Source organism: Lepus europaeus, chromosome 11, assembly GCF_033115175.1.
Source record: "Lepus europaeus isolate LE1 chromosome 11, mLepTim1.pri, whole genome shotgun sequence".
NCBI classification, from domain to species: domain Eukaryota; kingdom Metazoa; phylum Chordata; class Mammalia; order Lagomorpha; family Leporidae; genus Lepus; species Lepus europaeus.
Window position 1 is genome coordinate 5,686,215 of NC_084837.1, and position 288,358 is coordinate 5,974,572.

Consider the following 288,358-nt stretch of genomic DNA (forward strand, 5'->3'; position numbering starts at 1 on the left):
ACCAGAGTTGCCTCCCTGGGGAACCTGAGTTGTGGCCTGAATCATTCTTATTAGATATCATTACTAACTGGTCAAGCTGAACCTGATAGGATCCAAGTGTAAATTGACTTTGTTCTCTCTAACCACTTGCTCTGGAGATGAGATGTCACCCATTCCTAGCTGAAGGACAACAGGCATTGGGTATTTTAGTCCTGTTTGGTCATAAAATTTTACCTTTAGTAAAAATAAAAGTTCATTTCTCTGGGTCCTCTTTAATCCAGAAGGCCTTCTTGGGTGGTGTCCCTTTGAGAAAGCCCAGGTACTCATGCTCCCCGGGAGCCCCATTTGGCACTGCCAGGCCTTCAGAAAGGTCTGCAGAGGTCACAGAGATTCTTGGTCTCTGCCACGAGACTTCATAGAATGGCAAACGCCCAAAACAGCACTCCTGTCTCAGAATCAACCCTTGGGACATTCAGATCTGGCTAAAAGGTCCATGAGAGTCTCACAGGCATGGAAAGCCATGACACGGTGGCAAAAAACAATCTAAATGAAAGACCCTGGTGAACAAGACCCCAGCAGAAGGAACAGGCCATCAAGGAGAGAGGCGCCTTTCTCCGAAGGGAGGAAGGAACCTCCACTGTGACACGGCCTTGACTAAACAAGTTCAGAGTCGGTGAACTCAAGGGACTTCCATAGCAAGAGTCTTGGGTGATTGCTGACGTCATAAATAAGAGTGCCAATTGTTAAATCAACAACTGGAGTCACTGGGTACATGCTCCCCACGTAGGATCTCTGTCCTTAATGTGTTTTACTATGAAACTTAAAAACACTACTAGTCGAACAATACCCTATACCTTGTGCGGTTGTGTGAGTGCAGCCTGTTGAAATCCTTGCTTAGTATATACTAAGTTGATCTTGAGTATATGAAGGTAATTGAAAATGAAACTCGATAAAGGGCGGGATGGGAGAGGGCGAGGGGAGGGCCACAGGAGGGAGGGAGGTTGTGGGGGGGGGAGAGCCACAACAATACAAAGTTGCACTTTGTAAATTCACATTTATGAAATAAAAAAAAAAAAAGACACCATCGAATTCTAAGAAACAAGAGCTTGAGGGCTTCTCTCTCTGATTGCAAGATCATAAAAGTGCCTCTCACCACGCCCTGCAGACATGCGCATGCTTTTCCTTGGCAGGCTCTGGGATCAGGATGTGGGTTATCAGCGGTGCTGGCAGGACACGCTTTGGCACCTCTTGCACGGCCAGCCAGCTCTTCCTGTTAGGCTGCCAGGATGCATGGAACATTATATTCCTTTCAGCGATAGGAGCTCAAGCCAAAAAGGAGACAGAAAAATTCCTCCTTGACATCCTGTTATTATTATTATTATTGGCAATTATAGGTAGACAAATGTCTACTCTTGTCCATACAAATGATACTTTTGCTATTTACTTGAAAATTGTTAAGAAATAATGCTGGCCGGCGCCGTGGCTCAACAGGCTAATCCTCCGCCTTGCGGCGCCGGCACACCGGGTTCTAGTCCCGGTCGGGGCACCGATCCTGTCCCGGTTGCCCCTCTTCCAGGCCAGCTCTCTGCTGTGGCCAGGGAGTGCAGTGGAGGATGGCCCAAGTGTTTGGGCTCTGCACCCCATGGGAGACCAGGATAAGCACCTGGCTCCTGCCATCGGAACAGCGCGGTGCGCCGGACCCAGCGCGCTGCCACGGCGGCCATTAGAGGGTGAACCAACGGCAAAGGAAGACCTTTCTCTCTGTCTCTCTCTCTCACTGTCCACTCTGCCTGTCAAAAAAAAAAAGAAATAATGCTGACATACATGCCATATGTTTTTGTACTAATGTATATTGAAAGTGAATTATTTCTCATAACATAAGGAGTAGATAAAAATTGATTTTCAAGGGCCAATGTTGGGGCCGGCGCCGTGGCTCAACAGGCTAATCCTCCACCTTGCGGCGCTGGCACACCGGGTTTTAGTCCCGGTCAGGGCGCTGGATTCTATCCCGGTTGCCCCTCTTCCAGGCCAGCTCTCTGCTATGGCCCGGGAAGGCAGTGGAGGATGGCCCAAGTGCTTGGGCCCTGCACCCCATGGGAGACCAGGAGAAGCACCTGGCTCCTGGCTTCGGATCAGCGAGATGCGCCGGCAGCGCAGCAGCTATTGGAGGGTGAACCAACAGCAAAAAGGAAGACCTTTCTGTCTCTCTCTCTCTCTCACTATCCACTCTGCCTGTCAAAAAAAAAAAAAAAAAAAAAAAAAGGCCAATGTTGTGGCATAGCTGGTAAGCCTCCACCTGCAATGCCCGCATCTGATGTGGGCACCAGTTTGTGTCCCAGCTGCTCCACATCCCTGCTACTAGCTTGGGTAAAACAGTGGAAAATGGTCCACATTCTTAGGCCCCTGCCACTCATGTGGGAAACCCGGAAAGAGCTCCTTTCTTCTGGTTTCCTTCTGACCCAGAATTAGCTATTGCAGTCATCTGGGGAGTGAACCAGCAGACAGAAAATCTTTCTCTCTATCTCTCCCTCTGTTTCCATAATCCTAATTTTGAAATAAATAAATAAATTTGAAATTGGATTTCATAGACTGATTAGCAGTTTGGAGATTTACAAGCCATCTCTATCTCTCTCCATCTCCCTCTTTTCCTCACGCACACATTCACACACACATACCTGCACAGAAACACAGTACTGTCCATTTGTTTTTAGAAACATTTTAATTTGTTTCCAAGGTTTAAGCTGTGGTAGGCTACTGACAGCTGCTTTCCACAATTAAGATATTATGGAGGTGGAGAGATTATTTCATGACCAAAAAATTAAATGATAAATTAAAACATAAAAAAATGGAATATTTTTGCTGCATCTTTCTTTTCTAACCTTAAGTTTGGAATCATTGGATATATCTTGCTATGGTTTATGTAAACTCTGATGGGATGATACTACTTCACCTATCTATCGAAATTTAGAATGCACCTATATTTCCATATAATTTATTAACCTACGTATTTATATCACTGTTTAGACTTCTTTTCCTTAATTGGTAGTTAACAGACATCAGGTAAACAGACTAAGAATAAAGACAATTTTCTTACATGCTCTAACTACTCATGTAATTCAGGGTATCAATCTAAGTCACTCATAGGCTGAGTGATCTCAGACACACCAACTCCAGAATGCTCAAGTTTCAAGCCACTCTTTGAGACTCAATTCCCTTTCTAAAGAGGGAAAATTTTGATAGTTTCATTCTTGATTTATGGTAGGAAATAGAACAGACCTCATTCCTACCTTTAAAGAGAGGAGTATTTGGAGGACTTAATGGACCACTAGAATAGGCTGATGAAAATGGGATGAAGCCATTGAAGAGATTTCCACGGGGGTACGGTGTGCTCAGCTTTTTCACAATGTAATGAATAGATGAGAGACAAGATGAGGAAAGAGTGAAGAGATCATTGCAATAATCTGAAGAAGAGGTAATAATTACCTAAATCCACATAGGAACAATTATGATCGGAAAAACAGAAGGATTCCAAACAAAATATGGAGGGGAACACCTGCCTTCTGCTAAATGTTTGCTTGTGGAAGTTTCCTGGCAAGAAGTGGACAAGGTGACAGGATAGTCTGGTTTGGGCCACAGATTGGGTGGTAGTGTCACCACTGGGGCAAGGAAGACAGCATGAGAAATAAGTTTGGGGTGAAACATGGTTTTAGTTTAGGGCAGTTTCTGTTTGGGGTATTTGTGGAAAAGTCAAGGAACCATGTCACTGAAGAATATTTCATGCAAAATTCTGGAGAATTTTGACTGGGAAGAATTGGAGCCAGACCCTGTGAAGCATCACCATGGAAAGTCCCATCCTCAATGCTGCTTGCCATTATCCTGACATAGCTCTCACATTTTTTATCAATTTGCACATTTGAAAGTTAAATTCTATCAACATGAAGTATATATGTCAGCATTCATTGATTTTGCAGTATGTGAACATAATAGAATTAAAACAAACTTTAAAAGCTCCATTTCTTCTACCATACTGAATATCATGAAATAAGATCCATGAAATTCATCTCTTTTAAAATAATATCTGAAAATAGACTCTTTACCGCTTTTCAACATTTTCAGTTATTATTCAAAACTGATTCAGTTAATAAAATAATCAAAAACGGGAGTTTGGAGAAAATTCTGTGGTCAAGACCAAATCATAGAGCTCAGTGATATCATAGTTTTGCAGTATCCTTGAGGACAGGATTGTGATACTGCTCAATAAAAAATTCTATATTAATTTTCTGTATTTTAGACCATTGCATCATTTCTGCACTTGAGTAGTGGATAATTTAAAACTAAAAACTACTAAACTAAAACTAAAAACTAAAAAGTGCTATTTTTCTCACACTAATGAGCCAATGAAAAATCCACTGAAAGAGATTATAACAGGGTGCAGAACATGACAGCGAGATCAGAACAGAGGAAATAGCATGCTAATGACATTCAATATTCTCCTGTGTCAAGTCATCAGCATTTTTATTGCCACTATTCCTCAACATACACTATTAGAATTTATTGAGTCAATCTGTCTCCATCACCTGTGATATAATGTATTTCATTCAATAAGATATGGAATAATATTTATCTTTCAACTCCAATGACTGCCTTCCAGGACAATAACTGCTTATCAACCAAGCATCGCAAGAAAAGGAGAGGTTGTACATTTTAATATTTGACCTGAGAGTTGTCATTTTAGCATCTTTACATTTGCTACTAATAAAAGTGCAAACTTCAATCCAAGAAATCACACAGATTCCATAGTTATTGCAAACTATGGTATCATATTAAGGCATTTGACATTTATTTCTTTGAGAGGTGGAGAGACAAAGAATGAGAGAGAGAATGCTCCCATCTGCTAGTTCACTCCCTAGATGTCTGCAATGGTTGAAGCTGGGTCAGGACTGAAACTAGGAGGCAGGAACTCAAAGCTGGTTCCAAACATGAGTGACAGACCCAACTGCCTGAGCCAGAACCTGCTGCCTCCCAGGACTTGAGTTATCAAGAAGCTAGAATCAGGAACTGGAGCTGGTGATTAAATCCAGTTACTCAAATGTGGGACACAATCATCCTTACACTCATGACTTGACTGTCAGGCCAACTGCCCACCCCAGATTGTTTTAAAATCCTAGCATGACAAAATATTTTATAAGGAATTGGCAAAGGATAGTCCTGGACGCTGATGGTAACTGTATGAGATAGTTGCACCTGTTTCTATAAACCATACCAGAAATGAGAGGTTTAGAACTAAGCTCACTGACTGATCTCAAGAAATACGGGAAGGGAAAATGAGTGTTTTAAATGCCTCAAATAGCTTTCATTTAAAAATCGAGGCAGAAGTAAATCCATGCGTTATGGTCTACAGTTGTCTGCCTGAATCTGCAGCCAGTCAGAGTTGTATATGTGTCTTTGATCTTTTATGTCATCATTGTACTTCATATTCTCTGTCAGTCACTTGGAAGGAGAACTGCGTGGCTGATGGCTGCATGGTTCCACAGAGGGAGCCATGCAGGCTTTAGCAATCTGTGTATAGAGTTAACCAAGTTCTCAACTCCTGCACAGCTCAGAAGCTTATTGATCACTTCAGGTAATATTGACAAAGAACTCATTTATTCTCTCATGTGCTTTAATAAACATTTGTTTCTTGTCTGCTTCTTTCTGGCTTTCTCCTTAGAAACAGTATGTCTCTGTGTGCCAGAGCTGTCACGGTACTGACATGACTGAGTTGTTGTTTAGTGGCTTCATGTAAGAATTGGAGGGGGGTCCGGAACTCCTACTGGTAAAAAGCACTAATTCTGCTCTTGGGTTCACCCACCAGGAAGCCCCTCTGCCAGCCAGAGAATGCGCAAGTGCACAGAAACTACCTTCTGTTGGGCAGTTTATTGCTTGGTTGTGTCAACTGGTGCTGACCTGCAACAATGGGACAAGCAACAGTGAAAACACAGGGGCATCCGTCTTCTCACCAGTACCTGTCATCCCAGCACGTATCAGGCTTGCACCACGAATGTCCACGCAGCCATCATTACAGTACCCTGAACTTTTCTTTCATTAACCTTAGCTTGAACTCCTCTGCAATTTTAAAAATTTACAAAGTCAACTTTCTCTGCCCCAAAGCACACATGTGCATGTACTTTTTGCATGTTTTGACATATTGAAAGAAAGTGGAAAAAGTTAGATACTGGAATCATAATATTTCAACACAAATCTCAGTTACACGACTTGCTAGCTATTTGACCATAAACTCATTTCTCTATGAGCTTCACGCTATTGATATCTGGCATTGGAAGCGCTGATAAAGATAAATTAATACATATACAGAGACTGCCCCTGAGTCTGACTCAAGTAGGTACAATTGCTTCCCTCAGGAAAGAAATGAAATAGCTAAATCTTTAGATAAAATTATCCTACCAAAAAATAGTGTTGCTTGTTGGTTCACTTATTTACTGATTTCTGCACAAGAAGGAGGAGCGCGGGAAGGAGGAAGTGTGGTTAGAAGAGATCATGCATTAACCCCGGTGGGAATTGCTCTAAGTGCGTGTTTTGTGTATCCTACTTATTTCTTCTTAGAGTCCCTATTTTAAAAGCACGTCCTTTCTTTACTTTGGCACCACAAAAGACAGTAACAATAGGATTAAAAGGAGTGTATCTGGTTTAAGGTTTGTCTTGAAGCTTTACCGAAGCCAAAAGGAGGTGTTATATTCCCGGCTTAGCAGGAGAGTTCTTGGCACAGGACAGCAAAGCCTCAAATCCTTGGCCATCTTCCACAGAGAAGAGGTTGCTTTGTTATGTGTGTACCATTGGGTATTGATGTTGGGGGGATGACGCACTGAAAATGCAGTATGACTTTGGGGAAAGTGAGTGTAGGGGACCATCTGACTAAGAGATGTGTGGGTTTGGATAAGATCCAGTTGTTGTGCTTGGCCTTCATAGCTGGATAACCTTGTTGACAAATGTTTGCTTTACAATCTGAGTGGATCTCACATTGTGAAAGTTCTTAAACCACAAGGCACTTGATTTATCTGTGGCAAAAGGAGAACATAACTCTTGTGGGAGCTAAATGAGGAAATATAGAGAACCATGATTGTTCATTATTTAGTATATTTATTTCCTTATTTGGAATTGTGGCTTCTTACCTTACTTCCTTAGAGAAGTGCACGTGACAGAATCATACTGTGCCACGCATTACTCTTAAAAAGTGTTGAGCAAGGTGTATCATTTTAGATCTTAGACTTCCCCACAGAGAACCCATTTCATTTTTTTAAAGATTTATTAATTTTAAAGGCAGCATTAAGAGACAAAGAAAGAGAGAGTCAGAGAGAGAGAGAATATCTTCCATCCACTGGTTCACTCACCAGTTGGCCACAACACCTGGAACTGGGCCAATCAGAAGCCAGGAGCCAGGAGCTTCTTCCGGGTCTCTTACATGGGAGCAGGGGCCCAAGTACTTCAACCATCCTCCAAAACCATTTCAAATCTTCTCTCCTATTGAATAGAGCTGCACTTCCTTGGAGCATATGTCCTGATTGGAAATCACATTATTTGGTTCTGTGAACCCTACAAGACACTCTTCCTTGTGTACAAGAGATTTTCCAAAGGTCATGAGGGGCCAGCATTGCAGGACGACTTGGTATACCATTAGTTGTGATATCATCATCTCTTATCAGAGTGCCAGTTAAAGTCCACACTAATGCACCTGGGAATCAGTGGACGGTGGTTCAAGTTTTTGGCACTCATGTGGGAAACTCAGATGGAATTATGTGTTCTTAGCTTCAGATTGGCTCAGAACTGGCTATCGTAGCCATTGAGGAGTGAACCAGAAACTGGAAATCTCTCTTTCTTTCTCTTCTCTCTGTTGCTGTACATTTTAAATACATAAATAAATAATTCTATTTTAAAGTTCAAGGAAAACAAATTAAAAGATAAGTTTATTTCGTTGCAAAAATGTTGAAATTAATACACATTTTTTTCACAATAAACATTTCCATTAACTTTTTAAAGATTACTTGTGTGCATGAATTTCAAAAATTTTTGCAAAAAAATCAACTTTTCTTTTATTCAATTTTCTGTGAACTTCTAGAAGTTCCCTCACACATGTAAATGGACAATCAAGATCAAAGTCAGCCTTTAATTATCCATGTGGTGCTAATGGAATACTAGCTTAGTGAAAATCTATTTAATGACTTATTGAGAGCTCACCAAATGCCAGACCTGCTCTATGTGCTAGTGATACAGATGGAATTAAGATGTACAAAGTTCCTAAAATTCAGAGCTCATATGACTGTAATTGGAGCAAAAAAGCTGTCAAATGCATATATAGAGTGGTGTTTGGTTTGATAAAAGTCTTGGAAGAAAAAAAAAACATAGGTAATGTAAAAGACAATAGAAGAGGGAAGAGACTGTCATAGACAAGAGAGGTCAAAGAAGTCATATCTGCAGAGTGATGTGTCAAATAGAGATCTTGATACAGTCCAATAAGATCCAGGGAATTGTTTGGAAGAAGAATATTTCAGGAGGAGAGGTTTCACCAAAATGACATTGAAATCAGGGCAAAGAGAACTGTGGCTAGGTTTGAGAGAGCCAGAGTAGGGGAACAGAGGTCAGACAAGTAGGATGTAGGTTATAGAGGTGTTCTGGAACCAAGGAATGCGAAGAGTTTGGATTTTTAACATGCACATGATAAACTTCTGGTGATGGATTTTGAAGCAAAAAATATTGTTATCTACTTTACATTTCACCAATTGTACTCTGGCTACGCCATGTAAAATTGACTGTGAGTGGGCATTGCCGGTCAAATGTTTAATCCACACAGTGTGATTTAGCAGTAAGCATGGCAGTGACACAGATTAGACTGTATGGCTCACTTCTAGGCACCAAACTCTAAGCCACAGTGTTCTCATACATAAATTAGAAAGAACACTCTCTACTTGCATGGCTAATGTGAAAATGTAGTAAAGAAGATATATGTGAAATATCTGCTAATATGCCTGGAAAATGGTAAGTGCTCAAAAATGTAATTCAGCCTTGTTCCCCATTTCCAGATTCTTCATCTAACTATTCAGTTTCATGAAGATAATCTTTCAAAGGCAGGAGCTTTTGACATTTCAGTGGGGTCCGTCTTCCATCCTAGAAAGACACATTGTTCAGCAGGATGGGGAGAGTCACGCTGAAATGTATCCAGACAGTCCCCTATAAGTGAACCATAGTCACTACTGTCAAATTATACATGGGGTGAGTTCCACAGGTATGAGACCGAGGTGAGAAGAAGGCATAGAGGGCCTTCATATGACATCATGTGAGGGACTCTGTCCCTGGCAATATGTTTATCTGAACAAACACATCTCTGAGTTTGACATCCTTTCGTTCCACATGTGGGAGTCTTGCACAGTAGGCTGTATGGACAAAGAAGGGTATGAGCAGGGAAGATGAAGAAGGATGCAAAGGAAGGCAGCAGAGGATGTTGCCTGACCAGGAGCTTGGTATTTATCTACTATGATGAAGAATGTGCAGCCATAGAATGCTATGATGAATTTTAGCAGTATAAATGGTTATCACTTATGATATTAAAAGTGGTGAGAAAATGGCCAAAAGGTTCTTTGGTTTCTTAGGGCACATTACTTCTTGCTAGGTCAAAAACATTGTACTTGCTCTAAACACAAATTCCAAAAGACTGCATACTTCAGGACTGACATCCACCTACTAATAGGTGTCTGGAAAAAAATCTATTTTCTACTCTGTTTGTTAATAAATCTTAGTAAAGCATGGATTATAAAGAAATGCAATGTCTTAGCTAAAAGAAATCAATAATGCTTTTAAACACAAGCTCATTAGTATTAAAGATTATTCTCATTTTTCATTATATTAAGAAAGAAAGAAAATGATAGTCATATCAATGCATGTCATCCATTGAGCTCACACGATATTAAATGCATTGCCTAAAAAATTAAAATATCCTATACAAATCAGATATTATTTATTTATTTCCTACCTTTCTTCTTAGAAAATTTCCCCCACATACAATTTTTCCAAAGAATTTCCAAGACAGCTTATAAAGTAGGTATACGATACACTAAGACAAAAATGGGCAAATAAAGGAATCAAGGAGATATATATTACTATTAAAAACAGTGTGTCATATAAATGATAAAAAGAGCAATTAATACAACATGTTGTCTAATAGTGGCTATTTTTCATCTCATAATCTAAAAGTATTCTACAGATGTGATTTTCTTCACAGTCCTATTCTATTTTCTCAGGTAATTCATTTTAGGGAAGATTAACATTCAACCAACTCTCAAGCAACTTGAGGTTATTGTAAAATGAGAAGTATTCTAGAAAACAGTTTTCCATATTTAAGGCCATGCATTCCCATTTACCAGTGTATGTGGGAATTATAGTAGCCATCCTTTACTGCATAAAAACTGTTCTAGAATGTCATCTGGGTGTGCCACCCAGACAGATGCAGTTGTAGTCACACATAATCACATACATTTCACACAGACACGTATGCTTGTGTTTCAGGACATAGAGATATATGTTTACATGTATGTGAAGAAAGACACGGGTTTTCCCCAAAGAAATGATGAGAATGACAATCGATCACGTTGTTACATTCGTGTGCTGTGCAACCAGCACCACCCCAAGACAGTTAGAAGAACGACTTTGGACCAAGTGGGATTTGTGCACTGTGTGCCAACTACTGGTCCTCACCTGTAACCACACCAGGAGTTCCTTAAAACATGCGAAGGTGCAGTCACTTGGGGAGGGGAGCTGGGAGCAAGGAGATAGTGCTAACTCTCTCACAAAAGGTACAAATCCACCATGGCCCCATTGCAGAGACTCAGATCGGCCTCTCAAAGAACACAACCAGCAGAAGTCCCTCAAGAAAGTGAAACACAAGTTTTAAAGCAGCTAAGATTTGAGTAGTTTTTGCATTCTATATGAAATTCACTTCAGTTATTTACTACGGAGTATTGCAATTTCCCCACTTTTTCTGAGGAGACTTTAGGAGTAAATTTCATTAACACACCGTGCATATAAAAGATGAAATCAAGTTTGCCTACTGTGGAGGAGAAGTCAAACATCACTAAAAAGGATTAGTTTCTTTCACTGTCTAGAAATTTTTTATGGAAGACCTTGGCTGGCCTTTTGATATTAAAACTTCCTAACAAGTATTACACAGGAGTTTTAAATTAGAACTTGCTGTCACCAAGACAGTTATAAACTATTAAATATGTCTTTTCTATGCTAAGCTCCTGTAAAGTATGCACATGGCCATGGCCTGGACCCTCTTCCTGACAAGTAGTGGAGTGAGATCACAGAGAGGTTCCAGCTACACTGCTGTGTGTGTGTGTGTGTGTTCAAAACAAGCCACATTTCTCCTTTGCTTCTCAAATCACATAATCCCCCCCTATAGGAAAGTTTCAACAGAAATTCATGTTCTACTTTTTGTTGATGTCTGCAAACCAAGGAATGACTTTCAAAGCAGTTTCTCATGTGCCAGAATAATTTAACGTTGCTCTTTCTCAGATAGCAAAAACTTAAGAAGTCACTCAATTTTATCAAAACTATACTGACTGTGAAAAATATGAGTCATTGTTTACAAATTATCTTCCTTTTACCAATATTCTTCACAAAACAGAAAAGTAGTTTGTGAGGTCAGTGCCATAGTCATAGAATTGTGGGGAGGGGTTTACTGGGAGAAGAGAAAGAAAACACAACCTGCGGATTTTTTCATTACATGACTCATTTTACTTACTTTATATTACTTTCCATCAACAAAAACTGCCTCGAAGGACTCGTTTTGGAGGTTGCACAATGGACTCTGCTTTCTCCTGTCTGACCAGTAGAGCCCATAATTAGTACTTAATTATAGCTCATATGGCCACTTTGGCCAGGAAGAAAAGAGCAGCTTTGTTACAGTCAATGAAGTAGTTAAAGCTATGCCCAGGATGGGGATGGGTTTATTAAACACTTGGGTAAGCAATAATAAACCTACATTGATTGGGCAACTCGATAGATCTCTTTTATGTTCTGCTTACAAAAAAAAAAAATCCAGGTGGAATTGAAAATAGCTAGAGACCCTGTCTGAATATACTAACAGTACCCAATTTTCTGCGAGGCCAGTGGAGGAAGGGAAACATAATCCCTCCCTTCAATAGAAGCCAACTCTTCCAAAACAATGAGATAGCCCTACACTGCTGTAACTTTGATTAAAAGGATGGACACAGCTTGTATTATGCAATACACGATAGGTAATATGGACTCAGCACTTTGCTTTCTAGTAAAGGTTAAATAAGTTATCCCAGGTCAGGAGAAATAATTCAAATCAATGGGCTTTTGTTTCACAACAGAAGCATTTCAATTCTAAGTTGATAAATTACTCTCTTCAGAATAAGGAGAACGCTGCTTGTGTGGTCATTAGCCTTTTATTATTTTAACATTTTAAAATTTATTCTTAGCTAACCTTTCTTGTAAAATTAAGTCTTCTTTAGAGACAGCATCCCCATTTCTCTAAACGTAAAGGGACTGGCTAGTAATTTTCCAAGCTAGCTTCCCTGGTAACAAAAGGCACAGGCAGGTGCCCTGGCAGCCAATAGCAACTTAAATTGGGAACTACTGACATTAACCGGGAAAGCAGAGGATCGTTCTCGTTGGTGGCAGCAGGTGTGTGGCAGCAACATCTAGTGTTCTGGGCTAGAGGGGGCTGTGGTGCCAGCAGTGCTGTGGTGGGGACTGGAAGCAATGCCAGGTCAGGGAGCCACGTGCTGCAGCACCTGTGTCATCAGAGTAAGAGCACTGTCTTTACACGCTGGTCCTGGCTGCTGCTCGGCTGGTTTTAGCTTCAGTTTTCTGTGCCTGCTTCTGCGTTCTTCCCATTTCTCTGGTAGCTAAAATATGTAAATGTGTGTTTCCTGCTTAAACCCCCCAAGTTGGTTTGTTGTTTGCTACCCAGCACTCTCGTCCACTCTTAAGAATAAGGTGATGTCGGGACTGGCGCTGTGGCACAGCGGGTTAAAGCCCTGGCCTGAAACGCTGGCATCCCATATGGGTGCTGGTTCTAGTCCCGGCTGCTCCTCTCCCAATCCAGCTCTCTGTTATCGCCTGGGAAAGCAGTAGAAGATGGCCTAAGTCCTTGGGCCCCTGCACCCGCATGGGAGACTGGGAAGAAGCTCCTGGCTTCGGATCAGTGCAACTCCAGCCATTGTGGTTAACTGGGGAGTGAACCAGCGGATGGAAGATTTCTTTCTGTCTCTATCACTCTCTGTAACTGTCTTTCAAATAAATAAATAAATCTCTTTTTTTGACAGGCAGAGTGGACAGTGAGAGAGAGAGAGAGACAGAGAGAAAGGTCTTCCTTTTGCCATTGGTTCACCCTCCAATGGCCGCCGCAGCTTGCGCGCTGCGGCCAGCGCACCGTGCTGATCCGATGGCAGGAGCCAGGTGCTTCTCTTGGTCTCCCATGGGGTGCAGGGCCCAAGCACTTGGGCCATCCTCCACTGCACTCCCTGGCCACAGCAGAGAGCTGGCCTGGAAGAGGGGCAACTGGGACAAAATCGGTGCCCCGACCAGGACTAGAACCCGGTGTGCTGGCGCTGCAAGGCGGAGGATTAGCCTAGTGAGCCAGGGCACCGGCCAATAAATAAATCTTAAAAAAAAGAAGAAAGTGATGTTTTCAGTTCTTTAAGAATTAAACAAAATCATTGAGTTTGGTCTCTTTTTCACAAGAAGGTGAGTTTTAGTATTTTGAAATTGAAGCGTGACATTTAAAGCTTTGTTGCTTCTGGACTGCATAACACCACGTTATCCAGGATCCTCCCATCAGCTCAAAAACTCTATCTTGATCCCATCTGCAGAGTTGGTTTTCGTGTAAGCTGACACACTCACAGATTTCAGAGACTAGGTACAGATGGGAGCATTCTGGGCAGAGGGAACCAGCCTGTGCAGAGGCAAGGAGGCAGGCAGTGCTGTGGTTCCCTCAAGCAATGATAGAATGACAGGTGGAGACAACTGGCAAGAACCTGAAGCACCCACCACATGGGGAGAGCCTCACCGCTCTTGTTAAGGGATTTGCTGTTGACACTGGAAAGTAAAGAGCCATGACCCATGTTGTATCGAACACTCAGACTCCATATTAAAAACATGGTAGCTGATTGCCTTTCAGCTTAAGAGGCAGATAGACACTTGGGGATTCGACATACTATACACCAAGAAAAAACAGAAAGCCTGACTTCAGGCGACTTTAGGGAGCCAAAACACGAGATGGACTTGAAGTCTCTGAAAAGAAGCATCCTCTTCATACTGCTTCCTACGTGAAGCCTGTTTTCTCCCTAACCACCCAGCTATGGTGCCTCATTTCTGAACAGAACAGCAGAAGTTTGCATGGCTAGCCAGATAGGTACACACAGAAGGGTGCATCAGAAAGTTCAAAGAGAGTCAGCTGTGAACATTTCTCCTGACTCCAGGCTTGGGCACCTTGTAATACACTTTCTTTGCAGAATAAATAAGTAAGTAAAGATTCGTGGAAAATCTAAATTCAAAGATAAATTATTTTAGTGCAGAACATTTTGTCAATCTTGCATAGTTTTTTCATAATATGAATTCTCCATCAACTTTTTAAAGACTTCTCTATAACCCAGGAGATTAACATAAGGCACTTAAAAGAGCATCAATGGCATATATTTCAAAACATAGTCAATTCTTTTTAAAAATTGTATTTGTTTATGTGAGTGGTGCACACACACAGAGAGAGAGAGAGAAAGAGAGAGAGAGAGAGAGAGAGAGAGAGAGAGTTTCCAAATATTTCCAAATAGTTCACTCTCTAAATGTCTGGAACAGACTGGTCTGTGCCAGGGCCAAAGTCAGGAGTCTTGAACTCAATCCAGGTCTCCCATGTGATGGCAAGAACTCAATTACTTGAGTCATTACCTCTGCAGGAAGCTGTAGTCAAGAGCTAGAGCCGAGGATTGAATCCAGGCACTCTGAAGTGAGACATGAGTATCTCAATGACTAGGCTAAACACCTGCTGCTAAAAGTTAATTCTTGATGAGGCCGGCACTGTAGCCTAGTGGTTGAAGCTGCCACCTGCAGTACCGGCATCCCATATGTGCACTGGTTCAAGTCCCAGCTGCTCTACTTCAGATGCAGCTCTCTTTTATGGCCTGGGATAGCAGTGGAGGATGGCCCAGTTCCTTGGGCCCCTGTCCCTGTGTGGGAGATCCAGAAGAAGCTCCTGGGTCCTGGCTTCGGATCAACGCCACTCGGGCTGTTGTGGTCATTTTGAACCAGCAGATGGAAGACCTCTGTCTCTCTCTGCCTCAACCTTTCTATAACTGCCTTTCAAATAAATAAATAAATCTTTTGAAAATTTAATTATTGAATTAAAACACTCCAGCATAAACAAAAGTCATCAGTTTAAGCTTTTAAAAAGCTAAAAGAAACAGTTTCCTTTGATTTGCTATCTTTCATCATATTCACTCTGTCACTGATTTTCCCGAGTTTTAACTACGCAGAATCACTTTTTCCAGAGCATCTAAGCTTACTCTTACACCACATGAAAGTTACAGTCTTTTACATTTGTCTTCTCTTTGATTTTATTTACATATGTCTCTTCAACAAAACAAAAGAAAATGCTTTTCTGTCTAAATGCTAGCACAAGAACAAGACTGTAAACCCCGTTTGCACTCTCAGGAGAAAGCACACTGTCTTCCACAGGATGCCTCTGACTTCCTGGGAGATGACGTTTTCCTGGTCACTTTGGTTTTGACTCTTTATTATATGAATTAAGATGGATTAAGGATTATCTCACGCCACACCATTCCCTTTGCTTGAGCATGTAGAAAGCTGTACTGAAGTACGGTCTATTCATTTTTAATAAGTAAAGAGGTCATGGGGCTATAGAAGGTGTTTGGAGAAGAAAATAAAATGGTAATTGAAATTTTGTATTTCAATCACTGCATTCTGAGAGGCTTCCCAAAAGTCTCAGGAAACTGATTGTTCTCCAGATGGTCTCAAGGATTTACTCCAGGGAGTCAGTCTAAACAGGAAGAGACTTGCAAGAAGCATAGTGAGTTCTCCCAAAAAACCTACTCCTCCCTGCTGTGCTGTGCTGTTGTCACCAGAGTCCAGAGTCACCAGCTTTGCCTCTGGAGAGGGTGACTCTGGGCGTGGCATGCATCTTGCTCGGTGCCTGGTAGCACATCTGTGATCTTCCTCCTGCACTCTCTTTCACTAGTTTCCTTCCCTGGCAAAACCATGTTCTTATGGTTTGCTCTTGGTCCCATCATCCTCTTTAATCCAGATGTTATGTGTTGAGAGTTCTCAAGAATCAGTTTCAAGGACTTTGTCTCTGTATATTTTCTATGGGCATCTATGGATGTCTACAGGCGTTCTGTCTAAACTGATTCAGAAGTTATACTGCAGCTTAAACTCCCCTTTGAGATTTAAATGCCCAAATCCTTCATCCTTGGAGTGTTAACCATGTCCTTCGTGTTCTTAGGTTCTTTATAAGCTCTTTTTCCCAAATATTCTTCTCTTTGTGGTCTTATTCCATTTGCAGGGGTGGGTAAACGTTGATCTGCTGAAGGCAATTTGAGTATTTATACCATCATTCACAGATGGAACGAAATTATCAACAAAAACCAGCCTGCAGGGCCAGAGCTGTGGCATAGTGGGTAAAGCCACCACCTGCAGTGCTGGCAACCTATATGGGTCCCAGTTTGAATCCTGGCTGCTCCACTTCCAATCCAGCTCTCTGTTATGGCCTGGGAAAGCAGTGGAAGATGGCCCAAGTCCTTGGGCTCCTGCACCTGTGTGGGAGACTTGGAAGAAGCTCCTGGCTCCTGGCTTTGGATCAGCGTAGCTCTGGCCATTGCAGTTAATTGGGGAGTGAACTAGCAGATGGAAGATCTCTGTCTCTCTCTGTCTCTCTTCTCTCTGTGTGTAACTCTGACTTTCAAATAAATAAATAAATCTTTAAAAAAAGCAGCCTGCTATGAGTTTATTGAATTTCAAGTCCCTCTTGCAGTTGTCTTGGCTGGGCCAGATCAAATGAGTTTGCAGACCTTATACAGCCCACAGGCCAAGACGTTCCCCACCCTGACTGGACAAATCAAAAATATGAATGTTCTTTTAAATTCTATTTTCTCAGTTAATGTTTGTCTCTTATCCATTACCGAGTGTGATGGATTTTATCTTTAAAATGTTTCTTAAAATAGTTCATTGTTCCTCACTGTCACTGCTATCAGAATCCAATCCTCTCACTGTGAATATTGGATTCATTCAGTTTCCCTATATGCCCTATATGCAGCCCTATATGACCTTTGCCTGTGCTGCTTCATCACTAAGTGTGGGTTTCAGTTCTAGCATCATATTCTTAAGAACACAGAGTTGACTTCCAATCTAAATCTTCCTTAACTATATGTGATTATGAGCCCTATTCTCTACCTCACATTACTTAAAGTGAAGCTTTATATCTATTTGAGGGATAATTTATTTAGTGTCTGGGGCTGGCATTGTGGCATAATGGGTTAAGCTGCTTCCAGCATCTGATATGGGTGTCAGCTTGAGTCCCAGCTGCTCCACTTCCATTCCAACTTCCTGCTAATGCACCTGGGAAAGCAGGAGAAGATGGTGCAGAGACTTGGAACCCTGCACCCATGTGAGATACCTGGATGAATGAAGCTCGCTGGCTCGCTCTCTCTCTCTCTCCCCCCCTCCTTCTTCCTTCCTTACCTCCCTACCCTCCCATTTTCTCTTCATCTCTTTCTCTCTCTCTTTTTTTTTTTTTTTTGACTCAGTTAGGAAGTAATTCCACACAGCTGAGTGGAATTGAGGGTAGTTGAAATCTGGCCTCTGTGGGTATTTGTTTGATCTACCCCTGGGACCACACAAAGAGTTTATGCAGCCCTCAATGTGTTCTCAAATTTCTCCACGTCCCAAGGTTACCGAGTTTGTGTACTCGGTGAGTTCGCTTGCCCCCCCCCCCCCCCCCGGATTTTCACAGTCTCAGATCGTTAGCTCCACCTACTTTCACTAGATTCTAACCTCCTGTTATTTCTCCTGACCAGAGTCAAGTACATATGTAAAATGGCGAGTGGAGAGAGAGGCTAGTGTCCGTGCTGTGCCAGTTCCCCTTTGTTTTTTTTTTTTTTTTCTCTCTCTTCCAGTCAACCTGGTGAACTTTCCCCTGTGGGGCCTCAGGCCTCATTCTGCCTTTCCCCGCCAATGTCTCGAGTTTCTGAGGTTTTTGTCTTACCTCCCGTTCCTGCGCTGGTGAGATTCTGCGGCTCGGCTCCCGCAGCTGGGCTTTCACGCAGTGGGGTCCCCGTAGGTCCTCTGTGTCACATCCACTAGATCCGGCAGCATTTCCTCTGCAGTTTTTTTCTTGAGTCTTTTCCTGAGGCTACAGTAACTCCACTTTTATTAAACTATCTTTTCTCAGACTATCGGTGCGTGCTCTCACTATCCGCCATCTTGGCTCCCAAACCTCCATCTCTTTCTCTCTGTAACTTTGCCTTTCAAATAAATAAATACTTTCTTTAAAAAAATGTATTTAGTGTCTATATTCTCTGCTTGGTTATAATTTGCAAGAAGGCCAGGCTGTATCTATTTTACTCATTAATAAACTCTACACCTTTCACAGAATTAAGCATATAATGATAGGTATATTTATTTAATGAATATGTTTTTAGCCTGGCTCAGCCTAGTAATTTTTTGCCTAAGTGAGGAATCAAGACACTTTTTTCATTAAGAGCAGTAGTGAATATTTCAGGCTTTGTGGCTCTTGCATTCTCTTTTGCAACAATTCACTGTGCCATAGAAATGTGTAAACAGCCAAAGATGAGCTCTCAGCAACTGAGCTTGACCACACCACCATAAAATGTATTAACAAAGACAGAACCCAAACTCGATTTGTCTAGGGGCTTAGTTTTCTGACCACTCATCTAGGGTTATTGAGATTTTAATTTATTCCAGGTAAGTGATATTGCATTGATTTCTGGAATCATTTTCTCAATTTTAATAAGAGTAAATGATTTCTCCAATTCACTTTACTAAACCGAACATTTGGCATCTCCATCTTTATAACAACTGCATTCAAATTATGCTAATTCTCAGGGTTTTCTCCTTGAAAAAAATACTGTATATTTGCCTTTATTCTCTTCACTAAATAGTCACACCTGGAATTTTCCTAATGCAAAGGAAGTCAATATTGAGGACACTGAGGGTTTTACTTTCAGGAAACAAAACTAACAGCACCCCCAACTGATAGCTACCCAATGACACTGAACTGACTTAAAATTCTTCAGCTATATTACTGTCAATGGATAACTGCTCCCACTCATCTAATGGGTAAAATGTTTTGCCTTGGCCAACAAAATATCCTTCCAAGTGTTGGGTATCAATTCCAAGCATAAACTTCAAGAGTTTAAAGGTTGTGCTTTTCTTTTCTTGACTTAAGTGACCATCAATGTTCTACAAAGAGACTAATCTGTCATCCCAGGATCTAGAGAGAGGAAAATGCCGAGCGAGGTGCAGTCTTCCAAAGATGTCCTGGTAGTGAGAAAAGCACTTTGAGATTATGGAATAAATTGTTATTGTGTCTTATCATAGCCTATTCTGACTAATAAACTAGGAACCTTCACTCAAATATAAAACATCACTGTTGGAAATGTCAGTATCAAAGAGGATAACCATGTTCTGTATTAATTACAGAAGGCTCCTAATTATAGTCAACAATAAAATGATGATTAAGTTGAATTTTTGGGTAGACTGTGCAACAGTGAACACAACACGTTTTTCTGAAGACACATTTAAAGATCAAACTAATATGACATTAATTTACAGTATCTCATAAAATACGGACTTGCCAGGTTTCCTAAAATCTCAGACTTTGGGGCATGATTGACTAGTGTTCTTACACAGCAGTGATGGTCTGAAGTTGAATTCTGATTGCTCCATTTAAGCATGACACTCACTCTCCAGTTTTCCACAGTCTGTTCCACTCACACAATGAAAACTTCCCAGAACCTGCCCTTTGCATCTAAGGCTTCACGCCTGCCTGACACCTGGTTTGTACTCTCGGTGTGATTCTTGAGACCAGTGGCGGTGCTTTAGAACATGTGCCCAACGTGTGTCTGCAAAAGAACTTCTGTAACTAAAAGCTGCCATGGAGTTCAAAACATAGCAATCAACCAGGCTTCAGGTTCATTCGCAAGTGTTGAGCACATCAACCCATCTAAATGTTGATTAAATCAAAACGGGCACTAAAAAGAATTTATATGTAAGATGGGGTAAATAGAACAGAAGGCTTCAAGAAGTCAAAGGAATATGTGCACAATATTGGCCAGTTCTGTATCTACAAAGTGTCATCCAAAACTCAGTTGAACTTTAGCGGATTTCACAAAGCAGAAAATGTCAGAACATGTCCATTCCTGGTACTGGTATTAGTGTGAGACTCTTGCTCCAAGCCAGGTACAGTAAGGCCCATTTCATCTCAGGAAGAGAGAATAAAATGTGATGTCTGTGAGCTGAGAACTTTAATATTAATCACAAAGGCTATTTCCTTTTCCCAAACCCGCTGTATTTCACTTCCCCATCCTTCCCTCGCCCACCCTCCTCCTTGGTCCATTGCACTTTATTCTGTTCTTGGGGTGGGTGGCAGAAGGAGAGGGAATTCATGCTGCATCTTCAGATCAAAGCAGAATGTGCCTCCTTTCCAGGTGACAGCACTAAGTCAAACTTTTCATTTAAAGGGCGAGATAGGACCAACAGTCTGCAAAGGGATTATTTGTACAGATCAGCAGAACTGTGATGAAAAAGAACCAAGCACACAGAAGTCACTTGGATCTAGTATTTGTTTGCTTTCTAATGAATTTAAGAATAGGCCTGAAGGCATCCACATGATTCTGGACTTGAAGTAGGAGATGTGGTGACTTTTCATTTCTTTCCAAATGAATAGATAGATAGATAGATAGATAGATATATAAAAGCAGTCATTCAGATTACATTTTATTTTCACAAGACGCTATGTTGAATCAATTTAATGTTATTGCCAGTCAGAGCACTTTATGAAGAACTGTTCTTAAGTAAAATTCTGCATTCTTCTTGACTCTCCCCATTAGTTTTATCATTTATGTGTATTATGCATGGATTTGCAGCAGAGGAATCAAAATATCTTGTATAAAATAATAAATTCAGTGGGAGGAACTCATCAGGGTGGCTATACTTTATTGATGGTTGAACGCCTATTGTCCATTACCATTTACATCTACTATGGACCATTCTACACTGCTTGCTTCTAATCCCCATGCTTGTTAAGAGACCTAAGAGAAGAATCAGTTGATTTCAAGGCCTTTTGGAGTTCAAGGGCAAAGTGATTATTTCCTTAAAGGAAAAAAGATCACGGACTCATCACAATTTCCAAAGTTCAGCTCTTTTTTGCTTCACTAATTAGAAGCCAGAACCAAATGCATATCTGGAGGCTTTTATCCAAGTGATCAGCCCTTTGCCCTGGGACCAATTACAGAATAGTGTCTTCTGCACATTACTCTTTGAATATCCCCATTCATACAAGCTGCCACATTTACAAGTCCATATAATCCACATAGTTGAAGAGCTAATGATATGTTTTCTCCTTAGCTTAATTTACAAGCAGTATTCACTCAAGTGTCTGTGGTTTATCTGTAGCCTAAACATGAAGGCATGTAAATGTGCATGTATGTAGACATGTGAAAAAGAACACTCATTAGTAATGTCTCACTGTTTCATCTGAAAACATTTTGTTTATATGTCTAATTTCATCCACAGAAATATTTCTCCTGAAAAATGAAACCTACAGTTGAGAATACATAGATTGATTTAGATTTCAGCCTAAAATGTTTCCCTTTCTCTTTGTGTTTTATAAAACTGTTGACACACTGATTAAGGTGTCTTCGTCTGTCCCATGATATTTGTCTAGATTCTTCATAGATTTCTTCCAGGAAATTGGCTCATATGATCACAGAAGAAGTTTGGGGTTGAGAGTTGGCATGCTGGACACCCAGGCAAGATTGTTGTGTAAGTTGCAGTCCAGACCTGAGGCTGAGACTGAAGGCCAGAAGTTCCAGCTCCAAGGCTATCAGGTGACTGGGAGTGGGTGTCAGAAGAAAAGATAGATAGATGATAGATAGATAGATAGATAGATAGATAGATAGATAGATAGATAGAATTCCTTCTTAGCCTTCTGTTACATTCAGGCCTTCAGTGGATTAGATCAGACATACCCACAGTGGGGAGAGCTATATTCCTTAATCAGTATATGGATTTAAAGCATATATCTCACAGCTATATCCCAAACTGATGGTTAACCAAATATTTGTGCACCCTGTGTCTAAGTCCAGAAACAAAATTAACCATCGTATTAACCAACACGATTGCTGATCAGTCTTTATATTTATGTTTCTACTAGCCCAATGATATCCAATATAAGTCCTAATCTTAAAGGGAATTGCTCCATCAAGCTTTAGAAATATGAGACAAATCAAGAGGAAAAGGAAAATCCCTAGAATAAGCCACTGGTGTCATGTTTTCACAGTGTAGATTCTACATAAACAGCACAGGTGTTTTGTGAAAAAGATACTACAGCAACTCATAAAAGAGTCCTATCAGATGCTGCATGTGGTTATCACTAATTTCATATTTTACAAAGGCCCACCTAATTGTGACATTACAGGCAACAGTTCTCACTGTTGTTCATGATTGCATGGGGAGGAATCCCACTCTCAAAACAATTCTTTGGGTCCTCCATTGCAGAGACTATTTAAATTACAATTGATAATGAAAGTTCCCCTTCTGCTAAGTGCCATTGATAAAAATCAATGTTTATTTTGTTGAATATTTTACTGAAGTCCACCAAGTATTTTGGTGCTACCTTTGATGTGGGGGAAATGGATTGTTACAAAGAGGTAACAAAATGTAACAAAAATGTTACCATTTTAAGGAAAGACTCATATTATCGAAATAATAGAGCAAATTTGGAATTTGAATCTTTCGAAAATAGTATTGGTAAATGACTTTTGCTATATGAATGTCACTTGTGAGATAGCCCAACTTGTACTGTGTTCGAGTTGGATGTCCTTTGCACAGAAAGAAGAAAAATTCTTTAATAGATGGCACCCAAGCAAATGCCATCCCTTCCTAAAAGTGCCAAACAAGCACTCCTGATCTGTCTATCCCTATTGCTAATCGTAGTCTGTGTCTGCCCACGCAACTTTTAGGCAACCTGCCCTAGAATAATTTGGTTGGAGTTCTTGTGATTTTTATTCCTCCCATGTCCACTTTTACACAAATTAAATAGTCCTTTTAAGAATCACATTCTGGTTTCAATGCTATATAGGCAGATCCAAATGTGAGCTCTGCTATTACTTGAGCAATATAATTTTTAATTAAGGGAATACTAGTTTGTGATACTAACTGCTAAGGAATGCCAGATGAAATGAAAGGTCATTCTTTCCTTGGATACATGAGTAAAACTCTCTCCAGTGCTCTAAGAAATGGTACTTGAGGGAAACCCTGGGCCTTCTGCAGATTCTTGCTCTCTATCTCTTTCTCTCTTTCTCCTCTCTCCCCTCTTGTCCTCTCCTCTCCTCCAGTCTTCTCCTTTCCTGTTTTCATCTCTCATGTCTTCCCCTCTCCTTTCATCTTGTTCTTTTCTTCTCCTTCTCTTTCCCCTCCCCTTCCTCCTCCTCTTCCTCTTCTCTCTCTCTCTCTCTTCACCACATGTCCTCAAATGCTTTATTCATTGAGCATTTTATCATCTATTTTGTGTCTCTGACCTTCCAAACTATGCTCTAGGCTTCAGGTCACCTAGGTATATTGCTCTAGACCCTGAGTGGGGCCAAGCAGCACACAGGCACATACATTTCCTGTGGGACATCCAGATATAAGCAAACACAGTGTAAGAATACAACAGAGCTGCTTTAGAGATATATGCGATGTGTGTTAGAAACACAAGTAGAAGATAATTCATTCTATGTAGTAGAGACTAGATAACTTTCTTAGAGATTGTTGGATTAGATCTGGGCCTCAAAGAATGAAAACATTTCTTTGATTGCATTAGAATACACATAACACTGATAGGAACTATACCATTTTAACCACACTAAATATACAGATCTGACTTTAACAGGACAGCTGCAAACTACAACAGGGGCCTTGGAAGTATGTGAATGTTTTTCATGAGCAGCTGGAGTGTGCGAGTTTGGAGAATATTAAGCGGTGGGATAGGTTGTTATCATTTCCATATGAGAAATTTTGGCAGCTATTTTTCAGACTATGAGAAATGACATTTTTGGAGTTTAATACATGGAAAATAGTTTTTTTCCAAATGAGAGAAAGTTAGGCAGAAATGGACATAAATGAATCATGAGTAGAGAAGAGAATATTACAAGTGGCCAGATAACAAAAGAGGCAATAGCTGTAAATCCAATGGCAATACACATGGTGCATAAAATTTAGGAACTTATTAACAAAGGATGGTTTTTAATATTGGAAAATTTAGGATATTAGGAGCTAAATCAAGAGAGCCACTAAGGGGGCTCTTGCTGTGGCATAGCTGGTAGGGCCGCCACCTACAGTGCCGGCATCTCATATAGGTGATGGTTCAAGTCCTTGCTGCTCCACTTCTAATCCAGCTCTCTGCTGTGGTCTGGGAAAGCAGTATAGGATGGCCCAAGTCTTTGGGCGCCTGCATCAGCATGAGAAGACCCAGAAGAGGCTCCTGGCTCATGGCTTCGGATCGGCGGCAGCTCCGGCCATTGCAGCCAGTTGGGGAGTGGACTGGTGGATGGAAGACCTCTCTCTCTCTCTGCTCTCCTTCTCTCTGTGTGTAACTTTGACTTTCCAAAAAAAAAAAGTGCAACTATGCTCTATACCTCTGAAATACATGGCAAAACAGTCAATACTATGCACTGTGAGGAAACTCCAATATTTATTTAAGTGTTAACTCTTTGCAATGCCATGTTTGCAAAGTTCCCAGCAAGGAACAATCCTGCTAGAACAGGATTGACCAGCAAGGAACACATTGACCTTGTCCTTTTCTTCCACCTCTGGACCTCAGAGGAGCACAGTGATGTCTTCACAGAATGACCAGAAACCAAGATCAAAGACAAGATCAAGAACAGAAGGATTGGCTGGCGCTGTGGCTCAATAGGCTAATCCTCTGCCTGCAGCGCCGGCACCCCAGGTTCTAGTCCCCGGTTGGGGCGCAGGATTCTGTTGTGGTCGCTCCTCTTCCTGTCCAGCTCTCTGCTGTGGCCCATGAGTGCAGTGGAGGATGGCCCAAGTCCTTTGGCCCTGCACTCGCAGGGGAGACCAGGAGAAACACCTGGCTCCTGGTTTCAGATCAGCGTGGTGCGCCAGCCACAGCAGCCATTGCAGGGTGAACCAACAGAAAAGGAAGACCTTACTCTCTGTCTCTCTCTCTCTCTCTCTCTCACTGTCCACTCTGCCTGTCCAAAAAAAAAAAAAAAAAAGAACAGAAGGATGTAAAGAGAAAGACAGCAGTCAACAATGTCAGATTCTTAAAAGATTTCTCATGGGCTGAGAGGCCTCTCATGGTTACATTTAAAAGTAATAGTAATAATCTGAGTGTTGTGATGTTCAAGTTGTCCAGAAGTTTCCAAAATCCAAGTGGGCAAACATTGAAAATGGGAGGATGATACTGTTTGAAAGTCCAGATACAACAGATTTAAGACAAGTCAGAATGAAATTAATGATTGTAGTCAGCTCAGAGATTACAAGAATGGCCAGTTTATAAAAACTTTATTTCATTCTGTAACTTCTTTCATGGGACCCAAAAATTCAACATTCAAAGAAACTAAACATCAGATATCAAAACTGGTAGGAAATATCAAAATTTGCAGATTTGAAAATCACCATTCAAAGCATGACAGACAGCCTCTGCATTACAGATGACGCCACCACAAGGCAACTCGGAAATCTATTGCAGAAGCCATCAATAAATATTTTTAAAGGTTAGGGCAGAGAGTGAAAGTGCCAAAAAACAAAAAGAGTGTAAACCAACAGCAAATACTGTATAAAATTAATGTTACCTAGTATAGTAAGCTATAATGAAAATTAGAAAATCTAGAAGATTCCAACAGAGTTCCTGATTTAATATGTGCATATTATAATGGAATATAACATTTTTTATATTTCTTAAATTCTTCATTTTCTGCCTAAATGCAAATTAATTTATGAGTTTATCTGTAAGCCAAAGTAAAGGCTCATATTGCTTTAACACATTCAAGACATATGCTCTGAATATCCCTATGTATACATGTCAGTGCCTAAAGTTACGAATACTCACTTGAGAACACCTGTTCATAACTAAGCAATGGATCTCACTTTAGACCATAACTTTCCTCTGTGAAATATGTGGAAGGATAGTCATTGTTGGGCACTGTGAGGTAAGTACCAGGGTTTAATGAAAGGGTTAACTCTTCACATGTCAGTTGTTTGGAATTCCCAGTAGGGGATATTCCCAGGAGAATTTTGTGCAAAAGCTTTGTAATTTTTTAAAGATTTATTTATTTATTTGAAAGTCAGGGTTACACAGAGAGAGGAGAGGCAGAGAGAAAGAGAGGTCTTCCATCTGCTGGTTCACTCCCCAATTGGCCGCAACAGCCAGAGCTGAGCCGATCTGAAGCCAGGAGCCAGAAACTTCCTCCAGGTCTCCCACGTGGGTGCAGGGGCCCAAGGACTTGGGTCATCTTCTACTGCTTTCCCAAGTCATAGCAGAGAGTTGGACTGGAAGTGGAGCAGCTGGGTCTTCGAACCGGCACCCATATGGGATGCCAGCAATGCAGGCCAGGGTGTTTACCCTCTGCGCCACAGCACTGGCCCCAACGAAAGCTTTATCTTAAGATGACAAATTGATTGTGTTCTTTTTTTTCTTTCCTGATGGCCCTCAGGGAGGGAAGCACAGTGATGTTTCCCCTAGATTGATTCTGTTCCCCAATAGTCACCACCATGAAGACCTGAAAATCTCTGCTGTAGCTAATCTATATCCGAGAAAGAACTGTATTGGCTGCTCTCAGTTTACTGTTTAGATTTCCTCAAATTGTCCTTAACCTCGTTGTTGAGGGAAAGTGAAAGGGACAACTTCTTGTTTCCAAAGGAGTCCTCATGATGATCAAGCTGTGTGTAGTCTCCAATCTCTTCATCCTCTGCATGGTATTACCCATCCATTACATGCAAGCATCCATCTTTAGCTAACTTTGGCACATAAAGGAATTACCCAAAGAACAGAGTGAAAAGAAAAATAGTAGAATGTATAGCAACAGAATGGGCCCTGAAGTGAAGACAACTTAATCAGGGTCCACTGTTGAGAAAGGCGATGTTGGTGGCTTGGAGCAGAGGGTCCAGAGAGAGATGAGGCATTTAACGAGAAGAGTGTCAAAGATGGACCAACGATTAGCTCAGAGGAAGACAAATCTTTGAACAAAACGGTTCAAGGTAAAGGGAACAAATTAAGGAGAGTTGATTTTTTTTTACAAATACTATTTTTGTGCTTTTTTAAAATTAATAATTTTGACATATTAATCTATAATGTACAACTCTGTGTCTTGCATCTTGCCCTCAGACATTTCCTCTCCCTGCCAAGACCCAAAGCCATGTGTAATGATCTCTTTATTATGGCCATAGTTCATGGAGATATGGTTGGTCAACTGGCTGAACATATAACAATAAAATTTCTCCTATGGAATATGGGAGTAGCAGACTGAGTTGCTCCTCATAATTGAATAACCAGACATATAGAGGTGCTGATAATATATTTGCTTGTCTAAATTGGGAAGTTATTCTTCAAAAGAAAAAGAGAAAGAGAAAAAAGTCAAGAAGGAAACAATAATGATTTTCACAAGATCTGAAGAAATGGGAAACTTATCTCAATTTCTAACTTCTCAGTCACCAGTTCCAATATGATATGAAAATAAAATCCGTATTTATATCTACCTTTGGATGTTATGAACTTTTCTAATACATTTTCTTTTTCCTTTGTATATGTTAATTTGAATTGCTTTTCTGATAACAGAAGAATTCCCACATATAAATGTAAGGCTACCTTTTAAGTTTCAGTTTTCATTTGCTATACAATATTTCATTACAAAATATATGTCCACTCTACTAAATTTCAAATTTGCTTTAAATAACACTTTTTAAGGTGTGCTCACCACGTGTTATGTCATTACTCTGTAATAGATGAGCAGGAACCAAATTGTGAAGAACCTTGAATGCCACTCCTTAGAGCATCTGAAAACCATTTCTAAGAAAGGAGTGTTTTTAAAAATATTTTCTCTTTTTGGAAAAATATTTTCTGGATGATTAATTGTTAAGTCCATATTTCCAAAATATATCTTAATAGAAGTATTTTCCCAAATGACCCCATTTCTGAAAATAGGAACAATAATGCAATTGCCGTCCAATGCCACTAATTTTCCCAAACACAAACCCATATCCCTGAGGAGATGCAAGGCTCTTTTAACTGACACCCACAAAATTGGAAATAATTCATGTTTGACTGGACATAGAGATGTAAAAATCATTAATACAGTTAATTAAAGGCTGTTAAAATACGAGGGTTAAGTAAGGGTAAGTTCCTAACTGGGATAAAGAAAGTAAGTTCTCCTTTGAAAGGGAAGAATTAAAGACACTAAAGTAACTGCAAGAGTGTTGGCAATTAGTGTGAGATAAACAGTCCTGTTCAGGATTCTGGCCACAGCACACTCTGAATGACAACTAAAAACTCTGGACAAAATATAAAAGCTATCTACTGGTGAAGACAAGAAGTATATAGGAAAAATATATTAAAAAAGTAAAAGCAGATGAAATAAAAGACAGATTTTTCTCTAAAGGAACACAGCAATACACACACACACATATCCAACTTCTCAATAGAAAACAGAGGGCAATGGAATAGATTTTTGAAACATTTCAAAGGAATAGCTGCCAATCATTACATTTGTACTTAGTAAAAATTGTCTTTCAAAATAAAAAAAAATTAGACAAATAGTAAGGAAACTTCAGCATTCCTGTATGAAAGAACATGCAAAACGTTGTTTTCAGACAGAAATAAACCAATGCAACATGAATGATAAGAGATCCAGAAAGAAACAAAAAGCACAGTTGAGCAAAAACAATCATGAACTATAAGAAAAATGAAAACATAATCTTACAGAGTTTGCTTATTTAGGGTTATATAAATGTCAGCAATGGCATACACATGAACAGAGGGGAAATGATTTAAATTCCTGTCTTGCATTGTCTGCGAAAAGGATAGAAACACCAGTTAATACCATTGGTTAGCAGAGAAATGTATGGCGTAGTGAATGAGTAGATGACTTTGCAAGCTGATACAAGGGAGTGAGAAGACAGAACAAGTAATCTTCAAAATTTCACGGAAAATACGCATTCTGAATATATGTGTATGGATTTCAATTTTGTTCTGTACCAACATAAATGTCTTTTAATTCTATTTTCCCACAAACTTTTTGAAATTCCCTTGTATAATAAGAGGAAAATTTAGAACATCATAAAAATTGAAAGTATTTAATAAAATTATAAGTTTAAACCCAAATATAGTAGTAATTATATGTAATGTTAATAATTATATATAATGTTAGTTTCTAATTTCTTCACATGAAAGTTTCTGACAGTACCAAAAACAAATCCTAAAAATATGCTATATACTACAACAAAGAGAAAAATTGAAAATTAGAATGAAAGAAAATAGATGTGTAAACTTTGACCAAAAACAATAAAAAATCATGTATTTATATTAGTAGAATACACAATTGACTCCAAGAAAGGAAAATTTTAAGTGCCATAATAATAATAGATTAAATTTAACAATTCAAATTTAAATGCGCCTATTAGTATTGCTGCAAAATATATAGGAAAAATTGTGGTCAAAATTAAAAAGAGGAAAAGACAAGTTTACAATCTTAATGGGATATTTTAAAATGAAATTTTCAATAACCAAAAATAAAGCAAAAAAATAACAAATGAACTAGAATATTATTGGGGTTGTAAGGATTTTCAACCACAAGTCCCCAAAATTGATCTCAGAGAAATCTGAAGACAACTGATCTAGATAATTGTAGGATACATAATTTGTCAGCATACATGGGACATTTTTTAAAAGTGACGCCAGAATGAACCATGGGGATTATCATCACAAATTTCAAGGAACTAAAATCAAGCAAAAAACATCCTCTGACTGCAATATAGTAACATCAGAAATCTATTCACAGGTTACTGAAAGACATCCTCAGGCTTGAAAATTTTTAAGACGTTTATGATGACTAACCTGTAAGTCAGAAGAGAAATAATAGAAAAATAAAATACTTCCATTTTGTTAATAACTTAGCAAAATATTTTAAATATTCTGTATTAATCAAGCAATAAAGCATTTTGACTAATAGGATATTTATAACCTTGAATACATTTTGGAAACTAGAGAATCCAGATGTCAAATAGTTAGTCATCCATCTCAAAAATTAAAAAAAAAAATTGGGAAATTAAGCCCAAGGAAAGAAAAAGATTGGGAGAACGTGTAAAAATTATTAACTTATGTTAAATAATATAAAATTGTGAGGAGCAACAAAAGCCAATGTATGTTGTCTTCATATGCTACAAAGAAGAAAGTCCTGTAGCAAGATTGACTAAACCTAGCGTAAAAATGGTCAGTGTCACAGAAGAAAAAATAGACATCATTACAGATGTTTTGTACTCCAAAAAGAACACAATGAATATGAAGAACAGATATTGTAATAATTTCAAAAATTTAAATGAAGTGCTTAAAATCACAAAATGGATATGAGAAAAAAATTAAAATAGAGCAAAAAAAATCGGTAATTAAATGACATCTTACAACAAGGGGAAGAGAAAGATAGGGAATGTCAGGGAAGGAGAAGGTGGGGGAAGATGGAGGAATGGAGAAAAGAAATCAATGTCCAGGCTCAGATGGCTTCACAATTGAACTCCATCAACCCTGGGTGAGAGGCTACATTATGCCAAGTCTACTTATACTTTCACAGGGGAGTGAAAATGGAACTGGCTCTCTGACTTGCTTCTTGAAGATAACATAACCTTGTTGCCAAATTCTTTTTACACAAAGTAAAATTATAGTACCTAAATGCAAACATTTTACAAAATTTAATGCAGCAAAACAGAAACACAGTAATCCATGGTGACTAATTTGAGTTAATTTAGATATTTGAGGTAGCTTCAATATTTAAAATTATCATGTTATTCAAAACATTAATCAAGTAAAAGAGAAGAATTGCATGAACATCTCATCAGATGCATTAAAGGCATCTGGAAACCACTTAAGTACGTATCATGGTAAAATGAAAAAATATGCTGTGGAATATGAACAAGCAGAGTACAATTCACCAGAAAAAATGAAGAAAACAGATCAACATCCATGAGGAATAGGTCACACAAAGATAACGTTGAAAAGAAATCAGATGGGGCGAGCATTGTGCCCAACAGATTAAGCCGCTACTCAGGGTACCACGTTCCATATTGAAGTGCCAGTTTATGTCCAACCATCTCCACTTACAATCCAGTTTCTACCATGCCTAGGAGACAGCAGATAATGATGGCCTAAATACTTGGATCCTTTCTGCACACCTAGGAGACTTGGATGGATTTCCAGGCTCCTGGCTTCAGTGTGACCCAACTGTGGCTGTTGTAAGCTTTCAAGGAGTGAACCAGTAGATGAAAGATCGCCATCTCTCCTTTTCTTTCTTTCTCTCTCATTTCCTCTGTCACTCTGTCTTTCAAACAAAGGAAAATAAATAAAAAGGGATCCATATTTAACATAATAAATGTTATTTATTTCACTTTTATGTAAGTATTTATGTAACCACCATGTTTAAGAAGTTCGTTTAGATGGCAAAACAACAATAGCCAACAGAAAGGTGTTTATGGATGCATCTTAGTGATTACTTAGGGAGTGAGTTATAGGAGGAGGTGGTATTGAGATAGGCTGCTCCAGGGATGCTAAGCCTGCTCCACTTTTGACAAGGGGTTACTTTTAGGTATTCATTATGATACTCTTGGAGCTGCATATCTTTTCCATATTTGCACAATTTTCATCTGTAGTTCATAAAAAGTATTTCTAATTGCATTCCCTTAATGAAAAGAGAAGTGTTGATTGTAGTATCATATGTCCAGGGCACAAATGTGAAAAATGGCTATTCAAAGCATTGGTATTGCGCGGCCAGAAAGGGGGCCGCCCTCTAGCCCGTCACGCACCGCACGTTCGTGGGGAACCTGGCGCTAAACCATTCGTAGACGACCTGCTTCTGGGTTGGGGTTTCGTACGTAGCAGAGCAGCTCCCTTGCTGCGATCTATTGAAAGTCAGCCCTCGACACAAGGGTTTGCAAAAAAAAAAAAAAAAAAAAAATGAAAAAAGAGTAAAAAAAGGAGAAAAAAGAAAATGAAAAATAAAAGAAAAAATAAAAAAAAAACAAAGCATTGGTATTCTAGTTATTCATATTAACAAACACAAAAACAGCAGTTTTTGACCAGCTTTCATAATTAATTTATACCTGAATTCAGGAATCACTCATTTTACAGATATATAAAAAGAAAAACCTTTATTAGATATGAAGGCAAATTCTTTTCTAAGAACATATTCGATCTCTGGGCATTTCATTTTAGAGAACAATGGCTCAGCCACTGAAAATGTAGCAAAAAATATTTTGCTCATCTTATAACTTTCAGAATCTGACTTGAAATATGGAAGAGATAAAGCCAAATCAGGTAATCTATAGTCAAATTATTTTAATAGTTGAGTTTATTAACTTGATATTTAAAACAGCAGAAAGAAAATTGCACAGAATGCTTTTTTAGTCTATGTTGAGATGCAAAATTTCATCAAGGTCTCTGTTCCTTAATGAGATTTTAATTTCATTTATCATGTTGATGGTTCTTATTTATTTGAAAGGTCAAGTGACAGTGAAAGAGGGAGAGACAGAGAAAGGGAAGCTTCCATCTGCTTGTTCAGTCCATAAATGGCTACAACGACTGAAACTGGGAGCCCAGAACTCTATCTGGGTCTACCACAGGGACCCAATCATTTGGGCCGTCTTCCTCTGCCATCCCAAGCACATTAGTAGGGAGCTGGACTGGAAGCACAGCACACAGATCGAAAACCAAGGCTCCAGTATGGAATATTGGCACTGCAAGTAGCAGCTTAACCCCATTGCACCTCTGTGCTGGTCTCCGGTGTTCACTTTGGACCTATCGAAACTGATCCCTTCTCAACAGCAAGAATTGCATTATATTTTTTATTAACCTCTTGAAACACCATCAGTGGATACTAGTTAACCAGATATACACTTGATTTTGAACAAACTTAAGCAATGCTGAGAGAAGTTGGAAAAGCCACAGTTGAAAAGAGTAACATAGAAGGCCAGGCAAGACTATCCTGGAAAAACTGATTAAGAGAAATCACAGTGGAGTCAGTGAGGATTTCCACTAGATTACAAACACTGCAGAAACTCTAAAGCAATGGTAGACTTTGCAAAGCTAACTTTAAAAAGGAGATGGAGAGTGAGTGAAGAAAAGGAAGTAAATTGGACAGGAAAGAACATGAAAGGAGAGAACAAAGGGGACACTAAGGAGAGAGTTTTACTGAGGATGCCTTGGGGGCAGATCTGCTGAGAAATAGAACTGAAATGTAAAACTATGTTTTACTAAAACTGAACAGAAATCAACTCACCCTACATACATCTAATGACATTAATGTTCTATCTTTCTAAAAGTTGCCTTCATTGGTGTCAAAATGTCTGGGGGAGATGGGTGTACATGGGAGTTATAGGATCAGATCGACTAATTGGATGGAGTGAGTGTTGTCGCCAGTGAGTTAAGCCACCACTTACAATCCTCACACGCCATATTGGATTGCCAGTTCCAGCTCTCAGTCCTCTGCTTCCCAGCCAGCTTCACGCTAATGCATCCTGAGAGGCAGTGGATGATGGCTGAGTGAGTGGGCATCTGCCACACATGTGGGAGACCCAGATGGACCTCTGGGCTCCTGGCTTTGGGATGGCCCAGCTGTGACTACTGTAGACATATGGAGAGTGAAACAACACATTTAAAATCAATTTCTCTTTCACCTCTCCCCCTCTCTGCTTTTCAAGTACTTGAAAATGAAAATAAATTTTATTAATCAGCTAACTATACCCTCTTTTCTTTCTTTTTTTTTTTCCCCACTTCTGATGCAGTTCAGATCAACTTTTATCACGTAACAGGGCTTTTTCTGGCAGTTAATAGAGAGGTGGTTCTGAAAGGCTCCTGGGCAGGAGAGATGGGGAGACAGGCAGAGATGCCTTGGCAGGCCCTCAAGCCATCTGTTCCTTCAGCAGAGAGATTAGGGACAGGCTTGGCCAAGGGGCAGCAGAGGGCACTCCAGGCCAGAACAGGTTAAGTTGTGGTCACTTTATCTCTTGTTGTTGACGCAAAGTCCTGAGGCCATGGCCCAGGGTTTTCCTGCAGAAATGTGTTTACAAGCAGGTCAAGGGCTTGTAGACAGATAACCATTAGCAAAACAACTTTTCTATTGACTACAGAGCAAAGAAAGGTGTATTTGCAGATGAATTATCACTTGCTTCTTAAAGGAAAGAAAAAGCTCAATCAAATCACTAAATCCTAGCTTTCTTACCCCCAAGACTACAATTTCTGAAGAGGATAGAGCAGGCAGCTTCTTGCTTTGCTCACAATTACATTCACGTCTTATCCACTGCAGAGAAATCTGTAATGACGCTTTTTAGCCTGGGCTAATATCGACAAATGATCCATTTGGGCCTTAATAAGACGAAGAAACGATTTTATTCTGGAGTCAGAAAAGAAGGACAAATGTTGAAATAGTAGGAAACTATTAGCTCTCTCGGGCAAATTGTGGGAGTGCCTTATTGCCAGGGAAGTGAATTCTCAGAAACCTGCTGAAGTTTCCTGGTTTGAACCTCTGTGTCATGACCTTCAGGCTGAAGATATTTTCCTAAGGACTCGATTTTGTAAGGACTGAGGACAGGAGAAAATTGTCCACGTCCACAGAGGCAAGAGAGGGGAAAGCAGAATAAAACAAATCATCAAACTACTACATGACTTGAACCAGTAAGGTTGTCAGAACAACAGGAATGAAAAGCTGAACTAATGAACACACTCGAAGCTTGGAAAAAGGCAGGCAGCGTCAGCATGGACTGTGATGTAAGTCCTGCACAGAAGTGAGCTGAAGCTTCCCATGGCACGCCCAGTCTTATGCTAAAGCAGGGCACCCAGATTCTCAGTAAAGAAGAAAAATCAGGACTTGGGAATCTGTACCCGGGTGAGTACAAGCTGTCTCATTAGAAAGGTACTTCTCAATTAGTTTCCTTTTCATCCCTCTTTCTTTGGGCTCGCAGCCTCTGACGCACACCCACACAGCCCCAGAATCCTGCACTTGCCAAGGGTCAGAAAGGGTCCTGAGGATTTCTCCCCATAGAAGCCCTGACAATGTGGCATGTGCAGGCTCGACAATGGCATGCCACTCAAAAGCCCTCCCTTCAGATTGTCCCTCCCTTTAAAGGAGACAGCCAACGTGAATGAAACACTTTTTCCCCCTGGGGACATCTGACTTGCTTTTATTAGCCCAGATACAAAGTGCCACTCAGAGGCTGTGGACAGTAGAATTCTTTATTCTCTTAACTAGCAATTCATTTGACCCTCACGAATGGTGCTAAAGCTCCATAGTTTTCTCTATGTCTTATTTGTTTTATGTTCCCACTGCTCCACGAGGCATGCTTATAAAAATATCGCCATGTACCGTAAGGTCTTCCTATTAAAAGGATGGCTTAAATGGTTTCATCTTAGCATGCTCCTGTCACTCACATTGGAAAACGTTATGCCAGTTCCTTTCCAGGCTGTTAAAGATCAGCTTGATGTAGATATTCCCCAAACTCATTATCTGTCTTCACATGCACCTTAAGGACTCCTTAATAAAGTCAAGGTTACATGAAAGAGTATTTTACTGAAAATCAGTGAAGGAGTATTAATAAATCTGCATAACCGACGACTTATTTTGTCTCTATCTCTCATCTCCAGTAGAGGCTTCTTCTTTTTATTGGTTTTTTAAACAATAGAGCTATTTCTTAAGCTTACATCATCATTGAATCAGTGTTCATACTGTCTGGGAGCAGCTATAAAATATTGCTGCCAGGTGATAATTAAATATAGGCTGTGCTGTGTACATGGCACAAATATCTTTGACCTCTGTGTCACCCCAAAATTAAAATCCTTCACCACACCCCTTGCTACCTAGTCTGTATTAATGCTAGGAGGTCACACACACACACGCACACACACACACCACTTTCCTAAGTGATGAACCTGAGCACCTTCTGTCTGAGCAAACATTGTTATCCTTGCTAAAACAAAATTCCAGTCCCCATAATTAATGTAATAGGTGTTTCTCCAGCTCACACAAGTCTGAAGACACAGCACTGTTGCAAAATTAGCGATTCTATTCTCATCCCCCCCCACTAAGTAAGGGGAGCGGCTGCCCTGATGTTATTTTCTGGTGTTTATTCTGCCTCTACAGCTGCACCTGCAGGACCACACACAGCAGATATCACACATTGCTTATATCAGTGTCAATTCTTTGATTTCAGAATCAGAGTTTCTTGTTCTTCTATTCCTCATTTTTTTTTTCACTAAATTCAAGATCCCCATGCTATTTAGAATGCGGCTTTCTTAGTTTATCATAAGACAACACAAGGATGGCTTGTAATGTAAGATCTGTTCATAGTGTAATTTTTACTAATTTGCTTTGATCACATACAATAGAGCTGCAAGCAAATGTTTTTAATGTTTGCTATCTAAGAGAAATATTTTCATCAATTGCTGCTTTCTGACGAAGCCAAATGTAGATTTTTGCTGCAAAACTGAACTGAAGATCTTCTAAGCTCTGACTTCAGGAGCGATCTACTCTCCTTTCTGATATAAACCAGGTTAAACTACAGTGTAGGTGAATCATCTATACTTCTTGACACTGTTGACTTAGGCCAAAATCACCAACTGCAGATACGGATCCCATGAACAGTGGAATGGGGAAGCAGTGAGGTGATGGGGCATGGAGGCTGTTCCGTCTTGGCCCCAGGGACTGTAGGAGATGCATACTCATGTTGCCCCGCTTGACTTCCACATTCTTCAATAGGAACCAAATGAACACTTGTTCCCTGGACCACCTGTTCTCAACAGAGAAACCCACATGCTGCCTGGTGCCTTCCTGGCTGCCTGGGCCTCATGTCTGCAATTAGAGTTCACAATCATCCTCAGGTTTTCTAGTGGGAGTAGACAAATCTGGCTCCATGCTTTAGGGAAAGGGGCGTAATATTTAGTTCTCAGAGTCGCTTCCATTCCATTCTTCCCAAAACATTGTAGGAGGTTTTGTTTCCATAGTTCCCCTGCATAAGTCCAGTCTTGCTCTCAGCCCACCAATCCATGTGATTCATGACTTATAAAGTGGAGAGGTAGAGCCCGGGGAAGACCAAGGCCAGAATAAGATCAGTAGTCAGTGGTGTCACTCACTCCAGCCACTGCAGTGACACAGCAGGGGTCCTCAGGGTGCATCTCTGCAGCTGTTCTGGACAGTCACCAGCTGACCCAGTTGACGGTGGGATGGTCAGTTCTCTGACAAATCAGTAACTCACAGGAATAAATACATTCAAGGAACATAGTTTGCAAATGAACCTGTAACTGAAAGCCCTTAAAATATTTTTGTGACTGGTAAAAGAGAATCCTAAAAGGTGCACATGAAATAAAGAAAATATCAATGACATTTTATGCTTTTTAAATTAGTAATAATGGGTCCTGTAGCTTTCTACTTGCCACCCTTTACTTCCTACAATTTTTTAGTATCTTCCTTTGGCACCAATGTCACTGAGAGACTGGAAGATTTGTCTCATTTTTTAATATTGAAATTATTTTTTAAATGAACATTATATATATAATATATGTATATATATATACATATACTCAGTGTTATTTGAGTTATAATTATTGGCTTCAAATTTGTGAGTCCTGAGACCATCTCTCAAATAGGAGCAATTCTTCCAGTCACTAAGACAGGCTTTTTGACCCACTATGGATCCATCTATTGACTGGCAGGAAAGTAACAAATTTTAGAATCAGACCTGAATCACAACATCCACTATTGGTTAGCCATTTTTATGCTCTGTAAAAGTGAATAATAAAGCTAGTTAATTTAAAAATGTTATATTATATATTTTACTCGATTTCACCAAGCATCACTCAATCTTCTGATCTATAAAATTCTAAAATCTACTATTCTCAAAAGTCCATTAGAGAATAAAGTTAGAATATTACATAAGAATTACTTGTCCCATACCTTATGCCATAGCCAAAAACTAATGACTCAGCTTGCCCCTTCAGGTAAACACATATATTTATATCCAGTTTACATGTAAACAAGTATGGATATTCATATGATTTTACACCCACGCACCAAGTACAGTTGCATAAATGTAGACATAGATATAGTAATACATCTGCAGTTACATGTGAATGTTATATATGGTTAGTGTTATATATGGTTAGGTTAAAATTCTGAATGTTGTCTAAAAATATACCTAACAAAAGTATCCTTAGTAAGCTGCATCTCATACAGGGCATGTGGGGAGCAGACGGGCTGTGGTGGCTTCAGCCCTCCCCCAAAGTGATCTGGCCTCTGAGAAGCTTGATTTACCTGGCCACAGCTCACGACAAGGGCCCTAGAAAGCTGTCTGATGTCTTCCTCCATGACACAGATCAGCTCATTTTCTACTGCAAACCGCTCTGCAATTGCTGTCTCTATGCAATTATATACCATATTGCTTCATTTGTATTAGCACACACTAGGCGCATAGCATTTAAGAATTTGAGCCTGTGATAATGATTTTGCTTTAAAATCTGTCTCGTCTGAAAATACTAAAGTAAAGCAACTTTCTTTTGGTGCTTGCCTGCTACACACATACCTACACGTGCATGTGTGCACACACATGGATTCACATTGCCTAGCCTGTAGTCCATGGTTCTGTGGTCCTGAGGTTCATAAAAATCATAGAGGTAAATTTTGATACTGTAATTAGCTTTCTTTTAAGTTAACAATTCAGTTCATTTGTATTTATCATAATGACTGGAGCATTTGGGTTTATTTCAAGTACATACTTTATTTTCTATCTGTATTTATCTGACATCCTACTTTCTTGACTGTATTCTTCACTCATATTTCCTAAGTATACATTTTCATTGTAAATTCATTTAATTTTAATTGGGATACATGAGAGCATTTCAGGCATGGAAAGCCAAGACACTGTGGCAAAAAAAATGACCTACATGAAATATCTCTGTGAGTGAGATCCCAGTGGAAAGAAGGGGACATCAAAGAAGGAGGTATCTTTCTCTGAAGGGAGGAGAGAACTTCCAATTTGCTTAAGACCCTGTCTAAATACTGATGGCGTCTGTATACTCCAAAGGCTTCCATAGCCTTGGCAATTCAAGACTTGGGTGATCACTGACATCATAAATAAGAGTGCCAATTGTTAAATTGTTAAATCAACAACAGGAGTCACTGTACACTTGTCCCCCCGTGTAGGACTTCTATCCTTAATGAGTTGTGCTATGAGAAATAATGATAGAACTTGTCTTCAAACACTACTTTATACTTTGTGTGTCTGTGTGGGTGCAAACTGTTGAAATCTTTACTTAGTATGGAGCTGAACTTCTGTATATAAAGATAATTAAAAATGAATCTTAATGAAGAATGGGATGGGAGAGGGAATAGGAGGTGGGACAGGAGTGGGGGTGGGAGGGCGGGTATGGAGGGAAGAACTGCTATATTCCAAAAGCTGTATCTATGAAATTTAAATTCATTAAATAGAAGCTTTCTAAAAAATTAATTGGGATAAAACTGACATTTCATAAAATGCACAGTGCTTAGTTGTTCAGTTCAAGGGATTCTTTCAGTTGCACATTTTTCAGTACGCAACAGCAAAAATAAGATAAAATTCTCATCACCCTAGGAAATTCCCTCATATCAGATTCTTCTCAATTTTCTAACTCCATGGATTACAATTGGTCATATTTCTAGCGTCAGAGTTTAGTATTTCCTATTCCAAAATTTCATTCAAGTGTTCAGCCTAGAAATTAGGAACCCAGCATCCAGTATGGGACTACCTAGCCTCAAAACCCAGTTCTGGTCCTGATTCCAGCTTCAATGCAGACCCAGGAGGCAGCAACGATTGCTCGAGTAATCAATTTCTGTCATCCATGTGGGAGCCCTAGGTTGAGTTCCCAGCTCCCAGCTTTGACCCCAATTTAGTTCCAGTTCCAGCTGTTGTGGGCTTCTGGGAAGTGAATCAGGAGATGGAAGCTCTGTCTATCCATCTTTCTCCTCTCTCTCTCAAATAAATAAATCTAAAATAAACAAGTAAATTAAATTATATATAAAGGGCACTAACTACCACATATTCTTCATATGTCTGGTTTCTTCCACATAATATACTCTTTCTCAGTTTTATCCATGCTGGTGTGTCTACCATTCTTTATATTCCTTAGTGTGAAAAAGCCACAAACTGTGTATCTATCTTGTTTTGATGGACTGTTGCACAAACTCTTTATGGGCATGTTTTACTTCTCTAGCATAAATAACTACATGGTTGAGTTGGAATGTATGGGTTGAAGGATAGATCAATTAACTTCATAAGAAATTGCCCAAAAGTTCTCCACAGTAGCCATACCAGGGAAGAATCTACCAGTAATGAATAAGTAATTCACAATACTGTCTATTATTTTATGCTATTACTTTTCACTTTCAATGTCAACAAATATAAATGATAGCACATTCTGACTTATGTTTGTATTTGCCTGATAACTAAATGTATTCAGCAACACATGCTTGTGTATTCACCCATTGTATATGTTCTTTGATTTCTGTGAATGTCTTTGCCCAATTTCAATTGGGTTCTTTGTCTTTTTAGAGTTGGTTTGTAGAACTTCTACAAAAATTATTGTCAGGTGTGTGGTAGAGGTTTATTTCCAGTTTATAGAGGTGTCCTGTGAAAAGCACAGGAGCAGATTTTTTTTTAATTCAGTATTCATCAGTTTCCATAGATAGTGCTTTCTGTTTGTGTGTCAGAATCCTTTGGGGGCTGGCGCTGTGGTGCAGTGGGTTAAGTTTCTGCCTGCATTGCCAGCATCTCATTTAGGTGCAGGTTCATGCATGGGCTGCTCTGTTTCCCATCCAGCTCTCTGCCAACATGCCTTGGAAACAGCTGGCAGATGGTCCAAGTGTTTGAGCCCCTGCACCCATGTGGGCAGCCAGGATGAAGCTTCTGGCTCCTGGTTTCAGCCTGGCACAGTCTCCACCACTGCGGCCATTTTCAGTGTACACCAATAGATGGAAGACTCTCTCTCCCTCTCTCTCTCTCATCTTTGTCTCTCACTCTCTCTGTCTTCCAATAAATATATATATATTTTTTAAAGAGAGAGATGGTGAAGAGACCCTCTTGAGAAATGTTTTGGTTCTGATTTCACATTAGAGTCTTATCTCAAGTTAACTTTTGTATATGGAGAAAGATAAGGAATAAGTTTAACAATGTTTTAGTGGATTGCAAACTGTTGTGGAAATAGTTGTTAAAATAAATTTCCTTTCAATGAAATTGGTGAAAAATCAATTATTTGTATACAAGTGGATCTATTAATAGGTAGTTTCATTTAGTTTCAATTATCTACATGTATCTCCCTAAGATAAAATCACAATGCCCTGATCACTCTAATCATATAAGTTTTTAAAATAGACAATGCAAGTTCTCCAACACTATGTTTTATAATTTGATATTATTATTTTTAGTGTTGCTATCTAGTTCCTTTGAATACACATATACATTTTGGAAATTAGCCCTCCAATATTTTGTTTAGTTTTCTGTTCAATCTATAGATCAATTTGGGAATAATTAGCATCTTAATAATATTAGATCCTCTAATATATTAAAATATATATTCTTTCACATATTTAAATTCTTTAATTTCTCTCATCAAGGCTTTCCCATTTCAGCATACAGATTTTACATATATTTTGTTAAATTTATCCAGAAATATTTCTTTGCTTTGAATGCTGAAGAAAATCCTTTCAAAAATTTTATTTTCAAAATATATTTTGTTAATAAACAAAAATATAATTGAAATTTGACAGTGCATTCTTATTATGTAATACTGCTGAAATTATTTCCTAAAATTTTTGCATATTTATTGTAGTTTCCTTTATATGCAATAATGTTCTCTATGAATAATGAAAGTTTTACTTCCCCAATCTTTATGCTTTTTGCTTTGTTCTCATGCCTTATTTATTAGGAACTAAAGAAGAATTTCAAATACAAATAGTGAGAAAGAGTGTTTTTGTCTTATTTCTAATGTTTTAAAATGTCACCCAAAGCCTGGTGCTAGCAGAAGGTATTCTGCAGATAGCTTCTATATGATTGTGTCTTTTTTCTAACCAAATTTTCAGATTTCTTTTTTGAACTGGCAATCACTTTTTATATATCATGGATTTCTGCTCTTATTTTAGGGGTTTCTTTTTTTAACTTATTTTGAGCTTATTTTGCTTTCCTGCTTCCATTTCTTAATGAAGGTATTTAAACTATGGATTTTACTTATACTTCAATTTATACTATAAACATTTAAATCTATTCATTTCCTCTAAATTCTACTTTGACCTCATTCGACAAATGTCCATCTACTGTGTTACCAAAATTATTCAATACAAAATATTTTCTAATTTTACTTATGATTCACTTTTGAACCCACTGTTTATGTGGAAGTGTGTTCATAAATTGTTTAATACTTATGGATTTTTAGGTAATTTATCACTATTAACATCTGATTAAATATCATTGTGTTCAAATGGTACAACATGAATTTTTTCATATTTATTAAGATGTATTTCAAAGGCTGTTGTTGTGGCATAGAAGTTAAAGCCACCACCTGCATGTGGGCATCCCATATGGGCACTGGTTCATGTTCTGGCTTCTCCACTCCAGATCTGACTCCCTGCTAAGGTTCTGGGAAAGCAGTGGAAGATGGTCCAAATACCTGGCCCCTTGTCATCCATGTGGGAGAGCAAAATGAAGCTCTTGGCTCCTGGTTTTGGCTTGGACCAGCCTTGATTTTTGCCTCCAGGTGGGGAGTGAACCAACTGACAGAAGACTTTCCTCTCTCTCTCTCTCTCTCTCTGTCTTGCAAATAAACAAAATAAATCTTAATAAAAAGTATTTATATATATATAAATATAATAAAAGTTCTGCAAAAAAAAAAAAAAAAAACAAAACCAAAAACCCTGTTCTTTTACTTTTACTGATAGTCACCCTTTCTGGTGTTCTTTAATCCTTCTTGCAGTGGATCCTGAATTCCATATGCTATAGTTCTCCTTTGGCTAAAAGAACTTGTTTTTTCACGTTACATTATCTTGTTGAATATTATGTGTCTCAATTTCATTTCATCTCAAATTCATTTAGTTAAGAAAACAGTAAACTCCTTTAGAAAAAATCCCATAATTCAGCATGCAGCAGAGTAGTATGGATTGCTACTTCTTCCCCTGCCTTGCTATACAAATACCAAGAAAGCAGTGTTCCTTTTCATAATCATTCAGAACAGTGAATGTTAATGAGTGAGATTCCAATTACCAGTGTACATGCACAGCCTTCAGGCATGTGGGGCTCTCTGGCTTGTGGGATACCGCCTCACCTGCAGGAGTACCTGAACGTCACAGGGGTCCTATCTGGACAGAGTAGATGTTCAGCACATTAGCATGTCTCTGGCAAACTACTGGTCTGTGCACATGGAATCATATTTGCATAGGAAATGAGAGGATTCTGCAGAAATAATTTTCCTGGAAAGAAAAAGAAACTAGGTACAAATATCACTAGCCAACATGCGAGCTGGCTCACTCAGTGTTTCCAGGAGGATCCTAAGTCCTGGAAACTTCTCAACAGCACACAGGGGAAAATCTTTAAAGTATTGCATAGGAAGTTTAGATACAGGTGCAGATAAAAACATTATGTGAGTTGATAGCTGTAGTATGTAATATGAGACATGCTTGGGTTACAACATGATAAAAAAAGAACCGGAAGAAATTATTGCAGTTGGCTAAATATAAAGGTAAACTTCTGTTTTCTAATTAAAACTTTGAAGTTAACTAAAAGGTAAATTATAATCTCAATAAAATACAAACTTTTGATAACAGTATACCTAAAAATGTATTAGAAAGTAGAAGACTGTCTCTATCTAAAATATATGAAAGCATGAACAAAAGTCATTTCCAAATGAAAAGGAAAAGAAAAAATAAACATATAAAAAGTGTTTAAAATGCCTGGTAATTTTGAAAAGCAAATTAAAATAACAAGAAGACATGTAATTCCACTTCTAATATTGGAAATATGCCTTACTGACCATATCCAGTGTTGTGCAATCCATGTACAGGCAATGAGTGGACAGGAGACAGAGCACAATACTCCTGCTAAGCCAAGTATGGGAGGTCAGTGGCCACAACTGTGAACCTTCCACCCATAGACACAGCCCCTGCTTTTAACTCAGATATATTAATTGTAGTTTATTTTAATTACAGGGAAAATGAAGTAAAAGGAAATCTAATGATTCAAAACATGGAAGACTTAAATAAAGGACGGTTTATTCAATTATGGTGCTCTCTACAGCCATTCAAAATTTTCTCAAGGATGCAAACCAACGTAGAATAAAAACTGTTATGTTGTTAAATGAAAAACAAGTTTCAAAATAAAATCATTCCATTGTCATTTTAAAAAATATAAATATGTAAATCCAAAAGACTGGAAGGATATTTGTAAGCAGTCCTTATCAATATGATGTTTAAATTCCTGGGACTCTAATGAATGACAAAGCTGTAGTTATATCAAGAGTTCATGGAAAATAAGAGTTTTACTAGAAAACAGGAAGATGCATTGTACTTAAAACATAGAATGCAATATAAACAAAATGGACGAGATCTATGGTGTTAGAAACACCTGCTTTTGTAGCTAATCATAATAATGTTTGTCCCTCAGAAGTCTTCCAGTAAATGATTATTTTTAGGGTCTGTTATCTGCCATAGACAATGTATTCTACTGATTTCATATTATGTGCATTCTACTCCAGTTGGAATATTTCAAGCTTTTAATGTTTAAAAACTATTTATTTATTTATTATGTTGACCCTGTGTTTCTCTCTCTCTCTCTCTCTCTCTCTCTGTTTTTTATTATTATTATTATTATTAACATGTTTCAGGGATTTAAATACTCCTCCTGCCATCTTTGTAGAAAGGTAAAATCTTGCTTTTCTATGTTCTCATTTTTGTAACAAAGAGGTGGAGTTTAAAGTAATCTCATCATTCTTCACTTGTTTAAGGAGATTGTACTGTATCCTAAATGTGGAATTTAAAATCTTTGCATAAGGATGCAAAATATTGTCATCTCAAAACTTCCGTTGGAAAGGAATTCTTGTATTTCAAAATATAGATCATGACTATCTGGGCAGAATTACAAGTTATTCCTTTTTTCCCTCCTTCTGCAATTTTATGTAATTTTCAAAATTTCTATAAAAATATGTCATAACCAGGAAAAATAATGACTGTTAGATAGAAGTGCATATTTAGAACTGTGGTTTTTGGGAGCTAGGTTTAGGAATCACTTCCAGGGTGCTTCAGCTGGCCTTAATTTTTTTTTTCTGTGCAAACTAGAAAACACAACAGCTTACAACGTCTTTTTAGGACTTTAGAAAGAGATAAATTTGTGTCTCCCAACCCTGAAAATATCATATTTGTCTGGTTTCAAGAAGAAAAGTGTAATGTAATAATTTGAGAAGTCAATAGCAATAGCCCACATAGGTATGCCCCATCTCATGGTACAGTTAAAGCTTAGAGAAATTATTTAACCTGATGTTGGCACAAATGAAGTTTGATATATGAGTATGCCAATTCTCATTGAGCTTGCCATTTTAAGAAATAGAAATAAGAACCTGAAAGGAAAAGAAAACAAGAAAAAAGAAAGCATCTCTTCCTCTGAGGCAAAATTGGATTTTCAGCATTTTGTAGTTTTGAATTTCACATGAAGATGACCTTAAAAACAGTGACCATTAAAGCAGTTGTTAGAAAAGTGTATTATTTACACACCGTGCACTTTTGAAATAGAGGTTACAGGAGGACATAATCATACGGTACAGTGTAACCTACTTTGAAAGGTGTAGGCGGCATAGCAAAAAATGTCCTTACATCATACTTGTCAAGAAACAGAAGTTTTATTACCAAGAATTTCACTTTTGCTGCTTATTCTCCACACTAGCCCCGGCACTGAGAGGATTTGTTGATCCAATATAGATAGCGATGTCTTGGGTTTGTTCGGATTTATATGGACGGCATCGAGGATCAGGAATTACATTTAAAATGTAATAAAATGTTCCTGTGCACTTTAACTTACAAATACTGTACTTAAAAAAGTAAACATCAAATAATCTCAGGTATCTTTCAAGAAAATGTTGACACAGCTCAAGGAGCTCACACAGATATCTTCAGATCACTTCTAAGTAAACTTAATAAACTCATTTTCGTATTCTATTGCTGTGCAATAAATATCATACCTGAGAGAGAAAGAGATACCAATGTATATGTTCTCATTTGCTCTAAAATGCATTTCTAGTTTTTAAAATGATGATTCTTCAAATGCTATCAGAAAAGTGCATTCAAACTAAAAGTAAGCATTCGTAAAGGACAATCTATTACCAGAGACTACCATAAAAATATCAGTAATCACACATAAAAGAGAAAAGCTCTCCATGTTATTCCCATACTATTTTCCTAACGCACTCACACTGCAGTCAGGGTTACCATAAGACTCCACACCACAAAACAGTGAGACTCTTCGGATTTAATATTAACCCTTTGGGCTAAAAAACATCCTTTCAAAATGTTTTTATGCCAAAACTAAGAAATTCATTTTAAAACAATCCAATGAACAAGGGGGGAAAACTGATTTTTCAAATGAGTAGTTTTAATCTGCTTTAATACATGGAAGAGTGTTACCAAGACCTCCCCCTCCCTTTCTGTCCCCTGAACACAATCCATTCAGTTCTGCAGCTTTGGGACAAATGGCCAGGCCATGGAGCAGCAAGGTTGCAACCAGGGCCAGAGAGGAGACTGTAGTTCTCCAAGCAGGCAGAGTTGAAAACAGACTCTTTAATACATGCATTAAATTCAAGTTTTGACAAATCATATATTTTGAGAGACAATTTTTTTTTTAGCCAGAATTTTTAACCCATGAACTCTCCCAGCACAATGAACCAGTACAAATAAAGCTCTTTGTGGAGCCAGTGTGGTGGCCAGTGGGCTAAACAGCTCATCCATATGGGTACTGGTTGGAATTCCAGCTGCTCCACTTCCAAACCAGCTCTGTGCTAATGCGTCTTGGAAAGCACTTGAAGATGGCCAGAGTGCTGGGGGCCCTGCCACCCAGATGGGAGACCTGGATGGAATTCCTGGCTCCTAGCTTTGGCCTGGCCCAGCACAGGCAGTTGCAGCCCTTTGGGGAGTAACCTCGCAGATGGAAAATCTCTCTTTCTCCCTACCTCCCTGTAACTCTATCTTTCAAATAAAATTATAAATCTTTTTAAAAAGGCTCTTCTTGATGTTTAAACTTTGTATCAATTTTTTTTCTTATTAAATCACATTGATAGATGGTCATTTACTCAACCAAAAAACTTGTGATAGTATAGAAAGTTACTGTCTATCACCTATACATGGACCAGAATCCTGATATTTTAGTGAATTCCACCAAAGGAAACATGTACTGTTATATAAAATGGCATATAAAGATGACATAGACTTATATTATGTTTTATACAGTGACACATAATATAAATTGATATTATTATATAAGATTATTGGTTTATGTAGGTTTCATCTTAGACTCTTTGGCATAAAAAGGACTTTGGGAGAGCTTATTTATTCTCACCTTTATTTCTTGCATTTGGAGAACTATTACAATATTGTTGTGTCATTTTATTTCTAGTACTGCAATTTTAACATTGATACCTGTTCTTCCTGAAAATATATTCAGTGTTTAAATCTTTGTGTATAGGTGTGCGTGTGTGTGTGTGTGTGAGAGAGAGAGAGAGAGAGGGAGAGAGAGAGAGCAAGACAAGCAGTACATAAAGTTTTCTTAGATTTTCTTTGATTCAAAACCTTTCTTCTGTATTCTACAGAGTTTTTAAAAATTGTAACGTGGGGGCCGGCGCCGTGGCTCAACAGGCTAATCCTCTGCCTTGCGGCGCCTGCACACCGGGTTCTAGTCCCGGTCAGGGCTCTGGATTCTGTCCCGGTTGCCCCTCTTCCAGGCCAGCTCTCTGCTGTGGCCAGGGAGTGCAGTGGAGGATGGCCCAAGCGCTTGGGCCCTGCACCCCAGGGGAGACCAGGAGAAGCACCTGGCTCCTGGCTTCGGATCAGCGTGGTGCGCCGGCAGCAGTGCACCAGCCGTGGTAGCCATTGGAGGGTGAACCAACTGCAAAGGAAGACCTTTCTCTCTGTCTCTCTCTCTCACTGTCCACTCTGCCTGTCCAAAAAAAAATTGTAACGTGGAATTGGGAAGCTATGTTCTTGGTGCATTACTGGACATTGTGTATAGAACATTTTCAAGTGGGGCCTACCACCCCTGAAGTGAGGATGTTTCTTTTAGTATTTTGGGCAAAAACATGGATAATCTGGCAGAAAAGTTATTTCCCTCCAGAACCCTCTGAAATGAAATAATTAACTCTTAAGAGCGAGCTTCAATTCTCCATCTATTGTGAGGACTCTGATGATTTCAAAGATGCAGTCTTATTATGAACCCCTTTTGAAAACTTAAAGGTATGTCAATAACTTCAATATAATTACATGTTTATTTGGGAAGCATGTCTTCATAAATCTCACTTAACAAGCTGCTGTTCTGGGAGTAAGAAGAAACAACTTTGTCAATGTTACATTGCACTCTGTGCAGATGAAAACAAATGTTCATCATTCATTCCAGGAGTTTTTATCAAGATGCTATTTTGTATCAGACACAGGGCTGGACTCCCTCCCACGGCTCTAACAGCAGAAATCTGCAGAATCTATTTACAGTTTTCATTATTCAGATAACAGTAAAATGTATATTTATGATAATTATTAATGGCTATAGAGATGTAAGAATGTATCCGAGCAAAAATAAATTGTGGGGGAGGGTGTTGTGGGACATGGGTTAAGCCCCCACCCGGGACACCTATGTATAATCTCAGGCTGCTTCTGATCCAGCTTCCTGCTAATGTTCCTGGGAGGCAGTAGATGTACCTGTTTCCCTGTCACCATTGTGAGGATCCAGGATGCAGTTCCGGGCTTCTGTTTCTGACTTGGCCCACCCTACAATTAGAGGAATTTGAGGAATGAAACAACAAATGGAAAATTTCTTTTTCTCTGCTTCCCTTTTGCTTGGCTCTTCAAATAAATAAAGGAATCTTTTTGTTTAAGAGTGAATTCTGTAATTACAAGCAAAAGAAGTTGTGAATTCTTCAAAGAATCTTGGGAATTCCTATGTCCCTTGAAGCAAACCATCAGTGCGAAGAGCATCTCTGGGGCTCGTTCCCATCAACACTGATGAAATGTCAAAGGTCTCAGTCACATTGTCATGTTTAAATTAGGCCACCATTACAAATTGTTGTCACCAACTGCCAGCAATCTGCTCAATGAATTTGCTACTGACTTATGTCAGATTTGTTTAATTTGCCTCATTTTCTTTATGAAAAATTTAGGTACGAATTTAGCATTAAAAGCTAAAGGAAAACATATTTAAAGTTTGTATTATTATATTCTGGATGTAATTTTTATGAACATGTTTTAGAGAAGGTAATTAACATTGTTCAGGTTATAAATAAATTAGTTCAAAGTAATTTAACAAGTCACTATTTATTGTAATAAACTTTCCTTTTTGCCAAGTAAACCTTCAGAAACATTTGGAAGATTCTCCTCATTTGTCTTTAAGTTTTCCATAACCAACTGATCATAAACTAACATGAATTCACAGTCTGCATTGCTTTTCTTTTCCTCTCGTAAGCCAAATTGAGATATTGCAATCATATTGAGTTCTGGTTTAACTCCAGCCATTGAACCTTTGGTAGGTAACAAGCTTATTCCTTAACCTTTCAAACTCTGTTTTCTCATTTGGAAGATGGAGATAATAATTTCCATTCCACAGAGTTTTAGTGAGAATTAAAAGCAATTAGTAGGATTGTCATTTAACCTGCTGTTTGAGGGTTAACACGGCTGCACCCCACATCTGGGTACAGAGGTGTGATCCTCAGCTCTGGCTCCTGACTCCAGCTTCTTGTTAATGCGGACTCCAGGTTGCAGCAGCGGTGACTCAAGTAACAAGATTCCTACCTCCCATGGGAACATCTGAATTGAATCCACAGCTTCGAACTTCAGTCTGGCCTAGTCCCAACCATTGTGGGCATTTGTGGCATGAACCAATAGATGAGAGCACACTCTTTTTGTCTATCACTGTCTCTCAAATAAGTTAATAAGTGAATAAGAAAACAAAACTAAACACTATTAAAAATGCAACTAGCCTGGTTCCTGGTCCACAAGAAATGTTTGGTACGTGGCAGATGGGTAGGTAAACCACAGAAACACTGGGAGAATTACTGGGCTTTAGTTACTTCAACTGTAAAATCTCAATCCTCAACTGAATTTAATAGTTAAACATGACATTAATTTTTCATCATTATGAATGTTTCTGTCTACATGGAGCAATAGTCACTATTATTTACCAATACTCAATTCTTCCTTATTTGTTTTTTAGCAATTTATTATTTACCAATATTCGATTGTTCCACACTAGAGGATCATAGGACGGGGGTCTTCAAACAGTTCATGGAAAAAGCAAATGATGAAAAAACTAGGCATGGATTTAACAATTTGTTTTCACTGACACAAGCTTATTTTTAATTCCATTTTTGGTGAACTTTCAAAGTTCTCTCCATACTTCCATGGTGACTGGAAGCAAGGATCTATGATCACTCCTGGCCAAGGAAATAAAAACAAAAGAACTGTGAACTCCTTAGGACCTGCCTTATTTTGTTTGTGCAGAACACCTGAGACTTGGGAAAGTTCACACAGAACAAAACTTGACTTCACAGTTCTGGAGGGTGGGAAGTCCATGATCAAGGGGCCAGCCTCAGCTGAGGGCTTTCTTACAGGCAGGAGGATCGGAGGAGAACAAAATCCCTCCAGCAAACCCAGTTATAACCAAGCCCATTCTGGAGGGAGGAGCACTCACATCCTACTCACCAGTCCAAGACCTCAGCTCATCATCTTGTCACATTGCCAAGCCTGACCTTTGGAAGGGATGTATTCACACATTAGAAGGAGCCTCGGCCTGGGTTCTGATTCTCAACGGTGCACCCTTTCTTCCGGCTGCAGTGGCTATGGAAGCAAGTGACAGTGCGGAGATGCCACAGCACAGAGCATTCTGGACCACTGAGCCTGCATGCAGAGGTGTGTGTCTTGGACATTTGTCTGGACTCCTGTCATCTTGGAGTGAAAAGTAAACTCTTGTGAGAAGCCACTGGTTGTGTTCTGAGACTCGCTGCAGCGTAACTGTTCTCTGCTCCCAGGTGGGTAGATGAAGATAGTTACAAAGTCTAGAGACTACATTCACACAATGGGAAGTTTCCCTCGATTTATTAGTATTTGTGCTAAAACGTTTGTTCATTTTCCTCTCTCCCATACAGTCTTACAAGTTATTGCTGAAAAGAAACAAAGGGTTGCTCATCGTAATTCAGGTAAGGTCATAAAATGAAACAAGTTTAGGGTTTGTATTTAGAGTTAAGGAGGGAAACTGTCCTACAGAGTGACAAGAAACTAGCCATTAGTGTATTAGGAAAGTTCCAAGACATAATTTTAAGCCATAAACTAAACATTAAATGAAAATACAGTTGTTTAAAAGTTAAAATTGGGGCTGGCATTGTGGCACAGTGATTTAAGCTGCATCCTAAAATGCTGGCATCCCATGTGTGTGTGCCAGGACATATTGTGGATGCTTTGTTTCCAATCCAGCTTCCTACAAATGGCCTGGGAAAAACAGAGGAAGATGGTCCAAGTATTTAGGCCCCTGCCACCCACGTGGGAGACCCAGATGAAGCTCCTAGATCCTGTCTTCAGTCTGGCCCTGCACTAGCCATTGCACCCATCTGGGAAAGTAGACCAGAGAATAGAAGATTGTGTGTGTGTGTGTGTGTATCTCCTTCTCTTTCTGTAACTCTTTCAAAATAAATAAATAAGTCCTTTTTAAAAAAAAATCAAAACTAAGAATGTCCATCTTAATTCACTTGGATTTTGAAGAAGTTTTGTTCAGTTCTAATTTTTAATGGATTTATGATTTTGTTGTTTTTTTTTTCTCTTTTGAGCCAATGCAAGCAGAAGCACCAACCATTCCTTGTGTTGACTACATTTGTAAAAAGTATGAATTGTTAGGAAACTTGATCTCTACAGAGAAATTATGAAATCCTAATAATCTCATTTAATGGGTTGTTTCCTTCTGATCAGGTATGGTATTTAATAGAGTAAGCCATGCAAAAGACTGCAGGGCTCCTGTGACAGAACCTGTGTGGAACCCATGCTTTTCTAGTGATACATCACCACGAAAAAGGCAGGTGCACCCTTGGGACCTTAGTTTGTCATCTGTGAAATCAGAGTGTTACAGTGGATGATGCAGTAGAGCACTGCTCAACCAAAAATTCTATTATTCTGAGCTGATGTATTTTTGGTTTAACTGATTTTTTTCTTAATCTTTTTTCCTAATTGTTCTGAGTTGAAAGATATGCAAGGAATTGTGGAGTACTTTAAGTGGCAGTATTTTTTCACTCTTTGCTCGATAGAAGCATGAAGAGCAAAAATAGATGATCTCCACAGGGCTTACTGAACACAGCATGCGATGGCTCTGTCCATACTCTCAGTTGTTAAGTTATTTCACTGTTAGGTGTCCTGAGCCCTTCTTTCTTTAGATAGTTCTTTTAGAATTGTAAGTTTTAGTTATCGCTCACATAACCCTGCTAAAATCAGGGAAATTAAAATTGGGAAAAAAAGCAGAAGCTATGCTAGTTTAAGAAAAAAGTTTCCCCTGCAAATTTTGTTTCCTATACTTTCTCATTTATATGCAGTGATAATGATTTCATAGAAATATAATTTTGAGGTATACATAAGTTCCTAAATCTTGAAGCAACCTTACATGCAGTAGTTAGGTGTGCCTGCTGCTCCATTTGCCCTCATCACTGTTTTCTATCTATTACCTTATCCAAACACAGAGAGTAATTCTAATAATAGATCAATAGATATTTTCGATCTATTGCAATTTGGAGAATGCTGTGTCTAGTTTACAGACACACATTTTAAAGGGGTTAGGAAAAAGTAAAGTAGGTACAGATGGGAACAATAAAAATGATTAAAGCCTGGGAAAATGAGGCCTCTGAGGAAAGATAAAAGGATGTGAGATGATTTGTTCTTCTTGAAAGAAAACCCGAATCTGAAGGGCAGTTTTAGAATGCTGTTAAAGAATGTGCAGAATTATCATAAGAATGAATTTTTGTTGTTTTTTTTTTTCTCTTTTGTAATAGAACATGGATAAATGGGTTTCAGTTGTGATTAGGGGAGGACTGAAGGTCCTGTGCTGACATCCCTGTGGAATATAGCAGCAAGGAGCACTCATCAAGGGAACTTTTGAAGGATCCGAAGCACTCAGGTGTTTCCCAGTTTACCAAACAGGGATGTGTCTTCCATATGTTGGCTACGAGTAGCTCCATTCAGCCTTTCTTCAGGACACCATGTTTATTTTCAGAAATGTCTCATGTCCATTCTCAGTAACTATCGCATCTGATCAATGTGTCAATATTGCAGACAGTAAATGTCATTATGAAGAATTCTCACAATAGATCTGGGCTCATCCTCCAAAATAGATTTAGCTCTTAAACCCTCCTCCCTTTCTCTGGACAGTTGGGTACCTTCGAATGCCAACATTGCAAAAAGCAAAGGCTTTTCCTTGGTATTCTTCTACTTGTTCTTCAGTCTCTTCTTTATCAAGGTTCGTCAGTGTGCAGCCAGCTGCTTAGATAAAGATTTCACTACTGAAATTCATAGAGATCTTATGGTTGGAAAAGTGTATCAATTAAGTAATTTTCCAGTGTCTACATTTTTTTAATGTACTTTTGTGAAATTATTCTGTTGGAGTAATTTCTTGTTCCACTTATTTTTAATCTCAATTCTGAAGTTCATGACATTACATACAGTTCCCTTGATCACAGGGAAAATAATCATCTTGACAGAAGTTTAAAATTTTTCCTCATTGTGTCCAACAATCATATTATTTGCTCATGAAAAAAATAAATTATTTTAAATTATACATTTATCATTTTTAGTTTAAAATGAACTTTTTTTAAACATTTTGCCACATTCATTTCAAATGTAGATACCATATAATTACACATATACACTATTTTACATTGAAAACAGAAATGATAATATCAGAAAGTGAGGGAAATTTTAAAATATTTCAAAACACTGATAATTCTCTTATGTTGGATTTCACAACTGTGTACCTTGTAGATTCTGGACACAGACTTCACAGGCTCAAATCTTGGCTGGGACCCTATTTAGTTTGGTGGCTTTGGCAAAGCACATATTCTGTCATCAGTTTCTTCCATGGTCAGACTAATTTCATAGTAGAATTCATTTCACATCGTATTGGCTTCATAATGGTCATCATCCCCTTGCTACAGGACTCCAGCATTGTTCTCTATTCTTAAACCCTCCACTCCAACAAAAACCTGCTCTTCCATGTCCGTACAAGAAAACAAATACAAAACCACATCCAGGAGGTTGACAGGCCATAGTGAGTAAGGGTGAGGATTGTGCTGCTACATTGAATAGTTTGTGAGATTTATCTCATTCAACTACCTGCTGCATCAGGAAGCCCAAATCTTTTCCCCATGTGATGCAAACCTATTCCAGCAAGCCTTTTGCAAAAACATTCTTACATGGATTCTTTCCCTGGAAAGAATTTCAGTGCCAGCCCTTAGAATAATCACAGTGTCCCCACCTCACTGCTCTGGATGAGTCTTGGCTAAGCTGCCCTATGGCTTTATGGCCTTGGTCATATTGCCTCTCCTCTTCACAGGAAAGCACCACATAGGTTAATAAATGGACCTGAGGACTTGAAGTATCCATCAGAGTATCCAGCAATGACACTTCATCAAAAGTTTTAGCTGCCCTATCATTGGACACACTGAACTATTCATTTAATTTATTATAATGCATGAGAGAATTGTATCAGCAATACTGTTAAGATCTTAACTGTTTGGAAGTTATCCCCTTTTTCTGCCAGCAACTCTGAGTTTGGGCACACTTATTTCAAGAATTGTGATGAACTTTATGCCAGTCTTGATGCTGCAAGTGATATGCCAAAGAGACTTTGGGGAACTTTCTTTTGCAGTTACTGGTCAGCCATTGGTTAAGTTTGCTTGGTACACTTTGTTGTTGGTTTCTCTCACAAATGAAATTCAAGTTCTGGCTAAAAGAGGTAGAATGTTCAACACTAGAGCCACTTCAGAACATGCCATGTCCTTTATCTTACAAGGTAATTACTCAGTAAATGTTGTAACTAATTTAACTTGGACTTGTGAAGGCGCAGTCATCACTCAGGATCTGCAGGGGGTACTGCTTATAAGACTGCATGAAGATGCCCAAATCCACAGATGCTCAAGCATCAGATGTGACATGGCATCGTATTGGCATAGAACCATGAACATCTCCAGTAGACTTTAAACCATCCCTAAAGTACTTACAATACCTAACAAAATATAGCCGTGTGTTAATATGTGCTATATTGTCTTAATTAGGGAATAATGACAGGAAAAAAAGCCCATAATATTTTCAATCTGAAGTTGGTTGAACCTGTCGTTGCAAAATGCACAGCGAGATCTTACTGCACTGGGTTCCTATCACTTAACGAGTATATTCACTCTCTTGGATGTGATTGCAAGCAAAGTGATTTTAATAGGAAACAAGAACCAATGGAGGAGTTTTATGCCATGCTAAAGTTCCAATACTAGAGATTAAATATTTAGGAAAGGACGAACTCCATCTGCAGGATTTAGATGAGGGGTTTAATGGTGTCAGCTCAGATACACAATGCATATCACTGAACCTCTCTCAGAAACAAGAGCTACAGAGGTTGGTGCAAATTGGATCCCAATCTGTCTGATTTGGCTGTGATTGATAAAAGCAGAAATCATGTACTGGTTAGTGAAAGCACGCTGTGGAAGCTATATTTTAAAAGAAAAAAATCCTCCTTAAAAGCAGATTGTAGCATCAGATTAAATGAACATTAATCGAGTCCCTGTCATGAGCTAAAAGATTTTGTTAATGAATTGTGATTTAAAATTCAAAAGAAACCTGTGAAATAGCTGTTACTGTTTTCAGGTTATAGATGACAAAATAAAACCTATCAAAGAAAACAAACCACAGCTTACACTGGAACTTTGTGCTGTGGTTTCCATCACTCTTAACAAGACTCCCTGCATCCTCCCCAGAAATGCATACTAACCTAAGATTCAAAGGCACTGAGCCTGCCTTTCTAAACCATGAGACTGGGTTTCTTCTAGACACAAGTTAATCTTCCTGACAGTTTAAATGTATACCCTAGCCACCATCTCATCCCCTGGTCCAAGGTGGTCTACTTGTCACAGTAAACTACCTTAGGCCTACAAGGTGATTAACAAGGTTTACAATGTTTGGTCTTCAAATGTCAATTTATCTCTTTTACGTTCATCTTAGGTAATATGGGTAATTAATACACATCAGAGTTTTGACAACATGCAAAAAATAAATCAAAGAAAAACTGTATACTTCTGACTCCAACAAACACTATTTTAATTGTTTTTGTAAATGCCTCTACTAGATTTTAAACGGATGAAGAGATTTAAGAGAGTTTGTGGAAAAATGTAATTACAATATGTGTTTTATTTTGTGCAAAAAATATCGAACTACATGCAGTCTTTCATAAAATATATTTTGATGAATTTTTGAAGATGCTTGGTGTGTATTGTAAATCACAAAAGTAGGCTCAAACTACACATTCTCTTCCGTCTGTGACTATTTTCACATGTTATATCAAAAACATTTATCTGTATCATTAAATAATTTTTCTAGGATGTGATTGCTAATGTCAACAGATAATCCTGTTTTTCTCCTGAAATTTAGTGGTCATGGATATCTTTTTTCCTTAATTACCTTCAAATTTCCAAGCATTGCATTTCATAATTGGGTAGTTTTCACTTTTCAAGCCTACTCTTTATTATCAAAGATTTTCAGATGGAACCGACTTTGTATCAGGTGCCAATGCATGGATACTAAATAAGCACCTGGTGATGAGGGGTGATGTCTGCCACATGCACAGCTGTTGATGCTGAGCGACATCAGCTATGACTCTATGGCAGCTGAACCAAACAGGAAGACCCACCCTGCTCTCGCATTTTATTATTAAGAACCAAGAAATGTACTTTTAAAGCGGGGAAAATGTGTGAAAATAAAACATACATTTATCTTGGTGCAATACACTGTAAACCTATGCACAAAAGAGGTCCTCAAAAAGTTCATGGAAATAATTATGGTATAATTATGCATGAGTTTCAAAATTTTTTGGCTGTAAATGAACTTAATTCTAGGTTTCAAAGAACTTTTTGGAGTACCCTTGTTTATGCTCCAAGCCTGTTGTATATATTCTCAAAGTGTTTTTGTGGCTCTTAAAACATAAGTGCAGCATTTATTTATTCATTTATGCGTTAATTTGAAAGGCAAAGCATCAGAGAGAGTGAGAGAGACACACACATACAAAGAGAGAGAGAGAGAGGGAGAGAGACTTTCCATCTACTGGTTCACTCCCTCAAAAGGCTACAACAGCCAAGTTTGACCTATACTGAAGCCAGGAGCTAAACTCCCACATGGGTAGCAGGGATCCAAGCACCTGGGCCATATTCCACTCTGTTCCTTCACACATTAGCAGAGAGCTGGATTAGAAGTGGAGTGTGTTTATTTTCAAGACAGAGAAGAATGAAGAAAAGAGTGTAGGAGAGGGAAAAAGGAAGAGAGAGAGGGAGAGAGAGAAAATTCTAGTTTCTCACTTCTCCTCTCTCCTGTCTCTCTGCTTCTTATTACTGGCTGCCTCACTGGGCAAGTCCATCAGGCTGAGCCAAGAATACATTTAGTCATGTTTCCCCAATCTTATCTCCCTTTCTTATTAGAGAAATGTTTCCACTCTTTGGCTCCCCTAAGCACTATGTGGGGATCCCTTTGCCTTTCACCTACACAAAGCCTCCTGAGCTCCTGCTGTGGAGCCATCAACTCCTCCTGATGTCTATGTTTCCCACAACTTGGTGGTCATTTTCATGTTGAGCTGCTAAATAGCATGCAGGATGTCCAGGTAAATTTGAGTTTCAGGTAAACATTTTTTAGAATAAGCATACCCTATGGTGTTTCTTTAACTTTTATTTAATAAATATAAATTTCCAAAGTACAGCTTTTGGATTACAATGGCTTCTCCCCCTCCATAACCTCCCTCCCACCCGCAACCCTCCTGTCTCCCGTTCCCTCTCCCATCCCATTCACATCAAGATTCATTTTCAATTCTCTTTATATACAGAAGATCAATTTAGTATATACTAAGTAAAGATTTCAACAGTTTTCACCCACACAGAAACACAGAGTGTAAAGTACTGTTTGAGTACTAGTTATACCGTTAATTCACATAGTACAACACATTAAGGACAGAGATCTTACATGGGGAGTAAGTGCACAGTGACTCCTGTTGTTGATTTAACAATTGACACTTTATGCCCTATGGTGTTTTGGTTTTATTTTCTCTAAATCTGTCAGTCTTGCTTCCAAAGGAAACCTGCACCATCTACCAAGAAGCTTACCAGTTCTCAATCCAATTTATACATACTTGTGCTTTCTCTTTCTTCTTTTTTTACCCAATGTATTTGCTACATTCACTATTTAGTTTGTAGAAAATAACAGAAGTCCTGTGCTAGCCCACACTGTTAATGAGTTTATAACCCTGTGCTTAAGCTAAGATGCAGACTCTAATGCACCCAACAGAGAGAGAACTCTGTCAAATACTAGAGAACAGTGAGCTGGAATTCTTAAGAATGTCCGCAATTGCATCTTGTAGGCCAGCTCTTTCTTTTATTATAGAATGTAGGGAAATGCCTTGCAAGGGTTGACATCATCCAGGAAAGTAGAGTATAATCTAAAGTAGGAACTCAGCTCTCTCAAGCTGGAACATCACACACAGCTCAGCAGAGATCTCTGTGGTTTCCTCAAAGGTTTTACAGAGTCTAAGGGGCCCTAGTGATTTCTCTGTAGTGCTCTAGCAAAACTCCATGGATAATTTAGGGACCACAGCCCAATACATACTCAACATGGCCAGATTTGTTACTTCTGCCAAGCTAGCAGGTGTAAAATGCTTAACATTGTGACATAATTTGCATTTCCCAAATTATGAAAGACTGAACATTTCTTCAAGTGTTCATTTATCAAATCAACTGTTAATGTTATCTGCACATTTTTAAGTGTGTCTTTTTCTTGTTACGGGAATTCTTTATGTATTCTAAAAACTGATCTCTAGACATTAATATATGACTGCATATATTCTCTCAGTTAATTTCTTGTCTTTAACTTAGCAATTTTTTTAAAGATTTACTTATTTATTTGAAAGACAGAGCAACAGAGAGGCAGAGGCAGAGAGAGGTCTTCCATCTTCTGGTTCATACCCCAGAGCTGCACTGATCTGAAGCCAGGAGTCAGGTCTTTCTTCCGGGTCTCCCACATTATGCAAGTGCCCAAGGACTTGGGCCATTGTCTACTGCTTTCCTAGGCCATGGTAGAGAGCCGGATCAGAAGTGGAACAGCGGGGATTTAAACTGGTGCCAATATGGGATGCCAGCATTGCAGGTGGTGGCTTTATCCGCTATGCCACAGTGCAGGCCCTTTAATTTAGTTTTTTAAATGTTTGTTTAAAAACACTATTGAAACAGAACTCCAACTCTAGGATTTAGAACTTGAAAACCTAATATAGTTGTCTGCTTTAACCTTCTCATTTTATGAAGGGGAACCTGCAAGTAATAAAACATTTATAAGTATACAGGTTTACCTACTGATTCGTGGCACATCAAAAATGAGAAATTGGACCATTTATTTGGACTCATACCTACACATTCTTTATGGAGCTCTGATTAAAGCTGTAGTCTTAGAGAAAAACACACACCACACACACACACACACATCACTAATTAATGATGTCTTTGATTATATATACATTGATTTCATTTTTTAGAAAAGGTAACTCTTCAATGGGAAGTGCCTTTTGAGAGTTCTATTTCCTTCCTCTTTCTTCTGTGCTAGGTTTTATTTGATAGCTGTGAACTATGTACAAAGAATAAATATGACTTTTCTGTACCCTAGGACTATCCCCTGCCTTATTTATGTCTGACCTGTAGCAGCACTGCTGACCTTGGAAAGTTTAATTGAGGCTGGAATTATATGACACAGCTTGAGGCCACCTGAATTTAGAGGGTGTGACATACACAAAGACACACACACGCACACACACATACATGTTGACAATGTAGAGTCCTTCTGAACTGAGCAATTGTGCGCAGATCTCTAGCTCTGCTAAATGACAGTGCTGCGACTGCCTGCCGTACTTGTTACTGGACAGAATTCTTATCTAACTGTATAGTACATCTAGATTTCTCTATAATGAAAACATAGAATCCATTCATTAAATAAAAGCAGAATTAATTAAATAGGGAAGTTATTGAGGTTGCATAGTTGCAATGGTTAGGTATAATGTTCATCAAAATGTAAACTATTCTATGAAATATTTTTTAACAATTTTGTAATATTTCAAGTTGTTGATAAATGCTTACCATATGCTATGTAATTAGAATAATTTAGAAATATAAAAGCAAACAAAAAAATTTGCTGATTGTTTTGTTTCAGGTGCCATTAACCTGGTTTTAGGCTACTGTAAATAGCCAATTTCCCCCAAAATAGTCTACTATGTTTAATAGGATAGTGACCAAGACTTCAGGTATGATTTTTACACAAAACCCAAGATGTTGCTGGAGAGAAGAAAAATTAAATGATTTTTAGTTTGTGAACTGAGAAGATTTACAATCGATTAAATTCCTTCTAACATATTCCCCAGTTTATCATTGTACTGTGTGGTAGATGCTGGACATTTTTAGTGCCACTGTGGGTAAATCTGAAAAGCATAGCAGACAATGTTCATTGATGCTACTTTTACCAAAAGAGATAATTACACCAATTTTTTCAGAGATATCATCACTTATCTTCAGCAATTAATTAACAGCATGCTAGAGCCAAAATAAGTTGACAAAAGTAAAACATATTTTTTGCTTCAACTGGCACAGTGAAAACTAGTCCCAAACATACCTTTTAAGCAACCACAAAATAAAGTTAAATGGATCAGTACATAATATTTTCATAAATCTAATGCATATGTGTGGAAAGTCCTCTAGAGCACTTACCCTTCAATAACTAAAAGCTTAAGGAAATGAAAATTTCTCCTTTTCTTTTTTTCGTTTTCTACAAAGAATTGAACAGATATGAGCAGTACTTGGAATTCATGTAACACCAAGGAATGCTCAGGTTTGCCCACAGGGCATTTTGGGTTCACATACAGAGGCTGGACAGGTAACTGATACCCAAGTGCACCCAAGGAAACTAGCACACATGAGGTTGATAGCTGTCTGCGAAACACAAGATGTTTTCACATCACAGCACAGCTTCGTTGATCAATATACTAAATGAAATTATTTCTAAATTAACCCTCATAGTGACAGAATTTTCTTTAGTAAAAATTATTTTTCATATACTATAATGTTATGAATATGTAGTTGTGATTTTAAAAAAAATTGAAATTTAAAGAGGAAAGACTTATGTCCGTATTCTGCTCATAGTTTCATGATCTATAGATTTTGTTTTCCTAGGAAGTCCTGAAAAATTAAATGATGCAATAACTGAGCTCTAATCTAGAAATCTAAATTGACAAATAAGATTAATAGATTAGTCAGTGTGATAATCATCACTTAGAGACCATTATGTGCCAAACACTGTCCTACACACCTTATGCATGGTCATTAAATTGTGATTACTCATTAATCAGATATTTTTCTTTGGAAATAGAGGGATTCCTTGTGACCACTCAGAAATAATGCTGAGAACCTTTCCCTTACAAATAGCAGCAAACCTGCAGAGAAAGGATATCATCCTTTATCCAACCTCACATTCATTTCATATTCTGGTCACAGCACAGAAGCCATGAAGATTTATGGGAATCCTGTTTATAAATGAGTGGAATTGTCCTGTTGATACCAAATCTTAAGTTATTTTCAGTAAGAGAACTAGATAATTCAAAAAGTGGCAATTTTAAAAAAGTGGTCAGAGTTAGATTTTTTAGCTGTAATGATTCTATAAGCATTTTGATTGTTAATTTTGAGAGATTTGATCCTAATCTTCTATGTTCCATATAGCCTGGACTCTTGAATATTTTTTGAACACCAAAATCTTCCAAAGCTCAATAAATCTAAGATTTGATCAATAAAACAGCAGGATATCCAAAACTTAAACTAGAGTAGGTGTTGGATTACGACATTGTAAATGTCACAATTATCCAGACTACCTATTCCTGATGGATCCGGTTTTTTCTGTTGATAGGAATGCTCACTCATGATTTGATCCCAGAGCTGTTATAAAAATTGCACTTATTTGCAGCACCAAATTTACTATGCCTAGAAAAGATCTATTGCAACATTCAGTAGAAATTACTCTTGAAAGTTGATAATATCATTTGCCCCCTCTAAGCAGGAACCTAGAATGAAAAATTACATAATAGGATATCCTTTTCCTGTCTATTGACATACATACAGGTGATGCTCCCTAATTGCCTGAAAGTAAATGCCTCAAAATATAAATTCAACTCAATAAAAAGTCCACATAAGTATATCGTATAAGAACAAAAGACAATAAAATGAAACAGCTTGGTATCTACTATCCAAATGGGGTGATCTTTTCCTTCTGCAAACCATCCCAAGGCAGATATAAACTGGGCTTGAGAGATGCTGAGTGGACAGACATGCCATGTGTAATGTGGAGAGGTGTTTTATGGCTTGGAGCTCTTGGAGATGGATCAGACACCACTGTCCCACTTCACCTGAGGCCACAGGTCACACTCAAGTTGCAGGCCCCAGAGGTGCTATCATCCCAGGGAGCCACCAGCATCCGCTTTTTGTCCAGATCTCAATCTCTCGCCCTTCCCTGAGCTCAAAAGGACCAAAGGCACTGAGATGGTCTATGAAAGTCTATGCAAATTTATGGGGAGGAAATTCACCTATCTGAGTTAGGCCAATTTAAATTCCACAGTGGAACTTGACATATCATTAAGAAGTAATAATCATAGACCACTGGGATCCTTAGGGAATTATATTCACTTGAAAAACTATCTGAATGATAAGATGAAAACACAAGAAATTTTCCATAAATACTGCTATAAACAAAATTTCTGTAATTTTTTTTAAATCAGTGTTTTGATTCCTGGTGATTTTTATTAAGTCACTCCTGCTTTTACTACAAGTTCTCTAAGATAGTTTATGGGACTAATTCTTTACAGTGTATAAATAAAGTCTATTTATTCAAATGCTGAACTTTAATCAGAAACTCACAGGGCATCAGTCTGAAGTTGTTGTATCTTTAATATGACTCCAGCGAAGTGTGTTTTCTGCAACTGTGAGTAGAATCACTTCCTTGGTGTATAGTCTATACATTTACGATTAGCAATATAGGAACAAAAGTGCTGGCCTAGGAAGGATGTTTTTGGGTTTCTTATTTAGTACATTTTTTATAGAAACTCAGAAAAAGGCTTATCTGCTGTCATTCGCTTTAAATCCACAGTACTTTTTTGTATGTGACCAAATTCCCTTATCTCTCTTCCTTGTGTTCTGCTGGGCCAGCACCCTAACAGTTGATATACTTATCTGTGGTTTTGTATAAAGTTCTAGCTTCCACTGTGGGGAAAAGGGGAAAATAGAAAGAAAGGGAAATCTCCTTAGATACTGAATACACCAGCTTCCTGTATCCATTGTACAGCAGTCAAATAGTTGCTTGTTCTGAGTATACTTGGGAGACTTGGGGTTGTCTTGGTATCTATTGTCACTGCCTCTGATTTCTTCATGGAGTAGAAAGTGGATTCTGTGTAAAAATGTGGAAAAACATATTATAAGCACACACACACACAAATGGAAAAACAGAAAAAACAAACAACAACAAAAAAAAGCAAAAAAAAAAAAAAAAAAAAAAAAAAAACCAGGGGCCAGTGCTGTGGTGTAGCAGGTAAAGCTGCCGCCTGCAGTGGTGGCATCCCTTATGGGCGGCAGTTTGAGACCTGGCTGCTCCACTTCCAATCCAGCTCTCTGCTATGGCCTGGGAAAGCAGTAGAAGATGGCCCAAGTCCTTGGGCCCCTGGACCCACGGGAGACCTGGAAGAAGCTCCTGGCTCCTGGCTTCAGATCAGCCCAGCTCCTGCTGTTGCAGACAATTGGGGAGTGAACCAATGGATGGAAGACCTCTCTCTTTCTCTCTCTCTGCCTCTCCTCTCTCTGTGTAACTCTGACTTTCAAATAAATAAAATATTTTCTTTTAAAATAAAGGAAAGAAACAGAAGATAAAGGAAGTTCTATAATGCTAAGGTTGTAACCTTGGGTTTTTTTTTTTTTTTTTTTGACAGAATTAGACAGTGAGAGAGACAGAGAGAGAGTTATAGACAGTGAGAAAGAGACACAGAGAGGAAGGTCTTCCTTCCGTTGGTTCACTCCCCTAATGGCCGCTATGGCTGGCGCTGCGCCGATCCGAAGCCAGGAGCCGGGTGCTTCCTCCTGGTCTCCCATGAGGGTGCAGGGCCCAAGCACTTGGGCCATCCTCCACTGTCCTCCCAGGCCACAGCAGAGAGCTGGACTGGAAGAGGAGCAACCGGGACTAGTACCCAAAGCCCCAACCAGGACTAGAACCCAGAGTGCCAACGCTGCAGGCGGAGGATTAGCCAAGTGAGCCATGGCACTGGCTTCTTGTTTTTCAATTTGGTCAATAGCAAGCCATTATCTCTGCTTCAAAATTGAAGAGAAAACACGGCTAGCTTTGGCCTGCCTTTACAGTTTAATGTTAAATACTTTACTTCTTTTAATCCCAATTGGAAACACAAGAAAAATAAAAAACCAAGTTAACTCCATGTGTGAAAAAGATGGTTGGAAATCCAAACTCTCTAAATCTTGACAAAATATAAATTGTGAAGGTTTCACAGGCTTCATGCAAGGGAATGAAATGTAAACTCATAAACAAATAAAAGAATTTCCTAAATAGTTGTGGATAATGACATTCTTGTTAAGAGAGTGACGGACAGGAAGGCAAGTATTCCCACACTGCTTGTTGATCTATTAAGATCCAATTTCACAAGCATCAAAGTGAATCAAAGCATCTACCATGTGCAGCACCTTCTCCTGGGTAATGGCGAATAAGATCCACAGTTAGAGTCCTGTCCCCATCTGCCATACCTATGACTCACCTGATCTCTGAACCTCACTTACTCTTCACATAGCAGGTCCTACTGCCTATCCTGCTTGGAGGTAGAAAGAATCATGTGATTTTTGGGAATTCTTGTTAAAACGGGTAATTTCATGACTTGAGCTATTTTTCCAGTTCTATGGACTCAAGGAATCTTCTATAGAAAGATGGACTCCAACTACATCACCTCAGGAAACAACCCAGTAATCTAGGGCTCAAACATGGATGCCTATAAATGTTCTGAATGGTGGACAATCAAATCACTAAGTTTGCATGTCTTCTGAATCCTCCTTCCTGTGCCCACTTCGCTGAAATTGATGCCGAGATGCAGCCACAGGATGTGGAAATGCACACTCTGACTGCTCTGTGTCAGGAGCAATTTGGAGCCTCTCCAAAGCTGGGCTCTTGGAAACAGACAAGCTGCCACGTTCATTGGTGGTAAATTCACCAGAACTTCTTGTGAATGTTCATAAGGAAGATGGAAAGTCTCCTTCTCCTTCCTTGTCTTAGCCAGCAGATCTCCTGCCTGCGTGACAGTGAACAATCAACCTGTGAAACAATGAAGACAGAACCCACACAGCAACACAGCACTTTGAAGGGAGTGAGCCGATTGGGTTATTTCTAGGCTGTTCAGTTGTGACAGAATGTGACAACTCCACCTTTTCATTTCCTACCCAGCCTCCAGGAGATGGAAGATTTAGTATCCTTTCGCACATGTTAAGTCTGAGAAACTTCTTATAGCTTCCTCTGAGTACTGGAGGCTGGAAAAGAAATCAAGTGGCTTTAGATTTGCAGCAAGGCTTCGTATTAAGTTGTTTCCATTTGCAGTAGAGATGCTCGTGGCACTTTGCAAATATTGTCACCATTGACCTGCAAAGGTTGTACATCTAAACCTCAGAGCGCTGCTTTCATGTCAGCAAACGAGCTGTTTTCTATCCCTGTTCCACATTTTTCGCGATTTTGCCAGGTTCCAAGCTGAGACTGTCAACATTACTATAACTTGTGATCTTGCACAGCCATCAGTTTAAAACAATTTCCATGCACGTTTATTCAGCCGAGACACAAGCAGGAGGTCCCAAGGTGGCAGGTTCTTGCATTACTCTAATCCAGTTACCACTGAGTTAAAATGCTTTCATTACAGTTTCAAACCCCTGGGAGAAAGTAGGTATGACAAGCTGGGGTCTGCCTATTATGTTTTAAACCACGATTGACTCCAGGAAATAGTAGCAAGACTGAACAAGCATATTTTTACATATTCCCTTTTTCTATCTTTCTTCGTTCATGTCTTTAATTTTTCATAATGCAAACTCCCTTCAAGGTCTTTCACCCTACCTTGCTGAAGATATGGAGAACAACAATGCAAGCAATAATTATAAAATAAATTACTCATTTTTGCAAAATCCTTTGGAAACCTGTGCCGAGCGTGCATGAACTTGCCCCCATTTCCTATTGCACTGAGATATTTGAGACTGCCAAAACATATTCACCTAAGGGTTGCTGAATTATTAAACATAAACTGCTTCCTTAAATACTTCCCTAGTCACTGCAGGTGAACATTCTAAGTCAGATATTTAAGGTACAATTTGATAGAAAGCAACTTATTTATTTGAATTAATATTTATGATCTAGTACTTCCATGCAGATGCTGTGCTAAGCAGGGTGTCTCAAAGGAGGAAATAAAGCCAGAATGCAAGTTTTGTCTCAGTCCATGAGCTTAGTGGGGAAACTGGACAAGAAAGCATCTGAGGTTAATAATTTAAGAACCATAGTTACTAAACCTGAGTCAGGAAGGACTAGGGATGGAAAGTCACAGCATCTCTTGCAGCAGTCCATCTCCTACACCAGACAGGAAGAAGGTACCTGAATGATAGATGCCTCCCAATAAGAGGAAGGTTTGCAGTGGATTTCAAAGGAAAAACAAATGACCTTGTACAGAGTGATCACCCAGGCATAACAGAGAAATCTGAGAAGGAATTTGCAGGAGATTAGAGAAAAGAAGACAGAGTAGTGACTGTTATGTTCCAACACATATGCCTACAGCACCATTTCTTTCTCTTTCTCTATTTTTAAATATATATTTATTTGAAAGTTGGAATTATACAGTGAGACAGAGACACACACACACACACACAGAGAGAGAGAGAGAGAGAGAGAGAGAGATATCTTCCATCTGCTGGTTTACTCCACAAGTGGTCACAGCAGCCAAGGTTGGGTCAGGATAAAACTAGGAGGAAGGAGCTTCATCCAGGTCTCCCACATGGGTAGAAGGAGCCCAAACACTTGGGCCAGTTCTTCCATTGCTTTTCCCAGGTGATTAGCAGGCAGTTGGAGAGGAAGTACATCAGCAGGGACCTGAGTATCGCCTGCGTTGGATGCCAATGTTATAGGCTATGGCTTTTCTTGCTACATCACAATGCGGGCCTGCATCCCCATGTCTACAGTGCTACCCACAATCAGTCAATATCCTGAGTGAAACTTGCACCATCTGAGTGCCCAAATTTTGCTGATTTTAATTTTTAAAAAATTTTTATCTGATAAATAAAAACTGTATATTGCTATGGGGTACCTTGTGATATTTTGATATATAGATTTACATTGTGTAAAGCTCAATCAGGGTAAACATCTGTCTCCATAGACATTAAACATTTCTTTATGGTAAAAACATAAGAAGTTTTAAAAACTATCATAATGAGAAAGAGTTTGGCCTAGCCATTAAGATATCATATTGGGACACCAATACGCTCTGGGATATATCGGTACCTGGGTTCAAGTCCCAGCAACACTCCCAATTCTAATTTCCTGCTAATGCACACCTTAGGGGGCAGCAGAATGGTGGAAGTAGCTGGATCCCTGCCACCCACATGGGAGACCAGCACTGAGTTTGCAACGACTGGCTTAGGCCTGGCCCAGCCCTAGCCATTGCCAGTATTTGGGGATTGAGGCAGCAGGAGGGAGATCACTGTCTCTCTGTCTCTCTGCTTTTCAAATAAATATAAATACACAAATATTAAAGTTCTTTTGTCATACTTCTTAAAAAGAGAGGGAAGGAAGGAGGATGAGACAAAGGGAGGGAGGAAAGGAGTGAGTGAGAGATTGATTTACAGTACATGATCATTATCTATAGTCCCCTTATTGTGCAATAAAACACCAGAAGATTTTACTCCTATCTAATTGTAACTTAGAACCCATTGAGGAAATCTTCCTCACCTCTCCCTGTCCCCCATTCTACCCAGCCTCTGCTAACCACCATTATACTGTGAACTTCTGTGAGATAGACTTTCTTAGATTAGATTAGAGATCATAGAGTTCTTATCTTCCCGTTCCTCGCTTATAGTGTTTACAAGTAATGATCTCTACTTCTATCCATGTTGTTGCAAATAGTAATAATATGTCCTTTTATGGCTAAATAACATTCCAGGGTGTAGCAGATGAACCAAACTTCACCTCTGTCTCAGTCAGAGACTTCTACGTTAAATGCATCACTTCACTCTTTGCTTTCTCACAGGGTTCACTCTGTAGTTTTTTATGGTACTTGATGTTTAATAAGAAAAAATAATGAAAGTGACTGATCTTTCTATCTTGTTTATAAATTCCTTGAAATCCAGGATCTTGTTTTTTGTATTTTATATGTTATCAGCACATTATATGCTGAATATAGTATTTATGGAATATATAATGCTTGAATACACCCATAATGAATAAATGAATTTTTAAAGATTTATTTGAAAGTCAGAGTTACCCAGAGAGAGAAGGAGAGGCAGAGAGAGAGAGAGAGAGAGAGAGAGAGAGAGAGGTCTTCCATCCACTGATGCACTCCCTAGTTGACCACAATGGCCAGAGCTGCACCGATCCAAAGCCAGGAGCCAGCTGCTTCCTCAGGGTCTTCCATGCAGGTGCAGGGATCCAACGACTTGGGCCATCTTCTACTGCTTTCCCAGGCCATAGCAGAAAGCTGGATTGGAAATGGAGCAGCCGGGTCTTGAACCTGCACCCATATGAGATGCCGGCCCTGCAGGTGGCGGCTTCACCCGCTAGCGCTGGCCCCATGAATATATGAATTTAAAAACAACAAACACACACACAAAAAAACCCTGATTCTTATTATTACAGACTATCATAACTTAGAGAAATGTGTATAAGATCTATCTTTTGGCACTTTTTAATATATTTGGCTTGATTATGTCATTAATCATTTTTATAGAATATTCTAAATTGTTCTCCCACTTTTTTTTTTTGCTTTTAAAAATACATACTTTGAAACCCAATACAAAGCTCCAAGTTTTCAGAATTTTAGATGAAATTCGCAAATAACTAACTCAGCAGCTGAATTACTAGAGTACCCAATAAAAATACAGACTTTTTTTTAAACTTATTTCCAATAAAATTTGTACCCCGCCATTGGTAGAAAATAAAGGAAAACTGCAATTGGTTTTCTCCTTATTGTACAGTTTATTTCTGTAATAGTAAAATTGAGCTTGTCTGACACTGAGTATAAATTTCTTGGAGAAACCCATAATTAGAGTCTAAGGCTAACCTGGGGTTTGTCTCAGCTCCAATCCATATCTCAGAAGATTGAAAGCAATTGGTGCAAGAGCAAACTTTATGCATTCTCAAACACAGATACCAGCCAATGATAAAGAAATCAAACATCAGGGTTATCCTTTCCATTCGATTACTTGAAACTGTAATCCATCCCAGATTATTTCAAAATTTCTTCTCCATTTTTTGAAGGAAATAGGTGGGGCTTTATTGCACTTTGGCTGTATTTAAGAGTTTCTGATTTTATCAGATTCTTACTCTGTGCAAAGCCATGATGCAGGTCCCAGAGATGTTGTTGTGAATGGATCAGGTAAAAATCACTCCCCATAGGAGGCTCACATTATACTGGGTGGAGATAAAGACATCAAACACTCATTAAAATCTACTGAATTGGGCCAACATAGTGGCATAGCAGGTAAAGCCACTGCCTGCCATGACAGCATCCCATAGTGGCACCGGTTCAAGACCCAACTGCTCCACTTCCTATACAGGTCCCTGTGAATGTGCTTGTGAAAGCAGAGGAGATGACCTAAGTGTTTGGTTCTCTGGATCCATGTGGGAGATTCAGAAAGAGCTCCTGACTCCTAGCTTTGGCCTGGCACAACCCCGGTCATTGTGGTCATTTAAGGAGTGAACCAAATGATGAGAGATCTCCCTCTCCCTCTCTCTCATTCTTTTTCTGTGTAGCTCTGAATTTCAAGTAAATAAATAAATCTTTAAAAAATATAATGCACATAAGACATTGATAAGTGCTTCAGAGAAAAATAAAAAAAGAATAATAAAATAATTTAAAATGTCCAGTTGAAGGAGCATCTCTTAAAATTGGAGATTTTATCAAAGACCTGGTAGAAGTGAGAAAACAATCCATTCAGTTGCCCTGCGAGAGAATATTCCAGCCACACACAATGGCATGAGCCAATGCCATGGAGTAGGTATGAGGTGGTGTGGCTGAGGTTGCATACACACTGGGCAAAGCAGTAGAGGATGCCGTTAGAGAGATGGCTAGAGATGGGACAGCAAGCTGAGAGAACTATTGGGAAGATCTGCTTTTTCAGTATGAGTGAGCTGGGAAGTCTCTGGAATTCATGGCAGTGATTGACATGATCTGACTGGGTTTTTAAAGAAACCCTCTGTTGTTTAGAGACTTGCGTGTAGGAGCACAAGAAATACAGTGGCACAGGATGAGAGGAGTAGCACTGTAACAACCAGGTGGGAGTTACTGGTGCCTGGTTCCCCGGGGGGATAGCAGGGCAAGTGATGATGGGATGAGATTCTGCATGGGTCTGGAAAGTGCAGGTGATGCGATTTGTTGATGGACTAGATTTGTGACATCAACACAAAGAAAACACTGGGATATTGATTTCAGTAACCAGTCAAAAGAGTTAATTTTTATAAATGATGCATAAGAGGCAGGAATTTGCCACAGTGGTTAAGAACATGTTGGGATGTCTGCAACCCATGCTTAAATGCCTGGGTTCAAGTCCTGGCTCTGCTGCTGATTCCAACTTCCTGCTACTGCATACCCAGGGAGACAGCAGGCTAGGTTCCCACTGACCACCAAGAGCTCCTGACTGGGTTCCAGGCTTTTGGATTATGCTTGGCCCAACCCTGACCATTGTACCCATTTGAAGAGTGGACCAGCAGATGAAATCTCTCTCTCCCTTTCTCTCTCTCTCTCTCTCTCTCTCTCTCTCTCTTGCTCTCCCTCTCTCTCTCTCCCTCCTCCCCCAACACTTCTCAAATAAACAGAATAAATATTTTAAAATTGTTATTTATTTTCACTTTATTTGAAAGGCATAGAAATAGACAGAAAACTTCCATCTACTGACTCACTCCTCAAATGCCTGCCACATCCAGGACTAGACCAAGAATCAGGACTACATCCAAATCTCCCTGGAACCAAGTGCTGGAGCCTTCGAAGACTCACCCTAGAAAGTTGGATCAGAAGTGAGGGAGCTGAAACTCAAACCACCACTAAATATGAGATGTTGGCATCTCAACCAGTATCTTAACCTCTGTGAGAAACATTCTCCCCTTGCATTTTTTTTTAAATCAGTGCAACAGGAAAAGAAAGAAAAAGACAGTGCAAAAGAAATCAAATCAAAATTTTTGCTTTCTCTTCTGGGAAGTGGTGTGAGAAAATCTGCATTTTTCTAGAAATGAAATGAAATGGAACTTCTGATTTCAAGGAGCAGGACCCAGATTTTCATCTGGGCTTTTTTGCCCAAAGCAGTGGTCTGCTTGGCCATGGAGGAGTTTTTGATGAGGTTGAATTTTCATATCTATAATCATAGCAGTGGCTTCATAAATGTGCTGTGAGTACCAAATTGAGAAAAATCTGTGTAAGTGACCATCACTGTGGCGGATATACGAAAGCCACTCAGCATGAATCAGAAAAACAAATTGATTTTATGTGAAACTCTAGAAAACTAACCATTTTAACAGTTTCTAAAATTTCCCACAAGTCATGAAGACATGATCATCATATTAGCATATAAATATCTTTTATATAACAAATTTTGAGTAACATCAGCTGAGCAACTAAGAGGAAGAGATGATACTCGAAGATGAAATCAAACAGCATTTGTGTTTCCAAAGAACTCACAGAGTGATGGAGGAGCTGGATGAATACACACTGTAACGTGAGAGTCCATGAAAACTGAAGGGATGGTGATTTTGACACTGGGAAGGGCATTAGTTTGACTAAAGTTTGTATTTGTGTGTGTGTGCTTATCTGCAGGGGTAAGGGGTTTGAGGTAGGATGTAGTGACTATATTTTATGAACCAATAACCAACACATGTGATCTGAGAAATGCACTTATGAACAACCACGGGGTTAAGAATTTGAGACCTGCATTGTCCCACCAAGTTCAACATTGATCATAATTTTAATACCCATTGCATCAGAATAATTATTACATATGCTGGTATAAAAATGTCTGCCTATCATATTCTCCTGCCGAACCAGAATTCCTGTTACTGAGCCCTGAACTGGGAGTACTTATCTGAACTAAACTCAAAAGCTTCATGTTTGTCTCTCTGCCATTATTAATGGATGTTTAACACCCTGCTAAGCTGATCTACCACTCAGCTGTTTTCTTAAAGTTGCTTGAATAACTGGTATTCTTCTTGCTCACAAAGTCTTTGTTAATGTGCATATTGCAAAATCATCCTAAGTAAACAGTGAATGTCATTTGTATTGAAAGGAAGTAATGTGTGGATTAGTGTATAATAGCATGGGTTAGGGAGAAAAATGAGTCACCAAAGTAGCTGGTTCAAAGAAATAAATAACAAAATCGTTATCTTGATGCCTGACTTAGAAAGCTTTAGCTCTCAAAGGCATGATGTCTAAAATATAAAGACTATTGTGTAAAACTCAAGCCTCATTATGGACTGGAGTTTGATATTGTGGTGGAAGACTATAGGCTGTGCCTACACTCAGCCAGATACAGGATTTAGGAGGAAAAATGGTTAGAAATTACTGGAATAGCTAGCAAATTCCTTGCTACATGAGAGTGATGATCAGAATCTACTGCAAAGAAAGGTATAGGAGGTATGATTAAACAGCTTTGAATCTCAAGTGTAAATATATCTGGAGCATCTTCCCAATTTGCATCCCTTCTACATAACTAATGTAAGGGACACAGACAAATAAGATACATACATAATTAGACATTGAAATCAAGAGTGGAAATGGCAGATCAATTTTATAGAGGTAGCCAATGCCAATTGATTAGAAGAAGCTACCTATGGCATTGTATTGACAGGCGTCTTGACTCGTCAAGAGGAAATACTGGAATCAATTACTCATGTCTGACGGGTATGCTATAACAAAATGGAAAGCATAAATATCCAGTTGTTTGACAACAATGTCAAGTGGGATTGATAGACACCTAAGCAAAAGTGTGCAAAAAATACTAGCATAGAAATTTTCAAGGAAATGTTCTGCATATACAGTTAAGGTGAGTCAGAAAAGGTTTCAAAGGAGAGAAGACATTCGATTCCCCTGAAAGGGTGATAGTGTTTCGTTCACTCCTAGGGACCCCAGTATAACCGTGTAGGGAGAAAGGTGAAAAGGAGCATGCGACATTCGAATACAATTATCCCTAAATATTTCTCAAATCTATTTTATTTCCTAAGGTATACCGCCACTCCAGTCTTAGGGATCACCTTTTACCTAGACTGTGACAATGCCCCCAATGGATATTTTTACATGCACAATTTGCTTTTCTCTCTTTCTATCTTTATCTATCCATCTATCTATCTATCTATCTAACTATCATCTATCTGTCTAACTACCTACCTATCTATGTTTTCATTCATTCATCATTCAACAACATGATAATTTGTTGGGGGATAATTCATACATTATAAAATTCATTTATTTTCACTGTGAAATTCATTTTTTAATAAATTTATAGTTTTGTGTAACTATCAACACAATACAACTCAAGAACATTTTTATTAATCCCAGAAGAATTTCTGTGTCCATTAATAGTCACTTTGCATTTTGACCACATCCATCTCCTGCTAAACACTAATCTATGCTCCATCAACATAGACCTGCTTTCTGGAGATTTCATGTGCAATAACTCATATGAAAAGTGGCATTTTGGGTCTGGCTTCTTTAAGCATAGTGTTTTTCAGATTTATCCACAATAGGGAATATATAAGTACTTTATCATTGCAGATTGTATGAATACATTGCATTTTACTTATCCACATACTAGTTGATTAACATTTGTTTTTGTTTTGTTTTGTTTTGTTTTTAGTTATAAATAATGCTTCTATGGACACTGATGTACAAGTTTTTCTGCAAACCCTTTCCTTTTGCTTAGATACCTAGTAGTGCAATATCTGGATCATAAAATAAATATAAAATATCACCACACCGTTAAGATTGGTTGTACAATTTTTAATTTCCATCAGCAAAGTGCACAATATTTCCCTTCTCAATTTTACTCCATACAAAATTCAAATATATCACATTATTGTCCAGCCCTAAAAGACTTCGGTGGTTTTTGCTGTTCTCAGAGGAAAGCACTAAGTTCTTTGCAGAGCCCACAGAGTCGAGGGAGATGTCTGGTCCTTGTTTACTTCTTATGTCAATTCTTCATTATCATCACATGCCCACCTCTTACTCCAGCTGGTCAGCCTTCTTTCAGTTCTTTAAACACACTTGACCCCACAGCAGAGCCTTTGCAAATGCTGTGCTCAACTCTTCAATGCTTCTTCCCACAATTTCCATTTCTTTTTCTCATTAACAACACCTACACTTCCTACAGATAAGAGATCAGATGCAATTTGCTCATCAAAACCTTCTCAATCTCCTTGGGTCAAACAAATCAGGCACAAAATACTATTTACTTATGAGTCAAATTTCATCTTGATGTACTTTTGCATTTATGTGTTTCTACTGAAGGGAGATTTCTGGACAGCTGGAGGTAGAGCAGATCAGCTAGGGCTCTAGACACCTTTTGAAGGATTTTTCCTGCAAGTGATGAGCAGTTGAAGCACTTTAACATGGATAGGGACACAAATATGGTATCAAATCAACCCATTTTCAATTCATTATGAAGAAAGACTTTAAAGAAGTAAAGATTAGATGCTGAAAGCCTACTTGAGTAATAGGCACTGAAAGAAGGGTTTAGATTTAAAAACTGAGATGGCTGTCAGAGTTCTAGCTCAAGTAGAAAGAAAATGACTATTGTGAATTTGTGAGTCTGGTATTCCAAAGAGAATCTGAACTGAGTATAATCAATCTATACAGATGATCATGCAAACCATGATCACCTATGAGAAAAAAGAGTGTTGGGCAATAGAACCTGGGTAATTCCAATATATGATGATCTCCAAGAGTAAAACAAATCAGAACAAACAGATTAAGTAAGGGGAAAAGACTGATCACCATGACCATGCACAGTGTTGGCTCTCAAAGACTGAAAACTGTGGTTTAACAGGGAGAGAAGAAGGGTCAATAGGATTGTACCTACCAGATTGTTGATGCTAGTGGCAGAGACTGCTCTCTTATTAATTTTCTGTGGTTTATTAGATGCTTTATTTTAGGTTCATGTAAGAGATTGTTTAGGAGACAATTTAGATTTGAAGAATAAACTTGAAATGAAAAGCAAGACTTCTTAATACTTCCCAAGTTTTTGTCTTTCTTTCTTCCTTCCTAATCTGTTTTGACATCAAGACTACCTTGTTTTGTCAACTGTGCTGGAGACAGATAAGGATGGCAGCTATTCAGCTTAGTATTCATTAAGTCCCAGGTTGTCTTGACATCTGCCAATAGTTAAAGTGCTTTATTTTTAAGTCTGCATTATCTGCTCATTCACTTTTCCTGCTATGTAAGTTTAGTGACACAGCCAAAGCACACCACCACCAACAAAGATAAAACTGCATTGCACGAAAGAGAAAACACAAATCTGAATTATGTTCCTTTTAATTTTTATTTGTATATTTTATTGTTTTAGTTACTTTTTCAAAAAAGAACATATTAGTATAATCAATTAAGTTTATATTTAATATTTTTTTCTAATGACCTCTCAAAAATTGAAAGTCTTTTCGCCAAAAAAGTGATAATAATCCAGGGTGATACTCCATAGACATTTCAGCTTGTTTGAGCAAACCTATATGCCAACAATGTCCCTATAATTTGGAGAAATGTCTTTAAAATCTGATAAAAATATGACATTTAAAAAAGAAATGCTATTTTAATAATGTTTCAACTGATAAACTTATAGCTGTACTACAAATTGAATAGCTAGGATCCATTTATTTCTTACTTTAACAGAGTATTTTACTTAATCACTAGGTACAGGATAAACTAGACATTTACTTTTAAAAATCAATTACTTTAAGGTTTAAAAAATTGTTCTTGCTAATATTTCTCACTTTAGGAATTAAACATTTGAAGTAAATAGTTTTAAAGTGTTGTTTTGGGTCAGAATGTAAAACTCCAGGTAACGGTAAGATTGAAAGAGATATATTTCAACTCAGTTGGCTATGAAGTAAAATTCATATGTAGATTTTAAACAAACTCAATAGAAAAATAAATTGCCCATATAACTAGTCAAAGATTTCTTTGATCCAGCCCTGATCTGAAAAGCAATGCGTGTTTAGGTGAACATTTGTCAAAACCAAGTTACTTTGTCGTGGCTTTTACACACTGAAACACACACTCCATTTCAAACATCCAACAGCTATTTAGTAGCAAAGATAAAAGGGCTGAGATTCCAGAGATCAGGAAAGCAGAGAAATTAACCTCTCATTTGACATCACTTTTCCCCTTGAAGCAATTTCTGACTCTAAGAAACACTTGATAAGCCAAGAGGAAAGTGTCAACTGAGGGACTGGGAACCGGGATGCTGACCAAAGCTTTAACAGTTGTGGCGACAACATTGGGAGTTAAAGCCATGAGGGAAGAAACCCTGATAAACAGGCAGGATTCTGAGTTGTTACTCCAGGAATAATACACCTGAGAAATAAAGGGGAATTGAAAATAAACCAATCTTACAAATACCAAAACTCCACTTAAAAGATACCACATTGATGACTGGATTAATTGAGGGCAATATGGTGTGTCTCACACAGCTTGCTAAAGCAAAAGAAAGTTCTCACAGATATAAGATAACACCCTTCAAAGCTTCAAATTATCTGTACTTTTGTTATACATGATGTCAAGCATTCAATGAAAATATATTAGCTGTGCAATAAACGAATTTAGCAGAACCCTAGAAAGCAACACAATATAAACAGGCCATATGAGATCCAAATGTTTGAGTTAGAAGTCATGAATTTTAAAATGACTATACTACTACTGTTGTCTTGATTAATTTGGTCAATATATCAAGTAAAAAGTTAAATGAAACTTAGATAAAGAAAGAAAGAATAGAATTCTATAAGCAAAGGATAGGATAACTAGAATTAAGAATCAAAAGCCCAAGGTTATCAAATAATTAAATACCACTGAAGAGAATATTAGTGAATTGCAGATAGGTAGGGAAAAATTTTCCAGATTGGAGCACAGAAAATAAAACATTAGAAAAGAAAAAAGAAAAAAACCTGAAAAATAAGAATGGATGACACTAGAGCACAAGATTGAAAAGCTAGAAGGAATGGGGCAGATCATAAACAAAAAGATAATGACTTTTCAGATGTGATGAACCCACTCAAATCCCAAACATAATAAATAAAAAGAAACTATTCTAGGGAACATTAAATCACAATTCTTGAAAATCAAGATCAAACAAATAATTATAAAAGAATCCAGATAAAATTTATATATTATATATATGTATATATATAAACAACAATAAATTAGGGAATAGATTTCAAAAGAAAAAATGACATCAAGAAAACATTGGACTCAGATCTTCAAAGTGCTGTAATAATGTTTCCAGTATCAACATATAATTTTATACCCAGCAAACATGTATTTCATGACTGAAAAAAATGGAGACAACCTCAAGCAAAACCAGAAAACTTCTTGCCAGCATGACTGTCGTAAAGGAAATATAATATAAAAGAAGTTTTCTATGCAAAAAATGTATCCATAGAGAAGAATTGAAATACAGAAAGGAAAGACACATAAAAAGATCCCATGGACTGTATGAAAAAATGATAACAATGTCTTCTTGAATTTAGAATATAGTCCTAATGAAGTAACATGTCACATAAAATACAAGTAACATATACATTAAGTTAAAGTACTCTAAGTGTCTTGAGTTGTTCAAAGATTGCAAATAGAACATTTTGTTTCAGAACAGGAAAATTCCTGCATGAATAAATATTTAGTGGCTGAGCTAAAATGAAGCAGTATTTCCATATTTTTATTTTAGTGGCATGTTGGTTAGGATTTGAGGTGACAGGAATTGTCATTCATTGCTGGTGAGGCTGCAAAGCAATAGAAACTGTCTGGAATACAATCTGGCAGCATATAGAATACATTAAATGTAAGATGTTGCCTAAAAATCTCCAGACTACATACTCAACAAAATGTTCTATTGTATTGTCAACTGGAATATTTACATACATAAGCAAACCATTAAAGTTTGGTAGTGGAAAAAAATTTAAATGAATACTTTATACATTTTTGTTGTTGTTCTCTAGTGATTAGGAAGTTGTCTAAAAAGACACCAAAAAGTTAAAAGAAGGTGCACATTATGAAAGGTATCCATGGGTTTCAAACAACTTTGCACCAAAATAAATATCTTCTGATTCCCTTTATCTGAAAACTTTTTGAAGTAGCTGTGTATATCTCACAAAGTCCTCAGTCAACATCCGTTATAAAGCAGCATTTCTGACTCGAAGTATGTTGACTTAGACATCCTGTTTTACTTTCTTCCTACTTTTGTCCTTTTCAATAATTTCAGATTGAAAATTTAGGTTAATAGTGAAACATTTTTACTTTGTTAACCTCTCTTGTCAAAAATGATTTTGACATGTTGATTATATTCCTTATTACAGTTTGCAAAATTCATTGAAAAGAATGTTAAGACCGATGGAGTTTACTTCTTTCCACTCTTTATTTTATATCATATTCTTTCATTTACTGTGTTTATTATTTTGATTCATTTCCCATTTAATTGGAATATACTATCAAGAAATTCTTTTCATGAGTGCTTCAGAATGGTTTCTGACCTGTGTCTCCAGGGACATGGTTGATTCTCATATCTGAGTCATAGTGTCTCTTCATATGGAAATTGGCAATCATAATTTTTCATACTCAAAGTGTAGGCAGATAGGGATCCCTTGCGTGGATATATGAAGTTTAGGCCAAACTTATCCCTACCCCATCTCTGTAATATTGTTTTATTCCATGACAATGTTAATAATACTTTGTTTTTTCTTCAAATTCTGACTTTTCCTCAGAATAAATCTAGATTTATTTCTTTTTCCTTTCTCCAGAAACTTGGTGAATTTTTAATCTAAAGACACTTTTTTTTCTTCATCTCAGGGAAATTTTCCTCCATTAGTCCTCAGTATGATTTTTCCATCCACTCTATTCTTGTTTGTAATTCCTCTCCATTTTCAACTTATGCCATATACTCTCGATATATTTTAAGCCAATTTTACAGGGTTTTTTTGTCTTCTTCAGAAGAAAAATATTGAGGGTATGGGAATTATAAGTGGTGTTTTTAATCAATGGTTGCTCTCTTAGGAATTAGAAAAATTTAATTGCATATGTACAATTTTTTAGATATCTACAAAGAACCTTGTAATAGTAAGAAAAATTATTTTCTAAAGTAAAGACAGAACTTGAAAAGGAGAATACGTTGAAAGCTAAAGAAGAACCTTTCATTTCAATGATTAAGGATAATTCCTGGTCACACCATTAAGGGTACTTACAGTTCACAATGTGCAACAGATGTAAGATCCCATACATGTTTGAGTAGTGCTATTGGTTATGACTAGAGTAACCCAAAGGAAACCTGTAAGGAAAGTTAGAGAAGAGAGATTTTATTTCCCTAAGGGATAACATTAAAGTGACTGTTAGAGGAGATTTCAAACTGAGATTCTTTCCTTCCAGCCTGTGGTATAACCTAGCCACAGAAAATTTAAAGCCCTATGACTTTTCCTCAATAATGGAGGCTAGATTCCAGAAACTTCCTGCAGTGGACTATTTGTCAATTAAGGAATCTGTGAATTGATGTGAAGATTGAAACTGGAATCAATATCTGAAAGCCGTCAAAAGTGTATGAACTTAAAACTTATTAACCTTAAATTTTAATTAAATTAAAATTATATACCACAGTAAATGCATACATAGTTGTTGACACCTAAATCTAACTTAATGATGGGTTTTTACTTTCCATTTATTCCTTCTAACACACTAGAAATATTTTAGAATAGTTATCTAATTCCCAAAATGTTTGTAAATTTATTTGATTTTGTTATACCTATAGACAATGTAAAAAGGTAAATTTTTGGTGTGGGTGTTCTTTTCTATGTGTGAGGGTCTCCCAAATAATGATTTACTTTGAATTCTATGATCTGATATTTTGTGATCAAGCCTCCCAAGCCACAACACATTGAGTCCTACATCCATTATCATTTCTTGGTCTAATTTCACCTTCTTTCTCTTGCAGATGATTTGAGAGTGTATTTCCCAAGACTACCTTGGTTGTTCATTTTTCTTATCTTTCTGTTTGTGATCTTTCAGTTTTTTCCCTTATCAGAACCTGACCAGCTGTGCCAGATAAATGGTGGATATTGCCCACGAATGTATACACATTCTTAACTCGGGACACTTTTCCCACCACACAAAGTGCACAGTCAGGTACACCACTCAAAGCTTTCCCACTGGGAATATCTTATGTGACCACTATCTTTCAAGGCCACCCTTGCCTATCATTATTATGCTTTTAACCATCCATTTGCAGCTTGCACCCATGTTGTGGGATGGCCTATCTTTTAGCCAGCTCTGGGGTATTTCTGCCTCTATCATCTTGTCTTACACACTCCTCAGAATGGCATCAGTGAGATTTAAAGTCAGGGCACCAGGCTGCCATGCAGAGTCCTTGTGCTCTCTGGTTCTTTCTGGGCTCAGACTCAAGTGTTCCATTTGCATGCTGTGTTTGTTCTTGCAGTGTCTGCCCAGGTTTACAATTGGTGACTCTGACAGAGCCTAGCTTGTGATGGAAGCCCTTGATGCATGGTTACTTGTTCTCAAACATTTCTTCTCTTCCAGGGCACAGTAGAATGATGAGTATAGCTCTTCATTGATAACCACATGTCCGTGATGCAGAACCCTAGAGCTCTGCACAGTAGTCACCCCATTGTGAGTTGCCTTGAACTGTATCACTTTCTACCACTGCCAGCAGATTGCCTGGCCTGAACAGGTCTCACTCACCGGGTCCTACATTCTGAACACCTTGACAAAGCATCCTCAAATCCGGTGTACAACCCCTTTGGCATATTGTCCTCCTAGGTTCAGCGTATCCCCAAGTTTAACTAGTTTTATTCTCAGCAGACAGAAGAGGAGGTGAGGACACTTCCTAGGGTGGGCTTTACAAAGCTGCAGGAATGGAACTCTGCAATGTCTCTCCACACAGTAGGAATGCTGGCAATACATCACTTCTTCAGGAATGAGGGATTCTAGTGAGCCTGAGGGTGGGCCAGGTGCAAACCAGAATCCGGGAACTTTATCTGGGACTCACATTTAGATGGCAGGAATACAATTACTTGAACCACCACAGGCTACCTTCCAGGGTGCACATTAGCAGGAAGCTAGAAACAGAAGTGGAGGTGAAATTCAAATCTAGACACTCTGATATGGGATATGTGCCTCCAATCACTGCCTTTTTGGATAGACCAAATGCCCATTGCAAAAGAAAATATTAGAAAGTTCTCTGAATTATACATTATACAAGATGTCAACAAAATTGAATCATATATATCTGTTAATTTAAATAATTAACAAATTGAAATACTGGAAAACACTGAAACTACTTCATCAAAGGAAAGTCAACAAATTAAGACTTTCTCTCCAATAATTTTGGATACCACTGAAGAATGAAGAGTCCATGGTGGTACTTGTGAAATTGATGGTCTAGCCCTATGGCAAAATTTTCCTTGAGTCATATCTCTTCCTTTAGAATTGTCCTAGTGTTTATGGATAAGGAGGTGTCAAGAGTCATGTTAGGAAAAGGGACCGCTCCTTTCCATGATTTTTAATTGCATTTTTAGAACCCACACATTTTCTAGAGGGCAACTTCACATCTGCTGAAGAAAATGAAGAGGAAGTAAGTATCCTCAAATTAATGTTATATAAATACATTTGCTATAGATTTCATTAATTATTCATTGTACACACATGTACAGGTCAAATTACCTTTAAATATTAAATTTCTTTCCCAGGATAGAGATAGTCAGATTTTTTTTGGGGTGTTGGTGTTTATATGGAGCAGAGAAGCAGCCTATGCAGTAATATCTGCAGGCAAATTCAGCTTCTGGTATAACTAGTCCCTAAGGTTACAGGGGATGCCACCTGCCAAACTGGGAAAAAGCTTCTAGTGTCTTGTCTCTGTTATACAAATGCTTAATTGAAATTAAGAATGTACTAAAAGTAAGTAAATTACACAGACTTTAAAGAGGAAAGGGACTGTTCGGTCCTGAGGCATGCTACACAAGTCTCATTCAGTACAACTGAACCACTGAAGTAGGAATCAGTAACCTTCCACAGGAAGCAAGTGGTAAAAGAAAGGTTGGGGGAGATGTCTTAAGTCAATATCACAACCAATGAGAGACGACATAAACTTGGGTCTACCTTACCTGTCACTGGTAATATTGATGGCTCAAAACATGGACAACTTGTTAAGCGTTGGTAGCCTTCCCTTTGTGAGCTGCAGTGGGCCAATGCTCTGAACTCAAGTCTGATGGATTGGGGTTAGGATCCTGTTCTGTCTGACTTGCTGAGATGTGCGCAGAAAACTAGCATTCCTTAGGTCTTTCTTCATCAGGGGTGAAAAAGAAGTAATATTATAGGTACTACTTACCTCATAATAATGTTAATAGGTTGGTTGAAATAATATATGGGGCTATAATATGTAAAATACCAAGTCCAAAATTTGAATAAAGATGGCAAGAGTCTCACCATTCCCATCTCTTGAGTATCTGTTGGAAATCACCCACCAGTCACTTATCACCTCAATTTCCTGTGTCATTTCTATGTGGGCAAAGGTTATATTCCTTTCCCCTATGAATCCAATTGAGATTTTTGAAGTTTCTCTGAGTAGAATTATGGAGCCACGTGGATAGTGTGGAAAGATAGCATTCATCATATACATTAAACTTACTCTACCCCTAGGTTAACTCAACAATTTATGAACTCAAATGGAATATGTTGTGAGTGCTATTAACAATTCTGCAATAACAAGTATAAAGTAGGATTATCCCTGGGTAGGCTGAGACAAATGATCACCCTACATATATACTTTAAAGAACTGTACTAGTTAATCCTTCATATGCAAATATATTTTAGGGACTCTATGGTCATCTTGATTTTAGAAACAAATAGTTTTTATATTCTAAAGATGTTATTTTGATACATATAAAAATATTACACATATGATAAAGTCTATGTCTATTTTCTTTCATTTCTTTCTTTCATTCTGGTCCAGAACTCTCCTAACCTTGTAAAGGCTCTATCCACCCCCCAGACTTGACACTGTCCCAGGTTCTGTTAGTACAGCTTAAACTACTGGGACGATCGCACTTGGATGTCACTTCTGACTCAATATAGATGAAGCTAAACTCCTACAAGTTCAATTTATCTGCCCTGGTCTAGACTAGGGACATTAGGCAACTACCTGTGGTTCCACTGTCTTTGGGTTCAGCACCTAGGATACCAGAGTGTGACTGTGCAAGTACTCAGCTAAAGAGAAGGGAGGCAAAATGCAAATGAGAGTCTGGGCCAGATCCTTGTTTGTGGCACATCCAATGGACTTGGTTGCCTGTGATTTCTCACACTTGGCAGAGCCCAGTGCACAAGTGCAATGTCAAAGAGAACTCCAGGAGCAGGCGGGTAGCCAGGCACCTGAGCCGCTGTTGGCAATGTGAAGAGACTCAAGGAAGTGCCTTCTGGGGAAAGGGAGGTGACAAGGACACATGCTGGTTTCCCATCTGACACTCACCTGCAGCACCATCTGTAACACCCATTCAGAGGTGGGAAGGCTCATGGCCTCTGGGGAACATGGAAGCCCTCAACTGCATCTCCGTGCCCCAAGTTGACGGATGGCTGCTCCAAGACAGCGGTGACGACTCTGGTTCATGAAATCCTACCAGGCTAAAAATGCCCTCTGGGGATCCTCAGGCAGGCTCTGATCTGCAATGCCTGTTAATAGGCCTCCTGTGTAGCCCCTCCCCCCTTCTCAGCTGTTTAAATCTCTACAAATGCACACACACACACACACACACCAGAGAGTCTTCCTACAACTTTAAGCCCGAGTTTCACAGCATTGTGGAACAAAAAACAGCTACAAATAATCATTGAAATTGGGATGATTGCTTTGAGGAAGGTACCCTGTGCACACTGCATCCCTGAAAGGAGAGGCAGGAAGATACTTCCCGGACTGTGGGTGAGCACTTCCCCGGGGATCCATGTAGCAGCAGTGGTCAGAGGCCCCAGGATGCCCCTGCGACCCCTGATCAGGCCTTCTGGTCACTGAGTCATATCCCTTATCAGACTGGTCTACCTGCCCTGCTGGCATTCATGGTGAAGCCAGTTTCCTAACCATGATAGAGGCCTGCTGGGTTCTCATGGACCCCTGAGAGCTGGGCAGCGCTGGCCAGGCTGCTGTATGGAGAAGAAAGGAGCTTCTTTTCATCACAACACTGTGCTCAAGGTCTCCTTGTGTAGCTAATCTAATGTATTGTCATGATTCATCTTTAAAATCTCAATGTAGGCTGACACCACTTGGCTCACTTGGCTAATCCTCCACCTGCGGCGCTGGCACCCTGGGTTCTAGTCCCAGTCGGGGTGCCGGATTCTGTCCCAGTTGCTCCTCTTCCAGTCCAGCTCTCTGCTGTGGCCCAGGAAGGCAGTGGAGGCTGCACCCGCATGGGAGACCTGGAGGAAGCACCTGGCTCCTGGCTTCGGTTCAGCGCAGCTCCAGCCTTGGTGGCCATTTGAGGGGTGAACCAACAGAAGGAAGACCTTTCTCTCTGTCTCTCTCTCTCACTGTCTAACTCTGCCTGTCAAAAAAAAATATCTCATTGTATACATACGAAAATTGCAATGCAAAAAGCTAGGCTACCTTATTTTTGCAATGTTTATTTATTTTCATCTATTTGAAAGGTAGAGTGACAGAGAGAGTCATGCAAAGACAAAGACAGAGATACCCTCCATCTGCTGGTTCACTACCCAAATGCACTCAACACATAGAGGTGGAACAGTTTAAAACCAGCAGTCAGGAACTCCTCCCAGGTCTTCCATGTGAAAGACAGGGGCCCAAGAAGTTACTTTCCTAAATAACATATCAAGTAGAATACTCAAGACTTAAGACACTTTGTCAAGCCTACTTTAGAACAGTTTTCTGTACTCTTAAGAATAAAAGATAAACATTCTCCCATTACTGAACACTACTCTGGTTTCTGAAAAATACAGAGAAAGTTAGTCTCATTCCATGTCCATTGAGTTCTATATTTGCCAAGAAATTAAGAAATTATTTAACAAGCAGAGTATTTATTGTTAGATAAAAGTGAGTAATATTTTACATTTAGAAGGTGTTGTGATATATCGTAAAACAGTAAAAAGTTTACTTATGTTGAACATTTTAAGAAAATTCTGACTACAATTTTGTGTTCCCTTAAATTATTTTCTTCTCATGACCTTTAACCTTCTTTTTTGTCTATAGAACTCCCCTTTCAGTTCTGAGCATGTAATAGTTGCTTGTAATATCTTTAATCACTTTAATTATTCCAAATTCCATCAAGGATTCTAGCCACTGAGAATTATTCCATATTCCATTAATAGTTTTAACCTCTGAGATTAAGAAAACATTTGTATGTTTCACAGTTGACAAATCACTTTGATAAATTATATTTTAGGTAAAATTACTATTATTTTCTACATAAGTAATACAAAATAGACTTAAAACATTTATAAAGGGTTTGTCAAGATGGTGCAACTTTTAAGAGCTGCACAATGATGATCCTAAAGACTGTGTCTTTGCTCCAGGTCCTGTGATCCTGCTCGCATGCCACAATACTTTGCTGAACAAATGGATGTGTCACCCTGCCAGTCACTTGATGAACCCATCAGCAAATGAGCAGTAAAATCATGTTCTAAAGCAACCAAATAATTTATGATCAGTGTAAATGTTATTTCTTATGTGTTTTTAATTATTGTTCTTTTTCAGTCAAGAATGAGGTAGATGAAAAATAAATACAAACATAACAGAAGAAGAGATTCCACTAAAAGCAAGCACCAAGCTAGCCCCTGCAGCCAGAGCCATGCTATTGTTAAGGGACTTGTTGTGTGAGTGTGTCCACCAAAGGAGGCTCAGAAGTGCTTGCTAGATGCAAAGGCCTCAGAAAGAGTGGTTGCTTGTGGGTTATGGCCACTGGCATGAGGCTGCACTCTGCTACAGAAGTGCTGCATACCATCTGGCTCCAAAGAGCAAATTTATTTTTATAACATCAAATTTGCAATAAGGCAAAATTACACACATGTTCAGCATTGGATGAGCTTCCATTTATAACAGGACTGACTTTCACCCGTCTTCATGGGGGCCCCGAACTGGGTGGGCTCCCTTCTTTGGATCCAGGTCTTATCTCTGGTAAGTTGTATGATTAGGATCCCTAAGTCACTGAACAAACAGGGTAGGATTCCCCATAACAGACCTTTTGTTCATGTTCATTTCATTGGCTCTCGTTCCAGAAGTCAGAGAATGGCTATCCTCCTCACACTAATAATATCCTTCAGTAAATGATAAAGTCAAGTCCAAAGTAAACCTAGAAGCTTTATCAGCATGTCAAAACTATCCGCTTACAGCTCTGTACTCACCAACTGTGCATCCTTTTCCTAGACAAAGACTCAACGCACATTAAAAAGCACTTACCAGAGTGGGTGGGTGCTGGTCAGGGGAGAGCAGTTGCCCCCTGACTTCAGTTTCCTGGTTGTCACTCTCAGAGGGAGAGAGGTATCCCTTACAGCTGGACACTATCCTTGATCATGTCTGGAAACAGAGTCAGGGGGAGATTCAGAGCCTCCTGCCAAGTTATTTCTTTTCTTTCTCCTTGCTAATATTAACTGATGGACTTCTCAGAGGGAAAGTGTATTTCTTACTGTGAAGAGCGAGAACTCTGTGGTCGGCCAGTTACTCTTCCACCCTGTTGTCAGAGAAGATGAGTCAAAAGGGATTGACACACCCAGTGAGTTCTAACAGATGGCCCATCCTGTGTATCTAAGGGAAGTTGGAAATCCATTCACATTTCTCTAACCTCAAATCAGGCAAATTAGCATGCTTGATAGTTGGTAAAGTTAACAATAGGGAAAAGTGGAAAAGTTGAAAGATGCAGCAAAATTTAGAAAGACCCCCCTAAAGACAGCACCCCTTTTCATCCGAATGTCGGTTCTTGTTCCTCACACCTTTGACACATGCAGAGCACTCAATCTGTGATTCGTTAGAAACAGGAAGTCATTTTTTCTTTTCCTTCCATTTCTCCTTAGGTGTGCATGTGATCTGCAACCCTGTGCCCAGAAAAGTTTCTGTCTACATGCATATGTGTATGTAATTTGTGCAAGAGGATATTCAAATGCATAGAATCCATATATTATATATGCATCGTATTGTCAAGCAGCATGTGCAGTTGTGTAGCCAATAACAGGAAACACAAGAAACATTGGGAAAAAAACACTGTGCTGCACATTTTCTTGTGTGTGGTTTTTTTGTTGTTGTTGTTGTTTTTTGTTTTGTTTTGTTTTTTGTTTTGTTTTGTTTTGTTTTGTTTTGTTTTTGAAATGTAGACAGTCCCCAGGGAGTGGATGGCTTAGGCAAGGTAAGTTAGGAGATGAATTCTTTTGTCATAAAACCCCCATACAAAACTCCTGTCAAGATTGATAGGACTGAAGAGTGTATAACAGTATTGCTGTGTTGGTTTCATTCCAAGCACAGCATGCTCCTGAGTGATCTGTCATTACCATCAGACCTGAAAGAAAGAAAAGCATCCATGAGAAACTTCTCATTGCCTCCCCTAGGCTGTGAAAGGAAGGCCAGGTGACAGTTGCAAGGCTCTGGAGAGCAGCAGGAAGGAATATACTGGAGGTCCCCAGTTAGCCTTCATAATTACATTGCCTCATTCACTCTTGCAGAATGCACATCAAGTGCCAATGTTGGGCCAGATGTGGTGAAGAAGAAACCTTACCCTCATCTTGGAGAACACATGTTCTGACACCTACCAGCCAACCCCTTGACCGATGCTGAGACAGGGAGGCCCTCCAAGTGCAGGTGGCATTTGAATCCATCCAGGATGCTCTTAGGGCCAATAGGAGTTTGCCAGGTAGAGGGGAGGGATTGCATTCAGGTTAAGGAAAATTAAATAAATAAAAGGGTAGCAATACGGACAATGCACATGTGTTCAAGGAAAACAAGAAATTTTGTGTGACTGGAATTTGCGTACATGCCCAGGGAATGGGTGGCCTGAGAAGGGAAGCTAGACTATGCAAGGCCTTGAGTGTATTCTATGGTCAAGATCTCTTCTTCTGAAGCTAAGACATCACTTGGTGATGAGAATATTGCTCACTCATCCAGGTCTGGCCAGAAAGTGAGAAACACACTGAGAGAAAGATGGCAATGGAACCAAGATAAACAATCATGGTTCAAATTCTGCCACATTGTTTCAAGTCATTGATTTCTATAAATGCAAATGTTATATGCTCATCTGAGATGTTCATTCTGTTAGTACTTGGTTCTCTTAAATGAAGTCAGCATTTGAATAAAAATGAGCATCTTTTTTATGTCACCTTGGCAAGTGGCATATTTTCGAGTATATATCCAAACCAAGGAGTGTTCTTCTGTGGCCATGTGTGAGTCCTGCAGTTCAGCTTCCCTGGTCACAGAGTGGGGCATCGTGTGACCCTTGCCCAAGTTGGGTCAAGTAGGACTCTCTTACATCAGCTTCTCCATTTGAGCAGAAGAACCCCTTGGGATCTGAGTAAAATAATGGTGCATCTCAAGATGGAGGCTCAGAACCAACTGTTCTGTGAAGTCTTATGGCTGGCTTAGTGCTGCTCTTGCTGCAGCCACTGGATTAAACACTTCCATGGCAACTGCAGTGTCATTGCTGAGAAAAGTCTCCTTTGGTGAAGCTAATTCAAGTCGTTTTCTACTGGTTTGAAGTTAAAAAAAAAAAACTACTAATGTAGTTTGTTTCATTTTCACATTTTTTATTCTTAATTAGTTATATACCTCATTGATGATTTTCCATTGACAAATAATGATGGATTTCCAGGGAAACTATCCCATTCATTTTCAGGGCAAATGCATGAAAGAACAGCTGAAATACAGCTGAAAATTCAGTTTTCAGTTTCCCAAGGAAAGTGGCTGTATATCACAAGTTTTTAGCATCACATCTGTGAAATCTCCCGAGTAGGAACCAAACAGCTATTTTCATTATTTAACAACTCACTGAATAAAAGGATCAATTTCTTATGAAGATTACTCATTCAGTAGCACCCGGGTTACATCACTCAGTAACCTACAGGAATGAAGATTCTACTACTAAAATTTTACTTCAAAATTAGAGATATGCATCCATTTCTGCTTGAGTCTATATATAAGGTTCTGGCTTCAAGTTTCATTGGTGTTTTTAAGACTGACCAGTTACATTTCACATATCCCTAATAGCTTAAAGAGAATATTGAGCAGCCACTTCCATTGCTAACAGCTCCATAAATTAGCCTTGTCATTAGAGATTGGGTACATTTGAGAAAAGCATTCAGTAACTCTCATCACAGCTCAGAATTTCAAATGCAAATGTTTACCCATGAGTATGATTCCTTCTATCACCCCCAATCCCCACCCTTCCCTCTTCCTGAGCTGCCATCTGGTAAGAGATGAACTAAGGCATTGCCAAAAAGTACTGCATTCTACAATAGGTGTCATTATGTGACAACTTCCATAGATTAAGCTGTAATTCGAGTTGGTGGCAGGACCAGATAAATGGGCCCTATAGACTTCAGAGTTAGTGGAGATAGAATCCTGGTGGCTGAGCTGAGCTGGGTATGGTTTGTATCTGAGCCAAAATGTCTGTATTTGCCCAGGCTGTGCTATGCGATGCACTTCTGTGACAGGACAGCCAGCAATGAACATCTTTCCAGAGTATAGGCACCTGAAATAAAGAGCTTGGGAAGACTTGTCCTATTAAGAGACTGTAAAATGGTTTGAGTCAAAATGCACACTTCAATTCTTAATCTCACCAAATAATGAAATACTACCAGTCATCATCTATTATAAGGATTAATTCTAACATCTCATTTTAAAAAGGGTTTCAGCTCTGAATCACTTTTCCCCATCAGATTGAGTACAAGATAGGTTCAGATGAGATTGTTAAAGCCCACACTGTAGAGTTGTATCTGGCCATCTGAGTCACTCAGAAAGCCCCAAGCATTCTCCTTTTACATGTATTATAATAAAACAAATTATTCTGGTGTCAAAGACCTTGAATACCTACTAACCTTGATAAGCACTTACATCTAAACAAAAAGAGAATCAATTTGCATTTTCCTTTCTGCTGGCTAACATAATGCTTCATTTTACAGTTGCCATTAAGGGTTATTGCTATCTTTACATACCACATTAGGCAGGTTGTGTCCATTGTTCATGCATAGTTCCATCAGGGTGTTTCAGGTTGAAGGCATTTTCACAATGATGTTGCTTTTGTCCTGCCCTGATGCTATTATCTTGAATATGTTTATCCCAACAGATCTCTTCAAGACTGAAAACTGTCATCTGTGTAGACATGTCAGTCATCAACTTCTCTCACAATCAGAATGAACGATGCTCAAGGTCTCTGGGATTGTAGCATGTGCACACACACACATGCACACACTCATGGCTTGCCTGGGTGGCCAGACAGGTAAAACTGCACAGCTTCTTGAACTGACCTTAATGAATTAAAATTTGCATCCGCAGAAGATATTGCTTAAATAAGCCACAAAATTCTAAACCATCTCACCAGGTTGACAAAAGGTTCAAACCATGCCATGCTTGGCCTTTGAATTAGCATTTTCTTCTCTGATCTATGGCCTCTGAATTTTCTGGGGCAGAAGAAACACACTGCAGGCATTCATTAAGTGAACATCCATGTATGGGAAGAAATGGGAAGAATACTTCTGGAAACCTCAGATACTCAAGTTAGAATAATTGAGAAATGATCATTGACAGATAGAATAACACAATTATTATAGATGTAACCTTCTGGGAGGTAAAAGCAGAAAGTCTTAACCTGGAAAGATTGATGCATTCAGTGAAAAAGAATGATCAGCAAAGACCCATTTCACAATGTAAAAGCACATAAGTAGTGGTTGCAGAACACCATTCCAACATTGACAAATAACCTGGTCAGGGATCAGAAATTAAACTGTAAACTATTGATATTTTAAAATCAAGTTTTCATAATAAAAAAGCATATGAGAGAACCATTTTCTCTCAGTATATTTTGCAACCACAAGTCAATGTATATTCAGCTATTCTTTATTCTGTATTAAACCTGCATACCTTTTATGCCCTAGTCCCCTTTTAAATCAATGAAGAATATGTCTGGAATACTTAATCTGTTCATTACTGTTTAATCACATTGAGACAGTAGGGAGCTTGAGTCTCAGATCCAAATGGACAGATAGAATTTCTTCAAATTTTTTTCAAGGTCTTATGTGAAAGGGTTAATAATGATGGAACAGAGACTGATAAATAAAAATAAAATAAAGAGTAGAAAAACTATTGATCCTTGGGATATATGGGCAACCTCCAAAGAGTTTAAAACAAAACAACACTCTATTCAGAGACAGTCAGTGGGTGCTTCATATGTAATCCAGTGAAAGAAATGAAAACAATTTTAAAATGAGGAACCGTAAACTCTCAGCCACTGTCTGGATTGAGCCTTCGGGAAGAAAAGATGGATTGGGCCTCACATCTGGTCTGTAGATATTTACAGCTCGGGCTGTGGCTGACAAGAAAGCAATCAGAACACATAATATCATAAATTCCCAATTCCCAGTACGAGATTGAAAATCACTTCGATATTACTGTCCCTTTAATCCTGGTGATTTTCCTATGAACTTGGTGTTATGTATAGTCTTAGTCCACACTGGGACTTCTGGGAACCTTGGGAGATTACATGAGCATTAAGCAGGAAGTCTTGGAATGCACGTCCAGTTTCCCCACCTCAAGTGCCTGACATCAGGGAGCCATGATTTTCCGGTCTCCACAGGAGTGTGGAGTCCAGGCGGACAGCTCAGCTCCTCCCCAAAGAGGAGGCTGAGGCAGAGCTGCTTCATTAGCTGAGCTTGCTATTTTACCTTCAAGCTCTGCATCAGGGCTGCTCGAGTATGCGTGGAATCATTCCTTGCATCTGAAGATGGAGCTACCATCACTCAGGAACTCTCCTCCTCCACGGCACATCCTTTCACTGTAATGCCGAACAAAAGCTGTGTAAGGAAATTGGGGAAACATACTCTGGTAAAGGGAGTGATTGTTTTCAGAAACAGAAAGAAATATGATGGCTCCACTTACAGAATTTTAATACATAACTAGTTATTAAAATAATTTAATCCGGCTGGCGCCGTGGCTCACTTGACTAATCCTCCACCTGCGACGCAGGCACCCCAGGTTCTAGTCCCAGTCTGGGCGCCGGATTCTGTCCCGGTTGCCCCTCTTCCAGTCCAGCTCTCTGCTGTGGCCCGGGAAGGCAGTGGAGGATGGCCCAAGTCCTTGGGCTGTGTACCCGCATGGGAGACCAGGGGGGAGCACTTGGATCCTGGCTTCGGATTGGCGCAGCACGCCGACCATAGCGGCCATTTGGGGGATGAACCAGTGGAAGGAAGACCTTTCTCTCTGTCTCTCTCTCTCACTATCTAACTCTGCCTGTCCAAAAAAAAAAAATAAGTTAACTAATAGGATGATAAAATAAATGTAGATTAAAATTGCTTAGGCATGATTATTTGTGCTACCTTAAGACAGTTTATTAAAGAGTTCCCTGCAAAATTCTTCTAAATGGTGACATCCCTGCCGTCTTTAAACAGTGTTTTACAGATTGTTAATTACTCAAGAAAAGGCTGAGACAGAAAATTGCCAAAGCATAAGAATCTCTTATTGATTAACCAAAAATTTAGGAGAAAGATGACTGAGAGACATACTTCAATATACCAGAAATTAATTCTGGAATGCAAAATCATATGCCAATCATCCTTACACATGGGTTCCTTCTGGCAGAGAAATAGAACCAAAGCTTTAAAAATGTTTTTAATGCTGAAATATTTGGATATTATATAAAAATACTAAAATTTGTCAATTTGATATGTAGATGTTTTCCCAGTTTTTCTAATTCGCCAGATAACACTATTATTAAAATCCTAATGCACAAAGTTTTATCTATATTTCTGTTTGATTGTTGATGAGTGATTTGTGAAGGTAGCATTAAGGGACAAAATGCACACAATTATTTAATGTCATCGACACCAACTCTTCAAATGTTCTTCAGATGGTTAGTTCCGATGTACATTCCCCATAACACAAGGTCTTCTTCACCAGAAGGGAATAGGAACATTCTGAAAATCATTCCTAGGGTGCTGGCTTAAAATAATATTTTGTGTTTATTTTAAATGAGTGTGATGATGAATACAGGTGAATGATCTTATTACTATAATAAGTGCTTTGGATTTTTTTCTGTAAACTCTCTTTCCCTGGCCTTCTGTTGGGAGACTTAATACTTTTGCTGTTGGTTTGTATGAATTCTTCACAGAATCAGGATAACAGTTTTCCTTTAATGTCAATTGAATATTTTTTCTACTTTGTGTTTTAATTCTGTTGGTAGAATTTCCAACATACACTTCGATTTTTTTCATCAATTTTTATCCAGAAAATCTTTTCAAAGAAATTATTCAAAAAAACAAAAGTCGTGTATGTCTTCATCTGTTGCTTTCTATGGATTTTTGTAATTGCCGTTACAGCTGGATGAGCTGGGCCTCTCTTAGGTCTTCTGTAAAACTGTTTCTCCTTCACAGTGTGCAAGTCACAACCATCTTACAGAGTTCTCAGCACCGTATTATGTGACATCTGAAAGTTCTTTGTCTTTAGAAGGTGGTAAAATGAAAATTCAATAATATTTATATGATTATAATTGGCAGGTTCTGCTATGCCAAGAACATTCCGACAGATCTTGACCAAGTGAAACTAAGCAAATGCATCTTTAATAACTTTGAACAACCCAGAAGTCCATGTGCTTTGGCCACATGCAAAACAACTAAATTTCAGGGGAGCTTTTTTGAACCAACCCTTATGGTGAGCTTTACCTTTTTCTATTTGCTTTGTTCTTGCTTTCACGTTCCTCAAAATCTTCCTCCAAATAATGTGTACTAAGAGGCTACTGTGTCCCACAGATGAGTGGAATCTTTTGAACCTTTTCCTCATAGCGTCTTGGGGAAAGATTTTCTCCTCCACCCTCGGGGAGCCCTCTCACCTCTCAACGCCCTATTTAACATGGCCTGGTCTGTCTCTCACATCCCCAACTTCTATGAGTCATTTTCAGCACTGAGTTCTGATCATTCCATACAAGGTCACTTTTTAATTAGAACAATATAGTAAAACATATGCTCAGAAGATAAATGAGGTTCAAAGCTAGCTGTGCTACAGTGAACCCTTTTATTGGAAAGCCCTTAAAAATAATCAGTGTCGTGTATAGTCCAGGGGCCTTTGCAACATATTTCAGTGCAGCAAAGTGCCTGCCATAGTGAATGAACACCCTGTTATAGTGAACAATCATTTGGCAGCATAGGTTATTTTAATGGACACATCACTTTCAACGAAGCCCTCACCATCTGTTCTGCCCTCTAATTACAGATGCAGAAAGAACATAATTCACAATTGCATCATAAAAAAGTAAGATATAAGTGATTTAAATGCATGTGCATCTTCTTTATTCAATGCAGTATGCAGCTGTTATGTTGTTTTCATGTTTCAGACACAAATGAGGATAGAAATCGTTCTTCTCTGATGAAGCGAATTCCCTGTGACAGGACATTCTGGGTGTGAATAGATGCAAAACTACGCTTTCACAGCCCCTTCGTATCAAAGCCATTCCATCATGCGCTCTGTGGTCTGACTCCACACCTGATGAAGTGCATGTTTGTATTGAAATCTAATTTTTGGTAGAGGCTTTATTAGGCTTCTGCATTTCAATGGCTTCTCAGGTGAGTGTGTTTTATAATAACCAAAGTATGTTATAGATGTGGTATAACAGAGAAACTCCCTTCAGAGGAAGGGGAGCACATTGATGATCCCAAAACCAGAGGGGCAACTCTGGGTATAATCCATGTAGTTCTTACATCAATCATTATATTTTCCAAGATTAACTCCTTGGAGTTACAAGCAAGAAGATGGAACCCCTTTCTTTTCAGCTAATTTCTCAAAAATACAACAAAGTGTGGGCTTTCAGCCTAGCAAACAAGACCCCGGTTAAGACCCCACATCCCGTATCAGAGTGCCTGTGTTTTGTTCCAGGCTCTGAGTTCGGGTTCCTGCTAGTGAAGCAGGTGATGACTCCAGTGGAGAGTCCCCTCCCTCCCATGTGGGAGAGACCGGGATCGAGTTCTTGGCTCCAAGCTTTGGACCTTCTCTGGGTCTGGCATGTATTTGTGGAATGAAACAGTACATGGGATCTCTTTTGTGGATCCGCTGGCATTTCTCCCCCTCTCTCTCTCTCTCTCTGTGTGTTTGTTAAATAGTTTAAAACTTCATCCTCCCTCACCAATCTAATCTACATTTCCCATTCAGCTAGTTTCTATTCTATTTTCACAAATTAGTCAGAAATAAACAGCAATTAGAATAGTCTAAATATAAAAATGGTGATCATTTTATTCAAATACACAAACTTATAAGTTGCACATCATATACACATGTGTGATATATAATATGCAAATTTATGCATTAATGGACACACAAGTATATGCCAATCAGCAAACCAGACTCATCCATGTTGACTATTTACGCTCAGCAATGCTTTCCCATTGGCCAAAACCTGTGAGGAACAGAGACCTTAGTATTTTGTGCATAACCCCTACACCCCATTTACAAAGACTCACGGCATCATGCTAACCAAGGTCTTTCTTGAGTGGTTATATTACAAGAAAGCAACTTTTATCCAGTCTTCTCAAATGTTAAAATATCTATAGTGAGTACTTACAATGTTTGAATAACCAAAAAATGTGCATTTAAAAACACAAACAGAAATGAATTTGAGCACTAAGTGACTGTTAACCATTTTCAGTTTGTTTTACTAAGAAGCTTTCATACTTGCTATAGAACTGTTACAATTTCCCTTTACTGTACATTGATTACAATTAGAAGCAACCAATGAATTGATTATGTCAGTTCATAAATAGCATGATAATAACTACTATTTACTAAATTATTACTATTTTTAGAGAAAAATGGTACAAAATCAGAAATTTCCTTCAAAATCACATTGACACTGATTTTCAATGACTGTTGTTTCAGACAGGACCAAAGGGATACTTCTGTATTGCTGGGAAGCCCAAGCCTTAGAGAGCAGCAATCTGAGAGAAGTAAAGTGAATTAAAAAACAAAATGTAGTTAATCATGTTAAAGTTTATTCTAAAATTAAAATTATTTTGAATTTATTTCTTCTGCCCCTTTCTGACTGAATTTTCAAATGGGAGAACTCACATTGCCTCCCTTATACTGATTTACAGTTTACTTCTTTGTAACTTCAAAATATTTCTAAGTATGTTTAAACTGAAGTTTGAAAATAGGATGGAGCGAAATCTTTGGAAAATAAAAATGAAAATCCAAGGCGGGGGAGAGCTGACACAGTGGTTAAGCCACTCTCTGGAATGCTCCACCTCATGGCAGTCTGTCTGGGTTCATGTTGTAACTCAGCCCCCGATTCTAGCTTCCTGCAAATGGGCACCCTGGGAAGCAGCCAGTGATGGCTCCAATGGTTGCGTCCCTGTCAACTCATCTGGGAGAGCTAACAGTGCCTGGCTCCTGGCTTTAGCCTGGTCCTGCCCTGGGGTTGAGAACATCTGAGGAGTGAATCAGTGGGTGGGAGATCTCTGTCTCTCTGCCCACTCCCCTCTCTGCCTGGCCAACTTTCTACCTTTCCAATCAATATAATATGCTTTTTTTTTAAAAAAAAAAAATGATGTTAAACATCATTTTTATTCTTTTTTAGGCAGCTGTGGAAGTGTATCTTTTAAATTCATGTTAAAACCATACTGTAGATTTTGTCAAACACAAAAAGGAACAAATCCAGTGTTACTAATCTGCATACACATTTTAGAAAAATTCCTTTTTAAATTCTTTTTATCAAAGGCCAATGCATTTACGAAAAAGAATGAAAATAGTAGGAAAGTTATAGTTGATAACAGTATTTGACCCAAAACTCTATGCTGTTTACTTCAGGAGAATTCTGAGAAAAAAAAGGCAAATTAGCATTTTTGAATTTTCAGTCCTCTGGGCAAGAATTTCCTGATAGTTGTTAGTACGCTGGTCTGGTCTCTATATTTAAATGTGTCATTTGCCTTTGGTAAAAACAAATGCACTACCAGAAAACTGTTTTGCTTTAACTTAGTCACTTTGTCTTTTACTTAGTTTTTTTTTTTTATTCTCATTTTATTTCAAAAGCACACAAATACACACACAAACACACACATACACGCAAAGAGAGACAGAGAGAGACAGAGAGAAGAGAGAGACAGAGACCTTCCTTCCACTGTTCATTCCTCCAAGGCTATAAGAGCCAGAGATGGGCCGTACCAACGCCAGGATCTGGGAACTCAGTCAGGATCATCTGGTAGATGGTAAGGACTCAAATACTTGGGCCATCATCTGTTACCTCTGAGGATGGGTACGAGCAGGAAGCTGCGACTGAACCACAGCACTGATATGGGACACAGATGTCCCAAGTACCATCATAATGCTTTACCAAATGCTTGTCCCTTGTTTTTCATTTAAATCAAAAATAACTTCTCTTCTCCATAGTTTTTAGCACATTTAGTTTGAAGCACAAAATGATTTGTAAAAAAGTATATGATTAAACATAAATTCAGTTTAATTCAGACATTTCAGAGGCATAATTTTTCAGGGACTTTAAACTAAATGCTTAGAAAACCAGTATTGCATTTCATGTAAATGGAACCAACTTTTGGCTCAGGGGTCCTGAGTATTTAAAGGTCAGAAGGAAAGTGAGAGGAGATGTGTGCAGGGAGTCACAGATAACTTTTGCAAGCAGAGCTACTGTACTTACTCTGCCCTCAAGAAGAATTTCCCATAAGATTCCTGAGAAGTGATGATGCCAGCTGTGTGTACTATAAAGGTTAACTACATCTAAACTTGTAAGTACTCTAAAAACATCAACCAAGAGAAGTGCTAATGTTAGTTAGCATTGTGGTTACTAAATATCCAATGACATTTAGAGATGCATTCAGGCAAATGAGGATGATGATGGTGATGGTAGTGAGGATGATGGTGATAAAAATGGTGATACCTAACACATATAACACCACTGGGGACTATTCCAAGATGGTGGACTAGAAACAGGCTGGTCTGCTCTAGGCTAGGAGAAAATAGTTTAAGAAAATGGAGAAGAAGGAAAGAAGTATTAGATCTATGTGGAAGGTGCAAAAGTACAGCAATAAGCATTGACACAACAAACAGCCACAGAAGCTCTGAGTTTGAGAAAGCACCAGCTCTGGAGACCAAGGTGAGATTAAGACTGCAGTGGCCATGCCACTGCTGACAGAGCTGGAGGGAGAGCCTACTGGACTGCATTGTTTTTGAGTCTGGCCCAGAGCCCTGAGGGGGACAGCATGCCTGCTCACCTAGAGAAAAAGAAAAAGGGCATGTCTCTCCCAATCCCCCCAACCATGGCACCTGGCAACCAGCTGAGGGTGGGTGGGTGCCATTTTGGACATAAGTAGGTAGCACTTGCTGCAGGTCTTGTGAATGCCCCAAGCAACTGGTGGGACAGTGGCCATCTTGTCAGCAGAGACAAATGCAGCCGCTTCTGTGCACAAACCTAGAAACAGGCAGGGTGAAGGAGCCATCTGACAGCACCAGCCGCAGACTCTTGTATGTGCCCAGCGCAGCTGTGAAATGAGTATGGCTATCGTTGGTGGGTATTGTGGAGTCTTGTGATGCAGAGATATTACCAGAGGGAAAAATCCACACTCCCCACTGACTTTGAGTCTGGCTGGGAGGATTGACAGGGGGCTGGGTACCCACATACAACTGTGAGATGCCACCACTCTCCCAACATATCACAGGCTCTAGGTTTCAAAGCAACTAGGTGGAAGCTGGATCTGGGTGTGTTTCTGCCTTCCTTTGGATGGGACAGGCTAATGAGGCAGAGCAGACCCTCTGCACCTCATGACTGTGGGAGCCTTGTGTGCTAAGATGGTGGGGACTCTGTGACTGTACGAGTAGTAGCTGGGTTTCTGGGCATTCACTGTGTGTGACACCACTTGCTGAGAGATCCCTGATTGCTTGGGCTGGGTCATTTCAGCAGAATCCATGCTCACACTGACAATAGCATAGATCCTTTGTGCAGTTCAAGGGTTAGCACAAATGAGTGTGGCACCCATTGAGGACTAACACCCAAGCATTGGTTACCTTGGACGAGAGGACATGAGGGTGTGATTATGCTAACAGAGGTGACCATACCACCCATTCTATTAACAAGAGATCTACCACATATAACTTGGGTGCCACCCAGGATACTTGCTTCACCCTGGAGCACTGACCAGATTCCCTAGCCATATCCAGCACACACTTCTAAGTATTCACTGGAAGAGCAGAGAATCCACTAAGCCATAGAGGCACATTTCAAAGATAAAAACCATCAGAGAAAAATGCCTAAACAAATGCTTAAAATAAACACAGAAATTCAAGAAACAAGATCAAGGAAGACAACATGAACCTCCCAAGAAAACACCACAACACTTTAATATTAGAACGTTAAGATAAAGAGAATGATGAAATGCTTAAAACATAATTCATAAGATTAATCATAGGATTACTCAGGAACAATGAGAAGCAAATCCACAAATTAAAGATATCCATATATCATATGACTGAAAAATTTTCCCATAAAAATAGAGATTTTAAGCAACAATCAAAATGAAATAATAGAAATGAAGAACTCAAGTATTCAAATAAAAAATGTGGTGGAAAGCCTTTACAACAGACCTGGTGAGGCAGAAGAAAAAATATCTGAGCTAGAAGACAAATCTTTGGAAAATTTAAAAACACTGTTGGGGATTTATGGAATACTGTCAAATGACTCAACACATGGCTCATAGAAATTCCTGAAGGTGTGGAAAAAGAGAATGGATTAGAAGGCCTATTGAGAGAAGGAAAGGGACTTCCAAGTAGAGGAAGCAAATAAAACTCTGAATAGACATGACCAAAAAAGATCTTCACCATGACACATTGTAGTCAAACTTAAAACAATAACATGTAAAGAAAATATTCTAAAATGTGCATGATAGAAATCCCAGATTACTTTAAGATGATTTCCAGTTAGACCTACAGCTGACTTCTCATGAAAAACCATACAGGCTAGGAGAAAATGAGTGACGTAGTCCAAGTCTTAAGAAATAAACAACAACAAAAAAATCCTGTCAACCCAGATTACTGTACCCTGCAAAGCTCTAATTTATGAATGAAGGTGAAATAAAGACCTGCCATAACAAACAGAAATTGAAAGAATTTGTCACCACTCAACCAGCCTTACGAAAGAAATTTGATGATGTGCTGCACACCGAAACACAAAAAGAAAGTCTTCATTATGAAAGAATGTGAAGGCAGAAAATCTCCCAATAAAAAAACCAAAGGAAATCCAAAGTAAACAATAGGAATATTTATGGCAAAGTGTCAGGGCCAATTTGTTACTTATCAATAATAATCTTAAATGCAGATAGCCTAGGGCCAGCACCGTGCTTACTTGGTTAATCCTCTGCCTGAGGTGCCAGCATCCCATATGGGTGCCGGGGTCTAGTCTCGGTTGCTTCTCTTTCAGTCCAGCTCTCTGCTGTGGCCCGGGAAGGCAGTGGAGGATGGCCCAAGTGCTTGGGCGCCTGCACCTGCATGGGAAACCAGGGAGAAGCACCTGGCTCCTGGCTTCAGATCGGCGCAGCGCTGGCTGTAGCGGACATTTTGGGAGTGAAACAATGGAAGGAAGACATTTATCTCTGTCTCTCTCTCTCTCTCACTGTCTATAACTCTACCTGTCAAATAATAATAAAAAATGTAAATAGCCTAAATTTTCCAGTTAAAAATACATACTGGGGCTAAAGCTGTGGAACAGCAGGTTAAAACCCCAGCACACAGTGCCAGCATCCCAAAGGGCACAGGTTCATGTCCCAGCTGCTCCATTTCTGTTCCAGATCCCTGCTAATGCACCTGGGAAAGCAGCAGAGGATAGTCCAAATCCTTGGGCCATACAAGGAGACACAGAAGAAGCTCCTGGCTCCTGGCTTTCAATCAGCTCAGTTCTGGCCATTGAGGCCATTTGGGGGAGTGAACCAGCAGATGGAAGATCTCTCTCTCTCTCTCTCTCTCTCTCTCTCTCTAACTTTTTAAAATAAATAAAATAAATCATAAAAATACAGACTGCCTGAATTTATTAAAAAATGAGACCCATCTATTTGCTACCCAAAAGTAACTCACCTAACCAACAGATACACCCAGACTGAATGGGAAAGGATGGAAAATGATATTCCATGCTAATGGAAAGCAAAAAACAGCAAGTGTAGCCATACTAATATCAGACAAAATAGACTTTACCACAAATAACTTAAAAGAGATAAAGAAGGGCACTATATACTGATTAAGGGATTGATTTAATAGGAAGATGTGACTATAATAAGTGTATAATGCACTCAATGCAGAGTGACTGACTATTTAAAAGAAATATTAATGGATCTAAACAGAGACATAGACTTCAATATAATAGTTATGGGGGACTTCAATGCCCCACTTTCATCAATGGACAGATCAATTAGATAGAAAATCAAAAAAGAAAGAACAGATATAATTGACACTACAGACCAAATGAACTTAACTGATATATTCAGAATTTTCATCAAACAATTGCAGAATACACATTCTTCTCATCAGTGTAAGAAACTTTCTTTAAGATATACCATATGCTAGGCCATAAAGCAAGCCTCAGCAAAGCCAAAAAATTGAAATCACACCATACATTTTCTCTGACCACAATGGTATGAAGCTGGAAATCAACAACTCAAAAATCTCTGGAACACGTGCAAACATATGGAGACTGAAAAATATGCTCTTGAATGAACAGTGTGTCACAGGAGAAATCAAAAAATTTCTGGAGACAATTGAAGATGACAATACCACATATCAAAATGTATTAGATGCAACAAAATCAGTGCCAACAGGGAAACTTATAGCAATTGTTGCCTACATCAAGATAATGGAAAGGCACTAAATAAATGAGCTATCAATGCAAGGACCTAAAAAATCAACAAACCAAACCCCAAATTAGTATGTGGAAAGAAAGAATTAAAATCAGAGAAAAAATAAACAAAAGTGAAACAAAAAAAAAAAATAAGAACTTAGTGAAATGAAGAGATTTTTTTAAAAAAAATAAATTGATACAGCACTGTCCCAACTACACAGATAAAAAGAGAGGGATAAGATCCAAATCAATTAAATCATAGATAAAAAAGGAAATGTAGCAACAGATACCACACAAATAAAAAGAATCACCAGGAATTACTAGAAAGAGCTGTATGCAAACAAATTGGGAACCTAGAAGAAATGAAGAAATATATAGAATCACACACACATACAATCTCTCAAAAATGAGTCATGAAGATGTAGAAAACCTAAAAGACCAATAAACAAGATGGAGATTGAATCAATAATAAAAATATTCAAAGAAAAGCACAGGACTGGATAGCCCAACTCCTGAATTCCACCAGACACTTAAAGAACTAATTCCAATTCTTCTTGATGTATTAAAAATAGTTGAAAGGGATGGAATCCCAACAAACTCCTTCTGTGAATCTAGCATCACATTAATTCCTAAACCAGAAAAACATACAAGAGAGAAAGAGAACTACAGACCAATATCCCTGACACAGATGCAAAAATCCTCACCAAAATACTGACTAATCAAATAAAGAATACATCAGGCAGGTCACCCACCTGAAAAATGGGGATTTATCCATGGCTTGGAGGATGATTCAATATTTACTAATCAATAAATATGATATATCACATTAACAAACTAAAGAACAAAAACCATATGATAATCTCAATAGATGCAGAGAAAACATTTGATAAAATATAGCATCCTTTCTGCCGGCGCCGCGGCTCACTAGGCTAATCCTCTGCCTATGGCACTGGCACCCTGGGCTCTAGTCCCAGTCGGGGCGCCGGATTCTGTCCCAGTTGTTCCTCTTCCAGTCCAGCTCTCTGCTGTGGCCCGGGAGTGCAGTGGAGGATGGTCCAGGTCCTTGGGCCCTGCACCTGCATGGGAGACCAGGAGAAGCACCTGGCTCTTGGCCTCAGATTGGTGCAGCACGCCAGCTGCAATGCGCTGGCCGTAGTGGCCACTTGGGGGGTGGACCAACAGAAAAAGGAAGACCTTTCTCTCTGTCTCTCTCTCTCACTGTCTAACTCTGCCTGTCAAAAAAATAGCATCATTTCATGATAAAAACCTTAAACAAATTGGATATAGAAGGAACATTCCTCAACATAATCAAGCCAGTGTCTCCCTGAATTGAAAAGTTGGGAGCATTCCCACTATGATCTGGAACCAGACAAGATGCCCAAACACACTAGTGCTATTTAGTATAGTCCTGAAAATTTTAGCAAGAACCACTATGCAAGAAAAAGAAATCAAAGGATACACATTGGAAAACAGGAAGTCAAACTATCCCTATTTGCAGATAACATGATTCTATAAATAGAGTATCCAAAAGACTACACTAATAGACTATTGGAAACATAAAAGAATTTGGTAAAGTGGCAGGATATAAAATTAACACACACACACACACGCACGCACGCACAAATAATAGCCTTTGTATACACAGATAATAACATGGCTGAGAAAGAACTTCCAAGATCAAGCCTATTCATGATACCTACAAAAATTTAAATATCCTGTAATAAAGTTAACCAAGGATGTCAAAGATATCTATGATGAAAATTATAGAACATTAAAGAAAGAAACAGAAGAAGATACTCTGACCATGGGCATTCAATTGAACAATAAGGCTTGGGGTGTAGCTGGGTCTCTGTGCAATCACTGTTTGGCATCAAAGGCTCAGAGCTCCATGACTGCCTCGTATGTCATTACAGAGGGTTCCGTGTTCACACTAAAGATTACACAGATCCTTTGTGGGGTTCACGCACCACCATGGATGACAGCTTTAGCCACTGTGGTCTAACCTGGGACATTGAATGACTTTGGTAGAGATAAAGTTGTGGTTATACCAATAGGAATGATTGTACCCTTCCGCCTGCTGACAACAGAGGAGATATACCACACCCAACTTAGATGTCACACTGGATTCTCACTCTAACCTTGAACACTGACCAGAGCTTCCTGAACTCATCAAGCACATCTCCTTGGTTATTAACTGAGGAGCAGACATTCCATTAAGCCACAGAGGCATAAATCAGAGATAAAACCCATCAGTGGAAAAACCAACAAGTATTCCCACAAAAGCCTAAAAATAAAAGTAAAAAATACAGGAAACAGGAATAAGGAAGGCAACATGGCTACCCCCAAAGGAACTCAACAGCACGTCAATATTAGAATGTGAAGATGAAGAGTTTGATGAGATTCGTGAAAAGGAACAAAAGAATGATCATAGGATTACTCAGAAGCAATGGAAAGCAAATTCCTGAGTTAACAAAATCCATACCTAACATGGAACAAAAATTTTCCTCTGAGAGATTTTGAAGAGAAATCAAGCTAAAATATTAGAAATAAACAATTGAGTATGTCAAATTTAAAAATACACTGGAAAACTTTAACAAGAGACATGGAGAGGCAAAAGAAAGAGTGTCCAATCTAGGAAACAAATTTTTGGAAATATCTAAGAAAGACCAAAATTAAGAAGAAGAAGGAGGAGGAGGAGGAAGAAAAGGAGAAGGAGAAAAAGAAAAACAAGAACAAGAAATTGTAAAAATTAAAAAACTGTGTTCAAGATTGGGACATCCAACTACAAAAAGCAAATAGAACTCCTAATAGACACAACTGGAAAAAATCTTCTCCACAACACATTATAGTCCAACTTTCCAGAGTAAAACATAAAGCAAGATTCTAAAATGTGCACCAGAGTAAAGCCAGATTACTTTCAGAATCTCCAATTAGACTGACAGCTGATTTCTCATCAGAAACCCTATAGCCTAAGATACATATTCTAAGACTTAAAAAATACTGTCAGCTCAGGACACTATACCATGCAAAGCTGTCATTTATGAATGAAGGTGAGATAAAGACCTTCCATAACAAACAAAAATTAAAAGAATTTGTCAGGACCGCAGCTGTGGCGCAGCAGTTTAAAGCCCTGGCCTGAAGCACGGGTATCCATATAGTGCCAGTTCTAGTCCCAGCTGCTCCTCTTCAGATCCAGCTCTCTGCTATGGCCTGAGAAAGCAGTGGAAGATGGCCCAAGTCCTTGGGCCCCTGCAACTATGTGGGAGACCCGGAGGAAGCTCCTGGATCCTGGCTCCTGGCTTCAGATCGGTGCAGTTCTGGCCACTGCGGCCATTTCGGGAGTGAACCAGTGGATGGAAGCCTCTCTCTCTGTCTCTGCTTCTCTCTGTAACTCTGTCTTTCAAATAAATAAAACAAATCTTTAAAAACAAAGAAAGAATTTGTCACCACTTTTCAAGCATTAGAAATGATGCTTATAGATGTTCTAAACACAGAAACACAGGAATATAGTATGACTGTGAAAACAGAAAATCTCCTAGTAGAAGTACAAAGCAAATCCAAAGCAAACAATGGCATATTTATGGAAAAATGACAGGACCAAGGTATTACTTATCAATAGTAATTTTGACTGTAAGTGGCCTAAACTCTCTTGATAAAAGATCCAGACTGGCTGAATTGATTAAAAAACAAGACCCATTTATTTGCTAGCTATAAGAAACATACTTCACCAACAAAAATATACACAGACTGAAAGTGAAAGGATGGAAAAAGATATTCCATGCTAATGGAAAGCAAAAACAAAAAAGCGTAGGTATTCTAACATCAGAAAAAATATACTTTAAAACAAAAATTTCTAAAACATATAAAGAATAGCATTATGTAATGATTAAGGGATTAATTCAATGGGAAGATGTGACTATAATAAATGTATATACACCCCATGCCAGGGTGCCTATTTAAAAGAAATGTTACTGGTTATAAAGGGAGACATAGACTCCAAAACTATACTAATGGGGGACTTCAACAACCCACTTTCCCGAATGGACAGTTCAACTAGATTAAAAAAAAAAATCAACAGTGCTTATCTGCACTATGAACCATATGGACCTAACTGATATCTACAGAATCTTTCGTCCCATAGTTGAAGAATACACATTCCTTTCAACAGTGCATGAAACTTTCTCTAGGATAGACCATATGCTAATCCATAAAGCAAGTCTCAGCAAATTCAAAAAAAATTGAAATCATAGCATGTACCTCAGTGAAATGAAGCTGGAAATTCACACCCTGAGAATCTCTAGAAAATATGCAAACACATTGAGACAGAGAAACCTGCTCCTGAATGAATATTGGGTTATAGAAGAAATAAAAAGAGAAATCAAAACATGCTTGGAGACAAATGAAGATGACAATACGACATATCAAAATGTACAGGACACAGCAAAGTCAGTGTTAAGAGGGAAGTTTGTATCCATTATTGCCTCATCAAGAAACTGGAAAGGCATCAAATAAATAAGTTATCAATGTATCTCAAGGACCTAGAAAAACAGCAATAAACCAAACCTCAAATTAGTATGAGGAAAGAAATAATTAAAACTAGAGAAGAAATAAACAAAATTGAAACTAAAGCAATATAAAAGAGCAGTGAAATGAAGAGCTATTTAAAAAAAAAATAAACAAAGTTAATACACCATTGTCCCAGTTAACCAGAAAAGAGAGCGAGAAGTATCAAATCAATAAAATCAGAAATTAAAAAGGAAATATAACAACAGATGCCACAGAAATAAAATTATCAAAAATTAATACAAAGAGCTATATGCCAACAAATTGGAAAATCCAGAAGAAATTGATAAGATTCCTGGACTCATTCAATAAACCATAATTTAGACACAAAGACATGGGAAACATAAATAGGACAAAAACATAGATTGAGATTGAGTCAGTAATAAAGATCCTCCCAGCAAAGAAGAGCCCAGGACTGGATGGCTTCACTGCTGAATTCTACTAGACATTTAAATAACAACTAATTCCAATTCTTTTCTCAAACTGTTCAAAACAATTGAAAGGGAAACAATCCTCACAATTTCCTTCTATATGGTCAGCATCATGAAAATATGTAACAAAGAATGAGAACTGTGAACCAATATCCCTGATGAACATAGATAGAAAATCTTCAATGAAATATTAGCTTATCAAAAGGAAGAGGGGCAACTGGGACAGAATCCAGCGCCCCAACCGGGACTAGATCCCAGTGTGCCGGCGCCACAAGGTGGAGGATTAGCCTACTGAGCCATGTCACCAGCCCAGATAAAGGTTTAATAACCAGAATATATAAAGAGTGCAAGAAACACAGTAACAGCAAATAATCCAGTCATGAAGTGCATAGGGCTTGAACAGACATTTTTCAAAAGAAGAAAATTAGATGTCCAACAGACACTTGAACAAATGTTCAGTATCACTAGCCATCAGGGAAATGCAAATTAAAACCACAATGAGGTTTCACCTCACCCCTGCTAGTTTGGCTCTCATACAGAAATCAACAAACAAATGCTTTTAAGGATGTGGGGGAGAAGGTATCCTAATCCACTCTTGGAGGGAATGTAAGGCAGCACAGTCGTTGTGGAAGGCAGTATGGAGATACCTCAAAAAGCTGAAAATAGATATATCATACGAACCAGACATCCACTCCTGGGAATTTATGCTAACAAATTTAAATTGGAATATGAAAAAGTTATCTGTACCCCCATGTTTATTGCATCTCAATTCACAGTAGCTATGATATGGAATCAACCCAAATGCTCATCAATCGATGAGTGGATGAAGAAAATGTTGCGTATATACACAATGACATTTTTTACAGAATTAGAAAACACAATCCTAAAATTCATATGGAATGAAAAAATATGCAACAGAGACAAAGTGATTCTGAACAAAAGAAAATCAAGCTGGAGGTGTCACAATACCTGATTTCAAAGCTACTACAAAGTAACAGTAATTAAAACAACATGGCACTGGCATAAAAAACCAACACTCAGATTAATCAAACAGAATAGAGAGCCCAAAATTAATCAACATATATGCATCCAACTGACTTTTTTTTACAAAAATGCACAGATCATACATTGGAGTAAGGATAATTTCCTCAATAAATGGTGCTTGCAAAACTGCATGTATATATGTAGAGGGATGAAATTAAATCCCTCTCACTATGTACAAAAATCAACTCAAGGTGTATCAAAGACCTAAATTTAAGTCCTGAGACTATGAAGTTGTTTGAAGAAAATGTAAGAGAAACAACTGAAGACATTGATATAGGTAATAACTTCTTTGATAAGAACCCTAGAGCACAGGCAACAAAAGCAAAACTAGATAAATAGGATCTTATCAAATTCACAAACATTTTCACAGCAAAGGAATCAAAGAATCAAGAGACATTCAACAGAATGGGGAAAATGTTTGCAAGCTATCTATGTGATAAAGGATTAATATCCAAAATACATCAGCAGCACAAAAACTCAACAGCAATAAAGTAATCCAATTAAGAAATGGGGAAAGGACTTCAATAGACAGTTCTCTATAGAAGAAATACAAAATATCCAGCAAATATATGAAAAATGCTCTATATCACTAGCAATGTGAAAAATGCAAATGAAAACCACAATGAGGTACCACCTCACCCCTGCCAAACAGAGTAACAAATGCTGGTAAACATTTGGAGAAAGAACTCTTATCCAATTAAATAAATAGAAAATAGAAAGTCATTTTCCCCTTTTTGGTAAGTTCTTTCACAACCATTCTCCCAACTAGATAGCAGTCATCTCTCCTATTAGCCTTTTTAATCCTTTGTAGCTCAGTTCAAATAGGTGCCTCGTGGAACTGAACCTCTTTGAACTTTTGTTGTCCATTCTGTGCAATGAGCTATGAGTACCAAATCCAAAGGATTGCTGTAGAACTAAATCAGTCAATGACAGTAAACTTCTCAGAGTATTTTGCTGCTTATGTCACTTGCTCAGAATAACTAGAATAAATATCATTACCATTACTATCTGACTCTGTACCTATACCTAATTTTCTGAGTGGATTTGTGATGTTCATGCCATCTTGTTCATAATTCTAAGAGCTCCAAAATGACTGAATTTGATATTTTATGTGTTTCCTCAAGCAAGACTAATGACATATATGGTAAATGCTAATGATGTGATTAGTAGCTGGAGGTAAAATGTTCACTGGGCTCCTAGAGGGTTCAAAGCAAGCTTGCTGAAGAATGTAAGTTGAAGTGTGTGGAAGAACAAAACCATCTCATTCTGTGTGGAAAATCAAAGTTAGGTGTAAGTTAAAGAGGCTTGATAGAAAACAGGGAGCTTCTGCAAAGAGTTAATACAGGGTAAGTGATGAACAGGGGGTTATTACAGTCATCTAGAACTGGAAATCTGAGAATCTCCACAAAATGAGGCAATGGATAGAAAGAATAGGATCAGCTCATGGAAGGGAAGTTCAGTGGGATTGAATCACTGTAAAATACTGGAAACAACAGAAAAAGAGAAGAAAAATATTCAGAGGTGAGTTTAAGTTATTGGGTTTGTAGAACAAAGGCAATGGTGATAATACAAATGGGAAAATGAAAGCGAAAGTAGAGTCCATTTTTCTAGGTGCTTATAGGAACTTAGTTTGAAATATTAAGTTTTTAGTTTGAAGGTTACCAAATTGAACATGTTTGCTGGGTTATTAAAATATGAGGTTGAGTCACTGAGTGGAAAACAAGGTTTGAGAATCGGAAACAAGAATAAACTCCCCAACTCAACTGATTCTTGTCCTCGTAAAGTTGGCATCACGATGTGTTAGTAATTATAGGTCTCCAACAGAAGATTGCTGGTGCCATCATTTGTGAGGATAGAGTAAAACCAATGCAGTCACTCCATTGCTGGTTGTATACCCACAGCCTTAGTTCTTAGTTTATTTGCATAGGAGTTATTCAGTTTTGGGGTATATATATTATCTGCAGCAATGGTCTAACTCGGATACAAAGTGAATAAGGGACAAAGGACCATGGCGCTTTCTCAGCCCAGCTCCCAGGACAGAGACCAGAGTCACAGCATGCATTCACAGTTGGTATTGGCATAAATACAAACGGATTGAAATTCCTCTTTGACTTAAAATAAAGATTTTTATATCGTGCAAAGGGAAATAGTATTTGGTCAAAAAGTAAGGCCCTTCAAGAGGCAGAACAGAAATGTTTATTTAAAAGAATTTTTAAACTCTGATTCAGACTAGGGTCACCAGGCCTATCACTGAATCCCATGGGGACATCAATGTCAAAGTCTCTGCCTTGAAAGTCAATTTTTTATGGTGTGGTTATGAAACTATGTGTCCTCAAGTAGAACTAAGAAACCCCCAAAGGCACATCAAGTCCAAATCTATGACACAGGGCTAAATATAGAGTGAAGGAAATGCTTGATCATGTGGACACATCAAATTCATTGACTTTTCTAGATTTGATACTGATAATACCTTAAAAGAAATTAAACTCTTCAATGTCCAATTGTTCTCATATATATTGTTTTCCATGATTACTTATAATGCAGTTCACTGCTAGAATTTAGTGAGCTAGAGAGAAAAAGAAAGGAAATCATTCATGAGTTAAATCTACCGTTTTTCATATAAGAAAAAACTGATGGAGGTAAACTGGTTGCTCATGCTCAATAAGATAGTACTGACTAGAGTTGAGGTCTTCCCAGTACCTACCCATGAGTTTTTTCAACTACCTGGTCAACTCTTGGGTAGAAAAAGACTCAGAAGCAAACACTGAGGACATTCTCAATCAGAGGGTTAACAGGAGTACCCATGAGTGAAAATCCTCCCTATATTTTGAGTCAAGGCACAAAGTGAAGAGGATGAGAAGCACAGGGTGTAGGGAAGGAGGGAACAAAGCCCAGCCACTTTCTGTCTGTAAGGAGAACAGCTCAGAACGTGTTCTCTCTCTATTGTAGACACTCGCTGGCAATGAAAACGTGTAGAATCAAGCCCCCTGGGGCGGCATGGGCTAGAAAAGGCCTATGTTGACACAGAAACGCATATCAAATTGTCCTGTGGCTCATGTCTCATCATCACAAGAAAAACCCTTGAAGGTTGCTCCTTTTGTTCCTACCCCTTCCAGCTGGAATTTTCTGTTTGCTTGTTTTTTTCTGCTACAATGAAGTTCAGCATTTCACAGCTGAGAACTTGATGTTTGAGAGCTTCACATATGAGAGTTTTCTAGCTTCTAGAACCCAGAGGCTGGTGGAATGAAGATCCTGGTAGCCTCAAGAGGAGGCAGTTGGCCAAGAAGAGGCCGAAGAGCATAATTAGGTTCACACTACTCTTTCCCCAGAAACCAGATGTGAAAAGTGAAAATGGGAGTGGCATCCTGAGATAACTGCTGGTTTCTAGAGAAATTGAGACTCTACTTAAAGGGCCAACGCTGCGGAGTAGAGGGTAAAGCTGCCACCTGCAGCTCCAGCATCCCATAGGTGTGCCAGTTCTAGTCCTTGCTACTCTACTTCCAATCCAACTCCCTGTTAGCGTACCTTGGAAAACAACAGAAGACGGTCCAAGTCCTTGGGCCCCTGCATGCACATGGGAGACCCAGAAGAAGCTCCTGGCCCCTGACTTCAGCCTGGCCCAGCAGATAGAAAACATCTCTCTCTCTCTCTCTCTCTCTCTCTCTCTCTGTGTGTGTGTGTGTGTGTGTAAAACTCTGACTGTCAAATAAATAAAATAAATATTTTTAAAACAAGATTCTACTTAAATATAAATGAACATAAGTATATCCTAGAAATAATGAACAAGACACAATTACTGAATCCCATCTTCTTCAAAGCTTGATGTATTCACCAGCAAGTCAAAATCACTGTCACATAACTATTCCAAAGCCAGACACAGTCAACTCCAAACAAAGTCCATGAGGAAACGCATCAGCCTTGGTATTCTCCTGAAAGAACATGAAACCAGTGGAATTGGGAAGCTGCTCAGGACATACTCTTTGTTCCAGAAATCGTTTCCCAACATATAACCATTAGCTTTAGGTATAGACATGCTTTCTTAAAATATTTATAGAAAGGATTCAATTGCAAATATTTTCCCATCAAACAAGAAATCTTTAAATCACCCCCAAACCATGTTCTATGGAATTAAATTGAAGTAGGGAGACACAGAATTCAATTTTTTAAGTACCATGGGTCTAAAATTTCTAAAATATACGCTTAAATTATGTAATAAAGTGTCATTAGTAGAAGGGGGTTCTAAACAAGCAATATTTGTAGGGGAATAGGAAGAAAAGTCAAATGTTAAAAACAGCTAAAGTGTAAATGATTTGAGTTATAGTACTGTCTTTGTAGAGGACTTCCTCTGGCAAAGTCACAACTTAGAATTTTCTTCTTGGATACTAGGACCTACAGGTATTTGAGATTCCACAGTCTGCCCTGTTTTTACATCGAATGGTTTTGGAGAACTCTTCAGAGCCTGGATACTGCACTGGAGTCCACTGCGGATAGGAAGAGGCCTACTGGAGACAGAAGCATCCAATGGGAGATGCTCAGACACTGCAGGGAGGAAAAAGACAGATTTAAACCAGGCTTCTCAAACTGAAGTACGTAGGACACCATACTGGGACTTGGCCACAGTACCTTACGTTCAAATGAGTTCTGTCTTCTGCATTTCAGATTCTGACACTACAGGAAGTGATACAAAAAGTTTACTTTATGCTGATGCCCAGTCAACTAAAAACTTAGGCTTACAACAACCAAATGCAACACACCACATAGATGAGGTGTCCTTCCCTTCTGTTTCTTGAATTCCTGTAGTCTCATTACCAAAATGCTCTCAGGAAACTACTTTGCTTTCTGGATTTCCGATAATCAGGAAGATAGCATGGTGGTTTCAGAACTTCGCTAATTCATACTATTGTGCATGTATTCAGCCTTGATTCCTGTGTCCTTTTTTCCCCTTCTTTTTGTGTCCTCGAGGATCATTTGTAGGCATCTCAAGAAAATGAAAGAAACCACTGTGACCAAGCTGGAATGCGTGAAAACCATACCTCTGAGGACAAGGAACAGATCCCACGACTCTGTACATGTCCCTTGTCTATCCCTGTCCCTTAAGCCACCTGTCCCTGTGCACCCTCCAAGCTCTCTGAGCACAATTCCACACTTGCTCTTCCACCAAAGCGAAGAAGATTCTATCTTTCAGGGCCATGAGGTGAGGCCTGGGAGGAAATGTCGTCTTTTGGGAAATAGCAAAATCGTGTGACTGCATGAAAGTCAACACTATTTATCTTCACCTCTTGTCCTACAGGCTGACAAAGGGACACTACTGTTAGGCCCCACCCTGTGCGCAGCTGCAGTGGTAAGGAGGCAGGGGCTGGCAGTTTCAAGTGTCAGTCCCTTTGTGCTGACTACTAGTTTATGAGGCTGATGTCAAGCATTGCAGTCAATGCAGTCTTTGTCCTAGGTGTACAGGGCAGGACAGTGGAAAAACTGCCCGCCCTTATATCCCAGGCCCATCCATCTTCCCCTCACCCTGTTTCTTGACTTTTCTGTCTCTGGAGCCGATGGAGAGAGGATCCCTCCTGGGTTAATGTACTGGAAAATTGCCCTGCATGTTTATCAGGGAGTCCCTTCCAAATGAAAGAAAAAAGGAAAGGGAAAAAAACTGGGAAGAAGAGTCATTTTTCCCACTGAACTCGTTGGCCTTAAGCTTGTGGGTCTGACCCTGATTAAGAAAATCTCAATGTCCTGCTAGGAGGTTTATTGTGAAGTTTGGCAGAATGGACTTCCGATTGGATTTTTTTATTATTATTTATAATCACAAAGTGGTTTTGAACAGCTTGCAGCACCCACCCACCAACTTCCCTGACCCCAAATGCACGTCCAAGCTCATTTGCACTTTCTCTCTCTCTCCTCTGTTTCTCTCACTTGTCACACACACACACACACACATACACACACACCCAGAAGCCCCTACCTTTGAAGTGACCCCATCCAATCATCCACTTTGCCTTGAAACAGTGTACTCTCCTCCAGCTGATTTCCCCAAAGTGAGTCCCTATAAGCAGCAAACATTCTGTTTTCACACAGTTAGGTGAGATGGTGGCCTGTTTGTACAGGGCTGTGGATGTGGCACCCAGAGGGGACTTTTTTACATGATATCACTCACTTGCTTACTCTAACTTTTTTCCATCTAAAAACAACTCTCTCCATCACTAATCCCCTCCCTCCATTCCTGTATTCCATTTCTCAGTGGAAAGCTCTAGGCTAAAACAACACATCCATGTGAGTGGTGAAGGCATCAACCACAGATGCTTGTGAAATAAAGGCCTGCAGTGGCACTGAGAGATTTTTTTTAAAACTGAGCTGTGTCCTTTCAGAAACTTCTAAGCAAAAATTATGGGAAACAGGAGCACAGAAGTGTGGGTAACTGTAACCCATGCAAAATGTGCACGTTAGAAGCCAGCAGATTCACAGTACACGTTCTTTTGTGAAATGGGAAAAGAATTTAGAAGCTTACTACATTTTCTTGCTCCTTCAACCTGTTTTGAAAAAGCTACTTCATGCTGCTGTTGGTTATATAGTTGGTCAGAAAAGCTGGAGGCAGAGGATACTTACAGATAAAAGTTCTACCTTCCTAGTGACTGAATGGGGATGGGAGGCAAGGATTCTTTAAAGGAAATTTTGCTTTAAAAAGGGCAAAAAAGTGACTCCTACAAAAATTGGCTGATAAAAGTGTGAAGTCAATGCTCAGCTCTCAGCTTCCCTGGGAATGTAAGTTTTTGCTTCATTTTGAGGTTAAGACATGAATGTCTGAGACAGAATGTTCGTAAAGTTATAATTCTTTTGACATCTGCATGACCAGATCATCTCTCCTGTTAGTAGCTTTATTATAGGATGTGTCAGAGCACAATTACAGCCGTTTTTCTCTATTTATTATGTCAAAAACTGAGAAATTCCTGTGAGACAATTCAATTCTAGCCCAAGAAGAATTTCCTGCATTTTTTCTGCTCTATTCTTCATTCCCATTGTAGAATTTTCTCTCTGATTTTTCCCAACCAATTTCTAACTTTCTTTTCTGCTATTTCATTGCCATTCTGCTGACAACCATGGGGCTCATTTAAATATTCAGCAAGATTCTAAAAAGAAAAGGGGTGAAGCTGACAAATAATGCCCAGGAGACGGAAGGCGGGGGAGTCGTCAAGTCAAACACAAACGTTCCTGGGGACCCCTAATCTCTTGGCCTGTCCCCTTTTGTGGAAGGAGGTCAGAAGTGCTTGGTCCCCTGCTCACTCCCTGAAGACCCCTAACAAGCAGATGTTACTGTAACGTGCTCAGGGAATCAGGCATAAATAGGACCCTTGACCCCGCTTGTCAGCTGATCCACTGAGTCTCTTAGAAATATACTCTTAACTTTTCTCAACTTCCACTCTTTCCCACCCTGCCCCTCTGCTCCGCCAGGCGCCTCTGCCTGGGTTTCCAAGCCTGTGGCTCCTGCTCCCGCACTTGCATAGCTGCTCTCAGTGTGACCTTTCTCTTCATGGAGGTCAAAGGCCTCAGACCTCAGGCCAGCCTCTTTTCTTGCTAAAGGCCAGCTGATGAATCATTCTCAACTTGAAGAAACAGAGGAAAGGGGAGGGCTCCCAAGGCCTCAACTGACAGAAACAACTGTGGCCTGCACATCAGCATTGTGAAATGCATGCTCTCAGGAACCACAGAAAGAAGGACCAGAGAGCGGGTCAGAGAGTTCTCCCCATCCAAGATGGAATAAGTAGGAATGAGCATGAACTCGATACCAGCCTTGGGGCTGTCCAGGAAACAGAGGTGGGGAGGGAGGAAGGAAGAAAAAGGGAGAGGGAGGGAGAGAAAAAGAGAGACTATTCAGCATGCACACACACATACACACACGCTTCCCCAGATATCAGTTTTCGAGTCACCTTTCGCAAAATGAGAGAAAAAGACAAGATGTGTGTGTTCTCCCTCACTGCAGTGAGTCTGGTTGAAAGGACTCTGATGGCTGATTCAGAAAGTTCTTGCTTATCATTTAGAAAACTAAGGCCGGCACCGTGGCTTAACAGGCTAATCCTCCGCCTTGCGGCGCCGGCACACCGGGTTCTAGTCCCGGTCGGGGTGCTGGATTCTGTCCCGGTTGCCCCTCTTCCAGGCCAGCTCTCTGCTATGGCCCCGGAAGGCAGTGGAGGATGGCCCAAGTCCTTGGGCCCTGCACCCCATGGGAGACCAGGAGAAGCACCTGGCTCCTGGCTTCGGATCAGCGCAATGCGCCGGCCGCAGCAGCCATTGGAGGGTGAACCAACGGCAAAAAGGAAGACCTTTCTCTCTGTCTCTCTCTCTCTCACTATCCACTCTGCCTGTCAAAATAAATAAATAAATAAATAAATATAATTTAAAAAAAAGTCAATCACACACACACCACACAGACACCACACACACACTAAAAAAAAAGAAAAAAAAAGAAAACTAAGTGGTTTACTTTTGAAAAATAAACTGTATATTTGTCTCCTTTAAGATTACTCCCCCCCCCGCCCCCCGATAGCACAAGCAGGAGATATGGGGTCGGGGGCTCAGAGAGAAGGTGGTTACATTTCCCCTGCTCTGTTCTTACAATCGTGCAATCTGTGAGCGGTGTGCACTTGACCGAGCTCATTCAGTGGGTCTTCACAAGCCCTCCGGGACAGCATGGACTTGGGAACTTCACTGAGGAGCAGGCGGTGCTGGAGAGAGGGAGACCCGGCTCATTGTTGAGACCCCAAACCTCTGAGTCCTACAATGGCTCCTGGAGTTCTGAGGGAGCCGCACTGCTTGGACTGGAAACTGATTTTGCAGTTTGGAATCCACCAGCTTCACGGCTTTCCAAGAACTACCTGTTGTGGTTCGCTTTCATTAATTAAAGAAATTCAAGACAAACTAATTAAACACTGTGCTCTCTAACACAATGTGGGCTAGGAGGAGAATTTGATTTATCTTGTCTTTTCCAAGCTGTTAAAAAACGGACCCCTATTGGGTTTTGCTAACTTCCAATGTCTTGTATTAAATTGTTTTAGTAGTTTAATAATTGTCTTATATTGAAATAGGAGGCACATTCCATCTTTCAGAAAATATGTTAATGCACACACATGCTCTCTCTTCTTTTCTTGCTGTCTCATTCCTTCCTGTTTTTGTCCCTTCTTCATAACTGTTTTTCTTTTTTTGAGAGGAAGTAGAGGGCATTGACAAAATTCTAGGTGTAATGTTTTCCAGATATTGATATTTAAGCCGTCAGAGAAAACAATAAGGAACAGAGAATTCTGCCTGAAAAGGGAGCCCCCAGAGAAGGTCTCCATCCTGTTCCCACAGCTGTAACTTTCTACTGTCCTCCAGGTTCTTAATAGATCACTTCCAAACATTGGCTCACCCTCTTGCGCCTCCAGAGGTGTCTGACCCAGGAGAGCTGCCCAACCTAGATATTCTCCGACCTGGCTGATCATCAGAGGCTCCAGAACACTTTCACAAAACACCTACTTCCAAGCTGGATCTCCTTTTTACTTACTAAAAATGTCTGTGGATTTTCTAGGGGGTGTGCATGTTTTCTATATTATCCAAGTGATTCTTTTTCAAAAATAATTTAGTGACAAACACAAATACATATTTATTATTCACAAAAATAATTTGAAATATGTATATTGGGGGGCCAGCACTGCAGCATAGCGGGTTAAAGCCCCAGCCTGCAGCACCAACATCTCATATGGGTGCCGGTTCAAGTCCAGGCTGCTCCACTTTGGATCCAGCTCTCTGCTATGACCTGGGAAAGCAGTAGAAGATGGCCCAAGTCCTTGGAGCCCTGCATCCATATGGGAGACCCAGAACAAGCTCTTGGCTCCTGGCTTCAGATCAGCTCAGCTTTGACTGTTGTGGTCATCTGGAGAGTGAACCAGTGAATGGAAGACTTTCTCTTGCTCTGGCTCTAGCTCTCTGTGTAACTCTGTCTTTCAAATAAACAAAGTAAATCTTTAAAAAAAAAGAAGTATGTAGACTGGGCCATGGATAAATCTAGGTAATTAACATATGCATTATCTCATGTATTTATTTTTTGAGTATTAGAAACACTCAAAATCTACTGTGTTAGTAATTTTTCAAGAATATAATACATTGTTATTAACTATAGACCCCATCATCTACAAAATGCAAAGGCATTTGAAAATGTTGGAAGGAAAATGGAATTAAAAGATAAGTTCATTTTGGTTTGAAAAAGCTTTTGAAAGTCATAAGTTGTTATTTTCAGGACATATTTTTCATGAAATGTTTGAGGATATGTAGAATTTCTTTAAGTTATTTTTCTCCTGTCCAGCTGAACTTGTGTGTCCTTTGGTCAACATCTCTCCATTCTCCCCAGCTCCCTGCCATTCGTTCCTGGCAACCACCACTCTGCTCTCTACTTCTGTGAGTTAAAGTGCGGTCATACAGTATTTGTCTTTCTGTGCCTGGCTTATTTCATATAATCTGATGCTCTCTGGTTTCATCCGTATTATTACAAAGGACACAATTACCTTCTTTTTTTTCTTTTCTTTTTTTTTTTTTTTTTGACAGGCATAGTGGACAGTAGAGAGAGAGACAGAGAGAAAGGTCTTCCTTTTTGCCGTTGGTTCACCCTCCAATGGCTGCCGCTGTAGGCGCGTTGCGGCCGGCGCACTGCGCTGATCCGATGGCAGGAGCCAGGTGCTTCTCCTGGTCTCCCATGGGGTGCAGGGCCCAAGCACTTGGGCCATCCTCCACTGCCTTCCCAGGACACAGCAGAGAGCTGGCCTGGAAGAGGGGCAACCGGGACAGGATCGGTGCCCCGACCGGGACTAGAACCCAGTGTGCCGGCGCCACAAGGCGGAGGATTAGCCCATTGAGCCGCGGCGCCGGCTACAATTATCTTCTTAACTGAATGGTATTCTATTCTGTACATATATTACATTTTCTGTATTCAATATCTTGACTATTGCAAACAGTGCTGCAATGAAGATGGGTATGCTGATTTCTGTTTGACATACTAATTTCATATCCTTTGGGCATGCATCCACAAGTGGGATCACCAGATTACATGGTAATTCTATTTTTTAAATTTTTAAGTAAACTCTATATTGTTTTCCATGATGGCTATACTGATTGCCAATGCTATTAACCCAGTGTGTAAGGATGTACTTTTATTCCCATCCTCACCAATATTTGATATCTCTCATCTTTTTATAATAACTATTCTAATTAGGTGAAGTGATACTCATTATGGATTGATTTGTATTTCTCTAATAATTAGTTACGTTGAACATTCTTTTTCATATTCCTGTTGGCCGTTTGTGTGTCTTATTTTAGAAGTGTCTATTCAGGTCTTTTACGCATATTCTTCTCAGGCTATTTGTAATCAGCTAAAATGTACATCAGCTCCTATAAATAACAGCACATGGTTCGGCTGTGCAGCTATGACTGTAGGATGATGTGTTCTTTTGCAAGGTACAATCTCTCTATTTAAGTCATTGCTTTACACTTGGCTGAACTTTCCAGAGCCACAACATGAGGACTAAATTAGCAATTAAGGCTTTCACAATTGCCTCAGAACCTTATCAGGATCTCAGTTCTTCTAACTCCAAGATGTTGCATTACATAAATACATTAAAATAAAGATCTGACCATGCTTCCTTCTTCCTGATATAAAGAACTGATTTCGGCCAACTTACCATTCTTCTTTATGGCTCTGGCTTCTTTGAAAAAGAAGAAATAAAGTTTCTGCTGTATAAGCCGTGGGTTGTCCCCAAGACAATTTTAACTCAACAGAAGTTAACTCATAGAATCACTGTTTTACATGCATTCTTCAAAACCCCATTCCCTGGTGGATTAGGTCCATCATGATCCCAAATCTACCAATTTAACACAAACTTTTTACACAATGATGCCATTAGCTATATTCTCCATTGCACTTTTCTAAAATAATGTCATTGTTTAATCTTTCATTCTCTTAGGGAAATGACCTCTCATTCAGGTGTCTTGGCCTGCAGTACAGTTCTTCAGCTGCACATACCTGACATAATTTTTCCTAGTTCCATTCTGGCTCTTTTTCTCTTATCCATATATACCTGCCTTTTCTCTAAGATCTCTTAATTGGACACAACTTGGATCTTATTATTACTGAATATATCTGCAAGGTAGAGTATTACCACATTATAAATTCTGTGTTTAATTACTTCATATAGACTTGCATTTATTCTTATTGGATACAAAATAATCATACAATTCCTATTAAATGCTGTAAGGGATCTAAAGATAGCATAAATTGACCTGATAAGAGTTTTCATTCTGCTGCCTTGTATTAGGCACTACTTTAAAAAGTATAAAATAAGATTATGAATACAGAATATCATAATGGTGACAACCAACTACTATTCAATCTTGGGTGTTGATATTATTTATTTATTTGAGAGGTAGAGTTACAGACAGTGAATCAGAGACAGAGACAGAGACAGAGACAGAGAGAAAGAGAAAGGTCTTCCATCTGCTGGTTCACTCCCCACATGGCCCCAGCAGCCAGAGCTGTGCTGATCCGAAGCCAGGAGCCAGGAGCCAGGAGCTTATTCCGGGTCTCCCACAAAGGTGCAGGGGCCCAAGTGCTTGGGTCATCTCCCACCGCATTTGCATGCCATAACAGACAGCTGGATCAGAATAGGAGCAGCCAGGACTAGAACCAGAGCCCATATGGAATGCCAATGCCACAGGCAGAGGATTACCTACGGAGCCACAGAGCCAGTTGATATTATTTTAACTATGACTTAACTATTAATAATTATATCCCAAATACAGGTGTATAACATCCTTGTAGAAGACGGAAAACAAAACCACAAGGGCACAAGTTTGTTCAGGTGAAGCCAGCAGCTTTGGTTTGCCAATTACGTGAAGGAGCAGAGAAGAAAGAGGCAATGGAGAAAAGATTCAAACTTAATGGTCAACTGGAATGGCTTCACCCAGCCCCACCTTGGCTGTTGCAGGCATTTGAGGACTAAGCCAACGTACAGGAATTTTGTCTATCTGTTGGTCTCTATCTTTCTGTCTCTCTGTCCCTCTGCCTCTCAGTTGAAAAAAAATGCAGTTAAGTTGTGGCTTTTATTATGCGTGTTTGGGAAACAAAAGGTTTATTGTGCCTGGGAAAATGAGAATTTCTGAACTGTGTTTTAGGGAACTGTGTGGGGAATTGCTTAGTGAAGGGTGAGGCTTGAGAATTCAGTTTAGAGATTAGTTTAAACAGGAGAGCAATCATGTGGATCTGAATCTGAGTTGTCTTGGTGGGAAGGAAAAGCACATGACCAGTGAAAACAAATACCAAGTGGTATCGATAGGAATCCATTACAAAGTAAATATCTGGACTAAGCGAAATGCAGGAAACAAAGAGGATCTGTGAGACACACAAGCATGAAACTAAAATGGGGGTGAAAACACTACGAAAAAATAATGGAAGCAGGAGGTTGGGATAGAGAGGACACAATGTTCTTTGGTTCTGGAATTGATCAGTTTAAAGAATGACAAAATCTAATCTTCTAAAGACTACTATGCTACAAAACCATTTGATATAATTTGGTTGTATTTGTAATGATGCTGATTTACAGGGAAAATATATCATCCATTACTAGAAGAAAGGCTAACTGAGGCTAAGAATAGTTCTAGGCTCCTGGGGAGAATAGCAAGAAAGGGACTCTATGTACTTAAAAGCTAGATATAGCTTCATGGGAAAAGACATGGAGAAGCAAATCCTTGGGGATACAAAGTAGGATCAATGAAATTCCTTGGTTCTACATTTTTAAAACCCCACAAGGAAAGGGGATAGACAGATGGTTCTTTAAAACATAGACTGCGCTTTTTTTTTTTCATGTAAAAACTAAAAAAACACCTCTCTCTCCCTCTCTCTCTGTAACTCTGATTTTCAAATAAAAAATAAATAAATTGTTTAAAAAAGAAAGAAAAATTGCACTTGTCCTTAATTTACTGCAACAAATCCATAAATCATGCATGATTTTTCCTAAGCATAATTACAAATGAATGTGTCAATACTTTAAATTTCCTTTCCTAAAAGTCATCCTAACACAAAGAATATATCAACTTTTTTATATTGCTTCCTAATTTATCAAATTAAAAAGTAGAGTATGCTTAATAAAGTTTTCTGGATAATAATCAAGAGTGTTCTCTCAATTACTCTGTGAACTTATGTGTATATTTTTCTTAAAGAGGATTATGGAAACATATAAAACCTCTGAAGTCAGTTCACATGATTCATTGAGAAGTCTCCTTGTACATATTGTGGCAACTGATAGAATGAGAACATATGGCATTGTCACCCTTCCAAAAATATTAACTCCAAAGTTAATGTGAAGTTCAAAAGAACCTCTCTGTTCTATTGGACCCACAGAACCTAACTCAATAGCACGCTCATAAATTTGAAAACAAGGACCATATCTTCTTAGAGTAAGCAAAGTTCTATGTGTCACAAATATCTCAAAAGTAAAGGTAGTTCTATTTTTATATTTTGTTACTGTCTACTTTGATGCATTGCTAAATTGACACAGGTATCTGTTCAATGTATGACAATTTATTCCATGCTTGTACATGGATACTAGTATTGCAATAATTTTTTGCAGTCAGCCAACAACCCAATCTCTTTATCTCATAGAATTTATAATATTCAGACATTAGTATATTCAAAATTCATTAATTCAATTAAAAAACTAATTCAACAAATATTCATTGGGCAAATGTTATAGAAATTACAGTAGACAGGTTAATCTCTTAGGTGACTTTCCTGATTGTTTGACAACACTCACCGGAGGAGTTTCTGAAAATGGTTAAACTAATTCTGTGTGTAGAAACAGCAATGAAATCAATACTGGAAAGACCTAGCTGTTTAATGTCAGTGGACATAATGATCTGTGAGTTTTATACAGCCCATGAAACAAGTTTCAGATTATTTGTTGTCCTGAAGGCAACTGTGTCAATGATTTAGCAAATCAGCTATGGAGTGGGAACCTGGAAAGGAGATCATTGTTCTTGAATATGCCATTTGTGATTGGGTGAGTATAGACTGATTCCTCTCTGATTCGAGATGTCCTCAAAAAATTTGCAAAACCTACTTTAGCAGGTGTAAGCTGCCTTCCATACTCAATGCTACCAGCACAGATTTCTGTTGTGTAATAAAGTATGCAAAGTAAAGGACATATACTCTTTAGACAACATTATAATCACTGCCAGATTGATATTGGATCTGTTTCCAAATGACTCTATGACTATTGGTGTTACTTTCTATTGAAATACTTCCTGACATATATTGTATTCCAGGCACTGCACTGGGAGCTGGGGTAGAGGGTGAGAGGAACATGGAGGGAAATCACAGTAAAACAAATATCAACTCAATGCATTTCATGCCCTATTGGAGCATCACAGATGGTATTGTGAGAAAACAAGAATGGGAATAAAAATCAGTACCAGGTAGTACCAGGTTGATGTTTTGTTTTCAGAGATTCCTTCAGAATTAAGACTTGATTAACACAGAGCTAATTGCTAGAGTGGACAGTAGAAGAGAAGAGTGGAATGGAGCACCCTAGATGTATCACAGGATTATTAGTGATAGACCAAAGTCTAGATTGTGCACCTAATACTCAAGTGTCTTGACTTCAATTCCAGTGTTATTTTCACTAATCCACATATATTCAAAACTATCTAGAATGCCTAATGTTTTATCTGATTTACATTTAAACAAATTATTCAGTGTCTTAAAATTCTTTGAAAACAAAAACATTATCTCATTATTATCCTCAATGTTTTGCATAGAATCAGTCATAAGATATATACTGAAAAATGTGTTTAATGAATAAATAAAATTAAGTACTATAGATACAAAGCAAGACTGAGAAAATACATGTACAGAGACAAAATGATAGCTAGACAAAATAGATACAGATATAGAGATCCAAAATAGTTTTTTGATCTTCCAAATTATTTCAGAAATCTATTTCTAAATTTAGTCTTGCTAGGAATACTGTTATATGTATATCATTCAAGATTTAAATCAACTGGTGAATTGCAACCTTTGTTGCCAAGCCTTATTGCTGAGTGAAAAAAGAAAATAGGAACTCCTCCTGTACATCTAGATAATAAATTCTAGACTATCAGGAATAATATAGAAAAGTCTTAGCACCAAAACTCTCTGATAAAAGAAAGCTCACTCAAAGCCAAAAATTTAGAATAAAGAGCCATTTTCTACATTATAATGATGATAATATTGTAATGACAGATGTTGAAACTGACTTAAGTGTTACACTTTTAATCTTGATATTTTTAGGTGATCAAGCAACTGAATCTCAGACTTTTAATGTTATTTCATAGGAGTCAATATCATGTCTTCATTTTCTTTTACGTGCTACATTTGAAGAAATATTTAAACAATGTAATCAAACACAGCAAAGAAAGAAAAACTTCTATAGAAATCTTGTAACTACCTAATTTAATAACATTAGAGACTAGAAATTACTTGAATAAGTAATTGTATTTTTCAGGTTTGGTGTTGTTAGAAATGTACCCCAGTTCAATCAGAATTTTTATTTTTTTCTGTTAAATTTTTACTTTTGTAATGATTTTAAAAATAATTAGTTGCAAAAGGACATTACTTTTATTCATTCTCTGTGGATATATGTTTTCAGTAACATTCTCTTTTTATTTACTTAAATAAACACTTTGATAAGGTGTCTAAAGACTCAAAATATTTTTATTAGCCCTTATTCCTATGAGAAATAACGTTTAAATCTTCCAGATAGAATTTCTTTAGCTCACTTAAGAATTTCACCTTCTCAACACCCTTGCATTTAACTTAATGTTTTTCAGATTTCCAAACTCTATTACTGAAATGCTAAACAAATAACCATAGTTCAAGGGTCAGCGAAAGGGACCTATTAGGTGAAAGGTTGAATAACTTGAAAGAAAAGAGTTACAATTCTAAGAAAGAGGTGTAGCCATTTTGGGACTTCTAGAGGTCTGGCAAGAATCAATTCTCTCTCTGGCTCTTCATCACAGAGGTGTTAACTTTTTAGCTGCTGGGGATTTGAGCTTTATTAGGTTTTCTCCTTCCATTTACTTATTAAGTTAGAGGAAACATCACTTCATAGCCCACGCAGTATCTCAGATTTTATGAATCAGCTTGCCTTAGGGAAAGATTGAGCTAAATTTGTACCCTAAATTTGTTCTCATATTTATAACCAAATTAATTCTGTAAACACGATTCTCAGGAAACACATTGAACCATTCAGGTTAAAACAGATGTTACTCATCCGTATGAAACACTCATCTGTGTTTCTCTGTGTGTCTGTCTCCTCAAGAGGAGAAGAAAAGCAATGGTGCTCACAGACACAAGACCGAGGGCATTTGACCAAAGTTCGACTATTACACTTAAATTTTCTTGGCCTCTTCTTCCTTCCTTCCTTCCATCCTTCTTTCCTTCCTTCCTTCCTTCCTTCCTTCCTTCCTTCCTTCCTTCCTTCCTTCCTTCCTTCCTTCCTTTTTACTTTAGTATTCCAGCACAGATGAGAAGAAAGGTATTGCTGACTTGGTTTTCAATTCCTAGATGCCTTTCCATGATTTTGAATGAAAAATAAGTAGCTAATAAACTGTGAAGGAGTCACAGACTTAACAGAGAAATGGGGAGTTGAGGGATTCTTGCAGAGATAAGGAAGGCAATTTGGCACGAGTAAATTTGTTCACATACCCATTCACTAAAGAACTTTTAAGTAAGACCCTTAAATGTGTAAGACACCATGCTAGATACAATCTATGACTAGCACTCAAGAGCCCTTGGATACTGAACGAATAGGAGGAAAGGACTTTTTTCTGATAGTTGTATGTAAATGAACCCTAATGTTGAAGAAAAACTTGTTTGTAATTGTGTAAATCTGCGTTATTAAAGCACATCTAAGAACCTCATCTAGTTTTAAATGAATGTAGAATGGGACTGCCCAAGTAAAACTGCAGCCTGCATCTGTTCATATGATAGTTTGTACCCAAGACATTCATCAGCTGCACCAGCATCTACTGTGATCACGCTTTTTGTCCCCAATATGTTATTTATTTATTTGTTTATTTATGTATTCTTAATTAACAAATAATGCTGTGTATATCCATGAGGTGTGATGTGACGCTTGATCTATGTACATATTAAAGGAAAACTCCATCTAGCCATTGTCATATTCGTCACCTCAACAAGAACATGTTTTTGTAAGGAGACTATTAAAACTCTATTTTAGCTATTTTGAAATATTAAATACATTATTATCAACTGTGGTCACCACACACTGCAATGAGTCATGAAAACATTACTTCAGCCTAACTGAAACTTCATACCTTTGATTTTCCCACTCCCCATCTTTCCTACTCCCTTGTCTACTCCACTCCCAGCACTGTAATCACATTTCTACCCTCTGTGTCTGGGAGACTGCCATTGTTAGGTTCCATATACAAGTGAGAGCATGCAGTATTTATTTTACTTTTCCTGCATTATTTCACTTATCCTTACTATGAAGTTTTTCCTCAAAACTAAAACTGACATTAACCATCTGATCCAGCCGTTGCGCTCTTGATCTGAAGGAATTGCAATCAGTGCATCAATGAATATTGGCCCTCCCATGTTCACTACAGCAATATTCACAAAACCCAAGTACGGTAGCAACCAAAGAGTCCGCTGGTGGATGAATGCATAAATGAAGTGTGGTTTAAAAGCAAAATTGAAATATCACGGTCTAAGTAGAACAGAAATGTTGTCACTTGCAAAATATGGATGTAACCAGAGAACATGATTTTACATGAAATAAGCCAATGTGAGAAGAGAGAGGAGGTATGAGGGGGAGAGAATGAAATGGATGTTTCCCAAAATGTTCAGACTGATCAGGAATCAGGAAAGGCAGTCAGCTAGATGCTTTGTTTTAAACTGATAGACACACAAAGTAGTATCTATTAAAGAGGCAGGACCACCTTGTTCAGGATTGTGGCACAGCAGGTTAAGCTGCTGTTTAAGACCGGGCATCTCATATTGGAGAGCTGATTTTAATCCTGGTTGCTCCATTTCTGATCTAGCTTCCTGCCAATGCACCTGAGAAGGCAGAACATGGCCCAAGAACTTGGGTGCCAGCCATTCATGTGGGAGACCCTGATGGAGTTCCTGACTCCTGGTTTCCACCTGGCCCAGACCTGGATGTTGTGGCCACTAGGGGAATGAACCAGCAGATGAAACACATTCTCTCTATTCTCTCTCTCTCTCTCTCTCTCTCTTCCTTTCCCTCCTTTCAAATAAATAATTTTTTTTAAAAAAAACAAAGAGGTAAAATCACAAATTCTACATGACTGGAGAGAGGGCGAGCTGGCAAACAATCACAAAAAGATGCAAAGGGAAGTGGAGCAAGATGGTAGCTGAGTGAGTCTCTCTAGTGATGTGTTCACCATGGAAACACCAGTGTGAATAAACCAGTCACCCCCACGTGAGCTACGAAAGCCAAGTGAGAGACCAGAGTGCCTGCTTTTAATACAACTATAGTTAAAGTCACCTTGAAGAAAACAGGAAGGAAAGAGAATGTCTTTGGCTTCCCTTCCCCAGCTTTAAGTAGCACCAGGTAGAAAGTGATGCCTCCTGCTTGGGATAGGGACAGGGAATTAAATCCAGTCCGCAGACTTCAATCCTTGAGCCAATCACACTGCAGTACACTTCCGAATCAGACAGAGCCCCACGGCCCTTGTCTCCAGGCCCACCTCTGTAGACTCACTGATTACAGCTTCCATAGTCAAGTGGCCTCCATTAATGCTCCACCAGCCACCAGCAGAAAGAGGATCAAAACCACTCAGGTGTCTACAGAGTGGGGCAGAGGAGGGAGCTGAGGACCTTGTCTTGCAGTCCAGAACCTATCATGGCGTCACGAGTCCCAGCACAAGTTAAGATCCAGAGGCTCCTGCCTCCAGACAGGTGCTCCCAGAGCCTCTAGACTTCTCTGGCATCAGGTGGAACTTGTGCTACAGTAGGATAGACTCTTTTCAGCAGGTGTCACTATCAGCCTCTAATGGGCCTCATCAGCATAGGGCAGATCCTGAAGATCTGGGAACAGAATCTTTAGACTTTCCCCAGTATCAGGCACAGACTTGCATATACAGACAATGCCTGCACCCGAGAAGGGCACTAGTTAATATCCTATCTGCTCCACTTCCAATCCAGGTCCCTGCTAATGGCCTGGAAAAGCAGAAAAATGCAAAACAAGTATTAAAATGGTAGCAGTAAAGCCTTATCTGTCAATTAGTACCTTAAATGTAAATGGTTTAAATTATCCAATTATAAAGCCAAGAGTCACTGAATGAATAAAACAGCAAGAATTCACTATGTGCCTCTTAGAAGCAACTCATTTCATTTCTAAGGAAATGTGTAGACGAAAGTGAAAGAATGGAGTAAGACATGTCATTCAAATGGAAATCAGCCAAAGCAGGAATAGCCATACTTCTATCAGATAAAATGTCTTTTATATAAAATACAGTAAAAGGAGACAAAAAAGTCATTATAAAATGATAAAGAATTCAATCCAGCAAGAGAAAGTAACAACTATAAATTTATATGCACCCATATCAGATCACACAATTTCATGAAGCAAATATTAATAGACCTAATGGGAGGGATAGACTCCAATACAATAATAGTAGGGAACTTTAACATTCCACTTAAAGAAATGGACAACTCATCAAGACAGAAAATCCTTAAAGGAATAGTAAAGTTATATCCTAGATCAATTCAACCTAACAGACCTCTATAGGACATTCCATCTAATAACTACATAAAGCCCATTTTTCCCAGCAGTAAATGGAACATTCTCAAAGACAGATCATATGGGAGGCTAGCTACAAAGTGAGTGTCAGCAAGTTTCAAGACATGGAAGTCATAACAAGTATATTTTCTGACTACAATGCAAAACTCTAGAAAGCAACAAGAAAATCTTGGAAAATACATAAACACATGTAAGTAAAATGACTTACTTAGGAACAATCTAAGGAACAAAGAAGGAATTAAGTAGAAAATTAAAATTTTGTGAAATGAGTGAAACTGGAAGCAAAACATACCAAAACCTATCAGAAACAGCAAAAGCAATACAAAGAAGAAAGTGTATAATGATACTTGCATCAAAAAAGGCATAAAGAGCTCAAACAACTTACAACTATATCTCAGGCACTAGAAAAGTAAGAACCAATCAAACACAAAATTAGTAAAATGAAAGAAATAATAAAACTCGTAGCACAGTAAATAATGTATTTACTAAAAATACCCCCAAAAATAATAAAATTGAAGTAGTTACTAGAAAACATAAACAAAATCAACAAACCCTTAGCTAAGATAAGAAAAATAGGAAATTTAAATACATTTAATCATAGATGAAAGCAGAGCCATTTTAATAAACTCAGAAATACAAAGGAGTAAGCAATTATATGAATGTATGTACCTTAGCAAGATTAAATCATGAAAAAATAGAATATTTATACACACCAGTAACAACTAATAAGTTAGAATCAATAAAAGAAGTATTCCATTAAAGAAAAACCCAGGACCAGATGGTTTCACTGGTTAACTCTACTGAAGATTTAAAGAAAAGTTAACATGAATGCTTCTTAAATTATTTTAGGACATAGAAGAGTAGGAAATGCTTCTAAAACATTCTTTTAAGTCAATGTTACCTTGATACCAAAACTTGATAAAGACACAGCTATGATGAACATAGATGATGAATACAGATGTAAAAATCCTCAACAAAATATGAGCAAACTGAATCTAACACATTAAAAAGATTATTCACCATGATCAACTATGATTCCTCCTAGATATACAAGGATGATTCAACATACACAAACCAATAAAAGTTATACACTATATTAACAAAATTAAAGACAAAATCATTATCATCTCAATAGGCAAAGAATACTCTGGTTTCTCTTCAGAGCATATAAATCATTATTATATCAATAAGTGAAGAAAAGGAATTTGATAAAATTCAACACCTCTACAAGATAAAAAGTTTCAACAAATTATTTATATAAGGAATTAACAACAACATAATAAAAAGTCATCTATAAGAAGGTAACAGGGACAGGCATTGTGGCACAACAGGTTAAGCTGCCACTTGGGTTGGCCTTATCCCATATCTGAAAGCTGGTTCTTGTTCCACCTGCTCTACTTTTTTTTTTTTTTTTTGACAGGCAGAGTGGACAGTGAGAGAGAGACAGAGAGAAAGGTCTTCCTTTTGCCATTGGTTCACCCTCCAATGGCCTCCGCGGCTGGCGTGCTGCGGCCTGCGCACCATGCTGATCTGAAGGCAGGAGCCAGGTGCTTCTCCTGGTCTCCCATGTGGGTGCAGGGCCCAAGCACTTGGGCCATCCTCCACTGCACTCCCAGGCCACAGCAGAGAGCTGGCCTGGAAGAGGGGCAACCAGGACAGAAGCCAGTGCCCTGACTGGGACTAGAACCCCTTGTGCCAGCACCGCAGGCAGAGGATTAGCCTATTGAGCCATGGCACCGGCCCCTACTGCTGATACAGCTTCCTGCTAAAGCATCTGACAGCAAATGATGGCTCAGGTGCTGGTGGATCTGTCACCCATAGAGGAGACCTGTATGGAGTTCTGGGCTCATGCCTTCAACCCGCACTATATTCGGCTTTTGCAGGTAATTGGGAAGCAAAACAGTTGATAGAAGATTCTCTCTCTCTCTCTCTCTCTCTCTCTCTCTCTCTCTCTCTCTCTTTCAAGTGGATGAAAATAAATAAAGAGGAACATTTAAAAAAAAAAAAAGTTAACATTGTACCAAATGGGGACAAGGTAAAGTCTTTCTAAGCTCTGAAACAAGACAAAAATGCTAATTTCAGATATTTTTATTTGACACAGTACTGGAAGTCTTAGAGAAAGAAATAAAGGACATCAAATTTGGAAATAAAAAGTCAAATTGTCACTGTTTGTAGATGACATAATCTTATACAGAGAAAATCCCAAAAACTTCACCAAAAACAAAACTATTAGGACTAATAAATTGAGAAAAATTGTGACATACAAAGTAAACATGCCAACATCAGTAGCATTATTATACATGCAGCAAATTATCTGAAAAAGAAATCAAGAAACTATACCATTTTAATAGTTACAAAAATAAATGAGTGAAATATCTAGAGATGAATTCAACAAAAGTGGTGAAAGACCTCTACAATGAAAATTGTACATTTCTGATGAAAGAAATTGAAGAGAATGCAAAGGAACATAAAAATCCTGTGCTCATTCATTGATTAAATCAATAGCATTAAAAAGTGTGTGCTACCCAAAGTTATTTCCAGTTTCAGATTCAAAGCCACCCTATCAAATTTCCAATGATATTTTACTCAGAACTATAAAAAAGAACTACTAAAATTGAATCACAAAAAACCCTAATTACAAAATAACCTTCAGCAAGTGTATCAAAGCAGGAAGCATTACTGTATTTGACATAAAATATTTTTAAATCTACAATAATTAAATCACCATGGTTTTTTCATAAAATAGATTCAAGATCAATGGAATTCAATATATACTCTAGAAGTAAATCCAGACATTTACAACCTTCAGAAAAAACACCAACATCTTTTCAATAAACAATGCTAGAAATTCAATATTCACATAAGGAAGAATGAAATTAAACTCCTATTGCTTACCATGTACAAAAATCAATTCAAAATGGATTGAACACACAAGTGTAAGATATGAAATTGTCAAACTACTAGAAGAAAATAGGACAATCACTTCAGGATATTGAGGTTGGCAATGATTTTTTACCCAAAGCAAAAAGTAAAAGAAGCAAAAGCAAAAATTGAGAAATGGAATTTCATCAAACTAAAGAGCTTCTGCACGCAAAGGAAACAATCAATAGAGTGAAGAGATCACCTATTAAATGGAAGAAATTTTGCAAGCAACATATCTGACAAAGATTAATATTCAGAATATAGAAGGAACTAAAAAGAAAAAAAACCAAATAACCCAATTGAAAAATAAGCAGTAGATCTAAGCAGACATTTCTTAAAAAAAAGTATCAGCCAACAGTTACATGAAAAAATGGTTGACTTCATACTCATCAGGGAAATGCCAAAAGAAACTCTCATGAGGTATCACCTCACCCTGTTAGATTCACTAAAATCAAAAAAGCAGAGTAACAAGTGGTGATGAGGATGTGAGTAAAGTGGAACCCTTGCACACTGTTGATGGGAATGTAAATTAGGAAAACCATTATGGAAAACAGTATGGAGGTTCTCAAAAAAATAAATAAAAGTAGGGCTACCATATGGTCCAGTAATCCCACCACTGAGTGCATATCCAAGAGCAATAAAATCATTCTGACAAAGAGACAGATGCACACCCATGTGTATTGTGGGACTATTCACACTAGCCAAAAATTGGACACATCCCAAAGGATCCATCCACTGACAAATTAATAAAGAAACTGTGATACATGTGCCCAATGGAATACTATTAAGCCTTAAAATTTATGAAATCTTATCATTTGTAGCAACATGGTTGAAAGGTGAGATCATTATGTTAAGTGAAACAGGACAAGCACAGGAAGACATTTATTGCCTGATCACACTCACCTGTGAAGTCTAAAAGCACAATGATCTCGTAGAGATTAAAATATAACGGTGGTTACCAGAGGCTAGAGTTAAAAGTGGGAATGCAGAAGGTTGATTAATAGGCACTAAATTAAGGTGAGATGAGAATAAGAAGTTCTGGTTGTGGGGCAGGTGCTATGGCGCAATAGGTTACAGCCCTGGCCTTCACACACCAGCATCCCATATGGGCACCAGTTTGAGACCTGCCTGCTCCACATCAGATTCAGCTTCCTGCTAATGCGCCTAGGAACTCAGGGGAAGATGGCCCAAGTCCTTAGGCTCCTGCACCTACATGGGAAACCTGGAAGAAGCTCCTGGCTCCTGGCTTCACATCAGCTCAGCTCCGGCCATTGCAGGCATTTGGGGAGTGAACCAGCAATGCAATACCTCTTTCTTTCTTGCTGTCTCTGTCCCTCTCTGTAACTCTGTCTTTCAAATAAAGAAAATAAATATTTTTTTAAAAAGACATCTGTTGTCTATACAGCAATAGGGTGATGATGGAAAAGATTAATGTACTTTATATTCCTCTATAACAAGCAAAAAACTAGAAGATATGGTCTGGGGTATGTTGCTATGAAAATATTAAATGTTTGAGCAGATTGATATTTTAAACCCAATCGGACATTACACAATGTATACATTTATCATCAAAACATCACGTGGTATCCCATAAATATGTATAATTTTTGTGTCTGTTAAAAATTTAATTAAAAAGAAAAATTATATGATTTTAGTTTTGATTATTTGGTACACATTGCCTGGGAATTATTCCTTAAATTCTTTTTTTTAGTTTTAAAATTTAATTTATTTCAGTGATAGTAAATCTTTTATTTAAATAAGTTATATTTAAATAAGTTTCATATATTTCAAATATATAGATTTAGGAACAAAGTGGGGATTCCCCACCCTCCTGTCTACTTTACAACCATTCCCCTGCCCCCACATTGGATTCCCATTCTTAAATTTACCATGATATATTATCAGTTTATTTTAGTGATATTGTAGTTAGCCCTACTCTAAGTAGAGGAGTTCAGCAAATAGTATGAAGAGAAAGAAAACAAAACTAAACTGAACAAAAGATTGTTCCTCTGGGTGAGGGACAAGGGCTATAAACAATCATCCACTCTCCAAATGACTATTTTGGTCAAATAGATTACATTTCAGATATTCTATTAGTTTCATTGGATCAGGGAAAACATGTAACACTTGTCTTTCTGGGACCAGCTTATTTCACTAAGTATAATGGCTTCCAGTTGTAACCATCTTGTTGCAAAAGGATTTCAGGGTTTTTTGTTTTTATAGGCGAGTAGTACTCCATAGTGTATATATACTATAATTTCTTTATCCAGTCACTAGTTGATGGACATCTGGATTGATTCTATATCTTTGCTATTGTGAGTTGTGCTACAATGAACACAAGAATATAGATACCTCTTTCATGTACTGTTTTCTTTTAGTTTGGGTAAATTCCTAGTAGCGAGATGACTGGATGATATGGTAGGTCTATATTCAGGTTTCTGAGGTATATCCATACTGTCTTCCAAAGTGATTGTACAAGTTTACATTCCCACCAGCAGTGGATCAAAGTACCTTTATCTCCACATCCTTGCCAGCATCTGTTGTTTGTTGATATTTGTAGCTAGTCATTCTAATTGAAGTGAGGTGAAGCCTCATTGTGGTATTAATTTGCATTTCCCTGATGTAGTGAACCTGAGCATTTTTGCAAGTGTCTGTCAGCCATTTGGATTTCCTCTTTTGAGATATGCCTTTTTAAGTCATTTGCCATTTCTTTATTGGATCGTTTGTTTTGCTGTTGTTGAGTTTCTTGAGCTCTTTATATATTCTGGATGTTAACTCATTATCAGTTGCACAGTTTGCAAATATCTTCTCCCGTTCTGTCAGTTGCCTCTTCATTTTGCTTAGTGTTTCTTTGGCAGTGCAGAAGCTTCTCAGCTTGATGTAATCCCACTTGTTGATTTTGCCTTTGACTGATTGTGCTCCTGTGGTCTTTTCCAAGAAGCCTTTGCCTATGCCAATGTATTATAGAGGTTTCCCAACATTCTCTAATAATTCGATGGTGTCATCCAAAGATTTAGATTCTTAATCCATTTTGAGTAGTTTTTTTCTGTAGGGTGTAAGGAAGGGACCTAATTTCATATTTTTGCAGATGGAGATCCAATCTTTACAGCACCATTTGTTAAAGAGACTATCTCTTCCCCCCACAGGTATATTTTAGCTACTTTATCAAATATAAGTGCATTGTAGATGCATGGATTGACTTCTGGAGTTTCTATTCTATTCCATTGGTCTATAAGTCTGTTTTTGTGCCAGTACCAGGCTGTTTTGATTGTAACTGCCTGTAATATGTATGGTATGGTATGGTGATGCCTCCAGAATTATTTTGTTGGGTAAGACCACTTTAGCTATTTTGGATCTCTTGTTTTTCCATATGAATTTCAGCATTGGGTTTTATAGATCTGAGAAAATGTCATTGGTATTTTGATTGGGATCACAGTGAATCTGTAAATTGCTTTTGATAGTATGGACATTTTGATGGTATTGATTCTTCCAATCCATGAACGTGGAAGATTTTTCCATTTTTTTAATGTATTCTTCTATTTCATTATTTAGCATTTTGTAATTTTCATCACAGAGATCTTTAACATATTTGGTTAAATTTATTCCAAGGTATTTGATTCTTTATGGAACTATAGCGATTGGTACTGATCTTACATGTTCTTTATCAGCTATGCATTGTCTGTGTATATAAAGGCTATTGATTTTTCTGTGTTTAATTTATATACAGCCATTTTACTAAACTCTTTTATGAGTTCCAATATTCTCTCAGTAGAGTTTTTTGATCTTCTATATATAGGATTATGTCATTTGCAAATAAGGATAGTATGAGTTCCTCTTTTCTAATTTGTACCCTTTTGATTTCTTTTTCTTGTTGAATGTATCTAGATAAAACTTCCAGGACTATATTAAATAGCAATGGTGAGAGTGGGCATCCTTGTCTGGTTTCAGATCTTAGGGGGAATTCTGCCAGCTTTTCTCCATTCAACAGTATGTTTTCCTGTAGATTTGGCATAAATTGCCTTTATTGTGTTGAGGAATGTCCCTTCTATACTCATTTTCCTTAAGGTGTTTATCATGAAAGGATGTTGTGTTTTATCAAGTGCTTTCTATGCTTCTATTGAGATAATCACATGATTTTTTTTTCTTCAGTTTGTTAATGTGGTGTATCACACTGGTTGATTTGTGAATGTTAAACCATCCCTGCCTTCTGGGAATAAATCCTACTTGGTCAGGATGGATGATCTTTCTGATGGGTTGTTGGATTCAATCAGCTAATATTTTTTGAGGATTTTTGCATGTATGTTCATCAGGGATATTGGTCTACAGTTCTCTTTATATGTTGCATCTTTTTCAGGTTTGAGTATTAAGGTTAAGCAGGCTTCATAGAAAGAGTTTGGGAGGATTCTCTCCTCTTCAATTGTTTTTAATAGACTTGAGAAGAATTATAATTAATTCTTTAAATGTCTGGTAAAATTCAGCAGAGAAGCTGTCCAGTTCTGGGGTTTTCTCTGTTGGGAAGGTCTTTACTACTGAATCAATTTCTGTATTGTTTATGGGTCTGTTTAGGTTTTCTATGTCTTCATGGCTCAATTTAGGTAGGTTGTATGTGTCCAGGAATCTATTTCTTCTAGGTTTTTCATTTTGTTGTCATACAACTCTTTGTAGTAATTTCTGATGATTATTTTTATTTCTGTGGTATCTAATGTTACATTTCCTTTTTTAATATATGATTCTGTTGATTTTGGTCTTCTCTTTTTTTGTTGTGCCAATGGCATATAAATTTTGTTTTAAAAAAAGCAGCTTTAAATTTCACTGATATTTTATTGTTATTTGGTTTAAATTTTGTTTATTTCTTCTCTAATTTTAATTATTTCTTTCCTCCTACTAGTTTTGGGTTTGGTTTGTTGTTGATATTCCAGGTCCTTGAGATAGCTCCTTTGTTTGGTACCTATACAATTTCTTCATGTAGGCACCAATTGCTCTGAATTTTCCTGTTAACACTGCTTTGCTGTATCTCATAAGTTTTGATATGATGTATTGTCATCTTCATTTGTTTCCAGAAATTTTGAAATTATCTTTGATTTCTTCTATGACTCACTGTTCATTCAGGAACATGTTGTTCAGTCTCCATATGTTTACATCTGTTCTAGAGATTCTTGAATTGTTGATTTCTAGCTTTATTCCTTTGTGGTCCAAAATGAATGAAATAATTTCATTTTTTTTAATTTGCTGAGACTTGCTTTGTGACCTAATATATGGTCTATCCTAGAGAATGTTCCATGCATTTATGAGAAGAATGTGTATTCTATCACTGTGGAGTGAAAGGTTCTCTAGATATCCATTAGATCCATTTGGTCTATAGTTTTGATTAACTGTATTGTTTCCTTGCTGATTTCCTGTCTGGTTGATCTGTCCATTGCTGAAAGCAGGGTATTGAAGTCCCCCATTACTATTGTATTAGAACCTATGTCTCCATTTAGATCTATTAACATTTTTAAGCAGCCAGGTGCCCTGTAATTGGGTGCATATACATTTATCATAGTCAAATTTTCCTGTTGGATTGATCCTTTAATCATTACATAGTGCCCTTATTTGTCTCTTGTAACAGTTGTTATATTAAAATTATTTTGTCTGATATTAGGATGACAACACCAGTTCTTTTTTGGCTTCTGTTAGCATGAACTATATTTTCCTATGCTTTTTCTTTCAGTATGCATGTATTTTTGATGGTGAGATGTGTTTCTTGTAAGCAACAAATAGATGGGTCTTGTTCTTTAATTCATTCAGCCAGTCTGTATTGTTTAACTGGAGAATTGAGGCCATTTACATTCAAGGTGACTATTGATAAATAATAACTTGGTCCTGCCATTTTTCCATACATATTCCTATTGGGTTTGGGGGTTCTTTTTAAGATTCATTTTCTTTATTTGAAAGACAGAGTTACAGAGAGAGCTAGAGACAGAGAGAGAGGTCTTGCATCCGCTGATTGACTCCCCAGATGGCTGTAACAGCTGGAGCTATGCCAATCCGAAGCCAGGAGCCAGGAGCCAAGAGCCAGGAGCTTCTTTCCAGGTCACCCATGTGGGTGCAGGGGCCCAAGAACTTGGGCCATCTTCCACTGCTTTCCCAGTCCATAGCAGAGAGATCAATAGGAAGAGAAACAGCCGGGACTAGAACTGGCACCCATATGGGATGCCAGAGCTTCAGGCCAGGGCTTTAACTTGTTGCCCACAGCACTGGCCCCAAATATTGCTATTGTTTACTTTGGATTTATTTTGTATTTCTACTGGTGGTTTTTCTGCCTTCACATTCTTTCATAATGATGGCTATCTTTCCATGTTTCCATGTGTAGCACATCCTTAAGCATTTTCTGTAAGGCTGGGCAAGTGGTGACAAACTCTTTCAATCTCTGTTTGCTATGAGGTCTTGATTTCACCTTCATTGATGACTGTAAGCTTTGTCTGGTACAGTATTCTACGTTGAGTTTTTTGCTTCTAAGACTTGAACTATATCTTGCCATTCCCTTCTGGCCTGTAGGGTTTCTAATGAGAAGTCAGCTGTGAATCTAATTGGTGATCCTCTGAAAGTAATGTAGCATTTTTCTCATGCCCATTTTAGAATCTTTTCTTTACGTTTTACTGTGGAGTTTGATTAGAATGTATTGTGGTGAAGGTCTTTTCTGGACATGTCTGTTAGGAGTTCTATGTGCTTCCTCTACTTGAACATCCCTTTCTTTCTAATTGGGGAAGTTTTCTGTAATTATTTCACTAAATAGGCTTTCTATTCACTTCTTTTTTCCACTCCTTCAGGAACTCCTAAGACTCCTATGTTGGGTCATTTGATAGTATCCCATAGATTGCCAACACTGTTTTTAAGTTTCTATTTTCTTTTTTTGGTCAGACTGTAAGAATTCCCAAGATTTGTCTTTTAGTTCAGATATTCTTTCTTCTGCATCATCAAGTCTTCTGTTAAAACTTTCCACTGCATTTTTCATTTGGTCTATTGAATTCTTTAATTATAAAATTTCATTTTGACTTCTCTTTATATTCTCAATTTAACTGGAAAAAAATTTTCATTCATGTCATGTATGGTTTCTTTAGTTTGTGGATTTGCTTCTGATTAGGTTTCTAAATTCCATTTCCGGCATTTCCTTGATCCCTTCTTCTTTGCATTCTAATATTCAAACATTGTTGTGTTCCTCTGGGGGAAGGTTTTGGTGACTTCCTTATTCCTGTTTCTTGAATTTCAACTCTTATTTTTCTGCATTTGTGGAGTTGACTTTTAATTTTGTTTATTTCTTCTCTAATTTTACTTATTTGTTTTCTCCTAATTTGGGGTTTGCTTGTTATTGTTTGTGTACATCACTGAGATGCATTGAGGGCTCATTTATTTGGTACCTTTCCAACTAGACATCAACTGCTATAAACTTCCTTCTTAATACTATTTTTGCTGTATCCCATATGTTTTTTTTTAATTTTATTTATTTATTTATTTATTTTATTTTTGACAGGGAGAGTGGACAGTGAGAGAGAGAGAGACAGAGAGAAAGGTCTTCCTTTGCCGTTGGTTCACCCTCCAATGGCCGCCGCTGTAGCACGCTGCGGCCGGCGCACCGCGCTGATCCGATGGCAGGAGCCAGGTGCTTCTCCTGGTCTCCCATGGGGTGCAGGGCCCAAGAACTTGGGCCATCCTCCACTGCACTCCCTGGCCACAGCAGAGAGCTGGCCTGGAAGAGGGGCAACTGGGACAGGATCGGTGCCCCGACCGGGACTAGAACCTGGTGTGCTGGCGCCGCAAGGCGGAGGATTAGCCTAGTGAGCCGCGGCGCCGGCCTGTATCCCATATGTTTTGATATGTTGTATTGTCATCCTTATTCTTTTCCAGGAATTTTTTAATTTCACTTTTGGTTTCCTCTATGACACACTGTTCATTCAGGAGCATGTTGTTCAGTCTCCAAGTGTTTGCATATGTTAGTGAGATTCTTGAGTTAATTTCCAGCTTCATTCTCTTGTAATCAGAAAAGATACATAGTATGATTTTGAATTTTTGGAATCTGTTTTGACTTACTTTATGGCCTAGCATCTGGTCTATATTAGAGAAAGTTCCATGCATGGATGAAAAGAATAGGTATTCTGCAACTGTGGGATGAAAGGTTCTGAATATATCAGGTAGGTGCATTTTGTCTGCAATATAGATCGCTCTGTCTCGTTGACCTGTCCATTGATGAAAGTGGGTGGGTGTTGAAGTCATCCATTATTAAAGTATTGTAGTCTATTTCTCCCTTTACATCTATTAACATTTCTTTTAAATAGCCAGGCACCCTGCATTTGGGTGCATATACATTTATTATAGTAACATCTTCTTGTTGCATTGATCCCTTAATCATTACATAGTGCCCTTCTTTGTCTCTTTTAACAGTTTTTATGTTGAAGTCTATTTTGTCTGAGATTAGGATGGCTACATCTGTTCATTGTTGCTTTCTGTTAGCATGGAATATCTTTTTCCATCTTTTTCCATTGTTTACTTTGAATTTCCTTTGTACTTTTACTGGGAGATTTCCTGACTTCATATTCTTTCATAATGATGACTTCCTCTGCTTTTGTGTGTAGCACATTCTTAAGCATCTTTTGTAGGCTGAATGGGTAGTAACAAATTCTTTTGACTTCTGTTTGTTATGGAAGGTCTTTATTTCTGCTTCACCCATAAATGAGAGCTGTGCAGGGTACAGTATTTTGGGTTGATATTTTTTGTTTTTTTTGTTTTTTCTTAAGATTTGGACTATGTCTTTCCATTCTCTCCTACCCTTTAGGGTTTCTGATGAGAAGTCACCTGTAAATCTAATTGAAGATCTTCTGAAAGTAATCTGGCATTTCTCTCATGTACATTTTAGGCCTTCTATTTAATCCATTCTCTTTTTCTATACTTTAATGAAGACCTTAGACCCATATGTTGGGTCATTTGATTGTAATCCATAAATCTCCAAGCATTGCTTTTGTTTCTAATTTCTTTTTTATTTTGGTATGATTGAAAAATTCCCAAAGATTTGTCTTCTAACACAGATATTCTTTATTCTGCTTCACAAAATCTGTAATTAATGCTTTCTACTCTCTTTTTTATTTGACATACTATATTCTTCATGTCTAATATTTCATTTTTAATTCTCTTCAAAATCTCAATTTTATTTGAGAATTTTTCATTGATGTGTTATATGGATTTCTTTAATTCATGAATTTGCTTCTCGTTGCTTCTGAGTAACCCTATGGTTAATCTTTTGAATTCTGTTTCAGCAATTTCTTTAATATCTTCTTCACATTTTAATATTGAGGTGGTGTTGTGTTCCTTTTGCAGGGGAGGCATCATGTTGTCTTCCTTATTCTTGTTTCTTGAATTTCTGTTAATTTTTAGGCTTTTGTGAAGATACTTTTTTTCCTCTGATGGCTTTTATCTTTGGACTGTGCCTCCATGGCTTAGTGGAATATCTGCTCTTTCAGTGAATACCCAGAGGTGTGTGTTGGATGTGGCCAGGGAGCTCTGGTCATAGCTCCAGGTGGGTGAGTATCCAGGGTGACACCCAAGTTGGGTGTGGTAGATCTGTTAACAAAAGAGGGGTATAGTGACTGTGGGCATATTCACAACCTTACCCCCTCTCTTCCAAGGATATCAGTGCCAGATGTTAGCCCTCAGTGAGTGCAATACTCAACCATACTTCCCCATGAACTGCTCAAAGGATCTGTGTGATCCTCAGTGTGAACACTGATCCTGCTGCAATAAGCTGCCCCAGGCAATCACAGAGCTCTGAGCATATAGAGCTGCACACAGCAATTGCCCAAGACCTAGCTAACCCCTGAGCCCTCTTGTGCAGTCACAGAGTCCCAACTGTCTCAGCACTCAAGACTCCCAAAGTCCCAGGGTACAGAGGGTCTTCTCTGGCCTGCTCACCTGTCACAACCACAGAAAGGCAGAGACATACCCAGAGACAGCTTCCTGTGGATGCTCTGCCTAGCTGGCTTGAGCCATGCAGCCTGTGGTATTTTGAGAGGTTGGGAGCACCTCACATTCCTATGTGGGTACCTAGCATCATGTAATCCCCCCAGCCAGACTCAAAGTCAGTGGTTAGTGCTAATGTTTTGCTCTGCTAGAATCTCCAGATCACACTCATGCACAAAAGATGCTGGCCAGATGCTGCTTTCTCCCCACCAGTTAGTTGCTAGGTGCATGCACCAGAGCTGCTGCTTCCAGTGCTGATCAGAAGATGTCTCAGCCATTGCTAGGCACACCAACAAGGGCTTCCACAGCTTCCACTATGGCCAAAATGGTGCCCATTCTCTCTCAGTTGGTTTCTGGGCATCATTGTGGGCAGGATAGGGTGAGAGAAATGTGCCCCCTCTTTTTTTTTAACTGTATCAGCATGTATCCTTTGCCCCTAGGGCTCCAGGCCAGACTTATGCCACACTCTCCCTCATCACCAGTGGCACAAATTGCTGCAGTCTGATCTCACCTCAGTCTCCAAATCTAGTGTTTTCTTCAGCTCTCAGCCACTGGGGGGGTGTTGTGTCCATGTTCATGCTGCATGTCTGCACCTTCCACACCAATCCATGGCGTTCCTCTTCTGTAGAATTTCCACGGTGGTTTTCTCTCAAACTTTCCCCTGAGAATATACTTTCTACACTTTAATTTTTTTACTACTACCCCAAAGTATTATGGGGTTCCCCATTCTGTCATCTTGGAGTCATCTGTGACCCCTTTTCTAGATCAATTCCTGGAAACCTTTCCCTGCTTTTTCCATTCTGGAGTCCCTCACTCCTCAGGATTTTCCAGTTCCATTGTGAGGCTTTGTGCCACAACTTTCTTCCCAGTGCAAGGTCTACTGGCCACTGTGCTGCTTGGTCAGCTCTTCCAGGCCATTTAAAGAGTCTATAATGAACTGACAAAATGAAGGTTCACAGTTTTCCAGCCAAAAATCTTATTTTCCATTTCCCTAATACAAAATTTCATTACGAGGTTTGTTAATAATTCAAACATTACCTAATAAAGAACTGTCAGATAATGGCTATGGACCAAGAAAAAGGATAGTACAACAAATGTCTTCAAAGCACACTTGTGTCTCTTAAATTATGAAAAATAATGAAAGAGAGGAAAAATCAAGGCCTGATGTATTTGTGCAACATCACCTTCCATGATAACTGCTTCCCGGTTTTTTTTTTTTCGTACAGACTCAGCCAACTACAAAATTTTTGGAAATGTTCACATTGGTGATAATTATCCTCAGGGCATAACAGCCATACTCCATTGCAAACTTCTCCTACATAAATTCAGTTAAGGGGAACAATCCACCACATAGAAAAATAAACAAATTCTGCCAGCTTAGCATTTTATTTTAGGGATAGAACATATACACAAACAACATACCTCAGGGAATCAATATGCATTGTGCTTTCATGAAATTTGCACATAACACGGGTTAGACACAGGTTTGACACATTCTTGTATAAGTTGAGAGGTTCTAATGGTTTCTGTAATTGCACTGATTAGGAAGGTGTAGTTAAACAGAACCACACTCAGTGAGAGTATGAGCCATAAAATCTCAGAAAGCATCATCAGGCGGGGCCTCCTGCTGCTGGGAAGCATGGGGGAACAGCAGCTCCCGTAGAAACTCCTCAGCACCCTGCACAGCTGCAGGGGATTGGAAAAGTGACAGATTTCATAGCAGCAATGTGGCAAGTGCAATCTCTGTTCTCAGAGATAACTAGAGATTACTGAATGGATCACCAAGGTTTCCACAAAATTTGGAAATGCTCAGTGGTTAGTAACAAAGGAAAAAAAAAAACTAGTAAGAGATGCTGAGAGATCATTTTATTTGACTACGATGAGAAAGCTTTGTGTTAAGTTCCCATTTAACTGTGATAAGCAAGAAAGACAGTGAAATATTTTGTTTTCCTCTACTATATTAACTACCTGACTCTATTGCTGACATTTATTAAACACTAAGTGCCAGACCCTACACTATAAGCACTTGGAATCCATCACAGGATTTAATATCAGCCAATCAAACAATATTTACTGAGATCTCACTGTGGGTAAGGTAGATGCTACAAGGAGTACAAGAAACAATTTTCAGCTCTCCCGAAGTTTGTCTACACAGCTGGAGAAGTAGGGGTGTGACTATATATATGGGGGAAAGTACCAATGATCGTGATTGGCAGGTGACTGTAAAGAAACAGGAATGAGCAGGCTAAAGCACATCCAATCTTCCACCTTTGAGAGCTTCCCAAAAACACCAACATGAGGTGGGCACTCAACCAGTGGAACTGTGCTTCCCCCAGAGGCTGAAACAGCTCTGGAAGGCCCTGAGCACAAAGGAAACACCAGTAGATGTCATGATGATGCTCAATTTCACGTGCCCTTATCTGCACAGACTATACCATGACATTCAGCTTTTCATGTTTCCCATTTTGTCCACACACAAGTTCAGCATGTAAAATCTCTCTGCACTAGCATAGTGACCAATTTTGTTGCACACACAATAGCAGGTATTTTTGTTTCCACATTTGGTTATTTATAAAGATAAAATGAATCAGACTGTTGTCTTTTTGCCCCTTATTTTTTTAACTGTTATTTAATGAATATAAATTTCCAAAGTACAGCTTATGGATTACAATGGCTCCCCCCCCCACACACAACTTCCCTCCCACCCGCAACCCTCCCCTTTCCCGCTCCCTCTCCCCTTCCATTCACATCAAGATTCATTTTCAATTATCTTTATATACAGAAGATCAGTTTAGCACATATCAAGCAAAGATTTCAACAGTTTGCCCCTACATAGCAACACAAAGTGAAAAAACACTGTTGGAGTACTAGTTATAGCATTGAATAATAGTGTACAGCACATTAAAGACAGAGATCCCATATGATATATTTTTAAAAAATTAATTAATTTTCTCTGCAATTTCCAGTTTAACACCTTATTTTTTACCAACTTCCCCCACTTACTTCGAAATCATGTATTAAAAATGTGTATCTAGGATCAGTCTCTCCTTTTAATTCTATGAATTATTATTTGCAGACACTTGTCTTATTTATGTAATTCCTTTGACACTTAATCCTATATTTTTGATTGTCATAAATAAGAGTGTCAATTGTTAAGCCAACAACAGGAGTCACTGTACATCTGCTCCCATGAAGGACCTCTGTCCTTAACGTGTTGTACTACCCAAATTAATGATAAAAGTACTACTCAAACGGTACTCTATACTTTGCGTGTCTGTGGGGTGCAGTCTATTGAAATCTCTACTTAGTATATATATACATGTGTATATATATATACTATATATACCTCTGTATATAAAGATAATTGAAAATGAATCTGATAAATGGGATGGAAAAGGGAGTGGGAGATGGGAGGGTTGCAGGTGGGAGGGAGGCTATGGGGGGAAAAGTCACTATAATTCAAAAGCTGTACTTTGGAAATTTATATTTATTATATTTATTATATTATTATATTGAAAAAAATGTATCTATTTTTTGAAACAGATATTTGGGGACCCAATAGAAATCTTTATTTTGTGTGAGTTAGCTCATCATGTCATTTTTTTTTTTTTTGACTGGCAGAGTAGACAGTGAGAGAGAGACAGAAAGGTCTTCCTTTACCGTTGGTTAACCTTCCAATGGCTGTTGCGGCCGGCGCATCGCACTGATCCAAAGCCAGGAGCCAGGTGCTTCCTCCTGGTCTCCCATGCAGGTGCACGGCCCAAGGACCTGGGCCATCCACCACTGCACTCCCGGGCCACAGCAGAGAGCTGGACTGGAAGAGGGGCAACTGGGACAGAATCCAGCGCCCCGACCGGGACTAGAACCCGGGGTGCCAGCGCTGCAAGAGGAGGATTAGCCTATTGAGCCATGGAGCCGGCCATCATGTCATTTTAACATTTCGCTAGAGGGACCGGCACTGTGGGGCTGCGGGTAATGCCCTGGCCTGAAGCGTCTACATCCCATATGGTCCCTTGTTTGTGACCTGGCTGCTCCTCTACCAATCCAGCTCTCTGCTATAGCTTGGGAAAGCAGTAGAAGATGGCCCAAGTCCTTGGAGCCCTGCACCCGCATGGGAGACCCAAAGGAGGCTCCTGACTCCTGGCTTCAGATCGGCACAGCTCCAACCATTGCAGCTAATTGGAGAGTGAACCAGCAGATGGAAGACCCTCTCTTTCTCTGTGTAAATCTGACTTTCAAATAAATAAATCTTTAAAAAATATATAAAAATAAAATTTTGCTGGAATGTACATGTGAGCTGGGGCTGAGCTGGGATTCTTAATATCACTATGGACACAATTAGTGCATAGGTGCATGTTACACTGCTTTCTGACCTGTCATATGAAAGTAAAAACTCTTACCTTGGAGGATCATTATTGCAATCTCCCTGTAATAATCAAATATCACCAAACAACATACCTCAGGGAATCAATATGCAGCGTGCTTTCGTGAAATTTGCACACAACACGGGTTGGATGGTTAATGAAGTCATAAAGCATGCTATGTCCGAGTACTAAACCTCACTTTACTCAGTAGGCCTTGGTGGGTAAGAGAGCTGAGATGTTTATTGCCAGAAGCTATCCTTGGAAAGCCCATTGATAGCCAGCTCTTTGTAAATAAACATATAACCTTTGCAAAGGTAATTTAAAGCAGTGCTTTAAAGAAGATGCTAAGAGTGCAGGGAGAGGGAGAAGGAAGATAAAAAATCTCATGAATAAAGTCGAAGGCTGCAGGCTAAGGTGGTTATTAAGTCCCAAGCTGTTTTTCCTTCACTTTTCCTCACTACGGAAATAAAAACAATTATGGCTGTGATACACTAAAATTAGAACACATTTGTCGTTTTTAAAGGCAGCTACCGCTAAACTGGAGTTGAGCCCTAAAAAAAGGAGCAAGGAAAACAGTTGTGCCCTGGGCCTGCCCTCTCCAGGGTGGTATTAGCCGGGGAGGAGAGCAGCAGCTGACAGGAATCTGGGTTTGTGCAGAAATTTCCTTGGTGGGAGAGGGCTCATAAAAGGGATTGAAGAAATCCCATTGGATGGCTTCCCAGGGCGTGGTGTCATGACAGCACTAACACACGCCCGTGTCGGATTGGCTGCAGCCCCCAGACAGGTGAGCCTTCCTCTTTAAATGGCGCACCTTTCAGGGCTGGGTTGGTGGGATCTGCAGAAGCAGAGAGCTCCCCTGCTCTCCCGGACAGCTGCACAGAGAAGGGCTTTCCTAAGTGATCAGTTACTAATGGCCAAAAACCTCTCTGCTGTGGGGAACAGGAAAAAAACAAAATACGTGATTATGCTTAGATGATGAAAGTGAATTGGCCAAATGTGGCTTTTATTCCAAAAATGTAAGTATTTCTGCCTCCACCCAGCCCACATTTTCCTTAACTTGTTTAGACATCTCAGCCAAAAAAGGTTTGGCCAGTCCCGTTAATTACTTAGATAATTGCCTTCATTCTCTCTTCACTTTGCTAATGTAGTTCTGGCTTGGAATCTCCTGCTTTATCCTTAGATCATTGTAATTGGAAAATAAAAAAAATAAAACCAAAAAATGGTTTATATAACCTAATGAATCCTAACATTTATTAGCAATATTGTGAACAGCCAAGAAAGATATGTGTGCACGTATGTGGGTGTGTTTGTCATGAAATATAAAAGCATGTAATCTATATCATCTATATTTTATACAGAAATTCAATCATTTATTTAAATTAAAGATAGATTTCCATGGCAGAAATATTTTTACATATTTCTAAGCTCAAAGTGTGAGATTGCTTAAATAAGAAAATTAGTTTTCTATGATGTAAATATTTGACTGCACTTACAAATCCTATAGAACTGCACCATTAATGTTTCCTTTTTTTTTTTTTTTTTTTTTCAAAAAGAAAGTGACCATGGACTGTGAGAATTAAATTCTCTGGTTTTATACCTCCCCGTGTTTCACACTTATTCATGAAGAACCCCAAGTCTCCCTTTGCTGTGAACACTCATTCCCCCTCCTGCCTTCACTGTCATGCAGGGAAAGGTAAATTCCAGCCAAGAATGCTGAGACACGGGGGTCAACCTCTGCTCTATCAGCCCACCAGCCTCTCGCCTTTCCAGGATAAAGTAGCAACTGCTGGCTTTTAGTGTGGCCCCTGTGGCAATTCTGGGAAAAGAACTGGCTTTCCTTTTAATGTTATTGTAAAATGTCTAGAGATGCTTAGCTATAAGGCACTATAAAAGTTTAAGATATTACTGTTAAAAGGACACAGGAAGGCTATTCGTGGCCAAGGTTCAGGCAAGTGCAAAAGCACAGCAGCAGAAAACATAGGAGAATCCAAGAGGGCCTCTCTTGTTGCTTTGCTTCTCACTTTCAATTTGTTCCGTCAACAAATTTACAGAATATCACTACTTGAAATGCTACAAACAGGGTTTTCATATTAATTTTTCCTTGCACCAGGAAAGTTGTAGAATTACAGAACGAAAAGGCAAAAAAGGAAGCTTTATCCTCAGAACAATCAGAGGCTGGAAGGTAAATTTGTTAATACATACAAAGAATCTTATTCCCAATTCTGGCCCTTAATTCTTTCTTACTTTGCTTTGGCCCTTATAAATACCATTTTGATGAGTGCACATGCTTCTAGGACCACATCTTTTCAAATATCTATATGATGTGTCTATAATGGAAAAGTAAAACAGATACATCTGCTGGATAATTCAGATTCAAAACCTTCTGCTAATTGAGAACTGTGTTTGAATATTCAGAGTCATTCTCTCAACAAATAGTGAGCTTGTCTATCTACAGACATGCTGCTGGCATAGTGCCTGCCTCCATGGAATTTGCAATCAAGTCAGGGAACTATACATTCATCAAATCATCATATAAAAAACATGAATTTCTAACTGATACAGGTGCTATGGAAAGATAAAAGGAGCTAAGAGTATCTAAAGCAGGGTATATGCCCTAGACAATGCTAGAATTCTTTTTTTTTTTTTTTTTGACAGGCAGAGTGGACAGTGAGAGAGAGACAGAGAGAAAGGTCTTCCTTTTCCGTTGGTTCACCCCTCAATGGCCGCTGCGGCTGGCACACTGTGCTGATCCAAAGCCAGGTGCTTCCCCCTGGTCTCCCATGCGGGTGCAGGGCCCAAGCACCTGGGCCATCCTCCACTGCCTTCCTGGGCCACAGCAGAGAGCTGGACTGGAAAGAGGAGCAATGGGGACAGAATCCGGTACCCCGACCGGGACTAGAACCCGGGGTGCCAGTGCCACAGGCGGAGGATTAGCCTATTGAGCCGTGGCGCCAGCCTAGAATTCTTGAGAGATCCTAAGAGTATTTATTGAAAGCTCACTATAGGTCAAAGTACTATTCCAAGCTCTTACATGTATTTTCCTCTTAGTCACATGAGATAGATCCAATCCATTAGTATCCCCAGTTTAGAGATGAAGAAGCTCAGGCATAAAGAGAGTAAGAGATGCTCAAGAACTGAACTTTGAATTGAATAAGTCAATGTAGGCTAGATTATACCATGCTACCAAGTATCCCCAAGACACAAAAGCACAAGAACAATTTGTGGGAACTCAAGGCAATTCCTGAAGGCAGCTATCCTCTCCTTGGTAGCTGATAATTCCATGAAATTTCCATATGCCTCAAAATCCCTATCTCAACTCGGTTTTTCACATCAGTGATGAGAGAATAGAGAACAGAACACTGGGTCTTCTTACACTTCATTGACCAAACCTAATGGCACAGCCATGGGTGTCTTGAGTGAAATGTTCTCACGTGATCTTGGAGGAGAAAAGCAGTTGATATGTTAGCAGATACTGCAACATCTACTGTTGTAGGCAACACGGAGGAAGAGGGGTCAACAATCATATACAAGTGTCATCATGTGCAAAGTTTGGCTGTGGGGATGGAGCAAGGAAGGAGTTGTGAGGCATGACAGGATATAAGTGGAGTGACAATTAGGAATTACCCCATGTGGGGTCCAGGCAATATTTCCACCCTAGAGAACAAATATTCAATCAATGACTGCCATAGCACTCATTCTACTCATGTCCTCATCAAATTCATTCCACATTTCATTAAGACACAATCAACTGTAAATCAAACCTGTAATAGTTTATAATTCAACAGAAAATAAAGCAGCTTAAACAACTACAAGTAAAACTGTGGCTGTTTCCTACTATTTAGAAATGTCTATTTGATGCTGATTGAAATGACACTTTTAAACCTAACTATAGGCCGGTGCAGTGGCTTAACAGGCTAATCCTCCGCCTTGTGGCGCCGACACACCGGGTTCTAGTCCCTGTTGGGGCGCCGGGTTCTATCCCGGTTGCCCCTCTTCCAGTCCAGCTCTCTGCTATGGCCCGGGAAGGCAGTGGAGGATGGCCCAAGTCCTTGGGCCCTGCACCCGCATGGGAGACCAGGAGAAGCACCTGGCTCCTGGCTTCGGATCAGCACGATAGTGGCCATTGGAGGGTGAACCAACGGCAAAAAGGAAGATCTTTCTCTCTATCTCTCTCCCTCACTATCCACTCTGCCTGTCAAAAAAAAAAAAAAAACTAACTATAACAATTTTTATCATCTATTATTCTTGTATTTGTATATGTAGGCACAAACAGATGTACAAAATAAATGAGTTAAGGAATGCCTAATACTTTTCTTACAGAGCATAACTCCACGGAACTATTTAACTTCAAATCATTGTTTTACATGACTGAGTTTTCATTTTCAATATTGTCCTGTATGCCATGGAAAGTTGATGATGAAATATTTTGTGATCATAACTGAAAGTCATGGGTGCTGGACCCTTAGGCCAGCTCTGCAATTCTGAAGAGCTGTCCTACTCTTGACTGCCACTTCAGGAATTCTGCTAAACCTGCCTGATTTGCCATCCCCCAATCTTCACCTCACACCTATTTGGTTGCTAATGATGAAAAAAGTGTGCACTATAATCTCTGGAATTTTTTCCAAGTCATTAACAGCTATTCTGGTAAGTTTTGTTGCTGGAGTTTTTGATGTATACACACATGCAGGCAGTGGCAATTACAGCACCTCTGCCACCTGGAAAACAGTGATTATAAGACACCTTCTGTTATGAGACACCCTTTGATTTAAAAAAATGTTAAAATATGAGAAAATCTTGGAATTGAGTAAATGTGATTGTCATCTTGATTGAGTCCTTACTGGTGTCAGATAGTGAATTAAGCTCTATTAACTCACTTAATCTTTGGAACAGATGAAATTATATGTTATGTATCTATATCCACTTTACGGAAGAGGGAAAATAATGGCTCAAATCATGAGTTCTAGTGCAAGACCATGCTCTGAACCCTTGTACTAAATCCAGTTCTCAAGCATTGTAAGACATAGCTAAAGGCACAGCTCATTATAAGCAATTTACAGGTAGCAAAGCAAAAGGCAAGGCTACTGAGTGATTGTGCTTACTCTACCCAAGACTGGGGTTATTGACCAGGATTCTTCCACTTGGCCTGTGTAGATCTAATCCATACATAAGTTTGTGCATAAATGCCACTACATTTCAAGTAGGAATTTAAAACATGTTCCAACTTATACAATTTCCAGATTTGTTGCAATGATAATGCCCAAAATAGAGAGTTAGCAGTAGCCATTTCCCTCCCATCAAGAAGACAGCCTTGCTCAGAACCTACAGGTGTGCTCCCCAGTGGTTCTCCAAGTTCAAAGACGTGTGGCTGCAGTGTGCCAGGTGTGGATCCTCTGTCCATCTCCCAGAGTCACCTGTAGTTAACTCACCTCTGCCTTTCCTTCTGGCAAACTATCCCTTTCCTCGACATGTATTCCTTCTTTCTGGGTCAAGTATGAAGATAGTAAGGAGGTTAATCAGATCCAGAACATCCTTGCAAGCATTTTGACAGCTTCTGTTACTGGTGATTGTAGCTCCCCATTCACATTACTATGAAATTAATACTTACTCCATGCAGTTAATCTATGTTTCTTCGTTAGAGCCTGCCAACAAGGAGGGATAACCCATTAAACACAGCCTTGCTGGAGGTGAAGATGCATCACTTCTGCTTCAGACCTCCACGTGACCCTGATGACTTCCATCTCAAACCAAAAAGGAGTTTGGGAAGCTCTAATTCCATTTCCTTTCAGCCCATATTTGACAGCTTTATGAAAATAAAATGATAGTTCAAAGGTGGTTTATTGAAAAAACTTCATTGGGTATTTTGGACACCAAAACTCTTTAAATAGAAAAGTTCAATAAGTTAAATATAAATGAGTCAAGAACATATGGGTCAAATTTTCCTTTATATACTCTTGGATTAAACATGAATAGAAATGCACTAGGAAAAAAAATATATCTTTCCTTGGTTGTACCAAAACAAGAACATTTAGAAAGGAATTGGCAACATTTTACAAGCAAAATATAGCCAACTTCACCTATCTCTTGCTGAGTGAACAACTGAAAATCCTATAGTCACCATTAGGGACAAGGGAGAGGGTGTTGATTGAGGACACTGAAGAAATACATCTTCTTTCTTTTTTTTCTTGAACACATACAGTTATGTTGTTCTGTAAACAAAGACTAGAGCCATACTCTAAAAGTGCTCTGACTGGGCTTCCCATGGTGGATTAAAAGCATACTAGAGAAGAGCTGACTTAAAGTTTGGAGGTTTAACCCCAGGAGGAGAAAATGATTGTTCTTTCCATTTATCCATGAACCCTGCAGCTGGTAAGAGTGTGTTCTGTTAGTAATTACAGTGAACAGATGAGGGGCTTTTTAATTTTTTTTTTTTATTTTGACCTGCAGTTAAACAAAATTTGCTTGTTTTATTTTTGGTTAAAAAATGATGAGGCAGCACCAACCCCAGTTTCACCCCAGAGCTGTTGATTTTCCCCTCCTTCCTAACTTGTTCCAGACCCATGAGTGCACAGAGTTCCATTTTAGTGAGGAACATGCACTGCCAAGACCTTCAGGGGTGTTATCTGCAGTTTATTTTGCTAACTACAAGCTTAAGATTGTTGTGAGATTGTTTTTTTTTTTTTTCTTTCAAACTTCACAACAGGAAAGTTCATCTTTTATTTTAGGAAACAAACTTAAAGCAAAAGAGGGGAATAGGGTGGGTTTGGGGTAGTCCAAACATCAACAAAGGACTAAAACCAATGGTAGTTACAGGGAGAGATCATAAAATAATACAAATGAAATCCCTGCCTTGAACATTTAGCCTGTGGTCCTTGCTCCACTCCCACCCTTCCCCTTGTAATTCAAATTTAACACTAATAAAAGAGAGGAACTAAAGATAATTGGCTAGAATCAAGCATTACATCCCAGGCATTTCACAAGCTGACCCAGCTAGGCAACTGCGCATTCTAACTTAGGAGTTCAGAACAAAAAACAATGGTTCATGAGGTGGAAAGAATGTGGTACAACACCCCATTGCCTTAGCTGGTATTTATAAAGTTTTGGCAAAATTTCATAACAAATTTTAAAATAATGTGAAAGTGGCCTGTTTCCGGTTTCTACCATGCACCATGCCCGTCATGAGGATGTTGTGGTCGGGGCAATTGGCCAAGGACCTGCCTGGCAACAGAAATGGAACAGACTAGCTGCTAACAACCCTCATGCTTCTACAGTGCTTTTTTTATGTTTTAACGATGGGCGATCCAGGCTGGTTTTATTTTACTGATGATGAAACCAATATTAAGAGAGATGAGGGACTTGATCAAGGGCAAACAAGAAGTATTATAGAAAATTAAACCCACTCTTCCGACTCACACCAACAAATTCTCTGTTAATATCCAAATATGGGATAGCTACACAAAATTCCTTTTTCCACCCTATTTCTCTCCCTCCTTTATTGGGTTCCCACTGTGTACACCTACAGTTACACAGGATTCTGTGAGCCTTCCCCAAAGAGGAACAAAGGATCAACCCAGGACCCCACAAGACAGCACAACATACAATTAGCTAAAGCTGTCACACATATCCATGGAAGTTTCAGCTTTCAATTCATTGAACTATGTTTTCTTTATAAACGGAAAAGAAAATCCTCTAATTGAAAGGTCAATGTGAAAAATCAGGACTGATGGAGTCTTTGGCTGGCGAGCCCAATTCAGCCATGTATATATCTTCCTCCTGCCATGGTGTGCATCTTATCAAGTTTAAATCTGTGCTATGCCCTTAGCATGTATTTCAGTTTGAATGGCAGTCATGTGATTGACATTGCATCTGAAGGATTCACAGTGCACTGGGGAGAATCTAGGCTTTATGGCAAGAAAAACTGAGCTAGTGTCTTGTTCATACCACTTAACACTTTTGCATGACATGGTGTTTGTGGCTGACCCTTGTCAAATCTTAGCATCTTCTTCTTTGAATTGGTCATTTAGTCTTGGAGCAATTCTCGTGAGGCTCAAACGAGCACACAATGTGTCCACACAATCTTTGTTCTGTTCTGTCCAAGTCATTTTAACTCAGTCATGCTTAGGAATTTCTCTCCTTAGCCTTAGTTTTCAGATATAGACCTGGCCTATAACTGTGTCTGTGTAACCATCCTGTGATCAAATAAATTGTGGTAAATTTTACATTGAGAAAAAATGGTGCAAAATTGGATAATGATGTGATGGAAGGTTTTCCTGCAGGAGACCTGACCACCTGATAGTGGGTCGACGGGATGGACTGGGCCAGAGATAAGCACATAAAGCAAACACTACAAAAGTCTTTAAATATACTATTTCATTTAATCCTCTCAACAACCTGAGGCGGAAAATTAAGAATTATATAATTACACAGCAAATAGGTCAACTTCCATAGCAAAACTGAGTAATTAAGAATGAAAATTTTATTAACTGAGTTTGTAAATGAATCTTTCAGGTACTTACCTTGACTCTCTGCTGCTCTTTCTTTGTTGAAAATGATCAACTCTATGATATGTATTTGTTTAATGTACTCGGCACTCAGGCCTAACCAGATGACTCAAATCTACGTTATTCACATTACTTTGCAGATTATCCTAGCATCAAAGGGAGATTCCCACTTCTTTTTGGCCTTTATGCACAGGGGCTTCATCTGCAGTAGGACAACCTAGACTGTGTGGTCCACCTGGTTGGGCCCATCTTGAGCTTGGATGTGAGATGAAGCACAGAGTTCTAGCTCTTCAAGTGTTCAGTGGTCTTCTGGCAGTGATCACACAGTATCAGATCCTGAGGACCTTGGGCCAAGCAGCTTTCTTTAGTTGTGAATATGGAATTATTCCAGGATCCTTAAAAATTGAAGTTTTTAATTAAACTTGGTAAATAGCTAGGCTGACCAGTCAGGAAACAGGTGAGGCACAAGTGTGGATGAATGAGCATCTACCAAAAGTGCAAGCAGAAGTTTCTATTTGGGCTTTTCAAGAATAAGGTTTTCTTTAAAGCTAAATATAATAACACATTTCTAGAAGAAAAAAAAGGCAGAATTAAAGTGTTTCCTTTATATTCATAATTTTATTCTCCATCCATCAAATCAATTCATTACCCCTTTAGATATTCTTTTTATTCTTGATATATACTGGATTTGTTATAGAAGTAATACATAGATGGCTGTTTATACTTCTGTAAGCTTTGAAGGCAACTGGGTAAAAGACCAAGATATATTGATAACTACAATGAGAATTTTAAAGAAATTAATAGAACTGTAACCAGAGCTACAAAGTAACACTGTAATTTCATTCAATCTTACAAATAATTACTCAATTTAAGAATGGTAGATATTTAGGATGTTAGATAATGCTTTACCATTTCAAGCTTCTGACTCTGAGTATTTCCAGTTCAAACCTATTTATTAGATTGACATCATCTGGCTTGAGTATCCACCTGGGGGAAAAGACTATTCCTTCTAGAAGCATGCCAAACATAAAAGGCACATGCCCCAAAAGGATAGGAAGTGTGCTTAGGACTTAAAAATAGAATTGTTTAGTTTTCTCCTCCTTCCCTGATAATGTTTTTTGCACACACTGATTCAAGGGATTCTAGGGTCAAGGGAATCTAGACCTATCCAATTAAACTGGTTGTGAATTGTGTTCAGGCAAATTTTCTGTAAGAACGGCTGGTATAAGGGCAAGCATTGTGGCACAGCAGGCTAAGTTGCTGCTTGCAATGCCCATATTCCATATGACAAGTCTGGATCAAGTCCCAATGACGCCACTTCCTGGTCCAGCCCAGGTTGTCATACGTAAGTCTTTTGATGAGCACACCCTGAATGAAAGCAATCTCTCTCTCTCTCCTCCCTCTCCTCTCTCTCTCTCTCTCTCCTCCCTCTCCTCTCTCTCTCTCTCTCCCTCTCCTCCCCTTTCTCTCCCTCTCTCTCTCCCCTTACTCTACCTTTGAAATTATAATTTTAAAAGAATAGCTAGTATCATATTTGATCATAAAATGACTTTTCCTTTGCTTTACTGTTAAAAAAGCAAGCCCTAGGGCCAGCGCCATGGCTCACTTGGCTAATCCTCTGCCTGTGGCGCTGGCATCCCATATGGGTACCAGATTCTAGTTTCAGCTGCTCCTCTTCCAGTCCAGCTCTCTGCTGCGGCCCGAGAAGGCAGTGGAGGGTGGCCCAAGTCCTTGGGCCCTGTACCCGCATGGGAGACCAGGAGGAAACACCTGGCTCCTGGCTCCTGGCTTCGGGCCAGAGCAGTGCTGTCCATAGCGGCCATTTTGGGAGTGGACCAATAGAAGGAAGACCTTTCTCTCTGTCTCTGTCTCTCTCTCTCATTGTCTATAACTCTACCTGTCAAAATTTTAAAAAAAAAAATGAAGCCCAATATGATAGTATTTTTTCACAGACCTGTGGCCTGTTTTAATCTAAGCTTGTTTCAGCTCCTTGAGCTAATGTATCATTGAATACAGCTTCTTTCCTGTCTGCAGATACACAAAGTAAAAACACTTTTTTACAAATGGAAATACTTTTTCTATTTACACAATATATGTGTGTCTAAGGAAAAGGAAAAAGTAGTTTGCCCACATTTGTAAGCGATGCTCCAATTGTTCTGGTAATGGACTCACTACTTGAAATGTTGGCACATTCTTCTTTCACTTCAAAATTAATTATAGTACATGTTCAAATGTGTACATTCTGTCTGTGTGTACACAAGTGGGCATTTGAAGAAATCCCTTGACTATTTCAGTGAGAAAAATACTTTATGTAAAACATACAATTGATTAAGGGAAAGTAGAGAATTTTGTTTGAGTTGTTAAGAGAATCATGGGATGTTAATTTCATTTTTGTGCAAGTAGAGCCATATTTTGAATAATTCATGTTTCCTTATGATCAAGTTTCTATGCTTTGCTCATATGCACTTTAGAGGTGATTATAGAATCTGAACCTGCAATGCATTACTGTGAAAATTTAACACTCATTCAATGAATTTTGTGGTGGTTCCTAATTTTGTCCTTTTCTCTGTGTAAGATGTGTTCTCTTTCAGTCTAGACCTCATTCAGTAACACCACTCTGACAGAATTTAAAGAAATGCAGATTGGAGGTTCACCGTGGTGTGTGTGTGTGTGTGTGCACGTGTTTGCCTCTTGTTTTCTCTTTGAGAGACGGAGACTTTGGCTCCTGCTTCTATTTCAAATCTAATTTCCTTAGAAGGGACTGGAAGCTGTTACCATCTGAAAGTTTCGACTATGATTGAGAAAGTGCAGCCGAATCAAGGTATCCATTTAGTGTGAATCGCTTTACAACTTGTATTAATTGGCAATTGTAGGTGGTCTTAGTAGAGAGACGAATAACTGAGCAGGAAAGAAGTCACAATTCCCAAAGTAGACCTTCTGGTCCCCACACAGTGTCATCCTAACAAGAATGTGCTAGGTTATTCTGCTAATTTCCCCAATGTGCATGCCGCTGAGGTAAAGTGGGGATTTGAGCTTTGCTATCTGGTCTGCCACCAGCCCCAAATTCAGTCACAAGAAACTGAAGGAAACTGTGTCAGACGCATCTTGCAACATCTTTCTGATTCACAGCCAATTCACAATGTTCCATGAAGGGTTTGCAATAAAAAGTAATATGTTGGGGAAATTAAATCATGAATTGGAGCTGTTAATTACACACACATTGGTTTAACGCTGAAGCAAATACTTCTATCTGCCCTTTGTTGCACATTTTGCATGCCTGCCTGTTCCTCTACTGCTGCGGCTCGGTCTGTTTCTCTCTAATCTACCGCCCCTAACACTTCCACTACCCAATTCCAGGAGCTAACACAAATGTAAAATGTAAATTGTGGCCTAGATTGTTGCTGCTGGAGTGTGGAGAGAGATGCCAGATTTTGCAATGGCCTAGATGTGTCAGGGATCAACTTCCATGTCCTTGCATGTGTGTATCCATCACATTGCTCTTGGGTTTCCTACCCAATTTTGTTCTTTGACCAATTGTGTATATTTCCTTTGCTAATTTACATTGGCTTTTCCTTGGCATAGAAGACAACTCCTCTTCAGCTGATACCTCCTAGCCAACTTATTTTGCATTGGAATTCTCTTCTTTTCTACTTCTGTACTATGAATCCTCAGGGACAATTTTGATAACATTTTCTTCCAGCAATAATAATGTAATGTATCTTACTATCTGTGTTCTTCCCAGAGTGTTATGGTATAATTGACAATGAAAATACACTAACTATCCTTGCCCTGTATGACCTTCTGACCATAAATTGCTTTAGTTAACCTGAATTCTAAGACTATGGTCAAATAAGAAAAAAGAGAGAAAGAGAGAGAGTGAGAGAAAGAGAGAAAATTAATAAAAGTACAGTCCCACTGTGCCTGGAGGCTATGGATAAGGAGAAGGTCATTGTGATAAAGATAGTGCAAGACAGTAGTGGCAAGAGAGGAGTCCAAGAAAAAGATGATGCTCCGATTGTTATACCACTTCTGCAATGAGAATACACATTCCATCCAGGAGGCAACAGGAAACAATCAATGGACATTTTGTCTAGATCTTACACAATTCATGTTTTAGAAGAACAAAATCCAAAATCTGGTGATGGTATTGATAGTTAACTGGAGAAGAGAGAAATGGGTGAGAGAAATTCTGTTGCACCCAATGACGTGACCCTGTTTAGGCTGTGTAAGTGTGTGAAAGGAGAGGAGGTACTGCATTTGGTAACAGTTCTGAGGCTAAGCCAAAGATACTCACCATCCCACAGATGTGACAGGTGAGAGAGGAGGAGTCAAAGTGCATAGTGACTTCTTTAACCAAAAGAGGGTAGAAAGAAGGAAGGAGGTTGCTAGGTGATTGCAAAATGACAAATGGTGTTTGTTTTAGTTATGATGGATCTGAGATACCGAAGGACCCTCCAAAACTAGATGTCTGTGGCCCATCAGGTGCATAAGCCTGGTTTTGCATGATGGAGAAAAGATAGAAGAAAAGGTGTTCATAAAAAGCATAAAAGTTATTGGAATCACTTCAAATCTGAGTGAAAAGTTAACAGGATTGAGAGAACTATCCAAAAAACAAACAAACAACAACAAAAAAAAAACCCAGCAATTCATGAATAGACTTTGGGAGGAGCTGGTGACTGAATCAGAATAAATGAATTGAGGACATGAAGAATCCTAGCTGTAATACCGAAAGAGTGCACTTGCCAGCTGAGCCGCCGGGGTGTGGGGAAGTCCCCGATTGAGTGCTGCCTGTAGTTTATGCTTGTGGAATCAAGATCATGGAGGAGAAGACAGATTACAAACAGCATTCAGGCTGCAGGTCACCCAGGGAACCAGTCCAACAATCCCCTCTAAGAATGAACTCTGCTTCTTTTGGATCAATCTCTAACGTTGCACCACAGTAAATGCATAGACTCCACTGCTGAATGGCACAATGAATGTTGTCTCTTCGGTTAATTTTTCCTCTCCAGAAGTTTCTAAATTCAGAACACAGTTTGTGTGCTTCAGTACCTAAGAAGTTACATTTAATTGAGAATATTGATGCCTTTTAAATAGGCAAAGTAAAATGGAGATTTTTCCAAATTCTTAATATTCCTCAGAACATGAAAAAATACTGTAATGACAAATTGAAACAAAAAGTGCTCTTAGCTTAAGTAATGTATAGAAAGTATGTTAGTTTTGTGTTTTATATAGTAAACATCAAAATGACCTTTTTTTAAATTCTTACTGATGTATATTTCTAATTTTATTTGTTTTTATTAGCTTTGGAATTCTAGTGACTATTGATAGTGGATGATGAGCATCAAGTCAGAAAATCATTACCTAGGCTTTTAATGAAAAGAACTGTGTTATATCTATAGTGGCTACTTCTGTTCTCAAACTAATGCTTTATTTATTTAGCTGTTCATTCTAGGAACATGAAAAGCATGTTTTAGAAACCCCAAAATTAGCCCTGGGAACAGATGAATAAATATGAAAACAATTTATCCCTTTAACAGCCTAATAAAATATGTTTTCATTATGCTAACTGACCCTGATAAATGCAATAGCCATCAGTTAAATATATCCATCATCCTTGAGAAGCATAACCAAATGTTGGCTCATTTTCTGGTCCTCAATGAGCCTTCGTTTCATGACGATCATTAATCGTGACATCTATAATACAATACCTTCTTGGCTTTCATTTTTTTAAAAAAAGAAAAAAAAGGTAAGGTATTTTTTTCACTTCAAAAAAAAAAAAAAGAGAGAGAGAGAGAAAGCTTTGAAATCCTATTTCAAGCCACTTTGAAAAAGCCAAATTTCAGTCTCAATCATTTAGGGTCCTCTTCCTCATTCTTTGAGATATTTTCAATAGCTATATTAATCACCTTTTACTGTTACAGAGTTAATGTTATCAATTTTATTTTCTAAGCAAAAAAGCATTAGGTACTGAATTGTCTCCTCTGTGGTAGAGGCTGGAATTGAAATCCTGAATTCTCCTTTTTGGGGGTGACAGTCATGTAGTTTTAAGATCGGTCAATGGATGGCACAGACACAGACTTTAGTCTCTGCTTCCCATTCTGCATCTCAGGAAGGTAAATGAGGGCAAGAAGAACACCTCTAGGGACCTGACACCCCACCTACCTTAGGTTGCTTCTGCCTGGGCACATTGCTCAGCTCCCTGGGAAGAGGCAAATTTAGTGGGGTACTAGCCATGGGACAGCCAGACACAGGCAGCTACTCTGCACCAGCTGTGCCAGCAGGCGTGGCGGACACCAGAAAGGATTGGTGTCCTAGGTGACTCTCCCCAGTTAGCAGGTATTTTTGAATATCAAAACGAGATGTTTATGCAAACAACCCAAGAGAAGTTTCCTAGCCATTTCTCATTCTCTACTTAATAACCTGTCCCTTGGTTTTGCCTTCCCCCTCCCCCATGGGGCATTGCTGCTCCAGTCCCTAAAACCAGGAACACGTGCTCTTGTTTGCACATCTGGCCTGGGCAAGCCTGGCTCCAATTTAAAAACCTACATGTTGGTCCAATTCCATTATTGGACAAGGAAATTCTGTTAACTGGTGGGCTCATTTGCATGTCATTACCCACAATGCCTACCCAGCCCACAGATGTTTCCCAGACACAGGGTGGAGGGGGTGAGGGAAAGATGACGCTTTGGAAACAAATAGAGAGATTTGTGTATATGTTACTCAAAATTCTTTTCCCTCTGTTTTGTATCAGGGAACAACATGTAAAACAAAGTTATGGATTTTTACTGAACTTGGAGAGAAATTTTGCACATATTTGCAGAAAATTTAAACAATTGGAAACCAGAAAAATCAACACCAGGTAAGGCTCTATTAAGTCATGCTGATTAAAGACTTCCACACTGTATTGTAACAGTTGTCATTTTTTTTTCCTTAAATGACATTAAATAAATAAAAGTATGGAGGGTCTTAATAGGACCAATTTTTGATAAAAGCCACAGTCTGCTAAGGTTTCAAATCAAAGGAGTAGCATTCCCACCATTGCATCTTCAACCTGAACTCATCTAGTCACAATGTCAATGTCTCTGGAAGGCTTTTACCATTGTTTTGTGAAAAGTTTCTGAAGGGTTCTGCGGAACAGCTGCCAAACAGCTCTGTGCACAAAAACACATGAGGACTTAGAGTGCCTACAGTGGAAGATTTCAGGGTTGATTTTATTTACTTACATTTTACAAAAGAATGGAATGCTTCATTCACAACAGAGAGACCTAAAAAATAAAATGAAATGAAATACCATAATTGCTTTGGGGACTGAAGTTAAAATGCAGGTGTTTTGAGGGGAACATAAACATTTTTTCCTAAATGAGGCGTTGAGGGCTGGGAGAAGGGCAGTAAAATTAGTGGAATTACTGCCTGATTTTAACCAGATGATTGCTCCAGTTGGACACCAGCGAGTTTTCATTAGGGACTCTAATTTACAAGCCATTCAACACATTCCAGTGGAACACAACAACTCCCCCAGGTCCTAAAGAATGTCAGCTCTCCCACTTTATGGCAGAGATGTTGAACTGCAAGGCTTTTAAAGGCCAGCATGACTATGGATTGGAGCCCAAGCTGCATGAACGAGAGATGATCACCTTGTCTCCTTGAACGACATGATCCCAGGGAACCAACTCCACACACTTCGCTCTCAGTCTATGTACATAATGCTCCCGTGCTGCTATCCTGTCAGAAATGTCAGTCAGGGGGTGTTCTTGTGATATCCAAGGAACGTTATTTGCTTGCACATACCAGTGGTAGGGTCCTTCATAATCTGCACCTGTAAAATAGCGACTATCTTTGTTTCTGTCCCCACTGACGATTGCTGATTGTGCAAGCTACTTTGTGAAATAATTTTCTAATGTTACACAACACTTGCACTGCTGTTGGAGTTGGATTTCTGTGGCCTACACCAATACATTGAAGGTACTTCTGCTGTGATATGTCAGCACACAGGGTAGAAAGACAATGCCAAGTCAGGACTACAAGTGCTGCACTAACCACAGGGTCCATGAGGAGAGAACTTGTGTGAAATCCTCCATAAGGAAGACCCTAATTCACAGCAGTATGTCTTGTTGAGTCATCAAGAGCATAACTAAGTAGCGTGGAGGGCAGACCAGGCAGGGCTAGACCGTTTGGATATATAATACTCCAGAATTTGAGCCTGGCTAGCTTCAAGCATTAGAAGTGGATCCTACATCAAATTAGCACACAACTAACTGGGATGTCAGGCACCTAGATAATCTGAAGTTACAAAATCTCTACAATGATAGAATATGGCCTAAATTGTGCTAGGTTATAATATACCTGTGGCCATATCATCCCAATCCATTGATCAAGTAATAGCTTACAAGTGTAAATTCACCAGCCCTGGATCTCTTACAGAGATAATCCTTGTATGTGACAATCACCTGGACTTGAACCATTCCCTTTCATCATTTGTAATGGCTGGTGGAAAATGGTAAAGAAAATCACCTAGAGAATATCAGTGCTTGGGGGCCGGCGACAGGGCGCACTAGGTTAATCCTCTGCCTGCGACGCCAGCATCCCATATGGGCACCGGGTTCTAGTCCCGATTGCTCCTCTTCCAGCCCAGCTCTCTGCGGTGGCCTGGGATACCAGTGGAGGATGGCCCAAGTCCTTGGGCCCCTGCACCCACATGGGAGACCGGAAAGAGGCACCTGGCTCCTGGCTTCGGATCAGCGTAGCTCCAGCCATTGTGGTCATTTAGGGAGTGGACCAACAGAAGGAAGACCTTTCTCTCTGTCTCTCTCTCACTGTCTGTAACTCTACCTAGCAAATAAATAAATAAATAATAAAAGAAAAAGAATATCAGTGCTTGGATTTGTTTATATTTCAGCTGCATGAAATTCCACACTGCAGTTAAAATTAATTCAAGCTGTTTGAAACACCCACCAAAAAATTATTTGGTAATTGGCCTAAGAGCATATTAAGTAGACAATTCTGAGCCTCTCTGAGGGTGACAAAACTTCAGGACCTCATTTTCAACACTTGTATCTAGATAACCAACTTGTAGGTGAAATTAAAATCTAATTTTTATGTGAAAGAACCATTAGAAGTACAAAGTCACTTTCTGCAATTCATGGCTGAGAGTGACATTTTATTGTTTTATCTTTTTTTTAAAGATTTACATTTTTTGCAAGGCACAGTTACAGGGAGAGAGGGAGACACACACATTCACACACACACACACGCACACACACATGGGGGAGGGGAGATCTGCTGTCTGCTGGTTCACTCCCCAAATGGCCACAATGGCCAGGGCTGGGCCAGGTCAAAGCCAGGAGTCTAGAACTCCACCTCGTTCATCCAGTGCATGGCAGGGGCCCAGGCACTCAGGCTATCTTCCTCTATTTTCACAGGTGCAGTAGCAGAGAGCATGATCAGAAGTGGAGCAGCTGGGACTCGAACCAATACTCCTAGGGGATGCCAGTTTTGCAGGCAGTAGCTTAACCCACTGTGCCACATCAGTCCAGAGAGTGACATTTTAAGTCTGATATTGGGGTAAGAGATAAGGTTGAAAACTTTCCAATTTTTTGGCTCCTCCAATTCTATACCAAAACCAAATAATTATTTTCTAAATATATAAGAGAACTGAACCATTATGTTTCATAAATTCATCTAAATCCAACTTCTAACTCCTAGTCAAAGACTAAGCTATTATCATTTTCACATTTGCCCAAAAAATCATTCATGAACTTTACTGAAAGAAACTCTGGAAAATAAACTTGGGGAATAATACCTACCTGCTATGGATGTGTATAATGAACTTGAGGAAATCATTACAACGGCACTTTTTTGAGATTAACAGAATGGAAGTTCTTTATAGTTACTCAAAAAAATATCATATTACCTTATGGAATAGCTATTAATTATTCACTTTTCTGAAAAAATTTATAAAACATTGCTAAGATTTTATCCTATTGAACAGATCTCTCTTTAGGATATTTCATTAGGTAGAAATTTAAACTCAAGATGGTCACTACAAAAAAACAGAAAGTCCAAGAGTCTTATGATAATTATCATCATTTTCTTTGTCATTTCAAAAACTGTATTTCTGAACTAAGTAACCAAGATGTCAAGAAATGTGTACTTTTACAATTTAACCTAACTATATAACATCTATCCAACATGTGAATTGCTCCACTTCGGTATCTATTTTCCGCATTTTTAAATTATTTGTGACTGAGTCTGTTTCTTTTACTAGTTTGTTAAAAGCACTTTTTCATAAAATTATTTTCTGAACTTCATTTTCTAGTATCTGTAAAATGATTCTATTAGATATACAAATCTCATCCTACTGTGTTGGGCTTTGACTTTGAGTTCCATCACTTTATATATATTTATATATATAATATATATATTTATATATATATAATATATATAAATATATATTTGTATATATATTTATATATATAAATATATATACACAAAGGGTAAATATAAAATGTTTCCTATTTATATAACGCTTAGCACACAAAGGGAAAATAGGAAACATTTTATATTTACCCTTTGTGTATACTTTTGATTATTTCCTCAGGGTAAGTTACAAAATTTTGCTTTTTATGTGAAGTATGTGCACTTGTTTAAGGCTCTTGATTCCTATCAATAAGCTACCCTCCAGAAACATTATGTTGCACCAAATCTCATTCTCCTCATCATGTCTAGGAGAGCATTTTGGCCCACACAGGGCTCTTCTGAAAGTCTCAGTAGAAACAGACTCTGGAGCTGGTGCTGTGGCATAGCAGGTAAAGCTGCCACCTGCAGTGCCAGCATCCCATATAGGAGCCAGTTCGAGTCCTGGCTACTCCACTTCCAATCCATCTCTCTGCAGTGGCCTGGGAAAGTAGTAGAAGATGGCCTAAGTCCTTGGGCTCCTGCATCCATGAGGGAGACCCAGAAGAAGCTCTCAGCCTCTGGCTTCAGATCGGCGCAGCTCGAGCCATTGCAGCTATTTGGGGGGGTGAACCAGTGGATAGAAGATTCTCTCTCTCTCTCTCTCTCTCTCTCTCTCTCTCTACCTCTCTGTAGCCTTGCCTTTCAAATGAATAAATAAATCTTTAAAATAAAAGAAATAGAAAGAGAGCAACAAACCCTTTAAAAGTATGTTCTTAACAAGATGGACTATCAATTCTATTTGGTCAGTAGTCCATTAGGAGACTTCATGTTGTCCATTGAATTGATACAGTGCTCATGTAAGAATCCCAGGGAAATATTTCGTCCTCACCACAAGTTATAAAACATGAGAGAGGGTGGGTGTTTGCAAAGTGGTTAAGATGCCTGGGTCCAACATTTGAGTTACTGAGTTCAAGTCCCAGCTGTGTTCCCAATTCCAGAATCCCCACTAATGTGCACCCTGAAAGGCAGCAGATGAGAGCAAAAGTAGCTGTGTCCCTGCCACCCACGTGGGTGACTAGGATTGAGTTCCTGGCTCCTGTTTTCAGCCAGACCAAGCCTCAGCTGATCTAGACATTTAGGTAGTGAACCAGCATGTGGGAGTGTGTGATCTCCCTCTGTTTCTCTTCCTGTCTTTCAAAATAAACAGAATCAATTATAGGAAAGAGAGGAAGAAGAAGGGTGGGAGTGCAGGTAGGAGGGATGGGAAAGTGGGAAGAATCACTATGTTCCTAAATTTGTATACATCAAACTCATGAAGTTTGTATTCCTTAAGTAAAATTTTTAAAAATTAAATGTGGCAGGACCCACAGTCTGCTCAAAGTCATTCAGCTAGCCTGACTTTGAGCCATGGTCAGTTGTTTTTCAACATCTCAGCCTCTAACTAGCACTAAACGGCATCCTTCTCTCCTGCTCTGACAACTGTTAACCAAATACCAAACTACCAGACATGTTGCTCTGTCCTTCTACCTGTCCACTAGCCAACCCATCACCCAGGACAGAGATACGAGCAATGTGGGAAGACTAATCTGCTCCATCTTTAGCTTCATGTTTTCACACCTTTGAACTTTTTGCTTCAGCCACAGCAAGACTAGCTCTGCATTCTGTCCACACTTCCAAGAGCTTAATGAGCACCTAGGGCCACAGAAAGAACAAACACACTGAAGAGACTTCTGCCAGCAGCCCTCTCTGGGGTGCTGAGAGACAGAGGCAGCCCCGGCCCCAGCTTGAAGTGGAACTTTCCTTTCCTCCCTGTTTGGAAAGTCATTAGCCCTGTGTTGCGGTTGATGTTTAAACTTTACCCAAATGTCTGTGCAACCAGATGGACTACAAGATGACTGGGGTTTGATTTTCAGATAAACCACAAACCTGTATGAGCTCACGTTAGTCCAGATGCATTGTCTCCTAATCTACAGGAAGAGGCTCGATTGGCTGGGAGGAGAATGGAAGGCTCTTTCCTGAAAGAACACAAACAGCCATGTCTAATCCTGGTTCTGCCTGGAAAAGAAAATGTGCGCCTTCCTCCCATGTTTGGACAAGAATGGGAACTCCTTTGAAATGTTTAAAAACCCTGCAAAGTAAAGGCACATAGTAACCCTAAATATGAGTCATTCTTGGGTTATTAAAAACTGAATTAATTGTACCAAAGAAAGATGATCAATTTAACTTCCAAAGGCAAAAGAATGCTTTTCATGAAAAAAAACAAACAAAAATCCACAAGAGTACCAGTATCGTTTCTTACATTCCTGGGGAATGTACACCCCATAACAAAAGAGAACTCATTTAATCATCTTAGTCAAGTCATTACAAAAATACACTAAGTAGTCACTTGTAAGGGTGATTTGCCACTGAGAACAAAGAGGTTGTAGCATATATGCCAATATTTGTCAAACTGCCAAGATCATGTGATCTAATCTATAAATGATGATCCCTATTGCTTCCTTGCAGACTGTTTGTCTAGAAAGTAGAGAAGCTATTCGTTCAACAGTGACTGATCAGCTTTCTGATCATTATTCCCATATGCAACGTGTTCACAACCATGAGGACTGAGACTTTGTTGAAGATATTTTCGGAAAAACAATTAGATTGAATAAATGATCAAAGTTATGCAAATATTTTATGTCCAACAAGTCTTTTCAGAGCAGATGCAGTCCCGTGTATATAGTTTACAAGGATCGGCACTGAGTCTCACAAGTTTTCCACTTCCATGTCCTCATCTTTTAAAGAGGAGGCAACTAGCTGACCTTCAGACTCTTCCACTTCATACAAAACACAGTTTTAAGTATCCAGTGAGCAATCACATTGTGCACGGTGCTACACTGGGTGTTGCTCGGTTCTTTCTTGATTTTCAGGGGAAAGCAAGATCCAACCATGTAGTGCTAAACATTCAATGTCAACCTTTTAAAGGATTCCTTAAACAGATGGTTCCCTGGTCATTTGTGCAGCAGTGAAAGCCCCCTAAATCTCAGAAGTGTCAAGTTGCATTCTTCCAAACTTTCCCAGTCTTGATGGTTTTCCAAAACCAATAAAATATTTGTTGTCATTTTTCTGTTTTGCACTTGTGGATCATATCACAGCAGGCATAATCATTTTATTTTGCTAATAACTGACCTTTTCAATTACTTTTTATTGGGAGCGTGCTGATTGAATTGGATTGTGCCCATTCACTTGCTTAACAAGAGTTAGTGAGCATCCCCATCCCTCTTGTTACGCCAGCCCAGACATCTGAGAGCCACTTAGACAAAATACCCTTCTAAAGGCACAGTACAGGTGCATAGGGGTTAAGGTAACGACTCCCAGTCTAGATTAGTTTGGTCCAATGCAACTTTCTGTGATATTTTTAGAGTTCTTACCAATTCTTCTTCCTACCTCCATTGGTTATTCATGTCCATTATTCTCTTATTCCCAAATTCGTTTGCATTCACTCTCATTCTCTTGCTGTTATTTTAAATTTTCATCTTTTAAGTCACACAAACTTTTTTTTTTTACTAAGCCAAAAGCACTGTGTATTATTACATGGCATTGATCATATTGTTCTGTTTCTTATGATCCGCAAATCACTTTATCTCAAGATGCGAATACATAGGCCTAGGATTCAAGGCTCTTTATAACTTAAGAAAATTCACATTTCTAAATATATTTCAAAATACTTTTCCCAGTACAACCGTCTCCTTGCTTGATTTTGAAAATATTATGTAAGGTCTCACCTCCAGAACTTCATGCACAATAGTACCCTTTATTTGACATACTGTCTTCCTTCTCTGCGATTTTTCTAAACTTGCTATATTTCTAAACTGAAGTTGCAAGAGGAACCACCTAAGTGCATGAGTGGCCAATGTGTGTCTTTGTGTGCCTATGCACTTTTGTTTTGTGGAATCCTAGATTCTGTACTTCCTCATATTTTTGCCTTCTCAGAAAATTTCATTCCCAGTGTATCTTTCCCTCATCATTTCCCACCCATAATTAGCAAATCCAGGTTTCAAGTATTTATCAGCTAGTTGCTAATCCCATCTTGTTTCCACTTATCATTAAGAAAAAAATATGAAAAAGGAATCAGAATTGAAAGAATATTGGTTTTAAACCATTAAAGAGAGAGAAAGGAGCGTCATTAATAGAAAATAGATATTTTTCATTAGTCTTGGGGCTGAGTGCATTATCAGAACTGACATACATGACAGCAGAACCCCAAAGCAGATGTACTTATTAGCAATTTGGAGATTTTTAGTCAGAGCTCAGTAACAATAACAGGCCAAGATGTGTATAATTAGAATTAATAATAATAAAAGCATGGGATTTTAAATTATAAAGTAGTCATAAATAGTATGATGACATCTTTATTTATAGACAGGTCAAATATAAGAGGACAGAGTCATTGAGAAAAAAAGAAGAGCAAAGGACTTAATCTTTTTTTAATTCATAATTTTGGAGCTAAATGAAAAAAAAGAAACGGAGGGAAAGAAAAACTAAGAGAGCTAGGGGTAGTGATAATCAACATTGGCTGATTTTTTAATTTTTAAAATCTTCATTAATGATTGATTCATTTATTTGTAAGTCAGAGTTATAGAGAGAGAATGGGAGAGGCAGAGAGAAAGACATATCTTCCACCCACTGGCTCACTCCCCGAAAGGTGGTAATGGCTAAGGCTAAGCTAGGTTGAAGCCAGGAGCACATGTGTTTGGCCAGGGGCCAAAAAATGGGGGCCATTTCCTGCTGCTTTTTCCAGGCCATTAGCAGGGAGGTGGATCTGAAGTGGAGCATCTGGGACATAAACCAGCGACCATATAGGATGCTGGTATCATAGGTGGCAGCATTATCAGCTGGAATACAACCATGGCCCCAACACTGGTTAATTTTAATTAATTTAAAATTAATATGGATTTTGTCACCTGTTGCCCCCAGTTTCCAAACCCCAGGGACCTTGTGTCTGCATATCAGGATACTAACCAGTAGATGGCACTATAGTTATCAGCGGACTTGCACAAAAGATTATTTATAGACTGAATCAAGAAGCTTCTCTTAAAAATCTTCTGTAAGTCAAGAGTGCTTTTGTAAATAAAATCAATTTCTTGAAGCATTAGCACAAATGTTGATAAACATTATGGACTATAAGGACCAGGGGTATTAAATTTCTTATAAAATAAACACAGTAAATGAAAACATATTCCAATTGGACTTTCTAATATTATTTTTAATATTTTACTGACATTTAAGAAAGATTCTAAGGTATTTTTGTTTTTTAAAAAAGATTTATTTATTTAGGGGCCAGCATTGTGGCGAAGCAGGTTGAACAGCTGTGTGCAGCAGCAGCATCTCACATGGGTACCAGCGTGAGTCCTGGATGCCCTATTTCCTATCCAGCTCCCTGCTGGTCTGCCTGGGAGGGCAGTGGAGGACGGCCCATGTGCTTGACCCCTACATCCACATGACAGACCAGGAGGAAACTCCTGATTCTTGGTTTCAAACTGGCCCAGCTCCAGCTGTTGCAGCTGTTTGGAGAGTGGACCAACAGATGGGGGATCTCTTTTTCTGTCTTTCCCTACATTTTGTTAAGATTCATTTATTCATTTTTAAGGCAGAATTCGGGGGGGTGGGTACTGGGGAGAGAGAGAGAGGCTTTCCGTCCATTGGTTCAATACTCAGAAGGCCAAAAGGGACAGTACTGGGCCAGACTGAAGCCAGGAGTCAGGAACTTCTTCCAGGTCTCTGACATGGGTGCTAGAGCCCATGAACTTGGGCTATCTTTCCCTGCAGTCCCAGACACATTAGTAGGAAGAAGGATTAGAAGTGGAGCAGCCGGGACTTGAAGCAGCACCCATATGGGATGCCAGTGTTGCAGGCAGCATCTTTTCCCACTATGCCACAACTCTGGCCCCTTAAAATATTTCCTTCTGTGACATCCTTATTGTTTTGTTTTGTTTTGTTTTGTTTACCATTAGTCAAGAATTGCTGATATTATATACTCTTTAGCCCATTCCCTGAAAGCTTTCCCAACAGTTGACACCAAAGCTTTCTCCATGTGTAGAAATCTGGAAAAAAAACTCTGTAGAACTACTTCTGTGATCATCAAAAATCTCAACTTAAGAGCACTGGGTCCAGTTGGCTCCTACAGACACTATGCCATTAATTGGGAGACTTCTCTGTCTGACTCTGTCTCTGTTGCTTTGGCCTTCAAATAAATAGAAATAAATAAATATAAAATAATAAATAAGCTTATCCAAACCTATATCTGAGACTACCTTCTGCACCGCCATTGGCAAATTAAAGACATACCATAGCACCTACTTCTAACTGTCCACCCAATATTCATTCTCCTCGTCTTTCCTCCTAACAGAATTCTGAATGTGTTCCTGGTAATGAAATCATACTTGGCAGGCCTTCTTCCAAGTAGAAGTAGCCATGGGGCCAAGGAAATGTTAACATAAGCCATGGGGCTTCCTGGTGAAGTGGGACTCGGTGGGCCTGTGCCTTTTTCCATTGCTCCTTTTCCATGCTTTGTAACACAGACGTGATGACTGCTGCTGCTGCAGTCATTTTGCAATCAGGAGGTGATCTGAGCCAAAGATTTGGAGCAGAAAGGCAAAGTCCGGTCCTCTCTGATTTTATGAAATCAACGCTTCATTAGGGAAAAAATATCAAGTCATTGAAGTCCACTGTTATTTGGAACCAAATATGATTCCTAATGCTACTAACGCCAACATCTGTGCAAGTGTATCTGTGTGCACATAGGTATTCAGACAGAGAGAAGGACAATCTGTAAGATGAAGTCTCTCCCCCTCACATCTTTCATATCTCTAGTAAAGTCAGCAGTGTGCGGTCTTCTCCAGACACACGTGTGGTGCCACGCCATGTCTCCGTGTCTAATTAATTAATCAATAACAAAAGCAGCAAGGGTCATTGGGGCTGTAGTCTGCGGACACCTCTAAGGCCGCATCTAACAACGTATGATCCGCTGACCACCGGCCCTGCTGACATTTCCTCAGAACCCAGGTGGGCCCCCGAGGGCCTGAGAGGTCCACAGGAAAGAGGAAAACTGCGCGACAGAAACTAGCTCAACTGTGCCTCTTTGTGATTGGATTGTAAAATCCTTTAAAAAACCCGACATTCCTCAGAGCAAGTCAGCAGCACACACGCTTGGGGCCGAAGCTTGGACGTTGTCTGGGAGCAAAGCCCGCGGCGAGCAGGTGTTCTGGGAGCTTCTGCAGGGCAGCGGGAGGCCAGGCGGCGGCCAGGCCGGCCTGGGCGCTGACCACGCGGGCCCGGGGCTGCGGATTCTGCGCTGGGGGCGTCTGCGGCCTCGCCGGACGGGAGCCGATCCCAACCCCGGAGAGGGCGAGGACGCGGACGCCGGACCTGCGCCTGGGCCGCCTGGCTGGACGGGCCGAGGGCCGGGCCGCCTCCCCGCTGGTACGTGGAGCGCTCGTTGACCTCAGCCGAAGCCTATTGTGGCCATAAATATTTACTTCTCAAAAATATCCTGAGGAGACTGGAAACAATACGGGCAAATCTCGCTGGTGCTGTTTTTTCATTTAGAGATGACAAAAAGTCTAGGGAAAAAGTGACAGTTTTAAGGGCTTTAAAAATATCTAATGCTTTAGGTTTGAAATTGGCAGCGAGCCAAGCCCTGTCTTAAAGGGACAGGCACTTTATTATACTTTCTAATTCTTCCAAAGTCTGTCTTTAGGATATATGAGCTGCCTCTAATATGACTACTCTATTCTCATCCTCTAGTGGTATACTCTGGTCTCAGCTCATAAATTGAAAATTGAGGATCTGTAAATCAGGGAAGACTATTTCAGAGGGCCATTGTGAATTTCCAGTCAAATCTTCCAGTTTATCTTAAATATTTCATCTTAATGTCACCTTAAGAAAAGTCTTTCATTCAAGTAAGTTACACCATCGAGTCCTAAACTGACTCCATTTCTCCACTGACCTTCTGCTAGGAGACGGCTTTGTGGGAAGAAATGTATTTCTAGTGACCTGCCATAGGGCTAAAGAAAGATATTTTCCAAAAAGCCAAATAATTTGACCACCAACACCGCAGAAAGAAGGAAACCAGAGGGTCGCTTTCTACTTACTGTCACCTTTCTGTGTTGTTACTTTTTTGTTTTATATGTCCCTGTCTATTTGTTTACATGGGAATCAACATATTCCACCCTTAGCTCATCCACTAACAAGTCTGATGTTGAATTTTCTTGTCATTTGATCTAGCATTTAATAACCTGTCAGTTGAAAGGACTTTAAACAAACATTTTCATATAGTATTTAATACAATTCAAGAGTACATGCCCTGAGGCCAAGATGAACAGACAAGAGTAACAAGCTTTCCTCTTAGTAATGTAGACGTATTTCCACACGTCCTAATCTTTTAGTCCTTGGATCCACAAGAATCCAAAAATAAATAAGGTATGATACATTTTATGATTCAACTTCCCGTACAAGAGTGTCTGAATTGCTGGTCTTTCTCTAGTTGTCTCTCACCAACCATCAACAGAGAAGCAAGGAGCAAGGCTAATCTATTTTTGCCAAACTAACTTGAGGTTAACTTGACATTAAACGTGAACACTTGTCAGGTATCCTGTATCCCCAAAAGCAAGAGTCCTACCTAGGTCAAAGCTGGAGGGAGGGCTTAGCTAATTAGTCCACGTCAGACTGAGGACAGGAGGGTGGCTCTGCGGCCTGCATCAAGTCATCAGGACCTCAAGTGACTGAGGCTAGGGTAGAGTTATTGACTTGTAAATTTGCACTGGTGTAAGACAATAGATAAGGGACGAGTTAATGACAAATTGGATTTCAAACTTGAAAATAACTGCTACCAAATTAAAAATAGAAGATGGAATCCAGTCTGCCAGTCTGATACCCTGATCTTCAAGAAAAATGTGAACTAGAGAGGTCAGAGATTATAAAATGCAACCCACCCAGCCTAATTAAGAAACACAATAGACAGTAAAACTCAGTTACTCAGAGGTTACCATGAACTTTAATTCCACACAGTGGATTCACTGTTTTTTCTGCAGTCTGAAGAGACTACTTCATATGAGCATGTTTCAAAAAATTTGTGGAAAATGGAATTAAAAATGTTTATTTTGGTGCAGAAAACATTGAAGTCCATGCATACAGAAGTAGAATAAACCAAGACCAGAAATAGTTTTTGTCTGGTTCAAAAGTTGAGCTGCCTCTAATGGTAGCTTTTCCACTGAAAAAACATACTTCTGATACCACCAGAGGACACATCACACGCTTTTAAACATAAAAGGAAAAGTACAAATCAGAAAAAAATGGCAGTGAAATATCATTTTTCAACATCCAGTTTTCTGAAAATCTCCATAGGTTTTATCCCATCCTGTTTGGTCATTATTGGGTGTTTCAATTTTATAATGTTACAATGTGTTTTTATTCCTCCACAGGCCTTTGCCAAACTTCTTGCCCTTAAATTGGGCCAACTGCAAAAAAACACATCTTTCTTCTCTCTCTTGAAGTTAAAAGAGTGACTGTTCCACCTCATTAGACCTGAGTTGGCACAGCAGAGAAAGTACTCAATCCATCGATCACCTGTGTTTCCATAAGGATCTCTGCAGTCCTCTGTGTTTGGCAGTAATATTTTTCAAAATTTGTCTGAGATATTGGATCAGATTTCATTTTGGTGGACCTGTTAAATATTTAAAATTTGCATTCAAAAAAGGAAGGTGTTATTTTCCCAATTCAAGAGATTGTAAGTTATATAAAATCTAGCAAATGTCAATTGTAAAAATATTTAAACAAATATTTTCAATTTCATGGTTGGCTTAGAGGCTCATAAACTGCTTTGTAGGTAATTTTCACAATTCGAAATCCAACATATTGAAATTACATTGACACATTCAAGGGAATCGTCTCTTCTCCCTCTGTCACGTTGCCACGTTTTCCCCCCCAAAAAAAGACCTGGACAGAAGTCTTTACTATTCCCTGCTAACAGAGACAAACTTGATTTAAAAAGAGAATCTTGGGACTGGAGCTGCGTCGTAGAGAGTAAAGCTGCTGGCTGCAGTGGCAGCATTCCATATGGGAGCTAGTTTGGGTCCAGGCTGCTCCACTTCCAACATAGATCTCTGCTATGGCCTGGGAAAGCAGTAGAAGATGACCCAAGACCTTGGGCCGCTGCATCCACATATGAGACCTGGAAGAAGCTCCTGGCTCCTGGCTCCTGGCTTGGGATAAGCTCAGCTCCAGCCGTTGCAGCCATTTGGAGAGTGAACCAACAGATGGAAGACCTCTCCCCCCCCCCTCCCCCGCCATCTTTCTCTCTCTGCTTCTGCCTCTCTGTAGCTCTGCCTTTCAAATAAATAAATAAATCTTTAAAAATAAATCAATAAAAAGAGAATCCTTTCCTCAATTGGCCACTTGTAGAATGGCCGTTAAAGAGCATTTCCCTTTCATCAATAATATTAACAAGGACCTTCCTTCCAGATGCCCCACTGTCTCTTCAGCCATGAAGAGAGAAAACATCAGGTCACACCCCACAACAAAATTCTCCCAGATAATCTGCAAGCCCTGAATCCAACCTCCAATTGTTCAGCTTCATAGACTCTGTTCTTAGATAAAATACATTCTAGATTCCATCTGTCTAAACTTTTGAAATAGCTCAAATATTTCACATTAAAGCTCAATAATGAGCCTGAAAACTTTTATGTTATACACTAAGAAAAACTAAAAATTCATCAAATAAAGATGCAAATCTCACTCTTTGCTTGTATGTCACCACACCAGGAATATTGGACAGTCCTTGAGATTTTTTTTCCTCTTCTCTTCTTCCAGGTCCCTATCTTCTTTTTTCCTTGTAATTAAATAATCTAAATATTTAAAAATGGTTAAATGTTGTACATGAAATACAGAGTGTGTGTTCTCCCTTTGTTTTCTCTCTCACGATTGCTTAATCTTTTCCTGTGTGGGATGGAATCAGATATCTCTCCACAGGATGGTCCTGCAGCTCCCATATCCTTGGCTCCCTCACTCGGCAATGGCTTGAAAATCCCCAGACACCTGATGTCAGTTCCACCCAAGGCCTTATGTTCCTTTGTAAAAACATGCTATATTATTAGCCCAACGTTCCACACCAACAACCCATGAGCCATAACATGGAGTCACTGGTAGAGAACACAGCAGAATTGATTTTATTAGGTTTTACCTCAGCAGGAAGAAAAAAAGTGACCCCCAGATGCAAAACTAATGGGCAGTGAACAAAGAGGGTAAGACCGGGTTTTCCTTACAAATCAACAGGCTCTTGTTCCTTGGAATTGTTATCTGCCTCACATCCAACTGGCCAAAGTGTTATACCTGGCTGGGTTTAATTTGTTATTTATGTCAGCTTTGCATATTTGTAAGGTTCAAGGGTTTATTGCCCTAGCCTGACCTTGCCAAGTCAGAGTTAACATGTGGCTCTCTAGTAGCAGTTTCTTTCTAATAAACTTTACTTAAAAGAACATATGTGATAGATTTTGCTCCTGATTAAAAAGAACAGTTCTATGTTCATTGTTCCCCAATTTGGTTTTGAAGTTCTGTTGAAAGTCACCTCTGAACTTAAAAAATGAAAACCCCTACATATTGTTCTGCATTAAATTTCATTGATGACCATTACTATGTTTGCTGTTTTAGAATGCTGCTTTATTTGTGGAAGCTCTAAAAGATTCATGTGAGCCCATAAAGCCAAGATAAATATGTTTCCAAATAGCCAATAACTTGTTGGTAGTTTAATTTTGATTGAGAATTTTGAAGCTCGTGCAGCAATCTTATTTAAAGCACACACACACAAACACACACTACATAGGACAGCAGGTGAAGTGAAAATCACCTTTCATGTGCTCAGCACTCTATCAACATTACTATTTGGGGGAGCCACTTTGAACATAGACTTCATCTGATCCATGGCAATCATTCCACATACTTGTAGGGTAAAAACCCAACTTCCATAGCATTAACAGTTTGCCACTTGACAGGAGCTCCCATATCTAAGGTGAACCTCGTTCATCCTGGATGCCTGAGAGACTTTTGGTTTTAAAATTCAAAAACCCATGTCCTGAAACCTCAGCCCAGGCAAACAGAACATGTGTTACCTCGGAGCTCTCTTGTTTTCAGAGAGTTTTTGGCCCCTTTTCTTTAGACTGGTCTGAGCTACCAAGTACACATACACATTGTCTTGGAGAGCTAACGGATACAGACGATCAAAATCCAAATAAATTCATCAGCCTTTTCACAGGAGGAAAGTGAGTGGAGCTGTGAGTTCACCTGTTGAGGCAGACATCCACGTGAAGTTCCTTTTAATGCGTGATGACATTGGTGAGCCTGCGTAAAAGCAATTTAAATGCTTGAGGCTGGTCAGTGTGTTTTTGATTTTACAGCTCTTGATCCTTCACACGTACCTGATGCAAGGGAAGACACATCACTAAGTTCCCATGAAAATCTAGGCGGCAGAGAGCCTTGCTATATGTGTCTGAAGGGTCCTGAGTAGAAAAAGCTGCTCGAAGTCTGCCCAGCCAGTGAAGCATCGTTATTCTCCAGAAACCCGGAGAGCAGGCAGGCACACAGCATACTGCAGTCCTCACCTCACATAGCTCTTCCCTCTGGCTTGCTTATACGTGTCTATTTTACAAAATAGTAATATGGTGAAAATGTTATCATTTCTCCAGCATACACACAAAAGGAGCAGTTAATTTAGGTCAAATCATGTTATCCTGAAGCCAAGAAAAATATATCACTTGGAAACGTTTAAGATTTTATATATATATATATGTGTGTGTGTGTGTGTGTGTTAGAAGTATTAGAGAGCCATCAAGGGATATTAAGATTTTCATAAAGTTCATGAAAAATGCATATTATGATAAAATTATGCATGGATATCAAAGTTTTAAATCCAAAACAAACTTATCTTTTATTTCCATTTTCACACAAACTTTTTGAAGTGTGTTTGTAGGTATATATCATGTAAATCTCCTTTTTTTTTTTTTTTTTGCAGTTTTAGAGAACAGGAAAATCAAGTCAGAAGATAATATTTAAGTGGATTTGTGTTTCAAACTCCTAAAAAGTGCCACAGGTGTACCGTAACAATTTAAAAACAAAAGCCCACTATACTGGAGCAGCCTTGCTATAATAGAGGAGTGGGTGAGGAAACCAGTCTATGCCTCATCAGCCCAACGACTTACAGCCCTGTGGCCTGGTCTCTCTTCCCCTCTGCTGCTTTCTATCTCTGCAGATGCAGTGCAACTGCAATGTGCATGTATTTCTTCAACAGACCCCTAGAATCACAACTTGGTGTGTGTGTGTGCATATGTGTGCATTAGCGTGGAGGAGGTAGGGCAGACACAGTGGGTAGATGAAAAGCTAGATGTGAATTGGACCATAAGTGCATTATTGAGGGTTTATATCTTCCTTTGAAGTATACAGCATTAGCCACTGTCAGGGAGAAGATACCAAGCCAGACAGTAATTGCAATAATGGAACAGACAAATGGTCTATGTCCCCATTAAAGTCATCAACACCTCTAATTTTTGAAAGGGGCTTGTTTGAAATACAGTAATTGTGATTATGTTGTCCATAAAAGGCCATGGGCGATGAGCAGTTGTCAGCGTGCCCATTGCCTGTCCAATATCCTCTGGACAGAACTAACCAAATCTGAATTCTAAAGCACAATTTATTTCTTTTTTTCATTGAGGTCTTTTTTAAGTTTCAATTAGTTTTTAACAGATTCAGTGTGATTTGTAGATACAGTTCTAAGAACATAATGATATTCCCTTAGCGCAATTTGATTCTGAATAACCTCCTAAAAAAGATGCTTTGTAATGTTTGGAAGATTAATACAGCACCTAAGTAACTCCTTCCTTTGTAATACTTTGTCTCTCTGATTTCTAAAATTCTCTGCTTTCACATCCTTTAATATCCAGCATTTATTCCACAACCAAGCAGCCTGGTCCTCCTTCCTTAACCCAATGCCATGCCCAACTTCTCTTCATAACTATACCTCCCGGGCTTCCCTGATACGATCCCCCAAACACTTCTCTTCTTCCTACAAGTGTTTCCTCCTTCTCTGTGGCCTGCCTTTCTCCCTTTGAGCCCTATAATTTTGTGTCAAGTGGTCACAGCCATAAAAAAACTGCGATGTAACATCCAAATTTTGTATACAGAAACCCTCAAAGTTCAATGTCAAAAGGAAAGGAAACTTCCTTTTGGGAGCAAACTCTTCAAGTTTTCTCTAAGCCTGAAGAACCTAACTCTGTTAGTACCAGGAGAACTGGCCTGATTTCAGAGGTAATCAGGCGCTTGCAAGGGGTCATTCAGTGGACTGGGAGCCAGAAGAGACTGAATTCAAGCTGAAGAAGGGTCTCGCTCCAGCCAGAGCAGTTTTTTCACATAAGTGACATAAACAAAAGGAATAAAAACAATTTGGAGCAAGGTGTCACTAGCTTCTTCTGTGACGTCTCTTCTGAGCATCTAGTATTTAATTTAAGAACATCTTTCTGAACCACACACCATGCACCGGGAAGCCTCATTGTGAACAAGATTCTCCCATCTTAATTCTCTTGACCTCTCAAAATCCAAAACTCAACACTTTGCCATTTAATTTTTAACAAGGTCCTAGGCCATTGAAACCAGTATGAAGTAAAATTTATGGGCTAACATTTAGCCGTTAAATTATTCTTCCCATCTTCCCAGGTTACTCTTGGTGCCGGCGAACCATCTTTTATTAGTAAGAGTAAATATATAAAAGCCCACTGTTAAATGCTTAACAGATCTTCTCTGTCAAGGCTGTGCACTGCATGCGATGTCCACTCCATTTGGAGGTCTCAGCTTCTCTTTTTCTTCCTTTGTTTAAAATATGCTGACCACACAGTGACCTCCCCTAACCCATCGGTCGAAAATTACAACCAGCCACGCAAACAAGCAGCTCGGGGTCAGAAGGAGCAGGGTCTGCTAAAAGTTAGTAATCATACATTAATTCCCTGACATAATTAATCAAAATGAACCACCGTTATCTAGCAAGAAACCTTTAACCTATTACAAAGGGGTCAATTTGCGAACCACTTGAGCCTGGGAGTTTGGTACAAATAGCATACGCCCTTCATCCGGGATGCCCTAAGTAGGGAAAAATGCCTTTGAAGTCCCAAATCTCCTGGATTTAGATATAATTTCATCCATCAAGTTAAAAGCTTACCTCCCTCCAGGATTCAGTGGAATTCTGTCAACCAGCTCTGTCGAGCAGTGGCTGAAAATCCATTTGTAAGGGTTTTTTTAGTCACACGTCGAATCGAGTGGGTCAGATCTGCCAAAAGAGTCAAGAGTTTATCAAACTGAAGAGGAAGAAAAAAGATTTGTGTAGGCACTCATTTCCCTCTTGCGAGAAGAGAAGCAAAGTGGATGTTTTTTAGGCATATGAACTGGGGTGTCTTTCCAGCTTCACCAGGAGTCGAAGATAGATGTCTCTAGGGTGCAGGCAGAGGGTAGCGAAGACTTGAAGAACTGAATCTGCAGCCACAGTGTAGTTTTGCACATGCACACAGGAGGCAGCTCTCCTCTGACACTTCAAGCCCCTCTGAGGGATATGCCTGGATGTCCACTTGCTTTAACTGCACATCTCACACCAACGACTTCTTACTTGTCCAGAGCCTGAAGGTGTTTCCAAGGCCCCAAAATATTACCTTTGGCTGAGACTGTGACTACATTAATGTGCTTAGGGGTTCATCTTTCATATTATTATTTCAGAGTTTGAAGATACTAAAAACCAAAGACGGATACATTAAATCATCACCTGGGTTTTGTTTATTTGCAAATAGAGAGTGACAAATTGGCAGACGGAAAGTGAGCTCCCCAGGGTCAGTGTTGTGGCACAGTGGATTAATACACCACCTCTGATGCCAGCATCTCATATGGGCAACAGTTCAAGTCCCTGCTGCTCCACTTCCAATCCAGCTCCCTGCTAATGGCCTGGGAAAGGCAGCCAAAAATGACCTAAGTGTTTGGGCCCCTGCCAACCTGCATGAGAGACCTAGATGAAGTTCCTGGCTCCTGACTTCAGTCTGGCCCACCCCCTGGCCATTGTGGCTATCTGAGGAGCCAAGTATCAGATAGAAAATCTTTCTTTCTTTGTCTCTCCTTCTCTCTGTATAACTCTGACTTTCAAATACATAAATAAGCCCTTAAAAATAAAAAGGAGTAAATTGAGCTCTCACTGGGGCTGAGTTTGACAACACCACCACCTAGCAACTCAATCCAGACCTCCCACATGGGTGGCAAGGGCCTAACCACAACTCCATCACCTGCTGCCTCCCAGGATGTACATTAGCCCAAACTAGATGTGGGAGCCTGAACTGAGAATTGAACCCAGGTTCTCTGATGTGGGATGTGGACATTTTAACTTTGAGGCCAGGTGCCCAACCATCATCTGTGTTTGGGGGTCATCAAATGTATGACATATTTCAAAGAAGTAGTGACCCATTGCAGAAGGAAATTCTAGCGGAGAACCAGCACCATTTCACCAGGGCCACCTGGGAAACTGATCCTCAAAGGCCATATCCCTGGAGCTCCTGATCTCGACCCTGAGCCAGAGAAAGTTCTGTTCAGTCATTTACTCTGATTTCTATTACTTTCCCTTTCTTTTAAGAAGCACTTTCCATCCAATCCCATCAGACATTCTTCTCACTCCGGCTCCTCAGGCACTTGCTAGGAGGGTCTTCAATGTGATCAGTCGTCACACAGATGGTGGACAGGGCAACTTCAGTGATGCACTATTTAATTCTTCCCAACAGATAGCTGATTGGAGGCGCTGGAATCCTCGCCGTGTTACTTAAGCCTTGAATCCACTTTAAAGATGAGAAAGTAGAGGTCTAGGTGGATTAAGTGTCTTAGCCAAGAGCACTCACCTTGTAGGTTGCTGGGTAGGAATTAGGATCTGGGTAAATGAGTCTTCAGACTAACCCATGTCCACCCTGTGGAGCTCCTTTCGTAATTTGCAACATCTGTGGTGTCTATCCTTAAAATGTTTTACAAAAAGCAACCTTCAAAAAAACAAGTTTGTATAGAGATGAATCATAAGCCAGAATGAGCCAGAAACTCCCCGTTCATTCTTTAAGTACAACTCACCACTCAAAATAAGAAAGGGGAAATTTCTTCCCACTGCTCCCTGGGCAGTTATTTGCTCAGCTGGGGCCAGAAACCCTTAAAACCCCTTCCACACTCCAGCTTCTTGCACCACCAGCCTTCTATTGTTCCTAAATGTCAAACTTTCTCTCCTCTCTAGGGACCTTGCCCTCCCTGTTCCCTGGACCTGGAATGCTTTTCCCCATCCGATGTGGCTCTGCGACTGCCTCTGCTTCCTTCAGATCTCAATGTCATGTGCCTTCAGAAAATCCTTCTCAGGCCCCCTGACCAGAGTCATCAATTCCTCTCTCTCCCAGCCTCAGCACAATCACCTCATTAGGTTTCATTTACAGCGTTCATCATAATCCAAAGTGCATTCCTTCTATCAACATTTCAACATCTTACGTCTTCCCTCTCCCACACTGAGTGCAGGGCTCTTGTCTGTCTTGCTAACCCTTGGATTTCCACTGCCTACCACCACCATGGGTAAAAATGGGAAAGAAGGGATGGCTTCAGGCAACATATTGACCTAAGTGGAGTTTGAGGGTATTAAATCTTTCTTCAGTTGCTCATAGAGGTGTTGGAAAAGAAACAACTACATCTTGAGAGGTTTCTGTGCCTCACTCTCCAGCAGGAAGAAGACAAAAATCACCTCCTTTAGTGAAGCCATAAAGGACTTCAGTCCTGGAATTTGTGCTCTGCACAAGATTAAGGGAACCTCATTCTCTTCTCCAAACAGATCTACAAGGATGTTGTGTCTGTTGTTACATTTATTCCACTCAAGCGTTCTGGCAGGTGCATCCTGAGATTTCAAATCTGCTACAAGAGGATAACTGCCCTTTGAGATCCACAGAGGACTGGGATAAGGACCCACCCAACACCAATTTCAAAATCCACAGATGTGGAAATATCTTAAATAAAACAGAGTAGTATTTGCATAGAACCTACACACATCCATCCTTATACACTAAAACATCTCTAGATTGCTTCGAATACCTAATAGGATGTAAGTGATATTTCAGTGTTTTTGCTTCATTGCTTAATAACAAGAAAAAAAGCTGTATCTATTCAGGTACAGGTGTAATTTTTTTTAAAAAAATTTGATTTACAGTTGGTCGAATCCATGGATACAGGGCCTGCCGAGGGGAAGGTAACTGTGCTTAAGGAGGAAGACCTAATTCCTGACGTGCCGGGATTGGTACATGCTTCTCAGGGCCTCTCACCAGCCTTGAAGGCATTGCTCATCCTCACTCTTTAAATGAGAAAGCAGAGGCACAGTGAAGATCACCAAGAAGCAGCCTCACTCCCAACTTGACAATCTCCTACAGCTTTTGCCATGGAACAAGCAGACCAACACTGCTAAGCAACCTATGAACACTGGGCATAAATAAATGACTCGGTCATGTGTTCAATGACTTTCACCATTCACTCAACTAAATATGAACTTAGATTTTTCCTTTCAAAAGGCTGACTGATAGCCAAAAATCATGTCATCCCCGTCCCATAGTGCCCGGTGCTAAGATGCTAATGGATTGTAGGCAGCATGCTTTTCCTTACACATCCCATGGGCCCTTTGCTCAGCGTGTGGATGTGCAGCTGGGGCACCAGGACTAGGACCACCAGGCTGAGCAACACGGGTTCACAGGAATCTTGTCTCACAGAGGCCTCTGGAAGTCGTCTCTTTGAATCTGCCCTGTTCTAAGACAGGGAAATCCCATGCCGACCCACTCAAAGTTGGACTGTCACCCCACCCTCCCGCCCTGTCAGCTGGCCCTGGAGAACAGATGTCAGCCAGGGCCTAATGTTTCCATGCCCAGAAGACAATGGTGAGCAGATTCTAGGGCCCAACCTCCCTCCACAGCCTACAAGACTCACAAGAGCTGCTGGCCTCTACACATTTCAAGCCATGGTCCCACTCACACAACCTGGAGGCGAGAGGCACTTGGGATCTTCAAAGCTGCCTGCAGATTCCATATCATTCGTGCCGGGTACTTCCCGAGAACACAAGACAAGAGGACACGATTTTATCAGCTTGCAGGAGCTTTGCACCTTGAGACTAGCTCCCAGTTGCACAGTGGATATTCAAGTAAGATAAAAACTCTGGCGTGAAACTCGAAAATTGCTACTATTCTCAAGGAAGATACAAATCTAGGCCAGAAAGGCTACTCATTACCATCAGCTCATCCCAGCCCCTCTCACAATTTCCCGTCACATGCTCAACCTTAACAAGGAGGCAGGGAATTCTGTGAAGCTAAATTTCCAACCAGTGTGTTCTCCCACCGAAACACTTTATTTTTTTGTAACAACCTTGGGTATTTATTTTACAAAGTCATTAAATTCAAGGGAAGGAGGCTTGCTGCGAACTTGTGAGAACATTCACGTGTACTGCGGGAAGCCCTAGCCAGAAGCACTGCCAAGCACGTCACAGCAGGTCGTGCTTTTAAAAATTATTCACACTAGTTTCTTGACATCTTATGTACCCCCGAAGAATAAGTGCCTTCCGGAGACAGAGGTCACGAAGACTTTAAAGCAGTTCCAACACTGGCTTTGTAGGTACCCCTTCTCCAGAGAGAAGAGGAAATACTGGTCAAAGCTTTTGCTGGATCCACAACAATCTAGGTTTGGATCTCGGTTCTCCTTCTAGTTGCTGGAGTTTGAGCTGGTTACCTGGCTTTCTACATCTCAGTTTTGCCATCTGCAAAAGGGGGACATTAATCCCCCACCTTGCAGCGTTGTGAAGACTAGAAGGCGAGGGGGCATTGAACAAGTGACTGTTGTTTTACGCCTTGAAGATTTCCCGTCTAAGCACAGTGCTCTTTCGTTTCTCTGAATTGAATTCAAGTTCTGACTCTCCTGGGCTACATCATATTTTCTAATTGTTCACAGATGAGGAATTTGGATTTAAAGCTAAGCCATGGAATCCAAAGGGAATTCTTCCTAGGAGGAATTGGCTCTAGTTATTAAAAATAGTTTTTTTTTTTTTTTCTGGGGCAGCTTTGCCCAGGCGAGATTGTATGACACCCTGGGGTGTCTCAAATGGTCTCCAGAGATGTGGGAAAATTCTCAAGAAAAAATTCCTCTGAAGTACATCACTTGGGTTTTAGAATTAGTATGAGCCCTGTAGGGACCTATTTAGTTGGGTGACAATGCTACGGAATGCTAAAAAAACCAAAATAGGGAATCGGAATCCCAGGAGGTTATGAACCCTTTTCATACGTGGCTCTGCTTCTTGTTTTAAAATTCCCCACATCCCATCAACCAGTGAGTTATATGATGGGGCAAAAAGCATCAGAAAGGCCAGAGACTCATGTGGCTGTGTCGATCTAAAAGCTGGAGTTCTGTCTTCGCTCAGGTGGAGATGATCTCTATAGTGAGCCCTAGCTCGGCTCCCCACTAAATCAGCTGTCGCATTGCAAACAGTAGGGAGTGTGCATTGCTCATTCCTTTTTCCTGCTTCCACGGGGGCCTTGGTTCACAGCTCTTCCTGGTCTCTACCTACATGCATGGGCTTGAGTCCTGTGTGCCAGTGGTTGCCTAAAATCTCATTGGCTGACTGTGCAGGCAGCACCACCAAACTCCTCTCAGGGAGGCTTAAGTCGTCTTTCAGTCACCTGCTTACTGCCCCTAAGTACCACAAACACATCCATAACCCCAATGAGATCCAGGACAACTGAGAAAATCAGGCAAATGCTTCCCAGAAATAAGAATGTGTTCACCTCCTCATTCCCAAGATGGGAACTTTAGCAATGATAATCTGTATAAAATTAAAGCCAGTGTAAAACATAGAGAGGTGTTGGTCAGTTTTTTAAAACCTGTAGTTTCTGAAAAATGTAAAACAAAAAACAAAATGAATGTAACTTTTCTCCAAGGTCCTTTTTAATGTCATAAGCAAATCAACAATTCCATCATTTTCAATGATTTCCAAAGTGAAAACGTTGTGAACTTGATCAGCAGAAAAACCTACCGTGGAGTTTTCAGACTAGTATGATCTGGGCAGATTTTCTATTTGGAGAGATGGTAAGAATATTCCTTTGTCAGAGATAGAAAATCCTTTTTGTTGCACTCATATGACCCAGTTTTAACAGTTATAGACAACATGGGGGCTTTAAAATTATTATTTCAAAATCAAATGCAAAAACAGATGCTTACCACAATTGAAAGCATTGGCTTTAGGGGGTGATCATTGCGGACTTCCACAGGAAAATCTTCCAGCAAAGGACAAGGGACAATAGATGGTGAAATGCGATAATATTTCCTGTGCTTGTGAAGAACATTTGCAGCCTGAGCCCCTACAAAGTCCTGGGGCTGCTCACTGCATGTGGGTTGTTATCCATCTTCTGAGCCTCCCTCTGGATTATCTGTCCAGAAACCCATTCCCTCTACAATGAAGTCTCCGGGCTCTTCCTGGCTTGTGTCACAAGTTCAATTAGGTTATTTAGACACTTTGGACATTTAAATTCTTTGTTTATGTATGTTTAAAATCAAGGGAAAATGTCATGGAAGGTTACCAAAATCCATGTAATTTACCCAAGAAATGAGTCTACTGCATAAATACATGTTGAGGCAATTTTTAAAGCCATATTTATTTACCCTACACACCTCGGCCCATGGAATAAATAAATATTTGAGTTGTGCACTCTGTGTGTTAAGGCACCTCATGAAAATGTATGGTGACACTGGATGTGCAAGAGGAATCGCCCTGCTGTTTTACATCTGAGCCATTGGACTTTGGAGTTAGAGAAAAGAGCCAATGGAGCCCCTTTATAGGAGCAATTACCTGCCCTAGTGCAACCACCTCACCCCCACTCCCATCAGCACACCCTAAAGACCTGCATCTGACTCCCCAACTCTCCCTTTTCTTCTCAAAACACATCAACTGCACCAAAACATGTGCTTTGTGATTAATTCCTTTCTGTCATCCTGACACCGCTTTCTCCAGGAGGCTTCGAATTATTCTCAGAGTTGGATCCCTTCACACAGAAGAGCCTGAAAATCTGAGGTTCTCTTCCTTTCTTCTCTTCTGGAGACCTGAGGCACGGTATTGATCTTTCTCTCCCTTTTGCTCATACATGCTAATTGTACCTCTGTAGCAAAACAATCTTATTATCATGTTAATTAGTGGGAGGGCTGCTGAGGTTTTCCACTTCATTACCTACTAATTTCAAGATAAATGAATCCACAGGTTCCTAAGTAAATAAGGTCACCTATCAAACACTTGTAAGCATGTTTGTAAACAGGGAGGGAGAGGCAGAAGGAAACATGTTTGCTTTTCAAACGAGTGGGCTGGTGGGCTTGGCTTTCCCATGGAGTAGGGAGTGCCCTGGGGTGGCCCTGTCCCTGCACCTGGTTTCCCAGTGGGGCACTTACTCCTCATTCTCAAAGCTCCATTCACACTGTGCATTGGGCGCGCCTGGTCACTATTGTAGACAAAGTCAGAAGTGAGGCTTCCACAGAACTCCAGAACTTGGAAAGGGGGGAGCTGGGAATGGGGTGTTGATCACATATCACACTATGCTCAGCTTGCCATCCTTACTCTAGCTTGGGGTTGGGCTGCTCTTCGTTTCTCTGCACTAAGAAGGGAATTTGTTAAGTTGGAAAATGAGAAAGTGAGCCTGCCCAAAGCAGACATTCAGCTGATTTCCTTCAGGCAAGAAGGAAAAATGTTAGGAGACTTTTACTTACAATACCGAAGACTCAACGAAAACATTGATGGGAATCAGTTTCATCCCCATTTTACTTTTTTTTTAAACCACAACACACACACACACACACACACACAAACTTTTTTTTTTTTTTGCCTTTTATTCTGTTACTGATGTAGTGCTTAAAAAATAACTCAAGAGAGAAAGAAAAAAGTTATGTTTATCTCCAGCAGGAGATTCCCGTCTGGATTGTTGTTTTGTGAGACAACTCTGTCCAACAATCTAACTGGCATCTGAAACATCAACTTCGCCCCCTCTTTTTTTAATTAAGATAATAAATTGGTCTTAAATTATGCCTGAAATCGGAGCAGTGTTGATTACAATGGGACTCATGCTGTGACAGCTCAAGATGACGTGATTTTTATTCCTTTTCAACAGGATCTTAATCTCTCCCTGCTCCCTGCGTGTAAACAAATTGTCACTGTAACCTTGTTCTCTAATCTCCTGGTCCGAGACCCTTAAAGCACCGGGAGATAACAGATCAAGCCAAGATTTCATCAGCTCTTCAGCTGGCCGCCATAGGCCATGTCTTGCTGCTGCTAGCTGGGTCTTTAAACCCTGAAGGGGAATTAATAACTACATCTTACGGGGAAGGCCTCCACGGAAACCTTTGAAGGCAGTGTGTGTTGTATCGCGAGAGCCCCAACTATGCAAGTCAGTGGCCTGGGTAAGGAATGCCTGCTTTTCGAAGGACTTGAGCCACCAGCATCGAGGGGGACCCTTACAGAAAGGGGACCAGCACTGCAGGCACAAAGAGGCAGCACAGAACAGAGACATTCAGAGCCGGAGAGACACCCACAGACAGGAAAAGTTCCAAAAGGAGCAAAGAGGTAGGCAAGGAAGTAGGAGGAGTGAGGGCCAGGAGAGTGTTAGGAAAACTGGCTGACCCTCTGCTGATGGGACAACACTGTGCACAGAGGGAGAGCACAGATCAAGTCACCTTCCCAGCCCTTCCAGATGATCATTGTATGACTTTGCATTTGAGAATGACCTTTCTCGCTGTGAAGCAGAAATTAAGGAAACATGACCCTACCCTGACGAACAAGAAGCAGTCGCAAGTGGGCCACCAGTGAACCACAGCTCAGAGCCCCAAATGAGCTGCACTCTGTGTTTGTTTTGACATCAGCATGGAGACTTGCGTAGGAGGTCCTGGACCCTTATGACTGATTCAGAGAGAACGGGCTGCCGGTGCCAGGCTTGCCATGAGGAGGCCAGAAGCCGCTCTTCCAGGACTTGCCCAGACTGCAGAGCCCACCCACCACACATTCCCAGAGCACTCTCCCCTTCTCCGATTTCCCAGCGGGACTCCCGTCCTGGGCCTCCCCAGTCCTTGGCTAACTAGATTGAAAATCAGGACAATGACATTTGAAGGGTTTTCTGTTCAATGAGTGGTTCCCGAAGGAGTGACTGAAGGTAGGAGAGTACAGCTCTGAAGCTCCCTGGTCCAGACCATTTTTGGAAGCCAACAGGAATTTCCTCCTGCCAGCATTTTTGAGTGAAAGGGTCATGGACTCCAGTGCCAATGTGTGACCTGTCAATGGGGAAAAATAGTAGCATCTTCTTCCTGGGATGCTGCAAATATTAGATGAGGTAATGGGGTACAATATGAAGGAGAGTTTTGAGCACATTAAGAAGCAATAGCACAATGGTTTTTTGATAAGTTTTAATTACCACCCCTACTGGACACATCAGACCCTTCTACAGAGGTCAGAGTAAACACGCTCATCCCAGGACACAGGTGAGTGGTTGTAGGAGGAACTGCCTGATGGATTTTCAGTTGTAAAATCTTCCTGCACCCATGGATTTCTTCCGGGGTCAGAGCTTCCTACTCCAGAGGCTTTTCCTCTTTAAGAAACACTTTTGTAACATTAGGTGTGTTTAAGTACCTGCTGGGTATTAGTCTGCTTAATTTTATTTTTCATTAAGTCAAAGGATTTGCACGTAATTGGTTTCCCTCCGGGCTTCGATACCCACCTGTGGTTAGCAGCCTGGACTGGGATATAACTGCACACAAAGACTGCATTGCTTCTTTTTCTTTCTTTCTTTCTTTCTTTCTTTTTTTTTTTTAACAATTTTTGGAGGTTTACATCAGGTCATTGGTTTACTTCATTCTTCAACAATAATATTTATTGTACTTCTGAATATGAGTAATATGTTCATTAAGAAAATTGGCAAAAGATACACATGTATTTCCGACTATTTATTGAACACTTATTATTTGCAAGACCCCTATAAAGCTTAATGCCTTGCAGGCACATGCCACATCTTCACAACAGCTCTGTGGTGTGAGTAATTTACCCAGGACCATGGAATTATAAAGTGACAGGGTCAGGACTTGAATGTGGATCTGTCTCTCAGGGGTGTGGCTTTTGTCCCTATATGGCACATTAACTGTGGTAGTCATCTCTATTAGTTCTTGGCTGTGTTGTGGGGTGGATCTCTTTCTAATGTGTAGTACATTGGAGAATAGACTAGTGCCCTAAGTTGTATTGCCAGTAACTTTTATATCAAACATGTAAATGCATAATTCCGGTTTCATCACATCCTTTGCTAGGATAAGAACTTACCCTCTTGTCCTTTTTTTCTTTACCTGTAATGGTTCCTTTCAATTATTCTTTATAGCCATTGTCTATATTCCCACTAAACTAGGGTCTTTGGTTTTTCCTTGTTAAACTTATTTGGTGAAGCAGCAAGCCTTTAATAGTAATGTAAATGTAAGATATGTTATCTCAAAGCAAAAAGAAGAAAGGGAAGGCAGGAAGGAAGGGAGGAAAGAAGGGAGGAAGGGAGAAAGGAAGGAAGGGAGGGAGGGAGGGAGGAAGGGAGAGAGAGAGGGAGGGAAAGAGAGACGGAGGGAGAGAGAGAGAGAGAGAGAGGGAGGAAGGGAATATCATTATAGTCTTAGAATTGTATCTATGAAATATATTGAATTGATTAAAATTTAATTAAAATTTAAAAATAAGACACTTAATACCCAAAAAGTATAGAAACTATTTAGTATAACAACATAACAGTAGCATGTGAGCACTAATCACACACATATACACACATGGTATTTATACAAAAACATGCATTACAATGGTAGAATGACACTCTAATAGCATTCATTCCAAAGTACACCATTTAAAACTTACCAGTGTATCTTATGATCTTTTAGTAGCAGTATATCTTTCTTGCTGACAGTTTTGCCATAATTAATTCAATTTTTAAAAATATTTACTTATTTATTTGAAAGGCAGAATTGCAGAGAGAAAGGGAGGAAGAGTGAGAGAGAGATTTTCCTCCTCTGGTGTACTCCCTAAATAGCCACAACAGCCAGTGCTTGGCAAGGGTGAAGCCTGGAGCCTGAACTCCATCCAGGTCTCTCACATGGGTGGCAGGGACCTCAGCATTTGAACCATCTTCAGCTGCTTTCCCAGCACACGGAGAAGGGAGCTAGACTGGAAGTGGAGCAGCTAGGACTCAAGCAAGCACCTGTATGAAATGCCGGCAACGTCACAGGTGGTTTAACCCACTGAGCAGGCCCTAATTAACTGAATTCAACTACTCTGTTAGTGCACACCCGATTAATTTCAAAATTTTGATATTTTGAGTAATGCGTCAGTGGAACACTCCCACATGAATCAGCGATCATCTTATTTTTCTTTTATTTCTCAGAAATATATTAGTGGATGTTTTATAAATATTTATATTAATATTTGACAATATTAAAATATTTATAAATATTTATAAATATCCACTACTAAAATGTATGCTTACTTCTGAAGCTTTCTGTAAATATATCCAAATACTCTTCTTAAAGAAATGCAAATTTACACTTTAATAAGAAAGTGAGAAGTAATTTCGTTCTTTGGCTAATAAAAAACCTGACAATAATATGTAATACGTAAAAAAAAAAAAAACTCACTCATACTTCAGTTTCTTTTCCAAACAAAAAAAAATTTTCTTTCATTGCCAGTATAGTTGATAATTTCCATTAGCTAGTTCTGTAAATTTTTGGAGCTACCAATTTATGTATTTTTCTGCATTCTGTTGGTTTATCTACTTGATTTTTAAAAATTTTATGATTTTTAAATTGCTCCTTAATTATATATGCATAGCATATGGAAATTTTAATGTTAATGTATTTAAATGCATCTATTTTATACTTTCTTACTTAGCATTTTCACCATTCAGAAAAGCGCTAGAATATATTCATCTGTGTTTTCTCCTAATTGTTTCACAATTTTGCTTCAGTAGTTACTGCTAATTGAGTTTATCTTCCCTTTGAAGGAAAACACTGACCTAGAACCTAATGCTGTGTTCTTGGAATGTATGTAATTTATCTATCTCTTTTACTTCTGCTCTGTCCCCTTAAGTAAGCCCAATAGGGTCACTGTTAACATCTCTTCACAGATGAAGACCTGGACCTACTCAGAGTCCAAGAAACCCTGAGAAGCTGAATAAGGGGGCAAATTCATGTGTGATTGTTTGCATCAAAGTAAGAAGGGCATGGGGCTTGACGTCATGAAATAGCCCAGTGTCTTCATCACTGGGAAGTGGCAGGCAGAAGTGTGAGGGGATGCATGTGTTCAAGATAAGCTAGAAGAATGTATAAATGGAACAATGGGCAGAAGGTTGGATGAATTAATAGTCTAAAAAGACAATTTATCAGCTTGACAAACTATCTTTCTCTGCTTGGTAGACCATCAGTCAGGTTTAGACTATAGTCATTTCACAATCCTGTCCCCTCCTGATGAGCTACGTCATTCTGGCCAAACTTAGGAGAGTAAAAGTGGCATGGATGAGGTATTCTGTAATTTCTGAGACCAACAATCCATCCATTCATGCCAAAGTCTCTCCAGGGTCTGGCGCTGTGGGGTAGCAGGTAATGCCACCGCCTGCAGTGCTGGCACCCCATATAGGAACCAGTTCGAGTCCCGGCTGCTCTGCTTCTGATTAAGCTCTCTGCTATGGCCTGGGAAAGCAGTGGAAGATGGCTCAAGTCCTTGGGCCGCTGCACCCATGTGGGAGATCAGGAAGAGTCTCCTGGCTCCTGGCTTCGGATCGGTACAGTTCTGGCTGTTGCAACCATATGTGGAATGAACCAGTGGATGGAAAACCAATCTCTCTCTCTCTCTCTCTCTCTCTCTCTCTCTCTCTCTCTCTCTCTGCCTTTCTGTAACTCTGCCTTTCAAATAAATAAAAATAAAATGAAATGAAATGAAAACAAAGTCAATCCATTAGCCAGCACTCTAACTGGATGCTTTGAGAGGATACAAAGCAAGGGCTCATGATGTGATGACCTAATTTTGAATCTCAACTTCCTCGCTAGGTGGCATTGGACAAATTACTGAAGCTCTCTGTTCCTTGGTTTCATCGTTTGTAAAATGGGAATAAAAATAAAGTCCCAGAGAGCTTTCTCTTTGCAGTTTAAGTAATAAGTGCAAACACCTCTAACAAAGCCCAACAAGCAATAGTGCCAAAAGATGTTATTAAATATTCTTATAATTTTCTTCTACAAAAAAGACATGTGATTTTTAAACCCAGGGATTTTCCTGGTTCATTGTGTGGGTCTTTGCATGCCTAGAAAAAGTATAAGCACATAGAAATTCCCAAAGGGACTATGATTAGCCTTAATCTTAGTGACAAAAAAATTATTCTAATGTTATATAAGTTATATTTAAATTTCCTAAAATAACTGTTCACACTGTAGTTCACAAATAAAAGTCAAGATTTTTATGCTTGTCAAGATTTCTTCCTAAGGATTGTCCCACTTTGAATAAGAGAACAGTTTTATAATGAGCCCGTCTGAATAGACTTGGACAGTGTCTACATCTTGTTGGAAAGTAAAAACTTGAGAAACTGGTCATGCAACATCATTATAAGCCTCTGAATCAAGTGTCTAGCAGGGGTCAGTGGGTTATGTGTATGTGTGTGTATGCAGTGTAGACACAATCTTAAATTGCCTCCTGTTGGAAGAGCAGACAGTGACAGCAGAGGCAGTGTGATAGATAGCCACTTGTCCAAGCAGCAAGAGACTTTATTTAGAGAATCACTGAGATCATACATTCAGAAAGGTTCTCCCTATCTTATCCCCTGGAGCCTCTACTGCCCACTATGCAGAGGGTCAGCCGGTACTGTCAGAGGGCAAAAGAGATACCCACACAAACAAAAACAGCCCAAGATAACTACAACTTGAAGTTTACAAGAGAGAAATGTCCTATCTCTGGATAAAAGCAGGATCTGTGGGTAACTCCTGTGTTTCTTCTCAGATTCCCCTCCAGCGTAATGGACATCAGCTCTTCCCTCCCACCTCACTGCCACCCTGTTCTGAACAAACACCAGGAGCTTGGATAAGACAATGACTGCAAGGGTGAGAGGCTGGACTATAATTCAACTTCTGCTAAGCTGAATGAAACCAAGAAAGGCTCAAAGTCCCTTCTTAGTGATTTAATTTATAAAAGTGAAAAAGCTTAATCGTTTAACAGCTTCATTGAGACAACATCAGAAGATGTTATGAAAACATTCATCCATGTCTTAAAGGAAAATTGATTCTTTTCTGGTACTTCATACATTCCAGAGTGAAAATATCTACTGAAAAACTTACAACCACTCAGAGGACAGCCAAAGGGAAAGCAAGGCATTGTGTCTGTAGTTTAGCTACAAATACACCTTTGTTTATTGGAGCATAAAAAAGCTATCACAGAAACAGACAATTTTAACAAAATAATCTTATGTATTCCCTTTTGAAAAGGATAGTACCATGAAAATCAAATAATATGCCTTATAACTGTATCATTCAGAAAAACACAGGTGTTTAGAACGTGATGTGATAAGCATGAGTAGGGTGGGGAATAAGTACATTCTAGACAAGTGCACACCATTGCACAGTAAGGGGAGCTTCACTTTTTAGCCAAAAATCTCAGAGGAATGGATATACTAACAGGTTGCTTTGGAATAATGGAAAATATGAGCTCATTAGCACCAGGTTTATTATTTGTTCTATAACAAAAAAGTAAATTACAACATATTAATGCAGTTAGTGTTGTTTTTAATGTGCATGGGGATACGATAAAACTTTTATGAGGGAAGTGCCATGATATGTTTGTGCTACAGTATCAGCCTCCTGCTTCGGTTGAATAGCCAATCATGTGGCCTGGTGGAACATTCTTATAATGATGTCATAAAATTTGACTCTGATATTGTAAAATATGTTTATGGTAAGACTGTTGGGAAATTTTTATGCAATCTTATTAGAGCAGGTGCCTAAACCTATTATATTTTGTAGTCCAATTTCAGTGGAATTTTTAAAATGTCAAATTCCTAATCTGAAGTTTGAATGCTGAAATGATCACATTATGATGCATTATATGACATGCAGCCCCCCTGCCAGGCCTCACTCACATGAGTTGGCATGCAATTTCCATCAAAAGCAGAAGTCAGAACAGGAGTCCTAACAGCTCCTACAATGCTTTTGGCTGTAGTGTGCATTTTTTCTCTCAGATCCTTGAGCTTTTTAAAAAATAATAATAAATATAGAAACATGCAGCTCACTATTTTTTCAGGGTACTAGTTATTAATAAAGTGTATTCTTAGTTATTTTCCTTGTCCTTAATGGTTCTTCATCGTTTTGAGGTGCCAACATCTTGGACCAATGCTTGGAGAGGAAAGAGAGGCCATTGACCTCTAAGCTTTGAGTTAAACTGGGGTTATAAAACTCCTCCAATCAGAGTAGCGTGAGTTGCACAAAAACGAATATTATCAATTCTTGTTTTTGGTAAGGATAACCAGTTGGTTTAATCATTTGGTTTAAATATGGTTTTTTGCATAAAGCATAACAGATATTTACAAGGCACAGGCTAATGACTGGTAAGATGGTAGGAAAAGGTCAAAGCCCCTTTTAATTTTTAGACTAAGCTGGACATACAGCAAAGGATTCTGAAATATTTTTCTTAGAATATCAGTCTTGAGAAATGTGCTTCATAAATTATAGGTCAAAACCAAGTGGATTTAGAAAACTTTTCACACAGTACAAATTATGGTGTTTATTATTTGTCTGTATATTCACATACTAAAGGCCCTGAGAAGCTCTGCAGCAAAAACTGTTTATATAATGGCGCCTACTTTAAAATCATCTGAGCATGTAATCTACTTTTTTACATTAGAAAACACTATCATAAAAAATAAAGGTTTAGCCTAAAAATTCAATGAGAATAACTTTTAGAGAAAAGCAAGTTTTTTTTAAGCTTTATTTATTTGAAAGGCAGAGTTACAGAGAAGCAGAGGTAGAGAGAGAGAGTTCTTCCATCTGCTGTTTCACTACCCAAATGGCCACAATGGCCAGAGCTGGGCTGATACGGATCCAGGAGCCAGGAGCTTCCTCCAGGTCTCCCACATCGGTGGAGGGGCAAAAGCATTTGGGCCATCTTCCACTGCTTTCCTAGGCCATAGCAGAGAGCTGAATCTGAAGTGAAGTAGCCAGGACTGGCACCAGCATCCTTATGGGATGCCAGCACTGCAGGCGGGGGCCCTACCCGCTATACCACAGTGCCAACCCCAAAAAGCCATTTTAAAGATGGTTGTTTATTTATTTATTAGCAGTATAAAATTTAAAAGTTGAAAGACCCTATCTCTTCTACTTAGCTATCATTTGAAGGCTAACAGTATATTTTTAGAATACTATTTTGTGGCTTCTTTCATTGGATACATTTCATTAGACAAATTTTATTAATTTTGTTTTCAAGCAAAATGTTTGAATATTTCTGCAATCAAACCTAAATTAATTAAGATCCTCAGGGGATTGAGATTCCAGTTAATTACATTTTTTTAAACAGAAAAGCCTTTTTGTTTCAACTTATTATTGAAAAATTTTTCCTTAAATGTATGGGCATGTTTTGTATATTACAGTGAGCTGCTTATGATCACAATTGGTTTTTCTTGCATCATTTAGAATTCTATGCAACACTTCTAAAATATCCTTCTAAATACCATTATAAACGTTTAAGGGACTGTGGTAGTGGGTGCTGAATATATAGGGGACAGAATTGAGTTGGTGAGAAATTTGGCACTCATTCACCTGACTTGAGTCACAAGCACAAGTCCCTCACTTTAGTACATGGAAACCGGACGAATTGTGTATGTGCAAGGTTGTCCTACCATAATTTCATAGCATGGCAGTGAAGAACTGGTGATTTTCAAAGCCCCCACCAAAGACTAAGATGACATAAACATTATGCATGTGTGCACATGCACCCATAGAAATGCTTCATACAAATGCTTATTAATCAGCTAAAATGGATATAATTTGTTAGGTTTTATTATTTGCTTATATTTTTCTGTAGAATTTAGATACAGAACTTCTTTGGATGCCAGTCAAAAAATGAACTAAATGTTTTTAAGGAATGGGCAGAATTTTGTCCAAATCAGGCTGTAAATACTTAGGAACAACTGAATTTAATAATTTCCAGAATTGATTGTTCTATGTAGCAGGTGCAGGCTATTACTCACAGGCAGCATTCTGCCTCTGTCCAGTCACCTCATGGTGTCGGCTCTTGGGCCACTGTCATGGATAAAGATGTGCACACGTTGTCGCATTACTACCATATAATGAACTCACTTCCAAATGGAATGGGCAAAGGTCATATTGAGTCAGAACAGATTCTCCCATCCTGCACATGTACACGTACTCTGTGCCACCCACAGAGTCCCTATCAACAATTGTACATGCTATGAACATCGTCCAGTGCCCCAATATTAGAGCAGTAGAAAGCATCTTGGTCTTGAAATCAGAAACTGAGTTCTGGAACTTTCTTTTGGCAAATTCTTTATGCTGTTTTCTCCTCTGTAACTGCCAGCAGAGCTCAAAGTGTGCTCGGCAAAAATCTATATGGTTCATTCCATGCCCCTTCATGCATTAGTTTCTGTGAAAATTCAAATTTATTATAATGTTGATTCAATAAATAACAATTACGCGTGAGCACACACTGCTGTTCCGACACTAAACTCAACCCTGCAGCTTCATTCATGGACAAAATCCCTGCTCTATGGAGTTCATGCTGTAGTTGATTCATAGAAATGTATCTACCCACATTTTAAGAATAAAGTTGATACCCACCTCTCTCTTGCTTTTGGATCTCTCTTTCTATGCAGTTTTATCCACCTCATCATTTTATATTCTTTGTTTCTTTTGATGGAAGCTGAATCAGTCTTAAATGAAAGTAAATAATTTCTTTTTCTATGGAGAACATAGGCCATGGCCCAAAGCCCCAATCCTAAGTGTAAGTTACAGAGAGAAACCAGAGGGAAATCCGCGTTGTTGACAATTACATCTCCCTACAAAAGGAGACATCTTGTTAATTGGGGAAGAGAAGAACGGGAATGTCAGGGTGGAATGGTTATTGGACTCAGGCCACTGAGGAAAGCCATTAAAAAGAAGTGTCAATAAACTTCTTAAGCCCTTCCCACTTGTAATGCACAGAACCAAGCTTATGGGAAAACTGGAACTACAAGAATCACAAATGGTAATGCTATTATTTGGCACATAGTTGCCAAAGGCATGCAATATAAAGATTTTACAGAGGTGTCAACTGATATACAGCAAACACACAAATAGTCTCAAATATTGTAAAATATGCATGGAGAGCTGGGGTGAAATATTAGGCACATGAATTATATAATTTTGTGTAATATATGCTGGTTTAAGTGTTTGCTAGGTACTATAGTTAAAATGAATAATAAATACCAGGGTTAATATTACAAATGTCTCCTGGGGGAAGAGGAGTGAGTTTTCACCCACCATAATTTTGATTTGCCAATCTGTTACCAGTCTATACTTTGGATAAAGAAATGATTAGGCTATTTCTTCCTGGCCTATTACACATTTAAAATAGGCTTCACATTCCCCATCTCTCTCTCTCTCTCTCTCTCTCTCTCTCTCTCTCTCTCTCTCTCTCACACACACACACATATACACACACACAAACACAGGAAAACAAGACATATGAAATGAGAGCATCAATAGCGTTTTAGGATGAATCTCGCCTCCTAGCAAAAATAAGGCATTGCTAGGAGAGCCATGCATTCTCATTCTCTCTGTCTCTCTCTCTCTCTCTCTCTCTCTCTCTCTCTCTCTCTCTCTCCCAGGACCTTCTGATTAAGGGGAAGGTGGAGGAGCACTCTCACTAGTGTTGGAAAGCATTGCAACAGTAAGAAGCTACTTACTTTCTCTCTGTGTCATTACACATCTTGGAAAACAAGCTTGAGTTGAAGCACAGCAGCTCCCTAGCTAACCTGGTCACCACCAAGGCAATAAAACGGAGACTATTTAACATTTAACTTTGATATGAGTCTTCATTTTAATTCTGGTTAGAAGACAACATCTTTCTTTGAGTTCAAGTAAGAGAGATTTCTCCAATTAAAAGTGAAAATAAAAGAGGAAAATAACTCACAAGACAGAGATCTAATAGAAAAGAGTGAATGAGTAAGAGATTTGGGTGGAATGCTAATCCTGTATTTCCAGTTACAAGAAAATCATGATATGCATAGTGTGAAATAGAAAATAAAGTCACTTTTGTTTAACTTAGGGATAAACATAATCTTCATATGTGGCTGTCTGTCAGTGAGTCTTCAATTGTATTTTATTTGAGCGAATGTTAAGTGGATCAGTGCACCCTCAATATTCACCTGACTCCAAACTTGCATTTTGCTGGTGGGGAAATCAAAGTGAAGTTCAGGGCGGATGATGAGCCTGGAACTCACACTCAGGGCAGTGGCTTCCAGTCGAGCTTTCTCCATGAACACTAGCACAGGGGCCTGGGTCAAAGCAAGGCAGGAATGGGTCGTGGCAGAGACACCTTTATGTGAGTTTTCAGATGTCAAGAATCACGGGAATAGCAGCTCAGCAGGGCTACACACCATGGGCAGGGTCTCCCAGTCTCGGGTCCCTCACAGACCTGGCCCTTTCTTAGAGTAGCCCCAGCTCGACAGGCTGGGACTGTAGGCAGCAGCAGAGTTTGGAGGTGACACACTGCCCCCGGATGCTTTCTGGAATTTGGACACAAGAGTTCCTTACACGTCTGTGAATCTAGCCTCTTTCTCGGGGCACCCCACGTCAACTACTGCTTTCACCCCAGGCATCTCATTTCTGTGCACAGTTCTTCGGGATTTACTGAGCATTTTCATAATTATGATCACATTTAAGAAACCTCCAGAGCATATCTGATAGATGAGAAAACCAGAGCCTAAACTTGGAACTCTAGACTTCAACTATTTTTCCAAGCTCCATTGCTCAGCCCACTAACTTGAATAAGTGATAGAAATAGTATGGGTTCAATACAATGAAAAAAGATGATCATGAACCCTTTTGCTAACACTTGTTCTAGAAAGGCAAGCACTATCAGAGATGGTACTTGTGCTTTGTAAGCGGGCATGGATTTCTAGAAAGCAGATATATTTGAAAGCAGATACATGGGGTATCAAAGACCCCTAACTCCAAATAATCCCTGTATTTTGTAAAACTTCCTCTCAAGGTTTGTGTGGTTAAGGGTGAAATAAAAAGCTTAGATTACCCACATTTTTTAAAAGATTGATTCAGTTACATCAAAAGCAGATTTACACAGACAGAGGGAAGGAGAGAGAGAGAGAGAGAGAGAGAAAGAGAGAGAGAGAAAGTCTTCCAGCTGCAATTTCACTTTCACAAATGGCCACAATGGCCAGAACTGGGCCAGGGCAAAGCCAGGAGCCAGTAGCTTCATCTGGGTCTCCCACATAGGCAGCAGGGGCCCAAGGGCCATTTTCAGTTGCTTTCCCCAGGTCATCAGCAGGGTATTGGATCAGAAGTGGAGCAGCCAGGACACAAACCAGTGCCCACATGGGATGCTGGTGTTGCAGGTCCTGGCCTGACCCACCATGCCACAACACTGGCCCTGACTCACAGTTTTCCTGGTGTATCTGCTATACTAACTGAAGTACAACTGCTGGAATTTGAAGAAATAACAATTACTTTTATGTGTATTTTTTTTGACAGGCAGAGTTAGAGAGAGAGAAAGACAGAGAGAAAGGTCCTCTTTTTTCCATTGGTTCACCCACTAAGTGGCCGCTATGGCCGGCGCATTGTGGCTGGCGCACTGTGCCAATCCGAAGCCCGGAGCCAGGTCTTCTCCTGGTCTCCCATGCGGGTGCAGGGCCCAAGGACTTGGGCCATCCTGCACTGCACTCCCGGGCCACAGCAGAGAGCTGGACTGCAAGAGGAGCGACCGGGACAGAATCCAGCGCCCCGACTGGGACTAGAACCTGGTGTGCCAGCACTGCAGGCAGAGGATTAGTAAAGTGAGCTGCGGAACAGCCTATATGTGTATGCTTAGCATTCTTTACTGTTAGACTTGTCTAGGCACTCTGGATACTGAGAAAATAAAACACGACCTCCATTTGCAAAAACAACATAACACATCTACCCGTCTTCTCAAGCCATTGACAAAGGCTACTATCACCTAGGTGACAGACGTCTACAATAATGAAAATCTTGGTCGTTTAGAAGTTTAAGAAAATGTTGAATAATGAAGGTGGGATCAGTATGTAAGCAGCCACCTATAATTACCAATTTCCACATGTGATGTGTGAACTTCATATGTGCTATCCTTGCTTACTGGTATGAGATAAAGCACTTTTTAAAAGCATATCAGAAAGGAAGTAGGTGTGAAAGCTGTTATTACAGGAAAAGGTGATCTAATTCATAGAATTGGTGTAAGTCACCCACAAGGCACAGAACTCGCTGCATGCGTAACAAATGACCTAGCATAGCCACTGGTGGAACAGTGCTCAAAGCTGGGAGAGCCAACCTCAAGTTATAGACTGTTTCTAACAAGTCTGATTTAGGATCTGACTTCTCATTTCATTTTAAGGATTTTAGAAGTCTACAGCACACACAGGGGTACACACACACACACACATACACGTGGTGTTAATTTTGTGCACTACCTCCTGTGGCAATGTGGGCGATAGCCAGAGGCCACCTTCCTTGATAGTTCCCTTCTCTCTTCAGCCTTGCTCTCAGCAGTTCACCTGTCATATCAGGCAGGGCTTGGGAGAGTTCATTGAGTTCAGGAGGTACAGAGTCTGGTGTCCCTCAGCCTCTTTGCATCCCGTGAGCTTCTGAAAATTCACGCTGCTCTGAGCAAGGAGCCCACAGCAGAGCTGAACACATGGGCTGACCTCAGCTGCCTGTAGGCAGGACTGAGTGCTGAGCCTGGCTGCACAAACAGACAAGGATGCTCAGAGATGGTGTCCTCACCTCCCTTTATCACATGTGTGATGACTAGATTTAGAGCCACTCTGAATCATGATAATCAATACCACTGCAGGGCTCTCCCCATTCCCAAGAATATGAATGGCATCCTAAGAAATAGGAAAAGCACTTTAAAGTGACTTTGTGTGTGTGTACATGTGTGTGGTTATTTTAGAAATTCAGTACATTTAATTATATGGGAAATTGTAAATTTAAATAAATTTTTAAAATAAATTAGAAGTCACTTTTCACATATAATCCTTTGGAAATAAAGTTCAAATTTTATTCCCTGCCATCTCCTTTTTTGTGTTTTCCCCTAGATGTTCGTCTGGGAACTTCCTGATTACATTGCCAGTGTATCCTGGACCTTCAGGGCCTCACTCTGGGCTCTGAGGGATGATCAAGCAAGTTGCAGTCCTTTTATTCACTTAAAGTTGATGTTCATATCTACATAGCAAGAGAAGATCTAAGGAAGGATTTTGCAAGGGTATGTGGACATAAAACCTCTTGTTGAGAGAATGAGCCCAGCTCCAGAAAACAGTGTTGACTACACTCTCAGTTCCTTTTCTGACAGGACTGCCTGTCCCTGTGCCAAACATGCCATGCTTCCCTATTGGAGCATGGCAAATAAATAATTGAGTAAAAGGGAAAAAGTTGTATTACAAGAAATATAGTTGAGAATCATTTCCCTGGATTCATGCCAGCTAATAAATACACTTTAAAATATACCTGCTTGCTTACAACAATTTTTACTTAAAAATAATGTCAATATACCATACAAGATACCCCAAACCAATAAATAGTCATGTATTCAGCAATGGACTCAGTAAGCAATCCAGCATTCCAATGGAAACACTGGGTGTTGTTTTATTTTTAACCCTTTGGGTTGGACTGTCAACAGTAAACCTCAGTTTGGACTCCTCTTTTATTCCCACTAGTCTATTTAGAAAAGGACAGCCCGGGGGTGGCACCGTGGCTCACTTGGTTAATCCTCCGATTGCAGTGCCAGCATCCCATATGGGCGCCGGATTCTAGTCCTCGTTGCTCCTCTTCAGTCCAGCGCTCTGCTGTGGCCTGGGAAGGCAGTGGAGGATGGCCCAAGTGCTTGGGCCCCTGCACCCGCATGGGAGACCAGGAAGAAGTACCTGGCTCCTGGCTTTGGATCTGCGCAGCGCTGGCCGTAGCGGCCATTGGGGAGTGAACCAACGGAAGGAAGACCTTTCTCTCTGTCTTTCTCTCTCACTGTCTAACTCTATTTGTCAAACAAAAAAAAAAATTACAAAAAAAAAAAGGGGGACAGCTCTTCTTTTCTCTCTCCATTTCTCCCATTCTGCAGCCTTCGGCTTAATAGGAAAGTCTTTGGAATCAAGGTAACTTCCTCCGGCTCCTATCCTGAGAATATGAGTGTCCAGAAAGGCTTGTGGCAGTTTGATTGCAAAATGGCTCTGTTGCAAAACTTGAGTATGAGCCTTGGTCAGCTGCAGCAGGTAGGGCCCAAGCATTAAGCTCTGCTCGCTGATGTGGAACCAGCTTTTTCTTCCAGTTCATTCATTCCTAGTGTGCACACAAATGCTTTGTGAAAATGAGTTTTTTAGTCATAGTAAGAAGTGGTCAAGTCAGTGTGGAGCAGAGAGAAGAGCCACAGGAGGTGGAATGCTAATGAGGACCAGAGTTCAAGAAAAGTTGGGACTGAAGTAGGTCTGAAGAGATCAGAAAAGCATGAGTGAGATGTCTTTGGAATTGTACAGAGATGCATATGATGGAGGGTTTGGCCTAACTCATTAACATTTTCAAGGATTCATATGCAAATTAAAAGATAGAAAATATGCAAGTCAGTTAGCTTGGCCCATGGGCATCCCTTAGTCAATGGATATGATGATGATGAAGGTGATGATGATGATTTTACATTCAGAGTGACAGAGTTCTCTGCTTTTTGTTTTCATCGTCAAAAAGTTTTAACATTTGTGCGAAATTATCAGAGAAAAACAGCACTGGTGGCTACAATTTAAATTTCCTCATATTTGTAAACATATTTACCAGCTCCAGACATATATATATGTGTATATATATATATATATATATATGGCAGATTGACAGATTGAGAGCTAGTGAGAGGAAGAGAGATCTTCCATCTGGCCACAACAGCCAGGAGCCCAGAGGCCATCTGGGTCTCCCACATGGGGGACAGGTATCCAAGTATTTGAGCCATCACCTGCTGCTTCCCAGATGCATTGACAGGAAGCTGGATCAGAAGCAGGGTAGCCAGGACCTGAACTGGCACTCTAAAATGAAAGGGATGCCAGAGCCTCACCAAGGCTCAATCCACTGCCCCACAATGCAGGCCCCTCCCAGAGCTTTTCTGAATGGGTTTACATTTGCCACCTCTGTGCCATCCAGGAAGAACCTGTTCTCAGGTTCCAGGGACAGCCACTGGGGAAAAGGATGGGCAACATCAACAACACCCATGCACTGCCTGTTATGTTACTGGCTTCTCCATCCCTCAGTGGCTCAAAGTCCTCAATGGCCACTGGGCTCAGGGCCCTGTGGCAGCAGCTACCTCTTAACCAAGGGTCCATTCCTCCTTTCCTCAGTGCAGGAGGGAAAGAAGAGCAAGAGGCGTTGAAAGAACTCCATTCTGGGTTTAAGTTCAGCATCTGCATCTTCTGAGCAAACTGTGTTGCCTTCCGAGGTTGACAGTCTCTCTCCCCAAGCTCACCTCCAGCCAGAGAGAAAGCTAAGAGCTATAGAGAAGTTTCCAAAGTCCTCCCCAAGTATATCCAAGGAAGGCAGTCAAAACTGTTTTCCAGATTTCTCACGCAGATGTCCCTGCTTTTAACTTGCTGGAAGCTGGACTCACTTCTCCGATCATCCCAACATTTCACAGGAGATGCAGCATTGTTAGTGACGTTGAGTCCCTTTGACAACTTGATGTTAGTGTTCTCCTGGTCTCTGTGCCCAGGCCACGCATTTTTTCCTAATACAGGCTGCACATTTGCGGATCCAAGTCATCATTATGGATGGTCATGGCATGTGCACATGAATGTGTGCTTGAAATTACAGCACCCTATGTGAGCATCATAAAAAACCAACAATATGAATAAATGAGATTCAAAAGTAGGTACAAAATTAATAGTTAGAAGCAGGTGTGTGCGTGCAGTTGGTTAAGTCACTGCTTGGGACAGCTGCGCCCCATATCAGAGTGCCTGGGATCAAGTCCCACCTCTGCTTCCAACCAAGAGTCCTGTTAATGTGCCCAGGTACAAGGATTCCTGCCACCGAACAGAAGACCTGAAAGGAGTTCCTGACTCCCAGCTTGAGTCTGGTCCAGCCCCAGCTGTTGTTGGCATTTGTATAGTGAAGTAGTGGATGGAGATCTCTGTCTGTCTGTCTCTCCCTCTCTCTATCACTCTGCAAATACAAAAAAATACAAATACAAAAAAACCTTAAAAATATAAGAATTATTAACAAAAATGTCAATCTCATATTTAAATAACTACATTCCCCTAAGAATGAGCAGCCAGTGATTATGAAGGAAAATATTTAAGATAAAATGATGTTGAATTATTGAAACATGTTTAAGCTCTCTGAAATGGAAGCAATAAAGTTTAGAAGGCTGTGATTTATTGCCCAAGCTAAAAATCCGATAATACATCACTGTAGATGTGAACGTGGTCATCAGCTTTTGAAGGGTAAAAATTAGATACATGTCCAAGATGTCTAGCCATTCCCTCCCCTGAGCTCTTCTCGTCTCTAGCTGAACAGAAGAATCCCCAGCCTTCTATTTCCCTGTAGAGAGACAAAGGTGTTCTCTCTGTGGACCATGTATTCTGGACACAGTGCCTTGTGAATTGTTTCAAGTACATTTTTTTCAGCCCTCACACAGATCTGCCCTGGATATCACAGGATCCTTTTCACAATGGAGAAATCTGGGAGTCAGAGATGTTGGGTAACATGTCTGGAGTCACAGCCAATAGAGGAAACTGGAATTCAGGTCATCATCGACTCCCAATTCCCACTGTTTATATCCTTTGCTAGGTGTACAAGACTCAACATCAAGTTGAGATTATTTCATGATTCTTGGCCTTGTTCAAATTTTAAACCTGCAAATTCACAAACAACATGAGTATAGAGGTTTATCTCCCCAAATAGCCTTTTTATTCCTTTTTGCTTTTAAAAATAAAGATCAAGGGGCAGTGCTGTGGTGCAGTGGGTTAAGACATTGCTTACAACACTGGAATCCCATATCTGAGTGCCAAGCCTGGCTGACTCTGCTTCTGGCTCCTGCTAATCTGCTTTGGAAGGTAGTGGAAGATGGCCCAAGTACTTGGACCCCTGCCATCCATGAAGAAAACCTGGATGGAGTTCCAGGCTCCTGCCTCCAGCCTGGCCCAGCCCCAACTATTGCGGCCATTCCGGGAATGAACCAGTGGATGAAAGAGTCTTCCCCCATCCCCCTTCTCTCTCTCTGCTGCTGCTGCTGCTGCTCTGCTTTTCAAATATATAGATATTTCTAAAATTACAAAGTTAAAAATTTAAAAACATATCAAAAGCCCAAATCTTTTCCCTAATGCTTCAAAGAACCACAGATTCACTTGCCTCACCTCAAAGTGTGAAGAACTGCTAAAATCATTGAGGCTCTTTAGTTGGGAAAGCCCGCCCGTGACAAATGTTTTGCTTAAACTTCTCCATTTGAATCTCACAGGAAAAACCCCCATATGTCTTCAAGTACCTTTAGAATAAGCAGCCAAGTGGCCTTTAGTAAACTTCCTAGCTTAATACACAAACTTGCTGTGGAGGGGAGCTGACCACTTTCTATGCCACAGCGTGCAATTCTTATCAGGCAATGTCCTGCTGCTCTAGGCTGACTAGCTGGCTGAAAGTGACTCCCTCAGGCCCCAGCTAGGAGCAGCTAAAATAAATGCAAAATGCACAACCCTTCCCCCCTCACAGATAAAAGGCTGTGGATATACAGGCCTCATTTTAATAGGACCTAAGCTAGGTCTCTGGTTTTTGCACCCACAGCTAATTGAAGGGGCAACCTGAGCAGACACAATTGAACATGCAGTTAAGGAACCCCCACACCACCTGGCTTGCACACACAATTAAATATTTGCACCTGCAATGGTAGTATGTGTGAAAGTTATCCCTGTAATTAGTTGTCGGGGTAGAAATCCGGGTAGTTTTTGAAACCCTCTCTGATTCCAATTGTTATTTTAAATAGGTATTTTTGTTGAAATAAAACAATCCCTAACTAATTAGTGCTTTGTAAAGAAACTAGTTCATATTGAGTCCTCTTTTTTTTGGTAATCCCCTAGAAACATAGCTTTCTAATGCTTCTGTATGAAAATCAAACACAGCAGTACCATTTGCCTGTGATTTCAATGGGTTTGGCAATGGGATGAAGCTCACTAATTTTTTATCATCCACTCGCTCATTCACTTGCTCATTCACTTCTTTGTTCAGTAAAATCGTAAGTGTATACTATGCTCTGGCCACAGGGGTACTCATGTGTTTAAAACAGTACCTCTGTGTGGAAGTTCACAGGCATAGTAGAGCCAGGACTGAAGCTTGCATCAAATAATTATTATCCAACATGGCACAAGGTTTTTCTCTTTCCAGCGGTGATGGTACATAGAAGAAAAGTGTTCTATAAACCTAAAATGTTGAGTTGTTCATGTGTGGAACAGTGGCAGGTGTTACAATTTTGACAAATGCACAGCTTCCTCCTCTGAGAAGATTCTGCTTCATTTGCCTCAGATGTTAACAACAAGGAGGGGGTGACTGTCTGGGCCGTGCTGTGTACTGTGCGACAAGAAGGATTTCTGTAAATAAACACAACACCTTACCAGAGGACATGCAATGCCTCTTAGTACTGATGTGAGGAGTCCTCCTGCCCCTCCTGCAAGAGAGCTAACAGGTCAATGTTTAAGGGAATGCTTTCACTAAGACACCTACCACGCTTTATCCAAAATGAATATTTGTGCTCCAATCCTCCCCCACGGTGTCCATCATACTGTATTATTTAAACACTGAAACACAGTGTCTGCAGCTCTGAGAGTAAATCTGCATTGTGTAGATTTCACATAGCTTCTTCCTGTGTTATTCACTTTGTATTAGAATCAATGATTTCTTACCTCCAAGGGCACACCGCTTTTGCTACAGCCATTTCTTGTCTCCTGGTAAGCCAGCCCATTTAGAGTTAACACAGAAAGGTTTTGTTGTTGTTGTTGTTTTCAGTCTTGGATCCTATGATTAACACACACTATGGAATTTTGACTCAAACATTGCCAGTGCTCAGTAAATTGAACATCACTGAGAAACCCCGCTTTCTCCAACGAGGTGACCCGTGAGGGGGCCCTGAGAGGAAAGTTGAGCTGGCTCTCAGAGGGTACACAAGGGTGGGGGGCAGGCAGGGAGTTGGGATCAGCCTCTAGACCTTGAAGTGCAGCAGCTGTGCCTGGTCTTTGAGGCTGAGGATCAAGCAGAGAATATGAGATAGGCAAACGTTGGCTTAAACTTTCTTCTCCCTTTGATTGTCCTTGGACATCTGCCTCATCTCCTGTCAAGAATGTTTGGCAGCTGTTAGCTCAGAATCACACAGTTCTGCTGCGCCAGCCGCTACCCCAGTCTTCTAATACTTTAAGCCAACGAGTCTCCGTTATATGCCTGGCCTGATACACAACTATGCTAATGCCTTGAGCTAACTAGCTTTCCATCCATCAGCCATGGAAAACATAAGGGGAGAGACTTTGGTTTATTTTCCTCATGTGCTAATTGGCTTTAATTGTTGGCCAATTGGATTTCAAGTTCAGAAAAGAGTGGGCTACACAATGACAAGTGTTAACTTAAGACCGTGGGAGAGGCTGGCAGGCCCTTTGGTCTGTAATATAGTGGACTTTATGCAGATGCACATGTCTCCTGGCTGTAGGGGTCCTAGCAAGGGTATTCTAGGCCATCCTGTTGGTTTCTTAAAATTTGCACTTTTCCCCATAGACCAAATACCACGCACTGGGACAACTTACCAGAAATTGAAATATGAACTTAGCATATTTAACTCCCTTTAAGTCCCACATTTTTATTCTAATAACCTTCTATCTGTCATTAGGAAATTATCATTGTGAGAAAAGAAAGTGCTGAGTTGCAAATATATAAAGTGGACATTTTTCTACCTAATGCATGAGACCAATATGCTATGATAATAAAAATGTAGATTTATTCCACCCATACTCCTTATTCCTGCCCTCGCAGAAATTCATTCATGATCAAACAGAAGCATCAAAAAGGGTCCCCTGCATGCTCTGGCTTTGCAAGGAAAGTGCACACTGGGTCACAGTCATCAGCTGTGGGAGGGGAGGAAGATAGACGCGAACCAGTTCCCTGCTCTGCCTTCAATGGCAGATACGATGTGGAGCATATATCATCTAGTACCAAGACTATGCTTTGCCATCAACATGGGATGGTATTTTGAAATGGTGACTTATTACCAGATCTCTGAGTCAAAATGTACCTCAAGGAGATTACTCGGGGACTAATTCCCTAAATTCTCTTTTTCTATATTGGGTCTGAAATGTATCTTTGAGCACAAATGGTTCTCCTGCTTTGATGGAATTGACCAGTCAGGCAGTGTAGCACCTGTCAATTCAGTCACAGAATTTTTAACATTTTTGATGGGACTGACCAGGTGTTGGTTGAAAGCCACCAGTTGATTTCATGAAAGATTGTCAAACAAGTTTTCTAACTTTAGAAATCCAGAATCTATACCGTCAGTGATGTTCTTCCTTATACTTTCCTTGCATACTTATTTTCTCAATTTTTTGGATCTAGTGATTGAAAAATCTTGATTATACACACATGCATAATGCCTATACATGTGGAGATCTCTGCCAATTAACAATTTTTTTGCATTTGCAACTTACAAGTGGTATAAAATATAGCATGTCTTCCACCCATATAGCTCTGCTTTGCCACAAGATAACTCAAATCAATTATCCATCTATTACACTAGGACTTTTCACCTCTATCCCTCGCTGGTAAAGACTGTGTGTGGGAAGGTCAGGGCCATTACAGCTGGGCCAAAAACACATGATTTCAGGCCATCTGAAGTAGCTTATAGAGGAATATTTGTTTTGTTTCCCCCTAATAACACTTAGAAGGTGCAGAGATAACTTCCCAGAGTATTGGTCATTGCCTATCATCCCCATCTCTCTCAAGAATTTAAGAACCATGACAGCAAATCTCTTTTTATCTCCTGATGACTTCTCAAAGCCTAGAACTGTGCCTAGGTTATTACACCTCTTTCTTTGGCCATGGTACTCATAGATTTCCAGACCAGCAGTGCCTATGGTAGAGGGCTAGGTCAGGGGAGCCATTCTTTGACTTTCCCTTCCTCTTACCTCACTCAGCACTTTCTACCTTCCTAGCTTGAATTATGTAGTAGACTCTTTCTTATATTTCTAATCTTGCCCTTGCCTTTCTTCCTAGACTCTGAATGCCCAACATATGAATTGTGCTCTAGCCTCTAGCGTGGCCCATACAACAGAACCTTCCAAGCAGTGGACAAGAAAAAACATCTATGGAATTAAAAACAGTCACTTATTCATGAAATAGCAGTATCCTCTACTAATGAGTCATGTAGAACACAGGATTAATGATGGGAAAATGCTACAAACTTTAATAAGTAACACATATCATTCTCAGGGGATTCAAGTTGGAAGGGTTGAGTGAGAAAAGTGATGTGAAATAAATATACTTTGTTCATTGAGGGTCTTGATCAAAGCGCCAGAGATCATTTCTTTCAGGGCCCGGTAGCACCATGCTTTTAAAAACATAGATTTGTGTAATCACACACTCCCCAAATGAAAGCCAGTTGTTTCAGTATGAAGTGTTTAGCAAGATGCACCTTTGGTAAGCCAGATAGTTCTCACCAAGAACACTTGGTGAACAAGATACTCGTTCCACTTCCTTTGGAGGATGATTCTTCCTCTCTCCAACCTGTCTGGCCACATCACTCCACAAGTCACCTGGCCAGGGGAAAGAGTGCCAGACACACTCGTGCTGTCATTTTGACACTTCTCACTAGCTCACCTCCATTTCCTTTGAAGAGTGAAATCCTTCTGAAGAGGTCCGTGATATTGTGGATGACACTCGGAATGAATATCAATTTATAGCACACAAAACATCCTCCTCAGGTGAAATATGATCATTTTCTCAAGCTGCAAGAGGATCTCTGCTGTATCTTCTGTTTCTCAGTAACTACCTCAAGACAAAGTCATTCCTTTTATGGTTTGTACTGAGAAAACTTTTTTCCCCCATGCCACCTAAAATGGGCTCCCAAGAATCCTCTGATTGTAAAATAGTAATTAAATATCTAGGCTTCTTGATCTGTGTTAATAAATGGTAATAACTAAGATTTTGGGGTGATACCATCTGCCAGCCATTACTCAGGATGTGACGTTGGTTACCTTAAGTCAATCTTCCCAATAATCCTGTTGAAATTTGTTTTGGTCTTAATACTCATGTCTTCCCACAATTCCTCTCTTGAAATCCTACCCTCCCCAGTGACAGCACTAGGGGGCTGGGGTTTGGGGAAGTGATGAGCCATGAGGAATGAGGAATTCACTCCCTTATTAGTGCAATCAGTACCCTTGTAAGAGAGGGCCAAGGAAGCTCCTATGTTCTTTCCACCATGTGAGGACACAGTGGGAAGCCACCATCTATGACAAAGCAGGCCTGCACCAGACGTGGAATCTGCTGGTGTCTCCCAAGCTCCCAAACTGTGAGAAATACATGTTTATTGTGCATAAGTCACCCTGACTGTTGTTTTGTAACAACAGGCTACATGCACACAAGACATCAGAGTCCTTTACCTCAATCCTTCTGCTCACTCCAGCATATCCAGCTCAACATCCACCACCCACCACCAGAACCAGGATCAAACTGCTAGAGATATTGTAAGGTAAATCAAAGCAGGAAAAACAAAATGGGAAGGAGAAGAGGAGAGCAGCTGGTGTGGTAGCACAGTGGGTTAGTCACTGCTTGCAGTGCTGGCAACCTATATTGGAATGCTGCTTTGAGTTTCAGTTGCTCCACTTCTGACCCGGCTCCCTGCAAAGGCTCCTGAGAGCCTCAGAAGCTGGTCCAATTGCTTGTACTCCTGTCACCCACATGGGAGATCTAGGGATAGTTCCGGGTTCCTGGCTTAACTCTCTCTCTCTCTCTCTCTCCCTCCCTCCCTCCCTCCCTTTCAAATAGAAGATAAAATAATTATTTTAAAGTTTTAAGATTCTTGTTATGGTTATTGTTGAGTACCAAGCAACCAGGGAAAACGTGGGATCCCTTACTCTAACACAACTGATTTTTCCAAACTTGAGTGTAATTTCAGGAAATATGAAAATAGAGCATGGAACTGTGAACTTAGACTTAGGCATTTGAATTTGCTCTCTGCTGCTGACCTACTTTCATTGAGATTTCTTTTAAATTCAGGAATTCTTGATATTGACCTGTACCATGAGAGTATCTACAAAAAAGAACAAAAGTTACAGAGGATCCCATCTGCTGCCCCATGTCATTGTCCCTCTCTCTGCTTAATACCACAGGTCCTCACCCCATTGTGAACAGTCACTCCAGGGTATGAGCAACCTATACAGTTGATGCTGGTCATAGCCAGGGCTCAGTGTTTAACACATTACTGTGAGTATAGCCACTGTGTGAGACTGTTACCCCTCATGTGTGCAAAGAGATTTCATTTTCTCCATATTTCCAGTCCGAAAGTCTGGGAAAATACTGTTAATACTTTATATTTGAAAAAATGATAATATTAACTCATTAATGTCAAAGGAGTGGTAGTTTGATTCAGTTCAAAGAAGAACATAGGTTGTTTATTTTTTTTATGGGCAGTTTGTATTTCTGGGTTTGAAATTCCCAAAGAGACTTGGAAATATTTTTCTAAGACCAAACAAAATTAGCATCTTCTCCTCTCACATCAAACCAAAAATACTTCCCAAAAGGAACAAAACAACCTTTAAAAGCTAAAAGTCATAGACATTTTGGGATTTCCAATCCCAAGAAGTTTTCAATTTAGGCACATTTTTTTTTTCTTATTCCATTGATATAGTTCATGTGAAAGAAATGCAAAGAATTAAAGATACAAAATCATCTTTCCAGTGCAGGGTGGAAGCTGGCTCAGCAGTCCAGCTGCTAGAGGATAAGGCCTCCATTCTGGGCTTGTCCGACCTCAGTCCTCCCCTCCATCTCTTGGATACTTGGCCACATCCTTGCAGGTGGTTCCTTTCCCTTTGAAGACTGATGCTTGGAAGAGCAATCTGGAAAGCCTCTTGCTATCTGCTTTTCCCTCTGAACTAGCAAGACCACCCAGAGGGCTTCCTGGAGAAATACTGAGCCAACTGTTGTGCCTGTAGTTTAGAGTCCAGCCCAGGGAGTGTAGTGAAACTGACGACTCACCCACGCAAGGATAGAGGGAGGGATCACCACTTCAGACCCCTCCCTCTGCCCTTCTTCAATAGGCAGTGCCACAACTGGGTGCATTTTTAATAGTTCATGTTAATAAACCATTTCTGTTGAAAGTGTTCCTTATCACCCTATATTACAAAGGTTTCTATGCCAATTACAACATAATGAGTCCCTCCCAATCTTTCACCTTGAATGACAGCCATCTCCTCCACTTCGCCAAAGGGACTCCTACCAGGAAACTGAAGCTCCGCACCTCTCTAAGCAGAAACTCCCTAGTGTGACTTGGTCAGCATGAGCTCCTCTGCAGCTTGGTCAGTCCCTCTGATCTCATCCTGCCCTCATCAACGTAGGAGTGATACTTTGATTCAGTTCAAAGAAGCTATAGTTTTTGTTTGTTTTTGGTTTTGTTTTTGTTTGTGGGCAAGATTCCCTCTTTCCTTCACCCACTTCCTCATCTGATTAAGCAAGGAGAATCCAAGCTAATGGGCAATGCAGAGGCTTCTTGGTAGGCAGGAATATGACTCTTCTGTCATTCCCTTGCTGCTCATTTTGGTCCCCACCACCTGGGGTACATGTTTCATTAGAAGAAAAGACTTCCTTAACTTTGTGCTGAATCAATTTTGTCTGGCAGGACAATGCCTCATATTTCAAAGGGTGCATCCTGCCCAACCACGGTAACTCACTCAGTGGAGGGTTCACACTGCCTATCAGCCCTTGCTCCATCACGGGTCCACGAGGAAATTTCATTAGTGACACTGAATGCTACCTCTTCACCCTCCTTGGCTACCAGACTGCCAAAGATCAGATCATTGCACTATCCTCAGGACAACCATGCTTCTCAAAGAATCAGGGGCCAGTGCCGTGGCTCAATAGGCTAATCCTCCGCCTTGCGGTGCCAGCACACCAGGTTCCAGTCCTGGTTAGGGCGCCAGATTCTGTCCCGGTTGCCCCTCTTCCAGGCCAGCTCTCTGCTGTGCCCTGGGAGTGCAGTGGAGGATGGCCCAAGTGCTTAGGTCCTGCATGCCATGGGAGACCAGGATAAGCACCTGGCTCCTGCCTTCGGATCAGCATGGTGCGCCGGCTGCGGCGGCCATTGGAGGGTGAACCAACAGCAAAGGAAGACCTTTCTCTCTCTCTCTCTCTCACTGTCCACTCCACCTGTCAAAAAAAAAAAAAAGAATCAGGCACAGGGTCCAACAGGGGCTTGGCTGATACACATAATTGCACAAGCCTGCTACTGTTACTGTGGGTGAGAAAAAACATCAAGGGTGAGCACATTGTATAACTGTAAAAAAAAATTGTTTCTCCAGATACGTGATGTAATTTATAGCCAAGGCAAATTGGAACTCAAAGTCCCTACCTTCCAGTTTTATGGGGAGTTCTTGAACAAAACCTTCAAAAGCTATTCAATTAAGACCTATTGAGGGTTACTTACAAGTCATACAGAGGAAGATTTCTGTCTTCAGAGGACACTCTCAGACAGAAGCATCTCCTCCACCATTTTTTCATCTGTAAGGGCTCAGTGTTCATTCAACTCATGGATTTAGGTGTAGTTCTCTGGGATGAGGACTCAAGTGGATAAAGCATGGCCATGGACTCCATTTAAATAATGATAACAAACAGGATAGAATGTCAGCTGGTAGAATGAATTAAAATCATGGGTTCCCCAACCCCAACACTGCAGTTGTTTTTCACTGAATACCTCTGGTGTGGATGGCTACATGCTTCACAGCAGGCTCAGCAGCACGCCAGGCCTGCACCTGCTGTAGCAACCAATCATGTCTCTAGACATCACTAAGAGTCACTGGAGGGGCAAAATCATCCCCAGTTGAAAAGAGAAAGACTTTTAAAGTGAAAGAAAGCATAAAATTTGTGGCAAAGAAGAAAATACATTTCAGGCAAGAGAAGCAGCAGAAAAAGAGTATCTGGCCTCCCAGAGTCTATCACTGAAACAGCCCCTTCAGTAGAGCATTGAGGGTGTTCTGTGGTATTGTTCCAATCTATCAATTCCAACTCACCCTACAGTTTCACTCCTCCTTATGGCTCCTACTCCAACCACCCCAAATAACCATTTCAACAAGATGCCCTTCTTCTTCATGCACTCATGTAATTACATACTTCCTTCAGCTCCTAATTGGTTATCTTCCCTTTGGTATAATTTGAAGAGCTCTATCATCCTTCAAAGCCAAGGCTGAGCCCAGGAAGCAATTCCTTGTGAAGATTTGCATACTCCGTGCCTGTGTTTCTATCAGTGCTTGCTGTGTTGGTCCTTGCAGCTTATCTGTCTTCTCCCAAATGGGTCCAAGATCTATGTCTCTTGAACATTTTTGAAACTCAAGTAAATGGCATCCTATTGTTCAAAAAAACATTCTTAATATAAATGTTCTTGGAAAGAAACAGAAGTGAGTATGAATGTGCTTTACAGAAAGGGGCAGAATGGCAGGCATAAGAAAGACTCATCCATCCCATAAGGGAAGACTTGCATCCAAATAAGTCAATTTTCTGTGGAAATGGCTTTAAAAGTTCACTTATTCAGAAAGTGTTTGTTGAGCAACTATACGCTGGAAATTTTGCTGGTTTCTGTGAATAGGACAATGTTCAAGTGATTGACAGTGGTCATTCTAATACTTCCAGCCTAGGGGAAGGAACAGATAATAACAAGCATTTTAAGACAAATTTTGGATCATAAGTCCTATACTAATGTGATAGCCACATTAAATAGTGGTGTGATAAACAGTAATGTTGGTGGCTCTGGATTAGAACTGGTGGTACAGGGAGGCCTCATTTAAAAAATAATTTCTGAGTTTAGTTTCCCTAGGTGTAAGGGGTTCTTTAATGTTAAGAAATGAGCATGGGATGAGTGTTTGGTGCAGCATGAGACACCCTCATATCTTACTGGAGTGCCAGAGTTCAAGTCCCAGCTCTACTCTCAACTCCAACTTCCTGCTAAGGCTTACCTTGTGGCAGAAAGTGATGCTTCATGTAATCTGATCCCTGCCATCTGTGTGTGGGAGACCAGGATGGAGTTCCTGGCTTCTGGCTTCAGCCTGACCCAGCTCTGGTTGTTACAGGCATCTGAGGGAATGAATCAATGGATGGGAGATCATTTTATGCTTGTCACCATCTCTGTCTCTCTCTTTCTATATATGTCATTTAAATTAATCAATTAATTGAGAAAAGAGTTGAACTAAAAACACTCCGGGTAGAAAAAAGTTAATGAGATATCCACACAACAGTAAATGGCTCCTCTTGATTACAAAAAGAAAGACATTACAGAGTGCTAGAGTTGGTGAATGTTGGGAAGCAAGGTGAAAATGAGGTTAGATCTTTGAATTTTTAAACAGTAGTAGAGGGGAAACAGATTGGGAACATACACACATCCGTAAAATCAAAATCATAAATCTTCAATCCATTGAAATAGCAATACAGGTTGTTGATTTTCTGGCTTTACAACTTATTTTATTGAGACCCAAGATATTGTTAAAGGTTCAGAGATATTATTTCTATTTTTCCCAATTAGAAGACTAACCTAAACATAAAACTTAAGCAATTTTCCCCAGTTCATATAACTAATGTATAACAGAGCCATATGTCAAATCTATATTTTCTACCTTCATTTTTTGTGAACATTTTAGAAAAAAATCAAATGATTTGTTAAAAAAAAACAGAGCAGCTTCCTCATTGTTTTGTAGATCTAATGGCCATACATATTTTAATTATAAAATAGTATAACTGACTATGAACAGCTAGTATTCATAAGTGAATCAAGGAATCATGTGTGCAGTAGCTCCAATAATGTTCTTGTTCAGAGATATTATGAATAATAGTGCTCTATCCCTTGAAATGTCCACTTTCTTCTCCCTGATTCTGGAGGGTTGTCCTCTTCACTGGCTGAGAATGTGAGAAAATTTGTGTGGTCTCACACAAAAACATAGGGACTGACAAAGCCTTCAGTGGTGACCCTTCAGAAATGTCTACAACAGAAAAACAATTGAAAAAAAGAAAATCTCACTTTGATAAGAATAGCAAGAAATGAAAAGAAACAAGCCATATGTGACATTCTGTAAACACTTAAACTAAACCCTGTCACCTTGCTAGCTCGAGAGATTCTATTCAAAACACTTAATTAAAGATCGGAGCTTGAGATTCCACAAGTGAGAGGTTTGGTTTGGTTTAGATATATTTGCCTTCCAGAATTCATTTTAAAATGTACTCTGGTTCATTTTGACATCCTTAGACCCATGTGGAAACCAAAACCAAGGCCTAGGAGTCTCTCTGTTGCTATCTGGGATACTGCCCATTTTTCCTTTCAGAAGGAATTGAGGGCGTTGTGAGTATCTGCAGCATCCTAACCAACTGGGCAGCCTGAGTCTCCAAGGGCTGGCGGGGGAGCTGCTGGCATTCCTCTATGTGGTGGTCTCTTCAGGAGGGCGCAGGATTCCATCGCCAGGCGGCCACCAGTTCCTCCTTTGGCCTCAGCAAAGCTCGCGGTGGTGCCTTTTTTTTCCTACACAGCAGGCCCCGCTAGCGCCTCTTTGGCTGCTGAGGCTGAATCCCAGGAGTCAGGGGGTGTGGGGCCCAAATTGATAACTGTGTCCATTGACTTTCCGTTCCCGATTCCACCTCTTTCATTATGTTGGGGAGCTTTGTCCCACAGAAGGAGATTATGCAGTGGTCCGCAGAGGAGGTGGGACTTCACCAAGATAGAGCACACAAAAAAGTGTGACAAATTGCAATGACAGGGCTGCGATGGTCACTTGTGATGGAGTGAAATTAAATCCCCCACTGAACAATGCTGCTTTATTCTATGTCTATGGGGACCCTTGTTGGGCCTAGATTGAGAGAGAAAGTCAGAAGAAGAGGGTAAGAATGATACACTTGCAAAGTCAGGAGGATATTTTTTTCCTCACTCATCGGATTTACTTTCCTCAACAAAGCAGCAGTATGGCACATAGCTAGATACACGGTCAACATGCTCTCATTCCCGAGCAGTGTTTGCAGAGTGGAGGGCACTTTTTGTGAGTGTCTCCCTGATACTTTTAGTAATAACCCCAAGTGTAAGATGCCAAAACAAATCCTTTCTCACATCCAACGTCTTGATCTGCACAATTTCTAAGGAAGTGTATATTAGGATCCTGCTTAAAAATAAAAATCCACATAAGCACTTGAAGCCTTCATTTTTCTAGATGTTCATGAGCCCTGTTCCCCAAGCAACCTCCTCCCACCCAACTCTGACCTGAAGGAGAGTGGCGAACTTGTGATTCTGCCAAACACAAGTGCTCAGTGCTGTGGATCCAGATTTCCAGGTCTTCCTGAACTCAGAGCAGAGAGAAATTCCTGGGCTCTTCGCCATGAAACCTACCTTTTGAAATTCCAAAGTCTCAGCTCACTTCACATGACCAGTAGAGCACGCCCCCACCACCCTCAGTGCCTGGACAGTGAGGATGCCCGGTGCTCTCCTCACCTGTGAGAAACTTCTTGAAAGCTACAGGTGTCAGGACCGGGTGAAGGTAAGGTGATGGAATCTGAGTGTTGGGCATGTCTCATGTTTGCAATCATTTTCCTTTGTGGTAGAATTCATATAACATAAATTCACTATCTTAACCATTCTAAAGTACAATTTGGTGGCTTCCAGTTTACCTTAATGTGCAACATTCTCAAGTATATAATTCCAGAACATTTTTTTCTGAAATTTCATACCCAGTAAACAATCACGCCTCATGTTACCCCTTCTTCCAGCCCCTGGACACTATTACTACGTTTTATGCTTTTTTTCTTTATGGAGATCTCTATTTTTGATTTTTCATTTAGAAGGAATCCTTCCATAAGTTTTCTTTTGTGCCTGGCTTCTTTCACTTAGACTAATGTGTTCAAGACCAGTCTATGTCTAGTGTTCCATTCCTCTTTATGGCTAAATGATATTCCACAGCATGGCTGGGTTTTGTTTATCCATTCACCAGTTTACAGACATTTGAGTTGTTTCCTCCTTTTTTGGCTACTATGAATATGCTTCTATGAACATTTGTGTACAAGTTTTTTTTTTAACATGTGTGTTTTTAGTTTGGATGGGAAGAACAGTGAGATGCACACATATAGGAGTAGAGTTTTGGGTTACAAAGGAATGCTAAGGTTAATTCTTTAGAAAGTGCCAAACTGCTTTCCATGATGACCACACTATTTTACACTCCCTCAGCAAAAAAGTCCAGGGTTTCGTCGGCGCCGTGGCTCACTAGGATAATTCTCTGCCTGCGGCGCCAGCACCCGGGTTCTAGTCCCGGTCTGGGCGCAGGATTCAGTCCCGGTTGCTCCTCTTCCAGTTCAGCTCTCTGCTGTGGCCCGGGAAAGCAGTGGAGGATGGTCCAGGTCCTTGGGCCCTGCACCCGCATGGGAGACCAGGAGGAAGCACCTGGCTCCTGGCTTCAGATCGGCGCTGCGTGCTGGCCGCAACACGCCGGGTATAGCAGCCACTTGGGGGGTGAACCAAAGAAAAAAGGAAGACCTTTCTCTCTCTCTCTCTCTCTCTGTCTAACTCTGCCTGTCAATAAATAAATAAATACAGTCCAGGGTTTCCAATTCCTACACATTGCTATCAACATTTGTTGTTTTTCATTTTTTAATGGTCACACTAATGAGTAGGAAGTGGCATACCACTGAGGTTATGGTTTGTGTTTCCCCAATAGGTAATGATGTTTAGTATCTTTTCATGTGTTTTTTGGTCATTTATGTACATCTGGTTGGAGAAATGTCCATTCAAATATTTTGTCCATTGTTTTTAAGAAATTTTTTTTCAATATGGCTGTAGAGTGACTTCATTTTGACAGAACAGTTGCAAACACTTTAGAAGGCCTCCTACACTATGCCAAGAGGTACTAAGAATCAGAAATGAGACCATTTTCATTGTGAGACATGGCATTGCCAACCCTAAATTCAATCCTTACCCTGCCACTCAGGAGTTTCATGAGTTTAGGCAAGTTCTTTTTTTTTTTTTTCTTTTTTTCTTTTTTTTTTTTTTTTGACAGGCAGAGTGGACAGTGAGAGAGAGAGATAGAGAGAGAGAGAGAAAGGTCTTCCTTTTTCCGTTGGTTCACCCCCCCAAGTGGCTGCTATACCTGGCACGTTGCGGCCAGCGTGCTGCGCCGATCTGAAGCCAGGAGCCAGGTGCTTCTCCTGGTCTCCCATGTGGGTGCAGGGCCCAAGGACTTGGGCCATCCTCCGCTGCCTTCCCAGGCCACGGCAGAGAGCTGGACTGGAAGAGGAGCGACCAGGACTGAATCCTGCGCCCCGACCGGGACTAGAACCCGGTATGCCGGCGCAGCAGGCAGAGGATTAGCCTATTGAACCGCAGTGCCGGCTGGCAAGTTCTTAACATCACCAGGTCTTAGTGCCATTGGCTCTAGAACAGCAGTAATAATACTGGTTTTATAGGGGTAAGATGAGGATTATATGAGATAAAGTACATAAAGCTTCTGGTGCAGGACCTGACATATAGCAGTCGATTGCTAGCAGATGCAGAGTTTCAATATTCAATTTTCCATCATGACTATCATTAGGAAAAGAGCGGGAAGCTGCAAATTCAGTCCCAAGTGTGCAGCAATGCAGCACAAAAACACCATTGATAGAATGATTCCTTATGCTCATCTCCCCAGGAGAGGAAACTCTAGCATCATCCTACTGGACCATTCCACTAGGTACTAGCAGCAAGAGCTGACCACACAAAACTAAACTTTGCAGTGGGCAGCATTTCCATCAGAAGTTTATATTTTCATGTGATTAAGGAACTTAAGTACCAGGGCACGGAGACACAGAAAGTATAGTGCCAGCCATCAAGGAAAAATCCAGATGAAATGAGGAATAAAAGGATGATCCCGTATATCACTTCCCCAGAGGGATAGACCCCAATAAATGGGCGGTGCTTAAATAGTCATTAGTAGAGAACTACTGAAGTGCATTTGTATTGGATTGACAATATCAGCCTGTTTAACTAGATATGTTAAACAAACAGTTGCAAAAACCAATCTTTTAATTATCTTCTTAATATAAAATTATCAGTTTTGCTTTGGATTTGTGGTTTAAAAATGTGTAATATATCATGTATAAATGTATATATCATAAGAAAAGCATCAAAACCTTATAACCACTTTTCAGCTTGAAGTTGATTTCCTAAGTTAAAAAATGCAAAATAAATGATGGAGAAAAAATATTGTTACCTCCCAATTCAGAAACATTATTAACCACTCTTTAACTTACTTAGAGAGATAGCTTGGTCAAAGGAGAATAGAAAAGACTGAGTTAGAGTTGACTTGCCATCACATGACTTACATTCAGGTATTTCTTTTTTTTCTTCTTCTTCTTCTTCTTCTTTCTCTCTCTCGCTCTCTCTTTTTGTGATTTCCTCTGTGCTTTCAGATCCCAAGTTTAAGTTTGGGAAAACATCACATATAACAAGGTGGGCGATTGCTCCCACCTCTAGTGCTAGAAGCTGGATCCTGTAATCTTAGTGCATTCAGCATCTGTCATCAGGGTGTCTGGATTTAGAATACTCAGTTGCCTTCAGCACATAGAGAAGGCTGAAAGTGAATCCAAGTTGTTTGCTTAAATAGCTGGTCAGCCAGGTGTGGCACCATGTCATTGTGTCATAAAGTAGATTATTTCAACCTGCTGGGGCTCACTGTCCCGGTTTTTATGGATATTGTCACGATTGTTACATCATTTTTGGTTTATTTGAATGCAGCAGTGGTTCAAGCTGAGCCCATTTTTATATACAAATTCTCCTACTGTTTCCTCTCTCCTTGTCTTCTCCTCCCTCCTCATCCACACCCCCGCTTCAGTTGCCATGGCCAGACTTTAAAAACATTTCAGACTTAAAAGGTTAAGATCTAAGGGCTGCTGATTTTATCTGGGCTTTTAACTAGCACAGGCAGGTGGATTAGAGATATGTGTACAATCCCCACTCTAGACACTTGGGTAAATATGCACAAGTGCTGGGGCAGCCGAGGAAGCAATCCGATGTTATTGTCTATTAATTCCAAAGTGGAGATTAAAGAAATCAGTAGTGTAAATATCAAAAAGGATTTCCACTTACATATAAGAACATTACTCAGGCAGACTGGTTGTTCCAAATTATAAGAATGCTTTTTGCTTTAGGAAAAGTGTGAATTTGTTTTGTTTGAAATTTGCATATTTTTTGTCTCTTTGTCGGCAAGGAGGGTGCTAACACAACCAAGAATTCGTTCACATGGTAGTAATTTGTGCTGCTTAGAGTTTCCATGTAGCTTTACCACAATAACAGATTTATGTGCCAGGGTTGTAATGTAGGACTAAATTTTCTTTTGGTCTCTTTATGTAACATTTCCTAGAAATGCCAAAAGACGGGTGAGAGAAGCTATGTATCAAGTTCAGAACATTTCTAAATTTAGACAGTATAAAACCCCACATAGTGCAGCAGATTTTCCCTCTAAGTTTCAGAATCCAAGCTGAAATTAAGCCACCCCTGTGCCCCCCACAAATGAATACCATCTGATGGCTGCAGAAGTTACACAGGGATCCTGCGATTTTCCAGCCTGTTGCAAAAGGGCTGGAATAGACCTTCTAAAGCTGTGCTTCAGGGGGAAATGTCAATTAAAATGCAGGTGCCCCAATTCTAACAAAAGTCATCAAGAATCACCATTAGTTTTTATTATTCTATACCTGCATTTAACACATGCATAGGGCTCACATGGCTCTTTAATCCACCAGCAACACAGTGAACAGCGTTGGAAAAGAGTTTTGGAATTTCAGGGATTGTGATAAGAGGTGACTTTCCCACCTTATCTTTCAGGGCTTCCATCACAGCTCTCAGGTCACGGTGGATGACAGACTCATGCACTCAGAATGAGGTCTAAGAGGAACCATGAGTATTCCAAAGCTCTCTTCTGATTCTGCCAAAAAGAAGAAACATTATTATACAGCAGCCTGAATCAACGTATAAGCTGGAGTTTAGAATATCACCATGGGATACTCAGACAACCAACCAGTTCTCACCAGGTAACTGGCCCATGCAGTGAAAAATACATTTGAACCTATTTTGGCATGAGGTAAAGGTCGGCAGTGATGCAAAAGAGCAGCACCAAGTGCCTGACGTATATTCTTCTAAAGCAGGACAACCAGGAAGAATAAAGAGGCTAGAGGCTTTGGGGAATCTCCTCTCGTCAACAAGATAGCAGCATAGATTTTTGGGGAAAAACATGGTCACTGGTTACCATTTTAAACAAAACGCCTTCTCTTTCTCTATCAAGATTAGCTGATCTTTTCCTTTTCCTCGCCTGCGGCATGAAGATGTTTCACGTGGTTAGCATGTGCTTTTCTATGGCAATAGGCATGGAAGATGAACTGTACCAGAAGAGGACAATTTTGATCAGGAGTTGGAAGAGATGTGGGTTCAACAGCGAGTACTCCAGGAAAGAGAGGCATGGTGAAGTGTAGAAGAAGGAGCTTTGTATGTGGCAAATAATGCGGGAGTAGGAGAGGGGCAACAGGGGGGAAGAATTGAGTGGGGAATGCAGGAGCCAGAACACCCAGGATGAGCATCCTTCATCCCAAACAAGTGGAAACAGAAGTGTCTCTGATTTTAGATTTTGTCTTTTGAATTTTGGATTATTTGCATATATATATATATATATTTCATGGGATATCTTAGGAGTGGGACTCAAGGCCAAACACAAAAATCATTTGCCTTTCATATACATCTCCTATGTGTAGCCTTGAAAGTAAGAGTATACAATATTTTGCCGGTGCTAACTGCTAGGCTCCCAAACGAGGCCAGCTCGGCCCTTCCTGCCTCGCTGGGTCACTGCATGGACGCAGCTACAGAAGCGAGCCCAGTATCCCCCCAGGAGCAGAAGCGGATGCTGGGAGAACGACTGTTCCCGATCATCCAAACGATGCACTCAAACCTGGCGGGCAAGATCACGGGAATGCTGTTGGAGATGGACAACTCGGAGCTGCTGCACATGCTGGAGTGTCCCGAGTTTCTCCGCTCCAAGGTGGATGAAGCCGCGGCAGTTTTACAAGCTCACCATGCCAAGAAATAAGCTGCCCAGAAGGTGGGAGCTGTTGCTGCTACTACCTCTTAGACATGGAAAAACCGACTCAAAAGCCAAATAACCGCTCGTAGAGTTCAGCTCAAGGTTTGAAGACTTCGTAGCTTGTCCTATGGACCTCAACACCAAGAACCACAAACTGCAAATTTAATAGGCCATTTTGTATCAAAAGGTCAATTAATGAAGCACCTAGAATTTTTCAAAAAAAAAAAAAAGAGTATACAATATTTTTTGTGTGCCTGCATTAGGATGGCAGTCCATTAGATGAAAGAAGTGAAAAGCAGGATTTTTCCACTTGATGTATAATATCAGCACTCAAAAACATTTGATTTGGGAGCATTTCTAATATGAGATTTTTAAATTAGGGATGCTCAATCTGTATAAAAAATATGACCAACATATTAATGTTTTAATTTCCAGCTATCACTGTGGACTGTGGCACACATAGTCACAATGTCAAGCCATCATTGCACTACACAGGAGGTGGTCAAACCTCCAACCCTAGCATGCAGACATTCATCTCTGATTCTCTCACTTTCATAAATGAAGTGGGCTGCAGGTAAGGAAGCAAAGAACAGATTCTAGAAAAACAGAAAAGGCAGGTGAATCTCAAAACAATTTCTGACAATGTTGCTAATGTGTCATCTTTGGGAAACTAATCATAAATATGGCAGGTCAGTGTTGAATCCTAAGGAGATTCTAAAGAGCTAAAGTTCCCAACTCCAACATTTTCACTTGGAAAGATAAGGAGTCTTGTTCTTCCTTTTACAAAATTAGAATAGAAAGAAAGGAACAAAAAATATATAGTTAAATGCTTTTGGTTTCATATCATATCCTAAGAGTACAGTACTATTTATAATTTACTCAAATATATGTTTTCAACTTAAAGCAAAAATAAATGTAAGGATTTGTCTTTTGTACCAAAAATTTTAAATTATTTAAAAAGTGAACTACATTAGGTACCTCCCTTATTTTTGTACCCAGCTTTTTACAGAAAGCTCAGTTGAGAGCCACTTATTTTTTTCAACTTTTATTTAATAATTATAAATTTCCAAAGTACAACTTTTGAATTATAGTGGCTTTTCCCCCCATAACCTACCTCTCACCCTCAACCATCCCATATCCCACTCCTTCTCCCATCCCATTCTTCATCAAGATTTTAACACTCCACTGTGGGGCACTCACAAAACCTGGAATAAAAAATAATATAATTTCAATAATTGCAATGTTTCTGTTGGTAATTTTCCCAACCTTCAGACACTAGAAGGAACATCAAAGAATGGAAATACCATGCTAAAGTCTCTCCGGGTGTTTTTTAGGTGAGTACCAAGGAGGGAGGAAAAAGAAGGGCAAAATCAGTCTTTGTGACAAGTGATTATAGTTCAAAGTCCTGATGGCTTCTCTATGAAGAACAGACCCAAAAGGAAGGGTATGAAAGAAAACAGATATCTTCAATTAGCTTGTCCACACCCTCTTTGGGGTTGTGAAGGAATACATTCTAGAGGTGAAAGGGCATAGGCCCCAGGCTCTTACTGCACCCCTGAACACTTAGATGTCTCTGGTTTTTAGAATCAGAGTGTCTGGATTCTGTTCGGTAATTACACCTCTCTCAGAGCAACAAGCAAATACTTTGTTATGGAAAAGTGACTATGTGCAATGCCATTGGGTGCAGTGAAAAGAACACACCTTCCTAGTCAGCTTGCACTGGAGCAAGTCATTTAACTTTGCTCAGCCTCAGTGCCCACATCTATAAAATGGCATCACTACATTGTTCTGGAGTGAGGTTCATTTCGGAAATAGATGACACCTGTGAGGTGTTATCTGCACGAAATGAGCTGTTATGATCTGAAGGGTTTTTTTTTGTTTCTGTGCTCTGTTGAGTTCCAGTGTACCCACACCTATGGAAAAACCTAGACAGATGTTTTGTCTATCATAAGGCACACTTGTGGATTCAATTTCACTGTCTTGCATGTTGAATTCTTCATCTGCTTTTAAGTTGTACCTTTCATGACCAAATTAGTTTCCAATAATCCAGTGAGCTAAAAGAAGACCCTTTAAAAGAAAGAAAGAAGTACAATGGATCAACACAAATTAAAAAAAAAAAAATCACCAGCTCTCCACCACTAAACAACTTCTGGGAAAGCCAACTCACACTCAGTGAACAGATTGCATTCCTGGAAAGCAGAGGTCAAATCCAAAGTGCACACCATTTATGCAAAAACAAAACCATTGCAGTATACTAGTTAGCTTTAAATCAAAATCCATTGATGGGTAAGAAAGCTTTTCCTAAAAACAAGGGCTACAAGAAAACAAACAAACAAGAAACTCTCCCCAGTGCACCTGCTGGAGATGCTGTGCTGCAGGCTCTACATTTTAACCCTAACCTATATTTGATATGGTGTTGTTGCAGCTGTGGGACCGGGGTGGTTTATTTAAGTGGCTCCAAATGCCTGTCAGTGTGGCAACCAGCTGAATACATAAAACAGGCTCTCCAAACCCTTTATGGCCCAGGGTCAGAGTAAATGGAATAATAAAATCCAAATGCTTTTGTCTCATTTTCCATCACCCAACCCTTCCGCATAAATCTGCAGCTTCGCGGTGACCTTCGCGTTCAGTGCGGGATGAGGCTGTGGTTGGAGATACGTTTGGTCTGCATCTTAGGTCTTTAAAAGCTTTTTCCAATTAATTTTAACTGGCTTCCATAAGGATCAAGTACAGCTTCCTCTACTCCCTCCACCTCTCACTCCCACCTTTTTAACCAGCCAAGCGACAGAATGCTCTAGAGTAATACAACAGGTATCAACCTCATTAAGCTCCAAATCACCAAAGACAAAACATGATTTCAAGTCCCTAAACATCTGAGAGAAGAAATGCATCCTGATTTCCACACCATGTAGACAGGCGTGGGTTTTATTTGGTGGTCTCTCCTTTTGCAGTTGCACATTTATACAAAGCAGAGAAGGCGTTTTGAATTCCTACTGAGAACATCCCAATTTGAAACTGTGGACATCTAAGTATTTTCTCTTGAAATCAGCTGAAGAAAGCTCCAGTCTTGCTATCTGCATGCACATTTTTGAGGCATACAAATAGGAGAGCTGCTGTGCCCGATGCGAGATGAAGAGAGGAAGAAAGAGAACGGGCAGAGATGAGGAAGCATCCGTCGATGGAAGACCTGGAAGAGGAAGGACCTGAGACCGTAAAACCTGCAACCTGTATCTGCCCTGACCCTCACTGACCCCTAAAATAAGGGAGGAAAAAAATAGCTCCACACTGAAGCAGTAAAGGGCATGTTTATTTTCACTCGTCAGAGTTCAATTTAATACTGCATATTTATTTTTCATGGCACTTTTTAAACACTAACTATGGTTTGAGATTTAGACCTGAGTAAGACACAAATCTATCTCCCTGAGTGTTCACAATCTTCTGGGGGAAACAAAGGCTGGAGATCTTGAGTAGCACACAAACAGGGCATTTGGAAAAGTGTCATAATAACCAAGTGACATTCTTTGAATAAGAATTTCAACTCCTTTGCTTCCAGTAGCAATTTATTCTCCCTAATCACTCCGTACTCATCATATTAGAAATTTTTCACTTCTGTTTTGTCTCTACCTGGCCCCTATTTCTTTTCTGTCTCTAAGATTTTATTCTCCCTTTTCTGTCTTTGTTTTTCCCCTTTTACTATTTATATTCACAGAAAACACAGTGGATTTGAAGAAAGGAAACCTCAACATTAAATCTGAAAATGTATCTAGATAAAAATTTTGTTGTATTTCATAAACCTATAACATATTCTAGCAGGGAAGAAATTTTTTGGATTTGATCGCCTTTGTTTTGTAGAAATCAAGGGAAATCGAGGGCATTGATGTTGTGGGTAAGGAGTGCATCGTCCAATTCATAAATAATCTGGGATCAGTTAAACTCAAAAACATAACTTGAAGCTGAAAATCCCACTATTACAATGGCTGATGAACTAAATAAAATGGGAAATTTGGCTCAGGTTTAGAACAACCTAAAACCAAAATCATCCACATCATCTAAGCTCAGTCTATGTAAGAAATTAGACTGAAATATAAAGTATGTATACTAAAGGGAGTTCAACACAAATTTTCAACAGTTAATTTTAAGGCTTGGCCAAGTGTAAATCATCCCTGGAATTATTTAATAGGAACATCTTTGAAAGGAACCTGAATTGTCATGCTAAAACAGAGGATGAGGCCTGACACCCAATTGAAAGTGATAGACCAAAAAGTTGCCCCAGTATGTATTCCCGCTTTCTGAGGAACTGATCCACAAAAGAATGAAATAATAGAATCCTGTGATCCTTGAACATAATCCCTATCCATCTGGAGAATCTTCATTTGGGCTCAACATGGACAATTCCGTTTTCTGGGCAGTCATTAGGTTTCTTTCACTTATTTTGTTATCTATTTAAAATTTTTACTTTGCTTTTAATGATTTAACTAGCTCACGTTTGGGGAACTAGCACATGTTTTAGCTCATGTTTAATATATTGTCCAAAATATACGTCTGTGGACTTTGAAGTCTAGCTATGTGTTATTCTGGAAAGAGTACAAGGTTTCAGTGAAAATACTAGTCGGTCCAAAATCCACCTGCACATTCCTGAAGAGAGGACTTAATCTTCTGATCCTCAGTTTCTTCATCAGTAAAATGTGGATAATTAAGTGTTTCATAAAGATTAAGTTAGACAGCATAAGTACTGGCTACAGAGTTGCAAACACCCCTCGCCTACCCTGCCAAAGAACAAACCCACATTCTCCTAGCATGCGATCCTGTTCTCATCTCAGAACAATGCTCTATTATTTTCTACAAGACAACAAACTACCTTTCGGAAGATGTGGGCTCTTTTGCTAAGTTACATCCCCAGTTACCTTGATTATATCTAACATATCTTATAGTCCCACAACACTCCAGTTCATGTATCCTTTTTTCCAATAAAAATCCTTCTCAGTGATGGGCATAATTTTTAACCTGTGGCTAACTAAAATGGAGAAAAGGGATATGGTTTGTTATTGGGGGACCTCTCAATACCATTATTTGGGGACTTCTTAATAATTATTATTCATTTATTATTTGAGGGCCTCTCAATAATTCTGACAATGAAACCTAAGGTACTTCAAAATCAGGTAGCTTATTCCATCAAGGAAAAGAGCAATTTTCAACTTACAGGACAGTCACCATGAAGTCCTCCCCTGTTCATGCCTGACTAAGGTAGGGACGATTGCCACCACTCACATTACACAAGCACAAGCACAAGCCCTGCCATTTCTGAATTTGAAGCAATCATGCTCTTAGAATCCCTACTTTTTACTCTTGCATATATGTACATTGGTCTAGAAAGATAAGGTCTAGTCTTCAAATTCTTTTTGTACATAAACTGAATTTTCAGATGAGCATTTAATAAATGAGGTGAAAGGAATCTATAACAGATAAGTCAAATTTCTCAGAAATCAAACCTGGATTTTGGAAATGAAGAATCAAGTATTTTGTTTGAACTTGAAGCACAATTTGACTATAAACTTTTCAGTCTATAAACAATGAACTCCTCTTCATTGATGAAGATAATTGTCCAGTACGCCAACTGAGTCAGGTAGAAGGTCTATGAAAGCATAAGTCCCATCAGGACAATAACTCTGCACTTGTTCACCGATTGCTCTATTCCAATTCATTGGCATAAACATCACAGCATCGCAGCTGCTTAAAGAAGTTTCCTTTCTTTAACAGACTTGGATGACCCATACGAAATCAAAATGATAACATGATCTAAATCAAGCTAGAACATATTTAAGGTAGTCATATCCAACTTCCTATGTCTCCAGATTGGAGTCACCATCACCAATGCAAACAACTTGAGAGGATCTGTCAGATAGCTTATGTCAATTTCAGATCATAAGTAAAATAGAAACTTCCCAATGGAAAGAACATTGTTGATGAGAGCTCACCCAAATCCTGGTGGCAGTGAGTTTGAAATATCATTGCCTCTGACCATCCCTATTAAAACCCTCCAATCTTGGCAAGAGCCTTTTACTCTGAGCTGCCAGTGTACATTCACGATGGTCACACAGGCAATCCCATTGCTCATTGACTTCTATTGTACACCACACCGAGGGTCTGGAAGAACTAAGGTGATGACTGATGTGTGTTTGCCTCCCTCAAGGTCTGCAACATAGCAGTGTCCAATAAATGTTGACTGAACTTTTTTAAAAAGTTAATGAACGTTCCCAAGAACTCAAAGCTAACCAAGGAAGCAGAAAGTCAATCCATTTCTCATCCTTGCAATGTAAGCTCCAAAAGTTGAATGTTTTCTTTGTGCACCTAGAAAAGCAAGTCATAACACCAGGGCTAAATAGCTCTCCAATTAGCTTTTGCAATAAAAATAAGTGCAGATGAAATGCAGTACACGGAGTTAGAATAAAAGGAATGCTATGTAACACCTTGCTAAAGAACTGTTGACAGCTAGGATGTAATGTCAGGGAGATCAGTACAGTACATGTTTATCAGACCATGAGTGGATCTGTTTAAGAAAGACATTTGCAGCCAGGGCCTAAAGATGCAGGCCCAAACATTCAAGGAAAAAAGAAAACCATATGGACACATGATCAAAATAGTGAAGATTCTGGAATGCAGGCAGACATGCTGCTGACTGAACCATCACTTTAGCACACTTCATGAACCATGGGTTTAAGCTCTCTCGGTCTCCTCTCACTCTTCCAATGTATGAAATGGTAGCAGTAAGATGTATATTATAAGGCTTTTATAAGAAGAAGTGAGATATGGGATCAGGAGTTTGATAGGGGCAGTTTTAATATTGCTTCCATCTCTAAGGAAAGTATGGATAATGTACACAAACAGGTAGGACACTGGAAACAGAAACCTGCATAACAAATCTGAACAAAATGCTAATGTCTTTGATAAAGTCCTCATGGGAAGTCATAATTCTTTTTTTTTTTTTTGGAATAATCATCTCCAAAGAAATCATCAACAATGTTAAGCATTGAAGTCCTTGGTCTCAGATCAAGAAAGCACAAATGAATCTTGGGAAACTCATCAAGAAATCCTAATGGGACTGTTTTTACTACTATCCGAAGTATTGAAGTCTGGGTAACGAAATAGCTGAATTGCTATGTTCATTGAACATAAAGCAACTCCTATTTTTAAATATACTGCCACTTTACAACATAAGAAGAAAAAAGATACTACTATTTTACATGCTAGAAGAAAAATGCTGCCAATTTGATGATACGTCATTGGTAAAATGTATCACTTTCAGAGATATGAAAATATTTTAAAAGGATTGAAATACAGAAATTGTGAATGAAGGGTTAGAAAAGAAGCTGACACATGTCATAACCAAAATAGTTTTAAAGACAATTTTGGGGGCTGGTGCTGTGGCACAGTGGGTAAAGCCACCGCCTGCAGTGACGACATCCCAATATGGGTGCTGGTTTTTGAGTCTTGGCTGCTCTATTTCCAATCCAGCTCTCTGCTGTGTCCTGGGAAAGGCAGTAGAAGATGTTCCAAGTCCTTGGGCCCCTGCATCCACATGGGAGAACTGAAAGAAGCTCCTGGCTCCTGGCTTGAATCAGCACAGCTCCAGGAATTGTGACCAACTGGGGAGTGAACCAGTGAATAGAAGAACTCTCTCTCTCTCTCTCTCTCTCTCTCTCTCTCTTTCTCTCCTGTATAACTCTGACTTTCAAATAAATAAATAAATCTCTAAAAGCCAACTTTGACCCATGTGTTCTTGTGTGTGCATGTGTATATTTGTGTATCCATGCACTTCTGGGATTTTCAAACACTTGGCAACTCTGCAGCTGTGTCTGCGTGAGTTGGTTCCCAGGGCTTTTTTACTTTTTCACAGAGAACATAAAAACATGGAGCTCTTCATAAGGTTCCTGCCTTTCCTTCTAAAAGTCAACAATCCCAGGATGATCAGGGAACACAGTATGAATGCCCTAACACAAAGGCTACCTTTAGGATTGGGGCTTTTATGTCAAGGCTAATCAGTTTGGAAGAATGAAACACAATATTGCTTCTAAATAGATTACTCTGGGAAGGGATGAGGGGGTAGGACACTGCTATTGCTTGGAACATATGAACTAACGTTTAAAGTGTTTAGGTTCCAACATTTAATTTTATGAATGGTACAGCAAAAGTATGGGCAATATAATTCTCAAAGTGTCCATTCTCTCCCTGGCATGCTTGTGTCTGTATATGTAGGTATTATGTATGCATGAGTGGGTGGGGTATTTGCATTTACCCCTTTCCTTAGGGTCATGTATCCCCACATGTGTGGTAGAGACCCAGTGATGCCCTGAGGCATTATAGTAATTTTCTCACAGAAACTTTTGCCACTGTTTTACATTTTCTTTTGCTTGATACATTTAGCACACACAACACACAGATCAATAGTACTTGTTTAATTTTGGATAACAGTTCCAATTATACTGATCATTTACTATCATATTTATTTTAACTTAGGGGTATTTAGAATAAAAACAGGATTTTAAGCCACAGAAATAAAAGGATGATGTGAAGTCAAGACCTGTGATACACTAGTGCAGGCCTGCTTTATATATTTTTTTTTTTATTTGACAGGTAGAGTTATAGACAGTGAGAGAGAGACAGAGGGAAAGGTCTTCCTTCCACTGGTTCACCCCCCAAATGACTGCTACGGCCAGAACTGCGCCTATCCGAAGCCAGGAGCCAGGTGCTTCTTCCTGGTCTCCCATGCGGGTGCAGGGGCCCAAGCACTTGGGCCATCCTTCACTGCACTCCCGGGCCACAGCAGAGAGCTGGACTGGAAGAGGAGCAACCGGGACTAGAACCTGGCGCCCATATGGGATGACGGCGCCGCAGGCAGAGGATTAACCAAGTGAGCCAAGGCGCTGGCCCAGGCCTGCTTTATCTTAGAGTGATCTGTTTAATTCACAGAGGTCAGTGTGGATTCCAAAATCCCACGTAAATAATCCACACTGGTCACTCAGTGTGTATTATAATGTAACATACATGATCTTGGGTAAGTCTTTCCAATAAACTTACAGAGCAAGTATTATCAAACTCATTTGAAAAAGAAAGCAACTTAAACCCAAAGAAATTAAGTAAATTCAGAGAAGTTAGATGTTAAGTAGTTGTTCTAAAATTTCCCAATGAAATTGGACATCAAGCACCACACTTTCATGATTTCAAAGGCTGGGCTGTTTCCATTACCAAGTCTCATTGCTCCCAATGACCCACTGAAGCTGAGCACGAACACCCATCTCTGCATCATGGTACCTCATCTTCACTCTCTGACGGAAGCTTTGAAACTTCAAGCATTCCAACCATTCTAGTACTGGGGAAAAATTCTAGACTTGCTTCTGCCTTCTTTCTAGAAACATTCATGTTTCATAAATAGCACATCCATGTATCATAAAGGTGAGCAAGCCACTTGCCCACCACAAATTGATCTGACCCCTCACTGATGAGAGTCCTCACTTAGCCAAGATCAGCTAATCCCATGAACAGGCATGTTGGAAAGGACATGTCACACAATTTTCACAAGAAAGCTAAACTCCAATTGCATAAAAATACTTGCAATTTTTTTCATTTTGCAGAGGTTTTATTTTACAAAGTAGAAGATGGACACAGCTTTTGCTGGAAAGTGGTAGATGGTAATTCAAAAATGTTTTGTTAATGTGGCCCAATAATATTGTGAAAACTCAGCCAGATTGTAGACACATGAAATAGAGACAGAGATGGTTGAAGATGTTAGAAGACTACTATATATTCTGACCATATGATCCAGTAATCACACTCATTGGTACTGGCCCAGATTAATTTAAATTTTATGTTCACACAAAATTCTGCACATAAATCTTTACAGTTGCTTCACTCATAACGCCAAAACTTAGAAGCAACTGAGCTGTTCCTCAGTAGGAGAATGGAGAAATACACCATGGAACATCCAAACAATTGAATAGTACTCAGTACTGAAAAGAAATGAGCTATGTAGCCATCAGAAGACATGGAGAAATCAAATGCCTATTACTAGGTGAATGAAACCAATCTGAAAAGGCGACCGACTCTATGGTTCAAACTCAGGTTAGGCCAGAGAGAGAGATAAGCAAGCAGAGATGGACGATGTCTCTGAATGAAATTCTCCTGGATGAGACTACAGTGTGGATGCAGTCAGTGTACATTCTTCCAGACACCAAGAGGGAACCATGGAATGTAAGCTATGGACTTTAGAAGATAATGTGTGACTGTGCAGTCGTCAGGTGTAATGAATGCACCATTTTCTTTTCTTTTTTTTTTTTTTTTTTTGACAGGCAGAGTTAGACAGTGAGAGAGAGAGAGAGAAAGGTCTTCCTTTTCCATTGTTTCACCCCCCAAATGGCCGCTACGACTGGCGCACTGCGCTGATCCGAAGCCAGGAGCCAGGTGCTTCCTCCTGGTCTCCCGTGAGAGTGCAGGGCCCAAACACTTGGGCCATCCTCCACTGCCTTCCCGGGCCACAACAGAGAGCTGGACTGGAAGAGGAGCACCCCAACCGGAACTAGAAGCCGGGGTGCCGGCACCGCAGGCAGAGGGTTAGCCAAGTGAGCTGTGGCACCAGCTGAATGCATCATTTTCAAGAGGGATATTGATAATGGGAGAGGCTGTACATTGGGCAGAAGGTACGGGAGTTGCAGTATACAGAAACTCTGTTTTTTTCCCAATTTCCCTTAGAGCTTAGAGGTGCCCTAAAAATAACTATTATTAAATTACAAATTGATTGAAGATTTAATTTATTAATTTAAATAACTAGTCTATTATATTAAACAAAAATGTGTAAGAGGTATTTTTTTTAAGGCAAAGAAGACAATGTTGGTAATGGGAAAATATCACTTTGCCTAATGGTCACTCTGTTTCATAGCTTTGTTCCTGGGCAGGGAATAACTTGATGTTCCTTAAACAGGATGCCCAAGTCAGGGTACGTGCTGCAGTCTGCCTGTGAGTCAGCTACCATGCCTTCTGACACTGCCACGCCTCTTCAGAAGGCCTGTGTCAGCAGTCAGTGAACAGAGGTTTTCAGAAGCTGCTGTGAGCATCTGGCTGCCTGGATCAAGACTGCTGGCCATTTAACATCACAGCAAGGGGCCGAACATCTGGCCAGAGCTCCAGTAGAGGCAGGAAGTGTAAGGTAAGGGAGATGAAGTGAGAACTGGGAAGGGGCCAAGAGATGTGGGGGAAGGGAATGAGAAGAGAAAGTGTGGCTGAGATTTATAATTTCACTTACTGCCAACAGTCAAAAGCATTGCATCCCAAACTGGAACACTGAGGCAGAAAACACGCTCATCCCCCCATAGCAAGGAGGGGCTCAGAGATCCTAGGTCGAAGACAAGCAGCCAAGAGCTGCTCCGAAGGCCTAAGTAAGCAGAGTTGATTGAGAGCTTTTTTCTTCCATCAAATTGAAGGTATTAGCCAGTCTCCAGATGACGCTGCTTAAGACAGATTAATATCAAGTTCGTTGTGCCACTTGAAATTGAGGAATGGAAATGGCACTGTTGGAGGCAAACACATGTGAAGTCTTCAAGAGCTGCAGTGGGAAATCTTCTCTGCAAATAATCTGAGTGAGCTCTGTACTACTTTGCCTTAGTCACCTTCCATGTGACGGATCAGACAGGAGAGGCCAGGAGACTCTCCGCCTCCCCATGAGTTCATTGTCCAGAGAGAATCCAGTGTTACTACAAAGCATGATCTACTAGGGCTGACCAGTTCTTAAAAAGCTGACCCATCTCTGGAAAGGAACATCAGTAAGCCAGGCTGACGTATATGAACAGAAATAGGGGAGAGAGACCTACAAGGGACTCCTAAGTAAGGAGTTAATGGCTTCCAAATGATGAAGGCAGGCGGATAATTGTGAAATGGACACCAGCCTCGCCTGAGAGCAGGTGGAAGGTATCCAGGAAAATCCCAAAAGACCATGTCTGTTCTCAATCATCAGGAGAAGGCAGCTCTGGAACTTTTCTTCAATGAAGCAAATAAAATGGCTACAAATGACTGCCACTTTTGCTGCCGGTGTCTGCCATAGATGGGCACATCTATGACACCGCTCAGGATGTCAAGGAGTGCAGGCAGCTCTGTAAGACTGCATTCACAATTCCTACATTTAAAAGACATCAGAATGACGTGCCCCTAGGTCTTCTGTGGATACAACACAGAGTTGTCACACCCAGTGTTACACCCTGCCACCATGCAGAAAAAGTTCTCAGCAAGTAGATGTCGGGGCCAAACTCTGTGATAGAAACTGGAAGCACTCTTGTGACAATGAGTACAGGGAGAATCTGACTTTGCAGCACTCTCAGGGAACTTGGAGCGTCCCCAGGAACTGCTGGTGATGGAGTGGAGCATTTTCCATTTGGAGAGGTGATTTTTATTACTATTACAGGCTTTTGTCAGCATAACAGACATTGGGGAGAGAAAAAGAAAAGGGACTAATCACAAATGCTATTTACCAAACCACATTAGTCAAAATATTGCATTTTAAAACCCCTTAAGTTGTTATACATCATCATATAAGTCATCGCCAAGTAGAAACACAAATTCTTAAGAGTTATGTTGACATGGAATTTGTCAGCCGAAGTGCTGGAAAATTTACCTCTGCTCATATATCTGTAGTCATATTCTCCAAAGAAATTAACATATCATAATACTAATATTTCAAGGTAATGTTTTCTCATGAGGATGCCATATTTTATCTGTTAATATCATCTGTGTAAAAACTATTCAATTACAGTATCAAATGCATATGATTAATATTGATATCGGCACCGTAACAGCGACTTGGCAAGGCAAGAGAGCCTTATAATCAGCTCTGCAGTGAACTGGGAAAAGGAGTGAATGCATTGCAACTTGCACAAAAAAGGAAATTAATAGAGCTACCACTTTTTGCTGAGTTACAAAGCTTTGGAATTTCTCTGAGTTTTAAAGGAAGGTAGCAGGGGTATGAAGCTGCCAGGGTAAGAAAGGTAAGTGGGCAGGAGGACTATAAAGTGCTTGGAGATTCATGGGCTAGAAGTACTCAGAAGAACCGAGTACTCAGGGAAATTAAGAAGCAGATTCGGCTATTTTTTTCTTTTCTGCCATTCCCTTTACATTTATCATCACGTTTTTTTCTCAGTAACTTTGTGATCCTCTCAGACAGAATCTTCAGAAAACTGCATGTTTTCATTGAGCCTTCTGCTGACTTTGTATCCCCAAGTTTTCTCTCCTGCCCCCTAAAATTACTCTCAGAATCACCTTCTTCAGAAGGGCTTCTTGACTTCTTCTTTCAAGCTTCTCAGAGTTTCAACTTCCTTTTTAAATCCATGACTCCTTCTCCAACTTAATGCATTCATTGCATTACTAATTGGCTTGACTGTAACTTAAAGTCACACAGGAAATATATGGATATATGCATGAATTCAGAATATTGAGCTGAAGATTTTGAGAAGCTTCATCACTATGGGAACCGGAAAATTTAGGGTTTTAAAAATATTTATTTATTTACTTATTTGAGAGGCAGAGTTACCGAGAGAGGGAGAGACAGAGAGAAAGGTCTTCCACCTGCTGGTTCACTCTCCAAATAGTTGCAACTGCCAGAGCTTGGCCTATCTGAAACCAGGAGCCAGGAGCTTCTTCCAGGTTTCCCACATAGGTGTGGGGCCCAAGCACTTGGGTCATCTTCTACTGCTTTCTCAGGTCATAGCAGAGAGCTGGATAGGAAGAGGAATAGCGGGGACCTGAACCAGCACGCCATATGGGATGCTGGCACTGCAGGCAGTGGCTTTAGCCACTATGCAACACGGCCTTCCCCCAAAAGCTTCATTTTGCATTGTGACTACTAACAACGTCCTTAACAAGAACCAGTCATCTTGCACACCCATGCCACTAGTCTAGAAACAAATGAAGCTTGACAAAGTTGTCTCCATATCTTGGATTTGGGCAAAAAGTTATGAGCTGGTGCCTACCTCTCACTGGAACACCTGAGGCATGACCAGAGCCATAAGAATATGAGTAAACATCCTGCATTAATCTGGGAGTTTTGCTGTGAGCTGATGCTATAGTCTCTGATGATTTCTGAGCCCAGGTAGCTAACACAAATGAGTGTGCCGCATCTGTAAAGAACTATATAAAATATTTACTTATAATGTTCTTGCCATGACTGTATAAACACAGAAGTTCATTCATTTTTGGTAAAATTTTGCAAGCAACTATACACCCACACAAGTGAGAATGCCATCTAGATCAATTGTTCAAAAGGAACAGGCATTAAGTGTAGTGTTGGGAGATTTTTGTCAGTGAAACAGGTGCCGTCTTATCAGAGGCACCATCTTAAGGCTCAGGCACAATTTCAGAAGCCCAGCCTGATTTACCAGAAGTAAGGCAACTAGATAGCCCAATCATATGCATTGCCTTCACCCTACCCAATGGAATTTACTGTTCTCACTTCCTTGTTTGTGCTAGCCTATGTAAGACTCGTTCTTTTACTATTTGTCTTGTGCACAGAGAGGTAGCCTTGTTGGCTAACAATCAACTTTTCCCTTACTCCAGTGTTTGGTGTGTTTTGTGGTGGTCTTCCCTTGGTGCTGTGACTCGAATCCAGGCTCTTTCATCGACCTTGCTCTCCCCTTGGGGATCTGAGCTGTTTTGGGACCCTGGACTCTTGCCAAACAAAAAACCGCCTCTGGACCTCTTTCTGCATTTCAAATGCCCTATGATTCTCATCCACACACCAGCCCTCTAAGCCCTGGGGTAATATGGGAAAGGGGGATCCTCCCACTGTGACCTGTACCTCGGGCTGTGGTTTCACTCTTCTTCGTCTCGAAGTCCTGGTACCAGGCACTACAACTCCTTTGGGCTTTAAGCCCTGGGCACCAGTGGGTATGGGTGATGACCCCACACCTGCTCTGCTCTCTCCCTAATTGTTGGACTGATGTAATCTCAGTGATGCCTGCTATCTGTCAGCCAACTTCTCAAGGTTGCTATAGGAGTTTCCTTGTCTCATGTTCCGTCTGACTCTCCTATCAGTTGTCTCCTAAATAATCTTGTTCCTCTCAAATTAGCTTCAGATCTCAAATGCCAACACCTCATCTTTCTTTGTAATCAGCCACGGCCCATGTATGACCTCAACAACAAGTCCAAATGGGCACTTAATGGCATGTTCAACCCTAACATTACTGAGGATCTCTACCACTTCTGTGAACATTAGGGAAAGTGGAAGGAGATTCCCTATGTTCAGGTTTTCTTCTCTCTCCTGTCTAAACCTTCCCTCTGCGTCTCATGTTCCCCAGCTCAGGTGCTCTTAGCCTCCAAGCTTCCCACTAAGGATCCAGAACCAAAGCCCCTTTGTTGTGCATTCGATCCTGCAGATGCTGATGAGCCCTGCCCTGCTGCCTTCCACCACAGGCACTGGCTCAATGCCTGCTCAAGCCCCAACACAGTCACCTCCTACTTGGTAATCTCAAGGCCCACCACCCACTCTGGCATCATCTGTTCTGGCTCTAACTATCTCACTGACACCCCCCTCGCCCTCCTCCCCAGAAAGTCCAGGAAGAAGCATTGATGTCTACTCCCCCTGCCTTATCTCAAACCCCATCCTCGGTACAATTTTCACTCTCTCCTGTTACACTGAGCCAAAACATATTGTTCCTGCCTTGCCACAGCTGCCTCAAGCCCTCGACCCCCCTTCTCCTGTCCCCAGTCCCCAAATCACTCACTCTTGTGTGGCAGCTATGGAACCTGCTTCCATGTTCCCCCTACAATAGGTGGTGGGAGCATAGAGTATAGTCAGGGTTCTCATTCCTTTGTCACACATCGAACAACAACCAGGTTCCTTCACCTCTAACCCAATGTTGTACATTAAGGAGTTTTGATATCTAATCCAGTCCTATGATCTAACTTTTCATGATGTCTTTTTGATCCTCTCCAATCTCTCCTTCCAGAAGAATGAAGACAAGTTTGGGAACAGGCCCATCTCCATGCTGATGAGACTCATCCGACTGACCCAGCCCGTCCCACAGGTGCAGATGCAGTCCTGGAACAAGATCCCAACTGGGTTTATAACTCCCCCAATGGCATAACAGTCAGAAATTGTTTCATTACTTGCTTATTAGTTGGCCTCAAAAAATCCACCAGAAAGCCTGTAAATTACCATAAACTGGGAGAAGTTACTCAAGATAAAAAGGAAAAGCCTTCTGCCTTTTTAGAGTGCCTTACACAGACTCTCCTCCAATACACCAACCCAGGTCCTAATGGTTGTAGCCTTCTCATGAATCATTTCTTTGCCCAAAGTTTTCCTGATATCAAGGCAAAGTTACAGTGGCTCAAAAAGTGCCCACTAAATTCACAGGTAGACATTTTAGAGAAGACCTTTGAAGTATACAATAGGAGGGATGGGAGAGCCCCAAAAACAAAGTTCCAAATGCTGGCCAAGACTTCTCAGCAACCTACTGCCTCCAGTAACGACACTGACCACAGGAGTCCTACAGATCTGTGCTTTAAATGTGGCAAAATGTGTCATTGGGCCAGGCTATGCCTCCCAATTCTCAAGACCTGCTGAGTCTTTGTCCTAAAAGTCACCAAAGGGGCCATTTGTCAGTGGACTGTCCTCTTGTCAATCAAGTCAGTAGGCCATGCACCCCACCTGTGCCCTGCTTTGACCTCCTAGGGCTGGCTACTGAGGACTGAAGTAGCCCAGACTCCTGCCACCTGACCTCAGATATCACTCTGTGGGGGCTCAGTTTAACTGTGATGGTAGCAGGTAGGCCAATTTCTTTTCTTATTGACACAGAAGCAACTTTCTCAGTCCTTACCCAGTAGTGGGGGCCCACCTCTTCTGCCTCAACTTCCATAGTCGGGGTGGAAGACCTTACAGACCCCTACAGATTCCCAACCTGCTCTGCACCCTTTTTCCATTCATCTCTTGTTATGCCTCACTGTCTTACCCACCTCCTAGAAAGAGACACTCTATCAGTTTGGTGCTCAGATGATTTTCACATTCCAGCCGTTGGCCCGATCCTGCAGTCCACCTCACCTCCCTTCTTGTTACTGCTCTCTCCCCAAGACGATCTCAGTCAAGCCACCCTACCTTTCTCAGGCCCCCTATCCACTGTCAACCTACAGATACAGGACACCGGTCACCCTATGGTAGCAGCCCACCATCCTCCCACCCAGATCAAATTACAAGACTTTTCAACATTTCCTTCCCAGCCACAATACCCTTTACCCCTTTCCAGCCTTTGAGGTCTAAAGCCTATAATACCCAAACTCCTCCACCGGGGTCTGTTTCACAAGACTCCCCCATAACACCCCAGTATTGGTGGTTTAAAAGCCTAATGAGTCCTTCCATTGACTTCCTTGACTTTATTAACATAGTGGTAGTACCTATACACCTGGTGGTCCCCAATCCATACAATCTCCTTTCCTCTAAGCCAGCATCCACATCACATTTCTCCATCTTCGGTCTAAAAAATGATTTTTTTTTACCATTCCCCTACATCCTAACTCTCAGGACATATTTGCTTTCACCTGGACTGATCCTAACACCCAGTTCCCACTCAACTAACCTGGACCATACTCTCCCAGAGGTTCTAGGATAGCCCTCACCTATTTGGTCAGGCCTTGGCCAATGATCTAGGTACCCTAAATATAACCCCCTCCTTTTTTCTCCAGTACATGGATGACCTCCTCCTTTTCAGCCCCTCAAAAATATATAACCAAGGATAGACTTTTACTCTCCTCAACTTCCTAGAAACCAAAGGTTGCCGTGTATCTTTTACCAAGGCACAACTTTGCTTATCTGAGGTAACCTATCTTGGTGTACTTCTCACCCCAACCCACAAAGCTATCACTGTAGTTAGAAAATGTCTCATAGCTAATCTCCCACCACCTTCTACCAAAGAAGAAATTTTTTCCTTTCTAGGCTTGGCAGGATTCTTACATTCATAGATACCAAACTTCTCCCTTCTATCCCAACCACTATACAAAGCCACAAAGGGATCCCTCCAAGAGCCTCTCACAGACACAGTCACCTTCAAATATCATAAGCTCCAACAGCTCCTGTCTTGCACTTACCAGATCTCACACAGCCCTTCCTCATTTAGGTCATTGAAAACCAAGGAACAGCCTTGGGGGTTCTCAGCCATCAAGTTGGTCCCTCCTTTGCTCCTGTAACCTATCTCTCAAAAATATTAGACCCCATAGTCAAGGGTTGGGCAACCTGTTTACAGGTGTTAGCCTCAGCAGTGTTCTCATACAAGAGTCAAAAAACCTCATTTTCAGTTCATTGCTTACCATTCTTTCTTCATATCACCTATCAGAACTCCTAACCTACAAGGGCCTCCAGTCTTTCCCATCATCGCGAGTTCTGTCCTTTCAGGTGGTGCTAATTGAGGACCCAACCCCCACTACTGAACCTCATCCTCCTCTTAACCCAGCTACACTCCATCCCACTCCCCTTACATCACCAGACCACACAGCTCCTATTCACTCCTGCATTGAGACTATTGAACACTTACTACCTCATCCCTCAAACATCCAGGGGAGTCCCCTCATTAACCCTACTCTAGTCTGGTTCACTGATGATAGCTCCATCTTTCATGATGGAATAAAAAGGGCAGGATATGCTGTGATTTCAACCACTAAAACAGTTAAGGTGAGACCACTCCCTTTCAGTACTCCTAATGAATAGGCTGAGCTCTACGCCCTAACCCATGCCTTTATACTGGCAAAAATTAAAACCATCACTGTCTATACCAACTCAAAATATGCCTTCCATATCCTCCTATCCCACTTGGCGATTTAGAAAGAAAGGGGCCTTCTTACCACTAAAGGGATAGCCATTTCCAATGCTACCTTCATAACCCCTCCCTGAGAAACAACCCATCTTCCAACACCAATCAGACTTGTCCATTGTAAGGCTCCTTAGACTGATAACTTTATCATCATGACCAGTAATAACAGGACAGACCAGGTGGCCCATCGGGCAGCAATGTCTTCCTTTTCTTCCAGCTCGTCCTCCATTCCATCTGTTATACTGACAAACCACTCCCTCAAAACCAACAATCCCAATAAACAACCCCTTAAAAACCAACAACCAGGCCATATTATTCTCTCTACCATTTGTTTCATGTCAACATTTTTTTTTATTATCGTTTGTCAAACAATCTCTTCCTCTATCACCAGAAGATACCAAATATCTTCAACGACTCACTTCTTTCTGTCCTATATGTCAGAAAACAAATCCTAACTCTAATCTCCATCCTCCACCCTTCCTCTCCCATCAAGCCAGAGGATACCTGCTGGCCTCTGACTGCCAGGTTGACTTCACTCATATGCATTCTGTAGGAGAAGATACACCTTGTTGGGTTACCAACGTAATGAAACAACCCAACGAGCTTATCTGTGTTATCAATGTGACTGTCACTCCCACAACGTCTTTCTCTATCCCACCTAGAGCTTCATTTCTTTATAATCATACCTTATACACTTCTATCAACAGTTCTCACCCAGTCCATGTGTATTGGTGATCTTTTTCCCCATCTCACATTATATGACTACTCAGAGTTCCTTTTACAGACTAACCCCTCTGTCGACAAAAGACGAGTGATCTTCGTGCAAGTCTTGGTTTGAATCAGCTTTGCAGCTTCCCTCTCTTTGGCGGTGATCTCAGGAATTGCCCTAGGCCATAATGTTATGTCTATTAACCAGTTCCAGCAAGAATTCCAGCAACTGTAAGAGGAGGTCACCAGATCCATTGAAACTTCAGCAGATGCTATTCTGGGCCTTCAAAAGCAGATCACCTCACTAGCTGATGTAGTGCTATAAAATAGATGCACTCTGGACCTTTTAACAGCTGAAAAAGTGGGAACTTGTGTTTTTCTGAGAACAATGTTGCTATTATGTTAATCAACTGGGCCAGGTAGCACAAAATGTTAAAAAGCTCTAACAAATTGCCACATCTTTTTAACAGTCTTCCCTAGGGTCCAGAGAGCCTCTCCTCCCTTCCTCCCTATGGAGTCCTCTCATCATTTGGTTAATGCCACTCCCAAGATCATTGGCTGCTATTATCACCCTGGATTTTATACTACCTTGTCTGTTCAAGTGCTTAAAAGAGGTGGTAATGGAACAAACCAAAACCTTCACCAACCAGGCTGTCAACCAAATGCTACTAAAGGGCCCCACCAAGGAGGTCATGACTTGAGATGTTAACCCACACCAGCAGAGAGTGACTTCATGTCCCATGTCTGAAGATCGATCTCTAGAAGATCGATCACCATCCCTCCACTCCCTCTGGGCTTTTGGAGATGATGTAATCCCATACAATACTTGCTTTATAAAAAACAAAAAGAGGGAATGTTAGTGAAACTGGTGTCACCTTATCTGAGGCACCATCTTAAGCCTTGGACGCCATTTCAGAAGCACAGCCTGATTTGCCAGAAATAAGGTGACTGGATAGCCCAATCATATGCCTTGCTCTCACCCTATCCAATGGAATTTACTGTTCTCACTTCCAAATTTCTGCTATACTATATAATAATCATTCTTTTAGTGTAGGATGCTGTTTCTTTTGTGCATGGAGAGGCAGACTTGTCAGCAGACAATAAACTTTTCCCTTACTTCAGTGTTTGGTGTGTTTTGTGGTGGCCTTTCCAGTTTCTTTAAAGAAAAGTCAAAATCTTGATTTTTTTATATGTCGTCTCTCAATGAATAGTGGAGATTCAGTATGACTTGAACAATCCTTAGCTACAGGTAGATCTAGTCTTCAATGTGGAATTTGTGAAGTCTGCACTTTATTACATATTCCTCCATCTTTCTCTCATGTTGACAAGTATGGATCAAGGTTGAAATAATCTCAACATTTCAATCTATCAGTTTTTCCCAAAGGCTATTCAAAAAGTACCTGCAAATAGATATTCTGTGCCGAAAATGTTGTGGTGAGGAGGGGCATTGCTTTTATGTCAAATGAGCCTTGGAAATGTTGTTTAAACAATGATAGACACAAGAGGTCTAGGATGACACAGTAAGAAATCCAGCAAATCTTCTCCCTAAGAAAACAATGATACACATAACAAAGTTGCTGGACCCTCATTTCAACATTCTTCAAATCAATCAAAGATATCCAACAGAGAAGCATTTATTAAAGAAAAACTTTAATCTCAGTTACAAGCACTGTTGTGGTTTGAAGCTGTTTGGGTTCCCTCACATCAACTGTGGAGGCTCTGTAGTTCTACAAGGATAGGACAGACTAAGAAAACAAATAACTCCATTGACAAAAAAGACTGGCTTGGAACAGAACATGGAACAGCCCACATAGAGAGACTTCACTGTCAAGCAATGGGAGAAGACTAATGTTGCAGGTACTGTGAGGTCATATTCTATCAATGGAAATTTAACAGAAAGAGTTGAGAAATAAGACAAGAATAGTGAACCTTCATAAATATTCATATAACCCTGGAATTCTGTTACATGACCCACCTGCTTAAGGTGTATACACTGTCATATGCGGACTTAGATGTCAACTCCTTAGGCCTTTGTCACACACACATAAGCTCATATCTGACTTCCTACCTAACATTCCCCCCTGAAGAGGAATACCCAAAATTCTTTTTGGGATAATGGATGGAGTTCTGTCTTCTGTAGTTTCCTCAAAGCTGACATATGGGCATCGAGAAGGATACGGGTATTTCCTCTTGCTATCTGTCCTATGGTGTGCAACAGTGACCTTGGAAACACTGTCCTGCTCAGTCCAGAGGGCTGCTCAGGTTGTCCAATGGAATGGGCTGGAAGCCTTGTCTGATGACCATTTGGAGTTCGACAGCTTTTATTTTGTTAGAGACAAAACGAACAAGGGCATTAAAAACACACGGTCCAAAGAGAAGCAGTGAGATTACAGAAGTTATTGGGTCAAGAAGAGGAAACAGCCAGGATTTCCATGACCAGATGTCAGCCCTGCTTGGCCTGGTCCTGGAGCTGAAAAACAATGTTTTTCAAATATATCTAGAAAGATCACTAAATGAAGGAACAAATAGCAACAATAATAATCCTGGGGTGAGAGAAGGAGCACAGTTCAAACTTACTAAAATATATTATTCAACAAGTCCAATTTTCTGTAAAAATGTGTGAGATATATAAACATTACACTATTTACCCATATATGAAGAAAAGCAGTCCATAGAAACTGCCTCAGATAGGGCATAGACATTAAGTTTAGCACACAAAGACTTTTAAATATTTATTGAAATGTTTTCAAATACCAAAAAAAATCATGGTTAAGGAATTAAAGGAATGAATGACAAAAATAACTTATCAAAGAGAAAACAATGAAATAAGAAATACACATACATATATATGTGAGTAAATAAGTAGAACCAAATAAAAATTCTAATGTAAAATACACAATAACTAAAATATGAAATTGACTAGTGTAAATAGCTGTTTTATCTGAAAATAATCATAAAATCAAACATGGATTGATAGAAAAGATCTAACCCAAATAACAAAGACTGAAGAAAAATAAACAATGCCCTTAGAGTTTTGTGGGGCATCATCAAGTATATCAACCTATATTTAATTGAAATTCTTGATTTAGAAGAGACTGAGAAACAAAAAATATTGAAAAAAATTATGGGCAAACACTTCCTAAATTTAGTTAATTGGCAAACATGAAGGATTTTTGGGCAGTGCAGTTATTCTGTATTATACTGCAATGGTGGGTATGTCATGGGTTTGCCAAAGACTGCCGAATGTAAAGCATCAAGAGTGAACTGTCATATGAATCATTGACTTTGGATGACAATTATATGTTGATGTATGTTCATTGATTTTACCAAGTATGAGATAGACTGTTCATAATAGGGAAGGTTTGTGTATATGTGGGAATGAGGATAGATAGGCATTACCTCTATTTTGTGTTCAACTTTGTTATGAACCCCAAAATTTTCTTAAAAAATAGTCTATTTTTAAAGATTCACACATTTGATGAATAATGCTAACGTGTACACCCGAGGACCTGAGCAAACTCCAAGGAAGATTAGCAAATTTAGACACATCATTGTTATCCTTGGCTATTGTAGGTTAGTGTAACAAAATATCTGAGGCAGATACTTTACGAAATTTTGGGGGCTGGCATTGTGGTATAATGGGTTAAGCTGCTGCCTGCAATGCCAACATCCCATCCCAGCTGTACCACTTCCCATCCAGCTCCCTGCTAATGGGCCTGGGAAAGCAGTGGAGAATGGACCAAGTCTTTGGGCCCCTGAACCCACTTGGGAGACCCAGATGAAGTTCCTGGCTTCTTTTTCGACCTAGTTCAGCCCCAACCATTGAGGCCGTTTGGGGAGTGAGCCAACAGATGGAACATTCTCCTTTTCTCTCTCTTACGCTCTCTTTTTCTCTCTCTCTCTCAAATTCTGTAGCTCTGCTTTTCAAATTAATAGAATAAATCTTTAAAAAGAGGTGTCTCTGGCTCACAGTTACCACATAATTTTGAAGCTGAAAGTCTGTGCTCAGGTAGCACGTCTGGTTCACCCCTGGTGAGGGTCACTCTGCTGTGTCACAACATGGTGGATGGAAACGCAAAGTAAAAGAGAAAGCAACAGACTGGGGAGGGACGGTGTCTACTCTTTTATAAAAATACACTGTCTCAGGAATTAACGCACTCCTCTGAGATCAAGCCCACTCCAAAGGACCAGGATTAGAACATAAAAAACATCAAATATCTAAGCTAACATTGTAACAAACAAGAAAAGTACTATCATACTAAAGTCATACTGGTATAAAGAAGTAGATACAAAGTTAAATTAGAAAAGAATTAAATAGAAAAAACAGAGATGATTATTTGATGAAATGAACAAAATTGAAAAAAATTGCAACAAATTATCAAAAATCAGAAATAATAGAAGAACTATCATTACCTATGCCATGAACATTAAAGATTACTGAGAACTTAACACCAACAAATTATACAACCCAAGTGAAACACACAAATCCTCAGACAGACACCATTTCCTAAAGGTATTTCCACAAGAAATAGAAAATCTGTATAGGCCCACAAAGAAATTATATCAGTGATTAAAATTTTCCCACAAAGAAAAACTCAAGTAAAGAGTGTGAAATCTATCAAGCATTTAAGGAAATGATACTATTCCTTCTAAGTAGGCAGTTCACTAGTAACAATATTTGAACTGTTGGTACACACATGAAACATTAAATACAATTTGGCTAGAAAATGCAAACAAGTATTTGGGGGGGTGTAGAGAAACTGGAAATCTCACTGCTGGAAAGCATGTAAAGTGATCTCATTACTTTGGGAAACCATTTGACAATGCTTGGGAAAACAATTTTGCTTAAAGACTTAAACATAAATTTTCCATATGACCCATTAATATTCTATAATTCCTACATATATACTCAATAGAAATACCTACCAGAGACTTGTTAACAAACTTCCGTAGTAATATAGTTGATAAAAACCCTGGGGCCGGTGTTGTGGTGTATTGGGTTAAGATGCTGCCTGCAATGCTGTCATCCCATATGGGAGCTGATTCTGGTCCCATTTGCTCCTCGTCTAATCCAGCTCCCTGCCAGTGAACTTGGGAAAGCATCAGAGGATGGCCCAAGTGCTTGGTCCCCTGTACACATGAGGGGGACCCAGATGAAGCTGCTGGATCCTGGCTTTGGTCTGGCCCAGGCCAGATCATTATGGCCATTTGGGGAGCAAACCAGCAGGTAGAAGATTCTCTCCCTCCCTCTCTCTCTCTCTCTCTCTCATTTCCCTGTCTACTCTCTCTGTAAATCTGCCTTTCAAATAAATAAATGAAATAAATCTTTAAAAATAAAAATCATCAATTCAAGTGTTCATTGATGAAAAGATACAAAATTTTATACAACTGAATAATATTCATCAATAGCAGGAGGAAAACATATATGAAACATCAGTGAATTTCAAAACCCTATGAACTGAAAGAAGCCAAACAAACAAGACAATACATCAGACAATTGCATTTGCTGTATATTAAATGTTTAGAAAAGGCATATCTATAGAGACAGGAAGCAGATTATTGGTTATCTGCCTGTATGAGGGCAAGGATTGATTGCAAATGTGCATGGTTGATCACTTTGGACTGATAGAAATGTTCTGATTAGTTATAGTCATCACTGTACAACTTTAAAAATTCACTAAAGATCATCAAAACTGATCACTCAAAATTTGTGAATGCTACAATATGTAAATTATACATCAATAAAGTTGCTTAAAAACAACAGTAAAGAGATTGAATTTGTTTGCTGCTTTATGTTGCAGAGTAAATAGGCAATGTGTATGTGAATCTGTAAGAGGGATAGATTACAGCCCATTTCACAAACTTATTTGACTCAGAGAAAAAAATATATACATATATAGTTTTGAAGAGGTTTTCTTTCTCCCATTTTCTATTATGTTCATTATGTGTAGTGCACTGCATGATGTAGAGATAGCTGAGATAGCTTCAAGGGTAGACAGTACTAAGGCTTGCCAAGATGTCTAATTTATCTCTTTTTGTAGGCATATGCACAATCTGATTGCTTTGGCCAATAAAATGTCATCAGAAGCTTGCAACTTATGAATGGAAAGTCTTTAAAAGAAACTGGGTAATTCTCCAGGTTTTCTTCCCCTTCATAGGATTCCTGAAACGCAGTTTTGAAGTGATGATGTTCATCAGATGGTGGTGCTTCAATCTCTAATGGCCTTTGATAAACTATGCTAAGAAAAGCCCCTCTGGCCGGAGCCGCGGCTCACTTGGCTAATCCTCCACCTGCAGTGCTGGCACACCGGGTTCTAGTCCCAGCTAGGGTGCCGGATTCTGTCCTGGTTGCTCCTCTTCCAGTCCAGCTCTCTGCTATGGCCCGGGAAAGCAGTGGAGGATGGCCCAGGTGCTTGGGCCCTGCACCTGCATGGAAGACCAGGAGGAAATACCTGGCTCCTGGCTTTGGATCGGTGCAGTGCTGGCTGTAGCGGCCATTTGGGGGGTGAACCAATGGAAAAAGGAAGACCTTTCTCTCTCTCTCTCTCTCTCTCTCTCTCTCTCACTAACTCTGCCTGTCCAAAAAAAAAAAAAAAAAAAAAAAAAAGTCCCTCTTCTTCCCGCTGATATTCCTTCTACTTGAAACACAATAGAAAAAGAAGTCTCCATTGTGTTCAAGTCACTGAGATTATTTGATTCTTTGTTACCATACAGGAACCAGCGCGTCTTTTAAATTCAACTAAATTACAAGACATTACCATAAGAAATGAAGAAATATTGGGAGCTGTGTTTTTCATCGAACTGTTTATCCTGTACATTCATTGCAAATAATATCTGACACTACTTGTTAGCCAATTAAGAGAGGTCTTCCTAAGTTTGTGGAAAGTATGTATTATGAAAAAAATACTTACATTTAAAAAAATCACTGTATCAATATACACATATTTTATTTCACTTTGTCTATGAAGTTTTTGGAAAAACATTTTATTTAGCAATTCAAACACATACACACACATACACTACACACACAAACAACCCAGCCCTTTTAGGTAACTTTCTTTATTATAGTTCTCTGTTTATTTACAAAAAAAAATTGTCCAATATAACAGTTGAAGAAAACAAAAACTGAAGAACACAGATGCCAAGCTCACTGGCAGCACTTGGCATGGGTTATTACTTTGGCTCTAAAATTGCCCCAGTTTCCCAAAGCCTGGTTATTCTATAACAATGTGGGTCAGAGATTTCCTTTGGGTCCAGGTGATAGGCAATAATCCTATGTTTCTAATTCTTGCTTGTGGAAAATAGAGCACAGTGGATGTGGCTAATGATAGCAGCTATGCCACACTTGAGTCAACAAAATATAAGCCCAGGGAATATTGAGTAACGTTGGAATACCTAGGGGAGCACAGACAGCTCACCTCTAGAGTAAAGCAAGAAGAGATGCAAGACTAAGAGATGTAGCAAGCATCCCTAGGGATCCACTAGTGAAATAGTCCCACACATCCATTTTAAGCAAATACACCTATGAATTCAGTAGCATTTTGACATAGTCTAGCCACTTACACTTCTGTCCAATTCAATCAAAATAGTCAAATAAGTGGTGCTTGTACAAAGTCAAATGTGCCTTTCTACAAACCCCGAGTAGTATGGGATGCTTGTCCAAATGGGCATCAGGAGATTCTGTTCTCCATGAGGGAGACATACTTGTGGTACAGCAAATAAAGTGCTACACGAATGGCAGGTTTTATTGTAATTATCATCTACCTACTGGGCCCTAATCTCTGAGAAGGGCTCAGACAGCTGCAAATTTTTGGTGACTGATGGATAATGTGCAGGGAAGAAGGTGTTGAAGAAGAAAAAAGTTCAGTTTCCTATAATCTATAGTTGTTACTGTTTTGGCACAACTATTAAATACCTCTTGCACAAAACAGAGTACTGAGCTCATCATGCTATCTATTACAGTAATCTTCAAAACAATCCTATATACTGTTCCCATTTTATTCTTGGAAAAAACTGAAGCTGAGAGATGGGTTACTTTTGCTTAAGCACCCATGTCATAGGCGGCCAGGAGTCTTTACCAAGAATCCAACTTGTGGTTGCCCCAGGATCCTCACAAACAGGGTGACTCTCTGGCTTTGCCCACATTCCTGAGTAAAAATATCTGACATCTATGGAAAGATCTGAAGACCCAAGAGAGTTGTGCTATGCCTCCACATGACAAGTCTCTCTGGAGCTGAGCAGGAGCTGCTCCTTCTGCACAGAGCATGTGCTTTCTAGTTCTCACAGTCTCACTAGGTCTGTGACACTCCTGACTATTGGCTGGCGGGCCACCACCAGTAGTTGAGTTTGTCTGAGTAGTCACGTGGAGTACTCTGGTTCAATCACTGCTAACGAGTTAGAGTGAGAAGTGATTTGCTGTGTATTCCTCTGAGGTAGGGTTCCCCAACCTTGGCACTGTTGACGTTGTTGCCCAGAAACTTTGCTGTGGAGGCTGATGTGGGTATTGTCAGGTATTTAGAAATGTGACTGGGCTGTATTTGCCAGACACAGGTAGCGTGATCCAATTACCTTAATTGTGACAAGTAAAAATGTCTTTAGACATTACCAAATGTCCCATGGGGGGAAACTTACCCCTGATTGAGACATTCTCCATTTCAAGGAGACTCCATTTTTGTCTGGAAATATACATAGTCAAGTAAATTCAGTATGTATTTGAGTAACTGATATTGTACCAATGTGGACTTCCTGATTTTTAAAATGTTTTATGGATATGCTTAATATTCTAAAAGCGGAAGCAAGTATAACAGTTTTAAAAATGTGTTTAAACTTTCAGGAAACGGCTGAGCAAGTGAATGAGTGCATGTTGAAATGTCCACCCCTTTTCAGTGTTGTTTAATATACTTGGCTTACTGGAGAACAGCAGACCTCACAGTTTATATGTTCATATCCCAGGCGCTTAGTCAGATGTTTGATACAGTAAACCTGGAGGAGATATTTAAGGTATTTTACGGCAACTTAAGAGGAAGTCTAGAAGACTAGAACTCAGTCAACCATTTGGTAATCTCTTGAAAGAAAATAAATTCCTTTTCTTGATAAAGCAATGGATGAAAGAAGTTGATTGAGGAGATGATAAAATGAACCAGAAAGATGTCTGAATTTCTAACATCATTTAATCTGTTTAGCAGAGGGAAGCACATTTCAAAGTAGAGAATGAAAGAAAGAAGGAGAAAAAAATGGCGAGTTCAAAAGGAAAAGAAATTATTCCTATAATGATTCTCTGTCGTAAACACATATTGAGCAGATTGTAAAAAGTAATTCGACTGAAATTAGATTACAAAGAGCACACAGTACACTAAGTATGACTGTATTATGCAAACGGGAAATTAATTAGTCTAGAATATGGCATTTCCACTGGAGTCTGCAAGCATTTAACTTGGTGACAGTCCTGGGTCTTCCCCTCAGGTCCTGTGAGTCACTACACTGTGACATTTCTACACTTTGGTGCAGGCCCACCAGTACCCATTGGCGCCAGTCACTTGATCTTTGGGCAGTCACACCTGGATTCATGAGTGGATTACTACTTTATTAGGAGAAAACGACTTACTTCCAACTCAGCATTCATTTGATCTGTTTACATAGGCTGCGGAATTTCAGTTAGGTCTCTGTACAAAATGATAACAGAAACCTATTTGTGGGTTTTATTAAATTCTCCCTCTGAAATCAAGAAAATGATATCTAATGATATATTAATGCATTGCTTCACTCATTAATAATTCTAATCGCCAGCAACTAATAGATTCATGAAGTATTTCCAACACACTCATAGCTTATTGGGTCATGCTACAAGTTTATTATCTTACTTTAATATGATAGCATTTGATTTCCTAGGGCTAATGCAAACAGTCTTTTTTTTTTTTTTTTTTTTTTTTTTTTTTTTTTTTGGCCAGGCAGAGTTAGACAGTGAGAGAGAGAGACAGAAATAGAGTTATAGACAGTGAGAGAGAGAGAGACAAAAAGGTCTTCCTTCCATTGGTTCACTCCCCTAATGGCCGCCACGGCCGGTGCTGTACCAATCCAAAGCCAGGAGCAGGGTACTTCCTCCTGGTCTCCCATGCGGGTGCAGGGACCCAAACACCCATCCTCCACTGCCCTCCCGGGCCACAGCAGAGAGCTGGACTGGAAGAGGAGCAACCGGGACTAGAACCTGGCGCCCATATTGGATGCCGGTGCCACAGGTGGAGGATTAACCTAGTGAGCCATGGCACTGGCCCCAGATTCTTCTTAACTCATCATTTGCTTATCCATGAAGGGTTAACTCATGGTGCCCCCAACCCTACATTTTTACCTGCTGCAAAACAAGACACCAGGAGTCACTATCAGTTCATCTCTCCCTACAGTTCCATATCAGCCTGATTGGTCTGTTGTGTAAGACTTTGTAGGGTCAAAGTGATCCTCCCTGTTCAAGCCCAGTTGCCTTCTACTGGAACATGTTTTAGCTTCTTTTGCTAACTTCTCTGCCTTAGGTCTCAAGGACTCTGTATGGCAGTCAGAGGGACCTTTCTGAGATGGAGAACTGATCATACCAAGTTTTAAACAGAGAATATAAGAACCCTGTGGAGAACAAGTCAAGCTCAGAACTGCAAAGCAGCATGGAATCCTGTCTCCTTCATCTCTCTGTTGTCCTTCTGTCTTATCTTGGAGCGCTGTTCACTCAGTGTGTAACAGAGGTACAGCTGACTTCCGGGATACGGGTTGAACACAACGCTCTCACTGCCTGCATCTCCCTTATTCTTATGGCTCAGGGCTATTTAAGACTCTCCCTCCTTGCCCTCTGCACACAGAGACCTGGACTTGTGCTTCTCTGGACTTCATTGTGTAAGAGCTCTGTCTTCCCATAATTCTAATCATTCATTTCTTGCTCTTTTTTCTCATTTTCTGAGAGAAAAATCTTGGGTACAGGCACTGTATCTTTTTTTTTTTCCTATGTGTCTTCAGCCCCTTGCCTGGGCACATCCAAGATCAAACTTACTGGAAGGTTTGTTTATCAGCTCCCCAGGTATCAGGGCCACATGTGTTTGCACCTGCAGGGCCAGAGCCTGCTGTGCAGCGTGAATGCTTGGAAAGTGCGGGAGTGGGGAGAAATCGCTCCAACCCTCTCACTTCTCCACCTCACTGGTTGCTCAAGACCTTTTCTTCCTCTGATGGAAATGCTCCTCTGCCTCGGACAGGCACTTGTCAGCACTTGAATGGCTCTGGCCATCTTGAGTCGATTGTCATCTGGGCAACATGGAGGATTTTTTAAAAACACTTTCAGAACTGGGGAGCAGTGAAAAGCAGACAGTGCGTGATTGTGTTGGGACTCCAAAACAAACCTCAGCTCCCCGGCTGTGGCTGTGTGCCAGGCATCGGCACTAGTGAAGACAGAACAACCTTTTGAAGTGCTGAAGATTTAAACCAGGGAATCACTTAACATCTCCCTAAGCAGCCAGTAGTGGGAACAAGGAGTGTATTTGATAATGGAGAGATGCTGGGAGAATGGCCGAGCCTGTGCCTCCCTGGTGATGAAGCGTGCTACAGAGCAGAAATTAAAATTAGAGGGCTGAAGAGTGGCAACACTGCTCTCATTAACAGAGTGGCAGGCATGGGGTTGTTTTGTATCAGGAAATTAGGCGTGAGGTCAGAAGGCCTTAGGAAATCTTGTGAGGGCATTTCCTAGCTGATACTTGTGATGAAAATCAGGTTGCTATCAGAGTGGGAATACTAAGTACCACTTCTGGAATATTCTCCATGACTTGAAGGTAACTCTGCGAGAGGCAGCACTGGTCCTGATGGATGAGTGCCTCTTTGCTTGTGTGCTTCACTCTTTTAATGCTTTCCATTCACAGATATCAGCACCATTCATATGTATTGTCCCAGGCTGTGGAAAGTGGAAAGTGCATGGACTTCCAGTTTGAACTGAAATCTGGGTTTAGGTCTACTTCCATCTATGTCTGTGTCTTGTAAGATAATAAGTCAATTAATTTCTCTGATTCTTCATCTCCTAATAATGTTAAATGGAAAAAGTAATTGAGCTCATAGAGACATGATGTGGTTAGGAAAATGCATTACAAATGTACCCAACTCTGACCAAGTTCAATTGTGGATCTGAAGTTCATCATACAATACCTGTAAAATGGCACTTCAAAAAGTTCATGGAAAATAGAATTAAAAGATAAGTTTAATTTGGTGAAAGGTTTTGAAGTCCATGCATAATTTTTCACAACACACACTTTGCATGAACATTTTGAAGACCCTTTCTACATATAAGTTCAAAACTTCCTTGCTCCAAAATTAACACAAATTTTCCCCAAAAACACTTATTTGAGAGGCAGAGAGAAAAAAAAAGAAAAATTTCATGTGTTGGTTAACTGCCCAAATGTCTGCAGTGGCTATGACTAGGCCAGGATGAATCTAGGAGCCGGGAACTCTAACCTGGTTTCCCCTGTGGGGAGAAGGAACCCATCTGTTTGAGTCTCCAATGGTGTACAACATCAGGGTACTTGAGAGAAGAGCTTGAGCTAGGTATCAAACCCAGGTACTCAAACATGGATTACCAGTGTCTTAAGCATCATCTTAACCAGTAAGCTAAACACCCACCCAGCCTTTTTATTTCTAATTTTTCACAAACCTTCTGAAGTCTTCTCGTATCTAGAATTCTTGAAATCCTTATATCTTTCCAGCCTCTTGTTAATTGAAATACAGACACATTTTTAAAATGTTGCCATGTGTTTTATCCACAATCACAGAAATCAGTATCAAGACTGTTTGTGGGCCGGTGCCATGGCTCACTTGGCTAATCCTCCACCTGTGGTGCCGGCACACCGGGTTCTAGTCCTGGTTGGGGCGCTGAATTCTGTCCCGGTTATTCCTCTTTCAGTCTGCTGTGGCCCAGGAGTGCAGCAGAGGATGGCCCAAGTGCTTAGGCCCCTGCACCTGTGTGGGAGACCAGGAGGAAGCACCTAGCTCATGGCTTTGGATCAGTGCAGCACTGGCCATGGCGGCCATTAGGAGAGTGAACCAACGGAAGGAAGACCTTTCTCTCTGTCTGTCTCTCTCATTGCCTAACTCTATCTGTCAAATAAAAAAAAAAAGAAGAAGAATCTGGATATGTCCATCATGATGAACACTTAGATGAAAAGCTGAGGTTTCTAACTATAGATTTGGGATCCATACAATGAACAAGGTTGCCCAGGGTTTTGCAAAGGATAGACGTTCCAAGAAGTAGATCTTCTCATGTAGAAGGAAGCACAGAGGTCTAACGTGCTGCAAGACATGGACAGCAACAGAGAGCAGAGTGGGGAATCCACTTGATAGCCATTCGTAAGAGGTCCCACAAGGTCACTGAGCTTGTTGAGCATCCTCCTGAAGCTCAGGGCTTGAATGAGATCAGTGAGGATTATAGGGATACAGAGATTTGCACATAGGGTAGCAAATCTGCTTGGAACACCTGTTCAAAAATGAGCATTATTGTTATTAGTGGGACTATGATGAGAATAGAGAATTCCTTCTCCCTTTTCTCCATTCTCTCTGATCCATAGGATATTTGGCATTTTATTCTGACTAGTGCAGAAGGCCATGGAGACAGGAGAATAACAGGCACCTAGCGAAAGTAATGAGCAGACAGGAGGGAGCACTACAGACTGCATTGCCTGGCCAGTGCTTGGTTCCAGAGACTCAGGGACAAGCCACCAAGGTTCTCAACAAGAGAACTCATTTCTTTTTCTCAAGCACAAACATTAAGGAACATTTTACTAAACTAATAATCCCACACTGCTGAATCCTCTGCCTTCTTTTTTTAAAGACTTATTTATTTATTTGAAAGTCAGAGTTATACAGAGAGAGAAGGTGAGGCAGAAAGAGGGAGAGAGGTCTTCCATCTGCTGGTTCACTCCCCAGTTGGCCACAACGGCTGGAGCTGAGCCGATCTGAAGCCAGGAACCAAGAGTTTCTTCTAGGTCTCCCACACAGGTGCAGGGGCCCGAGTTCCTGAACCATCTTCTGCTGCTTTCCTAGGCCATAGCAGAGAGCTAGATTGGAAGTGGAATGGCCGGGAGTCGAACCAGCTAGCACTGCAGGCGGCGGCTTTACCCACTATGCCACAGCGCCGACCCCAATCCTCTGCCTTCAAAGAGGGAACTTAAAGCCCTGTCTTTAATATTAAAGTAAATCAAGATATAAGATTAAGAAAAAGCAAAATAAATAAATAAAGTATATATTATGAATTTACCAAGAAAACAGAATCTATCCTCCCTAAATTTGGGGGCTGTTGATAGATTTAATATAAAAGTAGATTTTTAGGCAGATGAGGAGAGGAACAGTGATGTTCAAGTGCTACCAAGGATCTTTAAAATTCAGTTGTTTCACAGAAGCAAGCACTGTCTCTTAACACCAGCACTTCTCCTTGGAACACCCTTGTTAGAAATGACAGCAACGGCATTAAGTAAGAAGCACAAAAGATCAGTCCATAAGAGGAAATAGCTGCACAAAAGAATTTTCACAAACACTTCCTGAAAAAAATTACCTTCTTTGCTTGATGAGGCTGATGGAGATAAAAGATCCACTAAATTAGTACAGTTTCTGGGAGATGCCATAAGAAAGACAATAGATGAGAGAAAAAAGAAATTTAAATCAGGTCTGGGTTATGCCAAATAGAGATTGTCTAATTAAACAAAGAAATAAGACAAAATTAACATACAGGAACTTTTCCTCATACAGAAGAAAAATAAAGCCTGACAGTTTAAGTAGGGAAGTTTATGAAAATTTTTCTAGGAAAAGTAAAGACAGAAGATTGGTTGATACTAGACAGTTAACCAGTTACTATATTTGCATAAGGACAGATATTTTTCTCACTAGGAAGCATGAAATCTCATGACCATGATGCCTGGGGAGGAGGCAGGTCAAAGAGGAGAATTCAGTCACAGAGCTGCAAAATTATTTAAGAAGTCAATTCTTAAATAATTCTTAAGAGTTTGCTAGTTGTCTACCAAAATCTGTCTTCTCCCTATCCCTGGGAATAGGTATAAGCTATAGATGCCCCCTGACTTACTGTAGATTTACATCCTACTACAAAAATATCTTAAACTGAAAACACATTTAACACACCTAAACTACCAGGGTTTGGTAGCAGCACAATGTCCAGCAAAGAATGGACAGTTTCCTCTCAGGATTGAGGGGCTGCTCACTGCTGCTGTCCACCATCTTGAGAAAGGGTCACACTGCACATGGCTGGCCTGGGGAAAAAATCCGAATTCAAAATACCAAGCATGCTGTCTGCTGAATGCCTATCACTCTTGTACCACCATGAAGTCAAAAATCCTAAATTGAACCATCCCATGTCAGAAACCATCTGTACTTTTTCTCACCTCCCTTGCTATTTGATGTGGTCACCTTGTTAGCTTCCACTGCGGAGGATCAGAAAACATGACAGGAGCCCCCTCTGAGCCTAGGCAATGCTTGAGTCTGTGCCTCCCCTTTCTTCCAGAGGTTTGTGACCCTGCATCAGCCTGTAAACTCCCCACAGAAGAGGTGTGAGTCCCTAGATGACTCTGTGGAGGAGAGTTCTTCTTTCAAACTAGACTACATCTTGCATCTGAATGCAAAGGACAAACTAACTTCCATAATGTTTAAGTCACTGATTGATATCTTGCTGCTGTATTTTTGCTATATTAAGAACACAAAAATTCATTGAAAACCGTCTATTGGGAAGGTGCTATATCCTCAACCTTTGTATCAGCACTGAACGTTCAATGATATAGCAGACCTAAACAATGGGAGGGACAGATACACATACTGCAGTATAACTGCCACCCTATTGAAGAACCACACACACAGTAAGAGCAAAGAAGGGTCATCTCACACTGTTGAAAAGTGGAGGAGGCATTTGGGCTGAGCCCATGAACTGGAGTCCTCTGAGCTGAGAAGAAAGAAAAGAAACAATAGGCAGAAAATCCTATAGTGGGGCACAGAAAGGGAAGTAGGCAGGGGAAGCAGTTAGAAGAGCTGGAGTTAGAGCCAGAAAAATTCATGAGGTCCCCTCGAATGTGAAGATTTTTTTAGGACTTCACCATGGAAATCAATAAGAGTACTGTTTAAAGCAAATACTTGATAAGGTCACTTTGGGGCCCTGGAGAAAGCCCTCTACTGTGGGCTGTGGTGGATGCGTGGGGGAGGGGAAAGACCACAAGACTCCCAAGATAGCCATGGCAGTACCTGAGTAGGAGAAGGAGAGTGAGACTGGAGAGCAAGAGCCAGCCTGGAGAAACCTCGAAGAGTGCAGATGCACGGGAGCTGAAAAAGCAAAATAGCGTCTGCTAAGTTAAATGGTTAAATTACCTGCTGACCCACAGCTCTCTTTTTTTAAGGTTTACTTATCTATTTTAAAGAGTTGCAGAGCAGAGGGAGAAGGAGAGGGAGAGGGAGAGGGAGGGGGGAGGGGGGAGGGGAGGGGGAGGGGGAGGGAGGGGAGGGGGAGGGAGGGGGAGGGAGAGGGAGAGGGAGAGGGAGAGAGAGAGGGAGAGGGAGAATCTTCCATCTGTTTTTCACTTCCCACGTGGTTGCATTGGCTGGGTCTGGGCCAGGCTGAAGCCAGGAGTCAGCAGCTTCTTCTGGATCTCCCATACAGGTACAGGGTCCCAAGGTCTTGGGCCATCCTCCACTGCTTTCCCCTGCATATTAACAGGAAGTGGAGCAGCAGCCGAGAACAACGCCCATATGGAATTCCGGTGTCCCAGGTGGCAGTAAGCTACATCACGATGCTGGCCCCTAACCCACAGCTCGTACCTGCAGGTTAGACTGCTGCTCTTAGGCCACTTCTGAAAGAATCAGTTCATTTCCCACTTGCTCTTTCAACATCAATAGCAATCCCTCTTCAGTCAGCCTCAAGTCATTTCCAGGACACTTTCTCCAAGTCATCTGACCATCCACCTACCCAGAAATCCCCAAGGCAGCCCAAGTTCAAGTTTCCTGTTCCCTATAGACCAGGGGCATGCCTGATCCTACTTTCTAGAGCCTACTCCTTGCTCTCCTACTTAGGACCAACCATGTTTGACCTGAAGGTTAAAAGATAATAGCTGGGGGGGGGGAGGGCAGAGCAGCATTTTCAAATGAAAAAAATGATGATGGGAAAGGGAAAAGTTTGAAGGTGGACATGAGCATTATGAGCCTGGCACAGTCTTAGAACATTTTCAGCCTCCATGTTTGCAAAGAAAAAGGTTATATTGTGTGTTTTCTTAGTGTCCAAATAGCCTTCTCAAAAGTACAACATAAATGATTCTGGAACAATGAATAACTCACTGTTGCTCCTGAGCTGTGTATTTCAAAACAAATAACAGCAATATCTGGATTTCAGATATGACCAAATTGACATTGTAAAAATTACTTAAATAAATCACAAATTAAATGAGCTAAAAATGGAAAGGTTTTATGAGTGTGTGTTTTTAGGGCCTCAACAAATACAATAGTTTAAGAGTTGGAGTCATTTGCCAGGAGTCAATGTAAAATATGGAATTGAATTAACAATGATTGCCACTGTAAAAGAAGGAATAATAATTCTGGTAACTAGAAAGGATATATAAAATTAATACTAATAATTGCAGAGGAATTACTGAGTTATCTGACTTACCAAGAGAATGCAATCAGATGCTATTAAATAGAATTGAACCTTATATTACTTTATTCTTATGTGCCAGTCAAGCAAGATATTTTAGAACAAAGAAGCAGTGTTGAATTGATACATTATGGGAAACAATGGTTAGCTAAAATAATTATCCACTCTAACTAATTTAATTTATTTTATTATGACCTTGGTTCAGAGAGGTACAAAAGCTGTAAAATATTTAGGGACATTCTGCAATGAGGCAAATGTTAGGGAAATCATGACATCTCCATGAACCTTAAAACAAACATGCCAATAAGATTTATGATGTAGCGGTTATGACAAAGTTCCACGGGATGGTGACCATTCCTCAAATCTTTTGAAATTGGATTTTGCCTAAAGATTGAAAATCCTCTTTAGAGAGTGTTAAAGTTGAAGCATGCAGTAATAATGACGTATAATGCTAGTAAATGGTTGTGGTAACCACAAGGTATGGGGACTATTACTGCCCCATCTTGTAGATGATGAAGCTGAGGCACCAGGAGACTAAGAGCAAAATGGGCACCAAGTGTCTGAGCCAGCATGTAAAACACAGCGATCTGCTCCCGGAGCTGGTGTTCTTACCGCTGTTCTTGGCATCCCTCTCACTGATTGATTCATTCAAGGGTCAATGGAGAATTCATACCCAAGTCTCTTGATGGCTGCTAAATACCTAGAGGCTGAGGAGAGCCAGTAGGGAGGTAGGGATTTCTGTGAGTACAATGCCTTCTCTTGCAATGCTTTGGGTACTTTGTGAAGACAGTCTCTAGTTAGTGACGTTAACAACTTCCAAGTCTGGCCAGCATTTCAAACCTGCAGTTGTCCACAATTTACTTGAGGCACAGATGGGATAATAGATTATTTAGATTGCTTTACTGTAATTACCTCTATAATTCCCACCAACACTTCCGTAGATGGCTTGAACAGAAGGACTATCCCCAACTGGTCAGAGAAAACAGACTAATGTTCCCAAAGCCCAATTCCAAGGAACTAGGTGGGCACCCAGAACATGCTCATCTTGTCCCTAGGAAAGAAGCATAACATATCCCTTATGTTTCCAGTGATAATGTAATTTATTGTCCAAATCAGGCATTTCTGAGGTGGAAAAGGGACACTACTAATAATGAGTCCAGGAAAAAATAAACAGCCTGCCCCACATAAATTAGCACATTTTATTACATTGCTCATTTTTTCCTTTTTGTTTTGTTTTATGACGTATTATGTCTTTTTCACATACCTTAAAAGTAGTTCAAAGCTTCACCATGTAGACAGCATAATGGTTATAACCAGGAGCCAGCAAAATCATTTCTTCCTGACAAACACTGATAGAAACACATAGCAAGAAGGAGATGTCCTCAGGGTTAACACTGAATCTTCCAATTGAACTGGTATCCCATGGCCTCTGAATCAACACTTCAGGAGGCTTTGCATGCATTCAAAGGTTACCTGGTAAAATTCTGGGAATTTATGTATTTATCAACTCTTTAAGAGGCTAAAGACACTTTGCCGATGGTGACAAATGACCAGCCTTTGATTTTCCTGCAGGAGTCACTAAATTTATCAATATACAAAACTTTTATATTTTTTTAAATCAGCTCTATCTGGGAGCAGTGGGAATATTTCAGGCATACATCCATACATTCATCCATCTCTCATTGATATAGTTTTTAAATCAAAATTCATTATAAATGGAGGGAAATGTGTTCTTTTTTCCCAAAGAAAACTTTTATTTAAGAAATACAAACTGCATGCAATTCATAAGTACAATTTTAGGAATATAGTGGTTCTCCCCACCATACCTGCCCTTCCACCCACACTCCCCCCCCCATCCACTTCCTTGCTCTCCCATTCCCAGTCCCATTCTCCACTAAGATCCATTCTCAATTAACTTTATACACAGAAGACCAACTTTATACTAGGTAAAGAGTTCAACAATTTGCAAGAAAAAAAAAAACTATTCCTCAACAATCGAGACAAAGGCTGTTCAAAATCATTGCATCTTGAAGTTAATTTCACCTGTTTTTTTAGAAATTTAATTAACTTTAAAGAAGTGCCCCAAAATGATACATCTTTTGCAAGCACTTAGACATAATTATAATACAGCTTTGAGGACAGAGGTCCTGTATGAGAAGTTAATACACAGTGACTCCTGTTGTAAATTTAACAATTAACACTCTTACATATGACATCAGTGATCACCTGAGTCTCTTGACATGAGCTGCCTAGGCTATGGAAGTATTTAGACAAGGCCATAAAGAAAGTGGAAGTTCTCTCCTTTCTTCAGAGAAAAGTACATCCTTCTTTATCACTTGTTTCCATTGGGGTTTCACCCACTGAGGTCCATGATGTAAGAAATTTTTTGCCTCACTGTCTTGGTTTTCCATGCTTGAAATGTTCTTGTGGGCTTTTCAATCAGACAAGAATGCCATAAGGGCTGATTCTGAGGTCAAACTGCTACTTAAAGCAATCGTCATTCTATGAATGTGCTGTGTGCACTGCTTCCCATGTTGGAGTATTCACTCCTTTTTAATTCCATCTTATTATTACAGACACTTAATCCTATCCACTTTAAAAATTGAGATGCTATTTTTACCAGCCAGCTTAAAGGGATTTGGGGTCCCATGGCAAATTTTTCAACTGTACCATTAGAGGTAAGTCCATAGGAACGTATGCAGAACTATACAGCTTTACAGTTACAAACTTCATACACTTCCTAATTACAACTTTAAGAACATGGTGACTCTTCCCACTGTGCTCACTCTCCAATCCCTCTTCCTCTCTCTCTCTCTCTTTAATTCCCACTCTTACATTTTACTGAGATTTAGTTTCAATTGACTTTATACACATATGTTTAACTCTATGTTAATTAAAGAGTTCAACAAATAGTATGAAAACAAAAACTATTCCTCAATAGTCAAGACAAGGGCTATTCAAGTCATTACTTCTCAAAGTGTCAATTTTACTTCTACAGATTGCCTTTTAGACAATTAGTTGTTGCAGGTCAGAAAGAACATATGGTATTTGTCCCTTTGGGACTGGGTTATTTCATTAAGTATGGTATTTTCTAGATTCATCCATTTTGTTGCAAATGACAGTATTTTACTTTTTTTTAACCACAGAATACTATTCCATGGTGTACATATCCCAGAATTTCTTTATCCAGTTTTCAGTTGAAAGCATTTGGATTGATTCCATTTCTTAGCTATTGTGGATTGAGCTGCAATAATATGGGTTCAGATAACCCATGCTGACTTAATATTCTGACTTCACTCCCCTTGGGAAAATTCCCAGGACTGGGATGGCTGGGTCATATGGTAGGTGAATATTCAGATTTCTGAGGTATCTGTGTATTGTCTTCCATAGTGACTGTACCAGTTTACATTCCTACCAACAGTGGATTAGGTTGCCTTTTTCCCCACATCTTTGCCAGCATTTGTTGTTTGTGGATTTCTATATGAAAGCCATTCTAACTTGGATGAGGTGAAACCTCATTGTGGTTTTGATTTGCGTTTCCCTGACAGCTAATGATCCTGAACATTTTTTTAATTTGTCTGTTGGCCATTTGGATTTACTTTTTGAAAATATCTGCTTAAGTCCTTTGCCCATTTCTTTGCTGCATTGTTTGTTTTTTGTTGTTGTTGTTGAGTTTATTCATCCCTTTATATATTCTGGATATTACTTGTTTATCAGTTGAATACATGGGACTCCAAATCCCATTAAGTTGGCAGGTGCCAATGCCATCTTACTAGTTAAAGTGATCAGTTTAAGTCCATAACTGATCATAAAGATAGGATTAAGTGTCAAAGGGATCACATAAGTAAGACCAGTGTCTGCTAATAATAACTGAAAGAATTAAAAACTCTACATGTCAAATAATAAAAAAAAAGAATGACAGATGTCCTTAACAGCACTCTAGCCTCAGAATCAGCCTTTAAGGCTTTTGGATCTGGCTAAAAAGCCCATGAGAGTATTTCAGGCATGGAAAGCAAAGACACTAAGGTAAAAAATGACTTAAATGAAAGATCTCTGTGAGTGAGACCCCAGTGGAAAGAAGGGACCATCAAAGAAGGAGGTACCTTTCTCTAAAGGGAGGAGAGAATTTCTACTTTGATTATGGCCTTGTCTAAATAATGTCAGAGTTTGTGGACTCAGGAGGCTTCCATAGCCTTGGCAGCTCATGACAAGAGCATTGGGTGATTACTGACATCATAAATAAGAGTGTCAATGGTTAAATCAACAACAGGAGTCACTGTGCACTTGCTCCTAGTGTAGGACCTCTGTCCTTAATGTGTTGTACTATGAGAATGAATGGTAAAACTAGTCTTCAAACAGTACTTTATACTTTGTGTGTCTGTGTGGATGCAAACTGTTGAAATCTTTACTTAGTATACAGTTGAACTTCTGTATATAAAGATAATTAAAAATGAATCTTAATGAAGAATGGGATGGGAGAGGGAGTAGGAGGAGGGATGGTTTGGGGTGGGAGGGTGGGTATAGGGTAAAGAACCACTATAATCCAAAAGTTGTACTTTAGAAATTTATCTTTATTAAATAAATTTTTCTATAAAAAAATCAGTTTCATAGTTTGCAAATAATTTCTCCCATTCTATCAGTTGACTCTTCACTTTCCTGAGTGTTTTTTTGCAGTACAGAAGCATCTCAATTTGATGTAATCCCATTTGTCGATTTGGGCGTTGACTGTTTGTGATTCAGAGATGTTTTTCAATAACTCTTTATTGAAAATAAATAAGGTCGGAGTTTATGAACTCAATGCCAACGTCTTCCAGGGTTTCCCCAATGTTCTCTAATAATTTGATGGTATTGGGATATAGATTTATGTCTTCAATTCATTTTGAGTGTATTTTTGTCTAAGATATAAGGAAGGAGTCTTGCTTCACACGTCTGCATGTACAAATCCACTTTCTCCAGCATCATTTCTTGAAGAAATTGTCTTGCTCCAGGGATTGGTTTTAGTTCCTTTGTCAAAGATAAGCTGGCTGTAGATGTCTAGGTTGATTTCTGGGGTTTCTATTCTGTTCCATTGGTCTATCCATCTATTTATGTACCAGTACCAGGCTGTTTTGATTATAACTACCCTGTAGTATGTCTTGAAATCTGGTATTCTGATGCCTCTGGCTTTGTTTTTGTTGTATAAGATTACTAGAACTATTCAGGGTCTCCTGTGTTTCCATATCAATTTCAGCATCAGTTTTCCTATATGTGAGAAGAATGTTCTTGGTATTTTGATTGGAATTACATTGAGTCTGTAAAGTGTTTTTGGTAGTATGGACATTTTGATATTGATTCTTCCAATCCATGAAAATGGAAGATTTTTTCATTTTTGTATCTTTTTCTATTTCTTTTTAAATGGTTTGTAATTTTCATTGTAGAAATCTTTGACATCATGGTTAAATCTATCCCAAGGTATTTGATTTTTTTTTTTTGGAGCTATTGTGAATGGGACTGATCTTAAAAGTTCTTTCTCAGTCATGACATTGTCAGTGTATACAAAGGCTATTGATTTGCACATTGATTTTATAACCTGCCACTTTAACAAATTCTTTTATGAGTCCCAATAGTCTCTGAGTCTTTTGGATCCCCTATATATAGAATCATGTCATCTGCAAATAGGGAGAGTTTGATTACCTCTTTCCCAATTTGTATCCCTTTGATTTCTTTTTCTTGCCTAATTGCTCTGGCTAAAACTTCCAGAACTATATTGAATAGCAGGGGTAAGAATGGGCATCCTTGTCTGGTTCCAGATCTCTGTGAAAATGCTTCCAACTTTTCCCTATTCAATAGGACACTGACTGTGAGTTTGTTATAGATTGCCTTGTGTTGAGGAATGTTTCTTCTACATCCAATTTGCTCAGAGTTTTCATAATGAAAGGGTGTTGTATTTTATCAAATGCTTTCTCTGCGTCTATTGAGATAATTATATAGCTTTTGTTCTTCAGTTTGTTAATGTGATGCATCACATTGATTGATTTGCAAATGTTGAACCATCCCTGAATACTGGGGAAAAATCCCACTTGGTTTGGGTGAATGAGCTTTCTGATATATTGTAAGTGATCTTTATGATGTGTTGTTGGATTCGATTGGCTATAATTTTGTTGAAGATTTTTGCATCTATGTTCATGAGGGAAATTAGTCTGCAGTTCTCTTTCTCTGTTACATCTTTTTTAGGTTTAGGAAATAGGATGATACTGGCCTCACAGAAATAATTTGGGAGGATTCCCTCCCTTTCACTTGTTTTGAATAGCTTGAGAAGAATTGAAGTTAGTTCTTCTTTTTTTTTTTTTTTTTTGGACAGGCAGAGTGGACAGTGAGAGAGAGAAACAGAGAGAAAGTTCTTCCTTTGCCGTTGGTTCACCCTCCAATGGCCGCCGTGGCCGGCGCACCGCGCTGATCCGAAGGCAGGAGCCAGGTGCTTCTCCTGGTCTCCCATGGGGTGCAGGGCCCAAGCACTTGGGCCATCCTCCACTGCACTCCCTGGCCACAGCAGAGAGCTGGCCTGGAAGAGGGGCAACCGGGACAGAATCCGGCACCCCAACCAGGACTAGAACCCGGTGTGCCGGTGCTGCTAGGTGGAGGATTAGCCTATTGAGCCGAGGCGCCAGCCAAGTTAGTTCTTCTTTAAATGTCTGGTAGAACTCAGCAGTGAAGGAATCCAGTCCTGGGCTTTTCTTTGTTGAATGGTCTTCATTACTAATTCAATTATCATCTTGGTTATGGGTCTATTTAGGTTTTTCATGTTTTCCTGGCTAAATTTAGGTAGGTTTTATGTTCCAGGATTCTAGGTTTCCCAGTGTGTTGGCATACAACTCTTTGTAGTAATTTCTGATGATCCTTTTTATTTCTCTAGTGTCTGTTATTACATTTCCTTTCTCTTCTCATTTTATTAATTTAGGTACTCTATTTCATTTTTTTTTTTTGGTTAGTTGGGCCAGTTGTGTGTCAATTTGTTTATATTTTCAAAGAACCAGCTCTTCATTTTACTGATTTTTGTATTCTTGTTTCAATTTTGTTTATTTCTTCTCTAATTTTAATTATTTCTTTTATCCTATAAGTTTTGGATTTGGTTTGCTGTTCTTTTTCTATCTTTTTCTAGATCCTTGAGCTGCATTGATAGCTCATTTATTTGGTGCCTTTCCAATTTCTTGATGTAGGCACCAATTGCTATAAACTTTCCTCTTAACACTGCTTTTGCTGTATCCCATGAGTTTTGATATGTTGTATCATATTAATTTGTTTACAGAAATTTTTTTATTTCTCTTTTGATTACTTCAGTGACCCACTGTTCATTCAAGATTGTGTTGTTCAGCCTCCTTGTGTTTGCATATGTTCTAGAGATTCCAGAGTTGTTGATTTCCAACTTCATTGCATTATGGTCTGAAATGACGCATAATATGACTTCATTTTTTTTTTAACTTGCTGAGACTTCCTTTATGGCTTAGCATGTGGTCAATCCTAGAGAAAATTCCATGCACTGGTGAGAAGACTTTGAATTCTACAGCTTTAGGATGGAAAGTTTCATGCATATATAAGTCCATTTGGTCTATAGTGTTGATTAACCTGTAGTTTTGTTACTGATTTTCTGTCTGGTTGAGGTGTCCATTGCTGAGAGTGCAGTATTGAAGACCCCCATTACTATTGTATTTTAGTGTATGTCTCACTTTTGATCCTTTAACCTTCCTTTTAAATAGCCAGGTACCCTATTATTAGGTGCATATATGTTTATAATAGTTATATCATCCTGTTGAATTGATCCCTTAGTCATTACATAATACCCTTCTTTGTCTCTTTTAACAGTTTTTGTGTTAAAGTCTATTTTTGTCTGATATTAGGATGTTTACACCAACTCTTTTTTGGTTTCTGTTAGCATGGAATATCTTTTTCCATTTTTTCACATTCAGTCTGCCTGCATCTTTGTTTGTGAGATGTGTTTCTTGTAAGCAACAAATAGATGGGTTTTATTTTCTAATCCATTCATCAGTCTGTGTCTTTTAACTGAAGAATTGAGGCCATTTACATTCAAGGTGACTATTGATAATGACTTTGTCCTGCCATTTTTCCATAAATATTCCTATTTTTTTACTTTGGATTTCCTTTGTACTTTTACTGGGAAATTGTCTGCCTTTCCCTTCTTTCATAGTGATGATCATGTTGCTGTGTTTCTGTGTACAGCACATCCTTGAGCATCCCTGCCAGAATCAGGGGTTTCTGCTCTGCTGGTTGCTAGGAGCAGACACAAGCTGATGCAGCTGTTACTTATGTCCAAAATGCTGCCCACTCTCTATCTGCTTGTTACAGGATGCCATTGCAGGGTTACTGGGGAGACAGAAACATGCCCCACCCCCTTTTTTTTCCTCCTCTAGTTTTACAGGTATCCCCCACAGAGCTGGAAGCCCGATTCCCTCCAGGCTCTTCCTGTAGATTTAGCGTCAGTGGCTTGAGCTGTTGCAGTCTGATCTTACCTCACACTCCAAAGCTTGTGCAGATGCTCTTGGTTGCTGGGGTCCTGCATGTCCACACCCTCCATGTAGGTCCACCTTGTTCCTCTGATTTGTGTGGAGTTTCCCCTGCCATCTTCTCCCTAACTTTTCCCTGAGAATGCACTCTCTCCACTTTTTTAAAACTTTCTTCTCCTAGACTAGAGCAGTAAGCTCCCTCCCTACTCCACCATCTTAACCCAATCTCAGGGAATGTTTTCTTTTACATATGGAAATACTCAGCCTAAACCCATAATTTAACTCACTCATTTACTTACTCTAATTTTTTAATAACCATGTGCCAAGTTCTGTAGAAGTTGCTGAGGGTATAAACATTAAATAAGGTAGAGTTTATGCATTCATGGAATATGAAAAAATAAATTAATAAAAATTGAAATAAATGCTGTGAAACAAGTAAGGTAATATATAAGGGGTAGGGTTAGGAAAAACATGATATATTTAATTGCTTTGTTTACTGTTCAAATATATATTTAATGTCTGCCATGTGCCAGAAACTTTTCTAGGTGCTAAAATAGTAAGTACAAGCCAAAGAGATGTGGTTCCTGCCTTGGAGGGTACAGGGGGATACTTGAAAATAGTAATAAGTGCCATCAAGGACACTGACTACATTGAATAGTAGTGTTAGTGTCAGGCAACTATGGCCTCCAGGGCCAAATCCAGATCACCTGCTGCCTCTTTTTGCAAATAAAGTTTTATGTAAACACAGCCACACCCCATCATTTATGTTTTGTCTACAACTGCATTAGCCAAACAACTGCAATATTGCATGGTTGCAACAAAAATCATGGCCCACAAAGCTTAAAATGTTTACTCTCTGGCCATTTAGTGAAACCATTCAGACTCCTACAAAACAAAATAATGACAGATGAGAAGAGGGGTTAATCCTGCATAAACAGAATAGTCAGAGAATGTTTCTTTGCAGACACAACATTTAACCAGAGGCCAAAAGGAAAAGGAATGAATCACAGGGATCCAAGGAAGCAGAATCTTTGCAAAGGGCCCAAAGGGCCCAGGAGCTCAGGGAGGACTTTTATGGTCACAGTAGGGCCAGGGCAGGAGGACACAGAGGACAAGGCCAGGGTGAAGAGCTGAGCAGGTGCCAGACTCAGGAGGCCTGGTGATGGGAGAGATGAGAAGACTGAACTGCCTTCTAAAAGCAGTGGGGTAATGAGCAGGTGTTTAATCAGGGCAGTGGTGTGGGTTTTGGAATTTTAAAAGATGGTTCTGGGCACTGGTCAGCAGTTGTAGTCGGAATTTCGAGGCTAAATGTCAGGGGACTTTAGGAAGCAGTGTCTGTTGACAGTTGAGGGTGCTGGAGGCTCCACCATTGCTGCCTAGAGGCACGCTGAGTTCTCATACCACTATCTTCCAATGGGCAGGAGCGTGGATCAAGACTGTGAAGAATATTACTCTTCTCCATTCCTTGCTGCAGGCGGGAAACACTGTCAGTGCTGACGTCTCCGGACCAGTCAGACACTGAGTCTCGCTGGAACTTTACTGTCCACATGCGAGCTGCCTTGGTTGATGATCAGCCTTAACCTGGAAAACATCGCCGTGATCATGTCAGAGATGCACAGCGATGCAACATCGTACAGCTCTGTCTTACCCTGAGTTTCTCCTAGAAAGCAGAGTCTGAGACAGGAAACAGACTCCACACACAGGAGTGAGACAAGAAGACCACACAAGGGAATGTTCTTGAGTTGGTCACTATGGTGGGACAGACATTGATCCATGTATGGTCCGCAATCCATCTGTGGTCTATGCTCTGAGGAAAATATAGACTGGGTCTCACAATTTTCCATTTGAGCGCAGAACAAAGTGTCACTTATCATCCTGTACTTCATTGTTTAAGAACTTCTTCATGAGCTATTCTGAGTAATGCCTGCATGACCTCTACGTAGCATCAGAAGCTTTAGTCCAGAAAGGTAGAGATACCTAGAGCAGTGAAGGGGAGGGTCTGCCAAGTGAGAGCATCCCAAGTGTTTGTCCCAACAACAGTTCCAGCAAAAGTGGGTCTAAATCATGTGATAGGGTACACAAAGGTGTCCAACAAAAGCCTTTTCTCACTAGAAAGTGAAGTGCTTTAAACACTCTCTCCCATTGGACCTATGAGGTCTTTAAAATCTCAGCAGGACTTAACGTCCCCAATATGTAGATGAGCAAACCAGGCCTCCAGACTTGAAGGAAACAATGGCAGAGCCAGGTCAGAGTCCACAACTCTTTACCCCCAGGACTCTGCTCTTTGCACGACACCTGCAGTTTCTAAGTAACTGCATCAAAGACCAATGAGAGGAGAAACAAGTTCCTGGTTGTGTGTGAGTGAGTGAGCACACCAAGCAAGTGAGAGGGAAGCTGATTTTGCCTAGAAGGAAGCAACTTAGCAAGGTGTCTCCATGCAGCCATCTTGTCTGTATGATCCAGTGTTTGGTAAACAAGTCCTTAATCATCCCCTTGAGTATTTTATACACTTACAATAATGCAGTCTCTCAACTTCCCTCTTTCCAGCCTGAATAATCCCAGGCTCTTTGGTGTCTGGATCTGATGGCATCAGTCTCTCATTTCCTGTCAATTTCATAGTTTAGTTGTAGCTTTCTGAGGGAGAGTGCAGACATCCCACAATGTGCTGAAAAAATGCTAATTACTATTTATTATTTCAGAAAACCAGGATCAGCCTAAGAGTGTAACTGAGCTCCCCAAACCAGAGGTTGCCACCGACTCTGGTCCCTGTCCTTTAGTGCATGGGTGACTTATTGTTTATGCTTGCTTTTGCAGGTGGAGTTTAAGGCCAAATCATTACCTATGCCTCTCCACACCTGGTAGGAATTCACCCTTGGATTTTGTACCTTCCTTGGTTGTGACACACCCGGCAGAGGGGCATTTGGAAATAGACAATGGGGGGAAGGGTGTACTGTCACACTGAAAAGCTTCCATAATTTGGCCACTTTCTCCTACCAGGCAAAAATACAAACTTTGCCCCAGGGAGTAAAGATAGCTTTGTTATATAAGCCAATCTAGAGTCTGTATTGATTTACATAAAATAAAATTAAATAAGTAAAAGATGCCAACACTTGAATTACTATTAATATTTCGTTATGAGAGAGATAGTCATTTGTCACAGCATTTATGATGTTGCTCAGGATATGCACATCCCATGTTGGAGCTCCTGGGTTCAAGTCCTGTCTCTGCTCCCAATTCAAGCTTCTTATTCATGTGCACCCTGGGAGGCAGTACACTAGCAGGCATTTGGGTCCCTGTCACCCATGTGGGAGACCTGGATTGATTTGTGGCTCCTGGCTTCAGGCTCGCCTAGCCTGGCATGTTGTAGACATTTGGGGAGTGCCCTAGCAGATGGGAGACCTCTACCTATCTCACTGCCATTCAAATAAATAATAAACAAATAAAAATTTTTAAAAAAGAAAGCATCCCATTCTCCATCGTAATCTCCTGCTGGAGAACCAGTCAGCCCTACAATTAGGACAAATCTAAACTAAGTGGACATTAATGCATGGGGTTCTCAGTGGGAACACTTTGATTGGCAACATTTGCCTTGCCTCACAGGGAGACCTTGCCACACGGTACAGTGAACCTGGTTTCTAGTCAGTCATAAACTCTACTGCTTGCTGGTGTCTAACACTGTATTCCTTTCTCTTCCTCTCCAAGCCATGATTTCCTCTGGGAGGAACTAGATGAGTAGGACCGTGCGCACAGTAGGAGTCCAATGAATTGTAGCTGATACAATGCATTTTAATAAACAAGGAAAACGAGCCTGACAAGTTGACCTGCACAAGCTCCCCAAATGAATATTCTGTGATCTACACTAGGCTGTATCAACCAAGAGTCTCTTGAATACTTCCTCTCCCCTGCAAGCGAATAGAAACGAGCTTCACTTGCCTCTCTGCAGACCTCCTAATTATCTCTGCTGTTTACAGCTTCTACCCCTCTGCTACCAAATTCTCCATTATTCTGACAGCCAACAAACTAGACCTATTAGAACTCAGCACAACTTTTGCCTAAGGCAGGAACTTTGTGAGACCACAAATCGTCTTGGTATTAAAAGTCGGTGCATAAGAACTGCCCTCAGCTTTTGCGCTAAATTGCTAGTTTGAAGACATTCATTGCGGTATATTGTATTTCCACTATATTTTGCTTTAATAGACTTCGTGGTAAAGTGTATAAGAAGAGTTTTAAAGCCTGAGGTAGCACATAGCTAACTTTTTCCCCTTTTTATATATTTTCCATCTTTTGTTTGTCACCTTATATTGTTTTGTTGCTTCACATACATAAAACAACCTGGCAATCACAGAACAATGCCCAGCAGTTAGTTGGAGGCACATATTGACTTTACTATTAAAAGTTGAAACAATCAAGCTAAAGAATCTGTGGTGTATTTTTCTGCTACTTGCATGAGACTTTAATTTTCAAACGAATGGAAAATATCCCCTTCTGAATGTAATAGTGCTTTCATCGACCTTGGTTTATTTCTATCCTTTCGCATTGCCTGCCTAGGATGTCTCTGCAGTTAGAGGGGGAAGTGTAAGAAAGTAGTCACCAGTATTTTCTTATGAAACTACCAAAGGTGCTTTACAGCCATGGTCGTTTGATTCCAGGTCAGTTGGCAGGCTGAATGATGTCAATATACTCCTTGGTCAAGGGACATCTGCCATCCATCTGTTCATCCTCAGGATGCCATGGAAGCAGTCTAAATATTCTACAGATGCCATCTATGGCTCTGGGGTTGAGATATTGAAGGCTATGGTCCCCAGTCTCCATGGGGTGGACAGTCTCAGCTCCACAGAGCAAGCAACAACCTCGTCTCCAGGTACAGCTGCAAGAGTGAAACAAGTCATGCCACTACATGTGTGAGTACAAATATGTGTAGCCTCTTGACCATCAGAGATACAAAGACAGTGTGCTATCAGGGGACTGACTTTGAATGTGGGGGCAAATGGCAAGAACACACCTTTTTTTTCTTTGGACTTAGAGTCAACAATGAACTTTGCTGTGACCCAACGTGTGTGAGGTGTAGGAAAACCAAGCAGTTCTCTTCTGCAGATAACTACAGCTTGTTTTGCAATTTAACTAAATCCTGACACTGCTTGCCTGGTGATAACATCATATCCCACAAGTTGAGGTTCAGTCCCATAGGCTACCTCCTTCACATGCCAATCTCCCTTCTTCCCATGTTCTGTTCCTCTGGTTTTATTATTTGCTAGAATAACTCACAGGACTCAGGAAATACTTTTCGTAGGTTCACTCATTTACTATAAAGGATACAATTCAGGGACAGCCAAATGCCAAAGATGTGCAGGGTATGGAGGAAGCAGGGGGAGATTCCATGCCTACTCCAGGCACCCCACCTTTACAGAACCTCCATGCATCCATCCAGTTAGAAAATGTCTGGAGGCTGGAACTGTGGTGTAGATGGCTATGCCTCTACCTGCGGCACCAGTATCCAATATGGGTGCTGATTTGTGTCCTGGTTTCTCATCTTCTGATCCAGCTTCTTGCTAATGGTCTAAGAAAGCAGTGGAAAATGGCCCAAGTGCTTGGGCCCTGTACCCATGTGGGAGATGTGGAGGAAGCTCCCAGCTCCTGGCTTCAGATCAGTCCAGCTATGACCATTATGGCCGTATGGGGGTGAACCAGTGAATGGAAGACATTTCTCTCTCCCTCTCTCGCTCACTCTCTCTCTTTCTCTCAAATAAATAAAAATCTTAAAAAACAAAACAAAACAAAAGATGGGGCTGGCACTGTGGCATAATGGGTGAAGCTGCCGCCTACAGTGCTGCCATCTCATGTGGGCACGAATTCAAGTTCTGGCTGCTCTACTTCTGATCCAGCTCCCAGCTAATATGCTTGGGAAAACAATTTAAGATGGTCCAAGTCCTTGGGCCCCTGCATCCAAATGGGAGATCCAGAGGAAGCTCCTGGCTGCTGGCTTCAGATTGAACCACCTCCAGCTGTCATGGCCATTTGGGGAGTGAACCAACAGATGGGAGCCCCCCACCCCGCGCTGATTCTGCATCTCAGTAGCTGTCTTTCAAATAAATAAATAAATATTTTTAGAAAGGAAAAGAAAATCTCTGGACTCTGCCCTTTGGGGGTATTTGTGAAGTCTTTATTATATTGATGTGATTGAATAAATCATTGGCCATTGGTGATCAGTTCAAACATTATTTCCTCTTCTCTCTTTGGAGGTCAAAGAATGAGATTGAAAATTCCAATCCTCTAAGCACATGGCTGGCCCCATAACAAGGAGCCCACGACATCAATCATCTCATTAGTGTACAAAAAGACACCACTTCATAGATTATAAAGGTTTTAGAAGTTATGTTTCAGGAAACAGGAGGAAGACCAGGGCTTAAATTCCTTATTGTATCACTGGATGTCAGAGAATATGTCTACAGAAAATGATTGAGATGAGAAATCAGGGGACAAAATAAAATTAATCTGAAGGAGAAAAAATTAGAAAGTCAGACACAGAGAGAGTCCCATGGCAGGAAAGAATTAGAACCTTTGAGAAGCCAAGGCAAGGACTGTGCTGTGGAACAGAGGAGGGCAGCAGAATAGGAGGTGAGTGGAGCTACAGCTGGCTGAACCCTGGAGGGGTGGCCCAGAGGTGGGTGCTCTAAGGCAATGGGAGTCCATTCACAGTGTTTCAGTGAAGGAGTTACAGGATACAGCTTATATGGCCCATCTGTGGAAGACTCCTCCCCTCCAGTGTCTGGAGAATGAGCTGAAGCAGAACTGGGTTAGATGTTGGCAATGTCCTCTTAAGAAGAGGAAGAAGAGGAGGTCCAAGAGAGAGAGAATGCTTACTAAAACAAAGCATTTGGGAAAAGATACATTTGAGGGATATGTTTCAAGGTGACTTCAGTATGGACTTGATACCGTGCTAAAGAAGACAGTGTCTAGAAAGATGCTGCAAGGTCCAAGTGAGCAATTAGGAGTAGAGGGATGAATTCTGACACAGGAAATATTAGAAGGAGCAGATTTAAAAGAATATCGGAAATTTGACTTTAGGCACTCACTGATTTGTCTAGGATGTGGATAATCAGAATCCAATTCCAACTGAAAGGAAACCTACTGGAAGAGCAATGAAGTATCTCACAGAATCTGAGGAGGAAGCTACCCATTGGAGACTAACTAGGGCAGTTGAGGGAACCAAGAAGCAGGAAGTCGGTCTCCAGAGATCCAACACTGATATGACTCAGTTCAGCAACTTGCAGACTCTGTGTCTCTCCATTACAAGTGTCGAATTTGGGAAGAGAGTATCTGATTGGCATGGGTTAGGACAGAGGCCCATTTTTTTCTGATCAACAAAGACAAGGAAAGTAGGACCTCATACTACAAGTATGACTGCTCTGGTCTCATCCAGAGTTTGTACTTCAGACATGTCGTGAGTTGTGAGATGGTGAGAAACCCCAAAATCTTATACATATATACACTTTTAACCTGTGCTACAACCCTCTGCTGTCACCACGCACTGGGAAAGACATTAATCCATGTAGCAAATTAACCTCCAAGCAATACAGTTTTTGGTTGTCAGCCTTGTGAGTCAAACCTATGTCTGCAATGCCTTCAATGTCCAGTGGATTCCACCTTCACTCAGTTCTCAAAATGCAATGCCTCCTTTGCTGTCATATTGTAGAGTTTGCTGAGCAAGAGAGAAGAAAGGTTTGGTTAAGTTTAATTATATGTTAGTTGATTCAACATACTTCTGGAATCTGAGATTTATGCCTTTTCACAGATAATTAACATGATGATTAGAAGGATGAGAATGCATTTTCCCAGAGTTTAACCTAAGGTTGGTAGAGCAGGGTATTTCTTCTATTTCAGACCTTGGCCAGCAAGTAGACAATACTGTTCCTTTAGGAGACCTGAGGAAAGAGTGAATGGCTCCTTCTGGATCTGTAGCACAATTGCTCACACATCTTTCCTTGAGCCTGTGACAGAAGAGATTCAGCTTGACTTCAATGTAAAGAATGAAAACGCTACTATCAACACCAGAAGGAAATGAGAGATTGTACTTCACGAAATATCCTCCATCACATATTACACCCCCTTTTCCATTAAACAAAGGTAATATGTGTTGCAAAGGAAGATAGATTAGTTATATTTCAAAGAATCCCTAGACATGTATAGGATGTGGAGCAAAGTTTCAAAATGAAGAAAAGATGATCATTTGAGTCCCTACACTTTATACCATTTTGACTGGCCCCAGATTTAAGGCAAAAAAGGACACTTTTTGGTATGGCAAGGCATTGTGATCAACACATTAGCTTCTCATCACTCTCTTCTCCTATTTGTTTTCATATCTTCTAAAACTATAGTTTGTATGCATTTCCTTGTTTATTATGTTACCTCTTCAAGAATGTAAACCCTAACAGAGCAGAAGCTATGTCTTGCTCACTACTGTGTCCAGGGTCAAGACTAGCGTTTGACATGTGATGCCCAAATCCCCAATACGTACCTGTGAAAAGAGATAATGGCTGCAATTGCCCAAAGAGATGTCAATCTGGGTGTCATTCTGTGAAATCATTTTTCCGTTTTCTATAGTTATGACACTACCACAAAGATATATTTCATCTATACAGAATCCAGTGAATGGTACAGTACAAATTCAGTAATTGGTAAATTGTCCAAAGTAAGAAAATACAACTTTTTACCTAAAAATGTCATCGTCTAATTTATTGGGTATTTTCTTTATAGGAAAGTGATAGAATGGATAAAGGCTATGAAAAAAAAAAAAAAACAAACTGAAACTGGGCGAAGACATTATCCCTGAGAGCAGTGGTATTTAAATATAGATAGCCTATAATCTGCCTCTCTACTGAGCTAGTAACATGTATTTCCAATGCTTCCAGATGTCCATTGGGTACTCCAATCTAAAAACAAATCCCATTGTCTTGCACCATACTTATTTGTACTCTAATTTTCAAATAACTGCACATCGTTGTTTCCCAAAGAGGCCTGAACTGGAAGCTCAAATCACCCTTAAATCTTCCATATGCACTCACCTCTGATTCATCTGTCTTGTTACATCGGCTTCCGCCATGCTTCTAAGATGTGCCCACACCTCTCTGACAGCACTGAGAAATCTTCATTCCATCTAGACCAACTCTTTTCTAGGTCCATTGCAATAGCTCCGCATCAAATCTTTGCCTCTGACTTCTATTTTCAATTTAACTACTATATCTTCCCCAAAATGAACTTTGAAAACACAAATCCAATGGGAGCAGTCTCATTAAGCTGATTTTATAACTTCGGGACCTTTTCAGGAATAGGCTACTTATCATGGCATTGAAAGCCTTCCATACTCCGTGTTTCAATCTGGCACCAAACTACACCTTTTTTTGTCTGAATCCTCTTCCCCTTGCCCTGTGCTCCTTCATCTGCCACACATTTGCCGGCCAATAAGACAGTGGGCTTAGACTCATTCTCTGACCTTGAAAAGAACTCAAAGTCTTGTGGGAAACCAACAAGCAGATAACCAAAGCACCACACCCTGGCTTTGCTGTGACTTTGCCCACCTCACTTTTGAGCAACCTTCCTGTCCCTACCACACCCAAAGATTATACTTATCCTGCATCACCCATAGATGAATTGTCTTTCTTTTCTTTCCTTTCAGCCAATTTTTTTTTTCTTGTTAAGCTTTAAATGAGACATGTAGACATCTAGTGAAGAGCAATCCTTGGCTGTGTAACTCAGCAAACAAGCCACACATAGTTATTGAATTGATAAAGAGACAGTAAATTTCCCAGATATTAAGTTTTATCTGAAGCACTTGCTTTTTGGAAAAAAAAAATGAAATAAAATGCTGAAATCCAGACTCTTTCTCAAACCTACTGAATCAAACTTTTTTTGGGAAAGTCCTGATAATTTATCAATTTAACAGGAACTGTCATTCTCAGTCAACTGTTCTCAAAGTGAAAGATCCCTTGACCAATAGTCTCAGCATCCTTTGGAATACATTAAATGCACATTTCCAGGCTCCCTCTGACTCATACAATCATAAATTGTGACATATTCCAACAAGTTGCATCTGATCAACCTTCTAGGAAGTACTACTCCACACTCCACAACAAACCTGTCTCTGTGAACCAAAATTAAGTTTTACTCCAACAAATAAAATGATAGCTACCACCCAAAAGTGTAAGTATAGCCTTTTAAGGATCTTCTCTTTTGCTGCAGTATAGCTAATGCTAAACTGACCAAACAAAAACAGAAATTTCAGAAAGGCCGTGCAATCATTTGGGCCTAAAATCAGAATTTTCTGCCACATTACATCTGGAACCATTAAACTATAAAGACATTTCCATCTTGTGAGTGGATGCACACACACATGAACTGAAAGAGGCAACAAGATCCAAGAAGCAGGAAAAAACAAAAGCAAACAAAACCCCCTTCAATTATCTGGATATTTCAGTGGGTGGCAGCAAAGATTCCCTTGAGCATCATTTTCAAAATTTGGTTTTAGTCACAGAGTTATTTCTGTAAACCATGTAAGTTTAGCCTCAACACAGACACTGCTAGGCCCAATGTCATGGCCTTCCTCAGAAATCCTGAGGCCTCTGTGCCACCATTGAAAGCCCTAAAAATTTTGGAAAAAGCAAATTGAACACACTTGCCCTCCTTAATTCTCATAGCAACACACAACTGTAGAGAGAAGATGGAAGCTGTAGCATTTAAAGCAGCAAAATGGAACATGATTTTAATTTAGACTCAATTGACTCAATAGAAATACACGTTTTGCGAATATCGGCATCTTTGATGGGTTCATAATGATTTGAAATTTAAATAAGAAGAGGGAAAGGAGAAGAGGAAGAAAGATGGCAGCCATGAATTGTTCGATGGTACTGCTTTTCAACTAGAGATGCCTGGAAGCATTGACTTTTGTTGTCACTCTGAGTCCAAAGCGCCTCTTCTTTCTGCATGGTGACCTCTGCCATTTCTGTAGGTGGTTTACATAGCAGAGTACAGGGTCACAGCTCTTCAGCAAACTTTTTCACAGCACAAAGGGCAAACAAGGTTTCACATAACTTCCTGTTTCTCAACAGACCTATGATTCTCCCCTTCCTCCATGTTATTTTTTTTATCTGTTCCTTCTCACGGAAAGAAAAAAAAAAAAAAACCTGAAGACTGTTAGAAAAAGAAAATAACTTAATTAGAATCAGAAAATAATCCGAAACTTACATGGGTCTAAGCTTGCATTTATTGCTTCTTCTGCATCATGTATGTATGAGAAATTCGCACACAGGTATATTCTGTCAATCTGGCAAGTTGTAGGTGAAAAATGCAACATATGTACAGTCCTTTATTCATGTGCTTTATGCTCGTGTTTTTGAAGAGAGTGGCCCTGGAGAGTTTTAACTCTAGGGTTATTGTGTAGAGAAAGGTATTTGGGCTTAAGATTTTCAGATGCGCCTAAGGCTTCTCAGTCGACCCTTGATGTGACCTTTAACTGGAAGTGCCTCCAGAGAAGGAACTTAGGCCTATTCATCTTGATGACCCTTGCACCCATCATCACAGTGTTGGGTACAAAGTGGACACTCAGAAAGTTTATTGAGTCAATGTGGGTTGAATGTCACAACCCCAAACTTTCATTTGCCATCTGTAAAGATAATAACAATAATACACAGCCAAAAATATCATGTCACTCACAATTTCTTAGAGCATTTTTAAATTAGTTCCAGAAAGATAGATCGTCCATGATGTCTTGAAGAAATAAGATGCAACATGGACAGTTTTAACTCTAACCTTTTCAATGCAAACTTTCTCCTCCTTTACACATGTAGACTTAAAATGAGCTTCCAATGTTGTGTTTCAGAAAATAACATTTTATGCCACCACAACTGGCCAATTACATAAAATGACTACAGCCTTCTGGAAATGACCAGGTAGCTTACTCATTTTAATTTGCCAGCTGGCAACGGAAAAATTCTATGTCATTCTGAAAGACGTTCTTACCCTTGTACACTAATCCAGAGACCAGAATGTCTCCTGCATAGTCACTATATTCTTCTGTGTGGGCCTTTTTTAATAAGAAATTATTCAGATCTCTAAAGCTGGGACAGTTTTATATGAAGAGTCCCTTTCCCATGAAGAACAAACAGAGACTTCGATTCCCATATCAATACCCTTCTGAAGAAGTCTGAATATTGAAGCAACTATAAATTCCTTTCCATATGTCAACACCAAATTTGAAAACTTCTTTCATATTAGAAAAGATTCATTTAGATTCTCATCAACACATTTGGTACAGTAGTTTGTGAATAATGCAATAGTTTCTCTTATAATTAATGAGAATATGATTGTTTCTATGTGTAATGCATCGCAAACCATGAGGTTAACTTAGATTTCCATCTAAGTATTGTTGGAATTATTGATTGGCTCACAGTAGAGCATTGTCTACATTTACCTGCATAGGCTTTGGAAATCCATCACAACTTCTTTAGAAAAGCAAGCAAGACAAAAAACTATATCAGAATGAGACTTATCAGATCAACTTCCTATTTGTCAGTCTTATCAAATAATGAATAGAAAAAGAGATTTTCTTAGATCATTCCAATTCAAAGTAACATCTGCAAGGGGAAAAAGAATGTTTGGGGGAGATGGTATCCAAATTTGGATTTAGAAGACCATGGAAAAATCCAGTAGCATAGTTGTGATTTAGACAGAGTGGATTGGACATCATATTATTGTCTTCATTAAAGAGTATGCAGGAAACGGAAGCTGAAGCAAAACCTGAGACAAAAATCTCCTGTGGGACATGGAAGAGTAAAAAGTGAGAGAAACAGGGAAGGCGAGAAGGAGAGAGGGTCAGAGAGGCAGAAAGGAGGGCAGCACTGGGAGAAGACATGAAAAATTAGAACAGGAGCTCAGAGCACTCGGGAGAGCAGGGGAAATGACAGTTGAAATTAGAACAGGAGCTAAGAGGAGCGAGCAGAAGGGGACGGCAAGAACTAAGAAATTTAAGGCGGGGAGAAACTACTGAGCGAAGTGGACAGAAAAAAGAAAGCTCAGCCTCCATAAGAAGGCCTGGGACTGGCATGCGTCCAGCAGACCTGCCCTGCTGTGGATCAAAACAAATTGTCATCCTGAAATGACTCTGAAAGGGAGAATGGAATGTGCTCCCACAATCAATATTAAATTTTATGCCTGCTGCACCTTTCAAAAGCCTCAAGAAGACATTGATTCAAGTAAGTGTCACATTTTTAAATGACCTTTGATTATCCACTTTAACAATTTGAGAGCAGAAGTTGGCACTCTGAGTTGGGGACCAGTGAAACTGAAGAGTGGCTTACAGTTGTGGTTGTGCACCTGTGACGATGCAGGTGTCATGGTGTTGGGGAGGAGACTGCTCTGGCAGGAGAGAATGCCACTTCCGGTCCAACGGGGGCATGTGTGTGTGCTGTTGAGGTTATAATTTTGGTCATAAAGCTGGCGTCTTTAAAGAGCCAAGAGGAGTTGTGCTTTCTGGCTCAATGGAATGGTTTGGGGCATTTTATAAGTTGCTTTCCGTAGTTGCTTTTAGAAGACGAAAGTGTCTGATTCTAACGGGATGCTTGGGAAACCTGAAGGTGGTTTTCCCAGATGAGGCCTTCCCAAACAAAGCATTTGTGGAACTAGCCAATCGGAAATCTGCCTTTGCAGAGTTTTCACTGACGTAGCCTTGGCTCTTTCAGTCAGACAATATACTAGGTCAGAATTTGCTATTCCAGGTAAAAGCTTGTGTCTGGGACTGAGTGAATATGATTTCAAGCTGGGACATATAACCTATTCAAACTCTATATTTCTCTAAGCCTAGAAGCTGAAAACTAGATCCCAGATTATAGGCTTAGAATACATTCATTCTCTTACATCAAAAATCTCCATTTACTGCTGATAGGTTTGTTTCAAGGCAATCCACTAGCCTCTCTGCTCCGTGCCTGATTTTCAAATGCCACCTGTTCAGGAAGCTGGTGTCATTCAATATTCTTCCTTATTCTGATTCTGGATCTTAGGGTCTGGTAACGTGGTTCAGCTTCTAACACTGACTGATTTCCTAGACTAAGATTTCTTACAACCTCTGATTTGAGAATCCTTCTTATCAGTTTTTCCTAAAGAATCCACAGTCCCTCTGCCACAGCCTGCCCAAGAAGAGACTCTTGGGTGATATCCCATCACATTGTTCATGACGTGAAATGCCTGGAGGTCCTCATGTCCTGGACTTACTTGATTGTATATTTATATTTTATTCCACTAACCACTCAGTGATATCCATCTTTCTTCCACTGTTTCTTGTCTTCTGCCTACAAGTAGATACGTAGTTCCCCAATCCTAGAAATGCATGCATTCACCCAAGAGATGTCCATTGAACAGTACGATGTTCTTGGCACCATTCAACTTTTATAGATCCAGTTTGCCTGACATGAACCATGTGCTGTGTGCTTTTCCTGAGTGGTGAAGATGAAAGACAGAGCAGTGATGAAAATAATCTCTCAGTTCCTGTAGGCCTTGCTTTCTACTGAGGGAAGCAGTAAGTGCAGAAACAATGTAGTAAACATTACCAGCCAAATGCTGAAGTGGGAGGAACTTTGAAAGGGCAAAAGAGTGGAGCGCTAAGTGAAGGGATGATCATTTTCCCATAGGAAAAAACCTCATGACAATGTGACGCTGGAGAAGAAACTTCAAGAAGTGAAGGAAAAAGTCACATCGGTTTTTTTGTGTTTTTTGTTTGTTTGTTTTTTTGAAAAAGAATGTATCTGTAAAAGAGAGCAGAGCAAGCAAGAGGCCCTGCAGCTGGCGTGGAGTGAGAAAAAGATGATAAAGGAGAAGGTGGGGTCAAAGAATCCCCAGAGCTCAGAGTAGGTAGGCTTTTGACAAAAATGTATTTGCTTATTTGAGAGAGGGAGAGAGAGAATGTTCCTCTCTGCTGATTCCCTCACCCGATGCCCACAACAGCCTGGGCTGGACCAGGCCAAATCCGGGAACCACAGATTCCATCCAAGTCTCTCACATGGGTGGCAGGAACCTGGTGACTTGATAGCAATGTTGGCTCCCAGGGTCTGCGTGAGCAGCGAGCTGGAGTCAGAAACCAGAGTGCAGCATCAAACACAGGCACTTTGATAAGAGATGCAGGTATCTTACTTGCTAAATCAACACCAGCCTCATCAGGTAGGCCCTTGAAGCTATTGCAAAACTTTGTGTTTTGCTTTTGGTAATGTCTGGACAAGTATTTGAGGCCTCTTAGCAGAAGACTGGCATAACAATATTTTTTTAAAAATCACTTTGGCCAGTATTGAGAAGAGAATCTGGGTGGGCAAGTGTGGAAGCAGAGAGACGAGGTGGAATGCTATTAGAATTGTCCAGGCAATAAATGATAGTAACTTGGACCAAGGTGGTGGCAATGGATGTGGCAAGAATGTTAAATTATTTCACAGAAAGTTTTGACAGCAATTGCTAATGGATTGGTTTGGAGGTATGAAGAAAAAAAGTAATCAGGAATACACACACTATTTTTCCTTGGGAAACGAGAAAGATGAAGTTGTCATTGGATAAAATACAAGAAGCTGAAAAAGATGTAGGTTTAGGAGAGTGGTGTTTGGAGAGGAGCAACAAGATTTGTTCTAAGAATGTGGAGTTGGAGATGTTGTTTGGATATCCAAGTTCGATAAAGCAAGTACAGACAATGCCAGTGGTTGAGAGTAATAGGTACAGGCTGAAAATAAGATTTTAGAGTTGTGTATATTTAGAGGATATGTGGAACTAAAGATGGGGAGGGGTGCCATGGGGTACTCAATGATGCCAGAGATACAAAGAAGTCAAAAGACAAGTTCTTGGGACATTTTGATGTCATGCCTGTGGCTTCTTCCCATCTTACTTTCTGTGTCCTTCACTAGAGTTGCATCTTCCTGCTTTCCACTAAAAGTGTCCTCCCTCCAAAAGCTACTCTGTCCCCTCTGTCCCTTCACTGAGCAAGCCTATCAGATATCCCTAAGCCGTGCCACCCTCCATTTAACTACCTGATAAAAATTTCTGAGAAACTGTTCTGCTAACCTATGCTGATATTAGTGCAAACCAAGACAATTGAAATCATATTTCTCACCTTCCTCTCCAAATCAATTCTATGTTCTGATTTGTCCATTGTTATCAATAGCACTTCCGATCTCTAGATTTGAAAAACAGAAGTTATTTTGATCTTTTCTCTTCCTCTCACGCTCATATCCAGTCATAGCCCTAAGGGACAGAACCATAGCTTCATGTACCTCTCAAGAAGGTCCTAAATAAAATACGCATTTGGTAAGAGCCTAAGCAAATATCCATGCAATATTTAATAACCTAACTATTACCTGTGCCATGATGCTATAGTTACTCTACATTCATTGTTACCA